This window comes from Mytilus edulis, chromosome 6 (genome assembly GCF_963676685.1).
Source record: "Mytilus edulis chromosome 6, xbMytEdul2.2, whole genome shotgun sequence".
Lineage (NCBI taxonomy): Eukaryota > Metazoa > Mollusca > Bivalvia > Mytilida > Mytilidae > Mytilus > Mytilus edulis.
The window spans coordinates 78727222-78972061 of NC_092349.1; the positions used below are offsets into that span (position 1 = coordinate 78727222).

Sequence of the window (244840 nt, forward strand, 5' to 3'; positions counted from 1 at the left end):
TGACCTATAGTTGTTAATTTCTGTGTCATTTTGGTCTCTTGTGGAGAGTTGTCTCATTGGCAATCATACCACATCTTCTTTTTTATACTTTCATTTTTGTTATGGTGTTATAAGTTTTGCAATGTAGCTTTAAGTTTTGTATTTTTCATTTTTGTTATGTTACTTTAAGTTTTGTAATGTTGCTTTAATTAAAGTTTGTGTATCACTGGTGCTGTCTTCGTTATCTTTTATTCAAGTTTAAATGACATGTTTCCTCAATGAATTCGTACAAACAAATACTAAACGACATACGTGGTTGTCTTCGTATATAAAACAGAGAGCAATTTGTTTGATCCTGATTATTTAGATTAAAATAGTATAAGCAAAACATATGTAGTTAATTATATGTGAGTTTGTATATTAGTTGAGAACACATCATTGATCCAACTTCTTCTCGCAGACGACATTGAATTTTTCTTGGCACTTTTCATCACTCCACTTTCCGTTCCATCTGTTGACGGCTAAACAAACATATCCTTTGTCGTTCGGCTCGCCTGGTGCCCAATTTGTGTAACCAACTTCTTTATAATCTCCCCATACCCAGAAATAAGTGTTATCTTTAATTTTATCAGCGGCTGTAAATCCACTAGTCCAGAAGAAGCGGTTATCTACCTGAAATATAGTCATTTATTATTAGTGAAATTTAAACAAAAAGGAGATAAAGCCACAGAGAAAGAAGGACCTGTAGGGTTAGAATTGTAAAGATGTTTGATATTATTTTGACATAAAAAGCAAATCGCTCCACTCTGGCTTTAACATGTTAAAACAATAATTCTATTAAACAAATTCATGATTTCGAATCCTCTTTTAAATGTGTACTGCTCAACAGAAAACTGCATCCGTATTTTTAACACAGTTAACTATCCCTATATATATGGTGGCTTATTTCTGACATTGACACATAGATTTATTTCGATAGGCATGATATTATCTTGACAAGCCATGATATTATCTCGTTATGTCGACTTTCGCGTTATTTTTATTGCGTCCTGTCATGATAAATTATCGCGATATTCCGTGATACATGCTGCAGAATGCCGACATATTTTTCTCATTACCGTGACTTTTTCTTCGACCCTGCCTGCTCCTGCCATTCACACCAGGTCTTGTCAACATAGAGTTATCGCGATCTGCCATGTTCATTATCATGACAAGTCGACACATATCATGATAAGTCCCTAACATTTATCTCTATGATGTCATTTTCTTAAATGTGGGACAGTTATATTTAGATTATATTTTCAGAACTCCTTGTCCAGAACAGACTGGTTGATTGTCTGCAGACTGTGCACGTGTCGAAGCGAGTTCCGAATATGATCTATTTTTAAAGGTTCTAAATTTGAGCGTGTGATATGTAGACTTGTCATGATAATGAACATGGCAGATCGCGATAACTCTTTGTAGACAAGACCTTATGTGAATGACAGGAGCAGGCAGGGTCAAAGAAAAAGTCACGGTAATGAGAAAAATATGTCGGCATTCTGCAGCATGTATCACGGCTTGTCAAGATAATATCATGTCTTATCGAGATAAATCTGTCGACCAAAATTATGTCGATGTCAGAAATAAGCCACCATATATATACTGACCAATTTTACCAAAACCCGTAAATATCTACCCTTACAGAAAAATAAGGCCTACGGCAAACACTTGCCGCAAGTTTGCAGCAAACATTGCCGCAATCTTGCAGCAAACATTTGCTGCAAACTTGCCACAACCATATGCATTTTACCATGCAAATGAAGGTTGCGGCAAGCTTGCTGCAAACATAATTATGCAAATTAGATTTGCCGCAAGCTTGCGGCAATTAGCTTGCGGCAATTGTTTGTTGCAAACTTGCAGGAATTACACATATACAAATGTCATGTGTGTAGACACATTCAATTTATCTCTTTCAAATTACACAGCAACAGTTTTAAAAATTCAATTCCTGCCTGTATACAAACAGTCATTGAAAAGATTTTTGCAAACTTATGAGATTTTAAATTAAGGAAATACATACATGCATTTGAGTTTTGAAAAAGGGGGCAGGTGTCGTTCTCAAATGAAATCATATACCTGTATTACGAAATGAAAAAGGATAAATCTCAAATGTGTATTGAGTATATTAAACTAGGTTACAATTGCATTACAGAACTGAACTTAATTTTAATAAACATGGTACAGTACATCAGTTACAAAATTCAAACTTATATAATAGCTAAAGTTTTTCAAACACCCATACATGTATGTATAGTTGCATACTTAATTATGTATGATGATGACATTAATTAATATATTAAAACATGCAGTTCTATGTATGAATTATTTGTACTTACAAAATTTCATACTGAATATCCTTTATTATTGAACCAAAATGCCTTCTTGATCTCTTATATATGAAATGCATTTTCCAAACACAACCAACATGACCTAGCCACAATTTCAAATTGTTAGCTTCAAGGAAGTGCCAACTAGGCATGCCCAGTCAATATTGTGTAATTCTTGCAATGTTCTTGTAAACATATATAATGGTCAAAGTTTAATGCAATCTTGCGGCAAACATTCTTTATTATCTTAAACTTTCTGGCAATCTTACGGCAAACATTGATGTTTCTGTAAACTTGACACAAGCTTGCAGCGAAAAGCTGCAATGTTTGCCGGAAGTTTGCAGCTAGAGTCAAACATCTGCAAACACTATTTTCTGTGTTCCTGCAAACTTTTTGTTTGCCGCAAGCTTGCATCAAGTCTGCTGCAAGTTTGAGGCAAACAATTTAGTTCCTTAACACATGGCAAGAGTAAAATCTCTTTGTTCTTACTGTGTTATAATCTAGATAATGCACAGCAAAGGTGTGCATTAACTACCTCAGATATACTGCACAGTTCAAATCTATTTTTACCTTAAGGGGCGGTTCCTGGATTTTGAGAGGGGCGTTATTCTATCAAATTAAAAAAAAATATCACCGAGTGTAGCGAGACTAAAGACAATATTGACGATTTTAAGCTAAAACACGATACTTTGTCCAATCTAAGGGTTAAAGACCTGTTCGCCCCCACCTCCGAATCCGCCATCTGCCTTGAAATTACGACAAAGTTGAACTTAATTCGTACAAACATCGTAGTTTCAAAACAGGAAAAAGAAAGGTTTCTCATTCCTTTAATTTTTTTTTTATCTAAGCTGGGACATAAACTATTTTATTATATTTTGTGTACAACGTAAATCTAAATTAAGTTATAGTTATTGACCAAGCAAGTCGGTATATGCCATTTAATCTGCACAGCACGTGATGACCCAATAACCCGAACGACGTAGGAGTTCGGGTTATTGGGTCATCTCGTGCTGTGCAGATTAAATTACATATACCGATTTGATTGGCCAATAACTGTTTTAACACATGACGCAATCAATTTACGTGAACGTTTTAGAAATGTGGACGTTATTCCGCAATCCCCGGATCCTATGAAAGTTTCTTGTAGGGTAAAGAAAGGGGGAAATACGACTTTGGTAAGTTTTAATTTAATTTTTTTTTTATATTTAGACTCATTCTAAAATTGCGAGGGGTTATTGAATTTAAATTACATTAATTGCTTTTGCATTTCTTTCCCTCATTGATATGCTTAGAGAAAAAAAGAACCGAGGAAGATGTAATATTACCTAAATTTAAAATGTTAAATAAACAGAAAATACATTTCTCTTTTAAAACCTTTTACTTCCCGCAACCCTCCCCCCCCCCCCCCCCCCCCCCCCTCCAATTTCCTTTTTATCTACTGTTTTCTTTTAAGACACGTCCATCTAAATGAAGTCTGATTGATCTCCAGCTAATCCCCGTTTTGAAACTAACTTAAATATGATCCTCATTAAATTCGATCCAAAAATAGTCCCTTTATAGGAATAGATATTCAAAAAGTCGTTATAAATTGCATTGAGTCTGAAACTAATCCAAATCAGATTTCTTTTATTCGGATATTCTTAGATACATTTCTTTTTTGGCAGAAATTACCAAAAAAAACTATCTTTCTAACTTTAAAACTCTTTAATTTAGATTTACGTTGTACACAAAATATAATAAAATGGTTTATGTCCCAGCTTAGATAAAAAAAAAATTAAAGGAATGAGAAACCTTTCTTTTTCCTGTTTTGAAACTACGATGTTTGTACGAATTAAGTTCAACTTTGTCGTAATTTCAAGGCAGATGGCGGATTCGGAGGTGGGGGCGAACAGGTCTTTAACCCTTAGATTGGACAAAGTATCGTGTTTTAGCTTAAAATCGTCAATATTGTCTTTAGTCTCGCTACACTCGGTGATATTTTTTTTTAATTTGATAGAATAACGCCCCTCTCAAAATCCAGGAACCGCCCCTTAAGGTAAAAATAGATTTGAACTGTGCAGTATATCTGAGGTAGTTAATGCACACCTTTGCTGTGCATTATCTAGATTATAACACAGTAAGAACAAAGAGATTTTACTCTTGCCATGTGTTAAAGAGTTTTAAAGTTAGAAAGATAGTTTTTTTTGGTAATTTCTGCCAAAAAAGAAATGTATCTAAGAATATCCGAATAAAAGAAATCTGATTTGGATTAGTTTCAGACTCAATGCAATTTATAACGACTTTTTGAATATCTATTCCTATAAAGGGACTATTTTTGGATCGAATTTAATGAGGATCATATTTAAGTTAGTTTCAAAACGGGGATTAGCTGGAGATCAATCAGACTTCATTTAGATGGACGTGTCTTAAAAAGAAAACAGTAGATAAAAAGGAAATTGGAGGGGGGGGGGGGGGGGGGGGGGGAGGGTTGCGGGAAGTAAAAGGTTTTAAAAGAGAAATGTATTTTCTGTTTATTTAACATTTTAAATTTAGGTAATATTACATCTTCCTCGGTTCTTTTTTTCTCTAAGCATATCAATGAGGGAAAGAAATGCAAAAGCAATTAATGTAATTTAAATTCAATAACCCCTCGCAATTTTAGAATGAGTCTAAATATAAAAAAAAAATTAAATTAAAACTTACCAAAGTCGTATTTCCCCCTTTCTTTACCCTACAAGAAACTTTCATAGGATCCGGGGATTGCGGAATAACGTCCACATTTCTAAAACGTTCACGTAAATTGATTGCGTCATGTGTTAAAACAGTTATTGGCCAATCAAATCGGTATATGTAATTTAATCTGCACAGCACGAGATGACCCAATAACCCGAACTCCTACGTCGTTCGGGTTATTGGGTCATCACGTGCTGTGCAGATTAAATGGCATATACCGACTTGCTTGGTCAATAACTATAACATAAGGGTATACCGAAAGAGACCAACGATTTTTGTATATTCTTAAGGCCATGCAAAAATGATTTTTTGTTTCCCCCAACACTGGCGGATATCTTTTTCCCTCTTTTTTCTTCTTTTTTGCAGATAAAAAAAGTTGCTTCGGTCTCTTTTGACAATTTTCAATGATGCTTTTTAAAATTGTCTGAAAACCCCTTAAAATAATGTCAACATTGCTTAACCAACATTCTTATACAACAATATAGAATGTAAAACAATATGAACAAGAATTCACTGTCAGGTTAACAACAACATTCTCTGTGGGTGTTGCTAAACGGCGGAAACGGAAAACGAAACGGAAACGGAAAACGGAAACAGAAAGAATTAACATCTGTTCTTTTTTGGTTATTCTATCTACATACATGTAGGCATGTTTTAGAAAGTATAACACAATATGTTACATGAAAGAAAAACAGAGGAATAAATTTAAAATAAAAGATTTTAAAGCATAAATATAAAAAAAGGAGATGTGGTAGGATTGCCAATGAGACAACTCTCCACAAGAGACCAAATGACACAGACATTAAAAAAAACGATAGGTTTCTGTACGGCCTTCAATAATGTGCAAAGCCCATATCGCATAGTCAGCTATAAAAGACCCCGAAATGACAAATTTAAAACATTTCAAACGAGAAATCTAATTTATGTACATAAAAATGAACGAAAAAACAAATATGGAATACATTAACAAACGACAACCAATGAATTACAGGCTCATGACTTGGTTCAGGCACATACATACAGAATGTGGCGGGGATAAACATGTTAGCGGGATCCCGGCAATCCTCCCTCTAAAGAATTGAAATAATTAGCAGTACCGTGACATGATGAGACTAATATGTTTTTGATATAATTGATAAGGTCATGCTCATGCGTATGACGTTCATACGATTCAGTATAGTCTGGGTATTGGCCTCGGTTCTATAGATAGGCTGTGAAGTAATAAACTTTTGAGGAAATGCTTTTCATGGTTTTTTCTTTGATTTTTTCTTACTAACTTTGAATCAAGATTAATGAAAAGAAAACGTAACAAGAACCCTAATGGGACAACGGTGTATGGACAACAAACCGATAAAGAAACCCGGGAATTAGAATAGAAACTTGAATACACTTTATTTTTATATAAAAATTGACAAAATCACTCACTATACAAGGACTTTCTTACCCGATACAATACTGAAGTACTCTGTTTGGTATTAAGATACTAACACAATACGGAATGGAATATCTCCCATTTTTTAATAATTTAGCATACTGGTACTTTCAATCGGGTTACAACGGAATATGAAAGAAAAAATAGTGGGTCATCATTTTTTTGTAATTCTGAGATAAGAAAACGTCAACTTTGTCGACAAATTCACTTAGATAAATAGGGAAAATGCATGTCTTTTTTTTTAATTAAGATTTTTTTAATGGATGGCTATGTTCTTATACACGGGAAAAGACTAGAATAAAAAGTTTGATACTTTATTTTTATGTTAAAGTTGGCAAAATCACTTACTCATAATACAAAACTAATCTCACCCGATTATTATACTGAAGTACACTGTTTGGTATTATTAGAAGCCTATATGGATATACGATTTGCACAGTGCCTTAACCAAGTAAGTCGTAGTCATGTCCTAGTGAAGGGTTTTCAAAATGAATTTGTCCACACTGCTTTAAATATCATGCCGCTTGCCTTAAGTCTTCTATGAAAATTCAATCATTCTCAAGTTTTCGCTTTTAATGATTTTACCAATCCTTGGTGTAACCGTGTTTTGGCCAATTATCTTGAAAAATCTAAGCGATAGCTAGAAACTTTTAAAACATAAATAATCAGCAACACAAGATCTACAAACGAGTCAAATTTCGGTAAAAATAAGTAGTCGTTTTAAAGTAAAGATTGCCCTTAAAGGACGACTTTTTTATCCTCTCTTGTGTTTAGGGATTTCATCAACTATTCAAGTCTATAATGTTGGAGAGTTCCCATTGTTTAAGATGCACATAGACCTAGATTAGTGACACGTGCTTCTATAGCCTTTTCTATTTTTTAGCTGCTATTTATTTAAAAAACTGTTTGCTATTTTCTTTGATATCTAGCTACTGATGTTAATAGACAAAATCAATGCTCTTGGTGCATGAACGTCGTGGCATCATAGAAATGAAATCTTGAAAACTGAATGATATTCCATTACTTGTATGTATACGATTCAAATTTTGTATCATTTCATAAAAATCGCGTATAAGATAGGTGCTGTTTTATTTTCAATTAAGATTCTATTAGTATTAATACAACATTTGCTGATTCTTGAGATTGAATAAGGCAGCTCAATCCAAGATATCTCGAAATGTGTTTTAGCCTGGTGCATTTGCAGTACAACTTTTGCTATCGAATATTTCCATAGGTTTAAATTAGATAAGGCAAATTTGCACCATTATTATATGGTTCCATATTAAATATAGATAATCATTGTAATTTGGAGTTATAATAATAAACAGCAGAAAGCCTAAACAAGAATAAAACCATCACAAAGTTTTAGTCAGACACCGACAGGACCACCATTTCACTCGAAATTGGTGGACCTACCTGGTTTTTGGTGGTCTGAACCGTCAGGATCGACAGTTTTAGAGAATAGTGCACTCTTTATTTACGACATGTTAATTGTGGACTTGACGGTCAATTTTAGCCAATGAATAAAAGTTGTAAGATAAAGAATTGCATTATTATTTGAGACCTACTTACTTTTGGAAGTCTGTTAAGTTTTTCAGCAATCCAGTAATTTTCGATCGGTGATTCAATTGATACTAAAGCTCCTCCTTGCTCCTGACACTCCGCCTGAAAACATGGAAACCCTTGTTATTTGAAATAAAGTGGCATATAATTATAGTTATGTCTGAACAATCTCAACTAATTACATGCACTAAAACTAAGAAGTTTTTACAGAAACATTTAAGGAAAAATAGTTTGGTCTAAAAAACAGCAATTTGTTGTACATGTTATTATAATAATTTAGTCTCAAAACAGTAATGTGAGGCATATGACGTTTGGTCTCAAAACAGTAACGTGAGGCACATGTATACGTTTAGTCTCAAAACAGTAATGTGAGACACATGTACATTTAGTCTCAAAACAGTAATGTGAGGCACATGTACGTTTACTAGTCTCAAAACAGTTATGTGAGGCACATGTAAGTTCAGTCTCAAAACAGTAATGTGAGACACATGTACATTTAGTCTCAAAACAGTAATGTGAGGCACATGTACGTTTACTAGTCTCAAAACAGTTATGTGAGGCACATGTAAGTTCAGTCTCAAAACAGTAATGTGAGACACATGTACGTTTAGTCTTAAAACAGTAATGTGAGGCACATGTTCGTTTAGCCTCAAAACAGTAATGTGAGACACATGTACGTTTAGTCTCAAAACAGTAATGTAAGACACATGTACGTTTAGTCTCAAAACAGTAATGTGAGACACATGTACGTTTACTAGTCTCAAAACAGTTATGTGAGGCACATGTAAGTTCAGTCTCAAAACAGTAATGTGAGACACATGTACATTTAGTCTCAAAACAGTAATGTGAGGCACATGTACGTTTACTAGTCTCAAAACAGTTATGTGAGGCACATGTAAGTTCAGTCTCAAAACAGTAATGTGAGACACATGTACGTTTAGTCTTAAAACAGTAATGTGAGGCACATGTTCGTTTAGCCTCAAAACAGTAATGTGAGACACATGTACGTTTAGTCTCAAAACAGTAATGTAAGACACATGTACGTTTAGTCTCAAAACAGTAATGTGAGACACATGTACGTTTAGTCTCAAAACTGTAATGTGAAACACATGTACGTTTAGTCTCAAAACAGTAACGTGAGACACATGCACGTTTACTAGTCTCAAAACAGTTATGTGAGGCACATGTACGTTTAGTCTCAAAACAGTAATGTGAGACACATGTATACGTTTAGTCTCAAAACAGTAATGTGAGGCACATGTATACGTTTAGTCTCAAAACAGTAATGTGAGGCACATGTATACGTTTAGTCTCAATGATATCGGTACCTGTATCCATCGCACCACGGTAGATTTTCGTGTATTTTATTTTTTCAGGTGAGATTTTATCGTATTCCGCCTTCGTCGCGGTATATGCATGACGATGTGTCCATTATCCATTTAAAGGGATTTTACCTTTATATATGCCTGTTTTACCTTTCATTTCAAGCAGACGCTTTGAGATCATCTGTGTGCTTTGTTCAACTAATGTCTTGATATATATAAAGAATAAGAAACTTAAAAATATTTTTAACATTCGCGGTACTTTCATAGATCAAGTTCAGTAGGGTATTTTCGGAATGAGATTGCTTTAAAAAAAACGTCCTGAACAGGAAATTTTACTCTCTATCGACTAATATACAGTCTTCACGCTGAATGGCAGCCCAGGCTTGTAAAATTGCTCTCGGGCCTGAAAAATTCATATCTACGGGCCAACAAAATCTAACTAAAAAAAATTAAAAATTGAGCTCCGGGCCTGTAGATTTAGCAGACTGAATATGTCAAAAATACAACCCCCTGAGCATAATTTATCTGTTTATCTTTTAACTGCATCAATATTTGAGGAAAGTTTGAGGTTTTCCTTGAGTGAAGACCTTGTTTTCAAGCATTTGATTGTTTTAATTTTATTTCAAAATCTGGCACGACTGTACATTTATTTGAAACATGATCGTAAAACTCGGAAAAGCTACAAGCGTACGAGACATACCATGGCATCGTCAATATTCTTCACCTCATCCGAAATGTAGTAACAGCTGTGACGAAAACGTTTCCAATCATTTACTCCACAGCCTAAAATGATATAACTAAGGTTTATGGCATTATAATTTAAACATTCTTGTCCCCGTTTACAATGGTAAGGATACACAGGACCTCATACATCGTCAATTCGTCAAAATGGGCATGTTCAGTTAATTATAAGTTTTTTGATGGGGTTCGTGTTGTTCAGTCTTTAGTTTTTCTATTTTGTGTTTTATACTGTTGCTTGTCTTTTATCTGTTTGTGTATTTTGCCCTGCCATGCCATGTCGTTGTCAGTTTATTTTCGACTTATATTTAAATTTGAATGTCCTTGTGTCATTTTTAAGTATTTTTCATTAAAAAAATCCACTGTAATCTAAGAACAATGATACATCTTTACCGAAATGAGCGAAAGGTAAAGAATTCAGGTATGAGAAATATCCTGTTTACGCATCACTGCAAAAGATATTTTAGCCTTCAAAAATGTATTGGACTTTCCTCTTGTCTACGTTTTGCCACCCTACTACAATTTATAGCATAGGAAAATTCTAAATGGACGAAACTACAATGCGAAAATCATGAGTAGATTTTGATATCATCAGACATCTGCTATGCTGAAGACGGCCAACTTTTTAGAAAAGCTATTCACGGTGGGTATGGTTGTCCTGCGAGAGAACGTACTGTGCTGGTGATTCGGTCCTGACGGGTGCTGGTGATCAATGAAAAAATGTAAACAAAGACGAAAATGATGATTTTTGACGTTTTCACTCATAAAAAATGGAAGAAAACAGTTGAGATTTTTCAATTTGTTTCTTATGGGTCCATATATAAACCATTAAAAAATTGACCCTCTAAACTGTTTCAGTAAGCGTAACACAAAAATGCTCATTTTCAGAAAATCTCGAACTGAAAAAATAAAACAAAAATGCTCATTGAGTCCGCTTTCTATACCGCAATCCACACGACAAAACAATTTTGTGAAAAAACATTGCAATTTATTAAAATTTAGCATTTTCTCAATTTATTCATGTCCTGATACTGTGCTGGTGGGTCCTGTCATTGTGCTGGTGGGTCCTGATACGGTGCTGGTGATTTTGGATAAGAAGTTGGTCATATTTGAAATAAATGTTACAAAATCAATACAGTTAGCCAGATAATTGTTGCCAACAGGATCTATAACTCCTATTTTAGCTCTTGTGCATCCATTTGGCTTTTAACATGTGTTTTCAAATGATCTGAACTTGTATTACATAATAACATAAAAGGGCAACATCTTTCGTCCAATATCAGATAACAATATATAGTATCTAAAATAAGTTAAAAATTCCACAATACTATATAATTCATTTTATGTGTCGATTTGTTCGAAAAAAAGTAGAAAAGAAGAGACTTTTATTAATGTCATGATTATCTAACGCTTTCTAGATCTATGCTTAGCATTTATTTCAGATGACATGGACTCCTCACCCTGATGACCCTCCTGCCTTTCATAACTTTATCCGTATACATATATTAATAGATAAACAAAAGGCTGCAACACGTATTTTTGTATTTAAAATGATTCGTTGTAACGAGAATATTTGTGGTGAATGGAAACTGTGAGGGTCACAATCTTAAATTGCTTATAAATGTTTGTGGACCAGTTTCGTTATCTGATCTGAATTTTCTAAAATGTGCAAGGTAGATAGACATTTTGATTTTTTTTTACTCGGTAATGAACCATTGTGTTGATCCCATGCTAAACATAACAAAAATCTCTGTACAAAGGTCTGTGAATTCTCTACAAAAATAGTGATTTTATTTTCACTAAATTCTCTTTATCTACTAAATACAATAAATAATAATGCTTTGCAAGAAGTAACGGTTTCCCCTTGATATATGTACAAACTTATATCTCTATTATTCATTGTCTGTGCTGTTTTGATACTATAATTGCAGTTTGCACATTTCGGAATTGACAGGCCACAGGAGGGGTCAAAAACCGTACACGAAAAGACAAAATATTGATATAAGTACTTAATTTGCATCTTTGAACCCCCACCCCGGCTTGTTTTTTTAGGAGCCTGTGGTGTCTAAAAATGGTCGATTACAGACAGCCGAGTACGCATTTTCTAGGCGTGTTATTGTTGATTGTTAAAGTCCTGAAAACGGATAGATGGAAACAAAAATGTTTGATATATCTGGCTTTAGATTCAGTTTTTTTTAAATATAAATTAAGGCTACATTATAATATATTAATTCTATGAATTCACAATATAAAAAAATGCAGTAAAAAAAATGAATGAAGTGAAATATCTTAGTAAGGAGTCATTACTACAGAGATGGTGTGTTTGACACACAAAACTTAAAAGCTTAGTGATATTTCCAATATTAAAATAAAAGTGTATTTTAGTTGGGTATTTTTTCCATTTACTCATTTTCAATTATAATCAAGGCACATTTTATTTTTATTCATGAAAAATATTTAAATATAGAAAAGAAGGACACATTGTTCACTTCCTCCCCTGTAATTCTTTATCAAAAATATTTATTTTGAAATGAAAAAAACTAAGAAATCGTAATTTTGTTAGTGTTCTCTAGGTTATCTCGTCTTCATTTTCTGACATATTCTAGCCTGCCCTTTCATAAAATAGTGATTTTTTTTAGTGTTCTATCGAACTTTCGAAAAAAAATATACCTGATAAAAGAGGGACCAAAGATACCAAAGGGACAGTCAAACTCGTAAATCTAAAACAAACCGTTTAGACAAAAAAAAATATGTTGGAAAAATCTAATAGCAAGTGATTCTTAACAGCTATAAGATACATTTTTCTTTTACAATACAACTTTTAAATCTTACGGGAAACTATTCCAAGCTTTCACTGTAACCTCGTTCTAACTTATCTCCATCCCTCCCCACCCCCACCCCCCCCCCAAAAAAAAACCACCAAAGAAACAAACCCGCAATACTATTGTCATTCTTATAGTCAGCACTCAATTGTTGACAAACAAATGTGTTTTAAGCTGCTAAAGACATGATTTAAACGCTCAGAAAGTCCTTTGTTCTATATTTTTGCTCTCCATTTTTATGTAAAACCTTTTACATTTTTATTTTATGGGTTATTGTTAAAGGTCGTACGATGACGTATGGTTAATAATACATACTTCCTTTGGTTTCTTATGGAAATTTGTCCATTGACAACAAACATACCACATCATCTACTTTATATAAGTATTGTATAAACTACAACGTATTTTGGTGATCTTGCAAAATGATCGTAATCCCGAAAATCGTAAACATATTTTCTTATCTTAAATGGGGGCAAGAAGGGTTCCATTCACATGCAAATAAATAAGATTACAGTTAATTTTAATTTTTTTTTTAGAAAAAATAGGGGTATTTTTTCTCTCAGAATAACAGTAAACAGATTCACAACAATGTCAATTTCAAGAAAGCCGACAACAGCTAATTAGTCAATAACAGTACAGCATCAATGATCTTGAATATATGCCAGTTTTAACTAAAATATAAAAGCACAGAACCAGGACATAGAAGCACAGAACCAGGACCGTTTTTCTTATCACCAGCACAGCGTCAGGACAATTCCGTTTAACGAACTTGCACGACTTTTGCAATATAATATTGTTGTAATATACTTTGCATGGTACTTATGACACATCAGCGAAAAATTAAGCAACAAAACAGTCGTTTTATTGCCGTTCTGATACAATGTAAACAAACCCACCAGCACAGAATAAGGACCAACCAGCACCCGTCAGGACCAAATCACCAGCACAGTACGTTCTCTCGCAGGACAACCATACCCACCGTGCTATTGCTTCTAGTATTAAAATCATAATCGTTCCAAAGATTAAATCTTAATACTTAAAATTTCATCTATTTAAACGAAACACGAGATAAACAAAAGTAATTTATTTTGAATAACAATAACTTACAGACCATTTACGAAATAAAAAGATTAAACAAGCAATCAGACGAGACAATTCATACGAGATTTTCCCAAAGGAATGAGGACAATATTTTGTTTTAAGAATCGATTTGCCTTCGTCTTCATTATTTCATGTCACTAACAATGTTTTTAAGTGTTTTTGAAACTCTTAGACAAAAAAGTCAACCTTCGAAAATTGTGTTATTGAGGTTTATCACAATATTTTGTCAACACCAAAAAATATTGACCACCATTATACATTTAATTAATTCAATCATGGAAAGCTGTTCTGTACAGTACACTTACTTACCATGATCAGCATGTGGATGATTTGAGGATCTATATCTTGCTTCAGCCTTGTGATGTGTGACTGTTAGGAAAACAAACACCAATATCCGAATCATCATCGTTTGATTGTCCTTTCTTTAGATGGCTAAAAAAAAAGATGTTTAGTAAAAATCAGTATAAAAACAGATAGAACGAGCCAAAGAAGTATTTTTTCTACTTGCGGGCATTAAATAAAAATGTCGCTTTATTGCTGGCTTTTCACAACAAGCTTTCTTTAGTAATATCTGGTAAGAACTTATTGTCCTATGAAACTATTACCAGAAGTGATGTTTTGTTATTAATAAATGTAATTATTAAAATGATTTTGTTCAAGCCTTTGAGTGGGGTACATTTTGACAAATTATTTAAAGATTTTATTTTAGACCTCCGATTTCGTTATACTCAGATTTGACGCAAGTTACGATAGATCGATATTTTAATTAGATTGTAGAAAATCGATATTGGCCCGAGAACACAGTTATTTCGTAGTGCATTTCTTTTAGAAAATAAATTCAAATTAAAAAAATCGCACCTGCTCTTTCTCAAAAAGATCTTTACAGTGTAGTGTACTACCAGTGAGACAAATAATATCAAAATAATAGAAACTTCTACCAGCTCTAACTCAAAATATTGACAATTCTGTGTTAAGGGGGTGTAAAATTCAGTTTGACAGCTTCAGACGTGATAAAATTTGACCTTTTTGAACTGGACCAAATCACTACTTAACATTAAGATTCAGCACCCAATTTTTTTTAACATGTAATTACATTCCCCTACTTAATATTTCATGCATTTAATATCAAGAAATAATTTGTGAAAGTGTATCAAATAAAACATGCACGTTATACACTGTTTACACTAGGGACTATATTCGTGATATTATTAACTGTGTCCTTGGACCTAATAATTTGGTGGTAAATAGATAGAAAGTCACAGATCAAAACACCACATCATTAGTCAATTCATATATAATTGTTTGAAAATCTAAGAGATTCTTCTTGATCTTATATCTTTTCATTAGATCTGTTCATTTTAAAGATAAAAGATTTGTTCATTACCATTGTTCAATGAAATTTAAATCGTTAGAAGAATGTATTTCAGGGCACCATTAAGTCAATTTTTTTTTTAGCAAATTATGCAAGCATATTTTTTTTTTATTTTGTTCAGTGTATATCATATATGTCAAAGTCTCATCTTCGTAAATGCACTATTCGCCACGACAAAGACCGCAGTTCGGTTGTATGGACAAAAAACTTTTATTGATAAAAGAAATATGAAAACAAATGTTGCATAAAATCTGTCGTTTGAATTTCACTGTATACTTTTTTGGTAATGGTAGATTGAGAAGCAAATTAAATTTTACACTTGCTGGTAATGATTTAGAAATTGTCAAGGATATTTCATATTTAGGCATTATTTTTTCCAAAACAGGTAGTTTTAAAAGTGCTAAAAATCAACTCATTAGTAAAGCCACCAAAGCTATGTATGAAGTTCTAAGAAAAGGCCGCTTACATAACCTGACAGTTAAATGTCAGAACGATCTTTTTGATAAAATTGTAAGGCCTATATTGCTATATGGTTGTGAAATTTGGGGATTTAGTAATACTGATGAAATAGAACGAGTGCATTTGAAGTTTTGTAAACTTTTGTTAAACTTGAAAAAATCAACCCCAAGCTTTATGGTATATGGAGAGCTAGGCGCTTATCCTATGTCAGTATATGTGGAACACCGTATGGTATCTTTTTGGTCTAATATTGTAAACAGTTCTGATAGTAAAATGACAAATATTCTATATAGATATATTTATAAACTTAACGTAGATGGTGGATTTACTTTCGAATGGTTGATTTGTATAAAAAATATCTTAAATAAATATGGATTTTCAAATATTTGGTTAAATCAGGGTAACTACAGTTTTAATCCAAAATGGTTAAAGTTAAGCATTAAACAAAGAATTTTTGACCAATTTAAGCAGACTTGGAAATCAGAAATGGAGAATTCTCCAAAAGCATTATGTTACAAACTATTTAAAGAAAACTTTGAATTTGAAGAATATTTAGATTTATTACCTTATAAAGATAAAATAACGCTATGTAGGTTTAGAACTGGAAATCACCGGTTACCTATAGAAACCGGTAGATGGCGTAAAATTATTAGACAGGAAAGGTACTGTGTACTTTGTAATTCTCATGTGATAGGTGATGAATTTCACTATATTTTAAACTGTACAGCTCTAACAGAAAGTAGAAGAGCTTTTCTTAAACCTTACTATGTAAGCCGAGTAAATGTTTTGAAATTCGGCAGTTTATTTATTTCAAAAAATATTCGTGTATTGAAAAATTTGTGTAAATTAATTAGAATTATCAATGTAGAAGTATGTTCTCCTGGCTGAACAATAATCTCTCATTCTTGTTGCTCGTTTTTGTGCAAACTTGTCATGCGCAAAATCTGTATGTTATTGTATGTAAAAATATCTTTCTTTGTACCATTTGCTTGGTTTTATAAGAAATAAAGAATCTTGAAACGAAAGGCCTATTTCTATGTAACAAGCTGTTTCTTGTCAAAATCTGCCGCATTTGAGTGACTAGTCACTCTCAGTACTCTCTGAACTTGGAGTCGGACATTTTTAGCTATATTAGAAGCGACCTAACATAAAACTTCTTATCAAAATACTCTCTTATTCATATGAATACAAAATTGTTAGAGAAAATAATCATATGCGCAAAATAGGCATCCTGTGATCACGAATTGACTTCTTAAATATTTAGCTATGAAGGAAAACTTTAATTTATAAAAAAATTGTAAAAAAACAATCTTTGGGTCTTTACATGAATAGACTCGAGGGTGAATTCGCTACAGGTGCGAGGTTAATTCGAATGAATCATAAAAGTCGGACGCATCACAGGTTTAACACAGATTCCAAAAATCGTATTTTCAAATATTTGGATTAGAGCGGTGAGGACTGGGTGAGGTAAGGGAAAAGTACTTCGTTCACACCAAATAAATAAAAATACTATTTTCCTTTTTCTATACATGACTGACCAAGATTAATGCCGAATTGTACATTTCGTAGTTTATTTATTGTTATTACATTATCCCATTTTTTATTTTTAAAATTAATTTAGCATCATTATTATTACATCGTTTTTATTCATCGTTAATAAATGTGAAATACATACCATGATTTATTTAAAAGTGAGCTTATGCAAATTAAATTAAATATATATACCACGGCGATCTAGGTAATTGACCCCCTCTCCCTCCCCCTCTTTTTTTATGTGCGTGCAGTAAACTCGCACTTCTGTCTTACAATCCAACCGAGATCACACCTGGAACAGTAACCCCTAGAGGCTAAAATGTACTCGAGTGAAGATGAAAGTCGGAGAAGTCTCTTTACAAAGATACATGATTCGTTTATTTTTTTTGGTAAAAATACCATCATCAAACAAAAAATAAAGAAGTGTAAATTATGCTGTATTATTAAACCTGGAGCGTTTCCCCCTACATTGTGATATTGTAAAGTCAATTGTTAAATACTGGTAATTTGACTGGTATAGATTTGAAAATCTTCAAACTGAATTCAGTCTGTTGAAAGTCTGTTGTGTAGGTCACAATGGGGGGGGGGGGGGGGGGGGGGGTAACTTCCTAGTATTGGGTATACGGGGATGTGCCAAAAATATGGGTAATAATTTTGCGAGATTTTATATAAAAATGACCCTCCTTTTTAATGACATCCTATATTAAAATGCATTTACGTTTGATAACTGTATATTGATTTGGGGTATGATCTACATATCATATATAAATATACTTTTGAGAATCTTACATTATTAATGGTCAACTATTGAGGGCCCTCATGGGGTTTTTGATTATGTGATTACTTGGCCGTTTTTTTAATGATTATTTGATTATTAAGCCAAATATTTCATGATTATTTGATTACCTAGGACTGTATTTTTAGTTTATGATTATTTGATTACTAAAGATAAGCAAATATTTAATGATTATGTGATTATATTGGCAAAAAAATGGTGATTATGTGATTACTAGGACCCCCCCCCCCCATGAGGGGCCTCACTATTATATTAAATTAAATCAATTCATTTGAAAAAGTTCACCTTTCCAATAAGTTCCCAAATGAACCCCAGAAATTTGTCTCCTTTTGACGTCATTTAATCTATTAATGATGATGAGTTAGTGCTTATATAAGCATGATAAGCATGGGTCATATTTTAAATATTGTATATTATAAGTATAGGTCATTCTTTCTTAAATATTTATATAACTATAGGTACTGAATTTCAGTGAATGTTATATTAAAATGTGTAAGTTTTTTTAGGCAAAAATGGCACACCCCTACCAAAAAAATATGGAAGTAACCCCCCCCCCCCCCCCTCCCGTGTGTGTATGCGTTTGTATGGCCGGGGGATGGTGAATGTTTAAGAATCAAAAGATGAATGGTTGATGCGTAGTCCAAAGGATAATATTATTATACATGTAATATAGTGGTGTCAGTGTAAACATGCCTATTTTTTAATTTTTTAATTTTTTTAACTTAAAACTTGTCTGACGGAATGAATTTTTGTCTGACATTTTGTCGGTCAGACAGAGTTTGGGATACACTGTTGAAAAATATTTTTTTATATATCCGATTGTACTGCCGGTTAATTCATCAGTGAGATGTAATTGTAAAATTATGTATAATGCATTCTTCGAACTTTTCTTCGTGCATATTATCACGATAATATGGCCATACATTTTGTGTTTTTAAAATTTTGTTACTTAAATGCTGCAAGTGAAAACCGTTTTACGTTGGGGCTTCGCCCCTCTGAACCCCTACCAAATCTGCTAGGGACGGCTCTCCCCCGAACCCCCTGCCGCAATTTGTGCCTTCGGATTATTGGTTACCTAGCTTCGCCCCTGGGCCGGCTATTTTTCTTTGGGAAGTTTTTGTTATTCGAACCTACCAGCAATGTTTTCTGAATGGAAGAACTTCTTGAAGTCCAAAAAATATGCCACATTGATTAAAACGTCTTCCTGATTTAATTATCATGTGGTTTTGACGTAATTTTGTGACGTCATTTCATACTAACGTCACTGCACTTGAATACCGACGCCATAAACTCATCAGTTGAAGGTTTGAAACGTACGGCTATTGATTAAAAAGATTTGCAATACAGGTATGATGTAAAATAAGATATACTCATCTCTTGAAACAAATTTGATGGTATGTTGTGTATTGTATTTATATGTAACAAATGTTAGAAGAGGGACGAAAGATACCAAAGGGACAGTCAAACTCATAAATCTAAAACAAACTGACAACGCCATGGCTAAAAATAAAAAAGACAAACAGAAAAACAATAGTACACACGACACAACATAGAAAACTAAAGAATAAACAACACGAACCCCACCAAAAACTAGGGGTGATCTCAGGTGCTCCGGAAGGGTAAGCAGATCCTGCTCCACATGTGGCACCCGTCGTGTTGCTTAAGTGATTACAAATCCGGTAAATAGTCTAATTCGGTATTTCATATTCATGAAAGGGAAGGGGATTGTAGTTACGACGTAAGGAACATATCCGATATCATTTGTGAAACGGTTATTCCATAACGGTCAACCAACTCGTGATGGCGTCCGTAAAATTTACGAAGGGATGATTTCAACTTCACCATTTGGAACTCTTGGTTTAATAGCTTCCTTGTGAGCAGCAAACCTCTATCAAGAAAATCATGATAGGAAATGCAAGCACGGGAATATCGTATCAATTGGGAGATGACTATTAAAGTGACTATATCACAGTGATGTCGGGGGGGGAATGCTATGCTGGCCAGTTAGTCCAAAAAATTATGACGTCTTGAAAGGCTATTATATTATTTGCTTTGAAGGTGTCAAAGCAAAAAAATATAATAGTCGTTAAAGACGTCATAATTATTTGGACTAGACTTGTTCAGTTCAATTTGGTTCGTCAGCTAGAAAAATCAACCATTTTAATATCTCTTCAAAATGGCGACCAAGGGAAATGACTCCAACTCAAATAAGGTTATTCTAAACCTATCTATACACCTTGGGTCAGTCAGAACATAGTGTTTCGAGCAACAATTGTGTACTCTAGGACTCCCGGAGTACTCACTACTGAACAAAATTTTATGCCGATATTTATCAGCCATTCCTGGGTATCAATCAACTAAATCAAAATCAATCATATTATGTACTTTGTTTAACCTATTTTGAATTTACTTTACATTATGTTTGAAAATTATATTATAATTATTCTGCTCATTCTGGGCGCCGTGATTGGCAAATAAAATATTTGTTGTTGTTGTTGTTGGTATCGCACAAGAAGTTCCCGTAAAATTTCGACGTCATAAGAAAAAATGTCTGACGCCATAAAGGAAAAGTGATAGTTGTATAACGTCAATTTGGACAGTAACTGAGGAAGGCGTCATAGCGAAAAAATGCTTTCAAGACGTCATTATTATTTGGAATAAAGTGTCGCTACCTCATATACCTCTCCGGTCAAGTGTCGCTGACCAAGATTATTTCAGAATTGTACATTTTTTTGTTTATATAATTATGCTTAGATGCATGATTTACATAAAAGTTGTTATTGGCTTTGAGTTTGAACTATATAGCTGTCAGTAACTGCATGTCTTTTTGTTGTTGGGGTGTATTAGTACCATGCCACGTCCACTCTGTGTTTTTGTAAGATGTATTTTTACTTTGTATCGATCATGTCCTGTAAAAAATATATTCGATTCGTTCCTATAAATAACCTCCCTTTAGTTTTTTTTTAATAAATTTCGGTTATGACAGTAAGTGTTTTATGAAACTTTATTCTTTGAAAAGTGACGGGTGTATCATGCGCTCATGGCGCAGCTCAGCTCTTAATTGTTGAAGGCCGTACTAAAGTGTTTTTTTTAACCAGATACAAGTATAACAATACACCTTATCGCTACTTGTCCGCCATTACTGGATATCACACAGGTTCCCGTAAAATTTTGACGTCATAAAACAAAATATCTGACGCCACAATGGAGAAGTGAGTGTTGTTGACGTCAAAAGTTCAAGCAGCCGGGATTAACGATAAGGTGTATTCTCTGCAGTTCTATTTGGTTAAAATATATGTGTCCCATCCCTTAAACGTGTCCATATAATGACGTCACTAACGGTCCGTGTAACACTTAACAATTCCGCAAATTAACAAACCAAAAACGGACAAAAAGGGAACATCTGTATCATTATCGCGTTTCGGGTACCAACAAACAAACAAACAAATATGTTATTGCTAATAACAGCGCCCACAAGGAGCAGACTAATCAGCATTTATTTCGTACTAATGATTACAAGTGATTCAATTTGATTAAGACACAATGTTATAGAAGCAAGTTCAATGAAAAGAATATACAAGCACAAGAACACAACGAGCACAGTTGTTATAAAATAATATAACTGGGTAAAAAATGAACTAAAAAAAGGGGGGGGGGGTCACTGGTCATTACAGTTTACTACAACTATCTATAATATGAGAGGATAAGTTTTCCAATAAATCTTCCAATACATCTCCAAGTTTCTGCACTGAAAATTTAAAGTAAACAATAAGATTTATAGGACGTCCCAACAAATACAGGAATCAAAAATATGTTGTAATTTTTTTGTAAATGTGTTATCTCCTACACTGTTCAACTGTATGTCTCAAATCTATCATATCATATGGTGGGTTCCAGATCTATCATGGCACTTTAGCAGGTTTTTTTTTCTCCAAATCTATGCCTATGGCAGATTTTGAAATTTTGTAATTTTCCGGCTAAAAGAGTAACCTATAGCGTCATATCACGCCATCGCCGCCGCTAACTTTGACGGAACACACGTAATATTTTTATTACATATAATTTAAAAAGCCATATTTGAAAATCTCATGAAATCCTTGTTATTTTTTCATAGTTTTTTAAACAAAAAAGGTGTCAATGTTAAGTATAAGAAAAATCTAGAGAGAATTATTTCCCGCCAATTTTTCAACAGCTTATATCTCTAAAACAAGCTCCATTTTTTTTCTGCTTTTTAAGTTTCTTTATTTACATACTTTCAATTTATAACAGTCTTTTAAAAAGCTTTTTATTTTTAAACAGAGTAGCGAACATCCTTAATTTTCTTTAAATATAATATCTGCATTTTTGAAATTCAGCTATTATAGTATATTACAGCGACTATCTGTCTTATGTATAATGTATCATAAACTTTCTTTGGATTTCGAAACTAACAAACAAAAATCTGTCGTATCTATAATACTAAAATTACGAGGTCCAATTTGTCAGCCGTCATCACGTAAAAACGACGAATCACAGAATTCAACTTTATATATAACTAATATAGTACAAAGGTGTAGATTAAAAATTACACCACTCCAGGCCCTTTCGTTTTCCACGTAATTAATATTGCCAATAATTAAGAAGTTCCGGGTCGAGTCCGCTACCGATACCAATAGTATATTCACCTGTTACCTATTACCTTATCTGTACGTTCCGTATCTGACAGGCGCACCACCAAACGTTGTATTCAGGACTAAAATAAGGCGTATAGGTACAGTTTTCAATTTGTTAGTGGGTATGACGTAAAACAGCAAAGCAAAGAATTCAACTTTATTTATAACTTATATAGGACAATGCTGTTGATTAAAAAATACTCCCATTCCAGGACCTTTTGTTTTCCAAATAATTAATATTACCAATAACTGATAAGTTCCAGTTCAACAGGTTCAAACAGAAAGACTTGAAAGCAGAGAAAAACTGTGTATCTTATAATCGACATGACTTTATCAGATGACAATACTAATACTAAAATAAGGCTTGCGCATAGTTATATACTTTAATTCAGTCACGGACCCGTGATATCACGGGTGTGTTCTAGTATTTCTAATAACTATCGGTATCATTTTAGCTATATATATTAAGGCCTATGTCAAATATCTGTTCTGGTAGTGAAAGTTATATTTATTTTTTATTCAATAAGGCAAGTCATTGGTCAGACATGTATTGACAGTACTGACTTTTCCCCCACTCGTAGAAATTTACCATAGATTAGGAAACTAGAAAATCCGCCATAGATCAGGAAACTAGTTGGAAGTAATTTGCCATAGATTTGCATTTAAAAAAATCTGCTATTGATTTAGGATGCCATGAATTCAAATCAATTGTATCTGATTTTATGCCCTTTAAATTATGGGTCCTGTAATTTGGGAAATAAAAATATTCTATTCTATTCTATTCTATTCTATTTACCATAGATTTGAAATCTGCCTTAGAACCTGCCATTAATGTGAGTCCTACATATAATTTATATAAAAGAACCTTTACTTTACGTAGCTATGCGAGCAAAATCACATATCCCCTCGGCCCTTTTCGATAGAAGTTTACTCACATATCAAATATCATGTTACTTTGTATTCTAAGCACAGTTAGTTGGTAGATATTGATTTTACAGACTCATCCAAAAATCAGCAGACGACTTGGTTATTAGAACTGTTATCCTCTATTTTTCAGACAATATTATCAAGACGAGGAGCAGAGAGTAAATCATCATGACACGTGTTGCTATGATAACACTTCTACTCGTCGTTTGTACGGCACTTATTGTGGAAGCCAAATCTATACACAGAAGAAAGAGGAATAGTACGCATTATATCTAAACTTCTCTTTCTAGAAAAATCTATTGTACATTTCTTTTCGTCTTTTTTTAATAATAGAATCCCTGTTTTCTCTTCAAATGTAAAACGTCAATTTGGGGGTACTTCATTTCTGTATTCTTGATTTTTTTGCTCATTATTTTTAATCTTTAAAAATATAAAGTAATTACTTGATAACTCGACATTGTACTTTACTGTAATCAGTATATTTTTACCCATTTTTTACTTTTTTGCAGGTATGCTTTATATTTTAACACCCTATCAATCTTTCTGATTTATTTTTTTGTTCATTTACCTCTATTCTTAACTTTTTTTGACAATTATTCTCTATTCCGTAATCACCATTGCATGCTTCTACAAATCCAGAGAGTGATTTTCATTTATATGTTAAAAGTAAGTGTCTCGTGTCGTGCGGGTAATGCCATTGATAAACTGTTTTTGCACTCTTTTTATTACAAAGGAATACACCGAATTGAATTTGCAACACTCTTCAAGTTTAAACAACGCAAATAAACATCAACGACACAAGTTCACAAAGTAGTAACTAAAATCCGATTCAATGATAATAACTAATCTCTGTCTGTAGGACAAGGCTACTTCGAAGGGAGGTTTTACGTAGAATGCCTTACCTAATAATGACTTTACGGTTCAGCTAGCAAGCAAGCTAACCAAAGATATTACCTTTGCCTACACACTCAATGAAATCGGCTGTAACATGTATCATCAAAACATAATAGTACTACAGATTATAAAAATCAATAATACTTAACAGAATGCACACAGAAAAAGAACGGACGACAAATGGCCGAGGCAGATCGATTTAGCACAGGCACATCATTTATCATTTTTGTTCAATATTCAATTGTTTGCGTAATAAAAAAAAAAGATAAGATAAGATATATTTTTATTACCAATAAAGGGCCCACAAGGGGCAGAGAATACACGACGTGGCGTATAAGGAAAAAGAACATTGATTAGCATAGATACATAGAATTTAAATACACAATTACAATACAATTTTCGACTGTAAAAATGGCCCTTGGTTTATAGTTTATTCACTTGATCAAATTTTCCAACAGCATTTATAAGAACCTGATTGTCTTCAAAGCTTAATAAATATATTTTGCTGATTGTCCAATAAAGATCAGTAAAGAAAAATTTGGTATTTTATGGCAAAGAAAGTCAAATAGAGCATCTCTATCAGAGTTAAATTTTTCAGATTAATAAAGGTTGAAAAAATGAGATTAACAAACATTTCTTAAATACTATTTTCATTCTTGTAGGTGAAAGTCTAAGACTAAAACGCGGTATGCCATATGGTTGGGAGAGAAAATCTAATGGTAATGGTTACATCTATATAAACCACGTGACTGGAGAAACAAGAACGTCACCTCCAACTCATGGTATGTTACTGTAATTGGTTGATGCTTTCTGTTTCAATGTTTCAGAAATAGTTTACATTTTGTGATACAAGGTAATTCCGATATAGACTGACAAGTGTTATGTTTTAAAAAGTAATCGCACAAATTAAAAAAAAACTTTCAGAAACTTGATCCCTGTTCATGGTGTAAAAAGGTAAATTCAGACAAGCGTTACGAATGAATGAAATTAATAATATAAAGAGTTCTTTTTATTTGACTTTGCTGACTTTGACTGATGGATGTAATGTTTTAATAATTGTTCCCACGATGTCAATCATGGCCATTGCTGACTTTGACTGATTGGTGTAATGTTTTAATAATCATTCCCGCGGTGTCAATCATGCTCATTGCTGACTTTGATGGATATTATTTTTTATAATCGTTCCCATGGTGTCAATCATGGCCATTGCTGACTCTGACTTTGACTGATAGGTGTAATGTTTTAATAATCGTTCCCACAGTGTCAACCATGGACAGATTAATGGGTATTCCAACTCAACTTATCGAAAATATATCTAATAACCATGCCATGGTCATTTTTAACTTTGACTGATGTATGTAATATTTAAATAATGGTTCCCACGGTGTCAATCATGGTCATTGCTGACTGATTGGTGTATTTTTTTTTAATAATCGTTCCCACTGTGTCAATCATGGCCATTGCTGACTCTAACTTTGACTGATGGATGTAATGTTTTAATAATAGTTTCCATTGTGCCAACCATCACATGATCATTGCTGAATTTGACTGATTGGTTTAATATTTTAATAATAGTTTCCATGGTGTCAACCATGCCATGGTCATTGCTGACTTTGACTGATTGGTGTAATGTTTTAATAATCGTTCCCATAGTGTCAACTAAACCATGGTCATTGCTGGATTTGACTGATTGGTGATGTTTTAATAATCGTTCCCATGGTGTCAACCATGTCATGGTCCCAATCATGTCATGGTCATTGGCAATTTGCTAACTTGGACTGGTGAGTGTTGTGTGTGTCGATAATTGTTTTAATGGTGTCAAACATGATATATATATAAAAAAAAATATATTCGTTTTTTGTTTGTTTTCAATGTATATTATTTAATTGATAGGGTCTAGCGGTTCAGCACCAGCACCAGCACAAATATCAGCAAGTGAAAGGGGATGTGAGTATAATGTTTTCACTATTTTTCTTCATTGGTGGAAGTAAAAATTCTTTTGCAAACACCACGCTAAGTGGCAGCCCAGGCTTGTAAAATTGCTCTTGGGCCTGTAAAAATCATATCTACAGGCCAACAGAATCTAACTAAAAAAAAATAAAAATTGAGCTGCGGGCCTGTAGATTTGAAAGTTCATCGTGAAGACTGATCAACACTAGTTTTGTTGATGTTTAAACCATACACTTTTTTATTTTCCTTACATGGTGTTTTATGCAATTTGTTATAGATTCAGATTCAATATTTTATTAAAGTCTCACCACTTGTATAACATTATACATTCCAATAAACATATAAATTAAACATTGCGTATAGCATGAAATATTGGATAACATTTATAAAACATATTGTATATTAAAACTAACAGTTATATCTAGCAAGTATAAGTTCGTAAAAATCTCGATATTTCATAAATCTATATAACTGTATCTTCAGTACAAAAAGTCATTTTTATATTCATTGTTGATGCATCATAATTAATATATAAAATTCTATTTTCATACTCATTACGTTACATTAACCCTTTCGCCGATGAGTCCCGGTTTACCGGGATTCACGCTTCAGACAACTGACGATGAGTCCCGTTTTACCGGGATCGGAATACATCTTTTATGTTTCCCGCTCAAAACAGTGCAAACATGAGTTATCTTTCTTTGATGAATACCCGTATGAAAGTATAAACATGGCGCTTCCGTTTGTTGAAAACCGTGTCAAAATCAGACGAAATTTACGGAATTTACGAGAATTTGAAATGAGGGAACATTTTTTTGAAAGAATATGGAAGAATTGAAGCCAAACTAGTATACTTTTTTGACATAAAATGTCGTTTTATGTACAAAACACTTGGAATGGACATCGTTCAGTGTGAGGAATTTGTACAGCCTCGTAAAATTTTTCAAAAGTTTGCCGTTTTGGGTTTAAAAATTACGATTTGGGGTCAAAGAGCAGAATTTTGAGAATTTCACCTAGATAATGCCGAAATTTGAAAATTTGAATATTTTATGAGGAAAAAATTATCAAAACATGAATAAAACTGTGAACATGGTGTTAGTGAATGAAATAAATACACAATTAACTACAAACAAGTTTTTATTGACATTTATTATGCAGATCTCCCACTTGAGCAATAGTAGCCAGGGAAGCCATCGTCTCAGAGTAGCTTCTGTCTGGGCAGCAATCGGTGAAAGGGTTAAACATAAGGACTCGAACATTTGATGTACCCAGTAAATAATAATAATCTAAAAAGAATCAACGGCAAAAACTTAAAAAGAGTTGATTAAATCTAAACACTATGACTAACATTAACTTGTAAACTATGTAAAAGTTTCAAAGTCAATGAACCATGAAGAGGGGGTGGGCCAATATAATCTCCATGGAAACGATTCTTGCAAATGCTTATACAACTGAATAATTAACATTAGCCTACCACTGATGGTTTTCCATTGAACTGACCTAACCACAAACTAATACATGTAAAATAAGCAAAAGTTTCAAAGTCAGTAGACCATGACTGAGGGGACAGGGCCAAATAATCTTCATGGAAATGAGATGTGCTAATGCAACTGCATACCAAATATGATTGACCAACCACTTGTGGTTCACCATAAACTAGACCTAATCACAAACAAATACACTGAGCCCAAGTTACATGCAAAATTAAACTAAAATCTGTGACATTTACTGTTCCTTGACCTTAAAACCGTAGAAGTGGGCAAATCTGCAAGTTTCCAATTTTGTTCTATTTTTTATTTCAGCATGTAATGAAGGCTGGAGGCATGCATTTGGTTTCTGTTACTACATATCTGCCTTTGCTGATATACAATCCCACAGTGGGGCCCAGGTAAGAATACTTGTGCTTTTGAACCGGATTCTGTGCTGTTCTAGTCTTAGGTTTTGTATTTGTGTCTTGATTTACCTTCTTTTTACTAGATCTTCGTTTCCCCCTTTCGTATCGAGGGAGTGAGGTTTCGCCACTATCAACTACATAAATAAATATCCCAGAGTTGGATAACCCTACCCGCCCTCTTCGGTCGTAACACTTTCAACCCCTTGTATCACTCAACTAAGTTTTATTATTTTTGTCTGTCAAAAATGAGGAAAATCACGAGACAGTAACAAACCCAGGGCCCAGAAAAAAAGATGACAAACAGGACGAACTAGGTTCTCCGAAAAGATGAACAACTCCAGCTCCTACTAAGACGCCAACTGTGTGGTTTGATGAATGTCATGTTTGGGAATATGAATTCATGATATACAGACAGTACGCGGCACTTCTCATAACGGTCGATCAGACATAAGAGATGACACCTAATATATAAATAGGGAAAGCGATCTCATTTTAAAATCTAGAAAAACATGCCACTTTTATAATTGGGGCCAGTGATATTGTTTGCCTTAAATTACCGGAGAATAAAGGCTTTTTTTCCCTGGAGTAGAATCCCAATCTGAAAATAAAATGGCTTAAAATTATTCCCAAAAGACAACTTTTTCCCCAAACAATGCCGTCTCAGTGGTAATTGTGCATGAATACAAACTGAAAAACTCTCATTTTAACATTTGTCATGCCTAAAATGATTATATGTGCAGATTTGAGGGTCTATTTATGTATCATCACTGACATTAAGGGGTCTTAATTCAAATGAGGGTTTACCTCTTGAAAGGGGGTCTGCAAATTGAAGTTCCAGTCAAATTCATGCTTTGATATAATTTTCCCAATAAAAAAGGGTAGAGGACAGGTAGTTTTGAAAAAGCCAACAATATCACTGGAGGCTGGAGGGAGGAGGACGGTGTGAATTATAACAAAACTATTTACGAAAAATATGTATGACAGACATAAACCAACGACAACCATTGAACTACAGGCTCCTGAATTGGGACAGGCACATTAAGAATGTGGCGGGGTTAAACATGTTTGAAGACGCAAACCCTACCCAAGCCTGGGACAGTTGTTTAACAGTACAACATAGAACAAACTATAAAATCAGTTCAAAAGGGATTAACTCATCAGATCTATACAAAGCAGAAAAACATCTAAAACAAATACAGACCGTGGCAGGGTATTTTTGCATCCCTCACAACAAGATCTGAGAGTACTCTCAGTTACTGACAGCTAGTTAAAAGCCAATAACAACTAATAAAAAATTATGTATATAAAACACTGTCTTTCTTGTCCAGTGTGTGTCTTTGTCAAATGATTTACCTTCTTTTTTAGTTTTGGAGTAAACTAGCGGCAATGTCTTAAAAAGCGTATGATGCTGAAGGTCAATTTCAAAATGCAAATATTGAAGAAAACAGATACTTCTTTTATTACCAATATTTTGTAAAAAGTAAAGTGTATGTTAATGCTGAACATATACGAGACCCAAGTAGAATATCTCCTAAGGTCACGTTGAAAAAATGCATCGGTTTGTCTCACTTTTTAGCAAATTTAATTTAATTTTATTTTTAAATCGTAGGTTGTTTTATATGAGACGCAGATTCGCCCACCTAATTCCATATTGGATCAACACAATATCCAATATACATATTTTATAAAGCAAATCATATTCTGACCCCGCCGAATTTGTTGAAAATAGTTTGATGAGAAGCTATATAAATAATTCCCTGTATAACGCGAAAATACATAATTGAATAATATATCTATACAGAAATTGTGATTACGTACCGGTATTATACAGATTTCGAATTAAGTATATAAAAAGTGTTCGAACTACCTATATAATATATATATGGAATTATTTCTGTACATATGCTATAACATATACGTTTTAATACATACGGACATATTTTGTTTACCCTGATACCGCACAATAATTACTTCTAAGTGTCAGACTAATGGGTTGTCGGATTATTGGGTTGTCGGAACAATGGACCGTCGGACTAATGGGTTGTCGGAATAATGGCGTGTAATCTCAATGTGCACGTTCAAACCCTGATGGTCATCTGTGGTCACCCATGGTCCAACAGTTGTATCTCTGACCGGTTCGTCTAAACACTGCTAAGGACTCTAGAAGGGGTGCTGTTACATATACCTTGTTTTCATATTATGGTACAGATTGATATTTAATGCAGAAATTTCAAATTTTATAGAATTTCACCTTTGATGAATGACGATAATGATATTTTGACGAATCACGGTAATATTTTAACCAAATTGACGCTAACGATAGCCGAAAATGACCGTGTGACGCCTGACGGTAAATGGCATTACTACCCTCTTGTAATACTTAATACCACATAATCTATTTCTTAAACAACTGCTTGTCCTAAATATATGCATCAAGAAATATTTGCCACTGGACGTTAAGTTACAAAAATTCAATCAATCAAAAATTGCACTAAAAATGAAATAAATAATAATAGCAACAATTGTATCCCTCAGTTGGTGTCTGTCGTCTGTTTGTACAGTACACATACTGAATTCGTTTTTGTCCAGAAATATATTCCTTAAACGAGCTCGGTTGTAAATAAATTCATAGGGTATCTTGTAATAGATGAAATTATTCAGTGCAATCATTTGGGTCCGTCGTCGTCTGTCAAGCATATAAAATTTTGTATCCACTGTTGGTTGTTCGTCGTCTGTTGTTTTAAAATTGCAAACGGGCCTCCTCCGAATTTAAGCCTCCACTAAGGCAATGAATAATCATGGGGGAGGGGAGCAATTTTTTCGGTATAAACATTTTTCTGTACTTGAAAAAACACTGAACAATTTTCTCTGTTTTATCATTAAATTAACCGATGAAAACTTAAGATTTAAAACAACTAGAACACACCCGTGATATCGCGGGTCCGTGACTGAATTAAAGTATATAATTATGCGTAAGCCTTATTTTAGTATTGGTATTGTCATCTTATAAAGTCATGCCGATTATAAGATGCACAGTTTTCTCTGCTTTTAAACTCTTTATGTGTGAACCCTTCGACCTGGAACTTATCAATTATTGGTAATATTAATTATTTGGAAAACAAAAGGTCCTAGCTAGAACGGAGTATTTTTTAATCAACAGCATTGTCCTATACAAGTTATAAATAAAGTTGAATTCTTTGATTCGCTGTTTTACGTCATACCCGCTAACAAATTGAAATTGGACCTCATTATTTTAGTATTATAGATTAGTGATGACAAAATGGAGGTCAAGGTCAATATTGACAATTTCAATTTTCGATTTTCACTTTCACCGTTCAGGAGTTACGGTTCTTGAAAGGTTGAAAAAATATGTTTCCAGTCGTGTCCGTGCTTAAACTCCAGAAACTTTCAACCAAAGCTTTTCAAATTTTAATATGTTGTTACTGATGACAAAATGGAGGTCAAGTTTGATATTGAAGATATTCATGCCTCGTTCACACGAACATTTAATTCGAATTGAATTCAAATCGAATTCGCTTATCGCGTTCTTCTTTTTTTAATTCGAATTGATTCGAATTAGCTAATTCGAATTATTCAATTCGCATTAGAAATACGCTTTTGTTAATACGAATTAAAAGTTAACGTCGTTTGGACAGTAAAGCGAATTTGACGCGCATTGCAATTCGAATTAGAATCGACGTTAGGACGTAAAACGTTTCGAACGCGAATTAAACTAATTCGAATTAGTTAATGCGAATCGAATTCGAATTATGTGTGAACTCAGCATAACTTTCACCATTCAAGAGTTGTGGTTCTTTAAAGATTTTAAAATAGTGTTTCCAGTCGTGACCGTGCTTTTACTCATGGACCGTTCAACCAAAGCTTTTCAAATTTTAGTGTGTTGTTACTGATGACAAAATGGAGGTCAAGTTCAATATTGATATTTGTCTCTTTTACCGTTCAGGAGTAATGGTCCTTCTTATATTGAAAATACCAGGACTCGAATAAATGTTAAAAAATCCGGTCTGCTTGCATTCTGACCGTCTCTTGTTATATAGTAATTTTCTTTCCATTGTAGGCAGCATGCAAACAACAAAAAGGAGAGTTGTTTTGGCCAGATTTACCTTATGAAAGTTTTTTTCTAAAGAAAATTCTTCAGAGAGTCAAGGTATGTATAACAACCATCTGTTTCACGATCAAAAGAAACTTTACTTTCAGGATGGTTTTGATATAACTTTTAAAGCAAGCAACACCGACAAAAATTTCCAATTTGATCTCTGGTGTGAGTCCAAATACTAATGTCGTTGGAGCATAGGCTTTGAAGTCCGGCATGAACATCCAATGTTCCCAGTACTTAAATAAGAAACGTCATAAAAAAATTGTTAGAGTGGTGTTAAAAAGTAAAAAAGTTATTGCTTTATTTCCCTTATTTTTTTTCTACTGTAGTGCCAAAATTCAAATGATTTGCGACTGACGTCATGAAAAAAGACGACCATGTCTGATGACGTCACATAGAAAGAACAGATCATTCGAAAAGAAGGATTAAATTTGTCTGCATATCGTAGACATATAAGAGGAACAGATTCCACCACCAAAGCTTGTGTCATACGATATGTATCCACTCTCGAGAGTTAAAGTTTTAAATATCAAAAACGCTCGGCGATAAATATCGTATCACACTCGATACAGTTGTAGAATCTTTATTTATCAACTATACAATAGGCATTCGTTACTTTATGCAATTTTTCAATTTTCAATATATTCATATTAAAATCTTTTTTTTCCTATAAAATAAAGATAAGAAATTACTGTGAGGTAAATTAATGTTTGGTTGAATTTTTATCAACTTGTAACATAAATTGAGTTGTTTTTTTTGTGGATGTTTTAATGACATAATTTGCTTAAAAAGTGTATTGAGGTAAAACCATGGTATATTATCTATTATCTGCAATTTGGTCTTGTACCATACTTTGCTAATTAAATATGCAACTCAACTAGAATCCAAAGGAAAGAAGGCGGAGCTTAACTATGGTACAAAATATTTATTTTCATGTTATTCCATGGCTGAAGCTCCACCCTTTTTATACGACCGCAGAAAAAAAAATTTGGATCGTATAATGGTATGATGTTGTCGTCTGCGTCGTCGTCCGAAGACACATTGGTTTCCGGACAATCACTTTAGGTTAAGTGAATGGATCTCTATGAAATTTCATGAGAAGGTTCAATACCACAAAAGGAAGATTGGGATTGATCTTGGGGATGGCGGTCTCAACCGTTTCGGAAAAAAAGGCCCAAAACAAGCATTTTCTACTTTCAGAATACATGTAATAACTTTTGTACAAGTATTCCAATTGCTCTGAAATTGTACCACAATGTGAAATACCACAAGTAGAAGGTTTGGATTTATTTTAGAGGTTATGATGCCAACAGTTCAGGAATTAAGGGCCAAAGGGGACCAAAAAAACAAGCATTTCTGTAGTTTTTGTAAAATAACTTTGGTGTCAGTGTATGGATCACAAAAGGAAACTTTAAATGTATAAATATGCATTTTTCAATGATATGAACAACCTGTAAAATGTGATTAATTGTATGATATCTTGAAACCAACAAACAAAACAAAAAACAATTCTTACCGTTATTAGAATAATTATTTAATCCTTGTTGCTAGAATCCGACATTTTTGTTAACTTTCTGATGACATAATGAAATTACCTGCGCATACGATCATATACGGTCACACGGGGCGCAAAACTTACTTGCGCGAGCTTTCATCTCATTGGATAAAACGGTAACGTGATCAATTTCTTATATTAGTTCAAGCTGTCAATCATTTTATTTATATTACAAATTGTATATACCATGTGTCTTACTCATTAACATATTTAGACAAACTCATCCTTCGGATTCGTTTGTTTAAATATGTTACTCGAAAGAACCATAGTATATATAGTACTTGGTACCAATAGTATAGAAGCAAAAATTAAAGGCGGAGTATTTTTACTTTTATTGTGAATGCATATTCTTTTAATCTGATGATGCAAACACAACTATTTTCATCTGACAGAAATTTGCTATAATTTCAACCGATTTATTTTACTCTCCTGTTGAAAAATTGGCACCCAACTGTCAACTAAAAAATCCAGTTAGATCTGCCTACCCTTCCGGAGCACCTGCTATAATCACCGGATATTGGTGAAGTTCACGTTGCTCAGGCTTTTATTAGTTTCAATGTTGTGTTTTGTATACTTTTTGGTTTTTTTTTCTTTTGGTCGTTCTTTGCTTTTTGCCATGGCGTTGTTTGTCAGCTTGTTTTTCGTCTTTTTAATTAAAGTTTGACTGCCTTTTTGGAATCTTTTGTCTTTCTTTTAGAGAAATACATAATCAAGATAAGTGATATTCTTTATAGTTTAATAACTTGAAATCGGAAAATAAATTGCGCTAAGGGAGTACTAATTCAGCTCAGCTGATAGAGCGGCTCACTAAACCAGGTGTCAAGGGTTCAAAATCCGACTGGAACAGTAATTGATTTTGGAAGGCAAATCACGCTCTCCATCTGAAATACTGGCTCCTACCAAAAAATCCAACTCCAAGGTTAGAGAAATACATAACCAAGGTACATGATGTTGATATGTTCATTATATAGTATAAACCTTTTGTGATATGGGAGTGTAGCGGTGCTTCTCCTTACCTAGTATATAGTAACTGCCCGGCATTAGCTGCACTAGTACTCCTTTACCTCATTTGGAAGAGAGGTGGAATACTAGTACTATACATTGGGTCCTCAGGGTCGAATCCTGGCTGGTACAGAAGGCAAAATGGATACATCTATAAAATTACAATTGGGTGTATAAATATATCCAAGTAAGCCCTACGCTGGTTTACTTCTTCCAGCTACCTGAATGATGCATTCTTTTCTTTAATTACAGACATCAACCCATTTTTTCTGGACAAACGGAGAAAAACACAACGGCCAATGGAATTGGGGCACTGGTCATCCAGCTTTTACTGCTCCTAGATGGTCACCAGGACAACCTGATGGTCAAGGAGAATGCTTAGCAGTCTACACACACACTGGATTCTTGGACGACAAACAATGTGAAACACAATACAACTATATCTGCAAGACAAAACTTTAAGCCACGGGGCTCAAAACTATGTCATTAAAATACAAAAACTTTTGAATGGAATCAGTAGATATAACATTTCTTTATATTCTTAAAACAGATATATATGGGAATCACATGATGTGTGCATCCTTAAACAATTTTGAAATTTATGAAAACCCTGTGTCGAAAATGACTTAAGATTTCACTTTGTCAATATAAATTAAGAATTAGACAACTACTGTATGCTACATGTTGTAACCAATAAAAGAATCAATATGAATACAATAAAATAATGTATGTCTGTTTTATTTTTATACCATAATCGCAGATGTCAATAAAACCTCAACTTGAAGATGACTGATATGTAAGCGTTCATAATTAAATGTGGGCTGACGGGGCTATAAAGCTGTTCTATAAATACCCCACGTCTATGAGACAGCAACTGAACAACATATGAACTTTTAATTTGTCACTTGCATTTGAGTATATACATTGGAATAAGTATAGAATATCGGGTTTTCTAAACATTAAGAGTAATTCTCTGTAAGCATCAAAGAATTTCAAAGAAAATCAGAAATGCATACTCCAGGATTTCCTTTATTTTCATATCATGGGTTTGTAATGGTGCACTGACAACACAAATAATAATCATGTCAAAAGTTGAAGTATTGGTTGCCATGGAAAAAAGTTAGTTTAAATTTGCTCGAAGAACATCAAAAAAGCATGATGAAAAGTGCACTTTTTCCTATTTTACCACTTTTTAGCTCACCTGGACCGAAGGGCCAAGTGAGCTTTTCTCATCACTTGGCGTCCGTCGTCGTTAACTTTTACAAAAATCTTCTCTGAAACTGCTGGGCCAAACATGGCCAAAATCATTATTAGGGTATCTAGTTTAAAAATTGTGTCCGGTGACCCGCCCAACCAACCAAGATGGCCGCCATGGCTAAAAATAGAACATAGGGGTAAAATGCAGTTTTTGGCTTATAACTCAAAATTGTTAATCAGGTCAAGATCTATCTGCCCTGAAATTTTGAGATGAATCGGACAACATATTGATAGGTTGCTGATCCTGAATTGGTAGTTTTAAGGAAATTTTGCTGTTTTTGGTTATTATCTTGAATATTATTATAGATAGAGATAAACTGTAAACAGCAAAAATGTTCAGCAAAGAAAGATCTACAAATAAGTCAACATGACCAAAATGGTCTGTTGACCCCTTTAGGAGTTATTGCCCTTTATAGTCAATTTTTAACCATTTTTCGTAAATCTTAGTTATCTTTTATAAAAATCTTCTCTGAAACTAATGGGTTAAATTAAACCAAACTTGGTCATATTCATCATTCGGGTATCTAGTTAAAAAATTGTGTCCGGTGACCTAGCCAACCAACCAAGATGGCCGCCATGGCTAAAAATATAACATAGGGGTAAAATGCAGTTTTTGGCTTATCACTCAAAAACCAAAGCATTTAGAGCAAATCTGACATGTGGTAAAATTGTTTATCAGGTCAAGATCTATCTGCAACAACAAAAGAGTTTTTAACGACTTCAGCTGGCTATACAACCCTTGCACAATCAACTGAATTTTGCAGAAATCATTAACAGGATAGATTGCCCTTATATGATAATTTTGTATAACCTTTTTGGTTTTTTTGTCGGGGGGGGGGGGGGGGGGTTGCGCAACAACAAAACAACTTCACAACTTTCTCATTACTTTGCATTTCTCGTTAGATAAATTTTACAAAATTCTTCCCTGAAACAACTGTCAAATTTAAACAAACTTGGTTTAAATCACCACTAGGATATTCATGGACCACTGTGTATGATGACCCTGTCTGCCCACATGGCTGAAATAAAACAGGTTTCAAACGCACTTTTTAGTATTATATCTCTGAAACTAAAAGACAGTACAACAGTTGCATTTGTCATGCATCAATTGAAATAAATATATCAGGTGAGCGACACAGGGTCCTTGGACCCTCTAGTTTTGTAACAGAATGGAAACATATATACCGGGTGTTTTTTTTGTTGCTATCAACCTATTGTCATGTTGAAAAAATGCATGAAATTGTGAAATTTTGCATTTGATTCTTTTTAAGTCATGTTTGGTATCAAAAGTCATCATTTCTTATGAGTAATTTAGTTTCAATATTTTTATTACGCCAGAAGAGCATTTTAGTCGGAAAACAAGATTCTTAACTATTTTTCAAATAATTTTATAAAAGACATGTATTAGTCGTTTTAGCGTTACTAGGAAATATTTATGGATTAAGATTAAGACTATGTCGTGAGAATACTTTTTGACAACAATGGTCATCAATGTAATTTATTTGTCAACACCTAAACTGTATATATATAGAGTGAATAATGTCAATTAACACTAAGTCTTAATTAAATCTGCTTTTAAAATGTTTCATTGTTTGGAAACTATTTGTTTATAAGTACCTTTTTCCATTTTCATTGGTCAAAACGTTTCTATGATCATGTTTTATAAAGGTTACGTTGAGAACGAGAAGGGATAGAGAAATAGATAGAACCATGTGACGCACCGGTTCGCCCCGCTCTCGATCTACGAGCAGCGGCGGGTTAATATATGTCGCCATGCTTACTGTTTTGTAAATATGCTTTATGAACTGTGCTTGTATATATGTTAGATGGAAAAATAAAGTATGTGAACGTTCATGTATCCAGTCTCGTGTATTGATTTACAATAACTTTCCAGTACGGAACCTCTATCATCTCAGTAAAACGGGCCTAAATTGTTTGGATTGTAAAATACTGTTATTCATTTCCGACGGACTATAGAGTTAACAAAAACGAAACACACCAACAAAACAACCACATGTATAATCGACAATTCAAATTACGACAAACTAGGATTTTCTATTCCGTCAAATAATAAGGAAATTCTAAACGTGTCATATTATATTAAGATAAGATAAATTTTATTTTCCAAATTAGGTCCCCAGCGGGGCATATACTTACACATAACATATATGATTGATACAACATACAGTATTTTACATATAACATTGTAAAATAAACTATTGAAATAGTCATACAGGTATTATTTGTTAAATAAAAAAGTATTTGAGAGATGCTACTCCAGAGATGTGGCAAACCCCATTTATTTATTTACTTTTTTTTCACACTTGATTTTATAATATTTTGCTGAAAATGTATAAATATAAAATATAAAAAAAAAAATGATTGTTTAGCTGCAACAGACACCAAGGGACGATGCTCTAGGATTGTGATCTTAAAAGCTCTAACAATCCTCCTCGTATCTGATGCAGAAAAACAAACACAAATGAAAAAAGTTTATGTTTATTCACAGCAAATAACATATACTGCAGTAAACAGGTATTGAGAATAGTGTAGGTTTCCCTACTGCAACAGACACCAAGGGGCGGTACTCAAGGAGCTGTGGTATTTACACAGTTCTCCTCGTGTCTGAAGCAGACAAGAAAGCCACATAATTAACAATTTTTCGAAATAAATTTACATGCAGCAGTGAGAATAGACTTATCTTCTGTGTTCATAAGCCATATCAGTTTATCTCTTGCGTTAAGAGTTAAAAAGTTGGGGCAACTTTTAGTTATCTCTTGAAATAGATGATTGCGGTCATCATTTAATTTAACACATTGGAATAAAAAATGATATTCATCCTTCGGAGTTACAACGAGTACAAGTTCTGTCATTTAGGAGAGTACCCTGATACCTTCCAGACTCAATTCTTAAGTGGTGTGATGAAATTCTGAGCTTTGTTAAGCTTCGTCTCTGTTCAAAATTCCCAATAATGGAGAGATATTTTTCTCTTCCAAAAACTGATTTAAATGTAACATAAGTTCTAAGTTTACCATCTGAATGCTTTACCAAATCAGTGTTCCACAAGTCTATAAAATATGATTTTAATATTTTTTTCATATTAGCTTTGAAGCTATTAATTTTTGGTAATGGTGAAGATAGATGATTGATGTCTGGGATCATTTCAAGAATTAACTTCATAGAGCCATACCAAGATGTTTTTTTTGAGTGAGATTATATATTAGTGTTATAAAATATATTTGAAATTTTTGAAAGTTCTTTTATCTAAAGTAAAAATTTTGAATTTTAAAATTGGATGAAATAATAATAAAAATAAATTGTGTTGTCCTTGACTTCCTATTTTCCCTGATTCGACAACTCAAATATACATTTTGCATGCAAGTTGTTGGAAACTGGTTACATTTTGGTGAATAACTGAATTTCAAGGTTTGAATTAGCTGCCTTTTCATTTTACATAGGTGTCGCAAATATTTTCTTAAACATATTAAAACTTGATGGAAGTTTTATAAATTACAAAAATAAAACTAAATCAAAATTGTGTAAGCATTATATTATATACATGTAAGTATACATAAATGATTTGGTACTCGTGTATAATTTGGTTTAGGATTTGGCTATCTGCTTATTGTTGTATTGTTAATTTCAATGTAGGAGTAACCTACTATATTTAATTGAGCTATTGGCCACTGATCTTTGTCGAATAATGCATACATTTGTCGATCCACATGCTATACTAGGCTATACATAATCAAGATTAAGAGATTGTAGTTTTAATTTAAAAACATTTTAAGTTCTACAAAGTTGATACAGCAATGATTATAATAAGATAACAAGTAAATCAGGCAAATAAATGAATATGGATAACATTGGTTTCATTTCTTAAACTATTTGTTGTGAAACTATAAAACAACTTTTATTAGATATGACTATTATTATTTTGGAGTTTTAAGTTGAAAGACTAAAATAGGCAACATTCTATAAATCTATTTAATGAAAGTGGGTTGCTTATTTTTTTTTATTTTTTTTTCGGGGGGCTGGGGAAGGATTTTCTGTTTTTATATCATAAAATGCCAAACAGTTTGTTGATTGAATTACTTGACACAAATATTATCAATATATAATAATTATAAAAAAAGAAGATGTGGTGTGATTGCCAATGAGACAACTCTTCAAAAGAGATCAAAGAATACCTCCCTTCAATTCTAAGTCCATCGGTAGTATGTTGATAAAAAAAATTGTTCACTAGTAGAGGCAATATTGCTACTTGTTTTCTTAGTTAAATCAACATAAAGGTTGACTGCTTAAACTTTGCTCTTTTTTTTCTCAAGCTGAAGTTGGCAGTTCTGTTCTGGCATTTCTCATTCAATGTATTTAGATAAAAAGTCATGGATTGATCGTTGGAGCAAACAGAAACATCTTTACTCAAGATTTGTTTGTTGGTCTAGTGACACTGTCATGATGTTATGAATTTTCACTGCTTGGTCTTGCAAAAAAGGAACATGCACACTTAAATCTGTATGCTTCTAGATTAAATTTACTGAAAAAAATACATACATTTAAGAACACATTTTAATACAAGATATCATTACGCTGTATGTAATTTTTTGGTTTTGGTTTGGTTACCACGATCACTTGTGACATTGAACAAAACTTCATGTTATCCTTTGAAGATCGGGACCATCTCGTGTGATTTTACAAGCGGTACATATACATAACGTTTTGACTACTTTGCAAATAGCGATGTGTAACTTGTGAAGATAAAAAGTGTGGAAAACGTATTTGCCGGACTGACCATCGGATGGATAGACAGACTGACGGAGTGCAAACCTAAAGTTCCCTTAGACTTCGTCGGTAGCCAGGGTAGTTATACCTTATAATAAATATTTAAGTCACGCTTTTTTTTTTATTATAGCAAGCACATAAAGGGGGGGGGGGCTGGGAGCCCCTGCCCCCTCTCTTTCGTGGGGAAAATTTGGTTGGTTATACAGGAAATCACTGAAGCATGACTGGAGCGGGCCCTTCCTTAGGCCAGTCAGTGGGCCCCCCTTATGAAAAGTTCTGGATCCGCCACTGATGTAGATAAAGACATTGCTCCTGTATATGAATTGATTCTTTATGTTCAGAAAGTAAAAAGTTACATTAATTTTCATTGACTGTTGACTGATGGTGATATCAAGATTTGTTCGCCATAAAAAAAAAGTCACATTTTCCTCGGGCATTGGCCTCGGGGAAACATTAACTTTATTAGGTGAACAAATCAACATATCTCCCTCGGGCAAGGGAAACAAATGAATAATATTCAATGTTGATTGGGATTGGTTGACATCTGATATTCTGGGCACCTAATTGCATCGAAAACCGCCTCAAAATATCACAGTATTGCTGAAAGTAGCATAAACAACCATCAATCAATGATAGTTCACTTTATACTGCTATCAATGATAAACTCATCTTTCAAAACTTTCAAAAAATAATTGACCAATTAACAGTGTCCCAATTATACACTTGATCTTCAGGTTATTGTCAGTAAGATTATAAGTTATCTTCATATCCATATCTACATATATGAAGTAGATAACAAATTTATGATGCCCCCAATTGCATATCATATGAAGTCATAAAGGGACATAACTTAAGAACCTAAAATGTGACACTACCCACATTTGTAATTGATTTGAGTTTTGTGGTAATAAGTATTGTGTATAAGTTTCATAACATTTGGTCGAGACAAACTTAAGTTAGAGAACTGAAACAAAAAAAATCAACAATTCTTCAATTTGTAAAGTGGAATAACTCTCGGTCTTTACGCTTAACCACAAGTCCTACGACCCGGACTTCTCTACAAACCACAAATGAACCATGAAAATGAGGCCAAGGACACTTGAACCCTGTCAGATAGACATGTTCATCTTCTAACATTCCAGACACCAAATATAGTTGTCTTATTGGTACAAGTATCTGCTAAACTGACGAAATTACAAAAATAAAATCATTAACCAATGAAACACGAAACTAATGTCAAGGTCATATTAACCCTGACAGATAGACATTTACACCTCAAAATTGTTCCATACACTTAATATTATTAATATATATTGCTATAATATCTTAAAAAAAATAAATGATGTCCAATAAACAAGGAAAATGAGTCCGAGGTCAGATGAAACCTGCCAACCAGACATGTACACCTGACAATCATCCAATACACTTAATATAGTGGCCCTAACGGTAATAGTACGTGTACATGTATCTGAGAAATAGACCAAACCAAAAAAACTTAACATTGTCTAATGAATCTTGAAATTGTGTTCAAATACAGATGAATACTGTTAGTTGGAAATGTGCCCCTTACAATATACAATTACACCTTATATGTTAATGAGCATGCTGTATTTTGATTGGTTGGAAGCCAGTGTTTTTTTTTTTTCGCATATTCTAACCTTTTTTTCTCATTTCAAACGAATTTGCATGCTTTTTACCACTGCCGGTGTATTTGGGTCAAATTCCCCTCTATGTCGTGGTATTTGCCATTTTGGACATTCCTTTTTTACCCTCACGAGCCTCTTCCCGCCCAAATTATTCGGAAATGACGTACATAAAGACACTCACTGCAGGGGCGTATAGAAACATCCGTGCATTCGTCAGCAATAATAGCGAAGTATTTAGCCTCACGACAGGCTTTGATAATACTATCCTGCACCTGTTGCCCCACAATGTTAATTTTCTCATTCTGGATTTCAGGCGACAATTGTCGTATGTCGTCCGACTTCCTGCGCGGAACGCCAGCCAGTCAATGCAGTCTGAGAGCTTGTCATCACTTCTAGCTATTTCGTGTAAAATAGCAATAAAGTTGCTTCTTTCTTCTACATGACCTCTTATTGGTATGTTTTGTCGTCCACATACACATAAATTCCGTACACCCCTGATTACACCAAGATAACGAATTTATTTCTTATGAACAATTCCTTTACTTATTTTGAAATCAGGATGTAAAATTGTAAAAATGGTGATGAAAATTTTCCAGCGTAATATTTCTCAATGTCTATGTTGCTGCACATTGTCAAATACTTTTTTTACTTTATTTTTGGAAAAATTCAGAAAATTATATTCATTTGTTCCTTTGAGTTTACCAAAAAACAAAAAAACTTAATATTTTTTTTAATTTTTAATTTTTTGTTCTAAATTTTATTTTTTGTCTTTTATTTTGGCAAAATTATCCCCGGGTGATATATATGGAAGTTTTTAACGACCTTGACTGGCTATACAGCCCTCGCACGGTCGGCTCGGTGCCCGTAGGCGATTGATGAGCGTTTGAATAATTTCTGCAGTGGGTCAGGAACAGGTAGTAAGGACGCCGAATGGAGGCCGCCATCTTGGTTTTGGTGAGTTGATTTTGGTTTGTTTACTATTTTGGATTTTATTTCTTCACAACGGCTGCTTTCAGGGCCAGTTTGGTCAGCTTGGCAGCCCGTTAACCTCGATGAGTGAGAATGTAAGCCAAAAAAGTGTCCAATGAAATTGTGTCCTCTAGAACATTATTTCACAGTTCAGCTGTGAAATTTTGTTCATGGGACAAAACATCACATTTGTAAACCATAAAATAGTGTCTCCCCTAGTGAAAAATTGTCCCTAGTACTTGAACATAATTTCATGATTTATAAAATTATGTCCCAAAGGACAATATTTCATAGTGTAGCTATTTTTTTCTGTCCCTATACAAGGGAAATAATTTAGAAATCATTTAAATGTTTTAATCAATTAGTTAAATCATAATTGAAAATTAAATAAAGACTACACAGATGTGAACAAAAATGGAAAGTGAGGAATATAAACAGCTGTATAATTATGTGTCTGATGGTCAATACCCTCCAGAATTTGACAATAATGATAGGAGATCATTTAGAAGGAAGGCAAAGCTCTTTCAAATTAAAAACAATGAAATGTATTATATACATGTTGACAAAAAAACACAAGAGCAAACATTAAAACTTGTAATACATAAGGACAAATTAAAACAAGTGTTGTATCTATGTCATAATGAAAATTCATAGATTCCTATTGCTTATTTAAATACAAATGTCAATTAAGTCTTATTATTTTTTGTTAAATAAATTTTTTGGTATTAGACAAGACTTTTATGCAATATGGACATGATTTCACTATGAAAAAATGTCCAACGAAGGTCACAATAGTATTTATTGTCAAGGGACACTTTTACATAGAGGTGGACAATATTTTATAATAAAATTATGTCCTGGACCAAATTTCATAGATCATATCCATGAAATTTGGTCCATGGGACATAATTTCATGGGGGACACTATTTAATCCTACAAGTACTGGTAGATGAATGGTGGACGTAGTTCTAAAGATGACAGGAAGCGTTATCAGGACCAAAGCCGTGAGGCAGTGAAATGAAGGTCGTATCACCCAACACCTAGGATACAGCCCTCGGACGTTAATCGGCATAACACTCCCCATGATACAATGGTTTTGGAGTGCATGTTAACGCGGGTACGCCAACTACTACGTCTATCTGTACGGCATGGATTGGTTTCTGTCATCTTAAGTAGTATGTCGTTGTTCATCTAACTGTAAACCCTCATCGAAGATAGCGGGTAAAGGAGAGCTGGCCCAGCACGTCCGTTCAGCTGTAATGACTGAGACGTGTATGATGGATTGACCCCGGGTGAACAAGGGTGGGTTGTTATTTATACCGGGGTAGTCAACCAATCAGATTGCAGTATTTTTGCTGCATTAGAAATAATTACGCAACAAGTTTACGATGTCATAGACGCAGGACGGACCTGATATGCTCATAGCAGCATGATCAAGACCGCTTTCTGATCAAATACAAAACTCTGCGAAAAAAAAATTTGTTTTATTCAGACATTCAGCATACTCTGCTAACAATATTGATGAATATATAGTACTTACCGTGCGGGAAATTTAAAGCTGTGACTCTCCGTCCATTTTTTTGTTAAGATAGCAATCTTTTTGTTGTCAGGTATTGTTTGTTGGTGTTGTAAAGACCCGATACATGGGTAAGGGGATGGTGTTGTGTACATGAAGATGTATTACTTGTCAGAGAAGCTTCAGTCTGAGATGATTCTCCACTATCGTCAGTTGCAGTCCATTTTTTGATTGAGTTAAGTCTGCCAATTGATATTTTATCGTATGTTTTTCTTTGTTGTGATGTTATGCTATTGTTTCAGAAAAAGGGAGAAGGTTTGGATCCATTAAAACGTTTAATCCCGCTGCAAATGTTTGCACCTGTCCTAAGTCAGGAATCTGATGTACAGTAGTTGTCGTTTGTTTATGTAATATATACGTGTTTCTCGTTTCTCGTTTTGTTTATATAGATTAGACCGTTGGTTTTCCCGTTTGAATGGTTTTACACTAGTAATTTTGGGGCCCTTTATAGCTTGTTGTTCGGTGTGAGCTAAGGCTCCGTGTTGAAGGCCGTACTTTAACCTATAATGGTTTACTTTTTAAATTGTTATTTGTATGGAGAGTTGTCTCATTGGCACTCACACCACATCTTCCTATATCTAGTCTGACAATTTGGACTCTCTTATTCATCTTTCTTTCGTTTCGAATAAACTGACGTTACGCACGGTAATGCGTTCGGATTAAAATTACGTTATTATATGACTTTAGAACAGCAACCATTTGCCTATAAAAAAAATCACCAACATCCATATATCTACAGAAAGGCCCGGACATTTTTTTCTTATTTTAAGTTAATTCTATAAATTTTTGCACCATACATTTATTTTATTGAAGTCACAAATTTCACTTTTGCGTTAAAAATTGCTTGTTCGGCGTAACATTTTGAACAGATATATCATGTTAAGGAGGGGTATTTGCGAAAAATACCAGTCGAGAGAATGTTAAATTTCACGAGCCGTAAGGCGAGGGAAATTCATTCTCAAGACTGGTATTTTTCGCAAATACCCTTCAATAACATGATATATATCTGTTTAATTACACCGAATGTTAATGTACTAAAACGCATTGATGATCGTGACGTTACAAGCGTCCAGTCGGATGAATTCATTCTCAAGACTGGTATTTTTCGCAAATACCCCTCAATAACATGATATATTACGGATTACAAATGTGTCGAGGTTTGTGATTGGATAACAACACAGAGATATGTCAGTATATATTCAGGAAACTGCCGGGGTATATACGACGTTTTTATCCCCAATTGGAACCTCAAAAACGTCATCATAACACCGGTTACTATGTGACGTAGTCAAAAGCTATCAGACTGTCAGAGGCTCACAGAGGGAAAATAATGACGTGCTTCAGTCAATAATACATTTTTGATACAAAATCACGCATTTTACACTTTTAATACTTAAATTTAATGTTAAAAGTGTTATTATAAATTATTACATACACGATAAAATTATGTTCACAGCAAATTAGAAAATCCTTCACGTATGTCGAACATATCAGGTTGGGTTTTTCAATATATATGTGTTGTCAAAAATTACCTGCACTGGAAAATAACATTAAGTCAGGGGTAATCCGTAATATATGTGTAATTCAGGTCTCAGAAAGGGTATATACTGTGACATTCCCGGCTTAGGGCTTATATCCTCTAAGCCGGGAATGTTGAACAGATATATCATGTTAAGGAGGGGTATTTGCGAAAAATACCAGTCGAGAGAATGTTAAATTTCACGAGCCGTAAGGCGAGGGAAATTCATTCTCAAGACTGGTATTTTTCGCAAATACCCCTCAATAACATGATATATCTGTTTAATTACACCGAATGTTAATGTGCTAAAACGCATTGATGATCGTGACGTTACAAGCGTCCAGTCGGATAGAGTATTTTTTGGCAAATACCACGGCAGAGAGGGTATAAAAGGCATATCCTTTTAGCAAATACCCCGGCGGCGTTAAAAATGAACGATATTCATTTGATATCAGTAAATTGGTGAAAAATACACTGGCTATTAACCAATCAAAACCCCGGATTCTTAAATAAGGTGTAATTACACAGTATATACCCTGTCTGAGACCTGAATAACATATAATATCTGTTTAATTACACCGAATGTTACTGTACTAAAACGCATTGATGATCGTGACGTTACAAGCGTCCAGTCGGATAGAGTATTTTTTGGCAAATACCACGGCAGAGAGGGTAAAAAAGGCACATCCTTTTAGCAAATACCCCGGCGGCGTTAAAAATGAACGATATGCATTTGATAACAGTAAATTGGTGAAAAATACACTGGCTATAACCAATCAAAACCCCGGATTCTTACATAAGGTGTAATTACAGATTAAATTAAATGCATTTCTCTATGTTCCAGTGTAATTTTGCACATAAAATCTGCGAAATTTAGTATATCAGCTTCCTACTAGATTTATATTATAACATCATACCCGTTTTTTGGTATTGGCTGAACTTTGAACCAAGCCTTCAACGAAATAGTCAGCTGAGGAACCTGTCTTAATGAGTTTTGAGGAAAGTTTATCAAAATTTCAGTTTTATTATTATCCCTATAAAATAATCAAATCATATTAAAACTATACTCAATAGAAAGTTCAGAAAAAGATAAACATTTTCAAAGTTTCAAATGTAAAACAAAACTTTTTCTTGAAGCAGATTTTTAAAAAAAATTGAATGTCTAGCCACTATGTCCAAACGTTATTTTTGTCCATTCCTTAGGTGAAACATGTTGTATAAATACTAAATGTGCATTTATAATACAAATCTAACATATTTATAAGATACAAACTATAAGTTCATACAAAAGATTAAATGAGTCGGGTGTTTTCACTAACATTATGACCTTAGATTTTTTTTCGGAAAGTATTCCCGATGTAACCATTATGTCCAAGGGTGTCGTTTTGACGTTTCTGCACAGTGGCATCTTTTATACAAATACACACTATTTACGAACTGTTGAGGCAGTTAAAATGATGCCGGGAAATGTTCATTCCAAAATGGTCTGCTAAATCAAAATAACACTCAGATTAGAAAAACATACACACATAAGGAATAAACCCTTTATAGACACAGGGGAAAAGGGGGGATGGGCCGAGGGATAATTTGTTATGGACAAAACTTTTCACGCAAATCTAAAACACGTTTATAGATTACAAACCGATTAGTCAGAATCTGAGTTACAAAGGTCATATAAATTTTAAACAACTATATAAATACGTATTTGTAAAATTAAACCATCAGTGCTAAAAAAATCGAGAAATAGTCTGAAAACTCGAACAGATATTGGACAAAATTAAATTGAGTTCAATCTAAAAAAAAAATCATTTCAACTAAAATCATTATAAAAAGAAATATTGCTGAATTATTATATGACCGATTTTTATGAAATAAATACCATAAATTTTTATGTTCAATTTGTCAAAAAAATGTTCAGGCTAAATCTATCTTCTCATGTGTCCCTCCGGAGTCCGGAAGCAAGATTTTTTCTAAAGGTTGCTATGTATTCTATCCAAAATAAAATTGGAAAAATTTGCATTTGTTTTCATCTAATCACAGATCAGAAAATAAAAACTATCCTTACGTAATTAATTGCCTTATACATGATAAATTTTGAAACATTTCTTCAGCTTATGGTATTTATTTGATAAAAGTCATCGAGTATGTACTCCGCTCTTGATAACAAAATGTCAAAGTTAGTATATGGCGTCAAATTTGTCAATTATACATGTTACGTCTTGGGACGCAATACCGTGCGTAACGTCACTAGTATCAGGATTCGAATACGGGTGGGTCATGTATTTGAATTTGAATTTTTTTGATTTTTTTTTCCAAATGGGGTATAATCGGCAAATTTATGTATAGGACCGTGCCTAGTCGAGCCTTAGGTAGCTACGCCTATTTTGCCCTGTCACATGAAATACTGTGTTTTTCTTAATAAATTAAATTTATTAAGAAAAACAATAAACACTGGACACTTTTAATTTGCAAAACACTCATTTGCAAATCCGCCGCCGCCTCAAACAAGAGCTACAATATCATGTATATAACCAAAATGTGCGGAATTACATGGGATTCAATAATTTCATTGGTTTTATACTGTTACTTTCACATTTATTTTGCAATTTGAATTATAAAAACATGGGATTTTCAATATCCCATGGGACAGGGCAAAATCCCATGGGATTTACCATTATCCCATGGGATTTTGGTTAAATCCCATGGGATTTTTTTTGGTCCCATGGGATTATTGTAGTCCCATGGGATATTTGTTGTCCCATGGGACAAAAAAAATCCCATGGGACTATAATTATCCCATGGGATTTTTAATATCCCATGGGACAAAATAAAATCCTATGGGATTAAAATTATAAATATATATATATAAATATAAAGTTATGTGTATGTTACAATGAATGCTGTTTGGTAGTAAAATGTTTTAAATGTATACGAGTTTTTTTTATATTTTTTATATATACATATATATAATTTTTTTTTAAATTTTGTCACAAACATGTTTTTTATTTGTTTATATGACAATAAATATTATTCTTATTTTGGAATGTATAATAATAATATTTTACAGTCAAAGAATAAAGTCCTTTCACTGAAACAAAATGATGAAATTTCTAAATAAATGAAAAAATATTGTTTTGAAATCTTTGTCTTGTTTATTCTATTATGAAAAATAGAACTGAAAAAATATTTCATATTCTGACTGAATAGTTCACTCTTTTCATGAGGTAAGATTTTCTTTGTTATAGGTTCATTGCAATACTTGTATAGGCAAACAATTTGAATTATATATAACTTTGTGGCTTATAATTGCAAATTTATAATATAAACACTTTTTGTTAAAGTTTTTGCTTTCTTTATTCACAGCTTGCTATGTACAATTATTCAGTCCACTATATAAGAGTGAAGTCAATAAATAATTTCATTCACTAGAATATTCCTGCAATTCTTAGACAAAACATTTTTTCAATCTGTTCTTCAAAGATCTTCCTCTGTACATCTTTATTGAATGGAGAGATTCAAATGAGAAGACAAAGCAAGTTTATTTGGACAACAACATTCTAATATCTTGTTCATTCGTTCCATCTTTCAATTGATAATTACATTGTTGTATTTATATGATCAAGTTCTTGTGCATCAATGATCGTGATGATATGACTCCTTTTTGTTTATAGTCATCATGTTGAAATTTCCTCTTTCAAATAAATGTAGGAAAAAACATGTTCCATTTCAAATTAATAAAAAAGTCGCACTATGGAGAAAAATATCAGCTTTAAGTTTTCCGTTCAGTATTGATCTGTGAATGATGACCATGAAAATCCAGATTTCTGACCTACAAATACACAAACTCAAAAATTATCAGTGAAGAGATCAATAAAATGGCTATTTTATCATGTTTATGATTAATATGATAAACTTTCATTTAAATATTCAAGTACTAAATTACAGAAATCGCTTAAATTTTATAATAGTTTAGTTAAAGTACAGCTTATTTAAAATTATAATAAAAAATATAGGCCACCGATGAGTTAAATAAGATATTACATTTTTAATGCCAAAAAATGGCTTTTTTGCACCAAAGGGAGATAATTTGGAGCTTTTTCAATGATATATGCATTTTAAAAGTCATCTGGGGCCAAACTGAATTGATTGTTTTGAATGATTTGGTGTACCATATGATAAAGATATAAATAAATTGAGTTATGAAAAAAAAATATTTAAACATTTTTCTGAAATTGTTATACCCTAGAGCCTCCTTAAATGTCATTTGATCTCTATTGGAGAAATGTCTCATTGGAAATCAGACTGCTAAGTGTTTCTTATTTTTATATCAACCCAGCCATATTATACCTGTCTAATATCAGGAGCTTGTACATAGTTCAGTGGTTGATGTTGGTTCATACCCGTCATTTTTATTTTTCATAATTTTTTGTTTTTATAAATTAGTCTGGTATATTTGACGTTTGAATTGATGCTCTGTTTCAAATTTGGTTAGTGTTGACTTTTATAGATTACTATAACATGTATAGGGTATGGGTTTTCTCATTACTTACAGGTCATCAATGGCCTCTAATAAGTAATTACAATGCTTACATCCACTAAATTGAACTCTGATGGATAGTTTTCTCTTTCATCATACCACATCTTATTTTAATAAATATTTAATTATTATTCAAGGACAAATTTTTTTATAACAGTGGACTTACCATTTAGGCTTTGTTGACCTCTGTAAATCTTATTTTGTTGATAATTTCTTCTGTTTATAGTTTCCCCTTTATCTTTCATGTTCTTGCCCTACACATAAAAGGGTAAACATCATTTAATGACAAAAATAACTACTACATGTATTACATATTAGTAGGCAACTGAAAATTTTGTCTTATTTGTATATAACATCAACTTACTCATCATTCTTGCTGTTCAATATCATGAATATTATCATTATTCTATGAATATGAGGTCACAGTAAAATTAACCTTGGCAGGCAGACATCTTTTTTTATATGATACCTTGTAGTCATTCCATACAACAAGTAGACCTATGCTTAAAAAATCTAAGGCCAAAATTAAAAATATGTTTGTTTGCCCTCTTCCCACACGGGTCAAAAATAAGCGCCCGGGTCAAAAAATTATTTTCCACAAAAAAATCGAAATTATTTTTTTCCTGAAAATAATTTGTTTCCATTTTTGGAAAGTGCTTGAAAGCAGAAGGATTGATAATCTAAATAAATACACTCAAATTGAGCACAAACAACTGATAAGTGGCCTGGACTGGACAAGTCAAACCATTCATGTGACCATGCTATGACAATCACATCCAGTTAAAAAAAACTAGAGGCTCTCAAGAGCCTGTGTCGCTCACCTGTTAATGTGTTTACTGATGTCGGCCATCTTCGTTGGTAGGCGGGGTCATTAGACACTTTTTTTTAAATAGATACCCTAGTATTATGATTGTGGCCAAGTTTGGTTAAATTTGGCCAAGTAGTTTTAGAAATGATTTTTATACAAGTTACAAAAATGACGAAAAGTTGTTCAATATTGACTATAAAGGGCAATAACTCCTTAAGGGGTCCTCTAACAATTTTGATCATGCTGACTTATTTGTAGATCTTACTTTGCTGAACATTATTGCTGTCTACAGTTTATCTCTATCTATAATAGTATTCAAGATAATAACCAAAAACTGCAAAATTACCTTAAAATCACAACTTTTAGGGCAGCAACCCAACAACAGGTTGTCCAATTCAACTGAAAATTTGTGAGGGGATATATCTTATTCTGATGGACATTTAAATCTTGAAAGATTTGCCCTAAATGTCTTAGTTTCAAAGATATAAAGCAAAACCTGCATTTTACCACTATGTTCTAATTTTAGCCATGTCGGCCATTTTGTTTGGTAGGCTGAGTCATCGGACACATTTTTTAAACTACAAACCACAATGATAATTGTGGCCAAGTTTGGTTAAATTTGGCAAAGTAGTTTCAGAGAAGAAGATTTTTAAAAAAGTTACAAAAAATTATGAAAAGTTGTTAAAAATTGACTATAAAGGGCAATAACTCCTTAAGGGGTCGACTGACAATTTTGATCATGTTGACTTATTTGTAGGTCTTACTTTGCTGAACATTATTGCTTTTACAGTTTATCTCTATCTATAATAGTATTCAAGATAATAACCAAAAACTGCAAAATTTCCTTAAAATAACCATTTCACAGGCATCAACCCATCAACAGGTTGTCCAATTCGTCTGAAAATTTCAGGGCAGATAGATCTTGACCTGATCAACAATTTTACCACATGTCAGATTTGCTCTAAATGCTTTGGTTTTTGAGTTATAAGCCAAAAACTGCATTTTACCCCTATGTTCTATTTTTAGCCATGGCGGCCATCTTGGTTGGTTTGACAGGTCACGCCACACATTTTTTAAACTAGATACCCCAAGGATGATTGTGGCCAAGTTTGGTAGAATTTGGCCAAGTAGTTTCAGAGGAGAAGATTTTTGTAAAAGTTTACAGACGACAGACGCAGGACGACAGACGCAGGACGACAGACGACGAACGCCAAGTGATGAGAAAAGCTCACTTGACCTTTCAGGTCAGGTGAGCTAAAAAAAACCTGCCTTCCTGGTCTGTTTACAAAGGGTAGACCCGGAGAGGGGAAACAGACATTCTTTTAAATGTGGCCTGATAAAATGACAAAACCAAGAAAACTTCTCATTGACCAAAGAACAATAAAATGCGGTCATGGTTTATATATGAATCTGCCATTCAGACATGCACACCTTACAATTGTTTCATATCTACCAAATATAATCTACCTGTAACTTTAAACATATGATAAACTGACAAAACAATGCAGTGTTTCATTGACCAATGAACCATGCATGAAAATGAGGTCAAGTTCATATAAAATATGACAGACAGCTAAGTGCATCTTACAATTATTTCATTCACTAAATAAAGGGGCCTTATTGCTTACAGTATCCGGAAAATTGACCAAACCACAAAAACTAAATATTTTCAAAGTTCCTTATACCCTGCCAATTTGTTATGGTTGTGCCTGTTCCAAGTCAGGATCCGATAATTCAGTGATTGTCGTTTGTTTATGTGTAACATCACTGAATTGTCGTTTGTTTATGTGTAACATATCTGTTTTTCAATTTTTTTGTACATAAATTAGGTTGTTAGTTTTCAACTTTCAACTTGGCTATCATGTGTAAAATCATACAAGTGTTGGGAAAACAGGAAGTTGTTGAGTGATGAATCTGAAAATGCATCACACAGTATAGCTGACTTATTTAACCTTGAAACCAAATTTCAGAAATCCTTCTATTGTAGTTCCTAAGGAAAATGGGACGAAAAATATTCATCGGACGGACTGACTGACGCAAGGATGGATGGACAGACAGGGGTAAAACAGTATACCCCCCCCCTTTTTTAAAGTGGGGGCATAATTTTAATACGGGGCTATAAAAACCCATGCAAGATGTCAAAACAAAAAGAAGTAACCTAATTCTTACTTGTTAGGGGCTATTTATTTATTGTCGGTTATACATATAACAATACAACATATTAAAGGTCTGTAGAGCTTTTATCCGACATACATATATATGACAAGCACAATACATTTGTACATGAAACATAAAGCTCATCACTGAGATAGTAGTCTCAGATAGAGGGAGGCGGGGTCAACCAAACTCCCCTATTCAATCTGAATGCAGGACAGAAAGTCACAGTCAAAAAGTCACACACTGTCACAGGACAAAAAGTCACAATTTAGTTTTGAGATTATTTTTCTTTGAACAAGAAAACACTCTTTTTGTATTTTTCTTGAAGTTTTATACATGAACATGATATAGCAACTTTAAATTAAAATTTATTAAAAACAAATAAATCAGTGCATTAGGTTTGCGCACATTACCATTACATTTGCGCACAAAAATCATTACGTTTGTGTGCAGCTTTTGATTACATTTGCACGCATTTTTTAACATGTAAATATAAAAAAAAAGATATAGTATGATTGCCTTTTACAGCTGACTATGCGGTATGGGCTTTACCTCGGGCTTTGCTCATTGTTGAAGGCTGTTTGGTGACCTATGGTTGTTAATGTCTGTGTCATTTTGGTCTCTTGTGGACAGTTGTCTCATTGGCAATCATACCATACCTTCTTTATATTGGCTTATGGTTGAAGGCCGTAAAGACCTCTAGTTGTTAATGTCTGTGTCATTTTGGTCTCTTGTGGACAGTTGTCTCATTGGCAATCATACCACATCTTCTTTTTTATATTATGAACAATTTCCTAAAATTAAAAATGAATATATGTAATAAAAAGAAGATATTTCAAAATCTTTTTTCATCAGGGATGATTCCACTATATAGTTTAGGGCCGCTTAGCGGCCCTTAAATCTGCCAGCGGCCCCAAAAAAATGTAGTGGATATAAATTCCCAATTCAGGAAAATAAAATAAAAATCGGTATTTCCGAAAAAGTTTCAGTCACCTATTACCGCAACTATAATTTTCGTCAAAACGTAGTAAAATCCGGATAAGAATGCTGACTACGATCGCGTTTTATTAACAACGATTTAATTATGTCAACGTGAGGTAAACAATTTTAGCAACCGGATTCAATTGAATAAAATTTTATGGGAGTATTTGAATTCGCAAAAGTAGATCGCTTAGCAGGTTGATCAAAAACATGCTTTTTGTCAAAATTGGTGTCAAAGCAGACCTCGGCAAAGAAAAAATTCAAATTTTGATATATCATTGATGAATAAATTTTAATGGGCGCCGATCTTATAAAAGCAGATCGCCCAGCAGAGCCATTTATGTAACTTGCTTAAATCCTGTTTTGTAAAAGAAATTATTTTATATTTTACTCTATTTCCTCAAAAGACAAAAGTTTGAGCGTTTTTGAAAATAATGTTGACGATGGACCATTCATGAAATGAGCCCCCCCCCCCTGAAATATGATGTCATCATTATGGAACTGTTTCAAAAGATATAAAAATGATCCAAATAATTTTAAAGTTCACTGGTGCCTGGTGCAATTGCTTTAAATATAAGTATATAACCTTTTGTAATTGCTTTTCTGATTTCGACAATTGGCCAGTTCAATTTGAAATCCATTTGAATCAAGGTAAGCTTACAAAGATGATCTGTTGAAAAAATACCGAATAGATGATTTTTTTCAGTGGTTAATATGGCAAGCCGTTTTGTTATTTAATCTAACTTCAAGATATCTCATAAACTTTATAAGATATCTTATATAATAGTTCATTAGATATCTTATATAGTTTGTAAGATATCTTATAAAGTTTATAAGATATCTTACATGCATATGTTATAAAATTTATGAGATATCTTTTATAGTTTATAAGATATCTCATATAGTTTTCTTTATCAGAAATCTTATAAATTGTATAAGATATCTTATAAACTATATAAAAGATATCTTATATAAAGTATATTTATAAGATATCTTATATAAGATATCTTAAAATCGATATTAGATATCTTCTTAATTATATAAGATATCTATTTATATAAGATTTAAAAAAAAAAAAGATTATTTAAGATATATCTTATTTCTCTAATTCTTCGTCAATTTATCCCTTTCTGCACCCATTGTATAAAAAAAATTTAATCAATATGTGGTTCGTTTGATCTCAGTACTTCATTGGTTAAAATCCAATTATGACATCGAATGTTCTTGCTTTCCTCTGAATTTCCTATTGTGACGGCATGAAAAAAGGCGACCATGTCTGATGACGTCACATAGAAAGAACACATCTTTTTGCAGATCATTTGAAAAGAAGGAATAAGTGTGCCTGCATAATGTTAGAAAATCATTAGAAAAACAGACTCCTCCACTAAATCTCGTGTAATACGATATTTATCCACTCTCGACAGTTAAATTTTAAATATTTAAAATGCTCGGGCAAGGCTTGCGTTTTAAATTTGAAAATTTAACTGTCTCGAGTGGATAAATATCGTATTACACTCGATGAAGTGGTAGAATCTATATATATTATATAAGATATATTATTAGAGACATCGTATAGAAGTTATAAGATAATTCATATAATATATCTTATATAATTTTCTTAAGATGATATCCAATAAACTATATAAGATATCTTGTATAAAAAATATTTATAAGATATTTCATATACTTAATGAGATATATTATAAACTTTAGAAGATATCTTATAAAGTATATAAGATATCTAGGTATAAAGTATATAAGATATCTTATAAAGTTTTTAAACTTTATAAGATATCTTATTTAATATATAAGATAGCTTTAAAAAAATAAATTATATAAGATATCTCATATATTAAATGAGATTTCTTATAAAAATCTAATATGTTATATAAGATATCTTATATATTATGAGATAATTTGAGATAATTTGAAATTCGAATAAATAGCTAAACTGCTTAAGTGCCATAGGTTTATGTTAGCTGGTATATATGCTTTGTTTACCAAAGTTAAGATGATAGTGCATCATGTGCAATGGTATTCATGGTATTCATGTATTACAACTTCCCTGGTATGAATCCAATAACTTCTTCAAGCAGTGTTCAGGTGAAACTTAATATACATTTTCCGTTTTTACAGGTCAGGAAAATGATATTATTTCGTTTTAGATTGTATGCATTAAAAATTCCCAATTTGATGTTCAAGGGACCCATTTGAAAACACCTGGAATCATCCCTGTTCATTTATATTCAATCAATTGTCAACAAATTGTTTGTGACTTTTTGTCCTATTAACTTTGTTACTTTATGCCTGAGTTGGACATGTGTTTGACTTTTTGTCCTGTGACTTTTTGTCGGAATGTCCTGTGACTTTCTGTTTTTGCAGAAGTCCAGGGAGTGTTAAAAAATCGCATGTGCAAGTTGAGAGTCAACACTTACACAGGGACTACACAATACTTTTTCAGAATGTCAGCAAAAAAGAATCACTGGTGACAGGGGAGTGTAACCGATGAATTGATCCTGAATCAGATAAGATTTTCCCGGTACGTCTAAACACCGCTCAGGAGGACCTCCTGGGTGCACACATGCAGGGCATACAAAGTGCACTCATGGCATACCCTATATAGTCGCCGTCGTATCTGCACACATGATTGATGTATATATTCGTTATAGATCGTCATACACTTCTCATTTTAGAGTTAAATTTGCAAGCAACCTCTTAAGATTCTAAAATAATAATGCTACTAAAAATATATTATTTCCCCCAATTTTCGCAATTTTTTCGCCATATAAAATATTTATGCGACTGTGCTTTTAGTGAATATAAACGATGACGAGGCCTCACGAATAAATATAAATATGAAATGTACTGGAACATCGATTAGCATAGATCGAGCAGCAGAGTAAACTTCCACATAAATCTCGAAGTTATTTACGCCGGATAATATAGACTGTGCTCCTGAATAAAGTTGTCAAATACATTAATTTGTGTTTTTTACTTCTACAAGAAATTTGATTCAAATGCTAATTACGCACCATTTGCTGAGCAGAGAATCATTCTAAGCCAGGAACCGTCTATATTAACTGATACATGTACATCAAGTTCCAGCACCTCACCAAGCACCCTTGCCTTGCATACTGATATGGCAAACTGGTGTGTGTCAGTATTTTAATATAAAACTGCGTAGGTTCATATCGTTTGATTCAACGTTTGTTTGGTTATTTTTTAAGGATAGTTGTAAAATTATATCTAAATCTTTGTTAAAATACGATTTTAAATTGTTCAATTCTTTCTATTTCATAATTTTGTCAAAGTCTACTTTTTAAAGTTTTAAATTTTACAGAAAAAATGAATATTCCAATTTGATTTGAAGAAAATCTTTTTGAACTGTCATGACATGGTGTTGCAAAGCTGATTACAGGTAACTATAACATACATTAATTTTCCATTACGACAGTGCGTGTATTCTCGGGTGTGTATAACGTATAGTTTTCTAGAGAACATCCTGTCTACGTGTAATACAGATTGATGACATTATACAACATTTCTTTGGTTAAATGTGATAAGGTATCTGTGTCCATTCCCTATTTCAACACCACTAATTTTTCGAAGAAAAAAAATCAAAAAAAAAATTATATGAAATTAAGAAGAAAAGTAGCAAATATAAACTTCAGTAATTGCGCATTGAGTAAACATAATTCCAATATTGCATGAACAAATCCGTGAGAAAACGTATATATACATGTATGAATAAAGATGTGTTTTAAAAGACCTATTGGCATTATTTCACACTATTAGAGGGGTCACGTCCAGTCATGCTTCCGTGATTCCCTATATAATCTACCATTTGTTTCCCAAGATTTAGGAGGGGGCTGGTACACACATATATATATAAATATACCTCTGCGGCGGAGCCAGCCATTTGAAAAGAAGGGGGTCTCAACCCAGGACAAAAGGGGGAGGGGGTGGTTCCAACCATATGTCCCCATTCAAATACATTGATCGTTCAAAAAAAGGGGTGGTTCCAACCCCCGAAACCCTCCCCCTGGATCCGCCACTGATACCTAGTATGCATATAATTAAGAACAGCTTTGAATATATGCATATAAAATAATGGTACGTTTAAAAACCGTTCAGGATCTCCTGGTTGCACACAGGACATTAAGTAACTTAGGACATGTATATATAATAGTAAGAGTTCAGGGTATACATTCGATAACTAACATATTTTATAATTTTGTAATTTTTGTTTTGATAAAATCAGAGACATATAATACATGTATTGAGACATATATATATGTGTGTCTCTGAAAAAATCAAACCATCTTTAAAGAAGTTATTTCAGTTTGAATCGACTGTCTTTTGCATTAGAATTCCAAAACGTTAATGTTATTTACAAATGCCAAAACCTGCAAGAAAGAAACATTTATATTCGGTGATTTTTACACTAAACGTTTTCGTAATTTGTTTTAAAAATATTAAAAAGTACATGTACATCGTTTTTTCAAGATTTGTATAGTAACTGGTTTAATTAAGTCCCCTTGATGAAATTTAAATTGCGAGACGCTAATTAATAAACTATGATCTATCTATCGGCATGCGTCGTTATTTGGGATACGTCACGGATGACCGATGGTCATATTCAATACGATATACCAATCATCATTTGAATTTGGGCAATTGATCTTTAATAATTAGGACTAATTGGTGATGGCAGAGAATAAGTCGCTGGTGATGGTTAAAAACATATAGAAGTAAACTTTGCAAAAAAAAAGGTTTCCTCGGAAAAAATTATGAAAATATATGAATATGCTAAATAATTTTTTTTTCCGAAATAATAATTAAAGACGTTTAGAAATAACAAATTTTCACAGTTGGGAAATTTTCAATTCAAGTTATTTCATTTTGAAAACGTTGAAAAATATAGATTTTATTATATGTTAAATGTGGGCCGCTTGGAGATCAACTTGTGAAACCCTGCATAATTAGGTTTTGTCTACTTTCGTCTTTTTATATTACCAAACATTCTATAATCAAGGATTTGTACAAGGCCTTGTTATAATGAATATTATCGCCAATATCACCATAATTAAATAAAGAACAGATACAATATTCGCCTAAAGAGTTTGCCATCTAACAATTCAAAATGAAATGTTGAGTCGAAACTGAGGTACCAAATCTATAAAAAGAATCACTATTTTAGTCGAAATTAAACTGTATATAATATTCTTTTTTTCAAAACTCCTGAAATAATTTAACATTAACTATAGAGAGCTTACATATGCAAATCTGTTTAAAAGTATGTGAGCGTAAATAAAATTTGTTTATTACCCCCCCTTTTTTTCCTTCTATAAAATTTAATTGTAAACGATTTTCGTTCTTAATTTGTGTTTGCTCATTAACTGGGGTTCATGCTGTCAAAAAAAAAAATGTCTCCTTGTGTAAAAGTTATTGATAAGAAAAAATTGAAGCTTCCAGAAGAATAACGGTACGTCTAAACACCGCTTGAAGGACCTCCTGATTGCACTCATGACATACGAAGTGCACTCAGGACCCTTTGTAGTCATCGCACACAGGATGGATGCATATATTCTTTATACGCTTCTTATTTTAGAGTTAAATTTGGTAGAATTTGTAATTCTTAGAAAATAATAAGGGCACGTGTCACTGATTACACAACTACTGAGCCATGAATTATCCAATCAACAAAATTAATTGGATTATCTTTATTGTTGTTTTATACATTGTGTTGTTAGTACAGTGTGACCATGCGGGAAGTAATATTGTGACGTCTAGAATGAATATCACGATGTTTTAAGATTTTCGTCTTTTATTAAAATTTCGTTCCATAAATTTTTAAGTTTTATTCTTAATTTTATTATCATGTCCTGGACCAGTAATTAATTCTTTGCACGAGTTTGAAAAGGGAAATAATTATAAATGTTCATACTTTAAAAGAATTTATATTAATTAAAGTTTTGTATATGGAATCCGTTCTAAACGGTAAAAGCCGTACTTTTCAAACAATCAAACTCATATACATGTAGTTAGATGTTATTTCTCATTTTTATCGAACTTGTCCAGGAATTTTATTTTTGAGTTATACGAATATTTTAAGAAATCCGTTTTTATTAAGTTTTTTTTCTCTAATTAAAGTCGTTTTGTCCAGTTTCACAAGCCTGAAACGAATTTCAATGCGAAAATAAATTCTGAAAATGAACTTGTCTCCGTTTTCGGCTCCGTTTTTTGAAAATTATGATATTTTGGGTATAATTATTTCTAAAAAATATGTAAGTTAGATTGTAGTATCGAGAAATTTTAAAAAAAGAAGATGTGGTATGATTGCTAATGAGACAACTATCCACAAAAGACCAAAATGACACAAACATTAACAAAGAAAGACTATTTCGAAGACAGTTTATTGACACGAAATCCGTTCAAACCACGACTAAGTCTTCGTGCACAGATTTCCGTTAAGGTTAAACTGAATATTGTACATAATTGTCTTCTCTTGTATAATGGTTTGTTGAGAATAAAGATATACAAATGTAATAAAATTTGATATTCAGTCAACATTGTGTTTGTTTAAAAACTTGATTTAGAGAGAGAGATAGAGAAAAGAATCACACTGAAAAACAAAAATCGAACTTGTTACAGAAAAAAAACGCAACTATAAAATAATTTTCTTTATTCGTGAACTGCAAAACACAACAAATTAATTTACCCGTCATCATGAAAAATAAACTGAAAAAGCACATCGAATGAGATATATGTTTTATTTTTTCTATATGCAAATTCATGTTAAAGGTAAAACTGAACTAAACAATACAATTCCTAAAAAACAATAAAGATAATCCAATCAATTTTGTTGATTGGATAATTTATGGCTCAGTAGTTGTGTAATCAGTGACACGTGCCCTCATTATTTTATAAGAATTAACATATCTATCTAAGTTCGATTCAGGCGCGGATCCAGAGGGGGGAGGGGGGTTCCGGGGGGGGGGGGGGGGTTGGAACCCCCCCTTTTTTAGGCCGATCAATGCATTTGAATGGGGACATGTAGTTGAACCCCCCTTTTTTTGCCCTGGGTTAGAACCCCCCCTTTTTAAAATGGCTGGATCCGCCCCTGCGATTTCAACTTCTACCAAAATTTAACTCTAAAATAAGAAGCGTATAACGAATATAAACATCCATCATGTGTGCAGATATGATTACGGTAATGGGTCCTGAGTGCACTTTGTATGTCCTGAGTGCACTCAGGAGGTCCTGAGCGGTTGTTTAGACGTACCCGAAGAATAAATCATTTCCTGAACCTAAAATACATTTATCTGTAATTAAAGAAAATTCGCCTAAAACATTCTCTCATATAATATTTAAACAATCAATTGTAAAATAATTAATTCAACGTCGGACTTTCTGTCTGTTTACTAATACTTTTCTTGTTCAGTTTAGTTTATACCCATAATAGATGAACGGAAATAAGTACTTTTTTTAGGAAAATTTACAATTAGATGAACGGAATTAAGTACTTTTTAGGAAAATTTACAACTCAAATTTTCAAAAACAAAATTCTACACTTTTTACCTAGCTGGATGTTTTTCTCTGTCTCGAAGCCGCAACCTTTGACCCCGTATCAAACGTAGCGACCAACACCTCACATGACGTATTCTCGATGTTGAGGTATTGACAATATACAATCACATTTATCAATCACATTTATCAATATACAGCAAGTAAGTAATTTGGTGTTGAATGCCAGTAGATCAGAATTTGTTAATTGAACTTTACCTGTTTAAGGGGCACTAGCTGCCAAATTCATGTTCTTCATCGATTTTAATAAAATTCACATAACGTGTATATAGTGTTGAATTGTTTATTAAAATGTTGCGCACAATCTTGGCTGATATGCATAAAACCATTATATTTCATGACACTGCATGAAAAAGAAATTGACTTATCGCATAATACCAGAACCAGAGACATATATATTGTATCTAATATCTCTGCCAGAACTAAAAAATAAACTATAGTAAGTCCACATACACATAAGAGGGTATGGATGTGAATTAACAGAATAGAGAACAAAGGACAAAGAAAAAAAGGAATAAAGAATAGTGAAAGAAAGAGAATAATGGAAAAAAGTGTAAGTTATTAAAAATATAACTAAAACAAGAATGTGTCCCCAGTACACGGATGCCCCACTCGCACTATCATTTTCTATGTTCAGTGGACCGTGAAATTGGGGTAAGAACTCTAATTTGACATTAAAATTAGAAAGATCATACCATAAGGAACATATATACTAAGTTTCAGGTTGATTGGACTTCAACTTCATCAAAAACTACCTCGACCAAAAACTTTAACCTGAAACAGGACGAACGAACGGAGGCACAGACCAGAACACATAATGCCCCTTTGCTATCGTAGGTGGGGCATAAAAAGAAGACAGAAAAAAAGACACCCCTCCGAGACGAGCCTTACATGCACTGTTATTACCCAAGGTTAATTTTACGGCGGCTCATTTTATTTTGGCTTAGAAATAAACATAATTGACAAGTTTCCTTCCCCTGCATTCTCGATCCCACATGTAAATAGCACGGTGATTTCAAAAAGACATTGATACATCATTACAACACTTGCCGTCAGTATTTGAATATATTGATTAAGAAGGTATAGAAGATTAATGCACGCACACTATTATCCACCACTGGCCTAAATAGTTAGTCCGCAAACAACGAGGGTCATAAAAACCCAGCACTTTGAACACAGCCACCGGCATGGTGTGAATCTGAAAGCTTCCCACTATCCATTTCTACCCATAGAAAACTTTTGCCTTTCATTTATCAAAAATGAAATATGTTGATATTAATGGTATATAAGAATTATTGGGGAATTCAAACCATTCCTATTGTAAGTGATAAAACTAAATTTATATCAGGGTGATTGAAATGAGGAAAAAAAAGGGGGAATCAGGAGTTCAGGGCCCCCTGTTTGGGAAAAGAATTGGTTGATTATATATGGAATCACTGAGACATGGCAGGAGCAGGCCCCTCTTAGGCAGTCGGTGGGCCCCACTTATGAAAAATTCTGGATCCACCACTGTGGTCATGGTGGTCTTCAGTTGTATTATCTTTAAAAAAAAAAATTACACCTGTATAGTGTATATTCTTTAGTGTAAATCAAGGGAAAATACTGTGAACTATCTGTGCATTGGGGCTTATTAAAAGGTATTTCGGGGGGAAGAAAGAAGGGAGGGTGAGTCCATGGGAGGTAATCCCCACCCCTTTCAATTTGAGAATATGCTATTATCTTGTAAACGGTCCAGATCCCCATCCCTAAACCATATATATTCTTGAATGGGACGATAAAACAAATCAAATGAAATTAAAAGGAGGTCTTTGGGGGTTACCCCACTCTGTTCAATTTGAGAATGTGCTATTATCTTGTGAACGATCCAGATCCCCACCCCTAAACCATATATATTCTTGTCGGGGACAATAAAATTAATAATGAAATAAAATAAAAGTGAAGTCCCACCCCCTCTAGTTTGAAAACTTGTAAACGGTCAAGATCCCCACCCCTAAACCATATTTATATATTCTTGTATAGAACAATAAAACAAATCAAAGGAAATATAGGGAGAGTCCATGGGGTTCACCCCCACCCCCCCATGTTTGAGAAACTTTTAAATGGTTGAGATCCCCTGTCATCCAGTGGTTAGGTGAAAAAATTTCAGGATTCCTGATCCCCACCGTCAAACCATATATATTCTTGTATGAGACAATAAAACAAATCAAATGAATATAGGATCATCCCCTTTGTCTTGGGTTGGGAACCCCCCTTTTTAAAATGGCTGGATCCGCCCCGGCATACCATCTAGCTAGCTATAAAGGCTTTAAAAATATGAAATCAAACAAGGAAATTAACAGTGTAGGCAACTGTTTTGAATTTAAAAAAAAGTCTTTTACATATATATAACAATGTTAAATTTTTTGTGCATTTATATTTGCTTATCGTATTTTCAATAATAAACAAAATTGCATGATTGAATATTGTAATTTAAGAAAAATCAGCATACATGATATAAAATGGGAAGTGGAAACTGGGAATTTGACAAAGAGACAACAACCCAATCAAAGAGTAGACAACGGCCGAAGGTCACCTATGGGTCTTCAATGCAGTGAGAAAAATTTGGCACTGGTCTTCAGCTCATAAATATGTATCAGAAATGAAAACGAGATACAGCTTTCAGTTGTATTAATAAAAACCTCACAATAAGTTCTGAATATCAGAATATACAGTATTGCAAGATTCTCTCAAAATGTACACATAGAGCTGAAAAACTGTCAGTGACTGTAAAATTAATCATGCTTACATTAAAGTCCATGGAGTCCATCTTAATATGCATACTCTCGTAAAAAGGAATATAAGTATGCAATAGACATCAAGTTTTCAAAAATAAGAGTATCTATGCCATTAATTTACGACAAGATCTTAATCAAGTAATAATTTCGGTTTGTTTAAATATTTCGGAGGTTAGTATGACCTCCTCTTTGGTGATGATGTTTTCGTTTTAAAGTTGGGAAAATTGTTTGTACATGTACCAACAAAAATAAAAACACAAATTCAATCTAGAATTATGTTTTTATCATTTTTTTATGTTTAGGTTGTCAGCAAAATGAAAAGGACAAGTATGCAGTTCAAAATTCAAAATGTGGATAAGTTGAGGTTCTAGGTCTTACCTTTGCAGATTTTCATATTTTGCATGAATGAATTCAAAGATTATATGATGGACAGCAGAGAAAGAAAAAAACAACTTTTCAATTATCCTGCTCCTGGATAAATGTAAAACATCTTGTTATGCTCTGTTTTGATAGTGTTAGTGCATTCATCTTTCCAGTCTTTCCTCTAAATTGTAAGTTTTTGGTGAGTGTTCACCATGAATTTCAGTAAGTAACTTGTGGATTTACATGTATATACTCAAAATTTAGTACTAATATTAATGGGATTTTAGCATGACATCCTGCCAAATGCTTGTTAATCATGTTTATGTTCCAGAACAAACAAGTATTTGGACTGTACGCATACAGTCTGCCCAATTTTAAGAAGTTGGTCAAGTTTATTACAAACAAATGTACAGTACAGATCAACATAACTGAAATCTTTAATAGATTAATACAAAAAGTTTAATTGCAGTTAAAATAAAAACACAGGTTTGGTTGAGCTGGTACCAGACAGTACAAGTATACTTAAATGGTCTGACTGTACACATATGGTGGGACTGTAAGTTCTGGACCATAAAAGTAAGATCCGAATACTGATATGGTCTGGAACATTTATACATGTCTTAAAATTAATATCAAACACATTGGTGTTTTTGAACTTGGTAATAAGTTATGTGATAGAACTATAATGTGTTGGGATATCAAAATCAAAAATATCCCATTTTTACTTTTAATAAAGAAGAAGATTATTGATGTATGTTTAAATGTATATTAAAATGAGACAGCAAGCCAACAACACAAAAAAAAAGGATAAAACATACATATTTTGTTTGTGTCAATGTTATAATTTCCAATATGTTCAAGGTATTTTTTCATTGAAATAAAACACAAATTGAAATCTGTCTGAACTTCAAAAGCTTAAAGAAATATTGTTTCTGTTGTCTGCATTTTGTATAATATATTGCAAATTCTTGTGAATAATGGAATGTTATTATAGTTGTCTAAAGTTTTAACTTTTAACATTGATCTTTATACTGTAAAATTCATAAATTATTGCGTGCATTTATTATTGCGATTCTGTCATTTTAGACTTAAATGCGATTTTAAATTTTACGATTTTGAAAAATCCTGTTTAATCCATATAAAATATTTCATAATACGAGTTTAAATTATTGCGTTTACAACTCCGTTGCATTTTTCGCAATAAAAAAAAACTTGCATTAATTCCAAATTTACAGTATATATATATATTATGTATATAACTTGGGAAAATACCCAAATTTTATAAAGAAGAATAAATTAATTGATTGTTATATGGTATTAGAATAGGAAGATGTGGTATATTGCTAATTTGACAACCCTCCATCAGAGACCAAAGGATGTAGGCCGTTAGCAACTGATGACACTGGACAACCTTTAACATTTAACAATCAGTAAAATCCATACCGCATAGCTATTTTTATTGAAAATCATATTATTGCTACATGTATGAAAACAATTTTGTATAATCCATTACTTTAGATTTTATTGGTTCTTTTTCAGAAGGATTGAAATTCACCACCTAAAATAAATGGAGAAAACATAGAAACAAGACCAGAATAAATTCAAAGAAAAAAGTTGGATCAGTTATTATTTTCATCACTCAGTCAATGATTTGAAGTTCTTTTAAATTCAAAAAAATATTGAAACCACAATAATATCAAAGTTCTGTGCTGAATGTCCAAAAAGTGGACTATACCATCAAACAATGCTGGATGATAAGAAACTATTAATGTTTTGTGTTGAGGGATATTGTGAAAAAAATAGATTTACTTAAATAGCTACTAGTATGTTAAGCCTAACAATAGAGTTTTTATTGATTTCAAATGGCAAATAATTGTGTTTCAAGAAAGTATTCTATAATTCATGAATAAACATATATTGATACTTACATTATCTGCTTTGTTGTTTAAAAGTTTAGTTTTGAACAGTTAAAGAACAATATGCTAAATTAACATTTCCCAAGAAAAAAAGATATTCAATTAAAAAGATTCATCTTATAATAATTTACTACTAAATAGAATACATTGTAACATACACATTACTGTTTATTTATATCTATATATTTACAATTAGAATCCCATAGGATTTTAATTTGTCCCATGGGATATTAAAAATCCCATGGGATAATAAAAATCCCATGGGATTTTTTTTGTCCCATGGGACAACAAATATCCCATGGGACTACAATAATCCCATGGGACAAAAAAAAATCCCATGGGATTTAACCAAAATCCCATGGGATAATGGTAAATCCCATGGGATTTTGCCCTGTCCCATGGGATATTGAAAATCCCATGTTTTTATAATTCAAATTGCAAAATAAATATGAAAGTAACTGTAGAAAACCAATGAAATTATTGAATCCCATGTAATTGTGCACATTTTGGTTATATACATGATATTGTAGCTCTTGTTTGAGGCGGCGGCGGATTTGCAAATGAGTGTTTTGCAAATTAAAAGTGTCCAGTGTTAATATTTAAGTTTTACATATAAATATATAGATTTCTGTCAATAGTTGTGTCTATGTGCTTGATAAGTACAGATGCCACAGTTGGGATTTTAATCTAAAAAAAGTAAATGCGAGTAAAGACAGATTTGTTTATGACTACAGTAAGAAACTACTTCAATGTATGTTATGTCACGTGGTTATGTAATATAAAGGTCGTTTTAAATAAAAGTTTCGGAACTTTAAAAAATTGTTGCCTTCCAAAATACAACTTTTGGCACATTATAAAGAGTGAAATGCTACAAAGATTTTAATGCGCAGAGAAAAAGAATTTATTAATAAGTAATTTATTTTTATCTTTTAATGATTCTACTATTAAAACAAAATGGTAAAAGATCGTAAAATGAGTATACAATGATAAAAAATAAAAAATAAAACACAAATAACCTACGTTTTTATAATATAAACACAAATGATAGTTCCAGTAAATTAAAAAGCTTGGTATGGACACGTTTGGGCGTTTATACAAATGACACGCTTTGGCGCCCTTTGACAACTAGCCATGTTTTTGCCGGTGCATTACGTTTGCATTACTATTACATTTGCGCGCAAAAATCATTACGTGTGCGCGCAACTTTTGTTTACAAATGCGCGCATTTATTTGACAGGTAAGCTCAGGTAATAAAACTTATTTATTTATAAATTTATTCAATTATTTTAAGTAAAAGTACCCTTTCCGTAGGTCAAAGTCACCTACTCACCCACGAGGAGGTGGAAGGATTCAAGCAGGATAAGTCGGTTGCATTATATTCTATCATTACGGAAAGTATAATTTTCATCATATACTAACGATTTTTCCACCGATTTGCTATAAAAAAAAACTTAAAATGTTCGTGCCTTGAAAAACTTTACAAACTAACTTAAATAATTTACGAACTTAAAAGAGATCACTATATTCGGGGTACTTGTTCCCCCTGACAAATTCGCAAGGAAGTTACAAGTATGCTGTAACATGTGTAAGTTAGAACGGAATTTATCATTAACACTACATTTTGTGTTAGAATTCAATATGAACAATTAATTTATAATTAAAATATATTTTCAAAGTTAATGCTTTTCAGTCATATCTAATAGGAAAATTATAGTCATTTATATTTTATATTATTTATATTTTATCATATTCCCTTTTTTTTTACTGAGTTTACCTGTAAGATAAATGCGCGCAAATGTAATCAAAAGCTGCGCGCAAATGTAATCAAAAGCTGCGCGCAAACGTAATGCGCCCGTTTTTTGCAGTTCAGTGACGTCGATGTGGACACGTTTGAGGGAATCGGACACGTTTGGGGGGAAGGACACGTTTCTGAGTGTTACATATATATATACACATGGAACAATGGATCTTCCTCCACGATGCTTATTTCCAACTTTAGCGAGCTCTGCACTATATTGGATACGGAAAACTGTGTGTGTTCGTAAGCAAAGGTCTCCGAAATGGTCTTATCGCACGATAACCACACTGTAAATCTAAGTGTTAACAAATAGAACACTGCTTGAACGCTTTTTTGTAACACTTTTTGAACGTGTAATGGTGTTCCAAATGTTTACACTAGTGTTAATCAATTGAATGTGTGGTGTTCAGTTTTTAATGCCTTTGTGTTTCATTTGTGAACACTTGATGTTAGAGACCTTAACATTAGTGTTCAACGATTTAACGTGTCCGAATGTTCAAAATCTTAATACGTCGACGCGTTCAACAGCCATGTAACACTTTTTGAACGCACTGAACATGTTCAAAACCAGAAATGTTAAGATCCAGAACACCAGATGTTAACATTCAGAACAGTTGACATAGGTGTTCAAAGTGATGGTGTTCAAATGTAGAACATGTTCTATTTTCAAGCGTACATAATGTTCCATAAATACTAAACTTAATTAAACTGTTATAAAAACTATATTGAATCAGGCAAAATATAACAATAAAACATATTTTAACAAGTAATTCTTTATATAATCAAATGAGCATATATGTAAGACATGTAAAAAAAAGTACACAAGAATACCTTATGATATCACAAGTAACAGTCAGTGAAATCACATACATAATGTTTTTAAATTGACTTCACATCACAAATAAGTATTTACCCCTACATGAAAAGATAGTTGCTACATCATGTGTATCCTAACCGAAATGATAAGTAGATAGTTTATGATATAGATATTTGTCACAATGAAAGTTTAAAAGTTTGCAAATTCCAAGAGTTCTTGTACGATCACACACAGTGAACGCTCCACTTTTCAGTGCATCTTCACTTAAAGCTATCAACTAAGTGGCATTTTATGTGTTGTTATCAACTTCCAAATGTCAAAGTCATCCACAACAAGTAATGTCTATGAGCCTATATATCCTGCAAAATAAAATTTAAAATTAATAGAAGAGAGTTTTTTTTTTTATAAAACATCAAATTATGCAATGATTGTTATGCTTTAATTTCGATATATATTACGTCTAGAGTACAAATTGATATTATATGGCACTGAAATGCAAGTTTTGACATTATAAATTACAAAAGTCGATTTCTAGACCTAAGGTATACAGATATAGAAATGATACACCCACATAAGCTATTAATAAACATATATTGTCATACCTTTTTTTATATCTTTTTTTTTCCCAACACTTTATAGCATGCAGAAATGACCTTCGTGGGATTATTGGCTACCGGTTCCTAATTCAAACATTTCAATCTAACGATTCCTGCAAATAAAAAAAAAAACGAATGCATTTTCTAAGTCAACTGAAATAGTGTTCCAAATGTTTACACTAGTGTTCATCAATTGAATGTGTGGTGTTCAGTTTTTAATGCCTTTGTGTTTCACTTTTGAACACTTGATGTTAGAGTTATTTAACACTTAGTGTTCATCAATTTAATGTGCAGTGTTCAGTTTTTAATGCCTTTGTGTTTCATTTTTGAACACTTGATGTTAGAGTTATCAGTTAGTGTTCATCATTTGAATATGTGGTGTTCAATTTTTAATGCCTTTGTGTTTCATTTTTGAACACTTCATGTTAGAGTTCTAAACACTTAGTGTTCATCAATTGAATGTGTGGTATTCAGTTTTTAATGCCTTTGTGTTTCATTTTTGAACACTTTATGTTAGAGTTCTTAACACTTAGTGTTCAGCGATCTTCAGCTAATATACGTGGATAACTTGGCAACAATCATCATTTATTCTGTATAACAGACAGACGATCACAGACTGGTTATTCATCAGTTTAGGAAATCATTTGTTATGAACGTTTAATCTAAATCCTGTTCTTTAATTCGTCTTTTATTTTGTTGAATATTTGGATATAACAGTTATGAATATTTGACAAATATATATCTGACATGAGAAAATAACAAGGAAGCCATCGAACTACCTATGGAGATTATCCTAATTTGTTACTCACTTCTTTCATGTTCATGTGGGATAGAAGTCCCTTCTCCAGTTCTCTTCCTTATGTGTATCCATTCTTCGTTAAACCGCCTAAATCACCAGCCGATATCTGTTTCCGGTATTTGGTACCCTGGTATATTTTTTTTAACGCGAGGTGTTCAAAATTTCGAGCGATTTGAACACTGATTGAACATGTAATGTTAATAAACTGAACGGATCATGAAATAAGATAAACATCGACATATTTTTATTACGATATTATCATAACAGGCCTAATTGATATGCATTATTTTGTCACTTGTAAGTAAAACTAGTAATAATAATAAAATAAGTTCATAAACTATACATATGTAACACAATTGTGTTTCATATCAATAATTATCAAGGAGTATTAATTAGGAAATTTATTAAAAAGGAATTAAACAATTCAATGACAATCATGTACGCTTTGGACACTTAATAACGATCTGTTCAAATATTATAGACATATATACCCTGAAGCCAATACATGACCATGTCTACTATGAAATAACATGTATCCTTCAGGGGTTTAATTGCATAGTTTGACAATTAACCATAGACTAGAATGATTTAACATCCAGACGACTATGTAATCGGCCTACAGCTTAAGTATGGACCACTGGACTATATAAGATTCCTCAATGGGCTACAAGGACAAAATTCGATTAGACCACAATTCGATCAGGACAGATTGGTACCGGAGATTCCGCCAAGGTCTCCCCCTCGTGGGTAGGCTGGAACTAATGTGCTTAATATCCGAAATACTCTAACAGGAACGAACAGTTATAACACTATACGATCACGTGCCCGTGTGAGATATTGAACATTCGAACAATTCAACTTTAAAGACAGTTTGTGAACATTCGAACATTTGAACTTTAGAATCTTTCTTGACTTTGTTTAATATTACATAATAAAATATATTTATTCAATTACTGACTATGTTACACATATATCCTGTATATGCCAGCTTGGAAGTTTAATATTTCCCAATTACTAAAATATTAGTAAAATATTCACAGATCATCATCCTGCGTATACATTCATATATTTTAAAGAATTTCTTTTTGAATTTGCCAATTAGAAGGATAGAAAATCGGACAAACGACTGTCTTCTTTTTTTACATCATAATTTGAACACTGGTGTTCACTGTGTCTGAACACACATGTTAGTAGTTTTAACACAAACGTTAAAAGTTTGAACACGTCTCTAAGCATTAACATATGACGTTAAAACATTGAACATTCGGTGTACAAATTTTGAACGCGTCCGGTATATTTACAGTGCAGTAGCGATGAGTCGATCTCGAACAGTTCTTGTTAAAAGGCTCCTGTATGCCCACCACTCTCTTTTTATGATTGTATTGTATGCAATGGGTTTCCTTCTGACCAACCTTCATTATGCTTGAGTTTCCCTAGCAAAAGGTTTAGGGGGTCTTCTTTATCTCGGATGGTCTTTAACATCGTTTAGTGCCTGATTTTTATTCTCAAACGACTTATAGTGGAATGGTGATGACCAACAATACGTGCAGTGGTTATAGCGACATCCCTGCTTCTCTCATGCTGATAATCTGCCATCTTGCTGCAGTTTAGAGTTGTCGAGGACCCATTACAAGGTGTCAATTACATAACTTTAAAAACTTGGTTATTTTAAGGTACAGAAGCTGCATGTGCAGATAAAAACTTATCGAGTCGATATTTATTGATTAAAATCAGGTGATACTTAAATAATGTTTAAGTTGTTCTATTTTACCAAATTATATTACAAAAAAATAAAAAGTGTTTTTTTTTAATTTCAATTTTAATTTGGTGTTGCAATACTTTTTTCCATGTGTATATATATAAGAAATGTAATATACTTTGACAGACGGTAAGATTGGAAAAAAAGTTACATACATTTAAAAAAATCGTCCAATTCACTCAATTTATATGTTCATATAATATTAAAGTTTGATGTCAAATAAAATTAAAGCTGATGCATCACTCTTTCGTCTGATACCAATTTTTTGATGATATCTTTTCCCGTGAATTAATTATCAACGTTCCCGTGTAGGAATAAGATAAAGAAAAAAAAACCGAAAGTCACACTTAAACGCGATTTTACAAAAAAACTGCACCGTGGGAAAACTCTACGACAAGGCTAAACTGAAAGTGTTATGTTTACTCTATCTTCGTGGGAAATTTCAGTCATCAGGTATATCGGTCCATAAGCGACTTTTCCCGATTTGTCACTCCACTAGAACATGATTTATTTATTAGTTGTAATCTAGATTTCATTTACTGTGAGTATACCTATACCGGTGCTTTGTGTCTATTGTTTCTTTGTGTTAGTTGTTTTGTGCCTCGTACCGATCCATTTAATTGAGACTTTTACAACTGAATTTTACAGTTTGTCCTTTACATCACTCTACCAGATTAGAGTGAGTGCTCAGTGCTCACAAACATATTAAACACCCCCAATTATTTATACACCTTGACATACATGTACTTGCTTTTCGTAAATTGTTTTGTTATACATTTTGGCGTTAGTATGGTATGCGGTTTTCTCATTGCCGAAGGTCGTAGGGTGACACATAATGGTTTATATCTTCGTCCTTGAACTCTAGAAAAAAACTTTTGGTGACCCATTGGTGGCCTTCGGCTGTTGTCTGCTCTATGGTCGGGTTGTTGTCGCTTTGACACATTCCCCATTTCCTTTCTCAATTGTATTGTCCCCATTCGCAAACGTACAGCATCTCCTTATTTTTTATAATAAATGAGTAGTTTTATTTACATGCCATACTGCGTGCCCACTTTACTAAGTTAAATGTATTTGTGATATACATTGTACGTCGTTCAATGTACTCCCAACAATGCAATACAATCAGAAAAGACAATCTAAATGCTCAAGTTTACTTTACCAGCCAGAGTAATGTTACTTTTATTAACTTTACTTTTATAATGATGCTTTCAAGTTTTGAAAGGAGTAGGGTCCAGTAAGACCCCTTTTTGGCCCCAAAATATAGCAGTTTTACAAAATTGTTAAAATGTATACTTTTAGTTATTTATTTGACAGTAGAATGCTTCCGCTACATAAATATGGGCTGTTTTTTGACAATACTATGTACATATATTGAGTACTAGCACCATTAAGTCATGCTAAATTACTGAAATCTTCATAATTCTAGCATTTTGGTTAAATTTTAGACGGTTTCCGTGTAAAACGAAAGTGGCCGCATTCGTGTTCATCCAAAATATTTAAATGTAAGTTGTATTTGATAATACATAACATATATAAAGGTTGAGGATGAACAAGGATGCGGCCACTTTCATTTTTGACAAAAACCATCTAATCTTTCAGCATATTTGGTAGATTTTATATATTTGAGCTTTAATGGGAGCGATTTTAATGACTAAATTAGTTAAAATCTTTCACATAAATTATTTGAATCAAATTAAATAGACACTTAAGTGATTAAAAAGTGGTCAACATCTTTCTTCAGATAAACCTGAAATTTGAGGCCAAAATCGGTCCTTACCGGACCTACTCCTTTTGCTTTCATTTTTGTTATGTTGCTTTAAGTTTTGCAATGTTACTTTAAGTCTTGAAATGTTGCTTTCATTTTTGTTATAAATATTGCTTTAATTTCTGTTATATTGCTTTAATTCATGTGTATGTATCACTATATATATATATATATATAGTGTTGTGACATGTCTTCACTATCTGATATTCAAAAGTTTAATTGACATGTTTTTTTTTAATAAAGTCGAACAAATAAATACTTAACGACATACATGGTAATTTGGGGCCCTTTATAGCTTGCTGTTCGGTGAGAGCCAAGGCTACGCATTGAAGACCTAACTTTGACCTATAATGGTTTACTTTTACTAGTTCTGAATTGAATGATGAGTTGTTTCATTGGCACTCATACTACATCTTCTTATCGTATTGTCTTTGTAAATAAAAATGAAAGCTATCTGTTTCATCATGATTTAGATTATAATAGTATAAGCAAAACACATATTCTAGTTATGAGTTTTACTGTTAGATGAAAACACATCATTGATCCACCTTCTTCTCGCAGACGACATTGAATTTTTCATGACACTTTTCGTCACTCCACTTTCCGTTCCATCGGTTGACGGCTAAACAAACATATCCTTTGTCGTTCGGCTCGCCTGGTGCCCAATTTGTGTAACCCACTTCTGTATAATCTCCCCATATCCAGTAATAAGTGTTATCTTTAACTTTATCAGCGGCAGTAAATCCACTAGTCCAGAAGAAGCGGTTATCCACCTGAAATATAATCATTTATTATTAGAGAAATTTTAGAGCTACAAAGTAAGAAGGACCTGTATTTAAGGTTAAAATTGTATAGATATTTGATATTATTTTTTATCAAAAAAAGCAAATCGCTCCACTCTAGCTTCAATATTTCAAAATAATAATTCTAAATATATTGGACATGATTGGTGATTTAAAGACCTCTTATTTACATGCAAATGATATGAAGCAATTTGAATGTGTTCAGCGCAACAGAAAACTGTATCCGTAACACAACTAAATCGCTAAAACATGAATGGTTCATGTTGTTTTACATTTTATATATATTATGTAAACATAGTCATAAGTATATTGGTAACATTTCATAAAACTAGCTTATAAATAAGATAGGTACTTAAAAATTTGCTTATTCTTGAGATCTAATGAAAAAGACAATTCACTCCAAGAAGTCCCGAAATTTGTTTTAGCCTTGTCAATGTGGTCATTTACATTGGTACCACCAAGGTCCGTGTAACACTTATCAATTCAAAGTTTTAAAAAGTTTTGAAATTTTGGATTTTTCGAATTTTGATCAAAGTTTTAAAATATCAAAATTTCAAATTGTTTAAAAGTTTTGAAATTTTGAAATTTTAACCAAATTATTAAAATATTAAAATTCTAAATATTGTTTTTAAATTTGATAGTTTGGGATTTTGATCAAACTTCTAAAATATTAAACCTTACGTGCAATTTTGATTATTTCACTTTTTGAAAGTTTGATTTTTTAAATATTTGATTAAAATATCAAAAATAGAAAAGGGGCAAAAAGAGGGGTACCTGGAAACAATAAAAATTGAAAACATACTGATACTTAAAAGTTAATGCATGAAATAAAAACCACAGGCAGACAGTTGTAAGCGATGAAAAAATGAATGACAAAATAAATATTTCTCAAAAGAAGAGAATTCATTTCAAAACAAGACGTACGGATTTGATATTGGCCATTTTACTTGCTGGTTTTTCTAGCACCCATATTTAAGAAGAAACAAGAGTAACAGTAAAAACTGAACAACTCGCAGTAGTTCAAATTGTATGTTTAGGTTGAGCATGTATATATATTTTCTACTGAACTCTAAGCAATAGAAAGGCTCTATACACGGTGTATCTCTTTTGATTTCATTTTTTTCTGTTTTGCTCGACGACTTCTTACTTTCTACAATCATGTTGGCTAAAGAATATATCATTTAATCTGTTCTTTGGAAGTTGTTGGCCCTAAATATTCAGCTTTGGGCGTTCCCTAAGAAGGTCGATTCAGAAAAGCACTTCGGTTGTATGACGATCATAATTATATTGCCTTCAGTTGTATCAATGATTTTAGTTAATATTTTTTTTTTGGTACGGTAGGAATACTGAATGCATGGTGTCCCAATTAAGGTTGTGCTAGTCTACAATGTGGAAGGTTTTTAATATATTTATATCTTATTTACGCTGAAATTAAGAGTACTAAGACCAAATATTAATAGATTGGAACCGAGATACTGTTACAAGGTATCTGCATAAACTCATCATAGATGGATACCGGGATATACATTTTGCCGGTTTTTGCGCCAGACACGCGTTTCGTCTACAAAAGACTTATCAGTGACGCTCGATTCAAATCAAGTTAAAAAGGCAAATAAAGTAAAATAAAATTAAAAAGGCCAAATAAATTTTACGTTTATATCAAACTTATAGCTCTGGTTTTGTAAAAGTTGAAACCATTCATGTCATATATAAACGTATACCATAAACATTATTTTCAGCATTCATATGTAACTATGTAATAGTTGCCGCTGTACTACATTAAGCGTCCATCTATCTATTTGTAGGTGTCGGCATTTTGAAAATTGAAAATTATTTTCAGATAAAAGTTTATATCAGCGATATACTTAATAAAATTGTTAGCGCTTCGACAAAACAACAACACCCTACTTTTAAATGGTTGCTCCCTTCTGGACAACGTTTGGACTGGTTATCATATACGTACATGTAGCTCCATTATGGGTCCTAGATCAACCACTGTTTTTAAATAGTAAATAAACGGAAAGGAATTTTTTTTTGTATAAAGGGATATTATTGTTCCGTATTTGCATTTGGTATTTGAACATTTAAGTTATCGTACGACAATCGACTTTTAGCAAGCTAAAAGAACACAGGTACATCCAGTCAGAATAGGGCGTGTAAAGAGAAGCCACAGTGTCAGCTGCATGATGGATTTTTCCATATTTGGCCATACACCATTGCTCTGGAATAACCAGTACAATGTAAAACGCTGAATTTTAAGTAAAGAATTCAACAACGGAACGCTGAAAACTGAAATTTGAAAGTCAAGAAAATAAGAACCGAAAAAAAAAATGAAGAGGTGTTTGGCCAAAGTGAAGTTAAAACATATCAAAATCCATCTATGAAGGCTACTTTGTCCGAGGGAGTTTAATCCTAAATTTCTTCGTAATTTGTACGTAACTAAAATATTTTAAATTATCGATTTTTTGTTGTCAGTGACGCATATTTCATGAATGTTCCGAAACAAATTAGCAATAAATACAACAGGGAGAGAGTGTGCATAATGAAGACATAACCTTTCAATCAGTTTCGTGAATTGAGGTCTGGAGCTGGTGTATGGCAGTAACTGCTAGCTTTTATAGTAGTCTTTTGTTAATTTATTATCATTGCCATTTTGATTAGTTTCGTTTGTCTCCTATTCTGACATAGGACTTGTATTTCCTTTTAAAGTACGTTTTACTGTTCGTATTTCTGTGTGTGTTTCATTCTTTATTGGCTAGAAGTATAGAGTAGGGTTGTGATCTCAAGAAACATGTTTAACCCCGTCGCATTTGTGCGCCTGTCCCGATTCAGGAGCCGTTGTCCCTTTAAGTCTTGTATGATTTTAATTTTAGTTCATTGTTATATTAGTCTAGTCTGTCTACGGCAAATAATGCATAAATCTAAACAAATTGCAACAGAAATGGTTTCAACAGTTTTGTAATACCAAAGCATGACGCAATCATATATTAAAAGTCTAGAAAAATCGTACGATCGGAAATCCCCATTTTTGGGCTAAAAACATTAATTTTAACAAAAAATCGATGAAAATTGTGAAAAAATTAAAAAATCGGAATTTTAGCACTATGTTAGCCAGACAAATGTCAAAAACGAATTAAGATGACTAAAACAACTACAAAGAACATTTCCGAAGTAAAATTTACAATCCAGAGTAAGAACTTATTGGTAGAATTATCCCTTTTAATGATAAAATCACGAAAAAATGCAAAAAAATCGATATATTTGAGATTCATATATGGCTGTTTTCAAACGTTTTACTTTGAAGGCAGCTTTATAGTAAAGACATTAAATTTAATATTATAAATTGCCTAAACTGTTCAATAATTGTTTACTTTGTTTTAACTTGGTTACTTTCGTTATCATCAAAAAGTATAAGAATGGTAAATACAGTTTCTGAAAAATCTTTATTGAAAATATTTGATTTTGTTTCAAATTAACAAAAAAACAGACAATTTTGATATAAGTCTCCCTAATGTATGGTTAAATGTCTCTGCAATGTACATGCATATTGATGCATTCACCTATCGTCAAGTTCATCGGCTTCTGTAATGTTACTTGTATTGGAACAATTCATTCCACGACATTCCCCACATGCTGGGGAACAGTCTATTCCGTGTTTACGACATGAGCATCGTTTTGTGTCACAATTCAATTTGCAATTACATCTAATTATCCTAAGAAGCTTTTCGGGAGCCGGTGGTAGTAATGCTCTAATTGGAAGCAATTTATTGTCCTCAACATGCCAACCCCAGTCCTTTGGATCTAATTTATCACCTTTCCCAATCCAAACTTGCGTTTGATGATAAACCCTTATGCAATGTAGCTTAGCAGAATCAGATGTTGGTGGGAGAGTGTGCACTTGTACATATATATTTCCAACGCAAACTTTTGAGGCAAACATTCTGTAACGCAGCATATCTAATGTTTCAACATCTAGTAACCCTCCATATAATGCAACAAATATTTGTTCACCTGCTTTATGAATGCTCTCAACATTGGACACCTGGCAAAAGACAGCTGCATGATCTTGTAATTTAATGTTAGTACTTATTTTCTTGAAAACAGTGCCCTTGCCTTGACCAAAAATACGAGATGTTGTGTCGCATCCGCTAAAGGCGTGTATGAATGGCAAAATATTGCAAACAAGTGGTCCAATTTTTCTCCTTGTCTCTGTTATGTCCCAAATCTTTATTTTGTGAGTGTTTTTCTTGGCTTCTGATTTGAAGTAAATCTTGTTTATGGCATCTTTTGAATGATAACAGAGCAGTATGAGTAGGTCAGTGTCCTCTCCTATGACGGTAGTTGTATGTTGTTTCGACTTTTCTATTGCTGTAGGCACAATCTTTAGATCAGCATCATCTTCTGCATGGATAACTTGAACATGTCCGTCCTTAAGTTTTTTCTCCAAGGGTATTGATAAAGTGCTGTTTATTTTCTGAATTTGAAAGAAATTCGTCTTTTTTTGTTTTGATTGGTGTGTCATTGTTAAAATTGACTTTTGGAGATAGGATTCCTTTAGTACGTCTGAAATGAGTTACGTCTTTTGTAGTTGGAACTGATGGATATCCGTCAAACACAACAGTTGCATCTGTATAGTGATTGTTAACATAATTGACGTAAGTCATACATATGGTGTCAACTGTAGCTCCTTTTGCCCATGGCAAACGGTGTATAAGAGAACCACCATCAAGTACAAAGTGGGTTTCAGTTGGTGCTTTTGGTTTAAGTCCAATCAAATTCCACATATATTCGGCAAGGGTTGATTTTTGAGGCTCTCTTGGAAGGCCAGTGGTTTCAAATATTGACGAAGGAACTCCACATAATTCAAATTGAAATATCTCTGAAATATCTTCGAAAATACCATGTGCCGCAGTGGTGCATCTCTGAAAAAGGAGCTGTGAATCGATTCTAAGAGGTTCGCCGTCAAGTTTTGCCTGAACTTTGTTGCCTAGCGTAATGGCTTGTTTCTTTCTCCTAAACGTGTGGTCAGCTATATTATTTCCTACTAGTTCTTGTAGAATGGAAGTCCCAACCTTTTTGGCATCATCCACATTCACGGTTTTATCAGCTACTACTCCTGTCTCAATGTTTCGTAGTGAACGGTCTACCTCTGAATCAATGAATGGATTACGACTTTTCAAGAACGTGAGAAGAGTTTGAATGTCATTAGTGTCCTTCTTTTGTCTTGCATGTGTTTCGTCTTTGTGTTGTTCACTAGAAAAGTATCCTACTCCGGACAAAACCTGCATAGCTTGATTGATCTCAGCACATGCTGGCATGGACATAAGCCAAAGTGAACGCTGGCTTTCAGTCATTCCTCGTCCTCTCGTTAATCCACCCGCTGTTTTCACACTTCTCATTAGAACTTGCTCTATAAATAAATCTGAAGATATTCCAGCCCAGTACCTATTGCTGCGTCTGATGACATGATTCCCATTGATGAAACTAGCATAAACATCAGGATGGTCTTCGTCTAAAGATTGCATTGTCATTAAGTAGACGTATGCTGTTTTCGTGTACAGATTATGTCCAGATGCTGCCAAAAAAGGCAACATTTCTTGGATGCTTTGCAAATGAAGAGGCCAGTTACCGGTTCTCTCTGCTTTGATAAATTGTCTTAAAACCTGGACCATTTCTGAATACTGCAGCCACAACTTTGCTGTAAGACTTTGCTTTAAAATTTCCTGTTTTCTATGGACCGTTGCTTCTAGGTTTTTCAAGACATCTGATTCACCCGCTTCTGAAGCTGACAGCTCTCCAGATGATAATTGAGAATATAATTCATCAATTTCCTTCATTTCAGTTGTTTCAAGGGTTGAATTGGGTTCTTCCAAAAGTTTAGATACGTCAATATTAAATATATCTGCAATCAACAAACAATAAAGTGCTGTATCCACCAACATGTGACCTCTAAACGCTCTAGCTACAGCTTTTCCGCTAAGGATATGCGTGACGGCATTCGGAGCGTATATGAGTTCTAACATCTCTTTCAAACCAGTATTACTCATAAGATTCCCTATTGAGCCAAGGAAGCTCATCTCTGTGTGGAATGGTCCTAATCGTAAAACCATAGACTTCAAGGTGCTTCCTGGATTTTCGTTTTCAACAATTGATAAGGCTTTCCAATACAGAGGTTGATCAAAAGTCAAGATCGCTGTTATGTCATAACGCTTTGCTTGGTTGGCGACGAAGTTCAATGTAGAATAAATACATGTCATGTCCGAAGCATTCAAATCTATCATAGGTAGGAATGAAACTGATGATTTTCCTGGGTAGTCTCCCGTCTGAACCATCTGCATGAAGCCAGACCACATTGGTATTGGATACTTTAAAGGCCAAATAATAACCGACAGCAGGTCAAGACGGAAAGTCTTATCCAGTGTGTTTAGGTTTTTCAACTCAGCATAACTTAATTCAGCCATACGATCTGATTGAGGTTTGTAATATTTGATCTCTATCTTTGCTAATGCCTTTATTTCATCAGTAGAAAAAGCTATTCTAGGAATGGGTTGTGTTCTCTTCGTACCAGGCGTAATTCCAGCTATTATGCCCATGCCATGAAAAGTGTTGAGGCCATCTATCGTTCTTGTGTTGTGGTCAACGTTATCTGCTACAAATTGTACAAAGCTGTTGCTTATATCGCCTGGAAGATCAACTCCTTGTACAGCTGCAGCACTTGATTCAAACTTCTGGACTTCATAGTATGAGGAACAAAATCCTAAGCTGTTCAATGTGGACACAAGAAATCGTGAAGCGAAGTTGTGATGCACCTGTACTCCTAGACCGAGTTGAAGCGGTGTTATAAGTGCTCGAGGTCGTGAGGCTTGCATTACTGCTTGTCCTATGGAAGCTATTTTCACCGATGGGTCTATCTCAGAAAATATGTTAGAAAGAAATAACAGCAGGCTTTCGGGTAAGTATGATAGATTATTATCAACTGATGCGATGTTGGCTGGAGTTGGATAGATAGACTTTGTGGTATCTACATCGGATGTCGCTTTTTATCAGTTTGGCAGCTGCTCTGATCAAAGTTCTCTTTTCGTCATCTGGATTTAAATTGCTTGGTCTCTGGTAATAGTCCTGAAGAATACAAGTTACGGTTTCACGTAAAGTTACAACACTTTTTCTACCTGGTATGTCTGTAATAATGATTTCGTCTCCAAAATGTTGCTTCAATCTTTTCTTTAAATACATCTGACTATAAGCATTCCCATCACACATCTCGTCCATTTTTTCACCAAGATCTGATATGGAAATCTGTTCGTCGTCATGATGTTTAACGAAGTCGACTGTTTTGTAGAAGCCGTCTTCTTGCAAAGCTGGCCTTCCTCTTTTGTTTTCAGGCTTTGCGTCTGGTGATATGGGAGAACGGAATACAGGAGTGTTTTTGCACGTGCGGAAGTTTACACTACATGCCTGGTGATAAACAGCATCCGCTGCATGGAGGTCGCTTACGCTCTCCAGTCTCCCGCGAACCTCGGCTGCCCAATCATCATTCCGAAGATCACAAGCATCTTGTATGCGACTCTCAAAATCATCAGTTCGAACCTGAAATATATTTTTGTCTTTTTTCTTGGAGTCTGTTGCTTCATTTCCACAGAATAAACAATGATGTTTAAAATCAAAATGGGACTTTGATCGTAATTTTGGAGTATTTGTATGAATTTCTCTCAGAACAAGTTTTTCCTTTTTGTATTTCTTTATGTCATTTGGATTGGTATATGTTTTCCTGCAGAGTTGATGGACAAAATTACCCTCTAATGCGGACAAACAGTCTCCTCTTTCCTGGCTAGCTTTGATGATTCCAAAACAACCTTTTCGTCGCAATTTGATCAGTGTTGTTGGGTGGTCATCTTTTAGGCACACAATACATTTCTCCATAGTATAGATGTAGCTGAAAAAAAATAGTACACAAATCATTTGTTGTTACATATTTAATCACTATTATACATGTTATAGTATATGTCATATAACATATCAAAACACATTAAAATATTATTCAGAACAATAAGAATAAACAACATCGACTCTTAATGAATAATGTTTTCTTGTCCGTGTGATGTTTCTTTTTTAGTGTGTCTATACACTGTAATTCATTTGTCCATTTCTCAACATCTTATGGATTCTAGCACTACTGAAGATAATGAATCATTTGAAAAGTGCCAAAAAGGGTGACAAGAAAAGTTGAATCAATAGGCTTACGTCCGAGAAAACGAAAAGGACATTAAGACAAACAAGACCAACTATACGAAGTACACACAGAAACGAGCATCTTGAACTTAAGTACAATTTTATTGTAAAGCATTAAAAAAAGTATACTATGTTAAAATTCCCATTCTTGGAAATTTTCGATTGTGGTTTATTGTAACCTATTCCGTACATTTGTTTAGTTGACCATTCATTTTGAATTTGGTTTCAATTGACTTTTGATAGAACAAGATACACAATCAAATATTTTTGACTCGACTGTCAATAAAATAGGCAATGCAGAAAAATATAATATAGTACCTGATTTAGAAATTATCCGTGTGCTTAACAATTAGCACAGTGACTGTGGTTAGCTCCAATAAAATCATGATGCTAAATCGGACATAGGTTTCGTCAAGTGAAAGCTGAAATAAAATTACAAAATAGTTATTTTCGACAATAATTCATTAAAAAGGGAAGGAAACAATTATTTAAAATTATTTACTTGAAGAAAATGCAATAGAAGATAAGAATAAATGCTTTGGCTATAGTAATTAGTTCAAAATCGACAAAATTGCAATTTTTACTGTCCATTTTTGTTAATTTGGCGTTCCATACTTTTTTGTTTTCGTTAGGGACGAGTCTTACTACGTCCCTTTAAATTATTTTTATTGCTATATTTAGGACTTTATTAGTTTAAATTTAATTGATTTTATGTAAAGGTAGTTGATTTTATTTATTTTCTTTGAAATAACAAAAATATAGTGATCTTTGTCGTTTGACCTGCGTCAAGAACTTTCGTATGTCTAATTCATTTCTTGACGCATTTTTGAATATGTAAATACACGTAAAACATAAGTGTATGTTAAAAAAACACTTACCAGCATACTTTTATAATAATATAAATTTATGTAAGCGATTCTTTCAGTGATATCCGCTTCTCAGTTGGTTTCTATAAATTCACATATGTAAGAGTCTTCTCCCTTTGTCAATATGGCGGACCATTTCTGACATGAATCGGCAGGCACAACACCGATATTTTTATTTTCAATTTTCACCGATTTCCGACCGTACGATTTTGTTAGACTTTTTTAACGGTAATGTGCTATGATAATCTCATATGATATATAAAAAATCTTTTCTGTTGCAATTTGTTTAAATTGATTCTGTAGACAGACTAGACTATATTTCGAGGTTTAGTATGACATCTATAATCACTGAACCAGTACACTTTTTTGTCTAGGGGCCAGCTGAAGCGCGCCTAGTACAACGTTCATTGTGACGCATATATATACATTAAATATTCCTTCCGTGTTATTTCTTGGAACTGAAATAAATCATAAAAGGCAATTTATTATTGTCATGCAATCGATAAAAAAGAAAACAAAACGTTTAAAGTTGCATGCGACCGATGCGATTTTTTGGATCTACCTTCATCAGGAACGTCAAAAAGGTGAATAATACTATTTGGTTTACTGCGAGTTGGTCAGTTTTCACTGTTACTTCTAAATGTTGGGCACTGGGAACACCAAATAGCTCTGAATTATTTATCTCAAACGCTAACCTTATACGAGAGATTTAAATCGACTTATTTAGTTCCGGTTTAAATAGGTTTAACAATTTTTTTTTGATAGATGCACAACCTTAAAATTTCAGGATACTGTTATCCCATGTGATGTCTAATATGTTTTATATAAAAAAAGGCTTCTTCTTTCCATAATTTATTTTGTAATTAAAAATGATTTGATATATTTCGTGCTATTTATTTATAACTAAGAATGATTGTTATCAGAGCCGTGTTTACATCACTGTTTACAGATACCCCTCTTTTCGCCCCTTTACTATTTTTGATATTTTAATCAAAAGTTTAAAAAATCAAACTTTCAAAAAGTGAAATAATCAAAATTGCATGTTAGGTTTAGTATTTTAAAAGTTTGATCAAATTTCTAAACTATCAAATTTATAAACGATATTAAGAATTTTAATATTTTAATAATTTGGTTAAAATTTCAAAATTTCAAAACAATTTGAAATTTTGATATTTTAAAACTTTGATCAAAATTCCAAAAATCTAAAGTTTCAAAACTTTTTAAAACTTTGAATTGATAAGTGTTACACGGACCCACCAAGACTACACATCTGGAATTCCCACTGAACCTTTTTTAGAACTGTATTTGCAGTACAACTTGTGTTTATATCGAAATTTTCCACGGGCTTAAATTAGATGAGGCAAATTTGCACCATTATTGTACGGTTACATATTAAATATAGATAGATCATTATAGTTTGGAGTTATAATGATAAACATCAGAAAGCCTAAACAACTATAAAACCATCAGAAACTTTCAGTCAGACACGAGGACCACCACTTCACTCGAAATTTGTGGTTTTTCCGGATTTTTAGTCGCTTGAACCGTCAGAATCGCCAGCTTAAGAGAATTGAACATATTTTATTTACCACTGGTTAATTGTGGACTTGATGTGGACTTAAATGTTATTTATGTATTATTGTCATTTTATTTATTTTCTTTGGTTACATCTTCTGACATCAGACTCGGATTTCTCTTGAACTGAATTTTAATGTGCGTATTGTTATGAGTTTACTTTACTACATTGGTTAGAGGTATAGGGGGAGGGTTGAGATCTCACAAACATGTTTAACCCCGCCGCATTTTTGCGCCTGTCCCAAGCCAGGAGCCTCTGGCCTTTGTTAGTCTTGTATTATTTTAATTTTAGTTTCTTGTGTACAATTTGGAAATTAGTATGGCGTTCATTATCACTGGACTAGTATATATTTGTTTAGGGGCCAGCTGATGGACGCCTCCAGGTGCGAGAATTTCTCGCTACATTGAAGACCTGTTGGTGACCCTCTGCTGTAGTGTTTTTTATTTGGGCGGGTTGTTGTCTCTTTGACACATTCCCCATTTCCATTCTCAATTTTATTGAATTCAATTTAAGACAAGGAAAAACAAATTGTTACAAGTAATTTGCATTATAATTAAAAAGTGATATTATAAGACCTACTTACTTTTGGAAGTCTGTTAAGTTTTTCAGCAATCCAGTAATTTTCGATCGGTGACTCAATTGATACTAAAGCCCCTCCTTGTTCCTGGCACTCCACCTAGAAAACATGGCAACCTTCGTTATTGGAAATAAAGTGGCAAATAATTATATAGTAATTTCTGAATAATCTTAGAAAACACTTATAAAACATGGCAACCTTCGTTATTAGAAATAATTTAGTGGCAAATAATTATAGTCATATCTAAATAATCTTAGAAAACACCTACAAAACATGGCAACCCTTGTTATTGGAAATATAGTGGCAAATAATCATAGTAATATCTGAACAATCTTAGAAAACACCTAGAAAACATGGCAACCTTCTTTATTGGAAATAAAGTGGCAAATAATTAGAGTGATATCTGAACATTCAACAATCTCAGAAAAGACATAGAAAACATATCAACAATCGTTATTGGAAATACAGTGGCAAATAGTTATAGTCATATCTGAAAAATCTCAGAAAACACCTAGATAACATGGCAACCTTCGTTATTGGAAATAAAGTGGCAAATAATTAGAGTGATATCTGAATAATCTCAGAAAACACAAAAAAAACATGGCAACCTTCGTTATTGGAAATAAAGTGGCAAATAATTATAGTCATATATCTGAATAATCTCAGAAAACACCTAGAGAAGATGGCAACGCTCTTTATTGGAAATAAAGTGGCAAATAATTATAGTCATATCTGAATAATCTCATAAAACATCTAGAAAACATGGCAACCTTCGTTATTCACTTATTGGAAATAAAGTGGCAAATAATTATAGTCATATCTAAATAATCTCATAAAACACCTAGAAAACATGGCAACCTTCGTTATTGGCAATAAAGTGGCAAATAATTATAGTCATATCTGAATAATCTCATAAAACATCTAGAAAACATGGCAACCTTCGTTATTGGCAATAAAGTGGCAATATAGTCATATCTGAATTGTCTCAGAAAACACAGAGAAAACATGGCAACTTTTGTTATTGGAAATAAAAGTGGCAAATAATCATGGTAAAATATCTGAACAATCTCAGAAAACACGTAGAAAACATGGCAACCCTTGTTATTTGAAATATAGTGGCAAATAATTATAGTTATATCTGAACAATCTCAGAAAACACATAGAAAACATGGCAACCCTTGTTAGTGGAAATATAGTGGCAAATAATTATAGTTATATCTGAACAATCTCAGAAAACACATAGAAAACATGGCAACCCTTGTTAGTGGAAATATAGTGGCAAATAATTATAGTTATATCTGAACAATCTCAGAAAACACATAGAAAACATGGCAACCCTTGTTAGTGGAAATATAGTGGCAAATAATTATAGTTATATCTGAATAATCTCAACTAAAATTTATTTTACATGCACTAGAAAAAAGAGGTTATTACAGAAACATTTTATGCACATATGCATAAAATCTGTAGTTGTTCAACTTGTTGCAGAATCAATTTTTTGGAAAAAATGAGTCCTGCAAAATTGTATTTTTTGTGAAAAGCGCAAAAAACTATTTCAGTGGCGATGTTATGGCATAACCATGTAGCATTACTAATAGATGAAAAGTAGGTCAATACAATGAATTCAATTTGAAACCATAAACGGATTAAAGGTATTTAGCAGAACCCAAATTATACTCATTTTGCATTGTTTTCAATGGAGGTGTTGCAATCCTTTTTTTTTTTCAAGGGGTATAGATTTAGTCTCAAGACAGTTATGTGATGCATATGACGTTTGGTCTCAAACCAGAAGTATGAGACACATGCACATTTAGTCTCAACACATAAATCAGTAGCCGAGTAAGGTATTAAGGAAGCTGGCTTGTCATGTTTTTTAATTTTTTGTCAGATTTTCAGAATCCTCTGGTTTTATCCATTTGAATGCCTTGAAAAAATTTGCCCGGTGACCCCCATTTTTCTGTTTTTTTTAAATTTTTTACATGTATAATGATAAGCCATCTGTAAAAGTCTTATAAAATTTTAATTACTTTTTAACAGTTTTTGAGAACTTCAACTTGTCAATGATAAAGCTATGAAAAGTCAAGAGAGAATATTTTCCCGCCACAATTTCAATGGCTAATATCTCGAAAACAAGCACGGTGACCTATGTATTTTTTTGCTCTTTGGATTCCTTTATTAATCCCCTATCTATATAAACTACTTTTTTGAAAAGTTAATTACTTTGAAACTGAGAAGCGAACTCCCTTTTAACTATTTACGGAAAGAGATTTCTTTAGAAAGCGTCTAGAACAGAAAATTAGTCTGTCTGTCCGACGATTAACGTTGTTTTTTTTAAATACAACCCCTGAACATAGTTTATCTGTTCATCGTTCTACATCGACATTTATTGGGAGTAGATTTATCTTGTTTTCGAGCATTGAATTGGTATTTTTTCTCTCAAAAATTGACAGGAATACATTTATTTGGAACATGATCGTGTAACACGGAAAAGCTACAAGAGTACATACCATGGCATCGTCGATATTCATCACCTCAGCAGAAATGTAGTAACAGCTTTGACGAAAACGTTTCCATTCATTTACTCCACAGCCTAAAATAATATAATTTGTGTTTATGGCATTATAATTTAACATTCTGACCCCGTCTACAATTGTAAGGAAGGCGATTATATACATGCGCACATAGGCGTCAGAACTTGACCTCAGTCATCGTCAATTCTGGAAAATGTCGACATTCACCTTTAAAGCTAATGCGGGGTTCACACATTGCCGATTATTGCTCCCGTTTGAGATCAGACAGCGATACGACACGAAAAGTGAAAAAGTCGGATTAGTATCCTCAATTATCTGGAATGTCCTATTATTGTCTGAACGCAGTCGTTTTAGTTCGTAACAGATTCCTACTGGTCGGGAAGGGTCCGAATAGTTCGGCAAAGCACCCCGACAGTTAGGTGCGTCCCGTAACATTCGGGGAAACTCAGCCGATTTTGTCTAGTCGGATTACAATCGTGCCTATGTCGTGACAGATTCTGCTGTATCGGATCGAATTCCTAACAATGTTCTGTGTATTCGGGACGGTGTCCTGTGGAACGGGAATGATCTGGAGAAGTCCCGACAATAACAGAATACAATACGACTGAGACCAGACAAAGCCGTTTGCAATGCGATAGAGCGGAACGTGATAGGATTACGTTCCGACAGTACCTGATCATCCCGATTATGCCGACAGTTTTCAAGCGGATAACTTCCGTCAGCGTCGGTTCACTGTCTTGTCACTATCTGATCTCTGTCGGATTACATTCGGTAGAATCGGGACGCAGTCGTGACAGACTCGGTAGAATTTTACCTGGCGAAAGATACAAATCGAATTTCCATCCACGATTCACAGGATCTTGATCAGACTTTTGACAAATTTTAATCGGGAATGGTCCTGTCAAGGACGGCAGTAAAAATCGTGAATGTGTGACCCCAGCTTAACCAAATCTTTCTAAATGTATACTGTTGTAAGTTCATTTAAAATGTATATTTTATGATGGTATGATATTAAACCCCTTATGGAGGTATTGTGCTTATGATTTTTATATGATGAAGACATAAACCTTTACAGCAAGTTTAATTGAGATCTGGGGTTGAAGTCATAAAACTTTGCTCAGTGCTCGGAGCACAAAAATCATGCTCAAAACATGAAATCCAGTATTTTGATTGGTTGAATTTGGAGTATGAGTACAAAAAAACTGACTAAAAATTTTATGGCTTCAAGGCCTGAGGCTGCTAGCCGAGTCCTTTGTTAATTTATGTATCATTGCAATTTTGCTTAGTTTCTTTTTTTACCTTTTCTGCAACCGCATTCAGACTTCTTTTGAAGTGAGTTTTACTGTTTACTGTGTGCAATTGCTCCATGTGTGTTTATTTTACTTTGGCTAGAGGTACATTGTACCTGAGGCTGTATATGGGATGGTTGGGATCTCACAAAACATGTGAAACAGTGACACGGTTTTGCGCTTTCCCTGTCCCACGTCAGGAGCCTCTTGCCTTTGTTAGTTCTGTATGTTCTTTTTTTAATTTTAGTTAATTTTTATGTTTTGGAGTTTAATTTGATGTCCATTTTCACTGAACTACTACACATTTTCACGTACTAAGGGGCCAGCTGAGGACCACTTCCGTGTGCGGGATTTTCTCGCTTTGTTGAAGACCCATTGGTGGCCTTCGGCTGGTGTCTGCTCTTTGGTCGCGTTGTGGTCTCTTTGACATATTCCCCATTTTTCATTCTCAATTTTATAAGCCATTCGATATGGGGAACTAGATCTTGCTTCTTACTTTCCATGATCATGGAGAGGACGATATGGGTAACTATATCTTGCTTCTTATACTTATCATGATCGTGGGGTGCACGATGTGGGGAACTAAGTCTTGCTTCTTACTTACCATGATCGTGGGGTGGACGATGTGGGGAACAAGATCTTGCTTCTTACTTCACATGATCATGGGGTGGACGATGACGGATGTGGGGAACTAGATCTTGCTTCTTACTTACCATGATCATGGGGTGGACGATGTGGGGGACAAGATCTTGCTTCTTACTTACCATGATCATGGGGTGGACGATGATGGATGTGCGGAACTAGATCTTGCTTCTTACTTACCATAATCGTGGGGTGGACTAAGTGGGGAACTAGATCTTGCTGCTTACTTACCATGATCGTGGGGAACTAGATCTTGCTTCTTACTTACCATGATCATGGGGTTAATGACGATGACGGATGTTGAGAACTAGATCTTGCTTCCTTACCATGATCATGGGGTGGACGATGTGGGGATCTAGATCTTGCTTCAGTCTTGTGATATGTGACTGTTACCAGGACAACAAACACCAATAGCCGAATCATCATCGTCTGATTGTCCTTTCTTTAGATGGCTAAAACAAATGTATAGTAAAATAAGTAAAACAGACAGAACTATCCTACGAGGTATTTTTCTACTTGAAGGCATCAAATAAAAATGTTACTTTGTGGCTTGCATTTCACAACAAGCTTTTTGTCAATCATACAACATTTTTTTTTATATTTACTTTTTAATAGCTCATTATAAGACATAAAGCTTTATTTAAATATAAAAAAAGAAGATTTGGTATGATTGCCAATGCGACAACTCTCCACAAGAGACCAAATGACACAGAAATTATTTTAATAACAACTATAGGTAACCATGTATAATGCTTTTAACAATGAGCAAAGCCAATACCGCCAAAGTCAGCTATAAAAGGCCCCGAAATGACAAATGTAAAACAATTCAAACGAGAAGTTTATCGTTCTAATTTATGTACAAAAAGTAAATGAAAAACAAATATGTAACCAATCAACAAACGACAACCATTGAATTGCAGGCTCCTGACTTAGGATCACTTAGTACATGCACATACGTAACATACAGAAAGTCGGTTTTGCAATACAAGTACAAACATAACCTATGAAGAGCTTTTTAAATCGTTATGTCGTGCTGTATGGCTGCAGTAGAATGTTTTCCCCGTGTCTGTAGTTTATGCCCTTATATATTTAGTTAGGGCGTTGTGCTTGTGATAGCATCTGGTAAGAACTTATCTATTTTTGTGATTTTACTTTTTTCTATTACTGGAAGTGATAGTTTTGTTATTAATAGTAATGTAATTATTAAAATGATTTTGTTCAATTCTTTGAGTGGTGTTGTTGTTTCGCTAATACCTAAAATGAAGCAAACAATTAAAAAAAAGTAAACTTCTTCTAAATTTGGAAAAATGCAAGAATTTTCTTAAGAAAAATGGATATGTACATAAGTTTTATAACAGAAACTAGTCATTTAGTTATAAAAACATTGCATCATTATTTTTTACTTTGAAGTTTCATATGACTTTAAGCGACCTTACAAACAACTTCTTATCAAAAATTCGCTCCAATTCATCTGAATACAATTTGTTAGAGAAGTTAATCATATGCGCAAAATGGGCTGCCTTTAATCACGAATTGATTTCTTATATATTAAGCTATGAAGGAAACTTTATTTTTTAAGCTTAATATGTCTATAATTTATTCCAATATTCAAATAACGGTAATCGCCATTCTGTAAAAAAATATTCTTAAGATCTTTACATGAATAGATTAGAGATGAATCCGCTACAGGTGCGAGGTTAATTCGGGTGAATCAGAAAATCGGACAGGTTTAATTTATAAATAGATTTACAAATTCTTATTTTTATTTTATTTTTTAAATATTTGGATTTATAGAGAGGTGAAGACTCGATGAGGTAGGTGAAAAACACTTACAAAACACCAAATTATAAAAAAAACAAACTATTTTCACTTTTCGATACATAAATTGTGGCAATGAGACAACTCTCCAAAAGAGACCAAAATGACACAGAAATTAATAACTATAGGTCACCGTACGGACTTCAGCAATGAGCAAAGCCCATACCGCATAGTCAGCTATAAAAGGCCCCGAAATAACAATGTAAAACAATTCAAACGAGAAAACTAACAGCCTTATTTATGTACAAAAAATGAACGAAAAACAAATAATTTTGTATCTCATAAACAAACGATAACCACTGAATTACATACAATGATTTTTTTTTTAAAGTGAGCTTATTCAAAAGAAATATACCACGGCGATCTAGGTATTTGCCACTCTCTCCCTCACCTATTTTTTTTTTATTTTCGTGTAGTAAACTCTCACTTCTGTCTTATAATCCAATCGATATCCGTATGTTATTCACACCTGGAACGCAGTCCAAGTAATTATCACGTCTTGGAAGGCTATTTTAAATTTTTGCTTTGAGGACCTTTGACGCCTTCAAGTTCCTGCTACGATGTAAAGCGGCAAAGAAAAAAGCCTTTCGAGATGTCATAATTATTTAGACTAACCTGGAACAATGAACACTAGAGGCTTGCATGTGTTCGGGTGGAGATCAAACATGCCATAAGGACTAGGCAAAATTATAACAAATTAATGGTGATGACTGATGGAGCTTTAGTTAGGCCATTTTTTTACATGTTGCCATGTTGCTGTGTGAGTGTGAGTTGTGTGACGCTTCACAGTCATCACAGCGAGAGAAAAATAAATAAAAACAACGGTATCTGTAGACGCTTTTCTTCATGCATATTATCCCAATACCATGACCAGTAAATTTCATGTTTTGTACATTAAATTTTGAAACAAAAAAAAGTGCTGAAAATCGGTTTGAATTTACGTCAGGGGTTCGCCCTATGAAGGCCTATGAACCCTAACACTAAACAGACCTACTAGGGTAGCTCTTCCCTATCCCTCTGTTGCAGTTTGTGCTTACATTTTTTTTTAATAATATAAGATACCTAGCTACGCCTTTGTGCACTTTTGTCTAGGGGAAGTTTAGTTTTGCTACTTGAACCTACCAGCAATCAGAATGTTTTCTGAATCAAAGAACTTCTTCAAGTCATAAAATACGCCACATTGATTAAAACGTCTTTCTGATTTGTTTATCGTGTGATTTTGACGTCACTTTATGACGTCATTTCATACTGACGTCACTGCGCTTGATGACAGACATTAGTAGGAGGTTTGAAAAACAGGTATGTCAAAATGATGTAAAATAAGATGTACTTATATGTAGGAAGATACAAACATTACTTGTATGTTGCGTAATATCTTTCAAATGATTTTTAAGTCATTTCAGGGACGAAATGATATGCTTGGAGTGGCCGATAAATCCGTTTATCTAACAAATTTAAACTTCATGGAGTCTGCCGATAGCATTTATCAATTTTTATTTTTATACTGTTTGACTTTAATATATACTTGTACTTGGAACATGGGAACCAGTTCGGTGTTATGATGTTGAAGCAGGAATCAGACATTTTAACAATGAAATGTAAATAATAAAGTCGACTATCAGTATAGTCCAAATAATTGACATCTTGAAAGGCTTTTATATTTTTTTTCTTTGATGCCTGCAAAAATTAAAAAAATAGCCTTCCAAGACGTCATTATTATTTTGACTACTATCAGTAGAGTTGTACATTTGGTTACTTGGTACTTGGTTACACACAAATACGATTACGATTTAATTTGATAGAATACATGGCCCAAACTTTTCTAGAATGAAGGCAGAAGAATGAGCATGAATAATATCATGGCAAAAAAACCCGATAAAACTATAAACCTAAAATAGTAACATATGTGTGTAATAAGTGGAAAAACGTCAAATCTCTATTTCGTTCAGACAACCCTAAAAAAGTTTGCACAGACGTCGCCGTCATGTTAAATTGGCACAATGATTTTTGTCAAAATTTTCTTAAATATCAGCCGCGTTCACTCGAGATGATGTTTTTCAATAAACGGAAGAAAAATCCAGTCCAAATATTCACTACTGTCCTACCTTTTATTGTGTTTGCACTGTATAATCCTGACCTTCACATTTTTCAAGACTATTTACATTGTAAAAGTAAAACCGCTATCTTATTTTCATTGAGGATCCCTGATTTGCATAACATTCGTTACTCTTCGGTAATATCATTGTCATTGAAGATACAATTTCCCGCGCTCTTTGCATAAAGATGACTAAAAGCTCCGAGAGACACGAGAAAATAGAGAGCACGTACATGCGTAGAACCCACGGCAACACTTACGGTAATAACAATGTCGGATTCCACCATACAAAATAATTTTGGATTATGTAAAGGTCAGGATTATACAGTGCAAACACAATAAAAGGTAGGACAGTACATGCAGTAGTTGATTTTTTAGTCTTGTATGTTTTCTTTTTTTTAATTATGGTCCATTTTATTTGTTTCAAAGTTTATTGATGCCCATTTTCACTGAATAAGAACACATTTGTATTAAAAAGATTAGTTTTAAAATATCAAAAGGAGTAGGTCCAGTAAGACCCCTTTTTTGGCCCCAAAATATAGCAGTTTTACAAAATTGTTAAAATGTAAACTTTTAGTTATTTATTGGACAGTAGAATGCTTCTACTACATAAATATGAGCTGTTTTTGACAATACAATGCACATATATCGGGTACAACCACCATAAAGTCATGCTGAAATCTTCACAATTCTAGCATTTTATTTAAATTTTAGACCAGGCTCAAGCTAGCAGCCACTCGCCAGCAGCCACTTCGCTAGCAGCCAGTTTTCAGATATGTCTATAAACCCAAAAGTTGCATAAGATTCAAACGTACTTTAAATGTTTTTATCAATCATATAATCACAAAATAATCTGTTTTACATATGAGTGAGCAGCCGAAGACACTATTTAATGTTGTTTTTTTTTCAAATTAACATGTAATTTCCTGTTCATTACTTAATTCGCTTTTCATATACCAAACAGCGTGCTGCGCGCAATTTTAAATAGTGTATGAAGAATTGTAAATAGCTATGCACTTATTTAAATGCTGGCAAAATTGTTATTACATGACATCGACGTTTCCATAAGAAATCAATTTTGTGATATTGTAAGAAATAGCTTTCCATAGTCTCGGCATCCTGTCAAGTAGTTCCTAAAAAGTATCACTAGTTTTGCATTACAAGAATAGAAAATTGCACTCGTGCTTTGCTATTTTTTTGTCAGACAAATTTGTTTTGACAAGAGATTCTACTTCTGAACAAGCGGAATGCGCTCACATTTGATTATACGAAAGGTTTATTTGTTGTACTTAATGTATGGTGTGCACGAAAAATATAAATTAGCAATTTATAAAAGAAACCTACCTATGGACCTATGGTGAAATTTTCCCACCTGGGCCATTTGGGCCATTGGACCTTAGACCCTTACCTATCATTTGCACCTAGTGGGTAAAAAAGTATTGCCGTAGGGAATTTTTGACAGACTTTTGAAAATTTGGGGTAGGCATGTTTGACCCTTAAGACCTAAGTTCGGACCTATGGTGAAGACAAACTATGAGTTGTCCCACCTGGACCTTTTGGACCATTGGACCCTAGCCCATTACCTAACATTTCCACCTAGTGGCTAAAAAAGTATTGCCGTAGGGAATTTTTTACACTCCTTTAAAAATTGGGGTAAGGCATTTTTTTGAAATCTAACTTTGGACCCATGGTGAGGACAAACCATGAGTTGTCCCACCTGGACCTTTTGACCCATTAGACCTTAGACCCTTACCTATCATTTGCACCTAGTGGGTAAAAAAGTATTGCCGTAGGGAATTTTTGACAGACTTTTGAAAATTTGGGGTAGGCATGTTTGACCCTTAAGACCTAAGTTCGGACCTATGGTGAAGACAAACTATGAGTTGTCCCACCTGGACCTTTTGGACCATTGGACCCTAGCCCATTACCTAACATTTCCACCTAGTGGCTAAAAAAGTATTGCCGTAGGGAATTTTTTACACTCCTTTAAAAATTGGGGTAAGGCATTTTTTTGAAATCTAACTTTGGACCCATGGTGAGGACAAACCATGAGTTGTCCCACCTGGACCTTTTGACCCATTAGACCTTAGACCCTTACCTATCATTTGCACCTAGTGGGTAAAAAAGTATTGCCGTAGGGAATTTTTGACAGACTTTTGAAAATTTGGGGTAGGCATGTTTGACCCTTAAGACCTAAGTTCGGACCTATGGTGAAGACAAACTATGAGTTGTCCCACCTGGACCTTTTGGACCATTGGACCCTAGCCCATTACCTAACATTTCCACCTAGTGGCTAAAAAAGTATTGCCGTAGGGAATTTTTTACACTCCTTTAAAAATTGGGGTAAGGCATTTTTTTGAAATCTAACTTTGGACCCATGGTGAGGACAAACCATGAGTTGTCCCACCTGGACCTTTTGACCCATTAGACCTTAGACCCTTACCTATCATTTGCACCTAGTGGGTAAAAAAGTATTGCCGTAGGGAATTTTTGACAGACTTTTGAAAATTTGGGGTAGGCATGTTTGACCCTTAAGACCTAAGTTCGGACCTATGGTGAAGACAAACTATGAGTTGTCCCACCTGGACCTTTTGGACCATTGGACCCTAGCCCATTACCTAACATTTCCACCTAGTGGCTAAAAAAGTATTGCCGTAGGGAATTTTTTACACTCCTTTAAAAATTGGGGTAAGGCATTTTTTTGAAATCTAACTTTGGACCCATGGTGAGGACAAACCATGAGTTGTCCCACCTGGACCTTTTGACCCATTAGACCTTAGACCCTTACCTATCATTTGCACCTAGTGGGTAAAAAAGTATTGCCGTAGGGAATTTTTGACAGACTTTTGAAAATTTGGGGTAGGCATGTTTGACCCTTAAGACCTAAGTTCGGACCTATGGTGAAGACAAACTATGAGTTGTCCCACCTGGACCTTTTGGACCATTGGACCCTAGCCCATTACCTAACATTTCCACCTAGTGGCTAAAAAAGTATTGCCGTAGGGAATTTTTTACACTCCTTTAAAAATTGGGGTAAGGCATTTTTTTGAAATCTAACTTTGGACCCATGGTGAGGACAAACCATGAGTTGTCCCACCTGGACCTTTTGACCCATTAGACCTTAGACCCTTACCTATCATTTGCACCTAGTGGGTAAAAAAGTATTGCCGTAGGGAATTTTTGACAGACTTTTGAAAATTTGGGGTAGGCATGTTTGACCCTTAAGACCTAAGTTCGGACCTATGGTGAAGACAAACTATGAGTTGTCCCACCTGGACCTTTTGGACCATTGGACCCTAGCCCATTACCTAACATTTCCACCTAGTGGCTAAAAAAGTATTGCCGTAGGGAATTTTTTACACTCCTTTAAAAATTGGGGTAAGGCATTTTTTTGAAATCTAACTTTGGACCCATGGTGAGGACAAACCATGAGTTGTCCCACCTGGACCTTTTGACCCATTAGACCTTAGACCCTTACCTATCATTTGCACCTAGTGGGTAAAAAAGTATTGCCGTAGGGAATTTTTGACAGACTTTTGAAAATTTGGGGTAGGCATGTTTGACCCTTAAGACCTAAGTTCGGACCTATGGTGAAGACAAACTATGAGTTGTCCCACCTGGACCTTTTGGACCATTGGACCCTAGCCCATTACCTAACATTTCCACCTAGTGGCTAAAAAAGTATTGCCGTAGGGAATTTTTTACACTCCTTTAAAAATTGGGGTAAGGCATTTTTTTGAAATCTAACTTTGGACCCATGGTGAGGACAAACCATGAGTTGTCCCACCTGGACCTTTTGACCCATTAGACCTTAGACCCTTACCTATCATTTGCACCTAGTGGGTAAAAAAGTATTGCCGTAGGGAATTTTTGACAGACTTTTGAAAATTTGGGGTAGGCATGTTTGACCCTTAAGACCTAAGTTCGGACCTATGGTGAAGACAAACTATGAGTTGTCCCACCTGGACCTTTTGGACCATTGGACCCTAGCCCATTACCTAACATTTCCACCTAGTGGCTAAAAAAGTATTGCCGTAGGGAATTTTTTACACTCCTTTAAAAATTGGGGTAAGGCATTTTTTTGAAATCTAACTTTGGACCCATGGTGAGGACAAACCATGAGTTGTCCCACCTGGACCTTTTGACCCATTAGACCTTAGACCCTTACCTATCATTTGCACCTAGTGGGTAAAAAAGTATTGCCGTAGGGAATTTTTGACAGACTTTTGAAAATTTGGGGTAGGCATGTTTGACCCTTAAGACCTAAGTTCGGACCTATGGTGAAGACAAACTATGAGTTGTCCCACCTGGACCTTTTGGACCATTGGACCCTAGCCCATTACCTAACATTTCCACCTAGTGGCTAAAAAAGTATTGCCGTAGGGAATTTTTTACACTCCTTTAAAAATTGGGGTAAGGCATTTTTTTGAAATCTAACTTTGGACCCATGGTGAGGACAAACCATGAGTTGTCCCACCTGGACCTTTTGACCCATTAGACCTTAGACCCTTACCTATCATTTGCACCTAGTGGGTAAAAAAGTATTGCCGTAGGGAATTTTTGACAGACTTTTGAAAATTTGGGGTAGGCATGTTTGACCCTTAAGACCTAAGTTCGGACCTATGGTGAAGACAAACTATGAGTTGTCCCACCTGGACCTTTTGGACCATTGGACCCTAGCCCATTACCTAACATTTCCACCTAGTGGCTAAAAAAGTATTGCCGTAGGGAATTTTTTACACTCCTTTAAAAATTGGGGTAAGGCATTTTTTTGAAATCTAACTTTGGACCCATGGTGAGGACAAACCATGAGTTGTCCCACCTGGACCTTTTGACCCATTAGACCTTAGACCCTTACCTATCATTTGCACCTAGTGGGTAAAAAAGTATTGCCGTAGGGAATTTTTGACAGACTTTTGAAAATTTGGGGTAGGCATGTTTGACCCTTAAGACCTAAGTTCGGACCTATGGTGAAGACAAACTATGAGTTGTCCCACCTGGACCTTTTGGACCATTGGACCCTAGCCCATTACCTAACATTTCCACCTAGTGGCTAAAAAAGTATTGCCGTAGGGAATTTTTTACACTCCTTTAAAAATTGGGGTAAGGCATTTTTTTGAAATCTAACTTTGGACCCATGGTGAGGACAAACCATGAGTTGTCCCACCTGGACCTTTTGACCCATTAGACCTTAGACCCTTACCTATCATTTGCACCTAGTGGGTAAAAAAGTATTGCCGTAGGGAATTTTTGACAGACTTTTGAAAATTTGGGGTAGGCATGTTTGACCCTTAAGACCTAAGTTCGGACCTATGGTGAAGACAAACTATGAGTTGTCCCACCTGGACCTTTTGGACCATTGGACCCTAGCCCATTACCTAACATTTCCACCTAGTGGCTAAAAAAGTATTGCCGTAGGGAATTTTTTACACTCCTTTAAAAATTGGGGTAAGGCATTTTTTTGAAATCTAACTTTGGACCCATGGTGAGGACAAACCATGAGTTGTCCCACCTGGACCTTTTGACCCATTAGACCTTAGACCCTTACCTATCATTTGCACCTAGTGGGTAAAAAAGTATTGCCGTAGGGAATTTTTGACAGACTTTTGAAAATTTGGGGTAGGCATGTTTGACCCTTAAGACCTAAGTTCGGACCTATGGTGAAGACAAACTATGAGTTGTCCCACCTGGACCTTTTGGACCATTGGACCCTAGCCCATTACCTAACATTTCCACCTAGTGGCTAAAAAAGTATTGCCGTAGGGAATTTTTTACACTCCTTTAAAAATTGGGGTAAGGCATTTTTTTGAAATCTAACTTTGGACCCATGGTGAGGACAAACCATGAGTTGTCCCACCTGGACCTTTTGACCCATTAGACCTTAGACCCTTACCTATCATTTGCACCTAGTGGGTAAAAAAGTATTGCCGTAGGGAATTTTTGACAGACTTTTGAAAATTTGGGGTAGGCATGTTTGACCCTTAAGACCTAAGTTCGGACCTATGGTGAAGACAAACTATGAGTTGTCCCACCTGGACCTTTTGGACCATTGGACCCTAGCCCATTACCTAACATTTCCACCTAGTGGCTAAAAAAGTATTGCCGTAGGGAATTTTTTACACTCCTTTAAAAATTGGGGTAAGGCATTTTTTTGAAATCTAACTTTGGACCCATGGTGAGGACAAACCATGAGTTGTCCCACCTGGACCTTTTGACCCATTAGACCTTAGACCCTTACCTATCATTTGCACCTAGTGGGTAAAAAAGTATTGCCGTAGGGAATTTTTGACAGACTTTTGAAAATTTGGGGTAGGCATGTTTGACCCTTAAGACCTAAGTTCGGACCTATGGTGAAGACAAACTATGAGTTGTCCCACCTGGACCTTTTGGACCATTGGACCCTAGCCCATTACCTAACATTTCCACCTAGTGGCTAAAAAAGTATTGCCGTAGGGAATTTTTTACACTCCTTTAAAAATTGGGGTAAGGCATTTTTTTGAAATCTAACTTTGGACCCATGGTGAGGACAAACCATGAGTTGTCCCACCTGGACCTTTTGACCCATTAGACCTTAGACCCTTACCTATCATTTGCACCTAGTGGGTAAAAAAGTATTGCCGTAGGGAATTTTTGACAGACTTTTGAAAATTTGGGGTAGGCATGTTTGACCCTTAAGACCTAAGTTCGGACCTATGGTGAAGACAAACTATGAGTTGTCCCACCTGGACCTTTTGGACCATTGGACCCTAGCCCATTACCTAACATTTCCACCTAGTGGCTAAAAAAGTATTGCCGTAGGGAATTTTTTACACTCCTTTAAAAATTGGGGTAAGGCATTTTTTTGAAATCTAACTTTGGACCCATGGTGAGGACAAACCATGAGTTGTCCCACCTGGACCTTTTGACCCATTAGACCTTAGACCCTTACCTATCATTTGCACCTAGTGGGTAAAAAAGTATTGCCGTAGGGAATTTTTGACAGACTTTTGAAAATTTGGGGTAGGCATGTTTGACCCTTAAGACCTAAGTTCGGACCTATGGTGAAGACAAACTATGAGTTGTCCCACCTGGACCTTTTGGACCATTGGACCCTAGCCCATTACCTAACATTTCCACCTAGTGGCTAAAAAAGTATTGCCGTAGGGAATTTTTTACACTCCTTTAAAAATTGGGGTAAGGCATTTTTTTGAAATCTAACTTTGGACCCATGGTGAGGACAAACCATGAGTTGTCCCACCTGGACCTTTTGACCCATTAGACCTTAGACCCTTACCTATCATTTGCACCTAGTGGGTAAAAAAGTATTGCCGTAGGGAATTTTTGACAGACTTTTGAAAATTTGGGGTAGGCATGTTTGACCCTTAAGACCTAAGTTCGGACCTATGGTGAAGACAAACTATGAGTTGTCCCACCTGGACCTTTTGGACCATTGGACCCTAGCCCATTACCTAACATTTCCACCTAGTGGCTAAAAAAGTATTGCCGTAGGGAATTTTTTACACTCCTTTAAAAATTGGGGTAAGGCATTTTTTTGAAATCTAACTTTGGACCCATGGTGAGGACAAACCATGAGTTGTCCCACCTGGACCTTTTGACCCATTAGACCTTAGACCCTTACCTATCATTTGCACCTAGTGGGTAAAAAAGTATTGCCGTAGGGAATTTTTGACAGACTTTTGAAAATTTGGGGTAGGCATGTTTGACCCTTAAGACCTAAGTTCGGACCTATGGTGAAGACAAACTATGAGTTGTCCCACCTGGACCTTTTGGACCATTGGACCCTAGCCCATTACCTAACATTTCCACCTAGTGGCTAAAAAAGTATTGCCGTAGGGAATTTTTTACACTCCTTTAAAAATTGGGGTAAGGCATTTTTTTGAAATCTAACTTTGGACCCATGGTGAGGACAAACCATGAGTTGTCCCACCTGGACCTTTTGACCCATTAGACCTTAGACCCTTACCTATCATTTGCACCTAGTGGGTAAAAAAGTATTGCCGTAGGGAATTTTTGACAGACTTTTGAAAATTTGGGGTAGGCATGTTTGACCCTTAAGACCTAAGTTCGGACCTATGGTGAAGACAAACTATGAGTTGTCCCACCTGGACCTTTTGGACCATTGGACCCTAGCCCATTACCTAACATTTCCACCTAGTGGCTAAAAAAGTATTGCCGTAGGGAATTTTTTACACTCCTTTAAAAATTGGGGTAAGGCATTTTTTTGAAATCTAACTTTGGACCCATGGTGAGGACAAACCATGAGTTGTCCCACCTGGACCTTTTGACCCATTAGACCTTAGACCCTTACCTATCATTTGCACCTAGTGGGTAAAAAAGTATTGCCGTAGGGAATTTTTGACAGACTTTTGAAAATTTGGGGTAGGCATGTTTGACCCTTAAGACCTAAGTTCGGACCTATGGTGAAGACAAACTATGAGTTGTCCCACCTGGACCTTTTGGACCATTGGACCCTAGCCCATTACCTAACATTTCCACCTAGTGGCTAAAAAAGTATTGCCGTAGGGAATTTTTTACACTCCTTTAAAAATTGGGGTAAGGCATTTTTTTGAAATCTAACTTTGGACCCATGGTGAGGACAAACCATGAGTTGTCCCACCTGGACCTTTTGACCCATTAGACCTTAGACCCTTACCTATCATTTGCACCTAGTGGGTAAAAAAGTATTGCCGTAGGGAATTTTTGACAGACTTTTGAAAATTTGGGGTAGGCATGTTTGACCCTTAAGACCTAAGTTCGGACCTATGGTGAAGACAAACTATGAGTTGTCCCACCTGGACCTTTTGGACCATTGGACCCTAGCCCATTACCTAACATTTCCACCTAGTGGCTAAAAAAGTATTGCCGTAGGGAATTTTTTACACTCCTTTAAAAATTGGGGTAAGGCATTTTTTTGAAATCTAACTTTGGACCCATGGTGAGGACAAACCATGAGTTGTCCCACCTGGACCTTTTGACCCATTAGACCTTAGACCCTTACCTATCATTTGCACCTAGTGGGTAAAAAAGTATTGCCGTAGGGAATTTTTGACAGACTTTTGAAAATTTGGGGTAGGCATGTTTGACCCTTAAGACCTAAGTTCGGACCTATGGTGAAGACAAACTATGAGTTGTCCCACCTGGACCTTTTGGACCATTGGACCCTAGCCCATTACCTAACATTTCCACCTAGTGGCTAAAAAAGTATTGCCGTAGGGAATTTTTTACACTCCTTTAAAAATTGGGGTAAGGCATTTTTTTGAAATCTAACTTTGGACCCATGGTGAGGACAAACCATGAGTTGTCCCACCTGGACCTTTTGACCCATTAGACCTTAGACCCTTACCTATCATTTGCACCTAGTGGGTAAAAAAGTATTGCCGTAGGGAATTTTTGACAGACTTTTGAAAATTTGGGGTAGGCATGTTTGACCCTTAAGACCTAAGTTCGGACCTATGGTGAAGACAAACTATGAGTTGTCCCACCTGGACCTTTTGGACCATTGGACCCTAGCCCATTACCTAACATTTCCACCTAGTGGCTAAAAAAGTATTGCCGTAGGGAATTTTTTACACTCCTTTAAAAATTGGGGTAAGGCATTTTTTTGAAATCTAACTTTGGACCCATGGTGAGGACAAACCATGAGTTGTCCCACCTGGACCTTTTGACCCATTAGACCTTAGACCCTTACCTATCATTTGCACCTAGTGGGTAAAAAAGTATTGCCGTAGGGAATTTTTGACAGACTTTTGAAAATTTGGGGTAGGCATGTTTGACCCTTAAGACCTAAGTTCGGACCTATGGTGAAGACAAACTATGAGTTGTCCCACCTGGACCTTTTGGACCATTGGACCCTAGCCCATTACCTAACATTTCCACCTAGTGGCTAAAAAAGTATTGCCGTAGGGAATTTTTTACACTCCTTTAAAAATTGGGGTAAGGCATTTTTTTGAAATCTAACTTTGGACCCATGGTGAGGACAAACCATGAGTTGTCCCACCTGGACCTTTTGACCCATTAGACCTTAGACCCTTACCTATCATTTGCACCTAGTGGGTAAAAAAGTATTGCCGTAGGGAATTTTTGACAGACTTTTGAAAATTTGGGGTAGGCATGTTTGACCCTTAAGACCTAAGTTCGGACCTATGGTGAAGACAAACTATGAGTTGTCCCACCTGGACCTTTTGGACCATTGGACCCTAGCCCATTACCTAACATTTCCACCTAGTGGCTAAAAAAGTATTGCCGTAGGGAATTTTTTACACTCCTTTAAAAATTGGGGTAAGGCATTTTTTTGAAATCTAACTTTGGACCCATGGTGAGGACAAACCATGAGTTGTCCCACCTGGACCTTTTGACCCATTAGACCTTAGACCCTTACCTATCATTTGCACCTAGTGGGTAAAAAAGTATTGCCGTAGGGAATTTTTGACAGACTTTTGAAAATTTGGGGTAGGCATGTTTGACCCTTAAGACCTAAGTTCGGACCTATGGTGAAGACAAACTATGAGTTGTCCCACCTGGACCTTTTGGACCATTGGACCCTAGCCCATTACCTAACATTTCCACCTAGTGGCTAAAAAAGTATTGCCGTAGGGAATTTTTTACACTCCTTTAAAAATTGGGGTAAGGCATTTTTTTGAAATCTAACTTTGGACCCATGGTGAGGACAAACCATGAGTTGTCCCACCTGGACCTTTTGACCCATTAGACCTTAGACCCTTACCTATCATTTGCACCTAGTGGGTAAAAAAGTATTGCCGTAGGGAATTTTTGACAGACTTTTGAAAATTTGGGGTAGGCATGTTTGACCCTTAAGACCTAAGTTCGGACCTATGGTGAAGACAAACTATGAGTTGTCCCACCTGGACCTTTTGGACCATTGGACCCTAGCCCATTACCTAACATTTCCACCTAGTGGCTAAAAAAGTATTGCCGTAGGGAATTTTTTACACTCCTTTAAAAATTGGGGTAAGGCATTTTTTTGAAATCTAACTTTGGACCCATGGTGAGGACAAACCATGAGTTGTCCCACCTGGACCTTTTGACCCATTAGACCTTAGACCCTTACCTATCATTTGCACCTAGTGGGTAAAAAAGTATTGCCGTAGGGAATTTTTGACAGACTTTTGAAAATTTGGGGTAGGCATGTTTGACCCTTAAGACCTAAGTTCGGACCTATGGTGAAGACAAACTATGAGTTGTCCCACCTGGACCTTTTGGACCATTGGACCCTAGCCCATTACCTAACATTTCCACCTAGTGGCTAAAAAAGTATTGCCGTAGGGAATTTTTTACACTCCTTTAAAAATTGGGGTAAGGCATTTTTTTGAAATCTAACTTTGGACCCATGGTGAGGACAAACCATGAGTTGTCCCACCTGGACCTTTTGACCCATTAGACCTTAGACCCTTACCTATCATTTGCACCTAGTGGGTAAAAAAGTATTGCCGTAGGGAATTTTTGACAGACTTTTGAAAATTTGGGGTAGGCATGTTTGACCCTTAAGACCTAAGTTCGGACCTATGGTGAAGACAAACTATGAGTTGTCCCACCTGGACCTTTTGGACCATTGGACCCTAGCCCATTACCTAACATTTCCACCTAGTGGCTAAAAAAGTATTGCCGTAGGGAATTTTTTACACTCCTTTAAAAATTGGGGTAAGGCATTTTTTTGAAATCTAACTTTGGACCCATGGTGAGGACAAACCATGAGTTGTCCCACCTGGACCTTTTGACCCATTAGACCTTAGACCCTTACCTATCATTTGCACCTAGTGGGTAAAAAAGTATTGCCGTAGGGAATTTTTGACAGACTTTTGAAAATTTGGGGTAGGCATGTTTGACCCTTAAGACCTAAGTTCGGACCTATGGTGAAGACAAACTATGAGTTGTCCCACCTGGACCTTTTGGACCATTGGACCCTAGCCCATTACCTAACATTTCCACCTAGTGGCTAAAAAAGTATTGCCGTAGGGAATTTTTTACACTCCTTTAAAAATTGGGGTAAGGCATTTTTTTGAAATCTAACTTTGGACCCATGGTGAGGACAAACCATGAGTTGTCCCACCTGGACCTTTTGACCCATTAGACCTTAGACCCTTACCTATCATTTGCACCTAGTGGGTAAAAAAGTATTGCCGTAGGGAATTTTTGACAGACTTTTGAAAATTTGGGGTAGGCATGTTTGACCCTTAAGACCTAAGTTCGGACCTATGGTGAAGACAAACTATGAGTTGTCCCACCTGGACCTTTTGGACCATTGGACCCTAGCCCATTACCTAACATTTCCACCTAGTGGCTAAAAAAGTATTGCCGTAGGGAATTTTTTACACTCCTTTAAAAATTGGGGTAAGGCATTTTTTTGAAATCTAACTTTGGACCCATGGTGAGGACAAACCATGAGTTGTCCCACCTGGACCTTTTGACCCATTAGACCTTAGACCCTTACCTATCATTTGCACCTAGTGGGTAAAAAAGTATTGCCGTAGGGAATTTTTGACAGACTTTTGAAAATTTGGGGTAGGCATGTTTGACCCTTAAGACCTAAGTTCGGACCTATGGTGAAGACAAACTATGAGTTGTCCCACCTGGACCTTTTGGACCATTGGACCCTAGCCCATTACCTAACATTTCCACCTAGTGGCTAAAAAAGTATTGCCGTAGGGAATTTTTTACACTCCTTTAAAAATTGGGGTAAGGCATTTTTTTGAAATCTAACTTTGGACCCATGGTGAGGACAAACCATGAGTTGTCCCACCTGGACCTTTTGACCCATTAGACCTTAGACCCTTACCTATCATTTGCACCTAGTGGGTAAAAAAGTATTGCCGTAGGGAATTTTTGACAGACTTTTGAAAATTTGGGGTAGGCATGTTTGACCCTTAAGACCTAAGTTCGGACCTATGGTGAAGACAAACTATGAGTTGTCCCACCTGGACCTTTTGGACCATTGGACCCTAGCCCATTACCTAACATTTCCACCTAGTGGCTAAAAAAGTATTGCCGTAGGGAATTTTTTACACTCCTTTAAAAATTGGGGTAAGGCATTTTTTTGAAATCTAACTTTGGACCCATGGTGAGGACAAACCATGAGTTGTCCCACCTGGACCTTTTGACCCATTAGACCTTAGACCCTTACCTATCATTTGCACCTAGTGGTTAAAAAAGTGTTGCCGTAGGGAATTTTTGACAGACTTTTGAAAATTTGGGGTAGGCATGTTTGACCCTTAAGACCTAAGTTCGGACCTATGGTGAAGACAAACTATGAGTTGTCCCACCTGGACCTTTTGGCCCGTTGGACCCACCGGTGGTCGGGGGTCTGTGACCTTCCACTTTTGCAGTCGGACTTACTTAATTACTAGCTACGCACGACGGACCTTGAAAGAAAATAAAAAAAAAACTTTCCAAACATTTTTACCAAAGTTTCCTAAAAAAACGATCTCAAACTTATTTTCATCATTTCTATTCATGACAACGATGTTCAATTTGCTCAACCGCTAGCTTTATACAGAATATCGCCGATAAATAATGTGTAAATCCGAGTAAAATCGTATCTCACTTTCTGTCAAAAACAACATTGTAAACAAAATTGCTGCCGCGAGTTTACAATATCTGAACCGATTCCGGAAGCGGATAAGGGTAATCCCGGGTTTAGGGGCTATCAACTAAAAATATCCACACAGGTGACAAAATACAGCTATGCATGATAAATAAAATAAACACTAGAATTGAAAACCAAAATTGTTTAAAAGAAGTGACAGCTGGGAACAGTTTATCTAACAATATATATGTTCCTGGTAACAGTATAATTTTTCTTTTTATCAGTGATAAATGTTGGTAATGCATGTTAAATGCTTTTCAAGTTAAACATATTACTGCAATTTCAAGGGGATTTTTTTTCTTCTCAATTTTGATAGGTCAGTTAAAATAGCTGGAAGTTTCTTATATAAAAAAAAAAGATGTGGTGTGATTCCCAATGAGACAAATATCCACAAGAAACCAAAATCCCAACCCTTAAACAATATATTCATGTATGGGACAATATTACAAATCAAATAAATTATAAGGGGGTCCCTATGGTCACTGTACACCTTTATGTTTGAAAACTTAGAAAAATTCGAGATCATCACCCCTTAACCATATATACTCATGCATAAGACAATATAACAAATCAAATGAAATTGGGGAAGTCCCTGTGGTCACCCTACCCCTCATGTTTAAGAACTTTGAAATAGTTGGGATCCCAAACTCTAAATTAAATGAAATATAGTCCCTGCAGTTGTCTGATTGAGAAATTGGAAACAGTCGAGATCCCCACCTTTAAATTAAACCATATATATTCATGTTTGAGAACTAATCAAATGAAATATATGGAGAGTCCTTAGGGTCACCCTACCCAATCCTGTTTGATACTTAGAAACAGATGAGATCCCCACCCCTCAACCATATATATTCATGTATTGGGCAATATAACAAATCATATAAAATATAGAGAAAGTCATTGGGGTCGCCCACCCTTCCTGTTTGAAAACTTGATAACGGTGGAGATCCCCACCCATAAACCATATATATTCATGTATGAGACAATATAAAAAATCAAATGAAAAATAGGGGTAGGCCCTAGGGTCACCCCACACCCTCTTGTGTGTGATTTGAGAACTTGTAAAAGATTCAGATACAAACGCCTAAACCATATTCATTCCTGTTTTTCATTTCAAAAAGATTGAATGACATACAAGGTCAATCTCATAGGCGACACGTTTGCATATCACTTTGCTAGACCCTAACACCTGTCATTTTATTCCAAACTTAGACATCATGGACTTGGGGTGAAGGTGGGAGTCATTTACATTTACTATGGACAGGTCAGTCAGACCTCACCATTGATCCCTGTAGTAGTAAACATTTGTCTGATTTGTGTCTCATAACTTTTGTACTGTAAAACACAAACTCAGTATTTTTCCAGGGAAGCAAGTCCATTCATACTTTTACAAGCTCGTACTAAAGTCAACTTGAACTACTAACAGTCGACTAATACGAACAATAACGCTCAACTAGAAGAGCTGCAATCATTGCAAATTTGTACCACTGCTGACTCATGAAAGAGTGGTCATGTGCGTTGCTATTGAAAACCTTGATAAAATATGAATTATTTGCCTTGATGTTTAATTCATTGAATGAACATAAATGCACAATTATATATGAATGTTTAATGTTTGTTCTTTTAAATCTTTAAAAAAAAGTTGAAGCAACATTGCTAGTTTTCATAATTATGTTTGCCTTGGTTTTTGGTTAACTGCCTACAGTGCTTACAGCGCTTTGATTATTTAAATGCTTTGGTTTCCAAGTTATAATGCCAAAACTGTGTGTTCCATTGTTAGTCATGTCGGCCATCTTGGTGGGCAGGCTTCATCGGACAGCTTTTCTTTTTTATATTAAATACCCTTGTGATGATTGTGACTAATTTTGTTAAATTTGGGCTAGTAGTTCCTGAGAAAAAGATTTTACGTTGACTTATTTGTAGATCTTACTTTGCTGAATATTATTGCTGTTTTAATTTTATCTCTATCTATAATTATATTCAAGATAATGATCAAAAACTAAAAAAATTCCTTCAAATCACCAATTCAGGGGCAGCAACCCAACTACTGGTTGTCCGATTTGTCTGAAAATTTCAGGGTTGATGAATCTTAACATGATGAACATTTGCACTAAATGCATACGTTTCTGAGATATAAGCCAAAAACTTCATTTTACCTCTATGTTTTATTGTTAGCAATGCCGGCCACCTTGTAAGGCAGGCGTGGTCATCGGACACATTTTTTAACTAGATACCCTGGTGATGATTATGGCCAAGTTTGGTAACTTGTTTTGAAAAACTAAGGATTTTCTTACCCCAGGAGTAGATTACCTTAGCCGTATTTGGCACAACTTTTTGGAATTTTGGGTCCTCAATGCTCTTCAACTTTGCATTTATTTGGCTTTTTTAACTATTTTGATCTGAGCGTCACTGATGAGTCTTATGTAGACGAAACGCGCGTCTGGCGTATAAAATTATAATCCTGGTACTTTTGATAACTATTGGTTAAATTTGGCTTAGTAGTTTTAGAGGAGAATGTTTTTGTAAATATTAACAGATGATGGCGGAGGAAGGACACCGGACGCCAAGTGATGAAAAGGGTTCACTTGGCCTATCGGGCCAGGTTATTCAAAAAGAGTTAATGTCAAACAATTTAAATTGCAATGGTTTAATTCAATTGAAAGAGCTTAATCATCAAACCAGTTACATTGAGTAATAGTAAGTGAAACAATATAAACAAATATTCTGATATTGCAGTTATGCCAAGTTATGCTTTCAATTTAATGCTAGACTATGCCTTAGGCCACTGTAATACTAAATATAACAAATAGCAAACACTTTATGACAGTTATTATTATACAGATTCATTAAAATACATTTTCATCTGACTTTAGTTATCATATCTGATTATATTTAATTTTGAAGAAAAATATCACTGTAAAATACAATTATACAAACGTCTTGACTACTAAAGAAAAGTTTGCAGATAGAGATGTTATCCATGCCCACCGTCATTTTGCATCAAATTTATGAAATTTTTGAAGCTGTTTCGAATAATTCTCTAGAAAATATTTCTATAGGTTTCAAAATGTATATTGTAAATTTACACACTGCAGTTTTTCATAGATAAATAAAAAAATATATTGTACCCTTACATCCAATCACAGCGCTCCTAAGTTGACTTCCTTCACCTGTATTGGGTACTCAAAAGGCCAAAAAGCAATACTACCGTTTTCCCTATAGCTTATTAGTTCTGTTCATGTATTTAGTATATTTAATAATGCACTGTTTATCGGTTGTGGAGCTCATCTTTACTTTTACTTTTTAAAGTGCTCATGACACCGGTGCTCATGACATCATACTGAATGCAAACTATTCTAAAAAAAATTAACGTTTCAATATGAATTTTGTTTCAAAGTTCAAAAGTCGAATGTAAACATGACATAAAACAATTCCTGTCTTGACATTATGTGTTATTTGAAAAAGGTATAGGGTTATATAGATTTTTATTATGAAAAAAAGTGAGATCACTACTATAACCTTTTGTTATAATAAAATGTCGGTCTCTTTATGAGCAGCCATCACAAAGACAAACCGAAATTTAAAACGTGACCATGGACCTCAATTATAAAGACCTAATCTCCCCATCACTTACATTAATAGCGATTCTCTCATATAATGAAAATAAATGAATCACACAAGAGGAAATGATTCTCTTTTGGACTCTATGAAAAACTGTGTAAAAAATATTACCGTCATCCGGAGAATATAAAGAGAAACTATTAATAGTTTAATCAGTGTTAGTTTTCAAAATGAATAGAATGGTCGGTACCATCTACATACACAAAATCAAATCCCCAAAAAGAGAGAATAAAAAACATCCCTAAGATAAAAATGATAAGGGAAGGAAAATTAATAAGTCTTTCGATTACAAGGGTAAAAAAAACCTGATGTTACTAAAGCATATGCACAATTAAACTTTAAACATCAGACAGTTTGTAAGATAGAGAACACAACAATGTATTTGGAAGCAAAATCAGGTCGCATGTCAGTCACAATAGTACGAAAACAATACAAATATGCGATTAAAATTATTAATACAATGTCAGTCAACAAGACAAAAGTCACAGCATTGTGTCACATATCTTATATTATAAATTATTTCGTCCAGCTAAACATAACTATCAGAAAATAATGTCATCTTCATTCCATCCATCGTTCTTCCTTTTCTTTTCGTCTTGTCTCACGCAGTAATTGTATGTCATTCCGGATTGCCTCACTACTTGAGAACTCTGATTGCTTACATAAATTCCAAATATCTTCGGGTGCAGCATTTAAAGAACGTCGTAAGACTTCAACTATAACACCTTTTACCAAAACACAGTCGACATACCAGATCGCGTTTTGGAAATTCTCTTTTAGTTTCAGATTTAGCTCTTCTGCCTCTGGAAAAATACACTGCTTACAGTTGATCGTAAATAAGCCTTTCTTACACCAGAAGAATTTGTTGAAAAGGTATTCTGTAATTTCGATGAAATCAGCCTGGGATATGTAATCTACTGCAAAGTTGCACATCTTCTTTCTGTGTAAACTATTTGGATTTCGTAAGAAACTGTAGTGTTCTGTGTTAAAGGATTGTTTACCCTGTACAATAGTTTTTACGATTTCATCAATATCAGGCGTGAATATAATCGTGTGAACTCCAAATCTGTTTTCGTTCTTGAATTTGGTTCTATAAGCCTCAATGACCTCGTGAAAAATATATTGTCTTATCTGTTTGTCTGTGCTTTCCCCTGACATAACGGCATTCTGTTCCAGCATTTTTGCGTACATACAAATCATTGCTCCACACGAATCTGCGGTCTTCTGTACAGGGAACTTCTTTGTAGTCATCAGGTCATCAATTCTCCAAACATTTTCATCGGAATTAAAATTTTCAATTAGATTTCTGTGATTTAGGAAGTTGCATAAGGAATTGACAATTTCAAAGGTTGGTTTATTTCCGAGTGGATCTAAATGATGAATAAGTGTATCTTTCGGGAAAATGACAGTTAAAATCCAATGGTTTCTGTTAACATTAATTGGGAGGTATATTGAGTCCTTGTCAAACCATGTTTCTTTACCCTCTGTTTTGTTTGTCTTATCAGTTCCAATATTAGACGCAAACCAAGATGATGGAATTATCAGGGAATTTTCTAGTATTAGTGTGGAGAAGAACGTATCTATATTAATGTCTGAAAACTGGCCGCATAAAAACCGGGAAACTTCTTCGCATTCCATTCTGTATCCGTTTACTTGCAAAGGTGCACTAAAACCGTCCATAAATTTTACATCACAACTTTGTAAATGTAAATTCAATTTATTGTCCGGTTCAACAAATGTAGTTTCACTTATGATTTGGTAGTTGTTGATTGTTTCTGCTTCATCAACTTTGTCAGCAATAACAATTAAATCTTGCTTATACTGGTCTGCAACAGATTTGATATTTTCCATTGATACCTCAGTTACCATGTTCGGGCTTTCGATTTGGAGAATTTCAACGTCATTACCAATCTGTCTAAATACGAAGGTAAACATTGAACAAATGACTGCTTTTGGAGTAAATTTCGAAATAATTTGAGAAAATCCATCTGGATGCAAAATTTCAGAATTGCCCTTGATAAAAACTGTTCGCCCATACTTCAATATGCAATGTTTGATTTCCGCTGGCCTTTCCTCCTTACAAACTGTGCATCTTTCGAATTCGTCATTGCTGATGATTGATTTTAAAGGCATTAGATTCTGAAAATCAATGCAGTTCTGGTGCACTGTATTTGTGGTAGTATGTTGACATGTTAAACAGCTTGTTCGTTTTACAGTTGTTAATCCGAAATTGTCACTCATTAAACGTTGATTATTGCTACATATGTACGATACCATAGAATTAATCAGGGTTTCAAATTGGTTACTGCCATTGAAGATGTTTACTGGACCTATTGCCTCTTGTATTAATCTGTATGCACGCCAGCTATGTGTAACAGTACATTCATCCAGTTCGATCTGTTCCAGATAATTCAAAATCATTCTTGCTCTAACACTGATATTCGAGGCATTTGTCATGGCTTCAACAGTTTTGTTCCATCCCACACATCCAGTCAGGGCAATGATAAGGTGTGGTAGATGTGAATGGCAAATATCTTTGTCTTCAGGAATTTGTTCATATTGAAGCAAATAACTATCTGTTAAATGGTACGTTTCTTGGTAAACTGAAAATGTATCATCGTTGATTACTATTGGTACTCCACCATCATACTTAAGAAATGTGTAATGCCCGAACTTTGGACTGCTACCATGGTGAATAACAACACCTGTCAGACTATAAAGAATGTCTCTTCTTGGCTCCGTGTACTTCCCCAAGTTAATCAAATTGTTCAAAGTGATAGGTTTTCTGTTTTTAACTGATCTGTTGTTCTTAATGCTGTACCTTATAAGACATATTGACAGATCTGATGGGAATTCAGAAATTGTGACATGGCGCCATCTTTTCGAGTCTCCACAGCAGCAACTATCAACTTCCTCACCTTCAAAGTATCGATCTAGCAGTTCCTGAAGAAAAAAAATTGTGAAAAACATTTAAAATTTATTCGAATACTCGTAAGTTCCAGAGTGTACTATTTTACCCTCATGATCCGTCGCAAAATAGATAAGAAAAAAGACCTGGTAGGATCTGAAACATAAAAAAAATGTATGGTTTCTAAGTTTATTTGCGTAAAATCAGGTAAGAGGAAGCACTTAATATAGCGGGCTCACATACTAAGTGTACCATTTTACCCTTTGTTACTGAAATTAATCAGATAAGAAACCATACGATATCCTGATGACAAGCACACAACGACTTTTATCTCCTTCACCTTCCTGAAAAAAAGCTATCTTCCTCAATAGATTTCTGTGAAACTCAGCCCGTTTTTATTTTTTGTTTACCAGAAGTACAGTCAATTTTCAAAACTTCCACAAGAAAAAAATGTTTGACCTCCAAAATGGATGTTTACGACAATTTATTCCATTCAAGCTTATGTAATTACCCACATTTGTACCGTGCACCGAAGTGATCAGACAAAAAGTAAAGATAGTATCTTTGCGACAAGAGCAAAATATGGATTTAAATGTAAGCCCGCTTCATCAACAGTCTTAACTGTCAGTGCATTACTCGAAATATGAATCACAATCTTTGATTTTATAGTTACCAACACTTCATCTAAAGCCATGGTATACGACTAAGAACGAAGGCTGTACCTAGTTGATAATATAGCAGTGAAGCCTTTCAATGTTAACGGGATATTTGGCCTACAGATATGATACGGGGTATATGACAAAGTAGCAACATTACAACCAACACCACAAATTAGTATGTAAGTCATCGAGAAATACAGCGACCGGGTATGTGCTTAAGCCTGCCCCTAGTTAACCAATGCATACAATTCTGTACCATTGAAAAAAACATTTGATTAGGAGAGAACTTTAACCGCCCTTCTTAAAATTCACCTTGGTCTATGTGCATACATGTATTAAACAAAGGACACAGATGGATTCATGACAAATTTGTGTTTTGGAGATGGTGATGTGTTTGTAGATCTGACTTTACTTAACATTCTGGGTACTCTCAATTTTCTCTATCTATAATAAACTTGGCCCTTTACTTACAGAAGAAAATATTTTGTAAACATTTATAAAAGTTAACTAAACTAATGAAAATTGTAAAAAATTGACTATGAAGAGCAAAAACTCCTGAAGGGGTGAATTGACCATTTTGATCATGTTTACTGATTTGTAGATCTTACCTTGATGAACATTATTGCTGTTTACAGTTTACCTCTATATATCATAGTATTCAAGATTATTACCAAGAACAGTAAAATGTCCTTAAAATAACCATAAATTTCTTGAAAAAATACCAAATGAGGGGGGGGGGGGGGGGGTTCAGAAACCCAATAACAAGTTGTTCAATTCATCTGAAAATTTCAGGGCAGATAAATATTGACTTGATAAACAATTTAACCCTTCTTCCAGACAGATTTGCTCTTGGCTATCTTGGTAGATTGGCTGTGTCACGGCACACATTTTTTAAAACTGGAAACCCCAAAAATGATTGTGGCTAAGCTTAGTTAAATTTGGCCTAGTAGTTTCAGAGGAGATCATTTTTGTAAAAGATTAAAAAAAAATACCTAAAAATGGTAAAAATAACAATAAAGAACAATAACTCCTTAAGCGGCCAACTGACCATTTTTGTCTTGTTGACCTATTTGTAGGTCTTACTATGCTCTATGTTCTATTGTTAGCCATGACGGCCATTTTGGTTGGTTAGCCGGGTCACCGGAAACATTTTTAACCTAGATATCCTAATGATAACTGTGGCTAACCTTACTTTAATTTGCCCTAGTAGTTTTAGAGAAGATTTTTGTAAAAGATTAAAAAAAATTACAAGAAATTGGTAAAATACGACTATAAAGGACAATAACTCCTTAAGAGGTCAACTGACCATTTTGGTCATGTTGACTTATTTGTAGGTCTCAATTTGCTCTTTGTTCTATTGTTAGCCATGGCGGCCATCTGTGCTGGTTGGCCGAGTCACTGAACGATTTTTTTTAACTAGATACCCCAATGACAACTGTGCCTATTTTTTTTATTTTATTTAGCCAAGTAGTTTCAGAGGAGAAGATTTTTGTAAAAGTTAACGACGAGGACGTAGGACGGACGACGGACGCACTTTGGGCTAGGTGAGCTTAAAAGGACACCCGTATATGATCAATACATATAAGTTAATTCAAGTGCTTAAAAAATCTTTAAATCAATCTGAAAATAATGAAACTTGAAAGTACGAATGATTTCGACATAAACATACATAAGTTCATCTGAAATGAAGTGCAGATTTTTTGAGACAAAGAAGGTGACTTAAATTACTGAGATATGTAATATTGTAAAATATTTCATTTGAATTATTGGTTCAAATTTATTCCTATTATGTGACATCGAAGTATCCAATTATTATCGTGGATTTGCAATAGAAGTCGAAAAAGTATAATTAATTTTTATGTTGACAAGAATATGTCCCCAGTACACGGATGCCCGCTCGCACTATCATTAGTTTACCTTGAAATTTTGATAAAATATCTTATTTGGCATTAAAATGATAAATTTCATATCATACAGAACATGTGTACTAAGTTTCAAGTTGATTAGAGGTCAACTTCATCAAAAACTACCTCGACCAAAGACTTTAACCTAAAACGGGACAGACGGACAGACATACAAACGAACGAACGAACGAACGAACGAACGAACGGACGGACGAACGGAAGAACGGACGCACAGAACAGAAAACATAATGCCCCTCTACCTTCGTAGATGGAGCATGAACATGTGTCTTGTTGTTATTTTGTGTCTTTCAGTGACTTCGAATTACTAAGAGTCTTTAAAGACCATATTTTTTCGACTAAACTCGACATAATGTCAAAACTAAACTTAACTTAACTCGATATCGGTCTAGACTCATTTCTTAACAAGTCTGATTGAGTACTTGATAACATTGGTAAAGTATGACTATGTTCTCGACTCCGTCTTGACCCCAAGAAAGTAGTTGGGTTCATAACTGTCAAATTAATTGAATGATTTTATTAATAGGTAAAAAATCTAAAACTTTAAGTTATGATTACATACTGATAACTTTCCTTATTTCTATTACTTTTCCAAATCAACTTGGATTTTCAGAAATCTATACACCTATCTGACATAAAACGTTTGAATAATAGTCGACGATTTCCCCCACAAGGGCACTGGATTGTTACAAGTAACGATACATGTACACAATAAAATAAATTATATAAACGACTAAAAAGTGTAAGACTGATAAATGATTTATTCAACATCACAATTATATATACCGATGAAGGATGTCTGTTATCCGAAATATTTATAAATAATTACATTTATAATTTCTTTTTTAGTTATTGTTTTTGTTGTGTACACTTTTTAGGCGTTTATATATATATATATTAATCTTACATTCAAATAGATTTATGGTGATAAGATTTGTTAAGGTACTACACGTTTTGACTATGTAAATTTGATGTAGGGCGTAAAACAAAATACATGGTAGGCTATCATATATGGTTAGCAACCATATGGGGTTAGGAAGGAATTTATTCCCTTTCAAAATTAAAATGATGCCCCTAACGTTAATAAACAACTACATAGTGTTGAAAAAATCGGAAAGAAACGACGAAATTGACGATGAAATGTTGAAAGGAGTTCATAAAACATAGTTAACAAGTTGTTACTGTTGGCTTCGCTCTTACCCGATATGGCATTATGTAACCCTATATATCTCGTATTAGGTCACTAAGACACCATATAACTAAAAAATATATCGATTTTATAGAATTATGGTAATTAGTGTATTTCTGTCAAATTCTATGATTTAGGGTTAGGGTTGTTTGGTAGTGTAATGTATTGCTGTTATTTCAAAATATAAAATTAAACAAGAATGTGTCCAAAGTACACGGATACCCCACTCGCACTATCATTTTCCATATCCAATGGACCATGAAATTGGATAAAAATATAATTAGGCACTAAAATTAGAAAGATAATATCATAAGGAACATGTGTAATTAGTTTCAAGATGATTGGACTTCAACTTCATTAAAAACTAGCTTGACCAAAATCTTTAACCTGAAACATGCACTTTCATTTTCTATGTTCAGTGGACCGTGCAATTGGGGTCATAAGTTTAATTTGGTTTAAAATTTAGAAAGATCTTATCATAAGGAACATGTGTACTAAGTTTCAAGTTGATTGGACTTCAACTTCATCAAAAACTACCTTGACCAAATACTTTAACCTGAAGCGGGACAGACGGACGAACGGACGAACGAACGGACAGACGAACTAAATACTAAATACCTCATTTTTGGAGAACGTGTAGCTTGAAAACAGGTAAGTTTGTTTTATGTTTTATAGCTTATTGGGACAAAAAGCATGTTTAAAACAACAGTTTGATGAAGCATTAAAACTCCCATTTCTTCCACCTTTGAAAATACATTCTGCAACTTTGCTATGTAAAATAAGAATTGGATTTTTTTTCAAATAAACTTTTATGGGATGATTCTCTTGTAAAAAAGTAAAAAAGGTTATTGCATTTTACATCTGCATGCAGGTCACTGCAAAGCATGTACTCTATAGCAAGTATTAAAAACAATATCACTGATCTGACTTTTTAAGGAAGATGTATAACTCTTAATCAAGACACCAACAACTTACCCTTATGCCTTCATGCGGAAGAACATCAGGAGGTATCGCTAACTGTATATCATTATACACTTGTTGCTCTAGATTTATGGATTTCCCGCAAACGGTACACACGTATGATTCCATAATCTAAAAGATAATAATTATGTATGAAAAGAACAAATCCGTTCATGTTTTTAAATCGGAATAGGTCGTACTTAACTAGATAGAAATAATATGTTCCTATATTTTCATATCAACAATCCTCAAATCTAAATCATTTTGCTAAAATATTAAATATAAAAAGTATGTATGAGTTATGATAAGTCCTTGATTTTGTAAACAAAGCGTCATGCATGACAGGAATATCAACTACTACAAGTTATAGCATACATTAAATGCTCTCAAGAAATTAGTCTGTCAGTTATCAATGCATATGTAGAGTTGTCTTACTAGTATTGGCACTCACGCCACATGTTTTTATATTTATTAAACTATTATTTTTCATGCAACTTTTAAAAAAAATGGCAAAGTTGCACAAGTAGCAAAACTTTACAATCGTTTTGTGTCTATGTTTGATTAACTCGTGCATCATAAGTCAACCAAAATTATAACATGACTGAAACACACTTGGTGAATATAGATCTTGCTGTTTGTCCTGCATGTTCTGATTCTTTATGTCTACTATATGAAGACATATCATATGGCATATTCCAAAATGACAATCGAATCAAAGCGAGAAACCAAAATAATCCCAAAAGTCCGAAGGATTATTATAGGTTAATACGGTGCGTGATATTAAAAAAAACATATCACATACACTTCATTATTAAACTTTCAAAGATGTTTTAATCTGAACTCATACAGATTACAGATTAATGAAGCCCTTGCAACAATGAGTGACATGTATAAGATCACGTCATACTATTGATTTGATAAAGCCTCAGCTAACGTAGTTGATATTTATATCTACGCATGTGCTGTACTTCAGATCTGATTTGTGTATAGTATTACAACATCTGACTTTTCTACACAAGCATTCTACATTTCAAACAAAAGGACAAATTGAAAGTGTTGTTATTGCTCGTTTCCTAAAACAATATGACCAACGTAGAAACACGTATTTTGTCAAAGGAAGATCCTACTTTGCAAAGAATCAATCTGTTTCAAACAAAATATTCTCTGATTCTGACATTATCAAGATGCTGGGTTTCTTGGTTGCCAACATACTGGTTATGTTCGGAGGACGTGTTTTCAATAGACAGTCGGTATATCAATGGGAACCAATAATGCCCCTCTTCTTGTCGACTTGTTTCTTTGTTATTATTAGTCTGACTTCGTGCAGGAACTTTTTAGGAATAAATATAAGAAGTTAGCATTATCCTTAACTTCTGTCTTTGCTATTTAGATGATCTTCTCTCACTAAATAATTCACAATTTGATGACATGTTGAACACACCTATCCATTCAAAATAAAGATAAAGGATACAACAGTTAAGTCGGTCTCATATCTTGAATTACAGCTGCAAATTGACAATGACGGTCGGTTGAAAACAAATTTCACAACCTTGGCAATCATACTAAATACAAATTGTCCATCCGTTTTAAACATTCTACAAATTATTCTAAAATTAACTACTAGTATACCTTTATTAAGCAGTCATCTCCGAAAAGACCCATACAATGCTCTATTCCCGTAACGGTAAATTCATGGGCATCATTTTGTTGTGAGGAATGAAGGCCATACAGCATATGCAAGTCATTCAGCGCTAATTGGATGTGGTTTTTAGAAACCTCCTTTCCCTTTCCAACCCTGTCAAATACTTCGAGCACACTTCTTAGTTTCTCCTCATAGGAAAGCTGGTAATTGAAGTTTTCGTTGACATTTCTCATGAATTTTGAGTTGGCATAAAGCTGGACAACAGAGTTGAACCAGCAAGAGTTTCCCAGATTAGTTAAGCCTGTTCGTGTGTCTTTGACTGTAGTCAGATAATTCCAATTTTGATGGTCCTTTGCTTTAAATGTATAAATTTCATCAAGATACTGGCTGTCCCTTAAACCTATCAATGTGTTGGAAAACATGGAATCACTTGCAAACAGCTTTGCTTTACTGACTTCTATTTCTTTTACCACCGTCTCATTTTCAGTTGCAGGAACATTTACTTTCTCTGCATTTTTGGATTTACTGTCAGCTTTTTTTGATATATCTGAATTGATTGTTGTCTTAGCAAATGTTTGCAGTGTTGATGCCTTTGGGCATGTTTGGTATTTTCCCAGTAGCGTATTTTGCTGCTTTGAAACCTTTTTCTTGTCCCATTCTTCCTTAATGGTTTTACTACTCCGACCTTGCCTGGTTTTTATAGACTTGATGACACCAAGTTGTTGAACAGATACTGTATGTTCCTTTAATCGCACAGACAGTTCGTCAAATCTGTTCAGGGGTTTTCCATCTAGTTCAATATCTTTTAATATTTGGAATCGTTTTTCGATTCTAGAATTCCCGCGTACAATGGAGGTTGGTGCGACAAATTTATTGTAAATATCGGAAGTGCCATGTCTAGACAGGTCTCCAATCAAAATATTGGACCACAGTGGCAATGTTGGTATAAATAATTTATGTATCTTTTCCTGTATTGTCTGTGAATATCTTCTGTTTATTGGCAAACCTGTCGTTTTAGATTCTGTTAGTTCCTCATTTACTTTTTTCAAGATCTTTTCCCCAAAGGCTGCAAATTCGTTTTTTGTAGATCTTGTAGCAAAGTCTTCTTCTGTTAGTAGGTCTGGGTTTTGATTTTCCTCAAATAATAGTATGTTAGAATATTCTTCCGTATAGACTGTGTCCACGCTTATATCACATAATGCATCTGCATCTCTATCTAGTTTAGACATCCGATTAAGAAGCAGTTCAAAGTGATGTACGACTTTTCTATTTACATATTTGCTAAGCAGAACATAATACACTGCATGCAATATTTCCTCCACATCAGCCATTGTATTTGCATTCAATAGGATACTAAATAAGTACATACCGAACTCAAAGTTGGATTTGTAGTGCGTTGATACCAGTTTTTTGAATGAGGCCATAACATGTGAAAGGCATGTATGTGGAAAGATACCTCGTAAATCGCCTACTTTAGCTTTTCCTGTTACAATTCTATGAGCTCTACTGCGAAAACTATCCAAATTTTCAGAATTAAATTCCGTCAAGGCTGATTGGATGAAGACCATGCTCCTATCACTTGTAACTTGGTGAGGAATAGCCGCATTGGCATGTCCAAATATTCTTTTTTCAGATCGTCTGAACTCTCCAAGCCAAAATTTTACAACAGGAGTAGAGTGGATAGAAGATACCATGCTAGATACTGGAATCACTGGTTGACCAATTACGGGATTGGAGCATGCAAGCTCGTAATAGAAATATTTCCATTTATCTTGTCTACTTCGTAGAACCGTTCCGGTGGCATCCCAATATACTATACCATCTTTGGCCATGTCATGCCATATTCTCACACCATCTTCTGTCCAGTACATTACATATGGTGGAAGTATGGAAATATGTTGTATAAACCCATGTATTTTTTTTCTTTCAATTTCTTTTGCCATTTCACCAGACAGTATAACCATACTTTCGAAATCATTTTTATCTAATTTATTTGTATATCTGGACTCTGTAGCTATTTCTTGTAGTGTTCTTGTTGTATTGCCAAAGTTTGAGAAATTCCCTGCAATCTTTACATCCATTGGTGTCTTCTTCATTTCTTCTAGATAGTGCTTGTATGGTTTCTTTCCTGATTTGAATAGATTTCTCAGCTTTTGTCGTTGTTTTCCTCTAATAGGTCTGGCATGGTATTCTGTAATTTGATGATTCACCTTGGGACTTATGCTGGCGTGCACAATTTTCTTATCATCCATGTGAAATTGACATTTATTGTTGCAATTAGTAAATTTGCATAACCCTTCACCCCTGAACAGTGGAAACTTTTTTGCTTTAAATTTGCGTTGTCCTTTAGATTTGTGTTTTGCTATTGTAACTTTATGCCATTTAAACATATAAACACAATACGGATTAATACTTTTAATGCCATTTGAAATTATGTGCTCCCATGTACCACTCTTAAAACATCTTTTCTTCTGTCCTTTGCAAAGACTACTCCAAACTTGGTCAGTTATAACAAAGGAACATACAGTAGGAACGTCTTTCTCAAAAAAGTTGTCTGGAACTGATATTCCTATTGTGCTTTCTATTGTAGACTTACTGAAATTTTCTGCTTTTCCAGGAGCAACAATAAAATGTTCTTTGTTCGTTTTACTTTCAGGACTGTCAGATTTCAAGTCTATATATTCTGTATCATCAAAATTATCTGTAACTAACAGTGTCCTATCTGTTTTATGGTATCTTTTTTGTTCTCTCGACTTTCTGGTAGACAATAAATCTGTTTTTGTTGCAGAGATATCTTGAATTGTGTTCTGTCGTTGCTTTGTCTTAGGAAAAATAATAGGATACTGATTCTGTGATATAGCAGATGCTTCACTTGGTTCCACCATTGCATTAACTAAGTTATCATCAATGATTTTAGTTGTCCTCAACTTGCTTGTGAAACATGGTCTGCCGCTTTCATTTACTGTTTCTATATTTTCCGACAAAAATTTGGTTGATCGTCTACCCAACGAATGCGAAATTATTTTCTGTACTTTGTCGTCTTTTTTTGTAGATTCTCTTTCAAAGTCAGAGTTTATTTCATTTTGATCCGAAAATTTACTTGTAATACATGGTTCGGTTCTGTCAACTACCGTATCGTTCTGGTCTTCTACAAAATGTTTCGCTGACTGTTTTAGTAATGAGTATTTAATCCTTTTCTTCTGTCCTTTATTGCTTTCATCTATAAGCTCTGTATCATCTGATTCAAGGACTACATTAACTTTCTTTTGATCAGAAAATTTGTCTGTGATACATGCTTTGGTGCTTTCAATTCCAGTGTCATTAGCATCGTCTCTGTAATGTTTCGATGACTTTTTTTGTAATAAAGGTGAAATCACTTTCTTCTCTTTTTTCCCCTCTTCTATAGATTCTGTATCATCTGATTCAAAGTCAACGTTAAACATATTTTGATCCGAAGAGTTGCGTGTGATACATTTTTTGGTGCCATCACTTTCTGTTTCGTTATCATTGTCTTCATAATGTTTCGCTGACTGTTTTGGTAATGAGTATGAAATCATTTTCTTCTGTCCTTTATTGCTTTCATCTATAAGCTCTGTATCATCTGATTCAAGGTCTACATTAAACTTCTTTCGATCAGAAAATTTGTCTGTGATACATGCTTTGGTGCTTTCAATTCCAGTGTCATTAGCATCGTCTCTGTAATGTTTCGATGACCTTTTTTGTAATAAAGGTGAAATCACTTTCTTCTCTTTTTCCCCCTCTTCTATAGATTCTGTATCATCTGATTCAAAGTCAACGTTAAACATATTTTGATCCGAAGAGTTGCGTGTGAAACATTTTTTGGTGCCATCACTTTCCGTTTCGTTATCATTGTCTTCATAATGTTTCGCTGACTGTTTTGGTAATGAGTATGAAATCATTTTCTTCTGTCCTTTATTGCTTTCATCTATAAGCTCTGTATCATCTGATTCAAGGTCTACATTAAACTTCTTTCGATCAGAAAATTTGTCTGTGATACATGCTTTGGTGCTTTCAATTCCAGTGTCATTAGCATCGTCTCTGTAATGTTTCGATGACCTTTTTTGTAATAAAGGTGAAATCACTTTCTTCTCTTTTTTCTCCTCTTCTATAGATTCTGTATCATCTGATTCAAAGTCAACGTTAAACATATGTTGATCCGAAGAGTTGCGTGTGATACATTTTTTAGTGCCATCACTTTCTGTATTGTTATCATTGTCTTCATAATGTTTCGCTGACTGTTTTGGTAATGAGTATGAAATCATTTTCTTCTGTCCTTTATCGCTTTCCTCTATAAGTTCTGTATCATCTGATTCAAGGTCTACATTAAACTTCTTTTGATCAGAAAATTTGTCTGTGATACATGCTTTGGTGCTTTCAATTCCAGTGTCATTAGCATCGTCTCTGTAATGTTTCGATGACTTTTTTTGTAATAAAGGTGAAATCACTTTCTTCTCTTTTTTTCCCTCTTCTATAGATTCTGTATCATCATTTTGAAAGTCAGAGTTTATCTTATTTTGATGCAAAAACTTACTTGTGGTACATGGTTCGTTGCTGTCAACTAACGTTTCGCTATGATCGTCTTCAGATTTTGTAGCTGATTGTTTAGAAATTGACTGTAAAATCACTTTCTGTCCTTTATCGCTTTCATCTATAGATTCTGTATCATCTGATTCCAAGCCAACGTTAAACATATTTTGATCCGAAGAGCTGCGTGTGATACATTTTTTGGTGCCATCACTTTTTGTTTCGTTATCATTGTCTTCATAATGTTTCGCTGACTGTTTTGGTAATGAGTATGAAATCCTTTTCTTCTGTTCTTTATCGCTTTCCTCTATAAGCTCTGTATCATCTGATTCAAGGTCTACATTAAACTTCTTTTGATCAGAAAATTTGTTTGTGATACATGTTTTGGTGCTTTCAATTCCAGTGTCATTAGAATCGTCTCTGTAATGTTTAGATGACTTTTTTTGGAATACAGGTGAAATCAATTTCTTTCCTTTTTTGCTCTCTTCTATAGATTCCTCTTCTATAGATTCCGTATGATCAGTTTGAAAGTCAGAGTTTATCTTATTCTGATGCAAAAACTTACTTGTGGTACATGGTTCGTTGCTGTCATTGAACGTTTCGCTATTTTCGTCTTCAAAAGGTGCAGCCGGTTGTTTAGACAAAGACTCTGAAATCACTTTCTGTCCTTTATCGCTTTCATCTATAGATTCTGTATCATCTGATTCCAAGCCAACGTTAAACATATTTTGATCCGAAAAATTGGGTGTGATACATGGTTTGGTGTCATCAATTTCCGTTTCGTTATCATTGTCTTCATAATGTTTCGCCGACTGCTTTGGTATTGAGTGTGAAATCTTATTATCGCCTTCATCTATAGATTCTGTATCATCTGATTCAAAGTCAACGGTCAACTTATTTCTAACCGCAACATGGCCTGTGATACACGATTTGGTGCTTTCTCTTCCCGTTTCGTTATCATCGTCTTCATAATGCTTGGCTGACTGCTTTGGTAATGACTGTGAAATCCTTTTCTTTGCTTTGTTGCTTTCTCTGTCATCTGATTCAAAGTTCCAATTATTTCGATCCGAGCAGGTGCTTGTTATGTTGTGTGCAGTTTTGTCATGAACTTCTGTTAACTTATTTGTAGTGTCTTCCATTGCTTGAAAATCGTTCTTTGGTTTTACCAATTCTATAAAAAAAAAAGTTTTTTCTGTCAATAAATTTCTACTTTCATATGTTGTCTCAAAAAATTTCGCAATGTTTTTCAATACCAAAATTACTTGCTCTTTTTGGATACTACTTATTGTGTAGTATACCACCCTGGTACAAACACAAATCGGCTTTTGTGTTTCTATCCAACAAGCACATTTAAAACCCCATTTTTTTTATTTATGACAATTACATTTCAAACTTTTATCCGAATTATCACATTTTGATCAGCTTACCTTAAAAAGAATAAACGTTATTTTAAGGTAGATATAAATTCAGTTTAGTTTGTTGTTGATGTTTTCAATTTGATGATTTCAAATGAATCAAAATAATAATTCAGCATTAAGTAATGCCTTATCATTTCGATTTACCCCTTGATTACTATATTTGGTCCTTACAATATGAATAAAAATGTAGAGTATGTTGATGATGTGAACCACCACTTATCGTATACTAAAACTAGAGGCTATAAAGACCCTGTGTCGATCACCTTTGTCTAGGTGCATATTAAACAAAGGACACAGATGGATTAACGACAAAAATTTGTTTGGTGATATTGATGTGTTTGTAGATCTTACTGTACTGTACATATTTGCTACTTACAATTTTCTCTATCTATAATAAACTTGTCTCTTAAGATACAGAAGGAAACTTTTTGTTAAAATTTACAAAAATTTACCAAATTAATGAATTTTTTTTTAATTTACTCTAAAGGGTAATCACTCCTTAAGGGGCCATTTTGGTCATGTTGACTATTTAGATCTTAATAAGGTGAACATTATTACTGTTTACAGTTGATCTCTCTATTATAGTATTCCAGAAAAAAAAATAAAAAAATTACCAATTGGGGAGCAGCAACCCAACAACCAATTGTCCAATTCATCTGAAAACTTCATGACAAAATAGATATTGACTTGATAAACAATATAACCCCTTGTCAGGTTTGTTACAAATGCTTGGGTTTTAGAGTTTTTAGCCAAAATCTTCATTTTGACACCATATTCTATTTTTACCAATAGCAGCCATCTTGATTGGTTTGCTGGGTTACTGCACACATTTTTTGAACTAAATAGCATAATAATGATGATGGCTAAGTTTGGTTAAATTTGAAGAAATAGTTTCAGAGGGAAAGATTTCTGTAAAAGATTACTCAAATTTACAAAAAAATGGTAAAAAATGAATTTAAAGGGCAATAACTCCTTCAGTGGTCAACTGACCATTTTTTCATGTTGAATTATTTGTAGATCTAACTGTGCTGAACATTACTGCTGTTTACAGTTTATCTCAATCTATAATAATATTCAAGATAATAACCAAAAAAATGCAAAATTTGCTGAAAATTTCCAATTCAGGGGCAGCAACCCAACAACAGGTTGTTCGATTCATCTGAAAATTTCCGGGCAGATATATCTTGACCTGATAAACAATTTTATACCTGTCAGATTTGCTCTAAATGCTTTGATTTCAGGTTTATAGCCCAAAATCTACATTTTAACCCTATTTTCTATTTTTATCCATGGCGGCCATCTTGATTGGTAAGCCGGGTCACCGAAGATGTTTTTTAATATAGATACCCCAATGATGATTGTGGCCAAGTTTGGTTTAATTTGACCCAGTTGTTTCAAAGGAGAAGAATTTTGCAAAAGTTAACAGACGACGACGACGACGGACGACGGACGCAAAGTAATGAGAAAAGCTCACTTGTCCCTTCGGGCCAGGTCAGCTAAAAATGGAACTAAAAATAGCTATTGGTGTTTTGCGGTCGATACATTTTTTGTTGACATTGAAGTTACATAAACTTGAAATTTTACATACATGTTTATTCTTTTGAACCCTTTTTCTATTAAAAACAAAGTAGGATTCTACGAAGATGATAGTGCGAGTGGGTGTCAATGTACTGTTGACACATTTTCTTGTTCTTCATTTTTTTTTTGCTTTTCATATGTTTTAATTCAGTAAGCATCACTCCTAATTCTCCGGGGTAAAAAGGTCATCATGCTTCTGCCTTTTAAAAAATATATGCAATCTCTGTATGTTAAATTTTAGTCGTCAAGAGTATGATACTCGACTTTGCCTCCAAACCCCATATGTTCAGGACAAATGGAAAAAAAATAGTACAAAATGAACTCATTAAATCAATAGTATGTGCTCTCGAAATGTTTATATACACTTCCATTGAAGACGAAACACAGTTTTTGGCTTTTTATGTTAGCACAAGGATTTATCAACCAAAAAAAATATGACATTCATTATAGGATAGTTCATCAAATTATTGACTATTTTAATATTTTTAAGTTTGGAGACTTATTGTTTTAGCTCAGTTCTAATTAGGTCTTCCCACTTTTCTTTGGAAAGACTTGTTTTTCTTCTGATTATTTTTTTTTTTCCGCCTAATTTTGTTCATGCGATAATAGTTATAAAAGGTACCAGTCTATAATTTAGTACGTCAGACGCGCGTAGGGTCTACATAAGACTCACCAGTGGCGCTCATATCAAAATAGTTATAACGCCAAACAAGTACAAAGTTAAAGAGACTTTACAATCCAAAATTCCAAAACGTTCTGCCAAATACGGCTAAGGTTATCTATTCCTGGGATAAGAAAATTCTTAGTTTTTAGATAAATTCAAAGTTTTATCTACAGGAAATTTATAAAAATGACCACATATTTGATATTCATGTCAACATTGAAGTTCTGACTACTAGACTGGTGATACCATCGGGGACGAAACGTCCACCAGCAGTGGCATCGACCCAGTGGTGTAAATAGTTATCAAAGGTACCAGGATAACATTTGTTTCGCAGTATGTCGCTTAGATATTTGGTATATGATATCGAACAGTTTATGCGCTTTTGAAATTTACTCTGCGTAACCGAATACTTTTCTTTGTAGGAGATATCTCCACAAACACGGTTTTCCTTGTGTCCAGTACTCCTTCACAAATGTAAACGATAACAACAAATTTATTTTATATAATTTTATATCCTTCTCATGGTTTGTCCAATTTTGACCGAAGCAATATGAACGCTCCATATGCTTGTTATTTCCACTAATGCATTTGACAGAAGTGATATACATTTCTATCTGATAAACCATTGTGATAGAGACTTAGGATCTTTTGATTTAAGGTCCTTTGTGCCAAAGAAATGAAAATCAGGTCAAAGGTTAAAGATCAATTTCATATTATAATTTTAGAATTTGGCTTATTTTCACTTATTTTCAAAAACTACATATTAAGATATCAACAAACCATTTTTACTAAATTGTTAGTTGCGACATGTCGTAACACGTAAATTTTGATTGCGAGAGTACAATGAAAGTTAAAGGAAGTTTTCTCCCCTCTGTAATTAAGAAAATATGCGTATGGTGGTATAACTCATTAACCAAATATAATTAAGTTCTTAGAAAATAGTAAATGTATTTTTTGTCAAACAGAAGAGGAAGATTACTTTCATTTCTTTATAACATGTTCTTTTTTAAAAGACTTTTGGGATAAAGTGGAACATCTTCTTGCAAAACTCAACTTTAAAAATAAGATACCAGTTAAACAATTAATATACGGATACAAAATATCAGATCAGGGTTATTCTGGTTTTAACTATTTTTTGACAGTTTTAGGTTCTTGCATTTGCAAGTCATACTATGTTTCAGAGCAAAAATAGAAATATATAGATGTGTAGGCATTGTTTATAAAGGAATTAAAAAGGGTTATGAATGAAAGCAAAACAATTTCTCAAAATGTATTTTTCCTAAATTTGAAGAAATTGATTTAATAGAATAAGTTGAATATATTGTAATAGTTTATGTAATATTGTTTATTATATTTTGAGTATGTTCCTGGCAACTCAGAGGTTTTTTTTCACAGGAATACTCCACTGGCGCTTGGACAGTGAAGTTTAATTGTAACAAATATGTCGCCAGTCTGTTGAAAAGCACGTCTTTCGAACGTAACAAATATGTTGTCGATCGAAAAACCAAGCATCTTGATAATGTCAGTTTCAGAGAATGTTTTGTTTGAATCAGACCGATTCTTTACGAAGTAGGATCTTCCTTTGACAAAATACGTGTTTCTACGTTGGTCATATTTTTTTTTAGGAAACGAGCAATAACAACACTTCCAATTTGTCCTTTTGTTTGAAATGTGCAATGCTTGTGTAGAGTGCAGAAAAGTCAGATGTTGTAATACTATACACAAATCAGATCTGAAGTACAGCACATGCGTAGATATCGATATCAAGGCAAGATACTTGTATCTCCGTTGGCCATTCGTCTGATGTATAAAAATATTAATCTAGTACCTTTTGATAATTATATATGTTTACGAACAAACAGGTTTTAATTAATATGTATTGCTCTTGGAACTTCATAGACGCAGTTTTTCTTTTAACATCATCAGCTTAATACCTATATAATTCCTTAAAGATGGTTGCATTCCCCATTTCCATTCTCAATTTTATTAAAGACAAGAAGTAATTGTAACAGGATGCTGTTACGAAGTCTCCCAAACAAAGCTCCCATATTCATTTGATTTGTTTAATTGTCCCATACAAGAATATATATGGTTAAGGGGTGGGGATTTTGACCGTTTACAAGTTTTCAAACAAGAGGGTGTGGATCCCCATAAGGTCTTACCTTTTATTTTATTTCATTTGTTTTATTGTCCCCTATAAGAATTATATCGTTTAGGGGTGGGGATTTAGACCGTTTACAAGATAAAAGCACATTCTCAAATTGAACGGGGTGGGGACTACCCACAGGGACCTCCCTTTTACATCATTAAATGTGTTTCATTGTCCCATTCAAGAATGTATATGGTTTAGGGGTGGGGATATGAACCATTTACAAGATAATAGCATATTCTTTAATTTCAGGGGTGGAAATGAGCCCCAGGGATTCCCCTGTATTTCATGTGATTTGTTTTATTGTTCTATGATCATTTCTGAAGACTGTGTGTGCTTATCACTTAAAGTTATCAACTTATATTCATTTGAAAATTTTCGAAAATAAAATCCCATAGGGTTCTTCTTTTGACCCCAAAATACCCCTTCATAGATCCCAATGCACAAACGAACAATTGATGGCTAACCTAGACATATTATTCCATCATTTTATGAAACCCTAATAAATTTGAAATCTAAAACAAACTGACAACGCCATGGCTAAAAATGAAAAAGACAAAGAGAAAAACAATATTACACATGACATATCATAGAAAACAAAAAAATAAACAAAATGAACCCCACCAAAAACTAGGCGTTGTCCGGAAGGGTTATCAGATATTACTCCACATGTAACATCCGGTGTGATGCTTATGTGATAACAAATCCGGTAAACTCCACCATTTGGAACTCTTGGTTTTATAGCTTCCTTGTGAGCCTCAACCATCTATCAAAAAAATCATGATAGGAAATGCAAGTTTGGGAATATCGTATTAATTGGGAAATATATACCCCGTATGCAGGGGTAGCTGGAGTGTTGCTACTTAGAAAAGGAAAGTTCACAATTAGAAAGCTGAAATGATCTCTTTTGTCGTAAGGTTTTGTTTTCAATTAACCCTCATTGTCAATTTCTAGATGTAAGTCAAGATATGAAGCCGACTTGACTGTATCTGTAGTATCCTTTATCTCTAGTTCAATGGGATAGAAGCGTTCCACATAGTCACCAAATTTTGAATTATTTAGTGAGAGAACATCATCTATATAGCGGAAAGTAGAGTTAAAGGATATTGCTAACTTCTTGTCTTTCTTCCTAATAAGTTCCTGCATGAAGTCAGCCTCATAGTAATAAAGAAATAAGTCGGCTAGTAGAGGGGCACAGTTTGTTCCCATTGGAATGCCGACAGTCTGTTGAAAAACACGTCCTCCGAACGTAACAAATATGTTGTCAATCAAGAAATCAAGCATCTTGGTAATATCAGTTTCAGAGAACTTTTTGTTTGAATCAGAGTGGTCCATTACAAGATAGGATTTATTCCTACCTAAGACAAGTTACTTATATCTACATTGGTCATTCTATTTTATGAAGCAAAGCAATACCAACTCCTTCAAATATTCTTTTAGTTTGGATTGTGGAATACTTGTGTAAACAGTTGAAAAGTCAAATGTTTTAATACTGTTACAAGATGAAAGAGAGTTAGATTGTATGTACTCTGAAGTTGCCTATATCTATACTCGACTAATTCGGTCAGTCTGAATTAGTCTGAAATTTACTAGACATTACTTGACCATACTCAACTGTACTGATCAGTACTTTACCCTTATCTTTGTCATTTAAAACATTCTAAACTATCAGCCGACTAGTGTGAAATGTCTTAACCCGTTCTTAACCTGTACTCTATCTGGGTTTTTTTTCAGTCTTTACCATACTCGACCAAAGATCTGAACAATACTTGCAGTCTGAACCATACATGACCAGATACCACTTCTTTTTTCTTCAAATTTTAACGGTTAAAATTAATTTATTTTTGACTGACGTAACAGCCACAGTAAAATGAATATATATATTTAAACAAACAAAAATTTTTACATCCTTAAATGCTTCCAAATTTATCAAAAACAGATAGTTCAATAAAATTATCTTACATCATAATTTTATTTTATTTATCAGAAAGTTTGAGAGTTTTGCTGAAAAAATCTTATATAACCCTCTAATCTTGTTTGACATGAATTTTTGTTTTGTTTTGGAATTTTTATCTTAATTTTCCTAAATTTTTAAATAAAAACTACTTAGGTGTTATTACTACGATTAAATATATATAATTATATTTTCAATGAGGTAAACAGCCAACAAAATCACTTAAATTGTTAAACCTTATATTAGAAATATTTGTATTATTATAATTTGGGATAGACACTTTATATATAATACATGTCAAATTAAAAAAGAACAAAGAATTAAACCAATCAATTAAATGTTTCTTCTGCTTAGTAAATACCTCCTGCTTGGGGCAAACTCATTTACCTAAAAAGATCAAACGTGGTCAGACAGTATTAAATTATATATAACATTCATAAGAAATTGCAACATCCTGTTAAACTTAAATCACAAGGCCCTTCCAAATCACTATAAGTAAAACCCGAGTTGAGGAAAAATAAGGTGAAAATTTTACCTATAAAACACACTTGTACTGCGGTATAACTTGAAATATAATTTGACAAAAATATCTGACTTTAATTGAAATACATATTTTTTAAAGCAACTTTATAACGAATTTTCTTATTTAAAATCCAGAATTGTTATTTTTCCTTTTTTCTTGATTATATTTAAGTATTGGTTGGACAAAACAAAGGTGCAATTCTTTTAAATCTATTAAGTTGCTTTAGATTCTATTCTTTATATTTTTTATAATGTTCACTACATTTTTAATTTAAGTCAACTGACACCATAAATCGATATACTAAGCTTAAATTGTTCAGTTCCAATAAAATATATCTGAAACATTTGAATAAATTGGAATAACATTGAGAATAGCTGTCGCATTATAGTTTTCAGATTCTTTGATCAGCGTATTTTTATTTTATTTTAAAGTTGCTATGTATATGTAAATTTTGATGAATTCGGAGTTGAGGTTGTAAAATGATAATTGTAAAATTTTGATTTTAATGCTATATTTTATACATTTGTAATTTCAATTTTTTGTTTAAATATGTAGCAAGGAAGAAAAACTGTTATAACAAGTCCCTAATTAATCAAATATAAACGTTAGATACAACCAAATAGGCCAAGGTTAGTAATGAGATGGTCAAGTATGGTTCAGACTATGTCGAGTATGTTACAGACTTGTTGGAGCATGGTTCGGACTAGGCCGAGATGGTTCAGACACGTTCAAAATGATTAAATACTGATCAAGTACAAGTTCAGACCTAACTTTGGTTCAGACTACAGTCAAGTATCATCAATAAAATTTAGGATAAATTTCGACTGGTGGAGTAAAAGTCAATACAGTCGAGTACAGATATAGGCCATTGCAGACTTTTACTGGTTTGTAGTGATATACCAATGTGAACTACATTGTGTACAATGATTGATGGCAGAATGCATATTACGGCATTTTGTTTCAAGGAAGATGTCCTCTTAAGAAGTTTTTGTAATTATTTATCTTTCTTGAATTCGACATTGTACTCCAAAATTATGCGAACATTTTGTTTAGAATCCCGAAAACTTAACAATTTGACAGAAAATGAGGGAAAAAGATAACGCTAATGCAGTAGACCAAGTAACTTGCAGGAGTAGAATGGTACTTTCCGATAAACTAGTTTTTCATGGAAACCTAAAAAATTAACTTTAAAGAAACAAAGGTATGGAAGTTTTAAATTACATTTTGGAATTTTCAGATTCATTTCAAAATGCAAATTAATGATGGAAGTCGTTTTTATGGCAAATGATATTAGAAGCGGAGGGATAACATCAAACAACAACAACAATAGGAATTGAATATAAAAATTGAAGTGGTACCAATTGCGAACTTCTACATTCGAATGTGTCCTTGTTATCAAATAAAGCAGTATTTATACAAGGTTTTGAAGCGAAAGGAAAAGAAGACATTTCTCACGTCATTTCATTTCAACTTTTGGTCCAATGATAAATGTATTTAGTGATCACTGTCATTTTATATATCCAAAATAAACTTGAAATTGAAGATATTAGCAACACTAATCAATTGCTTCATATTTATAATTTTTACAGATGATGTGTAAACACAAAAATTGTTAGTAAACGGTATAAACTGATTTGCCTGATGTCAACTATCAGGTTGTGGGTTATAACATCACAGCATCTCCAGAAGATTGAGTATATGTCCTTATTGATAATTTAATCAGTAGTATTTCAAAAAACTTTATTTTTTACGCAAGGAATACTGCTATTTCAATAATTGCTTGAAGAGGGCTGTTTCATTCAAATTACAGTCTGCATTCCGGAAGTTAAACGGCTGTCAGCATGATATTATTGACTATCTACTGAATTTTTTATCCTTTTTATTAGACATGTATTTATCTGCTAGTCTAACTTAGTCATAATGACCATCAGTATTACCAGAAGTATGAAAGATATTATATGATGGGTGTCGTCGTATAGATGCAGGTGAAGCTTCCTATTTAGAGCACCTGATTGCAATCTCAATTTTTAGTGGTTGTTAGTGGAGTTGTTTCTCATCTATTGTTAATTGTTCTTGTAAATGTCTATTTATGTCATCAGTCTTTGCATTTATGGTTTTGCTTGTTTTTGGCTCTGTTCATCCCTTTAGTTTCTACTTGGTTCTGATTATATTGTCTTTCTTAAGTCTTTCTCAATCAGTCTTTGTTGATAACTTGGATTTGATTGTTATTGTCTTTGTTCAACAGACTTTGTTAACTTTCAAATATCTATCTGCTCTAAAACTACTGAACCAATGTTAGCCAAACTTATGCTTAATAATTATATAATAGAAACTGGTTTACAGTTTTGTGTTTTGTTTTTAATGTTTGTCAACAAACCTGGATACCATGGCTGAAAATAGAACTTAGCTGTCAAATGTTGTTTTTGACCTGAATTTCTATAAAAAGCTTTTACCATTTACCACCATTCTGAAAACGTATAAATGTTATCATTTGTTGTTAATCTACCAGACAAAAAGGTTTCAACGAATTATAGGTTTGTCTTTTGTTATTTTAAGCCATAGCGTTGTCAGTTTATTTTTGATTCATGAGTTTGATTGTTTGTCCTTTTGGTATCTTTCGTCCCTCTTTTAGAATCAACTTGGTTCATTGACGCTAAATTGTGTTTTGTCAATTGTCAATAAACCCCTTGAAGAGGTATTGCCCCTTTGATTCCTAGGGATTTTTTATAACAATTTGTTCGCCAAATTTCCTATCTCTTAAAAATTTTCTTCTATGAAAACAAAATAATGTCACCCACAATTCGGCTGAAATAATGTTTGCGACCATCATGCAAGACAGATGATAAGCTAGCTAAAAAACCATGTTTAATCCACCATGTTCTACGTAACAATAATGCATGTCCCAAGTCGGGAATATGACAGTTGTTATCAATCTGTTTGATATGATTCAGCTTTTGATTCTGCTATTTGATTAATGACTTTTTGGTTTTAAATTTCCTCGGGGTTCAATTCTTATGTTATTATACTTTTTATCAGTGTATGCAGTATATGCGTTTGTAAGTTTTCCTTGTACGTGAAAGAAATATAGCCACTATAGCTAAATTCTAACAAATACTTTCAACAACTTACAAATCCTATTAGCGCCAACGATAAATGCATTCGTTAAAAATATGTATAATCATTGAATGCAGATGTACGCAATACAAAATTGGTGAACGATTCATGAATTTTGGAGCCTCTTGATTATTTTTTCGTCCATTCTTTTGGTCCAGTAATATACGATTTCTTTCTCATATTGGTCTCTTGTGGAGACTTGTGTCATAAGCAACCATACCTCATCTCTTCTTGTAATATTTACATAATACATGTCAGTGCATAAAGAACATAAAAACCATGTCTAAATGTAAAATAAGGGATTTGCATTTTAAAATGGCATCCGTTTCGATTGAAAGAGGAAAAGTATTTTTTGAATAATTGTAAATATTTAATTTTTGGGACAAACCATGCGAGTGTCTTCGGTAATATCAAACGAAAAGTTACCACGTGATAATAGTATATTGAAGTTTTGAAATGGTGAAAACGAATAATAAACACGTGCTTATAGTTTACGAAAGTTTGAGATGGCGAAAACGAAAAGTGAACACGTATTTAAAGTTTTCGAAAGTTTTAAAATGGCAAACATGAAAAGTTAACACGTGCTTACAGTTTAACGGTGTTAGATAAGCATGTACAGTTGATCAATTTAAGTTTGAAATTTTCTACATTGTAAACGTTGCCAAAGTTTTAATAAACTGTAAAAAAAAAAAAACATTAATTTGATTATTTGCTCGAAGATTATAGAAATTCCTATACTCTAATGATAAAGACACAATAACTTGGAAAAGTAAATTCTAAAATTGATGAAAATTAGTAGGGAGCTCTCGGTAGTATGTATGGACAATTCATCATTGTTTCAGGAAAACTGCTGAAATCGTTTTTGTAAACTGTAAAATCCCTCTTTTGTAATGAATAAAAGCTTACAACCCGGAAAAAATATACTAAAATATCCCTAAATTACAAGGGAGTTGTCGTTAATAGACTGAACTCAAAACAAAAATTCTAGCAAATTTTTCAACATTCTCAGGTTACCATGGTTACTGTCCGACATTTTGTTAACTGATGGACAGACAGATGTACAACGGTATACCATAATGAGTCCTGTATCGTCATAAATTAACAAATTACAAAAAGGTTTATTGGTAAGTGTGGAAGTCCTGGTGACATTGTAAACATTGCATAATTGGAAAATATCAAATTATATACTGATTTCAATGAAACATAGAAATACTAGTCTGGTTATAAAGATGTGTTATTTAACTAAGTTGGTTTTAACAAAGACTTCCGTTCCTTGTTGTATCTTGTCAATGGTGGACGGGTGACATCCTGTATCCAAGGTGACTTACTGTGTTTTCTGACAGACATCAAACACTAGCAAGGTTGTTTTTTTTAAATTTTATGATGTTTTCTTCTCAGGAACCAGACTAATTGCAATTACGTAATGAACATCCTTCATGATTTGTTGAACGATTTAATAACAAATTTGTTATTATTTCTTCTTAAGTTGAACACAAATTGTCTGATCTTCTTGAATTTGGAAAGAAATTCCCCTGATTTTATAACAAACGCTTGACAATTTTTAAATGAATGAGAAGCAACCTGTGTGCGATTCGTTGTTTGTTGTTTGCTCATTGAAACAGGAATCTTTATGACCTTCAAATCATAAAGAAAACACGACATTGAGTTATGATTGGTACCATGTTATGTTACTAGTTTTGCTTTTTTGAAATATTTTCAAATGGTGACATATTGTGTTTGTACTGTTTCATTCCTCTATTATGACACATTTTCATTATAATGTCATGCAAAAGAAGAGATGTAACCTGTTGATGACCCATTTTACCCTTCACCAAAACCAGTCAGCACTGTTAGTTCTTTGTTGCATCTATCTTATCGCTGGTTTTTATGTAAGATATATAGAAGTATACCAAATGTGCAGTGGTAAATGGTTTTAATCAAAACATTAGTTTGTATAGTACTACAATTAAACTCAGAAATGTTGTTAAATGTTTAATCATATGGCAACATTTTAAATAAGTCAAAACATCTCTTTAATAAAATAGTAAATAAACAATATATAAAACATTTTTTCCCTCAATGTTCAATGAAATACATTTAACTTTCAATACCTATTTTCATTATCACAAAAGTTAAGGCCAACAGAATTGACGGAATTACCTTTTACGTTACTTGAATTTGAAGAATGATCTGTACTCGCTTGTGTTTTTTCTGTTTGTTGTTTATTAAGTCTCTTAATTATAATTCGAATCCTTAACCGATTTTGCTTGTTGTTCTTTCGCCCAATCAAATCACATATGATACCATATTCTGATGTACTGTCTCGCCATGATTTAATAAAGGAGCTTATATTCAACTGTTTCAAGGCAGCTTGGACATCTTCAACGTTGATGAATTTTCTAAATCCAAATTTATTTCTCCCCATCTTTCTGAAAGTTGATGTAAATTTGTATTAATTATACAGTGTTTAAGACCAATTACTAGTCTTCGGACATCATAATGAAATTGGTTGTTCGACATACACGCCCGCACATATATTTTTTTCTTATTTTTTTAAAAATTCCCGCTCTTTGCTTCTAGAAGAAAAATCTCTTTCTAGCGCTGGTTTTGTTGGTTGACTTTGAAAAGTAAAGAACAAAAATCGCTATAACTTGTTGTCAACCTCAAGTTGAAACCCTATAAACTATTTCAAGCATTAAAGTACAGAGGAATATCTCTATCAAAATCTTGATTAAACATCGTAAATAACTATTTTCATTTTTGGCATATTTTTGTAGTCTTTGCGGTGTGTTTGGAAATTTTTTAAATTGTTCCAGCGTTCGCTTAAATTGTATAAATCAAGATTTTGATAGAGTCTAAATCTGAATTGACATGATTCATTTGTCATCGTGCAATTACCGAAGAAGGATATCTTATATCCGAAATATCTAACATATTGTTCGTGTTATTGTGTTTGTGGTGATGTTGTATTCTTTTAGACTTGTTTTAGACTCGTCTAAACATCAACCCAACAATGTCAGAATCTGTAAATTTATTTTCGCAAATTTTGTTTTCCTTCCTCGCCGGGATTCGAACCAATGCTACTGTGATATCGTGACATCAAATCGCCTGCACTGCAGCAGTCCCGCTAGACCACACAACCACTTGGGCTCTACTAAAATAAAGCTTTCAATGGCCGTGTGTTACCTTTCCTCGTCAGTTTTTAATCTAGAAGTGTACTACAGTACATGATATATATATACAGATCAGCTCAATTATCTGTAGTAAAGGATGCTACAAATGAATGCAAGATACAGTCACAGAAAATATGTATATTTATAAGTACGTCTAAGTCAGTGACAAGTCTAAAACAGAATTATCCATCGGATCACCAGAAATGACAGTGACACATGGCTGTGTACATCATGTATATACAAATCGTCTAAACATCAACCCAACAATGTGAGATCTGTAAATTTTATTTCGCAAATTTTGGTTTCTTTCCTCGCCGGGATTCGAACCCATGCTACTGATATATAGTGACACCAACTCGCCTGCACTGCAGCCGTCCCGCTAGACCACATGACCACCTGGGCTTCACAATAATAAACCTTTCGGTGGTCGGGTGTTACATTTCCTCGTCAGTTTTTAATGTAGCGGCGTAATACAGTACATGATAAACATATGATTTGCGAAAGCAAATTTACAGAAGTAACATTGTTGGGTTGATGTTTAGACGAGTTGTATATACATACATATATATATATATTATATATACAACTCGTCTAAGTATCACCCCAACAATGTTATATCTGTAAATTTGCTTTCCCAAATGTTTTGTTCTTCCCTCGCCGGGATTCGAACCCATACTACTGTGATATAGTGATACCAAATCGCCTGCACTGCAGCCGTCCCGCTAGACCACACGAAAACCTGGGCTCCCTTTCCTCGTCAGTTTTAATCTAGCGGCGTACTACAGTATACTATATATATATATACGTCTGAATCAGTGACAACTCTACAATAAATCATTACCACCATGATCACTAGCGTTTAGTTTAAGATAACATAAAAGTATGTCCATTGGATACTGGTGAAGCCTTTTGCTTATCTTAAATATGGAGCCAAATCACGAGGACACAAAAATATGAACATTACTTTTTTTTAAGTGTTTAAAGGATTTTGCAAAGAGAGAAACAAAATTAAGAAGAGATGATTAACGACATATTGCGATTAATTTCCATTTAAGTGAGAACGTAAAAGGGAGGTCATGTGAATTCGAACTTTGTCTGTTTTTTATGATTATTATTGTTGGGAAAATAATACTTGATTACTTATGTTATGCATATTTCCCAAAGACCTCACCATGTTGCCGTAACCAAAACATGGGCAACATAGACCTACAGGTGGCACGGTAGTATATGCTTTCCAGAATTTAGGTTGCTCTTTTGTGTACCCTACTTAGGTAAATGTATCTAAACAGTGTGATTGGACAAAAAATACAGTCTCAACTGAACATACTTTCCAAAACTGAGTGAAGAATCAGGTGTAGAAAAATATGAAATAATTTTACATACAGATGAAAATGAATTTTTGAGAATTGTTTTAAATTTTGCATTCACTGCACCATAAAAGACCTAAAAGTACTAGTGGCCTTAGGATTTTTGAAAATAGCAAAAAAAGTAAACGGTCATGATACATATTCCAATTCATTTCTGAATAGTAAAATGAAAGTACTTTAGTTGACTGTGAATGTAGATTTTTTTGCAGTGTTAGAAAGTGGTGAAAATTCTAAAAAGGCTATCATTATCCCTTATGGGCCAGGAAATACTACCGTGCCACCTACAATTAAATACATGAAAACAAAACATTTCGTAAATAAACGTAAACAGTCAATGATATCATATATAGCTTATGAAAAGTCAATAATAAAATAATTGAACATTTTGCAAGAAAAGCTTTATTTCTTTGTTCAAGGAAACAAAATTGAATTTGAACTGTAGTTTTCAACTTATCATGTTACCTTTCCAAACTGTAATTACTTCCAAAAAGTGTTCAAATGAAGTCTAATGACATGGAAACCTGAAAGAAAAAAAGAAAATTGAGAAAAATACAGTAGTAAAATAGTTAGCACATTGCATGGAGAACAATAGCTGGTCTTTCTGATCTGTCTTCTTTTAAATAAGTTAAGGACATTTTCTTCTGGTAAAGCAATTGGTAATTGATCTCGACACGTGTTGTCAATTTGTCACTTCATGTGTTAAAGATAGATTGAGATACTGATAACACACAAATGAGTATGGTTTGTATTTTATTCATTACGTGTTGTGTGCAGATATTGGGAATTTCTGTTTTACACAATATAATTTTGGAGCACCTGATTTCACTCCCGGCTTTTAGTGGAGTTCGTGTTGTTTCTTATTAATTATTGTTAACTTTTGACTTTGGATTTTTGAGTCTTTTTTAACTTTCTGATTTTGATTGTTTCTGTCTTCGCATCGCACATCAACGTTACATTAAAACAGCTGACTTTGTTTTTTGGAATACTAAAGCATTTCAGAAAAGTTAAATTCATTCTTTGATCTCCTATCATTTTTTCATATTCTTTGCGTATGCATGTTAGAAATTGATATCAACACGTTTAATAATTCTTAGCGACCGAAGCTTTTTATTTACCTAAATCAGGAACGCTCAAAGCAAAACATTTGAAAGCCGAGAACTGAAACCTTTGAAGAGTTATATGTGTAAAACACCTAAAATGAATAGCTAAATTCTTGTGAATTCATTATTGCCTGATGAAGTTGAAACCTAAATTCGTCAGATGGGTAAGATAAGACAGTCTCATTAACCTAGGTAGATATAGCATATCTGAATATTCTTTTAAAATGGACTTGGATTGTTTTACATTTATTTACTTTTTGTCTTGTCGTATAGCTCTTCAACTGGTTTGATTCTCATACATACTTGGCTTTCAATTTTATGGCATAGACAATTTCTGTTAGAGGTATATTCACAACAGCGTTTCTTTCGTCTAAAATTTATTACGTTCAGCTTTTATTGTTCTCTCTCGATGGTTGACAGTAGTTCCAAATTTGAAATGAATTGATTAACACTTTATAGTGAGGTGACATTTGGTAAGTAACCAAATGACGTTGATGTCAGCAATCAAAATGAAGCAAAATACTCCATTAACCCATATGTTCTTTTTCTAGCCATGTCGGCCATCTTGGTCGGTACGCAGGATCACGGAGATATTCTTCAAACTAAATCACCTATTGATAAGTGTGATGATATATATTGAAACTGGAGCAGTGGTTTCATTTTGTCCTTTTGAGCTTCCTAAGTGAGCTGAACAGATGTTTCGTAGACTTCTGGTCTTAAAGTACACTCCTTAGTGTGTGAGACGAAACTCCTTACTGCAGAATTGATTACCAGACTCACTCAACTTTGGGATAACTGACAAATAACTAATTTCGTTTAGAACATCATCTTAATCTAGATGTCCATGAATTATATCAAAACACAAGAGCAGAATGTTTTATTATAATGCTTTGTTTTGGTAATGTAAGTACTGGGTACAGGAGAAGTAATTTGTTTATTTACGTTTGCTATGGTGGCAATTTGTAATAGTTGATCGGTAAAGAACTACTATCGGTGGTCAAGCATTGCGATCAGATCGTGAACGATCTTGTATCGTATCTTGAACGAACTGGTATCGGATCGGATCATTAATTAAATTAAGTCTATTTTTCTTCTAAATCTATGGAACAACTTGATGTAGTTTCAAAAAGGTTAACAAATCTGATAAAACATTATATCTGGCAAAATGATTCAACTTCTTTAAAGTTTTTTTAATTGTATATCAAATAAATTAAAAAATGCAGTACTTTTTTTATAGAAAAACTTAAAGAGCGACTACAATCCCTTAAAAATCATTAAAAAAGAAAGAGTTAACGTGCAATGGGACAAAGATGATGCTCCCGCTTGATATCATATAAAGTTATAAAGACACAAAACGGCAGAAAATTACTCAATAATCACAGAATATAGATTGATTCCCCTTTTTTTTATTTGTAAAGGGGCAACACTGTGGAACGGTTGAAGTGACACCACTAACATTCAAACCTTAGTGTGTAGATTTTGTAATAAGCATTGTGTATAAGTTTATAAACATTTGACGGAGGCGAACCAAAGTTGGAGACCGGAAATAAACAAAAATCAGCATTGTTTTGGTTGTAAAGGGGCATAAACCTGGAATTGTAAAAGTGATGTCATCAAAATTCTACATTAATTGGTGTTTTGTGATTAATGGCAACTAGTATAATTTTCATCACATTTAGCCAACTAAAGTCAGAGACCTATAACCAACAATGGGACAAACCTACAAAAGTTCTTATGTTCGTACAGACGGACGAGGGTATGGCGGGAACTATGTTTAACTATGACACTAGTCAAATTCCAATATATATTTTACACACAAATCGAAACATTCCAAGATTCATCAAATTTTTTTTTTTTTTTAAACAATGTTATTTCAGTTTTGTACTTTAATTAAGAATTGAATGCTTCTTTTTGTAAATTCATTGGGGTGTAAAAGCGTTGACCGAAGTACATTTTGTATGAAGCGCGGAAGCGGAAGCGCTTCATTCTAAAAATGTGCGCATGGTCAACGCTTTTACGACCCTATGAAGTTCAAAAAGAAGCATTTAATACTTATAATTAGATTTTATTCACCTGTTCACTTTATTGTGGGGTACGTGTTAAAACATGAATAAAAAGTTTTATTGAGTGATGCAATTGCTTACAGATTAACACGTGATGTGCAGTTAGCCAAATAGAATAAAGTATTATAATGAAACATACATTATCACTGAACTAGTATATATTTGTTTAGGGGTCAGCTGAAGGACGCCTCCGGGTGCTGGAATTTCTCGCTACATTGAAGACCTGTTGGTGACCTTCTGCTGTTGTTTTTTATTTTGGTCGGGTTGTTGTCTCTTTGACACATTCCCCATTTCCATTCTCAATTTTATCTAATATTATTATAAGGTAATAATATAATAGCATACAAAATTAACGGAGAAACTTTATAGCAATTGATTTTCCTTTTTGCATGATCTGTCTGAAACAACATTTGAAGAGTTAATGAACACCTCATCCGTTGATAACAACAGTCAATCTGTGACGCATTGATCCAATTAAACGTTGAACAAATGCTTGTGGAAGGTGACCCCAGCAAGGCGGCTCGTATCTGGTTGACTGAATCTGGTTGAGGAGTTTTTAATGTATCTTTTTTAAGATTTTTTTTAAAGATATATTATGAAAGAAATAAAATTAAGAAAAAATTGACGCAAGCTATACTTATAACATGGTTAGGTATTATATTCGTGATAATTTTTGCCGCAGCGGTAGTGAAGGCTCAATAAATACGAATAGAATGTCTACCCATGTTAAAACTACAATAAATTATAGCTTGCATCAATTATTTTTAATCCTTATTAGAACAAATCTGCGATATCGCGGCGGAAAAACAGAGAGTGTTTAAACTGTAAAACATATATAACTGAAGAATTGCAGGAGAGGTATCAAAAGGTATTTGGGAACAGGGAACATTTTTTGTTGCCTTCCCATCTTTTTCCTAAATACCGAGTTTTATTCCTTCTGTTTTTCTGTATACTATAAACACACATGCACACTATAATTACATTAAACGGTTACTGATATATTATATTTTTTATATATCAGTGACTGCCGTGAATAGTAAAGAGCCCCCACCCCACCCCACACCCATTAAGCCATTGGAAATTATAGCAAATAATAGCAAATACAATTTATTCCTAGTATATGTATGTATAGTTTATTATGAACGATTTAATGAATGGAGAATGTCAGGAGATATATCAAAATGTATAGGTACTAGGGGACAGGACAATTGTTTTTAATCCATCCTGCTTTTTTCCCAAGGTTCCCAATTTGGTGTTTTTTAGTTATTGCAATATGGACATACGTTTAGGATCTAGTTAACATGCATATTAACTATATATATGACAATAAATATCTGAACTATAAGTAAAGTGTGTTTGATTTTTACTATCAATTCTCAGTTTACTTATCAATCCACGGCGGTCACTGATTATTATGTAGACCCTCTCTCTTTAATATACATAGTGACCCGATGAATTTTGGTAAAAGTTTTTATGACTAGAAAATTGCAGAAAAGGTACATTGGGACATAACAATTGGTTTTCCTAGCCCGGTTCCTCGTTTTTTCCACCAAACTTCCAATTTTGGGGGGTTTCTATTAATTTCAATTTTTGTTTTCTAATAACATAATATATACGAATGACCCCGACTCAAGAAATTGAAAAAATGGCAATTTTAATCACAGATGTGGACACAAACAGGATGATTGTTTCACATATAACAAATCTGCTCAATATCTGACGGAGTAACGAAACTAGATGCTCTGAAGAGCCTGTGCCGCTCACTTGATTTTACCGGGGTTTTTGATATCATATAAACCAAAAATGTGTCCAGAGGACACGGATGCCCCACTCCCACTATAATTTTACATTTTCAATGGTTCTTAAAATTTTGGTTAAAATTGTAAATTGGCATTAAAATTAGAAAGATCATATTAAAAGGAACATGTGTACTAAGTTTCAAGTTGATTAGACTTCAACATCATCAAAAACTATCTTGACAAAAAACTTTAACCACAACTTTCACCTGAGCTTCGTAGTATATTTTTCCTTGTTCAGTGGACCGTTAAATTTGGTCAAAACTTTCATTAGGCACTAAAATTAGAACGATCATATCATGGGGAACATGTCTAATAAGTTTTAAGTTGATTGAACTTCAACTTCATCAAAAACTACCTTGACCAAAAACTTTAACCTGCAGCGGAACTAACGGACGCCCGAACGAAGGAACTAACAGACGCACAGGCCAGAAAACATGATGCTCCTCTACTATCGTAGGTGGCGCATACTATCGTAGGGGAAGCATACAAAGACAAGAGGCTCTCAAGAGCCTGAATCGCTCACCTGAATTTTTTTGGTTTAATCTCTCATCAATGATTATTTTGGCTTTTCAATTTATTTAAATGTTCTTTGAATCGTCCTATTTTCTTCAAAAGCAAAAAAAAATCATTTTCTCCTATGTTCTATTTTAGCCATAGGAGCTATGTTTCTTGACATACAAGGAAATGAAATATAAAATTTATACTAGATACTCTGAAACTCTGAAACTCATTTAGCCTAAGTTTGGCTGAAATTGATACAGCAGTTTCATAAGAGAAGATTTTTTAAAGTAAGTCAACATGATGAACAAATTGTGAAAAAAGTCTTTAAAGGGCAATAACTCCTAAAGAGGTCAATTGACAATTTTGGTCAAATTGACTTATTTGTAGATCTTACTTTGCTGATCATATTTGCTGTTTACAGTTTATCTTTATCTATAATAATATTCAAGATAATGACAAAAAACTGCAAAATTTCCTTAAAATTACCAATTAAGTGGCAGCAACCCAACAATTGGATGTTTGATTCATCTGAAAATTTCAGGGCTGATAGATATTGACCTAATGAACATTTTTGCTCCATGTCAGATTTGCTCTTAATGCTTTCGTTTTTGAGATATAAGCCAAAAACTGCATTTGACCCCTATGTTCTATTTTAAGTAACGGCGGCCATGTTTTTTGACGGATCAAAAATCAAAGCACACACTTTGTGCAGGATAATCTAAAGAACAACCATGCTAAGTTTTAACCAAATCCATTCAGTAGTTTCAGAGGAGAAGATTTTTTAAAGTTAGCAAATATGATGAACAAATTGTGAAAAATTGTCATTAAAGGACAATAACCCCTTAAGGGGTCAATTGACAATTTTGGTCATATTAACTTATTTGTAGATTTTACTTTGCTGATCTTTTTTGCTGTTTACAGTTTATCTTTATCTATAATAATATTCAAGATAATGACCAAAAACTGCAAAATTTCCTTAAAATTACCAATTAAGTGGCAGCAACCCAACAATGGTTTGTTTGATTCATCTGAAAATTTCAGGGCTGATAGATCTTGACCTAATGAACATTTTTACCCCATGTCAGATTTGCTCTAAATGCTTTCGTTTTTGAGATATAAGCCAAAAACTGCATTTGACCCCTATGTTCTATTTTAAGTAACGGCGGCCATGTTTTTTGACGGATCAAAAATCAAAGCACACACTTTGTGCAGGATAATCTAAAGAACAACCATGCTAAGTTTTAACCAAATCCATTCAGTAGTTTCAGAGGAGAAGATTTTTTAAAGTTAACAAATATGATGAACAAATTGTGAAAAATTGTCATTAAAGGACAATAACCCCTTAAGGGGTCAATTGACAATTTTGGTCATATTAACTTATTTGTAGATTTTACTTTGCTGATCTTTTTTGCTGTTTACAGTTTATCTTTATCTATAATAATATTCAAGATAATGACCAAAAACTGCAAAATTTCCTTAAAATTACCAATTAAGTGGCAGCAACCCAACAATGGTTTGTTTGATTCATCTGAAAATTTCAGGGCTGATAGATCTTGACCTAATGAACATTTTTACCCCATGTCAGATTTGCTCTAAATGCTTTCGTTTTTGAGATATAAGCCAAAAACTGCATTTGACCCCTATGTTCTATTTTAAGTAACGGCGGCCATGTTTTTTGACGGATCAAAAATCGAAGCGCACATTTTGTGCAGGATATACTAAGGAACAATCATGTTAAGTTTCATTCAAATCCATTCAGTAGTTTCAGAGGAGAAGATGTTTGAAAAATTGTTAACGACGACGACGACGACGACGACGTCGACGACGACGACGACGTCGACGACGACGACGACGACGACGGACGCCAAGTGATGAGAAAAGCTCACATGGCCTTTTAGGCCAGGTGAGCTAATAAAAATCATAAAAATACTTAAATAAGGATTAAGGCTGAATTTGGTTTAATATTGTATTCCAATCTGGGATTCTGTAAAAGAAGATTTTTGTATGTTTTTCTCACAGGATCCTATGTTATACTAAGTCCCCCGCTATTCCAATATTCAGGATTCAAAGGTTTATTTAGAGACGATATTCAATAAACTACATAAACATAAGCTCTAGTGAGTTTTTCAAATCGTCTTAATAACAAAATACAATACACACACACAATACAATACAAAACACACATACAAAAGTCATAAAAACAACACAATTTTTTACATATAATGGATAGTTAGATACCAACTAGAGGCTCTCAAGACCATGTATCGCTCACATGACTCTATTTGGGTGTTTGAAATCATATAAAAAAAAAGTTGGCTACAAAGTAACATCCTGACCAGTAACTCATAAAGGAAAGGAACATTCATGCTATGTTTGGTTTCATTCATTTCAGTGGTTGTCTAAAAGAAGGCATTTCTCATAGGGTCCTATGTTAAACTAAGTCCCCCGCAGGAGACCATCGAGGATGATGAATCGGCTACAAAGTAACAACACTTGGTCAGCACCTCCTAAGAAACATTCATGTTATGTTTTATTCCATTCATTGTTTCTCTAAAAGAAGTCATTTGTATGCATTTCCCATAAGGTCCTATGCTAAACTAAGTCCCCCGCTAGCGGCCATCTTGGATGATGGATGGACTACAAATTAACAACACGCAGTCAGCACCTCATAAGGAACATTCATGCTATGCTGGGTTTCATTCCATTCAGTTGTTCTCTAAGAGAAGTCATTTGTATGCATTTGCCATTGGGTCCTTAGTTATACTAAGTCCCCCGCTGGCGGCCATCGTGGATGATGGAGCGGCTACAAAGTAACAACACTTGGTCAGCACCTCATAAAGAATATTCATGCTTTGTTTGGTTTCATTACTTCCATTCAATGGTTCTCTGTCAGAAGTCATTCATATGCATTTCCCTTAGGCCTATGTTAAACTAAGTCCTCTGCTGGTAGCCATCTTGGATGATGGATCGGCTACAAAGTAATAAAACTTGTTCATCCCTCATAAGGATCATTCATGTCATGTTTGGTTTCATTCCATTCAGTGGTTCTCTGAAAGAAGTCATCTGTATGCATTTCCCATAGGGTCCTAGGTTAAACTAAGTCCCCCGCTGGCGACCATCTTGGATAATGGTTCGGCTACAATGTATTAACACCTGGTAAGCACCTCATAAGGAAAATTCATGTCATGTTTGGTTTCATTCCATTCAGAGGTTCTCTAGAAGAAGTTCAATATATAGCAACTTTACCTGACCATTACGAAAAATAGGTATTTAGTCGGATCTTAACACGTACTTGTGATTTGGTTAAAACCGGTTTTTATAAAAATATACGAAGAAATGTCGAAATGTTCAGGATTTAATTAAATCCGTATTTCGGTAGGATGGTGCAAGCATACGATTTTTATTGCGTATTACACTTTGAAAAGCGAATAATCTTCAACTACTTTATTCAAATATTGTGTAAAAACGTTAATTATGAGCTATGAAAGTCAAGTGGCTCGAGCATTTTGCTGAGGAAATTTTAAAAAATTGCAAAGAAATATGTTTACAGTCGGTTAGCTTTCATTAGTCTTCACTATCTATAGATTAACAGCTTTTGGTCATATTTATAATTCAGAATCATCATTGAAAGCGGCGGACGATTGCACAGTTAATTAAAACCGAATTCTTCAGAGAATAATTGAAGGTCTTTACACCTGGATAATAAGAATGAAATTTAAAAAAAGATTTTAGAAAAGGTCACTCCTTGTTGATGTAATTTGGTACCTCAAATTGATATAAAAAAATTGAATTAATAGGTATATGCAGAAGACTCAATTGTTTTATAATGAACAAGAAAGAATTTAAAGCAAAGGTCAAAATCTAGAACGTCTAGTTGACCTTTGACATTGACCTTAATTTCAAGATTATAGGTCAGTGATCTAAAATTAAAAGACCCCAGGTCAATCACTTGTATGGTTGTGGAGAAATAATGATTTCAAATACATAAGGGGCGAAAACTCCTACAAGGGTTAACCAAAACACTTCGACTGAAATAGGATGAAGTTGTCCGGTATTCTAAACAGTAATTTGGCAAACACATCATATCATTTACTATTACAGTTTCTTTTGAATAACGATAACAAGCAAAATTCAAAATTTATAACATGACCTTGACCTTTGACCTTGACCTCAATTTTAAGGTCATGGGTCAGTGAACTAAAAATAGAAGGTCATAGGTCAATCACTATTATGGTTGTGTAGAAATAATAATTTCAAATACATAAGGGGAGAAAACTCCTCTAAGGGTTAACCAAAACCCTTCGACTGAATCTGATGAAGTTGCGCCTTATTGTAAACAGTAATTTTGCAAACATATCATATCATTAACTGTAACAGTTTCTTTTGAATAACGATAACAAGCAAAATTCTAAATTTATAACATGACCTTGACCTTTGACCTTGACCTCAATTTCCTTTAAATGGACCAAGGACTTCATATTAAAAGACTGTAGGCCTCTACGAATTAGACCGTATGAATTTATCCAACAAATTGTCTATATTGAATTTTCAAAGGGAAATAACTCCTATAAGATGTCTTCCGATCACTTCAGTCAAAATAAGACAAATCATTATTAAGAGTAGACGAACAATTTAGTGCAAACAGTTTGTTAAAATCTTATACGGTTTTAGAGATATAGCGATAACAAGAAAAGGGGGACGCGGGGAGATAACTCCTATAAGAATAAATGTTCGGTTACACAGGGTGAGTTTTGAAACCCCCATTACTGTACCACCTCATTGGCCAAACATCCATTCAATATGTTGTAAAACAAAAAAGCATCTCAGACGGCAGAAGAAAAAAAATAATAATCAGAAGAAAAACAAAAGGTCTTTCCACGAAAAGTGGAAAGATCTAATTAATTATATTGATGTGCCATTTGTATGCAAGAATAACATTCCGTTGTATTATGTGCCAATTCGAAAAAGGTATGCGAGTATTCTCTCCCCTAAACAGGTTCATTATTTTATAATTAAGTTTAGGTTCCTGATATAATTTTTGAATAATTACAAAATATACCAATTCAATATATTTCAGTTTTTGTTATTGGTGTATCAAAAACATTGATGTACGAATATAATTTCATAAATTTGAAACGTTTAAAATGATTACATACCAATATAAAGAACCGTTCATTATTTTTGAAAAAGACTATGAACGGAAATCGTATTATTTATCTTCCCTTGATGATAGATTGATTGGGAAATGAACCAGCGTTATCTAATGGTAATGACAGAGAGGGGCCAGCAAGCAATTTTTAATTGTAGCTTATTCAGCGTTAAAACAATTTTCCACTATAAACGAATGTTACTTTATATAAATATAAGTTCTTTGTTAGCTAAATCTACAAATTTTATTAGATATAATGATTTTTTATTGCAATAGATTAATATGCTACAATTGTTAATTATCTATTTTTAGATGGTGACGTTCCCTTGTCACCATCTTATGGTGTTTATATATCTCAACTTGTACGATTCGCTCGTGTATGTAACAATGTATTAGATTTTAGCGAGAGAAATTTATGTATTACTGAAAAATTATTACACCAGGGTTTTCGATATCACAAACTGGTCAAAACATTTACTAAATTTTATCACCGGTATAAGGAAATAATTCGTAAATATAACTCAACATGCAGACATCTTATACGTTCAGGTATTTCACATCCAAAATTTTATGGAAATATTCTTTATAAAGCACAAAAATGTCAGTATTCTCCTCAGAAACTAACAAAACCTTTAAATAGACTTATTAAAAGGGGATATAGTTACGATACTGTTGTCAGGTCATTAAAGATTGCATATTTTGGCTTTAACATTGATTTGCATCGGAACTAAACACATTTATTTCTAAAAAAAACAGTTGTTGGCATGACACGGGTTATGTTCTTCTCATATATTTTATGATAGTATGATACTAAACCCCTAACGGGAGGGATTGTACCTGATATTCATATGATGAAGACATAATCTTTCAATCAGTTTAATTGAGGTCTGGAGCTGGCATGTCAGTTAACTGCTAGTAGTCTGTTGTTATTTATGTATTATTGTCATTTTATTTATTTTCTTTTGTTACATCTTTTGACATCAGACTCGGACTTCTCTTGAACTGAATTTTAATGTGCGTATTGTTATTCTTTTACTTTTCTACATTGGCTAGAGGTATAGGGGGAGGGTTGAGATCTCATAAACATGTTTAACCCCGCCGCAATTTTGCGCCTGTCCCAAGTCAGGAGCCTCTGGCCTTTATTAGTCTTGTATGATTTTAAATTTTAGTTTCTTGTGTATAATTCGGAGTTTAGTATGACGTCCATTATCACTGTACTATTATGCATATTTTAGGGGCCAGCTGAGGGACACCTACGGGTGCGGGAATTCTCGCTACATTGAAGACCCATTGGTTGCCTTCGGCTGTTGTTTGCTCTATGGTCGGGTGGTTGTCGCTTTGACATATTCACCATTTCCTTTCTCAATTTTACAATATGTAAAAAGTTTACGACGACGACGACGACAACGGACGACGACGACGACAACGGACGACGACGACGACAACGGACGACGACGATAGACGACGGACCACGGCCGACGACGGACCACGGACGCTAAGTGACGAGAAAAGCTCACTTGGCTCTTCACCAGGTTAGCTCAAAATGACATTTATAAGTTAAAAGTATATTAGTACACTTAAAACATAGCACAAGTTAATAATAAGATTGCACAAACTATATTCATGTAGACACACAAAACTAGAGGCTCTAAAGAGCCTGTGTCACTCACCTTGGTCTTTGTGAATATTAAACAAAGGAAGAGGATGGATTCATGACAAAATTGTGTTTTGGTGATGGTGATGTGTTTGTACATATTACTTTACTGAAATTCCTGCTGCTTAAAATTATCTCTATCTATAATGAACTTGGCTCAGTAGTTTCAGTCGAAATCTCAGTAAAAATTTACAAATTTTATGAAAATTGTTTAAAATTGAGTATACAGGACAATTACTCCTTAGGGGGTCAATCGGCGAATTCAGTCATGTGACTTATTTGTAAATTTTACTTTGTTGAACAGTATTGCTGTTTACAGTTTATCTCTATCTATAATAATATTCAAGATAATAACCAAAACAGCAAAATTTCCTCAAAAATACTAATTCAGGGGCAGCAACCCAACAACTGGTTATCCGATTCATCTGAAAATTTCAGAGCGGATAGATCTTGACCTGATAAACAATCAATCAGATTTGCTCTAAATGATTTGTTTTTTGAGTTATAAGCGAAAAACTGCATTTTACCCCCGTGTTTTATTTTTAGCCTCGGCGGCCATCTTGGTTGGATGGCCAGGTCACCGGTCTCATTTTTCAAACTGAACACTCCAAAGATGATTGTGGCCAAGTTTGGTTTGATTTGGCCAAATAGTTTCAGAGAAGAAGATTTTTGTAGAAGATTATTAAGATTTACGAAAAATGGTTAAAAATTTACTTTAAAGGGTAATAACTCCTAAAGAGGTCAACTGACCATTTTATTCTTGTAAACTTATTTGTAAATCTTACTTTGCTTAACATTATTGCTGTTTACAGTTCATCTCTATCTATAATAATATTCAAGATAGTAACCAAAAACAGCAAAATTTCCTTAAAATTACTAATTCAGGGGCAGCAACCCATCAACGGGTTATCCGATTTATCTGAAAATTTCAGGGCAGATAGATCTTGACCTGTTTTAACAATATTTCCCCATGTCAGATTTGCTCTAAATGCTTTGATTTTTGAGTTATAAGCCAAAAACTGCATTTTACCCCTATGTCTATTTTTAGCCATGGCGGCCATCTTGGTTGGATGGCCAGGTCACCGGACACATTTTTTCAAACTGAATACTGCAATGATGATTGTTGCAAGGTTTTGTTTGATTTGGCCAAATAGTTTCAGAGGAGAAGATTTTTGTAAAAGTTAACGACGCAGGACGAAGACGGACGCAAGACGACGGACGCCGGACGCAAAATGATGAGAAAAGCTCACTTGGCCTTTTAGGCCAGGGGAGCTAAAAATAGAAGTAAAATAAAACAGGCATAAACACTGAATGCATGCACTGCACTGGCATGAGCTTTTACTTGGATCCCATGTTTGTACCAATTTTTGGAATTGGTCAAAAGATGTTTCCATTCGACAATGGTTCGGTAGCTCATTCCAGATGTGTGCAGCATTATAGCGAAACGATATTATGCCATACTCAGTAGTTCGAACTCTTGGAAGTACTGCTTTTTCCTGTGATCTTAAATCATACTTGTTAATTTTTATATTGATAAAATCCTGAAAGTAGCCAGGATTTATTTTGGTGAATTATCTGAAATGTTTCTATTGCAATTGTTTTTAATCTTTTTATTCTTAAAGATGGTAATTTAGATTTTTCTGTCAGTTTTTCGTAAGGACTATCATTATCTTCATAAATGAATCTTAAAGCTCGTTATTGAATTTTTCCAGTTTACAAGAATTTTTTTTACTACAATTGTGCCAAATTACTGGACAATAGTTAAAATTCGTAAGAAGGAATGAGTAGTATGCTGTTAACCTACCTAGCCTGTTTAAATATTTACCCGTACGTTTTAAAATATTTAATTGTCTTGATGCATTTTTATATATTTCAGATATATGACTGTTAAAATTAAAGTTCGAATCTATAGTTATTCCAAGAAGTTTCACATTTTCGTCATAAGAAATTTTATTTCTAATTAAATTAGATATCAAATTATGTTTATTTGTCTTTTTTCCAATGGCTACAGCCTGGAATTTGTCAGGATTAGCCTACATTAAATTTAAAGAAAACCAGTTTATTAGATTTATACTGTCTGTTTCTAAGTTTTCAAGAACTGTATCTAAATTGTGATCACTGTATGAAACAGTGTTGTCATCAGCATAATTATAAATGGTGCTTTTTTGTACAAAATAAAATATGACATTTATGAAGAAATTGAAAACTAGAGGCTCCAAAGAGCGTGTGTCGCTCACCTTGGTCTATCTGAATATTAAACAAAGGACTTGGATTTATGACAAAATTGTGTTTTTGTGATGGGGATGTGTTGGTAGATCTTACTTTTCTAATCATTCTTGCTGCTTAAAGTTATCTCTATCTTTAATGAACTTGGCCCAATAGATTCAGTGGAATATGCTAGTGAAAATTTACAAATTTTATGAAAATTGTAAAAAATTGACTAAAAAGGGCAATAACTCCCTAGGGGGTCAATTGACCATTTTAGTTATGTTGATTTATTTTTAGGGTCTTACTTTGCTGTACATTATTGCTGTTTACAGTTTATTTCTATTTATAGTGATATGGAAGATAATAACCAAAAACAACAAAGTTTCCTTTAAATTACAAATTTAGGGACAGTAACCTAATAACGGGTTGTTTGATTCATCTGAAAATTTGAGGGCAGATAGATTTTGACCTGATAAACAATTTGCACCTGTCAAATTTGCTCTAAATGCTTTGGTTTTGAGTTATAAGCCTAAAACTGCATTTTACCCCTATGTTTTATTTTTAGCAGTGGCTGCCATCTTGGTTGGTATGCGGGGTCACCAGACACAATTATTAAGCCAAATACCCTCATGATGATTGTGGCCAAGTTTGGTTTTATTTGTCCCAGTAGTTTTTAGCCGTGGCGGCCATCTTGGTTGGTATGCAATTAAAGGGGGGTCGGGGCAAAGGCGGATAAAGGGGGCCCGCCCCCGCCCCCCTTTCTGGAAAATAATTGGTTGCTTATATAGTGTATCACTGAAGCATGACTGGAGCGGGCCCCTCTTAGGCAGTCAACGGGCCCCTGCGTATGAAAATTTCTGGATCCGCCACTGCGGAGAGGCCCTGATCCCAATGTCCCGGGATTAAAAAAAATGAAATCCCGAGGTTCTGAATTTATTATACAAATAAAATATATCGACATCCCGAAATGGTCAATCCTGCAATTTCGATCTTAAAACACCCGTTCCAGACGTCCCGAAAGTGTATTTTCTGTTTACAGTCAATTTTAAGTTTAATAATTGATCCATAGCGGTCATTGATATATTATTCAGACCCTCTCTATTAAATAAACCCTGTCTGTGACTGTTGTGGATAGTAATCTCGAAAATGATATCAGACAGAAAATACACTTTATTCGTAGTATATGTATTTGATTCAAAGTAAAAAGAAAAACGCAAACCGGAGGTCTAATCTGACTTAAATTTCATCCAATGACGGATATAAGATGGAAAATACACTGTATTCGCAGTATTAATGTTCAAAGTATACAGAGAATCTCGACATCCCGAGATTCGAAAAAAGAAATCCCAGAACCCGAAATGGTCAATCCTGAAATTTCGATCTTAAAACACCCGTTCCAGACGTCCCGAAAGTGTATTTTCTGTTTACAATCAATTCTCAGTTTAATAATTGATCCATAGCGGTCATTGATATATTATTCAGACCGTCTCTATAAAATAAACCCTGTCTGTGACTGCTGTGGATAGTAATCTTGAAAATAATATCAGACTGAAAATACACTTTATTCGTAGTATATGTATTTGTTTCAAAGTAAAAGTAAAAACGCAAACCGGAGGTCTAATCTGACTTAAATTTCATGCAATGACGGATATAAGATAGAAAATACACTGTATTCGTAGTATTAATGTTCAAAGTATACAGAGAAAAACGCAAACCGGAAATCTAATCTGACTTAAAATTTCGCCCAATTCCGGAAACATATCCGGACGTCTTTTTTCTCGTTTTCACCCAAAATAACTCAAACTGAATAATCATATGAATGGATGACAAATGCGATTATGCACTGTACCCATAAGACACAGAGGCATGATGATTAATTTAATGTGGAAAAGCGACACCCAAAATGAGGTCTTCTCGTTTAATAGTATAGATATATAGATATATATTTGTTAAAGGCCATACCTTGACCTCTAAGGACTTCAACCTCATCAAAAACTACCTCTAGGAAAAACTTTTACCTGAAGCGGGACAGACTGACGGCCACACAGACCAGATAATATAATGCCCATAAATGGGGCTTAAATGAAAGCTATAGTCTTTTTATATTGGTTTCAGAATTCAGTCTTAATTACACTGCTTGAGCACATTGATTCAAACAATGCAAGCAAGCCACACAAACATTTGTCCTGCTAGCATGGTGAGAAGAGTTAAATAACGACACAATTTATTTACTTAAAGAATACAAGAGGATCTAAAAAGCCTGTGTCGCTCACCTTGTTATATGTGAATATTCAACAAAGGACACAGATCGATTCATGACAAAAATTGTGTTTTGGTGATGATGATGTGTTTGTAGATCTTACTTTACTGAACATTCTTGCTGCGTACAAATATCCCCATCTATAATGATTGGCCCAGTAGTTTCAGTGGAAAATGTTAGTAAAAATTTACAACTTTTATGAAAATTGTAAAAATTGACTATAAAGAGCAATATCTCCTTAGGGGGTCAATTGACCATTTTGGTCATCTTAAACTCTATTTAGGTCTTACTTTGCTGTGAATTATTGCTGGTTACAGTTTATTTCTATCTTTATTAATATTGAAGATAATAACAAACAAGAATGTGTCCATAGTACACGGATGCCCCACTCGCACTATCATTTTCTATGTTCATTGGACCGTAAAATTGGGGTCAAAACTTTAATTTGGAATTATATTTAGAAAGATCATATCATAGGGAACATGTGTACTGAGTTTCAAGTTGATGTAACTTTAACTTCATCAAAAACTACCTTGACCAAAAACTTTAACCTGAACTTCGCACTACCATTGTCTATGTTCAGTGGACCATGAAGTTCGGGTCAAAACTATAATTTGGCATTAAAAATAGAAAGATTTTATCATTGGGAACATGTGTATTAAGTTTCAAGTTGATTGGACTTCAACTTCTTCAAAAACTACTTTGACCAAAAACTTTAACCTGAAGCGAACGGACGCACAGACGAACGGAGGCACAGACCAGAAAACATAATGCCCCTCTACTATCGTAGGTGGGGCATAAAAACGGCAAAATTTCCTTAAAATTACCAATTCTGGGGCAGCACTGTAACATCCAGTTGTCCAATTCATCTGAATATTCATCAGAGCAGATAGATCTTTACCTAAAGAACAATAGCAACCCCAATCAGATTTGCTGTAAATGCTTTGTTTTTTTAGTTATAAGCCAAAAGCTGCATTTTACCCTTTAGTTCTATTTTTAGCCATGAAGGCCATCTTGGTTTGTTGGCCTGGTCACTGGACACAATTTTTAAACTAGATACCCCAATGATGATTGTGGCCAAGTTTGATTTTATTTGGCCCAGTTGTTTAAGAGGAGAAGATTTTTGAAAAAGATAACCCAGATTTACGAAAAATGGTTAAAAATGGACTATAAAGGGCAATACCTCCTAAAGGGGTCAACTGCCCATTTTGGTCCTGTTGACTTATTTATAAATCTTACTTTGTTAAACATTTGTGGTTTACAGTTTATCTCTATCTATAATAATATTCAAGATAATAACCAAAATCACCAAAATTTCCTTAAAATAACCGATTCAGGGGCAGCAACACAACAACCAGTTGTCCAATTCATCTGAATATTCATCAGAGCAGATAGATCTTGACCTAAAGAACAATATCAACCCCAATCAGATTTGCTGTAAATGCTTTGGTTTTTGAGTTATAAGCCAAAAGCTGCATTTGACCCTTTAGTTCAATTTTTAGCCATGAAGACCATCTTGGTTGGTTGGCCTGGTCACTGGACACAATTTTTAAACTAGATACCCCAATGCTGATTGTGGCCAAGTTTGATTTTATTTGGCCCAGTTGTTTAAGAGGAGAAGATTTTTGAAAAAGATAACCAAGATTTACGAAAAATGGTTAAAAATGGACTATAAAGGGCAATACCTTCTAAAGGGGTCAACTGCCCATTTTGGTCCTGTTGACTTATTTGTAAATCTTACTTTGTTAAACATTTGTGGTTTACAGTTTATCTCTATCTATAATAATATTCAAGATAATAACCAAAATCACCAAAATTTCCTTAAAATAACAGATTAAGGGGCAGCAACACAACAACCAGTTGTCTGATTCATCTAAAAATTTCAGGGCAGATAGATCATGACCTGATTAACTGTATCAACCCCAATCAGATTTGCTGTAAATGCTTTGGTTTTTGAGTTATAAGCCAAAAACTGCATTTTACCCTTTAGTTCTATTTTAAGCCATGACGGCCATCTTGGTTGGTTGGCCTTGTCACTGGACACAATTTTTAAACTAGTTACCCCAATGATGATTGTTGCCAAGTTTGATTTTATTTGGCCCAGGTATTTCAGAGGAGAAGATTTTTGAAAAAGATAACAAAGATATACGAAAAATGGTTAAAAATGGACTATAAAGGGCAATAACTCCTAAAGGGGTCAGCTGACCATTTTGGTCCTGTTTGGTCATGTTAACTTATTTGTAAATCTTACTTTGCTGAATATGATTGCAGTCTACAGTTTATCTCTTATCTTTAATAATATTTAAGATAATAACCAAAAACAGCAAAATTTACCTAAATTTACCAATTCAGGGGCAGCAACCTAACAACGGGTTGTCCGATTCATCTGAAAATTTGAGGGCTGATAGATCTTTACCTAATAAAATTTTTTACCCCCACCTCAGATTTGCTATAAATGCTTTTTTTTTACTTATAAGCCCAAAACCTCATTTTACCCCGATGTTCTATTTTCAGTCATGGAGGCCATCTTGGTTGGTTGGACGGGTCACCGGACACATTTTTTAGCTACTTACCCCAATGATGATTGTGGCCAATTTTGGTTAAATTTGGTCCAGTAGTTTCAGAGGAGAAGATTTTTGTAAAAGTTCACGCCGGACGACGAACGACGACGGACGCCAAGTTATGAGAAAACCTCACTTGGCCCTTCGGGCCAGGTGAGCTAAAAAGATGAACGAAAAACAAATATGCCTCACATAAATAAAAGACAACAACTGAATTATATGAATTACAGGTTCCTGACTTTAAACAGGCACATTTATAAATAATGTGGTGGGGTTGAACACGTTAACGGAATTCCAACCCTCCCGAAATCTGGGACAGTCGTATAACAGTACAAAATAAGAACGAACTATAATCAGTTGAAAAAGTTTTAACTCATAAGTTGGACAAAAATACCAGTGGACGTTGCCGGTGACTTGTACATCCTAACAACAAAAAGACACTAGGAACAGATATGAGAGTACTCGCAGAAAAGCGACAGCTACTTCAAAGCCAATAGCAACTAATAAAAAAAATCATGCATCCAAGACTGAAGTAACAATATGTACACATCTAACTTCCAATGGATTTCGTGTGAAGACGTCATAAACAGTCAGAGAATAAACATGACCTTGCGTAATGTAAAGTTCGGTTAAATTTGGGTTTAAGTTATAGAGAAGACTTAACGTTTTAGAGGAAAAGTTAACAAAGACTACGGACGACGAACGCAATGTGATGTGACAAGTTAGTGTGTCCCTTTGGACAAGATGAGCTAAAAAGAAACGCGGATTACATTATTTACACACTGATATTGTGTCAGTGAAATTTACATCGCCAAAGTGGTCAAGCAATGCATTTCACCGCTTAGTCAACATTTAAGCGTATAAGTCTGACATATTTTACACCCTGTAAATGGGCATTCCAGCATAAAACAGCTTCCTTTGGTCTAGATTAGAGTACTCATTAGTTTTTTTTTTTAATCATTTATTGAGGGGTAGACGGGTCCTGATAACGCAATCCAGGGCTTAAAATCACGAAGTCCCGAGATCCTATATTTAAATAAATTTGAATCCCGACATACCGAAACCCCATGCACTCATCCTTCCTTTTTCCGAAAGTTGAGTGAAAAATATTTATTTTTAATTGTTCAAAGAAAAAAATGAATAATACATACAGGTGAATTTCATCAAGAATTTACAAGGAAAAATCAGAATCTAAATTAAACAATACTCACCCCTTTACGTAAGAACAGACTACTCCACTGATAAATTATAATATTCCAAGGTCCAAAACTCGAGAAATCCTTAAAATAATATATATTGTGAATAACACTAGTATACACTTTCACAATCGAATGTTTAATGTTTTTTAAGTCCACAAAGTTACATCCAAGTCTCGTATGTTTCTATTTGTTGTTTAACTGCGCACTGAGATTCGTCTAAATATATTTATACCATGAACGCGGACGTAATTGAAGGCACCCCTCTGATATGAAATTTGATTGGTTAATGAAATTCCATTTCAACAACGTTCAATCCACGATGTTCTCAAAATAAAACTGTACAATATACCAAATGAAATGTTTTATTCTTTCACCTGGACAATCTTTTAAACTGAACGGAAGTGAAAAATAATCACTTGTCTCCCTAATTAATACATCATTTCATCAACTATTAAGAAGACAATTAATTTGCGTTGTTTCAAAAGGCAATACAAAATACAAAATTTTCAAAGCAATCAAAAAGGAGTATGTCACATACACAGTGTCGGAACGGAACTGTTTGGTTTTCTAATGATTTTGTCATTCGAGAGACTGTCAAGCGGGGCTGCGACATTTGAAGAAAAACAAGTTGCTTCGTGGAAACTGTGATGAATTCTTATGTTAAAATTTAACGTTTATGTAGCTAAAACATTCTTTCTGTAAATATGAAGTAATAAAATAAAAAGAAAGATATATGCATCCAAATTTTACCTTACAATGTTGGAGCTCCGTGTAAAACGATTAAAATTATCACCCAACAGTGATCAAAAATGTCAAATAAACATCGAAAAATTAAATTGCTACCTTAATTTTCACATGTGCCTGTTCTAATAAATAGTCTTACCTGTCGGAAAGTTTCAAAGGCATCGTCTAAGTAGAAATCCAAAAATATTCGTTTTCTCTATGTCGGATATTTTTATTGACTGTACAGTAGCTTTAAGGTTTACTGTACAATCACTCATAGCCTTCCTGTACAATCGTTTGGAGCTGGGTTTTTTTTGTCGTTTGGCCGACTAGACTACTCTGAAAAGCGGTTAATCTACTTTACCTGGTTATGACTTCATGGTCCAGCTAGCAAGCAAGCTAGTCAAAGGTATAACATTTACCTACACACTCCTTGCATTTTGCTGTAGTAGTTTCTATTTGCATATGACTATTTATAACTCTTAAGTAGATAATGCTTACTAATTTATCTTTCAGCACATTCATTATCAGTTTATGTTTTACATGATACTTCTGTCATATAAATATTACTTTTTTATTAAAACTACTGTAACTGCAATTCAATGCAACATATGTCTGACCTGATTTTTCTATCATTTTTTTCTGTTACGATTTAATAACAGTTGGTTATTGTTATCAACTTTTTTTTACCTAAATTTCACACTGAAAAATTTTACTGATATTTGAAGCTTTTATTTGAATGGATGCAGTCTGCATTAGCGGATTTGGTATGCGGGGAGAGGGAGTTTTGGTGGTTGAAATCCCATTTTTTTCGATTTTTTTTTATATTTTTTGGACGTTTCAGGGTGTACCATAGTTTGGATCCCCCTTTTGCAAAAAGGCTGTATCCGCACCTGGTCTGATATTGTCAGTGATAGTATTTAATGATGATCCGATCATTAAATTGATTTTTTTATAGTTTGGTCATGTGTTGACCAGTCTTGTGTTGTGCTAGTTTGGGGGAGAAAAGAGCGCACACATTGTTTTATTATGAGTTCGGCCGTCAGTTTTCGAAATGAATTGATTCTTATTTTTCAGGAAGATACCTTTTATAGCCGTTTTTTTTTTTATATTGAAGATATAAATGTGGTTTGATACGTTGTTCTCATTAAAAAAATTGTTTGTCGGATGCTATAGTTTGGAATAATAAAAAGTTCCTGAATCGTGACACTGATATTAAAAACATCAAGTTGAAGGATTTTCTGTTTTCTCTGTCTTTCAGATAACTAGTCCTCTTCAATCCTTCATAAAATACAATTCTACTGAAGCTTTTTCTACCAGTAGCTATAGGTTTTGATAAACAGACATCTCATTTGAAATTATACCACATCTTCTTATTTTAATATCATGTTTATTGACATATACGTGTATTTTCTTGGGTCCGTGGTTAGCACCATTCCCCATTCGAATTTCTTTATCAATTTACAATATCCCGATCCTTTGTTGTTTTGTTGAAATATGTATTTATTATTTTTTCTTAATTGCGGGTAAATAATATATTAAGTAAAATTTAAAATATCCTTATTACCCTTTCAGAGCATCTAATCACCTTTTCGGTATAATATAAATATTTATTTTGTGCGAGGATTACTTTTCATATTTATTTTAGATAAGATTGTTAACATATTTTGTAGCGCGTTTTTCTTTTTGACTTATTCAGTGGTTTTTTGTTTACGTGTTACATATTTGTTTTTTCACATAAACAGATAAATAAGCCGTTAGTTTACTCGATTTACATTGTTATTTCGGGGCCTTTTATAGCTGACTGTGCGGTATGGCCTTTGCAGTACGGTGACCTATAGTTGGTAATTTCTGTGTTATTTAGGTACGGTTATTTAGGTCTCTTGTGGAGAGTTGTCTCTTTGGCAATCATACCACATCTTCTTTGTTATATCTATTGTACACATTTTGTGTAGTCTCTGATATAGTTTAAAATGATTCCTTGATGGAATTTAATTGTCAAAATGACTGATTTTGTGCTATTTTCATTTCAAATACCATAGATGAATATAATAGGACATACAAGGAACAACCAATGCAATGCATACACAATGTATTTAATAAATTTGACCAAGCAATTCTACAGGAAAGCTCCAAGCGATTGTGCAGGCATATTCATGGTTTGTCTTCACCATAAATCCAAATCGAAATTTTAAAAAAGCAGATCCCCAATTTTCAAAAGGGTGTCTAAAGTTTCAAATATGGCTTACCCAAATTTTCAAAAGAATGCCAAAAATTCCATGCGGCAATACTTTTTTACCCACTAGGTGCAAATGATAGGTAAGGTTCTAAGGTATAATGGGTCAAAAGATCCAGGTGGGACAACTCATGGTTTGTCCTCACCCTGGGTCCAAAGTTAGATTTTAGAAAAAAGCCTTACCCAAATTTTTAAAAGAGTGTAAAAAATTTCCTACGGCAATATTTTTTTAGCCATTTGGTGGAAATGGCAGGCAATGGGCTAAAGTCCAATGTGCTAAAAGGTCCAGGTTGGACAACTCATAGTTTGTCTTCACTGTAGGTCCGAACTTAGGTCTTAAGGGTCATGCATGCCTACCCCAAATTTTCAAAAGTCTGTCAAAAATTCCCTACGGCAATACTTTTTTACCCACTAGGTGCAAATGATAGGTAAGGGTCTAAGGTCCAGGTGGGTCAAAAGGTCCAGGTGGGACAACTCATGGTTTGTCCTCACCATGGGTCCAAAGTTAGATTTAAAAAAAATGCCTTACCTCAATTTTTAAAAGAGTGTAAAAAATTTCCTACGGCAATACTTCTTTAGCCACTAGTTGGAAATGGTAGGCAATGGGTAAGGGTACAATGGGCCAAAAGGTCCAGGTGGGACAACTCATAGTTTGTCTTCACTGTAGGTCCGAACTTAGGTCTTAAGGGTCAAACATGCCTACCCCAAATTTTCAAAAGTCTGTCAAAAATTCCCTACGGTAATACTTTTTTACCCACTAGGTGCAAATGATAGGTAAGGGTCTAAGGTCTAATGGGTCAAAAGATCCAGGTGGGACAACTCATGGTTTGTCCTCACCATGGGTCCAAAGTTAGATTTTAGAAAAAAGCGCTACCCAAATTTTTAAAAGAGTGTAAAATATTTCCTACGGCAATACTTTTTTAGCCATTTGGTGGAAATGGTAGGCAATGGGCTAAAGTCCAATGTGCCAAAAGGTCCAGGTGGGACAACTCATAGTTTGTCTTAACTGTAGGTCCGAACATAGGTCTTAAGGGTCATACATGCCTACCCCAAATTTTCAAAAGTGTCAAAAATTCCCTACGGCAATACTTTTTTACCCACTAGGTGCAAATGATAGGTAAGGGTCTAAGGTCCAGGTGGGTCAAAAGGTCCAGGTGGGACAACTCATGGTTTGTCCTCACCATGGGTCCAAAGTTAGATTTAAAAAAAATGCCTTACCTCAATTTTTAAAAGAGTGTAAAAAATTTCCTACGGCAATACTTCTTTAGCCACTAGTTGGAAATGGTAGGCAATGGGTAAGGGTACAATGGGCCAAAAGGTCCAGGTGGGACAACTCATAGTTTGTCTTCACTGTAGGTCCGAACTTAGGTCTTAAGGGTCAAACATGCCTACCCCAAATTTTCAAAAGTCTGTCAAAAATTCCCTACGGCAATACTTTTTTACCCACTAGGTGCAAATGATAGGTAAGGGTCTAAGGTCTAATGGGTCAAAAGATCCAGGTGGGACAACTCATGGTTTGTCCTCACCATGGGTCCAAAGTTAGATTTTAGAAAAAAGCGCTACCCAAATTTTTAAAAGAGTGTAAAATATTTCCTACGGCAATACTTTTTTAGCCATTTGGTGGAAATGGTAGGCAATGGGCTAAAGTCCAATGTGCCAAAAGGTCCAGGTGGGACAACTCATAGTTTGTCTTAACTGTAGGTCCGAACATAGGTCTTAAGGGTCATACATGCCTACCCCAAATTTTCAAAAGTCTGTCAAAAATTCCCTACGGCAATACTTTTTTACCCACTAGGTGCAAATGATAGGTAAGGGTCTAAGGTCTAATGGGTCAAAAGGTCCAGGTGGGACAACTCATGGTTTGTCCTCACCATGGGTCCAAAGTTAGATTTCAAAAAAATGCCTTACCCCAATTTTTAAAGGAGTGTAAAAAATTCCCTACGGCAATACTTTTTTAGCCACTAGGTGGAAATGTTAGGTAATGGGCTAGGGTCCAATGGTCCAAAAGGTCCAGGTGGGATAACTCATAGTTTGTCTTCACCATAGGTCCGAACTTAGGTCTTAAGGGTCAAACATGCCTACCCCAAATTTTCAAAAGTCTGTCAAAAATTCCCTACGGCAATACTTTTTTACCCACTAGGTGCAAATGATAGGTAAGGGTCTAAGGTCTAATGGGTCAAAAGGTTCAGGTGGGACAACTCATGGTTTGTCCTCACCATGTGTCCAAAGTTAGATTTTAAAAAAAATGCCTTACCCCAATTTTTAAAAGAGTGTAAAATATTCCCTACGGCAATACTTTTTTAGCCACTAGGTGGAAATGGTAGGTAATGGGCTAGGGTCCAATGGGCCAAAAGGTCCAGGTGGGACAACTCATAGTTTGTCTTCACCATAGGTCCGAACTTAGGTCTGAAGGCTGTAACATGCCTACCCCAAATTTTCAAAAGTCTGTCAAAAATTCCCTACGGCAATACTTTTTTACCCACTAGGTACAAATGATAGGTAATGGTCTAAGGTCCAATGGGCCAAATGGCCCAGGTGGGACAACTCATAGTTTGTCCTCGCCATGGGTCCAAAGTTAGATTTTAAAAAAATGCCTTACCCCAATTTTTAAAAGAGTGTAAAATATTCCCTACGGCAATACTTTTTTAGCCACTAGGTGGAAATGGTAGGTAATGGGCTAGGGTCCAATGGGCCAAAAGGTCCAGGTGGGACAACTCATAGTTTGTCTTCACCATAGGTCCGAACTTATGTCTAAAGGCTCTAACATGCCTACCCCAAATTTTCAAAAGTCTGTAAAACATTCCCTACGGCAATACTTTTTTAGCCACTAGGTTGAAATGATAGGTAATGGGCTAGGGTCCAATGGGCCAAAAGGTCCAGGTGGGACAACTCATAGTTTGTCTTCACCATAGGTCCGAACTTAGGTCTGAAGGCTGTAACATGCCTACCCCAATTTTTAAAAGAGTGTAAAATATTCCCTACGGCAATACTTTTTTAGCCACTAGGTGGAAATGGTAGGTAATGGTCTAAGGTCCAATGGGCCAAATGGCCCAGGTGGGACAACTCATAGTTTGTCTTCACCATAGGTCCGAACTTAGGTCTAAAGGCTCTAACATGCCTACCCCAAATTTTCAAAAATCTGTAAAATATTCCCTACGGCAATACTTTTTTAGCCACTAGGTGGAAATGGTAGGTAATGGGCTAGGGTCCAATGGGCCAAAAGGTCCAGGTGGGACAACTCATAGTTTGTCTTCACCATAGGTCCGAACTTAGGTCTAAAGGCTGTAACATGCCTACCCCAAATTTTCAAAAGTCTGTCAAAAATTCCCTACGGCAATACTTTTTTACCCACTAGGTGCAAATGATAGGTAATGGTCTAAGGTCCAATGGGCCAAATGGCCCAGGTGGGACAACTCATAGTTTGTCTTCACCATAGGTCCGAACTTAGGTCTGAAGGCTCTAACATGCCTACCCCAAATTTTCAAAAATCTGTCAAAAATTCCCTACGGCAATACTTTTTTACCCACTAGGTGCAAATGATAGGTAATGGTCTAAGGTCCAATGGGCCAAATGGCCCAGGTGGGACAACTCATAGTTTGTCCTCACCATGGGTCCAAAGTTAGATTTTAAAAAAATGCCTTACCCCAATTTTTAAAAGAGTGTAAAATATTCCCTACGGCAATACTTTTTTAGCCACTAGGTGGAAATGGTAGGTAATGGGCTAGGGTCCAATGGGCCAAAAGGTCCAGGTGGGACAACTCATAGTTTGTCTTCACCATAGGTCCGAACTTAGGTCTAAAGGCTCTAACATGCCTACCCCAAATTTTCAAAAGTCTGTAAAAAATTCCCTACGGCAATACTTTTTTAGCCACTAGGTGGAAATGGTAGGTAATGGGCTAGGGTCCAACGGGTCAAAAGGTCCAGGTGGGACAACTCATAGTTTGTCTTCACCATAGGTCCGAACTTAGGTCTGAAGGCTCTAACATGCCTACCCCAAATTTTCAAAAGTCTGTCAAAAATTCCCTACGGCAATACTTTTTTACCCACTACGAGCAAATGATAGGTAATGGTCTAAGGTCCAATGGGCCAAATGGCCCAGGTGGGACGACTCATAGTTTGTCCTCACCATGGGTCCAAAGTTAGATTTAAAAAAAATGCCTTACCCCAATTTTTAAAAGAGTGTAAAATATTCCCTACGGCAATACTTTTTTAGCCACTAGGTGGAAATGGTAGGTAATGGGCTAGGGTCCAATGGGCCAAAAGGTCCAGGTGGGACAACTCATAGTTTGTCTTCACCATAGGTCCGAACTTAGGTCTAAAGGCTCTAACATGCCTACCCCAAATTTTCAAAAGTCTGTAAAAAATTCCCTACGGCAATACTTTTTTAGCCACTAGGTTGAAATGATAGGTAATGGGCTAGGGTCCAATGGGCCAAAAGGTCCAGGTGGGACAACTCATAGTTTGTCTTCACCATAGGTCCGAACTTAGGTCTGAAGGCTGTAACATGCCTACCCCAAATTTTCAAAAGTCTGTCAAAAATTCCCTACGGCAATACTTTTTTACCCACTAGGTGCAAATGATAGGTAATGGTCTAAGGTCCAATGGGCCAAATGGCCCAGGTGGGACAACTCATAGTTTGTCCTCACCATGGGTCCAAAGTTAGATTTTAAAAAAATGCCTTACCCCAATTTTTAAAAGAGGTTAAAATATTCCCTACGGCAATACTTTTTAGCCACTAGGTGGAAATGGTAGGTAATGGGCTAGGGTCCAATGGGCCAAAAGGTCCAGGTGGGACAACTCATAGTTTGTCTTCACCATAGGTCCGAACTTAGGTCTAAAGGCTGTAACATGCCTACCCCAAATTTTCAAAAGTCTGTCAAAAATTCCCTACGGCAATACTTTTTTACCCACTAGGTGCAAATGATAGGTAATGGTCTAAGGTCCAATGGGCCAAATGGCCCAGGTGGGACAACTCATAGTTTGTCTTCACCATAGGTCCGAACTTAGGTCTAAAGGCTCTAACATGCCTACCCCAAATTTTCAAAAATCTGTAAAATATTCCCTACGGCAATACTTTTTTAGCCACTAGGTGGAAATGGTAGGTAATGGGCTAGGGTCCAATGGGCCAAAAGGTCCAGGTGGGACAACTCATAGTTTGTCTTCACCATAGGTCCGAACTTAGGTCTAAAGGCTCTAACATGCCTACCCCAAATTTTCAAAAATCTGTAAAATATTCCCTACGGCAATACTTTTTTAGCCACTAGGTGGAAATGGTAGGTAATGGGCTAGGGTCCAATGGGCCAAAAGGTCCAGGTGGGACAACTCATAGTTTGTCTTCACCATAGGTCCGAACTTAGGTCTAAAGGCTCTAACATGCCTACCCCAAATTTTCAAAAGTCTGTAAAAAATTCCCTACGGCAACACTTTTTTAGCCACTAGGTGGAAATGGTAGGTAATGGGCTAGGTTCAAATGGGCCAAAAGTTCCAGGTGGGACAACTCATAGTTTGTCTTCACCATAGGTCCGAACTTAGGTCTGAAGGCTGTAACATGCCTACCCCAAATTTTCAAAAGTCTGTCAAAAATTCCCTACGGCAATACTTTTTTACCCACTAGGTGCAAATGATAGGTAATGGTCTAAGGTCCAATGGGCCAAATGGCCCAGGTGGGACAACTCATAGTTTGTCCTCACCATGGGTCCAAAGTTAGATTAAAAAAAAATGCCTTACCCCAATTTTTAAAAGAGTGTAAAATATTCCCTACGGCAATACTTTTTTAGCCACTAGGTGGAAATGGTAGGTAATGGGCTAGGGTCCAATGGGCCAAAAGGTCCAGGTGGGACAACTCATAGTTTGTCTTCACCATAGGTCCGAACTTAGGTCTAAAGGCTCTAACATGCCTACCCCAAATTTTCAAAAGTCTGTTAAAAATTCCCTACGGCAATACTATTTTAGCCACTAGGTGGAAATGGTAGGTAATGGGCTAGGGTCCAATTGGTCAAAAGGTCCAGGTGGGACAACTCATAGTTTGTCTTCACCATAGGTCCGAACTTAGGTCTGAAGGCTCTAACATGCCTACCCCAAATTTTCAAAATTCTGTCAAAAATTCCCTACGGCAATACTTTTTTACCCACTAGGTGGAAATGATAGGTAATGGTCTAAGGTCCAATGGGCCAAATGGCCCAGGTGGGACAACTCATAGTTTGTCCTCACCATGGGTCCAAAGTTAGATTTAAAAAAAATGCCTTACCCCAATTTTTAAAAGAGTGTAAAATATTCCCTACGGCAATACTTTTTTAGCCACTAGGTGGAAATGGTAGGTACTGGGCTAGGGTCCAATGGGCCAACAGGTCCAGGTGGGACAACTCATAGTTTGTCTTCACCATAGGTCCGAACTTAGGCCTAAAGGCTCTAACATGCCTACCCCAAATTTTCAAAAGTCTGGAAAAAATTCCCTACGGCAATACTTTTTTAGCCACTAGGTGGAAATGGTAGGTAATGGGCTAGGGTCCAATGGGCCAAAAGGTCCAGGTGGGACAACTCATAGTTTGTCTTCACCATAGGTCCGAACTTAGGTCTAAAGGCTCTAACATGCTTACCCCAAATTTTCAAAAGTCTGTCAAAAATTCCTTACGGCAATACTTTTTTACCCACTAGGTGCAAATGATAGGTAATGGTCTAAGGTCCAATGGGCAAAATGACCCAGGTGGGACAACTCATAGTTTGTCCTCACCATGGGTCCAAAGTTAGATTTTAAAAAAATGCCTTACCCCAATTTTTAAAAGAGTGTAAAATATTCCCTACGGCAATGCTTTTTTAGCCACTAGGTGGAAATGGTAGGTAATGGGCTAGGGTCCAATGGGCCAAAAGGTCCAGGTGGGACAACTCATAGTTTGTCTTCATCATAGGTCCGAACTTAGGTCTGAAGGCTCTAACATGCTTACCCCAAATTTTCAAAAGTCTGTCAAAAATTCCCTACGGCAATACTTTTTTACCCACTAGGTGCAAATGATAGGTAATGGTCTAAGGTCCAATGGGCCAAATGGCCCAGGTGGGACAACTCATAGTTTGTCCTCACCATGGGTCCAAAGTTAGATTTAAAAAAAATGCCTTACCCCAATTTTTAAAAGAGTGTAAAATATTCCCTACGGCAATACTTTTTTAGCCACTAGGTGGAAATGGTAGGTAATGGGCTAGGGTCCAATGGGCCAAAAGGTCCAGGTGGGACAACTCATAGTTTGTCTTCACCATAGGTCCGAACTTAGGTCTGAAGGCTGTAACATGCCTACCCCAAATTTTCAAAAGTCTGTCAAAAATTCCCTACGGCAAAACTTTTTTAGCCACTAGGTGGAAATGGTAGGTAATGGGCTAGGGTCCAATGGGCCAAAAGGTCCAGGTGGGACAACTCATAGTTTGTCTTCACCATAGGTCCGAACTTAGGTCTGAAGGCTCTAACATGCTTACCCCAAATTTTCAAAAGTCTGTCAAAAATTCCCTACGGCAATACTTTTTTACCCACTAGGTGCAAATGATAGGTAATGGTCTAAGGTCCAATGGGCCAAATGGCCCAGGTGGGACAACTCATAGTTTGTCCTCACCATGGGTCCAAAGTTAGATTAAAAAAAAATGCCTTACCCCAATTTTTAAAAGAGTGTAAAATATTCCCTACGGCAATACTTTTTTAGCCACTAGGTGGAAATGGTAGGTAATGGGCTAGGGTCCAATGGGCCAAAAGGTCCAGGTGGGACAACTCATAGTTTGTCTTCACCATAGGTCCGAACTTAGGTCTGAAGGCTGTAACATGCCTACCCCAAATTTTCAAAAGTCTGTCAAAAATTCCCTACGGCAATACTTTTTTAGCCACTAGGTGGAAATGGTAGGTAATGGGCTAGGGTCCAATTGGCCAAAAGGTCCAGGTGGGACAACTCATAGTTTGTCTTCACCATAGGTCCGAACTTAGGTCTAAAGGCTCTAACATGCCTACCCCAAATTTTCAAAAGTCTGTAAAAAATTCCCTACGGTAATACTTTTTTAGCCACTAGGTGGAAATGGTAGGTAATGGGCTAGGGTCCAATTGGTCAAAAGGTCCAGGTGGGACAACTCATAGTTTGTCTTCACCATAGGTCCGAACTTAGGTCTGAAGGCTCTAACATGCCTACCCCAAATTTTCAAAAGTCTGTCAAAAATTCCCTACGGCAATACTTTTTTACCCACTAGGTGCAAATGATAGGTAATGGTCTAAGGTCCAATGGGCCAAATGGCCCAGGTGGGATAACTCATAGTTTGTCCTCACCATGGGTCCAAAGTTAGATTTAAAAAAAATGCCTTACCCCAATTTTTAAAAGAGTGTAAAATATTCCCTACGGCAATACTTTTTTAGCCACTAGGTGGAAATGGTAGGTATTGGGCTAGGGTCCAATGGGCCAAAAGGTCCAGGTGGGACAACTCATAGTTTGTCTTCACCATAGGTCCGAACTTAGGTCTGAAGGCTCTAACATGCTTACCCCAAATTTTCAAAAGTCTGTCAAAAATTCCCTACGGCAATACTTTTTTACCCACTAGGTGCAAATGATAGGTAATGGTCTAAGGTCCAATGGGCCAAATGGCCCAGGTGGGACAACTCATAGTTTGTCCTCACCATGGGTCCAAAGTTAGATTTAAAAAAAATGCCTTACCCCAATTTTTAAAAGAGTGTAAAATATTCCCTACGGCAATACTTTTTTAGCCACTAGGTGGAAATGGTAGGTAATGGGCTAGGGTCCAATGGGCCAAAAGGTCCAGGTGGGACAACTCATAGTTTGTCTTCACCATAGGTCCGAACTTAGGTCTGAAGGCTGTAACATGCCTACCCCAAATTTTCAAAAGTCTGTCAAAAATTCCCTACGGCAAAACTTTTTTAGCCACTAGGTGGAAATGGTAGGTAATGGGCTAGGGTCCAATGGGCCAAAAGGTCCAGGTGGGACAACTCATAGTTTGTCTTCACCATAGGTCCGAACTTAGGTCTGAAGGCTCTAACATGCTTACCCCAAATTTTCAAAAGTCTGTCAAAAATTCCCTACGGCAATACTTTTTTACCCACTAGGTGCAAATGATAGGTAATGGTCTAAGGTCCAATGGGCCAAATGGCCCAGGTGGGACAACTCATAGTTTGTCCTCACCATGGGTCCAAAGTTAGATTTAAAAAAAATGCCTTACCCCAATTTTTAAAAGAGTGTAAAATATTCCCTACGGCAATACTTTTTTAGCCACTAGGTGGAAATGGTAGGTATTGGGCTAGGGTCCAATGGGCCAAAAGGTCCAGGTGGGACAACTCATAGTTTGTCTTCACCATAGGTCCGAACTTAGGTCTGAAGGCTCTAACATGCTTACCCCAAATTTTCAAAAGTCTGTCAAAAATTCCCTACGGCAATACTTTTTTACCCACTAGGTGCAAATGATAGGTAATGGTCTAAGGTCCAATGGGCCAAATGGCCCAGGTGGGACAACTCATAGTTTGTCCTCACCATGGGTCCAAAGTTAGATTTAAAAAAAATGCCTTACCCCAATTTTTAAAAGAGTGTAAAATATTCCCTACGGCAATACTTTTTTAGCCACTAGGTGGAAATGGTAGGTAATGGGCTAGGGTCCAATGGGCCAAAAGGTCCAGGTGGGACAACTCATAGTTTGTCTTCACCATAGGTCCGAACTTAGGTCTGAAGGCTGTAACATGCCTACCCCAAATTTTCAAAAGTCTGTCAAAAATTCCCTACGGCAAAACTTTTTTAGCCACTAGGTGGAAATGGTAGGTAATGGGCTAGGGTCCAATGGGCCAAAAGGTCCAGGTGGGACAACTCATAGTTTGTCTTCACCATAGGTCCGAACTTAGGTCTGAAGGCTCTAACATGCTTACCCCAAATTTTCAAAAGTCTGTCAAAAATTCCCTACGGCAATACTTTTTTACCCACTAGGTGCAAATGATAGGTAATGGTCTAAGGTCCAATGGGCCAAATGGCCCAGGTGGGACAACTCATAGTTTGTCCTCACCATGGGTCCAAAGTTAGATTAAAAAAAAATGCCTTACCCCAATTTTTAAAAGAGTGTAAAATATTCCCTACGGCAATACTTTTTTAGCCACTAGGTGGAAATGGTAGGTAATGGGCTAGGGTCCAATGGGCCAAAAGGTCCAGGTGGGACAACTCATAGTTTGTCTTCACCATAGGTCCGAACTTAGGTCTGAAGGCTGTAACATGCCTACCCCAAATTTTCAAAAGTCTGTCAAAAATTCCCTACGGCAATACTTTTTTAGCCACTAGGTGGAAATGGTAGGTAATGGGCTAGGGTCCAATTGGCCAAAAGGTCCAGGTGGGACAACTCATAGTTTGTCTTCACCATAGGTCCGAACTTAGGTCTAAAGGCTCTAACATGCCTACCCCAAATTTTCAAAAGTCTGTAAAAAATTCCCTACGGCAATACTTTTTTAGCCACTAGGTGGAAATGGTAGGTAATGGGCTAGGGTCCAATTGGTCAAAAGGTCCAGGTGGGACAACTCATAGTTTGTCTTCACCATAGGTCCGAACTTAGGTCTGAAGGCTCTAACATGCCTACCCCAAATTTTCAAAAGTCTGTCAAAAATTCCCTACGGCAATACTTTTTTACCCACTAGGTGCAAATGATAGGTAATGGTCTAAGGTCCAATGGGCCAAATGGCCCAGGTGGGACAACTCATAGTTTGTCCTCACCATGGGTCCAAAGTTAGATTTAAAAAAAATGCCTTACCCCAATTTTTAAAAGAGTGTAAAATATTCCCTACGGCAATACTTGTTTAGCCACTAGGTGGAAATGGTAGGTAATGGGCTAGGGTCCAATGGGCCAAAAGGTCCAGGTGGGACAACTCATAGTTTGTCTTCACCATAGGTCCGAACTTAGGTCTGAAGGCTGTAACATGCCTACCCCAAATTTTCAAAAGTCTGTCAAAAATTCCCTACGGCAATACTTTTTTAGCCACTAGGTGGAAATGGTAGGTAATGGGCTAGGGTCCAATGGGCCAAAAGGTCCAGGTGGGACAACTCATAGTTTGTCTTCACCATAGGTCCGAACTTAGGTCTAAAGGCTCTAATATGCCTACCCCAAATTTTCAAAAGTCTGTAAAAAATTCCCTACGGCAATACTTTTTTAGCCACTAGGTGGAAATGGTAGGTAATGGGCTAGGGTCCAATTGGTCAAAAGGTCCAGGTGGGACAACTCATAGTTTGTCTTCACCATAGGTCCGAACTTAGGTCTGAAGGCTCTAACATGCCTACCCCAAATTTTCAAAAGTCTGTCAAAAATTCCCTACGGCAATACTTTTTTACCCACTAGGTGCAAATGATAGGTAATGGTCTAAGGTCCAATGGGCCAAATGGCCCAGGTGGGACAACTCATAGTTTGTCCTCACCATGGGTCCAAAGTTAGATTAAAAAAAAATGCCTTACCCCAATTTTTAAAAGAGTATAAAATATTCCCTACGGCAATACTTTTTTAGCCACTAGGTGGAAATGGTAGGTAATGGGCTAGGGTCCAATGGGCCAAAAGGTCCAGGTGGGACAACTCATAGTTTGTCTTCACCATAGGTCCGAACTTAGGTCTGAAGGCTCTAACATGCTTACCCCAAATTTTCAAAAGTCTGTCAAAAATTCCCTACGGCAATACTTTTTTACCCACTAGGTGCAAATGATAGGTAATGGTCTAAGGTCCAATGGGCCAAATGGCCCAGGTGGGACAACTCATAGTTTGTCCTCACCATGGGTCCAAAGTTAGATTTAAAAAAAATGCCTTACCCCAATTTTTAAAAGAGTGTAAAATATTCCCTACGGCAATACTTGTTTAGCCACTAGGTGGAAATGGTAGGTAATGGGCTAGGGTCCAATGGGCCAAAAGGTCCAGGTGGGACAACTCATAGTTTGTCTTCACCATAGGTCCGAACTTAGGTCTGAAGGCTGTAACATGCCTACCCCAAATTTTCAAAAGTCTGTCAAAAATTCCCTACGGCAAAACTTTTTTAGCCACTAGGTGGAAATGGTAGGTAATGGGCTAGGGTCCAATGGGCCAAAAGGTCCAGGTGGGACAACTCATAGTTTGTCTTCACCATAGGTCCGAACTTAGGTCTGAAGGCTCTAACATGCTTACCCCAAATTTTCAAAAGTCTGTCAAAAATTCCCTACGGCAATACTTTTTTACCCACTAGGTGCAAATGATAGGTAATGGTCTAAGGTCCAATGGGCCAAATGGCCCAGGTGGGACAACTCATAGTTTGTCCTCACCATGGGTCCAAAGTTAGATTAAAAAAAAATGCCTTACCCCAATTTTTAAAAGAGTGTAAAATATTCCCTACGGCAATACTTTTTTAGCCACTAGGTGGAAATGGTAGGTAATGGGCTAGGGTCCAATGGGCCAAAAGGTCCAGGTGGGACAACTCATAGTTTGTCTTCACCATAGGTCCGAACTTAGGTCTGAAGGCTGTAACATGCCTACCCCAAATTTTCAAAAGTCTGTCAAAAATTCCCTACGGCAATACTTTTTTAGCCACTAGGTGGAAATGGTAGGTAATGGGCTAGGGTCCAATTGGCCAAAAGGTCCAGGTGGGACAACTCATAGTTTGTCTTCACCATAGGTCCGAACTTAGGTCTAAAGGCTCTAACATGCCTACCCCAAATTTTCAAAAGTCTGTAAAAAATTCCCTACGGCAATACTTTTTTAGCCACTAGGTGGAAATGGTAGGTAATGGGCTAGGGTCCAATTGGTCAAAAGGTCCAGGTGGGACAACTCATAGTTTGTCTTCACCATAGGTCCGAACTTAGGTCTGAAGGCTCTAACATGCCTACCCCAAATTTTCAAAAGTCTGTCAAAAATTCCCTACGGCAATACTTTTTTACCCACTAGGTGCAAATGATAGGTAATGGTCTAAGGTCCAATGGGCCAAATGGCCCAGGTGGGACAACTCATAGTTTGTCCTCACCATGGGTCCAAAGTTAGATTTAAAAAAAATGCCTTACCCCAATTTTTAAAAGAGTGTAAAATATTCCCTACGGCAATACTTGTTTAGCCACTAGGTGGAAATGGTAGGTAATGGGCTAGGGTCCAATGGGCCAAAAGGTCCAGGTGGGACAACTCATAGTTTGTCTTCACCATAGGTCCGAACTTAGGTCTGAAGGCTGTAACATGCCTACCCCAAATTTTCAAAAGTCTGTCAAAAATTCCCTACGGCAATACTTTTTTAGCCACTAGGTGGAAATGGTAGGTAATGGGCTAGGGTCCAATGGGCCAAAAGGTCCAGGTGGGACAACTCATAGTTTGTCTTCACCATAGGTCCGAACTTAGGTCTAAAGGCTCTAATATGCCTACCCCAAATTTTCAAAAGTCTGTAAAAAATTCCCTACGGCAATACTTTTTTAGCCACTAGGTGGAAATGGTAGGTAATGGGCTAGGGTCCAATTGGTCAAAAGGTCCAGGTGGGACAACTCATAGTTTGTCTTCACCATAGGTCCGAACTTAGGTCTGAAGGCTCTAACATGCCTACCCCAAATTTTCAAAAGTCTGTCAAAAATTCCCTACGGCAATACTTTTTTACCCACTAGGTGCAAATGATAGGTAATGGTCTAAGGTCCAATGGGCCAAATGGCCCAGGTGGGACAACTCATAGTTTGTCCTCACCATGGGTCCAAAGTTAGATTAAAAAAAAATGCCTTACCCCAATTTTTAAAAGAGTATAAAATATTCCCTACGGCAATACTTTTTTAGCCACTAGGTGGAAATGGTAGGTAATGGGCTAGGGTCCAATGGGCCAAAAGGTCCAGGTGGGACAACTCATAGTTTGTCTTCACCATAGGTCCGAACTTAGGTCTGAAGGCTCTAACATGCTTACCCCAAATTTTCAAAAGTCTGTCAAAAATTCCCTACGGCAATACTTTTTTACCCACTAGGTGCAAATGATAGGTAATGGTCTAAGGTCCAATGGGCCAAATGGCCCAGGTGGGACAACTCATAGTTTGTCCTCACCATGGGTCCAAAGTTAGATTTAAAAAAAATGCCTTACCCCAATTTTTAAAAGAGTGTAAAATATTCCCTACGGCAATACTTGTTTAGCCACTAGGTGGAAATGGTAGGTAATGGGCTAGGGTCCAATGGGCCAAAAGGTCCAGGTGGGACAACTCATAGTTTGTCTTCACCATAGGTCCGAACTTAGGTCTGAAGGCTGTAACATGCCTACCCCAAATTTTCAAAAGTCTGTCAAAAATTCCCTACGGCAATACTTTTTTAGCCACTAGGTGGAAATGGTAGGTAATGGGCTAGGGTCCAATTGGTCAAAAGGTCCAGGTGGGACAACTCATAGTTTGTCTTCACCATAGGTCCGAACTTAGGTCTGAAGGCTCTAACATGCCTACCCCAAATTTTCAAAAGTCCGTCAAAAATTCCCTACGGCAATACTTTTTTACCCACTAGGTGCAAATGATAGGTAATAGGTCCAATCGGCCAAATGGCCCAGGGCGGACAACTTCACCATAGGTCCAAAGGTAGGTTTTTTTTATAAATTGCTAATTTGTATATTCCGTGCACACCATACATTAAGTACAACAAATAAACCTTTCGTATAAGCAAGTGTGTGAGCGAATTCCGCTTGTTCAGAAGTAGAATCTGTTGTAAAAACAAATTTGTCTGACAAAAAAAATAGCAAAGCACGAGTGCAATTTTCTATTCTTGTAATGCAAAACTATTGATACTTTTTAGGAACTACTTGACAGGATGCCGAGACTATGGAAAGCTATTTCTTACAATATCACAAAATTAATTTCTAATGGAAAAGTCGATACCATGAAACAACAATTCTGCCAGCATTTAAATAATTGCATAGCTATTTACTATTCTTCATACACTATTAAAAATTGCGCGCAGTACGCTGTTTGGTATATGGAAAGCCAATACTGTTGTCTCTAAATTAATGAACAGGAAATCACATGATAATATAAAAATAAACATTAAATAGTGTCTTCGGCTGCTCAATCATATATAAAAACAGATTGTTTTGTGATTATATAATTGATACAACATTTAAAGTACGTTGGAATCTTATGCAACTTTTGGGTTTATAGACATATCTGAAAACTGGCTGCTAGCGAAGTGGCTGCTAGCGAGTGGCTGCTAGCTTGAGCCTGGTAAATTTTAGATGGATTTCGTGTAAAACGAAAGTGTCCGCATTCGTGTTCATCCTAAATATTGAAATGAAAGTTGTATTTTATTATAATACATGACATATATAAAGGTTGAGGATGAACACGGATGCGGCCACTTTCATTTTTGACAAAAACCATCTGAAAAGTGACATTTTTGGGCATATTTGATAGATTTTTCATATTTGAGCTTGAATCGGATCGTTTTTAATGACTAAATCAGTTAAAATCTTTCACATCAACTGATTGATTTAAATGTGTGGTTAAAATCTTTCGTCAGATGAACCTGAAATTTGAGGCCAAAATCGGTCCTTACCGGACCTACTCCTTTCAAATTGTGTTAAATAATATAACAGTTTTACAAAATTGTTAAAATGTAAACTTTTAGTTATTTATTGGACAGTAAAATGCTTCTGCTACATAAAAATGGGCTGTTTTTGACAATACAATGCACATATATCGGGTACTAGCACCATTAATCCAATAAGGCTTGCGAAATTACTGAAATCTTCACAATTCTAGCATTTTAGTTAAATTTTAGACGGTTTTCGTGAAAAACGAAAGTGGCCGCATTCGTGTTCATCCTTAATATTGAAATGTAAGTTGTATTTTATGATAGTACATAACATATATAAAGGTTGAGGATGAACACGGATGCGGCCACTTTCATTTTTGACAAAAACCATCTGAAAAGAGACATTTTCGCCATATTTGGTAGATTTTTCCTATTTCAGCTTGAATCGGTGCGTTTTTATGAATAAATCAGTTAAAATCTTTACATAAACTAATTGATTCAAATAAAATAGACACTTAAAAGTGTTTAAAAAGGGGTCAAAATCTTTCTTCAGATGAACCTGAAATTTGAGGCCAAAATCGGTCCTTACCGGACCTACTCCTTTGATCAAACTTTAAAAACACTAAACCTAAATTTTGATTATTTCACTTTTCGAATGTTTGATTTTTTAAACTTTTGATTAAAATATCAAAAATAGAAAAGGGGCAAAAAGAGGGGTACCTGTAAACTGCGAAACGAAACGAAACAGAATGAAATGAAAACATGCTGATACATAAAAGTTAGTGTATAAAATAAACACACAGGTACGGACTGTTCTATGAGGTGAAAAATAGGATGACAAAATAAATATTTCTCAAAAGAAGAGAATTCATTTTGAAACAAGACACACGGCTGGAGTTAAAAAAATCAGTAATTCGAATGAATTCACGTGATATTTTTCATGTCATTTTCACGTGAACTTTACAAAAATGTGAAGGTATTTTTCATGATTTTAATTATATTTTACAATAACGATATTATTGAAATAATTTTGTTTAAAAATTGACGTGCATTTTATGTGTACAAAATTCCGGTGATTTAACTATTAACCTAAGATTCACGTGGAACCAACCAGTTCACGCAAGTTTCAAGTATATGCTCGATTGATGTGAAAATCAGACAAGATTAGCGTGAATGACATTTCCATTTGCAGGACGAAATAAAATTATATCAATAGAATTTATTATTATATATTGCATTTCTAGAAAATATACGAAACCCAACAGGGGAAATGAAAAAAAAAATAAACACCATTCAGATCCCGACACATATTTTGTTTTCCATATCTCTGAGTAGGAATAACGTTATATTCTGTATACTATAACGTCACACGTTTTCAGTCAAATTCTAGATGTATCGATCAACTTTGTAGCCATTTATCTCAAAAACAAGGATAGTGACATATGAGTTTGTATACGTGCATGGATTCAGTATGCAATCCTGGATATTATGTTAGTTTTTTTGTTTTTCTCCGTATATAAGAACATAGCCATTCATTGGGAAATCTAAAAAAGTTGGCCGAATAAAGGGCATTTTCCCTATATACCTATGTAAATTTGTTGCCAAAATTGAAGTTTTCCTATGAAATTACAAAGAAAACAAAAGATGGTGACCCACATTTTTTTTATTAGATATTCCGATGTAACTCGATTCAAAGAACACGTGTGCTAAAAAATTTGGAAATCGGCAGATATGCCATTCGGTTCTTGTAACCTTAAGTTATAACTCGTAGCGCATTCGTGAATTAATGTGTTGTTCGGTCACTCGTTGAATATTTTTCTCTATTTGAATTCTTCGATTAGTTATTCTATAAATGTATTTTTTGCCAATAAACACAATAAAAAAACACTTGAAGACAAAACTTAGATCTGGAACCCGCCATGGATGCGAGTCCAACACATGTGAACGAACCTTCAGGCTTCACCCACAGTCAAAAACACTGCGAGCAAGATCACATATCCTCCTTTTCCATAGAAGTTTACTCGCATGCAAGTGTTATGTACCTTTGTATTCTAAGTACAATTATTTTGAAGATAGTGTATTTACAGTCATAAAAAAAAATCAGCAAACGGTTTGGTTTATTTTTAAATTTTATTCTCTATTTTTCAGACAATATCATCAAGACAGAAAGCAGACAGTAATTCATCATGACACGTGTTGCTATGGTAACACTTCTCGTCGTCTTTTGTGCAGCACTTATTGTGGAAGCCAAATCTTTACATAAAAATAAGAGGAACAGTAAGCATTATATTTAAACTTCTCTTTCTAGAAAAATCTATTGTACATTTCTTTTCGTCCTTTTTTCGTTTTTATTAATTTTATCAATAGAATCCTGATTTTGCTCCCTTCGAGTTCGAGTGTACAACGCTGCTTTTGTGGGACTTCATTTCTGTAATTTTTTTATCTTTAAAAGCAATGGCTAATATGTAATTGTATATTGATATAAACTGGACATTGTTCTTTTCTGTGATCTGAATCGTGTATTTACCCTTCTTTTCTTTTCTTTTTGGAGGTACCGTAACCGTAACAACATATTCACTCCATTATTCTTTATAATTTATTTTGTCTACTCTTTTATCTCTATTCTTCAATAATTTAATTTTGGATGTAACACGTCTTCTGATTGGCTGACGTTATTTTGTTATGAGCCCATAGACATAATTTAGTCGTGTGACCGTGACGTCATCAATGTATTTTCATGGTTTTCTACGGTTTAAAAGGAATTTAGAATTAAATTCTAAGAAATGACTGTCATATTTTTTCTGTCTATTTGAAATAACATAAAAAATGTGGTGCACACTGTTAAATAACCCGCTACGCGCGTTATTCAGTGTGCAGCACCACATTTTTTATGTTATTTCTTCATAGACAGAAAAAATATCACAGTCATTCCTTATTAACTATTATTTGGCAATTGTTCTATATTCTGTATTACATCCAATCTTGTGTATGACTTAATTTTCATGCTTCTACAAGAGCAAAGAGTTGATAGTATATAAATAAAGGTACTAAACAAACAAACTAATGACGGTCACTGTACTTGTTTTCAAGATATAAGACCAAGATTAAGACTGGCATTTAAAATTTGTCATGTTATAACTTTAATGGTGTTTGAGAAAGAAAAAAAAATATATAATAATCTATTATAAAAAAAAAACGTGAAAAGTATGAACTAAAATCCGGTTCAATGATATAATTAACAAGTATCACCAAACCATAATTATACAGTACTAGTCTACAGACCATAAAAATCAATAATACTCGACTTAGAATGCACACAGAAAAAAACAAGAAACGACAAATGGCCGAGGCAGATCGATTAACCAAATGCACAACATCTATCGTTTTATTTAAAGAACACATTATTGAATTTTTGTTCAGTGTTCAATTGTTTGCGTAATGAAAGAAAATATAAAAATGTCAGGTTGCCCAATGAAAATACAATAACAAACATTTCTGAAGTACTTTTTTCATTCTTGTGACTTGTAGGTGAGAGTTTTAGACTAAAACGCGGTTTACCATATGGCTGGGAGAAAAAATTTGATGGTAAAATGAATGGATTCATCTATATAAACCACGTCACTGGAGAAACAAGAACTTCACCTCCAACTCATGGTATGTTACTGTAATTAGATACTTTCAATGTTTCAGAAATAACTTTCATTTTGTTAACCTACTAGGAAATTACGATATTGACAGATGGGTGTAATGGTTAAAAGTAATCACACAAATCAAGAAATCTACCAGAAAATAAGGTTCCAACTCGATTCATGTTCATGAAAGAAGGTAAATTCAGACATTCGTCACAAGCTTAAACAAAAGCACGACATGAATAAACTGCGTTCTTTGTTTTTGAAAGATGTCAACCTTGGTCAAAGTTTATCATGACTGATTAGTGTTATTGTTTTATTATTCGCATCCACAGTGTCAACCATGGCCATTGCTGACTTTGACTAATATAATGGGTGTAATGTTTTACTGTTTCCACAGTGTCAACCATGGTCATTGCTGACTTTGACTGATGTAATAGGTATAATGTTTGACTGTTTCCACAGTGTCAACCATGGCCATTGCTGACTTTGACTAATGTAATCGGTGTAATGTTTTACTGTTTCCACAGCGTCAACCATGGTCATTGCTGACTTTGACTGATGTAATGGGTATAATGTTTGACTGTTTCCACAGTGTCAACCATGGCCATTGCTGACTTTGACTAATGTAATGGGTGTAATGTTTTACTGTTTCCACAGTGTCAACCATGGCCATTGCTGACTTTGACTGATGTAATGGGTATAATGTTTGACTGTTTCCACAGTGTCAACCATGGTCATTGCTGACTTTGACTGATGTAATGGGTATAATGTTTGACTGTTTCCACAGTGTCAACCATGGCCATTGCTGACTTTGACTAATGTAATGGGTGTAATGTTTTACTGTTTCCACAGTGTCAACCATGGCCATTTCTGACTTTGACTGATGTAATTGGTGTAATGCTTTACTGTTTCCAGTGTCAACCATGGCCATTGCTGACTTTGACTGATGTAATGGGTATAAAGTTTAACTGTTTCCACAGTGTCAACCATGGCCATTGCTGACTTTGACTGATGTAATGTTTTACTGTTTCCACAGTGTCAACCATGGCCATTTCTGACTTTGACTGATGTAATTGGTGTAATGCTTTACTGTTTCCAGTGTCAACCATGGCCATTGCTGACTTTGACTGATGTATTATGCCTAATGGGCCATTCCAGTTAATATCTACCAAAGGGGGATGAATGGTCCATTCTGAGGGGTGTAAAATTTATACATCTTAGGGGTGAAATTTTGGGTTTTTTTCATCTGACACGAACACTTATACGCAAAAATTTCTGAGGGTCTTGCAGCAGTAAATAATTAAAAATAATTACATCTTAGGGGTTACAAAAAATACCTATTTCAGATCTTAGGGGTGCTTTGGAATGTAGACAGTTTCGTATCATGCATTATCTGGTATCTATAATACTAAAATTACGAGGTCCAATTTGTCAGCCGTCATCACGTAAAAACGACGAATCAAAGAATTCAGCTTTATATATAACTAATAAAGTACAAAGGTGTAGATTAAAAATTACACCACTCCAGGCCCTTTTGTTTTCCACGTAATTAATATTGCCAATAAATAAGAAGTTCCGGATCGAGTCCGATACCGATACCAATAGTATATTCACCTGTTACGGTGTTACCTATTACCTTATCTGTACGTTCCGCATGATCTAACAGGTGCACCACCAAACGGTGTATTTAGGATTATGCTATATACACGGATCATAATCACAGGGTTGACACTACTAAATTGTTACCTATTGTAATATTTTAACCAGTAAGACTTTCTAAGATAACAATACGAATACTAAAAATCTGGACTAAAAATAAGGTGCATATATATATAGGAACCGTTTTCAATTTGTTAGCGGGCATGACATAAAACAGTGAATCAAAGAATTCAACTTTATTTATAACTAACATAGGACAATGCTGTTGATTAAAAAATACTCCATTCCAGGACCTTTTGTTATCCAAATAATTAATATTACCAATAATTGATAAGTTCCAGTTCGACGGGTTCAATGACTGGTGCTTAAACATAAACACCAATAAAACTAAAATGACTGGTGCTTAAACATAAACACCAATAAAACTAAAATTTTAGTATTTAATAAGCAAGGTAGACGTATCAATGAAAAATTTACTCTTCAGCAAGTTGAACTGCAATGTGTACAGGACTACAAGTATTTAGGCCTTATATATTCTGCTTCAGGGGTCTTCTCTCATGCAAGACAGGAATTGTACAAAAAAGAGTCTAAAAGGCTATTATAAACTGTGCAAAGATGTTATTCGTTCACATCCAAAAATTACTACCAGTCTACATCTATTTGATCACATGATCAAACCTATTTCTTTATATTCCTCTGAAATTTGGGGTACGTTTAACCCAAAGAGTAGTAAATTTAGAAATGGTATACTCTTAGATATAATTTATTCAGATCTTGAACCAGATAAATTACACATGAAAATAACAAAATTTATTTTGGGTGTAAATAGAAAGAGCAGCAATTTTGCTGTACTATCTGAACTGGGTAGATTTCCTATTTATATTAGTATTGTGAAAAACTTACTGAATTATTATTTTAGAATTGAAAATATGCCCGAGGACTCATTATTATATAAAGCCTTACAGACCTCTAAAGATTTAGATGATAAAAATCACAGTAGTTGGTATAGCAGTGTCAGACACTTATGTAAAATTATTGATCTGCCTAATAGCTTTATTAATTTTAGTAAATACAAATTCAGAAAATGTTTACTTAATTGTTTAAAAGTATCCTATGTTAAATCTTGGGAGAATGCTTATAGCCAAAATAGCCAAGGAAAACTAAGAACATATTGTCAATTTAAAACATCTTTTTGTAAGAAAATTATTTAGATATCTTGAATAATTTTGATTTGAGAAAAGCTATCACAAAATTCAGGATTTCATCTCATAGACTCAAAATTGAAACTGGGAGATATTCCAAATTAGAAGTTCATCAAAGAATTTGTGTTAAATGCAATTTAAATAAAGTGGAAGATGAACTTCATTTTCTTATAGAATGTCCGGTTTACTCTAAGGATAGAGACCTATTATTTGATCTGATATTTAAAGAATGTAAAAATTTTTACTCTTTAGATATGGTCAATAAATTTATTTGGTTATTAAACTGTGAGTCTATTAATATTTTGAAACAACTTGGCTATTTCTTAACAAAACACCTGCCTTGAGTAAACATTTATTATATAACACTGGGATACTGTTAGCAATATTTATAATGTCTAACTTTAGCATACTGTTTTATTGTTCTACTTTATTGTATTTGTAAATTGTAACTGTATATTGTCATATATGTATATGCACTATGCCCCTTGAGGGTACCTCTTATGGAAATAAAAGATATTCTATTCTATTCTATTCTGTAACGTGTCCTTTTTGATGTTTTGGGTGCAATCATTGAGGACAGTACATATAGTTGCAACAGTGTTATTTACCAAAAGTATTGATGATATTATAATAATCTAGGTTACGCATTATGTTGGAGCATACTATATATTAGAGCATCTTGCAGAGAATGCATGTTTGAGATGCTAAGCACAAATGCACAAATGTCTACTGATTCATTATATATTTTTCTTAAGATAGATATTCTATGACTTATTTCTTCTGGCCCTCATACTTTTGTTGTATTGACTCCGTATTCTCTTTTTTCTCGTTGTATTTAAAATTCTGATGGGTACAATACTTGCAGTAAAAAGTTCTGATAGGTCAATTTTTCCCATGAAAGCCCATCCACTCAATATGAACAGAAACTCTACATCTGATAGGTCTTAATTTATAGATCTGATAGTTTTTTCTGATAGGTATGAAAAAATACTTCCCATCCATCCCCACCTGTCAGAAATTAACTGGAATGGCCCAATGGATGTAATGTTTTACTGTTTCCAAAGTGTCAACCATGGTCATTGCTGACTTTGACTGATGTAATTGGTTTAATGCTTTACTGTTTCCATAGTGTCAACCATGGCCATTGCTGTCTGACTTTGACTGATGTAATGGGTGTAACGCGTTACTGTTTCCACAGTGTCAACCATGTTGCTGACTTTGACTGATGTAATTGGTGTAATGCTTTACTGTTTCCATAGTGTCAACCATGGCCATTGCTGACTTTGACTGATGTAATTGGTTTAATGTTTTACTGTTTCCACAGTGTCAACCATGGCCATTGCTGACTTTGACTAATGTAATGGGTGTAATGTTTGACTGTTTCCACAGCATCAACCATGGTCATTGCTGACTTTGACTGATGTAATGGGTTTTAATGTTTTACTGTTTCCACAGCGTCAACCATTGCCATTGCTGACTTTGACTGATGTAATGGGTGTAATGTTTTAATAATCGTTTACACAGCGTCCAACCATATCGGTCATTGTTTTTTATTAAGAAAATGCTGTAGTACCAAATCAGCAATACATGACAGTTGTTTTCCATTTGTTTGATGTGATTGCACTTTTGATTTAATTACATTGGGACTCTCCTTTTTGACATTTCCTCGGAGTTCAGTATTTTAATTATTTTTTTGTGATTTTTTGTTTAAATTGTGTCAACCATGTATTGTAATAGTCTTACTAACTTTGACTCATGGGTGTAAAAGTTTAAATAATCGTTCCCATGCTGCCAACCATATCATAGGCATTGTCAATACACCTTATCGCTATTTGTCCGCCATTACTGGATATCACACAGGTTCCCGTAAAATTTTGACGTCACAAAACAAAATATCTGACGCCACAATGGAAAAGTGATTGTTGTTGACGTCAAAAGTTCAAGCGGCAGGGTCAGCCAGGATTGGCGATAAGGTGTATGACTATGATACGGTTGACACCATTTGGGATTTGTTGGGTTTAACTGGCGAGTGTTGTGGGATGATCCTAATGATATCATGATGGGGACAAACAAGGACCATAACGATTTATTCTCAGCTTTTCAGAAATACATATATTTTTTTTATTTTCTATGTTAAATGATCGTTTTGTTTTTGTTTTCAATATATATTATTTAATTGATAGGATCAAGCGGAACAGGACCAGCACCCGTACAAATCTCAGCCAGGGAACAAGGATGTGAGTATAATTATGTTTATCACTATTTTTCTTCTTTGGAAGTGAAAAATAAAGCGGGCCGGGTCTATTTATGTACAAAAAAAAATGAACAAAAACAAATCATGTAACACGTCAACAAACGACAACCACTGAATTACAAGCTCTTGGCTTGGGACAGACACAAACATATAGAATGTGACGGGGTTAAACATTAGCGGGATCCCAACCCTCCCTTAACCTGGGACAGTGGTGTAACATTACAACACAAGACCGAACTATAAATTATTGTTATTATTTATATTAAATAATTCAGTTGAAAAGGCTTAACGCATCAGATATTTACCTTTAACATGTTTAATAGGACATGAACAACTGAAACCAAAGTTTTTAACCGTGAACTATGTCCTAGAAAGTGGTGCATACATTAATATGACATACCCTCTGGTGTTGTTTAATATTCATAGCAAGTATAAACTTTGAAATCATGACGGTTCTCAAAATATAGAGCGGACAGATCATTATAAAGTATTAAATTATCACTGTACTCTAGCTCTAGATATTGAGCGTGCACGTTTTGTTACGGACGGAATGTCGAACATTTGATATCATTTATAAAAACATTTCATGAAATATTCGTTTGAATGAATGCTGTCAGTAATGGTTAATACATAAAAATGTCAGTGAGTTTGCATAGATTTTTGTCACGTTCCCTTTACGTGCAGACTCGGTATTAAATAATTGCATCATAGGGTAATATGTAATAGGCGTAGGGAAGGACGACAAGTATAGATTTCATGTGCTTCCTATACAAACTATTTTGAAAGAATGCAACCAGTAATATTTTAGAAAATATAGAGATAAAGGTATTACTTTTTTCAATTTTCATCATATAATTCAGTTATATGCCAAATTTAACCAAAATATGTGATACAGTCCATTCACTGTCCCTTGAACTAATTACTTAATTTTTAAAGAAAAGGGCCAGTCAGAGTCTGCAAGTTTCCAATGTATAATGTTCTATTTTTTTTATTTCAGCATGCAAATCAGGTTGGAGATATGCGTTTAATTTCTGTTACTACATATCTGCATTTGCTGATATACAATCTCACAGTGGGGCCCAGGTAAGATATTTGTGTTTTCTATATGTTTAATTTGATCACATCTAAACATTAACATGATAAAGATACTTACCAAAAAAAAATCAGATTTAGAAGATGTTTTGAATCTCTCAAAAAAGTTATTTACCCGTTTGACAATGTCACAACTATGTACAGTACCTGACCAAAAGTATTGTCATCTGCATTTTTTTGCTTTATATTTCATATAAAAACACTTTTTTCAAAAAATATTTTGAAGGCATTCATGATTGGATTTTTATCAACAAGTCCTTTAATAAAAGACGTAGAATTTGTCTAAAGTATGTTTGTTTATTTGCCTGTTTTAATAGGTGTTTTTGTTTTGCTCTTCATGTGAAAAAAAGTAGTTTTATATACAATATATATCGAAAAATCTCAGTGACGTATACTTAATATGGTCACGCTCTGTACCTACTATAATTGAAAGATTCAACAGTTGTTACCGATGACGAAATAGAGGTCAAGTTCAATATTGAAAATTATCACTTTTACCGTTCAGTAGTTATGGTCCTTGTGATATTAGAAAAATGACTAAAATAAATCCGGTTGGCAGTCTCTTGTTATTTTGTAATTTTCTTTCCATTGTAGGCAGCATGCAAAACACAAGGCGGAGAGCTGTTTTGGCCACAGTTTGTTTTTGAAAGTTTTTTCCTAAAGAAAACTCTAAATAAAGTAAAGGTACGCATATCTAGCATCTGTTTCAGGATTAAAAGGGATAAAACATGTGAAACTTACTTTCATGATTATTTTGATTAAATTTTTAAGCAAGCAACACCAACAAAAATTAACACTCTAGCTGGTATTCCTTATACTATTGTCATTGGAGTTTAAGCTATGACGTCACAGATGAGCATCAATGTTCTGGGTATCTTAATAATTTTTTTATTGTCATATATTTAAGTAAAATTATACTTGTGACATAAACACAAATAACAAAAACACCAAAATAACTGAGTTGAACACACACACATGTATAATATATACACATATACAAGTAAAAATAGCTATTAAGAGTTCCCTGTCCTCAGCTCTAAAGACTGTTTTAGGGAACCTGTTTTTTTCCCACTTGGTTTATATTTGAGGATTTAGCAGAGGACTACTAGCTTTTCAGTATCAGGCAGATTTGGAAACATAGGGTTATGATCTAGTACCATGTCACTAAAAAAGTTTTATACGTAATACACTATTAATTTGACAGTAGAGGAGAAAGTGATTTTCATCTTCTAGGGTTTTAAAAGTTGGACGTGTTCTATTGTCTCGAGATATTTTTAGATTTCTACCCTTCTCTATGAGTAAATTATGGTCAGTAATTCTCATTTTTGTAAATAAACGTCTAGTTTCAAAATTTGGATATCTTTAATAGATAAAATTCTTTGTATTGTTTGATTTTAACAATGTTGTAAAGAAAAAGTTTGTTATTTTCGTTTAAACTGGTTTTTTTTAAATGAATAAAAGTTGATTGAATATAAAGAAGCGTAATAAAAAAAATGTTAAAATGTTGTTCTACTGTAGTTCCAAAATCCAAATGATTTCTTTTTTCGTTCTGATTTTCATGAACATCATAAATCAAATGACCCACCCTTAAAATTTTGGGCACAGGACGTTTGCGCTTTTTACCTGTAAAACGATATGACATTTGTGCTTCAAATTTAAATACTATGGACATTTGCGCTTTAAATTTTGATTCACCTGTATTGAAATGACTGGACATTTGCGCTTTTACCTGTAGTCGTCCACCTGTAATTTTAATGAGAAGTAATAGTACGTAGATGAATAACTTAAATTTGTTATTATTTAAGACAAATGGTGCAGAATCCTTCCATGACCACTTCAATGAACAGTTCTACTCACTCATTCTGCTATCTTTTAACAACAGTCGGTGAATTACATAAACATTTGTTATCTTGATAAACATGCATCCCAGAATTGAGAAACATGATTATTGATTTGAAATATAGGCGAAATACCAGTAAGAACAGATAACAAGAGCTATTTTTTTTTCAGTACTTTTGGCTTCAGATATCAAGCGAAAACGGAATGTTTTCTTTTACTAGTTTTAGCTGAATATAAACTTTTAAACATATATCAATGTGTTATGAAATGTGCTATGCAATGATTTTTGAAATTTTAACTCTGTCAGACTCTTGTTGAAAAACCTGGACTTACCAAATATTCCAACTCCAGTGTTAGAGAAATACATACCCAGGGTACATGATGTTGGTTGTTCATTATATAGTAAAAACCTCGTGCGACAGGGGAGTATAGTTCTGCTTCTCCTTACCTAGTATACAGTTAACCGCACCGTCCAGCATTAGCTGCACTAGTACTCGTTTATCTCGAGCTCATGGAAGAGAGGTTCATTACTATACCTTGCCTTCAGCTTGGGTCCCCAGTTTCGAACCCCGGCTGGTCCAGTAAGCAGTTTTTGAAGGCAAAAAAGAGACATTTATAAAATTACAATCGGGTGTACAAAGATCTATATAATCTCAACGCTTATTTACTTCTTCCAGCTTCCTGAATAAAACATACTTTTCTTTAATTACAGATATCAACCCATTTTTTCTGGACAAATGGAGAAAAACACAGCGGCAAATGGGATTGGGGTACTGGTCATCCAGCTTTTTCTAATCCTAAATGGTCATCAGGACAACCTGACGGTTCAGGAACATGCTTAGCAGTCTACGCACACACTGGATTCTTGGACGATCAACCATGTGAAACGCAATACAACTATGTCTGCAAGACAAAACCTTAAAAATCCATAGCGCTTAAAAAAACATTAGAATACAACATACTTTTCAGTGGAATCAGTAGATATTATTATATCATTTTATATTCTTACAACAGATATATACATATATCACATGACAAGTGCATGCTGAAATAATTTTGAAATTTATGAGAACCCTGTATTAAAAATGACTTTACATTTCACACTTGTCAATATAAAATAAAGAACTAAAGACAACTAATGTATGCTTCATGTTTTAACAAATAAAACAAATCAATATGAAATACAATACAATAATGTCTGTCTCTTATATTTTACCATATTCGCAGATGTCAATAAAACCTAACCCTGCAGAGGACTGATATGTAAGCGTTCATAATTGGGTGCAGGCTATAAAGCTGTTCTATAAATACCCCACGTCTATTAGACAGCAACTAAACAACACGTGTACTTTTGTCACAGATTTATAGTGAATACGTTATATATGTGGGATGGGATAAGTTTACAATATCGGGTTCTCTACACATTAATATCGTTAACCATCAGCCGCGAGTGAGCAACATTGCAACAACGCGAATCTCTTCTTTATTTTTGTTGGGGGGCGGGAGGGTGGGTGACAGAAAACGAGCTAAACATACTTTACATTGGTTTTGAGTGGTTGATTTGGGGATGTACAGCGGGCGGAAACCAAATTTTCATGTTCAATAATGTCGATTTTGACTTTTACCGTTCAGGAGTTGCGGTTCTTAATATTGAAAAATGGTGTTTTTTAGTTGTGTCCGTGCATTTACTCATGTGGCCGATAACTTTGCATTCATGATAACGTAAATGCTAATTTCTGCTCACATCGAAATTACGTAGCGACTAGCTAGTGATGTAAGCAAAGGGAAGGCATTAAGCTGTTCTTTGCCCCACTTTTATTAGACGGCAACTAACGACACAACATAAAGTGTCACTTTTATGGTAGCATGTAATATTGTGTGTGGGCTAAGCTGTTCTATCAATTCCAATCATCAATGAGACAGCAACGAAACAACCTGAAACTTTTGTCACCTTCATGTTAGCATGTTTCATAGTGTAGACTTATCTTTTCTATAGATACCTTACCGCTGTTCTATAATTGCACTACGTCAATGAGACAGCAACTAAACAATACACTTTTACTATTGTCACATGTACATGTTGGCATGTTTCAATAAGTGTTGGCTAAGCTGTTCTATAATATACAGTTGTTAATTTCTGTGTCATTTGGTCTCTAATTCGTTGTGGAGAGTTGTCTCATTGGCAATTATACAACATCTTTTTTTATATCCACGCATCAATAAGACAGTAACTTATCAATACAACATGCACTTTTCTAACTATTATATTGCCATGTTTTAACGAGTCGAGTGTGGTTTAATTAAGCTGACCTAAAAAAATATTACCTCATGACAATTGAACTAAGCGACACAAACTTCTGTCACTTTCAAGTTAGTATGTGTCATTGAGTGTAGGAGAAGAAATTCTATTAATACACGTCAAATAAGGCAGCAACTGAACGATACAAGATGAACTTTCGTCACTTTCATATTGAAGTCACGTTATCATGTTATGGGCTATACAAATCATATAGCAATAATTACATTAAATGTATGTTTCACTATAATACGTTATTCTCATTGGCTAACTGTACACCACGTGTTATTCCTTAAGCAGTTGTATCATGTAATAATCGTTGTATGTATCATACAATAAAACTTTTCATTCAGGATGACACGAGGTCCCACAATAAAGTGCACAGGTAAATGAAATAAAAACTTGATAAAAGGCGTGTTTTCATGATCCTATAGGTAAAAATGTAATTATAAGTATTGAATGCTTTTTTTGTAACTTTATAGGGTTGTAAAAGCGTTGACCGTGTGCACATTTTTAGTATGAAGCGCCTCCGCTGGTTTAAACAGTCTTCTTGAAAACTTAGACATAATGACGTAAAAATCTGCTAAGAGGTGTGAAAATTAAACAGGAAATGCCCCACAAGCCTGTTTATAGTTTTAACATTTACCTTGTCCAGTTTATATGTACCCCTTTAAGTTTATTCTGTCCTTTTAAATTTGTGAATAACGGAAGTATCTTTATCAATAATTTAAATATATTTGTTTACATGCTCTTAAAGGGGCACTAGCTGTCAAATTCATTGTTACCGATTTGACTCAAATTCTCATATTTGGTTTATATATAACAAGGTAAAACATTTATCCAAACTATCAAAAGTCTAAAATAAACAGTTTACAGAGCATGGGGTAGATAATATATAGGTTCGTTTCGTGTGTATTTTAGTCCAGACGCCATCTAATTAACTATCGATTTGACCTCAGATGACCATATAAGCGATGTAAACAAAAATAAAGATACGAATAGATCAAACCAACACGTGCAATTGGATTTTTATAGGTCTGTTTGATTTCATTTTATAGATTAAAAATAGATGTTTCTCATTGTTTTTAACCATATACGAATGATTTTATGTGCATCGAATTGGTAATCAAATGATTTACCGTAGTTTCACTTTCATTGTTGACATTCTTTTTCTTTAAATAACCAGTACACGTACAATTTCATGCGTTGTCAATCTCTAGCTAGGGGTTAACTTGAAGTTCACATGAATACCGGTTAGAATGATGATGACGTTTTCACTTGCAAGTGAATCAGTCAAAAATTATGTTTAATCGCTTATTTCAACCAAATTAAAGGAAATTGATTGCTAAAAGCAAATTATTATTTGATTATTCCAATTTGATTAATGATTGATCTAAAAAAAATCATACTTTATTTTTTTATATATATCGTAGCTAGTGCTCCTTTAAAAGTTAAATTTACAAATGATAAATTTTGTTCAAAGTAAGCTGATCCCTTTTTATTAAACTATATAAAGTAAAAACTAGGAGTTGGGGAATTTTCTGGTAAGGGAATTCAGACAGTTTAAAAAACATTCAAACTAATGTCAAATATATTAACTTCACTAGTCCGCAAGTACTTAACCATGTTAATATAAAAAAAGTGCAAGGAGTACATGTATTTATTTTTCTGCATTTCTTGTTTCAGCAACTGCTGTACCTTTCAAGTTACTTATTATGTGTTGTGTATTTATTTGCAATTGACTATAACACTTTTGAGTGACTGGATAGGTTGATAATATTATTCATCGAAAAAGAAACTGGAGAGATTGGAAATGCTTAATTGTTTAAGACAGCTGCAATTGAAGGTACACAAATTCAGGTTGTCATATAAGCCTTCAACAAGCCAGTCATATACCCAGGCTAGTGGTCAATTAACTGCAATGACCAGTTGTCAAAGTCATATCACTAGCCTGTTACTGTCGCTGGTTTAATATAGCTCTTCTGTATGTTTTCATATTAACAAAAAGGGTAACCCTCGAATGCATAGCCATATTTCGTTGCGTGAACCCCCCCCCCCCCCCCCTTTAATCGTCTTTTGAGTGCCTGGCGTCTCTGTACAATATCTAAAGCTAGTTCAGTATTGAAAGTACTTATTTTCTAATTTTGATACCGTTTCTGTTCCAGTGAAATATATATGTCCGTCATCTTGGGAACTTCTGAACATTTTTTGTTTTCCGCTTGCTGAAAGTTCTCTGAGATAATCGCGCCAATGACGTGATCTCTTATCTCGCGTTGCTTCATAAAACTCATGAATATTCATACTACCCTAGGCTAGTGATACATGTACGTAGAGCTTACCAATGTAAACGGGGAGTGACTAGTAGATAATAAATTTAGAATGAATCCGGATTAATCTACGGGTTGGTTCGTGTTTTTTTTTTAAAAAGGCAGGAAATGAAAGTTGTTTTTTTTTAATTTGATTTGCTTAGTAGGAACCACATTTGTTTCTCTCATTTATTATTATATTATATACTAAATTCATTTCGTTGTTTACATTTTAGCGTCTATAAATAATAGAAATACTTTCACGTATGCGCAGTATATCGTAATGGTAAACCTGTTTGACTCGTGAAAACATGTGTTTACGTATGAAAGTTTTATTTTTTAATCGAATTTGAATATCATTATGAAAAGTCCACAATACGATCAATATGTCATTTTGTGATGAGAGACGTATTAAACATCTCTGCTAGCCAAGGGTTACGATCCCCTCCTCTCCACGACTGGATCATAACCATTGGCTAGCGAAGATGAGTTTTACATGGCAATACATTTATATACATACATGTATATATGTGTGTCAATATAACTGAAATCATGGTTTATTCAGGATTTGAAAATTCTTCGATATTGTTTTTCTCTTTTTTGGAACAAGCTTTCCGTGTAACATGCCTACACAGGCTAGATCGCCATTTAAACATTTCCCCACACAGGCTACACTGAAATGAAGCTTCGCCATGCACACACTTTACATGATCTTTGAAATAACGCCTATCATTAAAGATCATATCACATTGTGGACACTGGTATTGTTCTTCTACTTTCTTCTTCTGTTCTGTGTCTAATCCTAAAAAATAGTAAAAAAAAGGTCCAGTCCACATAATGAAAATAGAACGCCGCATGACTTTTCAATGAAACTTTGTGCATACAATACTAGTACAAGACATGCATTTATAGACTAATTTTTCATTAACTACACAGCTTCAAACTTTCACCAAAAAGTGCGTGTTTTTAAGACTGAAGAAGCACTTCTATTATCTACACTTCAGAGCCACACTCCTTTACATACAAATACGGGTGTTTGTATTGACTTCTACTAACTATTTTTCTAGAGATACAGCCCTTTACAGACACAGCCTACACAGGCGTGTATCTTTGTAGACTAAGACTTCTACTAACTATACTTTAGATCCAGACTCTTGTTACATTCAAATACGTGTATTTGAACAATGTATAGACTTCTGTTAACAATACTTCAGAGAATTCAAACCTATATATACGGTATATCTTTGTAGACCTTTTGTATCTTTACTTTATGCTGGCGTCACACATTTGCGTATAGACTGGCATGCACCAGACGTACAGAAAATTAACAAAATCCGTGTACGTTACTAAATAGTTGCACAGCCAGAGGAACGCTAAGCAATCGTTAAACGCACGTTTCATAAGTTTGAAGTACGTCGAAATGCAAAGGTTGGGAACGCTATAACCCAAGAATTTGTTTATGCAGCTTAAAATTTTTCATCCAGCTCAATTATATGATTGACAGGTTGAATGCATCCAAAATTTCTAGCGTATTGGCAGCGTACATGATTTTTTACCATGCCCGGCGTACATCGGAGCCGCTGATGTGGGACGCCGGTATTAGAGCTACAAACATTTAAAGACAAGCAAGTGTTTTTGTAGACTTCTACTGTACTTCATTGTTTTTCAGAGCTACGAACCTTTACAACAAAACACGTGCCTTTGTAGACTTCTACTATATTTCAGAGCTACGAACCTTTACACCGAAACACGTGTCTTTGCAGACTTCTACTGTATTTCATTGTTTTTCCACACCTCTGGCACATCCATTGTTTATCTGTTGTATGACGAAGCATATGTTCCCTCAGATGTCCTTTCTGTGAGAAATCTTTATCGCAAACTTCACACTGAGATAACAAAAAATATATATATAAATATTATAATTTAAAAAAAAAAAAAAAACGATTGTTTTCTTTTTTCGGTAAAATACAGAGTACCTTGCAGTAATGCAGTTATGGGGATAAATCGCTTAAAACGGCATAAATGGAATGTTTGAAACATGGTCTCCGAGTTATTTGAAATTAACCTTTATAAAATGCTTCGCTGAGCGTAGCCTGATACGACCGCAGAGGTTGAACCTTGAACGGTTGTGGCAAATTTTGACACAATATTCAAGCTTGATTCTGTCTGAATTTGGATTGTGATAAAATTTTTGACATAGTATAGGTTTCTGACACAAAATAAATGTCAAGATCTTACAAATCTTTTGCACAATACTGTGAAAATTAAAAAAAAAAAAGAAATTTGAACCCCTTAAAAAAATTGGAACCCTCCAATCTTTTTTAATCTCCCCGCTTTAAGCAATTACCCCCCGACCACCCCACACTCAAACCCAGCCTTTTCTTTGTAGTATGGATCCTTTTAGTACAATTTAATATCATGAAACTAGAAAAATGCTTTTTTGGGCCCCTAATTAAAAAAAAAAGAAGTTTTTTGCGGTCATATAAAAACAGAAATGTTTGGAACATGGTCTCAGAGTTATGGGAATTTACCTTATAACTTGAACATAAATGTTTAGAACATGGACCCCGAGTAATGGGAAATTTACCTTTTCAACAGAAATGTTTGGAACATGGTCTCGCGCGTTATGGGAAATATACCTTAAAAACAGAAATGTTTGGAACATGGTCTCCGTGGTCACGGCGAACATGTTGTTGTAGACTATATCGCCGACTATAAACTTTTCCACAATCGGCGTGCCAGCATGTAAATATCAGTGGATCAGCATGGCGCTTTCTATGTTCCTTCATTGCAGCCGGACTGGCAAATATTTTACCACAATCACATGTTTGTGTTTTGCCAAGATGAATCAACTTATGTCTGGACAAATTTGACTTTCTATTAAATACTTTTTTACACTGATTACATTTAAATCCATCACTCTGCTGCTTTGTATTCTTTTTTCTAGAAAAGGCAAAGTAACAAATAATATTAAATATGGATATTAATAACTAGTTGATGTAAAGGATCTATTAAAATAAATTAAATCATGCATGTGAAATAATATTTGGCATAATAATACTACAAGCGGCAGAGTCCATTTATCGACACGGAATTTTCATCATCCTCCGGTATTACGAAATAAGAAATATTTAAACAATATTAACTAAAATGTATTATTATTATGCGAACACTTTGAGGTTATGTTTTTTTAACATATGAGAAAATCATCAATGAAGAAACTGGTTCAAAACTGCAATGTTGATGTATTTGGGTAAATTTCAAGCATTTATCCCCATGCAAATAGTACAAGAGGGACATTCTTGAGCATGTCTAACAAAAGTAAACCAAAAAAGTGTTTCTAATCAAGGCTAAATATCATTATGGTTAAAGATGTTATTTGATGGAAATTTCATTATTCACCCTGAAAACTTATTTATCAAAATTGTGTGCAGTTCCAATATATAGCACTTGCTAGTATTTTAGTTTCATAGACAAATCGTCTTTGGTATACCAAGTTCATTAGGTGTTTGAAAACTTTTTAATAGATTTTGACATATTGTGAGTGAATCGGATAGAGAGGAAACCAGCAGTATTTCACAATTCCGGTTATTCAGCAATCAGGTATCAAAAAACGTCCCTAAATAATTTGTAAAATTCAACCTGGTACTTACTTGTCTGTATCAGAATTTGCATCTTCTGTGAAATCCGAATCCTGAAAGTAAAAATAGGTTTAAATTAGGCAGACTAGATGAATATCCTAGTACTCCCGTGGAATTACATAATGTATACCAAATCCATATGACACAAGGTCTTGTGATGAATCAAATGACTGAGGCATTAGTAATACGTTCATAAATTTGTCATTTTATTGTGAATGAGCAAATCTATAAAATATTGCTCGTTTCAAAGTTGTTATGCAAAACTGGTTTAATCCTAATTGAATGTGTTGTTAGGTTAAGAACCTTCTCGTTATTAGTGATTGCGGTAATTTGCAAAATTAGACAAAATTAAAGCTACCAAAACCTGCAGTTTACACCATCATTAAACAGGAGTGCACACGCTAAAATGTCTCGCCTTCCTTACTGACCATTGATTTTATGTTAAATGGTCCTAAATATAAAATTTTACTATAAATATTACATAAACTCAAAATGATCCAAGAAAATGAGGTCAAGGTCAGATAAACCAATCGTGAAATACATGTAGACCTTGCAATCAATCAATGCCCCAAATACAGTTGACTTAAAAATGTTTGACGTTTCTAAGAAACAAACTTAACCTGGAAAGCTAAACATTGACCAATGACCCATGAAAAATGAATTCAAGGTCAGATAAATCATACCAGACAGATACAAATGTATTAACACCTTACAATCAATCTATGCACCAAATGTATTGAACCATGAAAATTAGGTCAAGATTATATGATACCTGCCAGACAGACATATAAACCGTACAATCATTCCATTCAACAAATATAGTTGACCTATTGCATATAGTTTAAAGGGCACTAGCTGTCTAATTCAATGTTTTCTCAGATTTGACTCAAATTTTCATATTTGATTTACAACTTCCTAAAACGAAATTACAATAAGTATAAAATAAATAGCTAACAAAGCATGTACTCGATAAGATATATCAGGTAAGCCTCGGTCACACCTTACAGGATAGCGCGAACGGACGCCTAACGGATAAAAATAAAAGTTGTCCGTTGACAAAATTTTTATCCGTTGGGAGTCCGTTGATGTACTGACCGAATAAAACGGACGTGTATCGAATGCATAACGGACATGCACAAGATATGCAACGTACGAGAAACGGAAACGTACCGGACAGAACGGATGTTGAACGTACATCCAACGGACGAGTACCGCATAAAACGGACACCTAACGGAAGCGTACCGGATAAAACGGATGAGCAAGATCAGGAACAGCATATTAAATTTTTAAAAGCTTTGGTTGAATAGTTCATGAGTAAATGCACGGACACGACTGGAAAAGCCATTTTTCAATCTTTCAAGAACCATAACTCCGGAACGGTAAAATTCAAAATCGTCATTATTGAACTTGAGCTCCATTTTGTTGTTAATAATAACATATATTAAAATTCGAAAAGCTTTGGCAGGGCCGTAACTACATTGAGGCAAATGAGGCAAATGCCTCATGTTTTAAATTTAAAAAAAAACAACAAACAAAACAACAAAAGAATGTCTTCATATGATTGTCTTCGTATCAAATTGTTTTCACTGAAAGATTGCAAGAAGCAAGTTCTCTTCACTCTCTGATGTCGCCTCTGCATATTTTTCGTAATCCATGTTTCTATTTTACTTTTGGTTTTCAGAGTTGATGGTCTATTGTTTGTACTTCTGTGTCCCGGGTTTGTCTTTTGTTCATTTATTGTCCTACTAAATGACTAGTCTGAGTGTTGATTTTCATTTGTAAACGTGTCACACTGTGTAATGTTGCATGTCCACCGATGTCCAGTCATTATGCGAGAAAATATTTTAAGAATATACGATGCTACTGGACACAGAAAAAAGTGTCGTTTCTGCATGGAGAATTGAACTTGATATCAAAGAATACGAAACTGTCTTTCTTGTATATAAAACCATACCCAATTTTTCTTAGTATGGATTGCAAAATTAGGTATTTTCTGTAGGTGAGATATGCACAAAAGTGATAGATATGTATTAGAAATATAGAAAATTGAATATCTTAATCAACAACAAAATTAAAAAAAATAACTGTATCATATATCCAAGCGCCTGTGGATAAAACTAAATAGCTGACATGATTTAAATTAAAGTAAGACCACCAATTTCCCGGTATCAAATCATTTGTTGAAAAAAACCATTAATGTATTGCCAAATGACCTTTTACATTCAAGGGTTAAATTTGCATTAAGTCGTGTTCAGACCCTTTAACAGAAAATAAAGGAATATGAAGTACACGTGCACGGGAGCTGATTGCACACGATGTCAATGTCTAGAAAAAAAATACAAATGATCAATGGTCAAAGTTTTTATTCCTGTTCTTCATCTTGATAGTTGCTGGAGGGTCTTCAATAATGAAAAAATCATAAATACCGTAAAACAAGGTCAATATGGTCCCTAGTGTCGACTTTAGCAGTACTAGTATTTAAAGTATATTACTGCACTAACGACTGTCACTATATTTAAATCTAGTCATAAAAAATCTCAAGTCAGCACAATACAAGACAAGAACAGACAGACAGATCCGGTATTAATGATTATGAGAATTACGATTTTTGCTTTATCCTACATATCGGTCTTGTAATGTTTTGAATTTCCCTAAAACTTTAAAGTCTTAAATAACAATGAATCTATGTTTTTGCTTTGAGACCAGAATATTGTCGAAAAAATAGCTAAAAATGATGTGCGTTTCTATGTAAGAAAGAGTCCGGGAAACGCTCAGAATGCACGATTTTGCGTTATTTTTCCCAGAGCTTCTGGGGGCAAGCGGCCCCCAGACCCCTCGCCAAAAAAGTTTCGCCTCGCTACGCTCGGCAAATATATTTTGCCTCAGTATTAAAAGGGGCTAGTTACGGCCCTGTTTGGTTGAATGGTTTATGAGTAAATGCAACAATATGACTGGAAACACAATTTTTCAATCTTTCAAGAATCATAACCCCGAAACGGTTAAAGTCAAAATCGTCATTATTGAACTTGACCTCATTTTTGTTGTCAGTAAGGGAGCTACCATTTGATTTTTATGGGGGGGGGGGGGGGGTGGGGGGGCTAGGATGAAAAATGTTGTCCTGTATTTTTTTTAGCTGTAATCTCTGTCCTGCCTTTTTATTTTTCACTCTGTTCGGTCCTGCCTTTTTTTTTATAGTTTATCCTGACTTTTTTTTACCTAAATTTTCGTCCTGACTTTTTTTTTTGCAAGTGTCTCATCCTGCCTTTTTTTTTTACTCAAAACTCCTGTCCTGCCTATTTTTTTCAAATTTCATCCTAGCCCCCCCCCCCCCCCCCCCCCCCCCATAAAGATCAAATGGTAGCTCCCTAACAACATTTTTAAATTTTAAAAGCTTTGGTTGAACGGTTGATGAGTATATGCACAGACAACATTTAGCTGCCGCCCAGTCGCCCGACCGATCGACCGCCTGCCGGCCGTACATCCCAAATTCAATAACCGACATTTAAAAATCCGATTAAAAATTAAGTTAATTGACACTTTTACCTATATACGAATGATTTTTTTAGGTCGAACCAGTCAACGAAGTGGTTCACCTTTGGCCGTGTTCTCATTGACCTAAACTCGGTGTTGTGTAAGTGTAATTCACATGTAAACTAATCTCAATTCCGTTCCCATTGATAAAACTCAATGTATACATGTAGTTTAAATAATGTTTTGTCTTCATGCAGTCGATGGTCAAATGAATGTAGAACTTGTGTGGTCCGGTGTACACATAACAAGGTATTAAGAAAATGAATTTTACCATGTATTTTTAAAGGAGAAACTATTTTGGAATGAAATTGGTATTTATAACAATTATTTATGTAGTTTTTTTTTACCGAATTATTTGTATAAACTCGATAAATTAATTGGTTTGTAATATAAAAAAGGAACCAACCATTTAACTACATGCAGGAAGGGGTTTATGGTTTTTATGTTGGATACAGAATTTTTGTTCGCACATAGCACGATCAATTTTATTTTGTTTTTCAAAGCTATCAATCAAACGATTTTGTTAAAAATTTAACACTGTAAGGTATGGGGAAAATCTGTATTAAGAAATATTATTTATTATCATTGAATAGAATATATTTTCATCAATTTTAGGATCAGAATATTTTGTATGAAAAAAAAAATACCCCCATATTTTTAGTTGAATGGCCATACCCTTAACCCTTAATCCAGATTCCAAGCATCATCATTGCCAAACACACAATTCATTTGAAAAAAGTAAAAACACAAAAATACTGAACTCCGAGGAAAATTCAAAAAGGAAAGTCCAAAATCAAAAGGCAAAATGTCATCCCGAATTGACTGGATGTACACAGAAATATTTGCCACTGGTCTATAATCAATAAACGATTCACTCATAAATGCATTACTAAAACACCCTAAATATCTCAATCCTTCTTCTTCGTTTGTAGCGAACGTAATTTATTGCGTAATTAGAGGTGAATTTAGATGGAGGGCGGGTTCCGGGGGGGGGGGGTGGAACCCTCTTTTTCGGACGATCAATGTTTGGAACCGCATGCATTTTAAAAATGTCTTTATCCGCCTCTGGTAATCGAGACTTTAAAATAGGGGCAGATCATCAAAATGGCTTTCATCACTGCCACATGTAGAAAAGTTGTCCGAGAAATTTTATTTCGATTTTATGTAATGAACATTTAAATGATATATAGTTTATAAGTGTGAACAAAACTTATGTACAGTTAATTAAACCAGGTGTATAGATGGGAACAAATTTAATGTGAAACCAGTATACAACACATTAAACTAATTGTAAAAATGTTTACTGTACATAGCGTTTGGTGTGAACACGGCCTCAGTTTGTTCCACTTTCTATGTTGACATCACTTTCCTTTTAACGGCTAAAACGAGTTATGCATGCGTAACCAATCTCTAGCTAATGGATTGAATTGAAGGTCAGACTCACATGAATACGGCTTTAAAGAGGTCGAATTATTCACTTGTAAGTGAATAATTCATCAGCAATATGTGTTTGCTTATTTTGACTATGAATTGAACCAAATTGGCTGCTTACAACGAATTATTATTTCATTATTTCATTATTTGACTTTTATTTATGATTGAAACCAATGAAATCATAATAAATTTGTTTCATAGCTCGTAGCTAGTGCACCTTTAAGAAAAACAGACCAAAACACAAAAACTTTACACTGAGCAATGAACTGTGCAAATGAGGTCAAGGCCAAATAAAACCTGCGAGACTGACATGTACATCATAAAATATTTGCATACACTAAATATAGTTGACCTTAAGGCTTTTGTATAGAGTATTACAAAAAAGAGAACATAACACAAAAACTTAACTTTGACCACTGAACCATGAAAATTCAGGTCAAGTTGGGCATGTACACCTTACAATCATTCCATACACCAAATATAGTAGACTTAAAGTATTATTGCTGATAGTATATAATATATACTATTAGACTTGTTCACTGATCCATGAATGAGGTCGATGTCACATGAAAACTGTATGACGGCCATGAGGACCTTGCAAGGTACACACATACTTAAGAATTGAATGCTTCTTTTTGTAACTTCATTGGGGTGTAAAAGCGTTGACCGAAGAACATTTTGTATTCCGCGCTTCATTCTAAAAATGGGCGCACGGTCAAGGATAACGAACATATGACAGACAGAAACTTCATCACAAAGGCATCAATAAACAAAGTATGAAGCACCCAGGTCTTCGACCTTCTAAAATATATTTGCATTTAAGAAGTGAGTTAACGGCACGGCCGCCGCCGGATCACTATTCTTATGTCAAACTTTCTGCGACAGAAGTGGCAGGCTCGACAAAAATTGCTTAATATTCAGAAATATGCATTATGTTGTAATTACTCCAACTGTACACACATAAAGCATTGGAAGACAATTCTAGAATGTAAACTTTTCAGTTGAGCGACAATGAACGACATTTTATATGGCGGACCAAGCTTGATTAAGAAAAGTACGACCTCTGGTACAAGGAACATTTATTCTGCGTTTCTGGATTAGTGTTATCTGTACAGCTGTACACTAATTGTCATGATCCCCCCCCCCCCCCCCCCCCCCCAAATTGTCATGATTTTCCCCCTAATTGTCATGATTTCCCCCACAATTTCCAAAGGGGCACTTGTTTAGTTTTCAATTAATGTCATCGTTCACCGAAGCTGTACGTCTACCTAATGCTGACTTTGCATGGTGTTTGTTGGCCTTGTGTGCAATATATTTTACCTCTGATTTGGAGAAATGTATGTGTACAAGCTGACTGTAAATACACAGACTGTATCGTACATCTAAGGATTAGGTTCAAGCTCCTCTTGATAAGCAACGAATATCAAGAATAACAGAGAGAACCTACAAATCAAGACACCAACCTACCTCAAACCGAGATCCAGCTACAGAACAACGAGAAGCGAAAACAGGAAAATATAAACAACACGGAGCCAATATCATTTGAGTCGGTACAGTAACAAAATCAGACCTTCTCGGATCAACATACAAAATTCTTGACCCACATTTGAACTGAAGACTAACGTTATGTAATGACCTGAAAGAAACTGAATCCTGCTGTGTGTGTACTGTCAAATACATATACTTATGTTGGTTTAACCATACATGTAGCTCGTATCATTTGGGTTTATCGCTGTACAAAGAACACTGGTGAAAAATTTGTGTAAGTTGACAGACCTTTTCCTAGGAATTTGGAAATGAAAAGAGATGCTTCATAAAAGAAGGAAAACAGTGTTATTTAAAGTCGAAGAACAGTTAATTTAATGTCACATATTTTGGTAAATTTTTGCAAACAACTTTGGCCAATGAACTTATATAAAGTATAACTGAAATTCGAGAAAAAGAAAATATGCATTTCAAGATCTATTTTCTGAAATAATTCTTCCAAAAAGATGTACATTTGAATAGACAGCACACATATATGTCGGTTTTTTTCATGTTTTAAATTATAATAAAAGAACAATAAGTTCTCATTAAATCAAATCTAAGTAATTTATTTCTCTTATTTATACACGTTTCTTGTTTTTGTCGAGTATAGCCTTTTAATTGCATGCTATCAATAAAGGTAACACGCATTACTTCCAAATGTATCTTGTAAGTCTGCCGAATATATAAAGATGGTAAGTCAGTATTGTTATATTTCATCGGTCGCTTTAAGTGAAAACGCACTCCCTCTTCAGTATTGTTATTTCATTGGTCGCTTGTAAAGTGAAAACGCACTCCCTCGTCAGTATTGTTATTTCATTGGTCGCTTGCAAAGTGAAAACGCACTCCCTCAGCTGACAAAATTCCCGAAGGAAGATATCGGCAAACAAAACTAGTGGTATAATGACATGATTATGCATGAGATTTTATGTGCCTGTAGTAACTAGCAGCCCAGTTAAAAGATTTGCCACACGTGCTACAAACTCGCACATTGTTGCTATGTTTCCCGATCATGTGACCACGATGTGCTGCTTTTGATGTCAGTATGATATCACACACTTCACACTTGTATGTTCGTGGCTCATTATTTTCTGAATGACCTTTTTCAATATGCTGAGTTAAATGTGCTTTGTACAAGAACGCTTTTTGACAGATGTCACACTTGTATGGTTTTATGTTTTTATGCTTATTCACGTGACTTTCATAATGCTGTATACTAATGAAGGTTTTCTCACAATAGGTACACTTTCGTTTATATTGACCACTGATTTTCTTCAAGTGATAATTAAGTCCAGCAAGACTTGTAAACCTTTTTGAACAGTGTGTACAAATGAGACCTTCTCCGTGTTTATGTTTAGTGTGAACTTTCAGCATACAGAGATCAGGAAATCTAGAGTCGCACTGATCACAGAAGAACATGTTCTGGTCGTGTATACGGCGATGTCTACAAAGACTACTCGGCCAGGGTGTAGTAAAGTCACAGTCGTTACATTTAAACATCTTCTTTATCGTTCCTTCTGTGCCAGCATCAGATTGGTCTCTGTTTGACGCCCTTTGGTGAGGTCTCTTTCTCTCAGCCTGAAAATGTAACCATAATACTGCTCACTTTGGTGAATTTGACGCAAATTTCCATATAAAAAACCAAGTTTTTTTATATGAACATCCAAAATTAAACGGAAAACTTTAATGACAATTCAGATCATGTTCGTAAAGTTTATACATCGATTATAATTTGAAAGTCTGTGTCTCTTTTTTTCATTTCATTCGATGTGTATAGATATAGGACGATGTGGTATGAGTGCCAATGAGACAACTCTCCATCCAAGTCACAATTTATGAAAGTAAACCATTATAGGTCAAGAGACTAAGCTCCAATCGAACAGCAAGCTATAAAGGGCCACCAAAATTATAGTGTAAAACCATTCAAACGGGAAAAACAACGGTCTTACCTATTTAAAAAAAATCGTAAGGGTTCTGCGGAATCCAGTGTCTCGCCTACTTTTGCTGTTAATCTGAGGATCAACAAAAATGAAGGGAAAAATCAATAAAATATTCCTTTCGCTACTATCATTTGATTGTAAGGAGCTTCTGAAATGTTCTGTACAAGTTTGGTAAAAATCCAGGATAGTTAATGAATCTAATAAATGTTTTAAAAAATTTAACAGTAGACTGTATGTAATAATTAAAAACCAATTGTTCAGAGAACAATTGTAGGTCTTTCCACTAGTAAAGATCTATTTTGATATTGAAATATTAAAAATCAGTTTAAAATGTTAGTTCCTATGGCTTTATGATGTATTTATATGAATTTAAAGCAAAGGTCAAAATCTAGAACGTCATATCAACCTATGACCTTGACCTCAATTTCAAGTTCACAAACCAAGGACCTTAAATCAAAAGACCCAAGGTCTTTAATATGTTTGGTTTATTAGTAATATCACTTTACGCGTAATTCTAAATGTAAGATGGGCAAAAACTCCCATTTATTGTCTGCGCACCCTTTCAATCAAAATATACAAGTAAGGACATGTCGCAACTAACAATTTATGAAAAATTATTTGTCGATATGTCATAAGGTATTTGATAATAAATGAAAATAAGCCAAAATCAAAATTTAGAATATGACCTTGACCTTTGACCTTGACCTCATTTTTATTATTTTCGACCAAGGACCCCAAATCTAAAGACCCTATGTCTTTATCACTTATGGTTTACCATTTAGAAATGCATATCACTTAATTAAATGGAAAAGGGGGAATAACTCTCATATGGAGTCTCCGTAAAGCTTCGGTCCAAATGAATATCCTAATCCTGAAGATGTAACGAGCAATTTGGTAAAATAAATTTGTCGTAATCTTTAACGGTTGCGAAGGAGTGGTGGCCACAAGAAAAACAGTGTTTGGGGAGATAACTCTTACAACGTAAAGTATTTTGTTACACAGTTGTAAAGTTTTAAAGCGTATAAACTATACGATACCATATTCCAAATATCTAAGCGACATCTTTTGAAACATCAATAATACGCAAGAAAAAAAATTAGGCGGAAGAAAAAAAAAAAAAAAAATAATAATAATAATAATAATCAGAACAAATTCAATAGGTCTTTCCACGGAAAGGTGGAAAGACCTAATAACTGGAAGAAAAACTAAGGTCATTTATAAGTAATATACGGATAAACAGGTGCAAAATTTTAACAAAATTTCCTTCTAGATACTAGCTTTTGATCATAAACGAGCTTCAGTCCAAGATTGGTACAAATCCGGGACAATACAAGAAAGTTATTAAAATTTAAAAAACTTTAACCACAGAGTGCCGGGCAGAAAAATTAATTCCATTTCTAAGTAAAATACAGAAAAAATATATTCCTTTTTGACAAAATATACTTCTGGATACTATTAACTATCTCATGATCACAAACAAGCTTCAGAAAAACAAAAGAAGAAAATATACGACGTCGACGGAATGGATGATCGTTTAATATATGTCACGCTTTTCCGACTAAAGTCGAAGGCTCGACAAAAACGAGAAACACTGAGGTCAAGGGGGTCCCAATAACAGCAAAACAGCAAATTGATTTGGCTTATAACAGATAACAAGGAATTAAAATGGACAAAAACAGATAACAGTAAATAAAATATTAAAATAAGTCGGGTCATTGACAGATCCAGTATTTCTTATTACGGGTATAATCCTTTGTAATGAATTCCATTTTCTATGAACATGTTCTTAAAATTATGTATCTAGAATGTGTTTACTACTCAGTATATTTGTATACGCTCGTTTAAACGGGGCGTATTATGGAATACTGTTGTCCGTCTGTCGTCAACATGTCAAACATTAACTCCAACACTCTTTAACCAATTTGCATAAAACTTTGGGAAAATGTTTATATCTATTGACGTGAGCTCCCCTTCGTTGTTTTTTTTTTTAACATAGATTTCAGATTTTAAAGTTTTTGAGTAATGGGGTTTTATTTAATAAAAATGTTGGTTTTTTTTCAGTTTTCTGATAATATCTCAAAAATCCTTTCACACATTTGCACGGAATTTTGGTGAATTGTTTATATCTATTGACATGAGCTCCCTTTCAATTTTTATAAATTTTAGATTTTACGTTATAGCTATAGTTGTAAGCGCCCTTTCTATTTTCATTAATTTAAGATTTTATGTTATTGAGTTGAGGGGTTCTATTCATTAAAAAAGGTGGTATTTTCCAGTTTTCGGACAAATAACTCAAAAATATTTTCAGCAGTTCTCATGAAACTTTGGTGTATTGTTTATATATATTGACTGAAGCTCTCTTTAAATTTTTATAAATATCTGATATGACATAAGGAAGTTATCGAATATTTCAAAAAGGGCGACGGGCGTATCATGCGCTAATGGTGTAGCTGTTTATTTGTTATAAAATTGAGAATGGAAATGGGGAATGTGTCAAAGAGACAACAACCCGACCAAATAAAAAACAACAGCAGAGGGTCACCAACAGGTCTTCAATGTAGCGAGAAATTCCCGCACCCGGAGGCGTCCCTCAGCTGGCCCCTAAACAAATATATACTAGTCCAGTGATAATGAACGCTAGAATACTTTTTTTCAGCATTTATTTTTAAACAGTTGTCACTGTGTCTAAACCACACCGGCAAAATTTGCTCGGACTCTATTGTATCTAACATCCGGCACAATGACGGAACACCAATAGACAAACGAAAGGTAGGTTTCTCCTTATTTTTTTATTTTTTTTTATGATATCGAAGAATATATATACATATACAACTATTTTCTATTGTGAGATGCAATATTTTCTACAACCGTTCTATATTAACGGAGAAATAAGTCAAAATGCATGTCAAAATGACGAATTGAGTGAACCTTGCCTCGAAATAGTTTAATTTCTCGTTAAATTGTTCACATTGTACGGAAAGAAAGGTACGGGAAGATAGATATTGACACGGAGATTGCAAATTTAGTTATTATGAGCATCTCAATAATTGTAACTCTGTGTATTGAACGAAAGAAATGGGTCATGTCAAAATGGAACTGGCCGGTTTCGTCAATGTATACAACCCGGTTTCGTCATTTAGACATGCATTTTGTTGTCTATAAATATAACTGAGGCATAAAAAATAACAATAACAGATCGTTCATCCTCAATGATGTTTTTTTCTAGTATGATTAGACCTGCTAGATCTGTATCGAAAGCCTTTGTTGCATACTTGGCAATGATATTGGGCTACACCTTTCTTGTGCTTTCCTGTCACATGGTCAGTTAGTAGATCTTTCCTGTCAAATCTCTTAGGGCACATTGAACACAGGAAACGTTTAGCATTAAGAGTGTTACACACTTTCAAGTGCCTCTTGTATGAACCTTGGTATGTGTACTGTTTATTACATTTTCCACACTTGAAAGGTTGATGTCCAATATGCGTGTTCATGTGGCCAAGATAGTGGGCGTTGTCTGCAAACGTTTTGTGACAGATCTTGCATTCATGTCTCCTTTTCTCAGTGTCAGAGTGACTTATTTCATGACGTCTGTGGCCACTTTTTGTTTTTATTTTTTTCCCACAAAAACAGCAAACAAACACATCTTGATCATCGGTCCTGTTGACTGCAGTTGAAACAGCTGATGAGTTTTCATTGATAAGTTCATGAAATGACTCATCTAATGCCTCAATTGTAACGTTTTCTGTCATCTGAAATAATAAAAAAAGCAACAGATTATTTAAAAATGTCTATCAACATGAAAAGTTCATACAAATTCCAAGCGACAACGTGCCGACCATAGACCAGAAAACAGCCGAAGGCCACAATGGGTCTTCAATGAAGCTAGAAACTCCCGCATCCGGTGGCGTCCTTTAGTTGGCCCCTTAATAAATATGTATACTAGTTCAGTGAGAGTGGACTTCATAGTAAACTGCGAATACATGTATATTTATTATATTTAAGGGATAAGTTTAACTATGACTAGAACACACCCGTGATATCACGGGTCTGTGACTGAATTAAAGTATATAACTATGCGCAAGCCTTATTTTAGTATTAGTATTGTCATCTGATAAAGTCATGCCGATTATAAGATACACAGTTTTTCTCTGCTTTCAAGTCTTTATGTTTGAATCCGTCGAACTGGAACTTATAAATTATTGGTAATATTAATTATTTGGAAAACAAAAAATCCTGGAATGGAGTATATTTTTTACCAACAATGAAAACTGTACCTATACGTCTTATTTTTAGTCCAGATTTTTAGTATTCCTATTGTTATCTTAGAAAGTCTTACTGATTAAAATACTGCAATAGGTAACAATTTGACAATTAAGTAGTGTCATATTAATCCTGAATACAACGTTTGGTGGTGCGCCTGTCAGATGCGGAACGTACAGATAAGGTAATAGGTAACAGGTGAATATACTATTGGTATCGGTAGCGGACTCGACCCGGAACTTTTTAATTATTGTCAATATTAATTCCGTTGAAAACAAAAGGGCCTGGAGTGGTGTAATTTTTAATCTACACCTTTGTACTATATTAGTTATATATAAAGTTGAATTCTGTGATTCGTCGTTTTTACGTGATGACGGCTGACAAATTGGACCTCGTAATTTTAGTATTATAGATACAAGTTTTGGCACAAATCGCGAATTTACTATACAGGCTCTGTCATAGGACGAGTTAAGATTTATTCATCATTTTTTATTATTTGTACTTTTGTTGTACTGTTTGTGTCAGCGACAACACTTTGACTCAGTTCATTCCCGAGTCACACGCTTGTAATTCCATGGTTGTCTTTGGTTGCTTTATACCATATGCGTTTTGAACATAAAATAGGCAGGTAGTTTTCTTGTTTGAATTGTTTTACATTTATAATTTAGGGCCCTGTTATAGCTTGCTTTCGTGCAGTTTGTGTGTTTTTCTCATTGTTTAAGGCATACGCTGACCTAAACTTGATTAATTCAACATCATTTTTGTGTCTAAAAGAAAGTTGTCTCATTGTCAATGTGTATAGGATAAGTGGTTACCGTCACTACTTCTAAATAAGACCTAGATATAAATGACGGTCATGTTTTGTAAAACAACTTTTATTCACATTGAAAATACAAAATTGTCAGATAATGTTTTCAAAAGTTATCTTGAAGTTTCAATTGAATTCGAACTGTAAAAAAAAATGAATTTGAACTGTAAAAATAATGTGAAAAACATGCCTAGGAAAATAAATGTGCTTACCAGAAACGGGGAGAAAGTTACAAATCTCACTGCTATGGATGCTTAAGTGTGAAATCTCGCTTTAGTGCGTATGTAACACAGTATATATAGTACCAGAAAAGCTGGCAGGACTGCATGAATGATTAATTTGTGCAGAACAGTATAGACTATAGTCGGTTTGGGACTGTTCGTCAATGATTGAATGCATAGTGTATATAATATAGTAGAGTAAATTAAAATTATGGCACAATCAAAACACATACTTTTATTTTTCATCTTTACATACTACTATTATAAACAAAGAAAATATAATAATGTTACAAAATAATTAGATACCAGTGTTTGCTATTGAGTATTTATATTCCATTTAAAATTAGTTTGAAGTTAAGTGAAATAAGGGATACGCCTTTCATTAGGAAAATAGGAAAATGTGTATTATCATAATTAACTATGTCCAAAAGTGCCCGTTTAAAATAGATTTTAACACGCCAAGTTTACTTTACAATAAATATATATTTAAATCCTCGAAAGCCGTGCTAAAGTTGCTTTTCATAAATTGTTTGTTAAAAAAAACAAAAAACAAAACCGGGTGATATATATAGACGAAACCGGGTGATTGTGTAGTAACAACATTGACGAAACCGGTTTATTTTAATTTGACATGACCCTTTTCTTTCATTCCATACACAGAGATACAATTATTGAGATGCTCATAATAACTAAATTTGCAATCTCCGTGTCAATATCTATCTTCCCGTACCTTTCTTTCCGTAAAATAGTTGTATATGTATATATATTCTTCGATATCATAAAAAAAAATAAAAAAATAAGGAGAAACCTACCTTTCGTTTGTCTATTGGTGTTCCGTCATTGTGCCGGATGTTAGATACCATCGAGTCCGAGCAAATTTTGCCGGTGTGGTTTAGACACAGTGGTTATAGAAACTCGCACATGAATTTAATTTAAATAGTGTGTAATAAAATTGAGAATGGAAATGAGGAATATGTCAAAGAGAAACAAATGATGTCTAGTAAAAATTCAAGGGCGGTTATGGTATCAAAGCAGGTCCAATTGACATATACTTCTTGTGTTTGTTGCTACTAAAAAATGACATTAAAGAGTTTGAAAATATATATTCGCATTCTGACTTTTTTTAAATGCCCATTTAATGAGGTGTGTGGATTTTTCTTAATAAGACTATGAGGCAAAGTGGTATATAGGGTAGAAAAATCAAAAGCACCAATTATAAGCATGCAATTTATCAAGTACCTCGAACCAATTTTTGACACTCCAAAAGTTATTTTTGACACTATTTTAATAGGCTCAATTTGAACAATTTTTTATCAGGCTTTTGATTGCACCAAGTGTACTAGTAAGTAGAATACATAGTTTAGTAGGGGAACAATGGCTTGAAGACAAAATAAATCTTTGTTGCTATGTGCAGTTTCGGAACCCAGTACATGGTTGGAACCTTCATTGTACAATGTGTTTGGTTCTGCTTGAAAAGAATCACAGAGCTGAGTCAATGTACCATATTAAATAAAAGGTTAACTGTTTGTAAGGACCTAGTCCTTAATTGAGATTCTTGTCAGATATTCCTGGCCATATGTTTTCCTTTTTGTCATAATTTTTATTAAGAATTGTTCTTGGTACGGGAAACAAGGAACATTATCCTCATACAAAAAAATAAGATAATTCTAAATACATGTTCCAAAAAATGGAATTTATTACAAAGGATAATCTTAAGATATACTGGAATTGTCCTGGACCTCACTTCTGTGATGGGTATATGTTAATGGAATCCTTCTCAGAATACAGGACCAACTTATTAGTAGTGGTAGACCCCAATGTCCAATGATCTTCAATTTCTACCGAAAATTTGCTGTTAAAAAAATGCTAACATTCCATTCCAATTTTCAATAACAGTTAACAGCAAATACATTATCACAATAACAGATAACAAAAAAACTAAAAGCCCAATAACAGCTAACAAAGAATAAGACATAACAGCTAACAGCAAATATATTTTCAGAATAACAGATAACAAAGAATTAAATTGCCCCATAACAGCATAACAGTTAAACCCCTTGCCCCCCTCAAACCAGTGAAATAATTTTTAAAGAACAATATTAATATTATACATGTGTTCCACAGATTTTTAACAAACTGGTATCTCATGGAATTATATCTCTCGAACAAGTCGTTAGTAAATAGGACCCTTTTAAAAAATATATTTGAACAAAAGACACAACGAGCACATCATAGCATATGTAGTGTTACAGCCGATTTCATTGAGTGTGTAGGCAAATGCAATATGTTTGGTTCGCTAGACTACCCTCCTTAAGTGTAGATTAGTCCGACTGATAACCAATCCATCTGTCTGTTGGACTAGGCCACTTCGAAAGGAGGGTAATACACGGCGGTTCAGCTATCATGCAAGCTTACCAAAGATATAACCTGTGACTACAAACTCAATGAAATTGGCTGTAAAAGTTTTTAAATCAGTAGAGGTATATATGTCTGTAGATCTGTAATCGATTCATACATCATTAACTAAGCCTGCAGACTGAGAGTATATCTTCAAAACGATCGCAAACTTGTTTAAATTGCTCATCTGGTTTTAAATTCATATGCTTCTTATATTATGGTACATGCCAAAAGCCTGCATTTATCAAATCTGATTGTTTATACCTATTTTGTGATCGAGACAAGGACTTTTCAAAGGGTTTTCTGATGCTCATCATTGATTTTTGTTCAAAGTCTATACACTTATTTTATGATAGTAACAAGGACTTAACAAAGGGATTTTCTGATGCTTAACATTATTTTTTGCTCAACGACTACATGAATAAATTGCTTTGCCGAGTGCAGCTGGATATGACCGAAGATGTCCAACTTGAACAGGTGGGGCAAAAATAGACACTATATTTCTTCGTATACAGGTCTGAATTTGGATTGTCATTAAATATTTGACACATAGTAGGTTTCTGGCACAGAATAACTGTAGTCAAAGAATTTATATTCAATTTTTTGCAATACACTATGCTGCTGCGAATTGATCCCCAATTGTTATACCCCCCCCTTCTTTTTTTTTTTGCTAAAAACTAATATTTGAAGAAATTTTCTTTTTAATTTCTGAAATCGAGAAAAAAAAATCGTTAGTCCCCACCCTTTTCCCAAAAAAAAATCTTCCATCAAGATACGGTCATATGACTTACTAAGATGTCATATGTAATCCGCAAAAGACCTCATGGTTTTATAATCAACCAGTATGAATTTTTAGTATTTAGGTAAAAAACCATAAAAATTAGAACTGCAAATTAACATTTAACCTTGACCTCAATTTGATGGTCATAGGTCAGTGATCTCAAATAGAAAGATCCAAGGTTATACACTTTTATGGTTGAGGAGTAATGCTGATTTCAAATACATAAGGGGACAAAACTATAAAGGGTGACCGTAACACTCAGACTTAAACGATGTTGTGAACAATTATTTGGCAAACACTTTTGAATAAAGATAACAAGCAAGGTTCAAGATTTTGAACCTGACCTTGTTCTTTGACCTTGACCTCAATTTCCTCCAAATGGACAAATAAAAAAAAATGTTAGGCCTCTATGACTTTATGACTTATGGTGTATGAAATAATTCAACATATCACAAATGTTAAATTTTTAAAGGGAAATAACTCACATAAGATGTCTATGGTTAAGTTTAACTGAAGAATCCTTAAAGATAAACAATTTTACAAAAACAAATTTGTGGATATATTTAACAGTTTCAGAGAAATTAAGATAAAAAGAAAAGGGGGTTCAGGGAGGTAACTCCTATAAGAATAAGTGTTGGGTTACATAAAGTGAATGGGGAAATCCCTAAACACTGTACGACATCAAAACAAAAGCTAAAGGTCTTTTCATGAAAAATGGAAACAATCAAAATACAGTAAGGTCTTTCCATTGAGATAGAAAATTTGAGGCTACATCTTTGCTCTGTGCCAATTTGCTGTGACAACAACTGAGAATTAAAAACTAAGCCAACAAGAATGTGTGCCCCAGTACACGGATGCCCCATCTGCACTATTATTTTCTATGTTCAGTGGACAGTGAAAACAGGGTAAAATCTCTAATTTGGCATTAAAATTAGAAAGATCATACCATAAAGAACATATGTGTTCTAAGTTTCAAGTTGATTAGACTTCAACATGTTCAACTTCATCAAAATCTACCTCGACCAAAAACTTTAACCTGAAGAGGGACAGATGAAAAGAAGAACAGACAGACGGCGAAGCACAGACCAGAAAACATGATGCCCATAAATGGGGCATAAAAACATACATCATTTTCTAATAGCTATGGGTTGTATTTATCAATGTTTATTTAAAAAAATGTCTCATCATTAATTTCTGCATAGTTCAATAGGTCTTGTGCATTATTTAATGTAACATACAAATGTAGACAGACCTGTTCTAAATCATAGTTCCAAAGAGTTCAAATCATTTAAACTATGTAATTGGAAATTGTTATCATGTAGGAGCAATTTGTCATTCATAAACAAATCATTAACCATTCATCGAAGAGAATTTTGCTACCTCAAAGAAGCAGAATTACATTAAATTTTAATAATTACATTAGATGTATGTTTCATTATAATATCTTATTCTGATTGGCTAACTGCACATCACATGTTATTCCGTTAGCAGTTGCATTGCTCAATACATGTTTTCACTCATGATAACACGTGCTCCAACAATAAAGTGCACAGGTGAATTAAATAATAAAATATATAAAATTCGTGTTTTCATGATCATAGCTAAAAAATGTAATTATAAGTATTGAATGCTTCTTTTTGTAATTTTATAGGGGTGTAAAAGCGTTGACCGTGCATACATTTTTAGAATGAAGCGCTTCTGCGCTTCATACAAAATGTACTTCGGTCAACGCTTTTACACCCCAATAAATTTACAAAAAGAAGCATTTAATTCTTAATTGAACAAAATCATCATGCATTAAAGTTATAAAATACTATCAGACTTTCAGGGGTATTGATTCTTTCCTAACATTGACAGATCTACACATTGTAGCATGATATATATATAAGCAAAAAGGCAACTGATTTGAACAGAAAACACGACTGAGGCAGTAAAATATCAGAAAGAATGAACATTTTTTCTACATCTATTCTTCTTTCATTGTCTGTCATCCCTAAAAAACTTAATAATCACTTCTGTAAATTTTTAATTTGGATGGACATCATGATGTAAATCATTGCTGATGATGTCATCTACAGTTGAATAGTTGCATTCTTAGTTTTTAAACTGATATCTTGTTACCATGATTACAGAGTCTTTGACCCAATAGGCTACTTGGATACCGTTTTTGGAAAAGCAAGAAAAGTTTTCTGCAAAATCAATTTTGAGAACGACAATTTTGTCTGGGAGTCTACTGTTTAATGTTCTAAACTGATTTTATTGCAACAAACAAATGATATAGTAGGAACCGCAGTTTATCCAATAGTTGAACAAACAACTGTTGAGCTGGGGAAACAAATGTAACCAAATCCCATTTTTGCCATTTTAGTTCTTCAGTACGGTAAAATTAGTGGTTTCATTATTTTACTTGGATTCTCTGTTCCACAATTCACATATTTTCCTTCTATAAAAGTAATTTTGTTAAATTAAACCCCATTTTTGTCACAAAAAAATCATATTTACAGCTTATCTCTCTAATTCATGTAATTCTTAACTTATGTAATTGTTGTTTATTCTTAAATCATGTACATACTGCAAAATGGTTAAAAGTCATGATTTTCAAATTCACATTTTCACAATATTCACATACATGACATAGACACTAGATTAGTTTTCTCTGATTCTGTAATTATACTTTCTTTGGTTTTCTGCTTTCCAATCTTAAAAATACTTCTGTCATTGACTTCTGAAGCACAGATTGATGGTCTTCTGTATTTGCTTTCATAGCTTTAATATTTGGTACAATATGTCTTCACGTACAAGAATTTTTTTAACAGAATCTGTAGTATCCTTTGAAACAGTATCCTTTTTTCGTTTCTGTTCAATGTTTTTTACCTTTTAGAAGGACTTCAAGGCAAAGCTGATTTGACCCTGCTTATTGGTTTGGCCTATGGTTTTGACACTGGTTTGGCCTATGGTTTTGACACTGGTTTTGCCTATGGTTTTGACACTGGTTTTGCCTATGGTTTTGACACTTGGTGGCATTTATCATTTTGAACAGGTACTATGTTACTATCTGTATTTAAAATTATATTGGATGTTGTGTCCATTTAATAACATTGTTGAACTGCCAGCTTGTTTAGTTTTGTTTTCTATAGTTCAACTTTTCTTCTTTTGGTCTTTTTCTTTTATTCTTCTTTTCTTTTGTGGAAACAGGGTTTCTCTGTATTGCCTCTTTTTTTCTCTTTGCACTCTTTTTCTCTCTTCTTCTTTCTTTAGTTCATGTCTTGTCAGACATGTCAGAATGTTTTTACTTACAGACTTTTTAATATGCTCTAATTTTTTCCTTTCACGCATATTACGCATCCTTATTCTACTTCTTTCTTTATTTTCTTGTTTCTGTTGTTCATTCCACTTTGCTCGTCTTTCACGGTTTACTTTCGCGTGTTTTTGTTTTTTGTTCAATTCTGTAGTATCTTGACTCTGTGCTGATGGTAGGGCTTTCAATCTCATTTCAAATCTTTTTCCCATCTTTAAAATAAATTATAATGTCATGAATGTTTAAGTTCACTATGAACTAGTATTACAAAAAATCATTTAGAATTTATAGGCAACTGTGTTTTAATAAAGATTTTAATATGACACGCTTTTTTTGCTTTGTGAACCTTGTCTCGTCTGTGTTTATGTTTGAATTTTTTCCACTTTGTATTGATCTAATGAGTAATGTCTTATTTAACAGATTTTGATAGTTTGTTCTTATGCTGTGCTGTTACACCACTGTTCCAGGTTAGGCATGTTAGGGGATGATTGACCACTCACAAACATGTTGAACCCTACCACATCTTTATGTGACTATCCCAAGTCAATAGCCTGTGGTTCAGTTGTTGTTGTTGGTTCATGTCAGTTATATTTCTTTTCTGTTATTGCTTTGTTATAAATTAGGCAGTTACTTTTCTCGATTGAATTAGTGTTTATTTTTCATGTCAAGGCCTTTTATAATTTATAGCCAGACTATAGGCATGATAGGGTATGGGTTTTTATCATTATTGAAGGCAATACAGTTGCTTACTTTATTTGAACTTTGGTGGAAAGTTGTCTGCGACAAAAATACCTCTACTCCTTATTTTTATATAGCAATGTTCTTATTCCAATAGGGGCCTTGGTGGCTGAGTGGTGTAAGTAGTTACTACGGTATTCACTAGCGTCAAAACATCAAAACTTAAAAATCAAATCTAATTCAAATAAAAAAATGGGGTGCATGTGTGTGACGTCACAATGAAAATTGTAGTTGCCAAAATAATGTGAAAAAAGAATGAAATAAATTTCAAACAGATCTTCATTAGTATGCATGAGTACATCCTTTACAGTGACTGCATAATAAAAACGGTCTGATATATGTCTTATATTTTATTGAATTGAAATTTGTAACAAAATTTGATTCACCTATCAAAACCGTTCTTGATGAGTCAGGAACACTGTAGTCTACATCAGGTTTATGCAGAAAAAAATAAGTTGTCTTGGTGTATTCATATACATTATACATGTATATAACTCTTGGATCCTTGGCCATTTGAAATCCACTTTGGTAACCTGAAAAATAACATTGCATGTGAAAACTTGATAAAAATGTGTGTACAATGTTCAAGGAAACCCATTAAAATTGTTATAAACTAGAGGCTCTATTAAAAGAGCCTGTGTCGCTCACCTTGGTCTACATGGTCTATGTGAATACTTAACAAATGACACAGATGGATTCATAACAAAATTGTGTTTTTGTGATGGTGATATGTTTGTAGATCTAACTTTACTGATCTTTCTTGCTGCTTGCAATTATCTCTATAATAAACTTGGCCCAGTAGTTACAGTAGATAATGTTAGGGAAAATTTACAAATTTTAAATTGTTAAAAATTGACTATAAAGGGCAATAACTCCTTAAAGGGAAACTTCGCAAAAAAATCAAAAATTGATATTATGTTTATTCTGTATAAAAATGCTCAAATTCATAGATATTAAAGTTTTATTCTGCTAGATAAGAGATCACCATCGATTTTAAATTTAGAGTATCAATTCTCTGCGGTCAGCCATTTTGTCACCTTCTCCGATTTGCAGTCACGATATGTCTAAGGACCAAAACTACAGTAACCCGATGTAGTCGTAATTGCGTGTCGATATCTCGTCAATCGTATGGTTGTTTTATCCGACTAGTTAACTAGTTAACTAACTTGATACGGAAAATTTTCTTCTTTTTTTTTAAATAACCATGATCTGTTATTTTTAGACTGATAATATAGGAATTTAATAGTGAAAAAGTCAAAATTTCAAATCATAAATAAGTCTTCCGTGAAACTTGAATTGTTTTCGGAAATCTAATTAGTTCATAATTCTTTTATGTAATAAACTTTATTCAAATAAATTAGGATCTTCGCTCCACTGATCACTCGCATGGCTAAAGGTATTACTCCCAAAGATATTGTAGGGGGTGTGAGGTGACACGTCCAGGTATTCAAGCGATTTCCTGTCGAGTTTGCAAATTCATGCATCGTTTCACTTCTTAGTGTATTGATAAGTGTACACGGCCGATAACTTATAACTTTCCATTTTGAACTATTAGGTGTATAATATAGATCTCTATCTTGCGTGTCCGAAAGCGGTACGTCTAAACACCGCTCAGGACCTCCTGAGTGCACTTAGGACATACAAAGAGCACTCAGGACCCTTTATAGTCATCGTATCTGCACACAGGATGGATGTTTATATTCGTTATACGCTTCTCACTTAAAAGTTTAATTTCGGTAGAATTTGAAATCGAACTTAGATAGATATGTTTATTCTTATAAAATAATGAGGGCACGTGTCACTGATTACACAACTACCGAGCCGTGAATTATCCAATCAATATCCAATCAACAAAATTGATTGGATTATCTTTATTGCTGTTTATGGATTTTATTCCTAGTTAAAAAAATAAGATGAATAATTCTTTCGTATTTTCATATCTCTCTATATATTACAATAGACTTTAATTGCATTGTTCCATACTAAAAAAAAGAATCGGTGAAACGCCATTTATATAAAAAAAAAAAAAAAAAGATGTGGTATGATTGCCAATGTGACAACTCTTCACAAGAGACCAAAATGACACAGAAAATTAACTATAGGTCACCGTACGGTCTTCAACAATGAGCAAAGCCCATACCGCATAGTCAGCTATAAAAGGCTCTGAAATGACAATGTTAAACAATTCAAACGAGAAACCGAACGGCCTTATTCATATAAAAAAATGAACGAAAAACAAATATGTAACACAGGAACAAACGACAACCACTGAATTACAGGCTCCTGACTTGGAGTTAAAATTTACTTTCAAGCTAACAGTTAATCTGATCACTCACTAAAAATAGATTTTTGCGTTTTAATTCTTATTTATATAACTGTGTATGTACGTGTGTGTTTTGATCTATTTTCTAAATGTTTTAAGAAATCCGCATTAGGTAATGGGTTTTCTCTCATTAAAGTCGTTCTTGTCCAGTGATACAAGCCTTGAACGAATTTCAATGTGAAAATAAATTCTGAAAAATGAATTTGTCTCCGTTAACCTCTCCGTTTTCTGAAAATTATGATATTTTGGGTATTATTTCTAAACAATTTGTAAGTTAGATTGTAGTAATATTCTAAACTAAATTATAAAAAAAAAAATAATTTTGGTACAGCGAGAAAGATTATTTCGAAGACTATTTATTGAGACGAAATCCGTTCAAACCACGACTGAGCTCCGTGCACAGATTCTGAAGTGCCCCCCCCCCCAAAATTTTTTTTTTTATTAATAAATGGAAGTTTTTAACAACCTTGACTGGCTATACAGCCCTTGCACGATTTGGAACCCCGCCTTTCCGAAACATGCTCGTAAGCCAAACCATAGGAATAGACCAAGGACAGCACGTACGCAGCCAAGATATTAGACTTTACAAAACCATATCAATAAAAACTGACCTGTGTTGTTAAGGTTAAATTATAAATATTGTACATTATTGTATTCTCTATACCTATGTATATGGTTTGTTGAGAATAAAGATATACAAATTCAATAAAATTTTATGTTCAGTGAACATTGCTTTTGTATATTTATAACTTTATTTGAAGAGAGAGAAAAGAATCATTTTGAAATAAAAAAAATCGAACTTGTTACAGGAAAAGGCAACTATAAAATAATATGAATTTTTATTTTCTTTATTCATGAACTGCAAAACACAACTAAATTTATTTAGCCGTCATCATGAAAAATAAACTGAAAAAGTACATTGAATGAGTTTTTTTTTTTAAATTTTCTCTATGCATATCCATTTTAAAGGTAACACTGTACTAACAACACAATCCATAACCAGCAATAAAGATAATCCAATCAATTTTGTTGATTGGATAATTCACGGCTCAGTAGTTGTGTAATGAGTGACACGTGTCCCTCATTATTTCATTAAAATTAACATATCCATCTAAGTTCGATTTTAAATTTTACCAAAATTTAACTCTAAAATTAGAAGGTTATAACGAATATAAACATCCATCCTGTGTGCAGATACGATGACTATAAAGGGTCCTGAGTGCACTTTGTATGTCCTGAGTGCACTCAGGAGGTCCTGAGCGGTGTTTAGACGTACCCGTCCGAAAGTGATATTACTAAACTCATACGCTTGTTTATGAATAACATTTCTGGTGAAAAGAAAATTATTTATAAAAATATAAATAATACCCAAAAAAAACCAAACAGATTTGATGAAATAAAAATCTATATACGTATTTTTTCCAAGGGTAAATTTGGTAAAATGTAATATATACTCGTTGTCAATGGCGAAGGCCAGAAATATTGATTTAAAAAAATGTACGCACTTGTCGACCATTCGTATATACGCCTGGATTATAAGTTACGGACCTATAGCGCAAATTAAAACATATACATGTATACATAGAACATAAGAAAGAAACATACATTTTGCGTAAATTGGGGTAAAAGTTTTGTAAAATGACAAGTCCACGTATGCCAACATGCAGTATGTAATCATCAAATGACGATAGACTATAGTATACCAAAAGAAGAAGAAGAAGAGATTTAAATACAGGTCGATATATAACTTTATTTGGCTCATCGAAGTTATGGACATTTATATATCACTTAGATTGTTCTCGAAAAAAGAAAGAAATTCGCCATCATCACAATTGTTCCGACATGCATGTAATATATACGCAACTGGAAGTACACTAATACCGAGGGATGTGAATATTTTCCAGGAAAACTATAGAGTATCAAAGTTTCAAATTAATTTCGGGATTTATTTTCTCTCTTGATATTCAATGACAGCAATTTAAAGAATAAACTGCTTGTCCGTTTTAGTGGTATTCTTGCCAGTTGAAACAGACTTATAATTACATTAAAAAACAGGGAAAGATGACATTTAATTCGTTCATTTTTTTTAAACCATCGTTGGTCAAATAGCTAAAGTATTATATATAGTTACGGTGTGAGACAAAGAGTATTTTAAGAAGGACATTCCCGATTATGTATAAATTTTGTTGATGTTTTTCACACTTGAAAAGCATATCTGTTCGTAATTTGTTGATTCCATTCCAATTAGATCCTTTAATTTCCTGTCAATTTTTTAAAACATCTTTTTTCAAATATCTGAAGTATTCATGTGTTGTGAGATTTAAAATATTTTGATGAGCAGTTTAATTCCTAAATAGGTAATTAAAGATCACTTTGGATGGACTAAATTATATAATTGCAATTGTTAATGATCTGTTTGAAATATTTAAGGCTGCCGTTCCTAATTTGAAATAGTACAATTTTTAGTTCATAAACTCGTGTTTAGAAGGCAATTTTATTTATAAATTCTTCAATTAAAATAATTCAGTATTTTATCGTTACTAAAGTAATCAAAAGTCATAATTCATTAAAAGTGATCTTATGCAAAATATAAAAATATACAACAGCTATCCAGTTATTGTGCGATTTTTTATTCCCGTTATTTAATTTTAATTTTTTTTTTTTACATTCATGTGTCTGAAACTTTGTCTGACTCCCGTTTACAATTGATACGAAATGTTGTTCACACCTGAAATGCCAGTGAACCGTGACGCCTAGATTTCACCTGAATGAGGATCAAAAGATGAGAATTACATAATGCTAATCTTTTAATTACCTTGAGTTAAACTACGCATTCCACATTCTTTAGGTGTCACAAAACAATACACATTTTATTGTTTCCACCGTACAAGCAAGTGAAAATGATTGCTGGATTGAAGCAAAAAGGTCAGAATACAAACATGTATTTTTAATACACTATCGATCATGTCAGTTTCGTATGTTTGTTTAAAGTATTTTTAGAAAAAAAATCATAAAAATGTTCTATTGTATGATTTACTTTTATTATTAAAATTCGTTTTAAAAAATCCACACGATCTTATTTTAAAAGTTGCATGGCTATCACTTATTTTTCGTTGGTTAATAGCTACACCAAAAGTCGTCGATGCGCTTTAAATCGCGTTATTAGATGGTTAACGAACAAGACTTAAATGAGATATTTTCACTCCCGGCATGCATCAAAGACTTAAACTACGTCACATAAGTCAGGAAGTTTCAAAAAATAAAATTAATAATTCCCAATTTTCTTCTTTATTAGATTTCATATCAAAATAAAACTTGGTGAATATGTTTTTTATGGTATTATGAACATAATAAGATGAAAAGTGAAAAATCGCGAATTATCCCTTTAAGGGGTCAATTGACCTTTTTGGTCATGATGACTTATTCATTTGTTATTTAGGTTTTACTTTGCTGTACATCATGTACATTATTACTGTTTATAGTTTATCTCTATCTATAATAATATTCAAGATAATAACCAAAAACAGCGAAATTTCCTTAAAATTACCAATTCAGAGGCAGCAACCTAACAACGGATTGTCCGATTCATCTGAAAATTTCAGGGCATATAGATCTTGACCTGATAAACAGTTTTACCCCAGATTTGCTCTAAATGCTTTGGTTTTTGAGTTATAAGCTAAAAACTGCATTTTACCCCTATGTTCTATTTTTAGCCATGGTGGCCATCTTGGTTGGTTGGCCGGGTCACCGGACACAATTTTAAACTAGATACCCTAATAATGATTTTCGCCATGTTTGGTTAAATTTGGCCCAGTAGTTTCAGAGGAGAAGATTTTTGTAAAATTTTATGGACAACGGACGACGGACGCCAAGTGATGAGAAAAGCTCACTTGGCCCTTTGGGCCAGGTGAGCTAAAAAAGGTAGGAAAGTTGAATATTTTGTGTAAAAATTTACTACAAATACATATAATTATTACTGTAAGTAACAGAATTGTTTTTAATATTTGAATAGATTAAAAAATATAAAGTACTACATGAACAAGGGATGATCAAATAAATGTACAAACTAATTTCTTAATTTACAGTATCTTGAAGCCATGAAAACTTCCAAACATTTCAGAAAGAGATCGCATGCAGGTATGCTTTTTGTTCATGAATACATTTACTTTCATATTATTAAATGTAAAAATATAGTTACCTCTGTGTCATCAATGGACAATACTGCTTGGTGGTATATTTGTCTAAACACTATTTTGTCATGTTTGTTTCCTTCATTAAAGTCAATTACATTATAACATGCAGTTGGTGGTCTGTGTTACATTTATTTTTCCATAAAGGATCCATTGTCGTTAGAGAAGATACATGTATCGCAATATATGTGTTGACAGATGCCCAAAATTTACTCTGCCATCTTGGTATAAAAAGGCCGGGATTATCCTGGAAGAATGCAGTCTCACACTCAATTCTTATAGCTTCCTCAAGACAATACTCGCAAATGGTGTTAAGGGAAAGCCGCAAATAGACTATACTATTTTTTACATTTTCTGTTTTAATTCACAAGTTTAATATATAAACTTATCTAACCAAATTTCGGGTCCACCGGGGGAAAACATACATTTGTAAACCTTATGCTCTTTTACAACATTAAACTTGCCATCCAGAACTTTATACAACAAAGATTGAAATACTTTTGACATGACACTTTCACCACCTGACTCAGGAAACCATAAAAAATGGCTATCTTGGCCAATATCTTTTAACCAATTTATATCATAATTTATTCATTGTTGCTTTCATGTGCACCAAACAATTATTTATTTCATTACATGTACAATTAAATGTATTCAAAACATGCAAGTATATATTTCTGATGTATCATTATGTATTGCAAGCACATACATGTAACATACATGTACAACTTAAATGAACATTGCACATGTACATGTATACACTGTTGTAATACATGTATGGTAATAAAAGATAATTTTAAGCAATTAACAAAGAACAAATGAACCTCACCATGCTCACAGACCAAGGAATTATAACAATTTTTTTTTTCAAAATAAATCATCATGTCTTATACAATTTTGTCAAATGAAGGTAAAATTGAGAACGGTCACAGGAAATGTGTCCTACAGACAGCAACCTGATCAACATGCATGACATGATCAAAGAGCAGTAAAAGCCAAAGGTGTATTTTTTTCAATTGAACTGTTCAATACCATGCATACATCATTTCAAGACCTTTTATAGCTGATTGTGCAGTATGCTCAGTGTTGAAGGCTATATTGACCTAAAGTTGTTAATTTCTGTGTCATTTGGTCTCTTGTGAGAGTTGTTTCATTGGCAATCAAACCACATCTTCTTTTTTTTTTTTTATAAATAAACAATTTTTTAAAGAATGGTTTATTAAAAATAAATGGGGAATGTGTCCTTGGGACACAGATGATGCCCCTGCTTGCATATAGTCATAAAGGGACATAACTCCGGAACTGTAAAAGTGATGCTACCCAAATTTGTACTTGATCTGAGTTTTGTGGTAATAAGCATTGTGTATAAGTTTCATATATTATATTTGGTTGAGGCAATCTAAAGTTAGATGGAGAGTTAGACTTGGATAAAGAGTTGTCTCATTGGCACTCATACCACATCTTCCTAGTGTACATCATGTTCATGTGTATATCGATTAGAGAACAGAAACCAGCAATTTTCTATTATTAAATGGGCATGTCTCTAGAATGGCAAAGGTGACGGCATAAACAATCAGAAAAAACTTACTGTGTCTTGTTCTTCTTTTATAACAAAATCCTTGTGACTTTCCTCCTGGTCATCAGCATCACCAGCATCATCATCATTATCATCGTTATCCCCTAAATCTTCCTCAACATCACCACCTTCCTCCCCCATTCCTACTACTTTAGATACTAACTGTTCAGCATATTGTTTAACAGATTCCGTTGTACTTTTTAACTTTTTATTTTTCCCTTCCAAAGTTTTCTTATTTGGTCTTTTTTGTTTGAATTTATTAGATTGCGACAAACCTGATTCTTCTTCCATAGAATCTAACTCATTATCAGAATTATCTTCATCACTATTTGGTTCCTGTTTGATAATAAAGTCTTGTAATGAACGCCCTTCTGTCGATTCCGGTAATTTAGGAGTATTTGATACGTTAGTGTTTTGAATATCATGATTATCATGGTTCATGTGATTATCATTAGAATGTACAGTAGAAACAGATTTAACAAACATTTGTCCATCCCGATTCGTAGCTAAGTAAATTGGGTGTGGTTCACTCTCTGAGTCCTGATTGTTAACTGTATTGATCTCAAACAACTCATTTGTGTGCTTTTTTGATACTGCATTACTATTGCCCTTTTGAAATTCTTTTCGATTCAGTAGAGATTGGAAGTCTAACTTTTTGCAGAGATTTACAAAATCCTTAATGTCTGAATCACCAGTAAGATCTACTTCTCCAGTATATAAATAGGATACTAATGTCTCTACAATTTTCTTATTAAATTCTGTTAAATCAAATGTATTTATATCACCACATAGAAAACCTTTTGACTTCAAATGGCAGCTCTCTGCAGCAGCTAACACGACACGGTGAACTGGGACTAGACCAGAGTTAGTCTCTATGTAAAAATCACTATATTTTCTTTCTTTTCTTAAAACATTCAAAGTTTTCAGCAGTTTTTCTCCATACCTATCTTCTTTAAGAAAAACTTTTGCCATCATTCACTGTAAAAATATAAAAATACTAGTTAGTCAGAATTTTTGTTCATAATTATATAACAATAAACATGTTAAACATGTTAGTTAAACAATTGATAATGGACAAAAAGTCTTAAGATGTGGGTCAAGCATTGTCAAGTAAGTGAAGTGTCTTGAGGGAAATGGAAAACCCTTGGTTAATAAATAATAAATTGATTTGCCGAGTGCAGCTAGATATGACCGCAGAGGTCCAACCCTGAACAGTTGGGGCAAAAATGGACACAATATTAGTGCCTGATACAGGCATGACAGGTCTGAATTTGGATTGTAATTAAGTATTTTAGGGCCGTAACTAGCCTCTTTTGATAGTGAGGCAAAATATATTTGCTGAGACAAAAATTTTTGGCGAGGGGTCAAGGGGTTGCTCAAGGCCCTCAGAGGCTCTGAGAAGAATAACGCAAAATCGTACATTCTGAGCGTTTCCCAGACTTTTTTACATTGAAACGCAATTAATATTTAGCTATTTTTTCGACATTATTCTGGCCTCAAAGCTAAAACATAGATTGTAATTTAAGACTTTACGGTTTCACAGGGACATCATTAAAAGTAGACCGATATGTAGGATAAAGCAAAATCGTAAATCTCATAATCATTAAAACCGGATCTGTCTGTCGATCTATTCTTGCCTTGTATTGTGCTTAAGACTTTTTAAAAAAATTTTTTTTTACTAGATTTAAATATAGTGAAAGTGCAGTATTTTGATTGTACTAGTACTGCTTAAGTCGTCACTAAGCAGCTAAGGACCATCTTGACCTTGTTTTATGGTATTAATGATTCTTTTATTGTTGAAGACACTCCAGTAACTATCAAGATAAAGAACAAGAATAAAAACTTTGACATTGATCATTACATTTTTTTCTATGCATTGACTTTGTGTGAGATTAGGTTTACTCCATATATTCCTTTACTTTATGTTAAAGGGCCTGACTGAACACGGCTCCTTGGTATAAATCAATTTTTTTTTCTTATATAGGATTTCGCTATATTTTTTTATAAACGAACTTTATCATATACTTAAAAGAGATATGAAATAAAAAGATGGGGTCACCGTTCATTTAAGCTCACATTCTGCCTCTGGAAGAAGCATACATTTTTGTTAATGTCCTTTTTTTCTGTTGAACTAATAGGAGAAATAGATGTAATATCGAAATAAAAAAATAACCTAATTACAGAAATTGCTTAAATTTTACAATTATTTAGTTTATGTACAGCTTATTTGAAAACAATAATAAAAAATATAGTTAAAAAAGATATTTCAAATTTAATGCCAAAAATGACATTTTTGCACCAAAGGGAGATAATTTGGAGCTTTTTCAATGACATAAACATTTTAAAAGCCATCTGGGGCTAAACCGAATCAATTTTTTGGGTTGATTTTTGTTCCATATCATAAAGTAATAACTAATAGTGTAAAATATAAATCTTGTAATGAAAAAAAAAGGTTTTAATTTTTTGCTGAAATTTTTGTACCCAGGAGCCACCTTAATGCAAGTTTAACCCTTCAATGTAAAAGGTCATATTGCAATGCATCGATGATTTTATATAGATAGATGACTTGATACAGGGAAATTAGAGGTCTTACTTTAATTTAAACCATGTCAGCTACATGTATCTAGTTTTATCTACAAAAAAGGCCAGTTTTCTTTGATATAAAATTCAACTCTCCATGCAGAAATGACATTTTTTTTGCTGTATTCTTAAATATATTGGTAAGGACGCAAAAAAAAATTAAAAAATGAAATAGCCACATGATGAAAAGAAAAAATGAAATAACAAATGTACCCACACAAGAGACAGATTATTTGGTCTAGGGTACAGTAAATGCTCATACGTTTTTAGGTCTTTTTTTACCCTACTGCACATGAGTTTGAAATCCTAGCAATAATGGTGTAAAATATGCCAAACTCGACTATCACAGTAGAGCTTCTTTCGTCTCTTCGAGATAAGATCTACTGTGAAAGTCGAGTTTGGAATATGTTTGAAATCCTAGCAATAACCCGTCAGGGCTATTACAGGAAAAAAACATACATTTGTTATTGTAGACTAAAAAATCAAAGAACTGTGATAACGTATGTATGTTACATTTTTCAAAGGGACAATATATATATACATCATTAGTTTCGTTAAAATTATAATAGCCTTTCAAGACCTAATAATACACCTTATCGCTAATCCCTGCTGACCCGGTCGCTTGAACTTTTGATGCATACAACAATCACTTTTCTATTGTGGCGTCAGATATTTTGTTTTGTGATGTCAATTTTTTAAGGGAACCTGTGTAATATCCAGTAATGGCGGACAAATAGCGATAAGTTGTATTATTTGGACTAAATACAACTAGAAGAAGTGATTTAATTGTATTGTAGCTTTAAATATAGAATACTAATGATCCAGGGACTAATTATGTTTCTAAACTTATCAGAACCAACATCTGTGTTGTCTAGGATGACCAGGTCATTTCAGGTGATGACCTTGTACTGAATCTAGGATAATGACATAAAAATCACTTGTTTAAGTATCAGACCTCAATTTCCTTCCCAAAAATCACTTCTTTAAGTATCATTCTTTTAATAACCCCCACTAATTTCAACACCCCCGAACAGTGAAATTTTTATAGCGAACAGTAGAATTTTATTACATAATCTGAAAAATGAAACCTTGAACTTCACAGGAAAAATACTCCCACTGCTGTGAAAAATCTTTTAAGAAAGTATCAGTTCATTATGTAAAGCCATTATTATAGCATTTTTTCAACTGAAATAGAATTTTCAGCTAAATGATAGCATCAAAGGCATAAACCTTGCTACTTAAAAGAAGCAAAAAGTTCATATTTTTTTAATTTTACTAATTAAAAAATATGATTTAAACCTATGTGTTTAAAATTTTGAAAAAACTACAAAATCCTGATTTGTGACAAAACCTCGAATTTGCTACTCAAATAAGTGATTTAAAAATCACTTATTTCAGTAAGTCCCCTGACTGATGAACTCAAAATCGTTAACTTTTTTTTCAGATCTAGTTCCTGTTCCGGTTTTCCCCGCATTTGCGCAGAAATCTGTCTTGTTTGCATGAGACTTTGAAAAGAAAATTATATGTATCAGTCTAGTAAAATATAAGATAAATTATTTGGAACTCAATACAATTTCATTTTTAATAATAATTTGATTTGAAAAAAACGTTACCGGATGGAAGTGTTTCTTTTGTTTACATTGAATATGACGTCATAATTTAAACAACATCACAGCTAAATCCCTAACCACAGAACCGAAATCGGGAACGTTACGGTATTTCCGTTTCCTTTATTAACATGTTTGAGGTAAGAAAATGATACATACAGACTTCGTCCCCATTCACAGGTTATGCCTGCCTCATATTAACTCGACAGTGGCGGATCCAGGGGGGGGTTCCGGGGGTGCGCACTCCCCCTTTATTTTTGCCGATCAATGCATTTGTATCGGGACATATGTTTTGCACCCCCCCCCCCTTTTGCCCTGGGTTAGCACCCCCCCTTTCGAAAATTCCTGCATCCGCCCCTGCTCGACTATCACAGTAGAGCTTCGAGAGAAAAGCTCTACTGTGATAGTCGAGTTTGGCATATTTTTACACCGTTATTGCTAGGATTTCAAACTCCTGTGCCTACTCAGGCTACTGAAACAGATGAACAGTGCTTGGTCCAATTTTATTTTTAATCTTCATCAATGATTTGGCAGAATATATTGAACACAGTACATTAAGATTGTTTGCAGATGACAGCATTATTTATAGGGAAATTAAAAAACCAGATGACACACTTAAATTACAGTCTGACTTAGAAGCGGCCGGCAGGTGGGAGCAGGACTGGCTCATGCATTTCCACCCTGACAAGTGCAACATTCTCAGTGTAACTCAGAAACGCAAACCTTTAGACTTTACCTATAAATTACACAATCACTCTTTAGAAAAAGTTGACTCTACAAAATATTTAGGCCTAACTCTTCAATCAAACTTAAAATGGGACAAACATATAGATAACATGACATCAAAAGCAAACCAGTCCCTTGGATTTATTCGTAGAAACCTAAAAATAGCATCACCGAAAGTCAAAGCTCATGCATATAAAGCTCTTGTCCGACCAAAATTAGAGTACTGCTCAACAATTTGGGACCCACATCAAAAACAACAAAATTTACAAATTGAAAAAGTTCAGAGAAGAGCAGCACGCTTCTCATGCAACCGCTTCCATAACACCAGCTCAGTTACTGAAATGATGACAGACCTAAATTGGTACCCACTCGAAATTAGGCGTTTACGATACAGACTTGTTTTCTTTTACAAAATTATTCATGAAATTGTTGCAGTTCCTACACATAATCTTTTGATCCCACTTGACAATAGAACCAGACATAGCAATCCACACTCATTTAGGCAAATACAAACATCTAAAGACAGTTATAAATATTCATTTTATCCACGAACAGTTATAAATTGGAATCATCTGCCACAACAAATAGTATCATGCAGTACGGTAGAGGGATTCAAGAGTATGATCTCAGAATCTGCTCTAATCCCCATATTCTATCCCTAACTATTCTGTTATCAAATGTATATAGTTTTATCACAACTTATTTTTTCAAATGTACATACGTTATGTTGATTTTTTGATTTTGTTATTTTTGATTTTTTGTTGCTAAATTAGTGTAAATTATAAATTTTATAGTCGACGCCCGGCGAATAATCTTCAATAATTGAAGGATCGCTCACAGGGGCTTGTTACAATTGCCGGGTTTACTATCCATACGAACCCCTAAAAAAAGGGGTTCGTATGGATAGTAAACCCGGCAATTGTAACAAGCCCCTGTGGATCGCTAGAAACCAAAAGAAGAAGAAGAACAGTATTTTTTTATTTTCAGTGCAAGAGTGTTTCACACCAGGATAGGAGTGTTTACATGACCAGTTAAGAGGTAACTTACTAGAATAATGTAAAAACTTTGACGTTTATGCATTCAAGTGAACACAGACCTAAAGGTAAACAGTAAAGACAAAATTGGCGGATCGATCGTGAACAGGAAATTGTACTTTAACGTTAAATACCGGACCGTTGACGTCGTTCTCATCGATTCCGGAATGACTATGTTCCAGACTGTATGAGTATTTGGACCGTACGCGTACGGTCTGGACCGTATGCGTAGTTTTTCAAAATACGCATACGGTCGGACCGTACGCGTACGGTCTGACTGATATTAAGAAGTTGGTCAAGCTTATTAGATACAAATGTATATAACAGATCAACATGACTTATATCTCCAATTAATATAAAAAGTTCAACAGCATTTGACATAAAAACTTAATATTTTAACTATTTAAAAAGATCACGCTTATTTAATCTGTTAATCTCCTGTATTTTACAGGCCGGTAATTCATTAATTGCAGCTCAGTATGCTCATTGAAATTGAAGTTATCGGAAGTAAACATAATGTGGGAGGACAATTGTTTTAGAATATTTATGAACTTTACAAAAGAAATGCATACGCAAAGGAACATGCATTAACAAAACATGTAAATGTAAAAAAAATACGACGTTCTTATTAGAAGCAAGTGTCAACTTCGGCCAGAGTAACAAAATAGAATTCACGGATATACAATTAAGCAAATATTTAATTTCAATTGTTCGCTTATTCACTTTATCATCGGCCATCTATTTTGTAATAATAACAATTTGTATAACTAAAACTAAAGATTTTGATAAATGTTTGTTTAAATTTAACCCACATGATCCCAAAACGTATGATCAGCTGGACCGTACGTGTGTACTCATACGGTCCGACCGTACGCGTATGGTCGGACCGTACGAGTATACGTATACGGTCCGGACCGTACGCGTACGGTCCAAATACTCATATGGTCTGGAACAACTACACGATACAATCATGACATCAAGATTTTTTTAATAGTTGCTAATAATATTCTAATTTTCAATGTATAATAAACAGCTTCAATTTAAAAATATTCAAAGATTTTTGTTTACTTGCTGAAGCATCAATCAGTATAAATCACAGAACAGAAAATGTTGGGTTAACATTTTGGCAGCACTAAACCACAAAGCGAAAAAAAGGTACAGACGTATAAATAAAACAAAAATCATCAATAAACACATTGTTTTCAGAAATGTCAGAGAATTAAGATTTGTATTATAAAATTCTATAAACACATAAACAGTTTTCAACTTTGTTGTCTCTTTGACATTTCCATTCTCAATTAGGGGCATAGCTAGAAAGCCGGAAATGATGTGGAAGCAAGTACTGCCGAGCGGAGCGAGGCGAAAAAATTTTGGGACCCTATTATGCAGAAAAATGTTTTTTTCTGTTTTCGGTCATAGGACGGTCAAAAGAGGAGCTATATGTAGATAAAAATATATGAATGCAAAACTATTAATAAATCTTCTGAATATAGTAATACATAAACAACACATATTTGTGATACAGAATTTACTCAAAATTGTCCAAAATCTGCTCTTTGGTGCTGGGCATGCAAACAAACTTCTCTATTACTTTGTCAACATTCACACTGAAATCCTGATGAATATGCAGTAATGCTATGTAAATGTCGTTGTTCATTGTTGATCGTACATTTGTGTTTCAATTACATACGTAGTACCGTACGTGACTGATAGATCTCCATCATGGCATGGTAGCACTCGCGAGATGTTATAAACCAGCGTACTTGTTCGGCATCGAGCGAACTCCAAATTGAATTCGTCAAAATTACATGGCAGAGGTCAGTTTCGTATGTCTCGGACAATATTGAGATTTGTTCGTTTGTGATATTTCCTACAACACGATGAAGCAGATACAGCGCAAAGAAGAGATTTTCTGATAACTTGACGCGACTCCACTCTCCAGTTCCCTTATCATATGGTCTATGAACGCAAAAAATAATTAGACTTTTCAATACGGTTTTGCCGTGGTTGCAGCACGGTTGCAGGGTGATTGGCTCAGGTAGTCTGTCAACCACATCGCCTCGGCATATTTTCAACGATATCAAAGGGATCTGATAACTCTAATATCGTTATGTACATCTCATTCCAAACTGCAAACTGATGAACTGTACACTGTAAGATGTGCCCCAAAACTACATATCTAGACTGATCATGAGTATTACAAATTCAAATCTTGTAAAAGATACAAGATACAAGTTACCTTCCGATATTGTCATAATCTCCCCAAAAAAATTATTTTGAAACCAAATGTCGTTATTTAATGATATTTCATAAATTAAAAAAATGACAACATAGGTGTTTCCTTTAACATTCAATAAAAAAAATTATATTTTGCCATTTCTTTTTTGCATGCCGAATCAACTTGTGCACGCAACTGCTGAGCTACGATCTTTTTCTGCATGGACAGCTTCATCAACACTTGTATCTAAGTTGTCAAACTAATATACAGGATAGACGGAAAAGACACCAACACTAACAGTCTCCAAACGCTAAACAAATATCATAATCATAATAGTCTTAGATAATACATGCATCACGCTGTCTGATTTCGATTAACCAACTCATCTCTCTCTTCTGTTTTTTTTTGTTTTTTTTTTGTGAAAACGGTTCGACGTGGATGCACGTGCTGTCGACTCGTGCCTCCGAGTAGCTACGCCCCTGTCAATTATATTTGAATATCTCATGTACATGTCTGGCCTTTTTGTAGTTATTTATCATGGAGTTTGCTTAATATTGAAGGCCGAGCAGTGATTATATTTGCGTGTATCCATGTCATTTGAACTCTGCTGGGTTGTTGCCTCATTAGCAAGCACACCAATGAATCTCCTTATTTTATATAAAGGTTCACATGTACAGGAGAAGTTATTGTTCTAGTGAAGCTGTCCTTTATTGCATGCTAATACATGCTTGCTATTATAATATCGGTAGTTGGAGAAGTAGAATACACTTTCTGTTTTTTTATACGACCGCAAAAATTAAAAAAAAAAATGGTCGTATAATGGTATCACGTCGTCGTCGTCAGCGTCGTCAGCGTCGTCGTCAAACTACCCGGCGTTCCAGCTCCGACAAAATGTCCGACCGCATACTTCTCTACTATACACTAATTTATCTAGTTCTAGGACAAAATCTTGTGTATTAGTATTTCAATTGTTCTGAAATTGTACCACAATGTTTAATACCATGCGTAGAAGGTTGGGATTTATTTTAAGGGGTTATTGTCCAAACAGTTTATTTAATAGTTATCCTACAAGCACAAATGGAAGTTTTTAACGACCTTGACTGGCTATACAGTGAGCCCTTGCACGGTCGGTATCCTACAAGGACGCAGTGTGTCAGTGTAAGATCACCCCGATGGCCGGAGGCCAGAGGGTGATCTGTCACTGACACACCAAGTCCAAGAGGGATAACTATTAATGATAAACCTATTGTATACAGTAAAAGAAAAACAGACAAAAACACAAAACCGCAAAACTATGACCACTGAACCATGAAAATTAGTCCAAGGTCAGATGACACCTGCTAGTTGGAAATGTACACCTTACAATGATCATTTCATACACCGAATATACTATTGATTATAGGATCTGAGATATGGACTTGACCACCAAAACTTAAAGACCAAACAGACAATTTAAATTATTTCTACCAGTGATTTTTTCTTAAAATTTTGTGTGAATTGAAGGTATTCATGATTTGAAGAACAAAAAATGATGAAAAAAATTGGGGGTCACCGACTTAGTTTTGTCGCTATAGCAACCTCAATTTCGTGTTTTCCCGAATATTAACATAATATTTGCTTGTTGTATTTAACTCTCCAAAAAATCCTTTATATCAAACCTACAAGCATAATTCTTGTTTCAAGTTCAAGAGTAGATTTGTATCTATCAAATACATGTTCAAGAATTTATGCCTCATATTGTTTTGATCTTTAAAAATATGATTTATTTCATTCCCACCAAAAATAAAACGTAAAAATGAAAAACGTTTCCAGTTATAAAAAATATCTACTAGTGATTTCTGTATAATAATTTCAAGAAGGAAAGTGCCATGTGTACTCTTCAAAATAAAGCCAAAAAAAAAAGAGTATGTCACCGACCTTTCAAAAAAGTTATGAGTAATTTTCATGTTTTTTTCTTTTTCGTTTTGAAGAAAAGAGTTGTCATTCCTCAGAACATTTCATCTGACGTCATAGTAAAAACTTTCCTTGCTGGCACACTATTTGAAAAAAAATCGCTGCTTGGACGTTTGAAACCCACTGTAACGAAAATCGGTCATAGTTTATTTATTTTGATGTGAATCACCAGTTGTCTTTCCCTGTTAATTGTGTTTCTATATGTTTATAAGTTTCTCCATAGTTGGAGCACCGTCTATTTGTTAAAACACCCCTACAATTGGTATAATCTTGATTTTCACCCCTTCAAGTATAATGGACCATTCCCTATGGTAGTATATAAGCCAGCTCAAGACAGAGAAACTTTGTACCGACCGTGCAAGGGCTGTATAGCCAGTCAAGGTCGTTAAAAACTTCCATTTGTTGTGAAACTTTGTCAGTTTTATGTGGACCGTTGAAGTGATAACATCAGGGATTATTTTCCAACTGGTAAGTAGAGTGAATTAAGTGATTCCAAAGGATATATAAATAGTGTTCGGATTTATATGTGAATATTGCAATAGTGATTGTGATACAATGTATAAAGTGAATCTGATATATAAGTGGTTATTGTATTAATGAGAATACAAGGTGTATACTTGCTGGTGTTGCAAGTTGTACTATGTGGAAGTGTGAATACTTCATAGATTTGTATTAGTGAGAATACAAAGTGTTTACTTGCTGGTGTTGCAAGTTGTTATATTGTGGAAGTGTATTAGTGAAAGTGCACTGTGTTAAACCTTACCAGTTGGATAATATTCATTGTGTGGGAACTAAAAGGGATAGTTAGTGCGTGAGTTCAGCTGTGTTTTTATATGTATTTTCCTTGTGAATTGAAACATTGTGCATGTGTAATTGTGTCATTGTGTTATTGTGGTTAGTTGCAGACTAACAAGGTGATACTACATATTGGTTGTAAATAGACGTTGTATATATGTGATTTTGTGTCTATACGATTTGTGTGAGACTTGCTTGATGCATGTTGCAAAGTAATCTGTTGGTGACATGGTGTAATAAAGGGCCGTATGCATGTTGCATAATAATCTGCTAGTGACATTGTGAATAAATCGGTCTGATGCATGTTGCATAGTGATTGCATAGTGACATTGTGTATATATATTATGTTATGATACAGAGTGTTTATGCATTGTGTATGAGGTACTTCACCTTGTAATTTAGTTTATGTGCATTGTGTAGCTTATATATTTGACATTGTGAATTCATATAAGGGTGTGTTAATTGTTTTAAATAGGACAACTTGTTGTGGCACAAATTTAAGTTGAACACTTGAAATCCTGATTTATTCAGATACGGATCCATTGATCGCCCGGTTACACGTTACACCCACATTTAAATTTCCAAGAATAACAATTATACTGCAATCACCTATTTTACTATACAGATAAAGCTGCTTTTCGTATAAACGTTAGCTTTATACGTCAATGACCTCAACTAACCTATAAGCCCCGCCTACTTACCGGAACTACTGTATTTCACCAACAACGTCACGTCACAACCATGACGGTCACCACGTGTAGTAACAAAGGTCAAACTTTTATGAATTTAAACTTGTTGGTAATTTATATACCATGTTTGTTAAATGTTATTAATTAAGTTCATTTTCCCTTTCTAATTTCTTAAAATGTCAATGTTTTACCGCCTGGACTACGCTCATAGGGAAATACCCCAAAATGGTACTCCAAGAGGGAACTTCCAAACACTTTTTTTTAACAATGTTTGTTACATATTTTTTATAAAAATCTTGATTTATTTGCCACAAAGTCCTCTTTTCCTATTAAATGCAATGGAACAGTAAAACAATAATGCTTTGCATCAAGCTTCCCCTTTGAATATGTACAAAATGTCCTATCGCTATTATTCATTATATCTGTAGTTTAACTTTTAATACATTTGAAGTTTGAAAAGTTCGTACAAAAATGGCTACAGAACTGAAGGGTACATAAACATTAAGGTCCACTTCGAAACGGTTCAAATCTCCTTCAGTATCTGGTTTTGAAATTATAAAACAAAATCAGTGTTACTGTATATAATCATTCTTGTTTAATACTATTGCAATTTAGAGATTGTGGAGGGAAAAAAAACATGTAAATATGTCCACTACAAAACGGTCACCTACGAAACAAGTATTCGAGATTTTTTTAATTTTTTCAATTCTATTCGTGCAAAACAAATAACAAGGGTTAGTTTATGTAATTTTCAGTATGTTATCAACATAGAATAGGGTTGATGTCAACTACGAAACTTTTTGCCCCACTACGATCGAAACGGTTGTCTACTACGATCGAAACGGTTTTGTCCACTACAATCATTTCAAAGAGTATTTAAGATTGCACTTTTTATTTACAAACAGGTCTACAATAGAGGTATTCAAAATAACTCTAGAAATAAAAATTTCGACAAGTTGATTTTTCATTTTTTTTTGGTCTGAAATTCACACTTTTATTGAAAAATGCCCTTATAACAGACAACAAAATGCATAACCTTTTAAATTGTGTAAATCCAATAAGCTGTATTTGCTTACGGAAATAAAGTATTATTATTATTAATATATACGAATAAAAAAGTCATGTACCTGTTCAAGATATTGAAAATGAAGCAGCTGTCGGCCGGTCAGGTATTGTGGTAAGTAGATATTCTAATTGTTTTCAAAGTTTCAATGTTATGTGCGCGTTTAATGTTGTTTTTTTTTGGGGGGGGGGGAGAAAATGAAGGGAGATTAACAATATCTCATATCCCAAAAGTAAAAACTGTTGTAATTTCTCGTCAAACTGTCTCTGGCAAATACTAAATGTCTTTCCTACTTCATTATGGCATAAAGGGTATGGGCTAGAATTGAACCAGCAGTCGCTTCTCGGGGGAAGAAATAGCACATATAGCCACCTGCATTAAATGATTTAAAACAATATTTACTATATTTACTGTTTTTATTCAGGATAATTCAATGTTCTTTAACAGTCTTAAGGCAAGCTGAAGGACGCCTCCGGGTGCGGGAATTTCTCGCGACATTGAAGACCTGTTAGTGACCTTCTGCTGTTGTTTTTTCTATGGTCTCTTTGATATATTCCCCATTTCCATTCTCAATTTTATTAATCACAAATCTGATCATGTAGGGTGACACATGCGTTTCCCCTGACAAGTATTGCCATATATCATAACTTCCTTTAAAATTGCCTCTTCGATCATTCCAATATTTTGTGACATTCCTAGTTCTTGGAAGTTTTCTGTATTTTAACATAGTTCGTGTTTTTCCCATATCCAAATTTCTTGAAGCTTGTTCTCCCTTCCCATTTTATGATATAATAGTATGTAGCTGTTTTCATTAGAACCATTAATAATATATGCACAAAAAGATATGTCATAAGATGTTGAAACGTGATTAATTCACCTTCATAATTTCATCATGTGCTATCAGATATACGTTTTAGTTTCAATATCCAGTTACGATTATCATCTCATTTTTTAATACCATAATTACGATTATCTTTTTTCCGAGTTACGAATTTTTCAACGGCAATTTTCAAAGCGCTTAGACAATTCCAGTGCACCGTTACGATTCAAATATGATGTAATGATATAGAAAAACCTTGCAGCTGAGTAACTAGTGACAAAAACATGCTACATTTCAGAAAATGACTGTAAAGATTTCACCTATATCTGCCGTCGCCATATTGGGATAATCGTAATTGCAGTTATGATTATCTCTTTGCAGAGAACCAGCCCCACAGAACATTATATCCGGTGGTGATGATCATGAGAGTGTACGGTATATGGTTTATAACTCGTATATATGGTATATATATATC

General features: G+C 34.3%; 5 protein-coding genes and 4 long non-coding RNA genes across 20 annotated transcripts; 3 read left to right on the forward strand and 6 right to left on the reverse strand.

Annotated features, from left to right (window-relative positions):
* Nucleotides 1–323: 323 nt before the first annotated feature.
* Nucleotides 324–19466, reverse strand: LOC139528531 (perlucin-like protein). 3 transcript variants are annotated; one of them, XM_071324555.1, is made up of 5 exons: nt 19336–19466; nt 14351–14473; nt 10081–10163; nt 8065–8157; nt 324–651 (listed from the first exon to the last, which is right to left on the reverse strand). In XM_071324555.1, exons 2-5 carry the CDS (start codon nt 14445–14447, stop codon nt 415–417), a joined length of 510 nt encoding a protein of 169 aa, XP_071180656.1. In that variant the 5' UTR covers nt 14448–14473; nt 19336–19466; the 3' UTR covers nt 324–414. The 3 variants fall into 3 exon arrangements, with proteins under 3 accessions (XP_071180656.1, XP_071180657.1, XP_071180659.1); XM_071324556.1 differs by having other exon boundaries at nt 19277–19409; XM_071324558.1 differs by lacking the exon at nt 19336–19466 and adding an exon at nt 19209–19231.
* On the forward strand, nt 19433–35928 carry LOC139528528 (lithostathine-1-like). Of its 2 annotated transcripts, XM_071324549.1 has the most exons (7): nt 19433–19548; nt 23911–24039; nt 25337–25456; nt 26568–26621; nt 28427–28512; nt 32597–32686; nt 35445–35928. In XM_071324549.1, exons 2-7 carry the CDS (start codon nt 23949–23951, stop codon nt 35652–35654), a joined length of 651 nt encoding a protein of 216 aa, XP_071180650.1. In that variant the 5' UTR covers nt 19433–19548; nt 23911–23948; the 3' UTR covers nt 35655–35928. The 2 variants fall into 2 exon arrangements, with proteins under 2 accessions (XP_071180650.1, XP_071180651.1); XM_071324550.1 differs by lacking the exon at nt 23911–24039 and having other exon boundaries at nt 19473–19548.
* A 14342-nt stretch (nt 35929–50270) lies between these two features.
* On the reverse strand, nt 50271–58026 carry LOC139528525 (uncharacterized). The gene is made up of 3 exons (XR_011665612.1): nt 57860–58026; nt 51645–51732; nt 50271–50770 (listed from the first exon to the last, which is right to left on the reverse strand). It is a non-coding gene; the product is annotated as an uncharacterized lncRNA (long non-coding RNA).
* Nucleotides 58027–66301: 8275 nt separating this feature from the next.
* Nucleotides 66302–68077, forward strand: LOC139528526 (uncharacterized). The gene is made up of 2 exons (XR_011665613.1): nt 66302–66724; nt 67688–68077. It is a non-coding gene; the product is annotated as an uncharacterized lncRNA (long non-coding RNA).
* Nucleotides 68078–70923: 2846 nt separating this feature from the next.
* On the reverse strand, nt 70924–72403 carry LOC139526829 (uncharacterized). Its single transcript, XR_011665192.1, has 3 exons — nt 72085–72403; nt 71282–71388; nt 70924–71038 (listed from the first exon to the last, which is right to left on the reverse strand). It is a non-coding gene; the product is annotated as an uncharacterized lncRNA (long non-coding RNA).
* A 3652-nt stretch (nt 72404–76055) lies between these two features.
* Nucleotides 76056–95182, reverse strand: LOC139528529 (perlucin-like protein). 4 transcript variants are annotated; one of them, XM_071324554.1, is made up of 6 exons: nt 94992–95107; nt 92397–92563; nt 92183–92196; nt 90157–90239; nt 87656–87748; nt 76056–76371 (listed from the first exon to the last, which is right to left on the reverse strand). In XM_071324554.1, the coding sequence occupies exons 2-6, from the start codon at nt 92444–92446 to the stop codon at nt 76135–76137; spliced, it is 477 nt and encodes a 158-aa protein (XP_071180655.1). In that variant the 5' UTR covers nt 92447–92563; nt 94992–95107; the 3' UTR covers nt 76056–76134. The 4 variants fall into 4 exon arrangements, with proteins under 4 accessions (XP_071180655.1, XP_071180653.1, XP_071180652.1 ...); XM_071324552.1 differs by lacking the exon at nt 92183–92196 and having other exon boundaries at nt 92438–92563; nt 95052–95182; XM_071324551.1 differs by lacking the exon at nt 92183–92196 and having other exon boundaries at nt 92438–92563; nt 94992–95105.
* On the forward strand, nt 95101–194754 carry LOC139528527 (lithostathine-1-like). 2 transcript variants are annotated; one of them, XM_071324547.1, is made up of 7 exons: nt 95101–95228; nt 184086–184214; nt 185466–185591; nt 190614–190667; nt 191682–191767; nt 192371–192460; nt 194328–194754. In XM_071324547.1, the coding sequence occupies exons 2-7, from the start codon at nt 184124–184126 to the stop codon at nt 194535–194537; spliced, it is 657 nt and encodes a 218-aa protein (XP_071180648.1). In that variant the 5' UTR covers nt 95101–95228; nt 184086–184123; the 3' UTR covers nt 194538–194754. The 2 variants fall into 2 exon arrangements, with proteins under 2 accessions (XP_071180648.1, XP_071180649.1); XM_071324548.1 differs by having other exon boundaries at nt 95154–95224; nt 184083–184214.
* Nucleotides 194755–198543: 3789 nt separating this feature from the next.
* LOC139528533 (zinc finger protein 652-B-like) lies at nt 198544–236995 on the reverse strand. Of its 5 annotated transcripts, none has more exons than XM_071324560.1 (6): nt 236841–236995; nt 230893–231858; nt 201871–201911; nt 200857–201160; nt 199953–200103; nt 198544–199019 (listed from the first exon to the last, which is right to left on the reverse strand). In XM_071324560.1, exons 2-6 carry the CDS (start codon nt 231853–231855, stop codon nt 198775–198777), a joined length of 1704 nt encoding a protein of 567 aa, XP_071180661.1. In that variant the 5' UTR covers nt 231856–231858; nt 236841–236995; the 3' UTR covers nt 198544–198774. The 5 variants fall into 5 exon arrangements, with proteins under 5 accessions (XP_071180661.1, XP_071180662.1, XP_071180663.1 ...); XM_071324561.1 differs by having other exon boundaries at nt 236890–236960; XM_071324562.1 differs by lacking the exons at nt 198544–199019; nt 199953–200103; nt 200857–201160; nt 201871–201911 and adding an exon at nt 208916–209926.
* LOC139528537 (uncharacterized) lies at nt 222145–230292 on the reverse strand. Its single transcript, XR_011665621.1, has 3 exons — nt 229313–230292; nt 223178–223324; nt 222145–222265 (listed from the first exon to the last, which is right to left on the reverse strand). It is a non-coding gene; the product is annotated as an uncharacterized lncRNA (long non-coding RNA).
* Nucleotides 236996–244840: the final 7845 nt, after the last annotated feature.

What these genes read in the sequence shown, in the direction of transcription:
- LOC139528531 (XM_071324555.1), bottom strand. Translation starts at nt 14,447, where the DNA reads ATGATGATTCGGATATTGGTGTTTGTTTTCCTAACAGTCACACATCAC. An exon ending in TCATCCACATGCTGATCATG is followed by an intron (nt 10,164 to 14,350) that starts GTAAGTAAGTGT and finishes ATATCATTTTAG; the next exon opens with GCTGTGGAGTAAATGATTGG. An exon ending in AGAATATTGACGATGCCATG is followed by an intron (nt 8,158 to 10,080) that starts GTATGTCTCGTA and finishes CCATGTTTTCAG; the next exon opens with GCGGAGTGTCAGGAGCAAGG.
- LOC139528528 (XM_071324549.1), top strand. Translation starts at nt 23,949, where the DNA reads ATGACACGTGTTGCTATGATAACACTTCTACTCGTCGTTTGTACGGCA. An exon ending in AATCCCACAGTGGGGCCCAG is followed by an intron (nt 28,513 to 32,596) that starts GTAAGAATACTT and finishes TTTCCATTGTAG; the next exon opens with GCAGCATGCAAACAACAAAA. An exon ending in AAATTCTTCAGAGAGTCAAG is followed by an intron (nt 32,687 to 35,444) that starts GTATGTATAACA and finishes CTTTAATTACAG; the next exon opens with ACATCAACCCATTTTTTCTG.
- LOC139528529 (XM_071324552.1), bottom strand. Translation starts at nt 92,537, where the DNA reads ATGATGATTCGGCTATTGGTGTTTGTTGTCCTGGTAACAGTCACATAT. An exon ending in TCGTCCACCCCATGATCATG is followed by an intron (nt 90,240 to 92,437) that starts GTAAGGAAGCAA and finishes ATATTATTTTAG; the next exon opens with GCTGTGGAGTAAATGAATGG. An exon ending in AACTTAACAGACTTCCAAAA is followed by an intron (nt 76,372 to 87,655) that starts GTAAGTAGGTCT and finishes ATTATATTTCAG; the next exon opens with GTGGATAACCGCTTCTTCTG.
- LOC139528527 (XM_071324547.1), top strand. Translation starts at nt 184,124, where the DNA reads ATGACACGTGTTGCTATGGTAACACTTCTCGTCGTCTTTTGTGCAGCA. An exon ending in CTCAGCCAGGGAACAAGGAT is followed by an intron (nt 190,668 to 191,681) that starts GTGAGTATAATT and finishes TTTTTATTTCAG; the next exon opens with CATGCAAATCAGGTTGGAGA. An exon ending in AAACTCTAAATAAAGTAAAG is followed by an intron (nt 192,461 to 194,327) that starts GTACGCATATCT and finishes CTTTAATTACAG; the next exon opens with ATATCAACCCATTTTTTCTG.
- LOC139528533 (XM_071324560.1), bottom strand. Translation starts at nt 231,855, where the DNA reads ATGATGGCAAAAGTTTTTCTTAAAGAAGATAGGTATGGAGAAAAACTG. An exon ending in TAAAAGAAGAACAAGACACA is followed by an intron (nt 201,912 to 230,892) that starts GTAAGTTTTTTC and finishes TTTTACTTTCAG; the next exon opens with GATTCGGATTTCACAGAAGA. An exon ending in GCAAATTCTGATACAGACAA is followed by an intron (nt 201,161 to 201,870) that starts GTAAGTACCAGG and finishes TGCCTTTTCTAG; the next exon opens with AAAAAAGAATACAAAGCAGC.